The 221,194-nt window shown below is 52.6% G+C and overlaps 69 protein-coding genes and 1 non-coding gene across 70 annotated transcripts; 39 read left to right on the top strand and 31 right to left on the bottom strand.

The window, feature by feature from the left end:
- The first annotated feature begins 1,316 nt into the window (after positions 1 to 1,316).
- Positions 1,317 to 2,939, top strand: B0H65DRAFT_117453 (uncharacterized protein). Its single transcript, XM_062820673.1, has one exon. The coding sequence runs from the start codon at positions 1,630 to 1,632 to the stop codon at positions 2,857 to 2,859; it is 1,230 nt and encodes a 409-aa protein (XP_062684716.1). The 5' UTR covers positions 1,317 to 1,629; the 3' UTR covers positions 2,860 to 2,939.
- Positions 2,940 to 4,400: 1,461 nt separating this feature from the next.
- On the top strand, positions 4,401 to 16,226 carry B0H65DRAFT_418838 (uncharacterized protein; the record flags this gene model as incomplete). The annotated part of the gene is made up of 3 exons (XM_062824167.1): positions 4,401 to 4,452; positions 4,525 to 15,467; positions 15,534 to 16,226. 3 exons carry the CDS (start codon positions 4,401 to 4,403, stop codon positions 16,224 to 16,226), a joined length of 11,688 nt encoding a protein of 3,895 aa, XP_062684715.1.
- Positions 16,227 to 17,490: 1,264 nt separating this feature from the next.
- B0H65DRAFT_420364 (uncharacterized protein) lies at positions 17,491 to 19,965 on the top strand (the record flags this gene model as incomplete). The annotated part of the gene is made up of 3 exons (XM_062824271.1): positions 17,491 to 17,817; positions 17,874 to 19,724; positions 19,807 to 19,965. 3 exons carry the CDS (start codon positions 17,491 to 17,493, stop codon positions 19,963 to 19,965), a joined length of 2,337 nt encoding a protein of 778 aa, XP_062684714.1.
- A 389-nt stretch (positions 19,966 to 20,354) lies between these two features.
- On the bottom strand, positions 20,355 to 22,575 carry B0H65DRAFT_568553 (putative CDC16 protein; the record flags this gene model as incomplete). The annotated part of the gene is made up of 2 exons (XM_062830397.1): positions 22,282 to 22,575; positions 20,355 to 22,216 (listed from the first exon to the last, which is right to left on the bottom strand). The coding sequence occupies exons 1-2, from the start codon at positions 22,397 to 22,399 to the stop codon at positions 20,355 to 20,357; spliced, it is 1,980 nt and encodes a 659-aa protein (XP_062684713.1). The 5' UTR covers positions 22,400 to 22,575.
- Positions 22,576 to 27,752: 5,177 nt separating this feature from the next.
- On the top strand, positions 27,753 to 28,500 carry B0H65DRAFT_546460 (uncharacterized protein; the record flags this gene model as incomplete). The annotated part of the gene is made up of 3 exons (XM_062829446.1): positions 27,753 to 27,944; positions 28,062 to 28,264; positions 28,395 to 28,500. The coding sequence occupies 3 exons, from the start codon at positions 27,753 to 27,755 to the stop codon at positions 28,498 to 28,500; spliced, it is 501 nt and encodes a 166-aa protein (XP_062684712.1).
- A 913-nt stretch (positions 28,501 to 29,413) lies between these two features.
- On the top strand, positions 29,414 to 30,774 carry B0H65DRAFT_457799 (uncharacterized protein). The gene has a single exon (XM_062826372.1). The coding sequence runs from the start codon at positions 29,568 to 29,570 to the stop codon at positions 30,492 to 30,494; it is 927 nt and encodes a 308-aa protein (XP_062684711.1). The 5' UTR covers positions 29,414 to 29,567; the 3' UTR covers positions 30,495 to 30,774.
- A 482-nt stretch (positions 30,775 to 31,256) lies between these two features.
- On the bottom strand, positions 31,257 to 33,517 carry B0H65DRAFT_506829 (alkaline phosphatase; the record flags this gene model as incomplete). Its single annotated transcript, XM_062828095.1, has 5 exons — positions 31,257 to 32,450; positions 32,513 to 32,591; positions 32,652 to 32,740; positions 32,796 to 32,914; positions 32,983 to 33,517. 5 exons carry the CDS (start codon positions 33,515 to 33,517, stop codon positions 31,257 to 31,259), a joined length of 2,016 nt encoding a protein of 671 aa, XP_062684710.1.
- An 899-nt stretch (positions 33,518 to 34,416) lies between these two features.
- On the top strand, positions 34,417 to 34,490 carry B0H65DRAFT_t125. The gene has a single exon. It is a non-coding gene; the product is annotated as a tRNA-Asn (tRNA).
- Positions 34,491 to 34,834: 344 nt separating this feature from the next.
- Positions 34,835 to 36,301, bottom strand: B0H65DRAFT_556232 (copper homeostasis CutC domain-containing protein; the record flags this gene model as incomplete). The annotated part of the gene is given in 3 exon segments (XM_062830048.1): positions 34,835 to 35,077; positions 35,092 to 35,718; positions 35,839 to 36,301. 3 exon segments carry the CDS (start codon positions 35,926 to 35,928, stop codon positions 34,835 to 34,837), a joined length of 960 nt encoding a protein of 319 aa, XP_062684709.1. The 5' UTR covers positions 35,929 to 36,301.
- Positions 36,302 to 37,824: 1,523 nt separating this feature from the next.
- Positions 37,825 to 39,871, bottom strand: B0H65DRAFT_556231 (uncharacterized protein; the record flags this gene model as incomplete). Its single annotated transcript, XM_062830047.1, has 4 exons — positions 39,682 to 39,871; positions 39,249 to 39,594; positions 39,116 to 39,196; positions 37,825 to 39,035 (listed from the first exon to the last, which is right to left on the bottom strand). The coding sequence occupies exons 2-4, from the start codon at positions 39,439 to 39,441 to the stop codon at positions 37,825 to 37,827; spliced, it is 1,485 nt and encodes a 494-aa protein (XP_062684708.1). The 5' UTR covers positions 39,442 to 39,594; positions 39,682 to 39,871.
- A 1,511-nt stretch (positions 39,872 to 41,382) lies between these two features.
- Positions 41,383 to 42,285, bottom strand: B0H65DRAFT_117221 (mitochondrial PGP phosphatase). Its single transcript, XM_062820672.1, has 3 exons — positions 41,969 to 42,285; positions 41,574 to 41,912; positions 41,383 to 41,507 (listed from the first exon to the last, which is right to left on the bottom strand). The coding sequence occupies exons 1-3, from the start codon at positions 42,200 to 42,202 to the stop codon at positions 41,424 to 41,426; spliced, it is 657 nt and encodes a 218-aa protein (XP_062684707.1). The 5' UTR covers positions 42,203 to 42,285; the 3' UTR covers positions 41,383 to 41,423.
- Positions 42,286 to 42,451: 166 nt separating this feature from the next.
- Positions 42,452 to 44,692, top strand: B0H65DRAFT_519670 (origin recognition complex subunit 2-domain-containing protein). Its single transcript, XM_062828721.1, has 2 exons — positions 42,452 to 44,260; positions 44,352 to 44,692. The coding sequence occupies exons 1-2, from the start codon at positions 42,555 to 42,557 to the stop codon at positions 44,464 to 44,466; spliced, it is 1,821 nt and encodes a 606-aa protein (XP_062684706.1). The 5' UTR covers positions 42,452 to 42,554; the 3' UTR covers positions 44,467 to 44,692.
- A 1,206-nt stretch (positions 44,693 to 45,898) lies between these two features.
- B0H65DRAFT_419067 (P-loop containing nucleoside triphosphate hydrolase protein) lies at positions 45,899 to 48,068 on the bottom strand (the record flags this gene model as incomplete). The annotated part of the gene is made up of 2 exons (XM_062824179.1): positions 45,899 to 47,798; positions 47,872 to 48,068. The coding sequence occupies 2 exons, from the start codon at positions 48,066 to 48,068 to the stop codon at positions 45,899 to 45,901; spliced, it is 2,097 nt and encodes a 698-aa protein (XP_062684705.1).
- A 2,810-nt stretch (positions 48,069 to 50,878) lies between these two features.
- On the bottom strand, positions 50,879 to 51,705 carry B0H65DRAFT_506823 (nucleophile aminohydrolase; the record flags this gene model as incomplete). Its single annotated transcript, XM_062828094.1, has 4 exons — positions 50,879 to 51,080; positions 51,167 to 51,416; positions 51,490 to 51,654; positions 51,675 to 51,705. 4 exons carry the CDS (start codon positions 51,703 to 51,705, stop codon positions 50,879 to 50,881), a joined length of 648 nt encoding a protein of 215 aa, XP_062684704.1.
- A 504-nt stretch (positions 51,706 to 52,209) lies between these two features.
- On the top strand, positions 52,210 to 54,594 carry B0H65DRAFT_457773 (WD40-repeat-containing domain protein). The gene has a single exon (XM_062826371.1). The coding sequence runs from the start codon at positions 52,420 to 52,422 to the stop codon at positions 54,322 to 54,324; it is 1,905 nt and encodes a 634-aa protein (XP_062684703.1). The 5' UTR covers positions 52,210 to 52,419; the 3' UTR covers positions 54,325 to 54,594.
- A 520-nt stretch (positions 54,595 to 55,114) lies between these two features.
- On the bottom strand, positions 55,115 to 59,340 carry B0H65DRAFT_116963 (uncharacterized protein). The gene is made up of 4 exons (XM_062820671.1): positions 59,245 to 59,340; positions 59,131 to 59,185; positions 58,013 to 59,073; positions 55,115 to 57,959 (listed from the first exon to the last, which is right to left on the bottom strand). Exons 2-4 carry the CDS (start codon positions 59,152 to 59,154, stop codon positions 55,241 to 55,243), a joined length of 3,804 nt encoding a protein of 1,267 aa, XP_062684702.1. The 5' UTR covers positions 59,155 to 59,185; positions 59,245 to 59,340; the 3' UTR covers positions 55,115 to 55,240.
- Positions 59,341 to 60,498: 1,158 nt separating this feature from the next.
- B0H65DRAFT_421258 (uncharacterized protein) lies at positions 60,499 to 60,945 on the bottom strand (the record flags this gene model as incomplete). The annotated part of the gene is made up of 2 exons (XM_062824330.1): positions 60,499 to 60,675; positions 60,763 to 60,945. The coding sequence occupies 2 exons, from the start codon at positions 60,943 to 60,945 to the stop codon at positions 60,499 to 60,501; spliced, it is 360 nt and encodes a 119-aa protein (XP_062684701.1).
- Positions 60,946 to 61,393: 448 nt separating this feature from the next.
- B0H65DRAFT_116943 (uncharacterized protein) lies at positions 61,394 to 65,326 on the top strand. Its single transcript, XM_062820670.1, has 5 exons — positions 61,394 to 61,887; positions 61,959 to 62,551; positions 62,601 to 62,694; positions 62,748 to 62,830; positions 62,885 to 65,326. The coding sequence occupies exons 1-5, from the start codon at positions 61,537 to 61,539 to the stop codon at positions 64,974 to 64,976; spliced, it is 3,213 nt and encodes a 1,070-aa protein (XP_062684700.1). The 5' UTR covers positions 61,394 to 61,536; the 3' UTR covers positions 64,977 to 65,326.
- B0H65DRAFT_116891 (uncharacterized protein) lies at positions 65,112 to 66,987 on the bottom strand. The gene is made up of 5 exons (XM_062820669.1): positions 66,540 to 66,987; positions 66,399 to 66,470; positions 66,252 to 66,296; positions 65,367 to 66,163; positions 65,112 to 65,296 (listed from the first exon to the last, which is right to left on the bottom strand). Exons 1-5 carry the CDS (start codon positions 66,705 to 66,707, stop codon positions 65,248 to 65,250), a joined length of 1,131 nt encoding a protein of 376 aa, XP_062684699.1. The 5' UTR covers positions 66,708 to 66,987; the 3' UTR covers positions 65,112 to 65,247.
- A 989-nt stretch (positions 66,988 to 67,976) lies between these two features.
- B0H65DRAFT_116881 (uncharacterized protein) lies at positions 67,977 to 70,637 on the top strand. The gene is made up of 2 exons (XM_062820668.1): positions 67,977 to 68,678; positions 68,740 to 70,637. The coding sequence occupies exons 1-2, from the start codon at positions 68,162 to 68,164 to the stop codon at positions 70,473 to 70,475; spliced, it is 2,253 nt and encodes a 750-aa protein (XP_062684698.1). The 5' UTR covers positions 67,977 to 68,161; the 3' UTR covers positions 70,476 to 70,637.
- A 1,338-nt stretch (positions 70,638 to 71,975) lies between these two features.
- B0H65DRAFT_116858 (secretory pathway protein Sec39-domain-containing protein) lies at positions 71,976 to 75,541 on the bottom strand. Its single transcript, XM_062820667.1, has 2 exons — positions 73,607 to 75,541; positions 71,976 to 73,552 (listed from the first exon to the last, which is right to left on the bottom strand). The coding sequence occupies exons 1-2, from the start codon at positions 75,325 to 75,327 to the stop codon at positions 72,136 to 72,138; spliced, it is 3,138 nt and encodes a 1,045-aa protein (XP_062684697.1). The 5' UTR covers positions 75,328 to 75,541; the 3' UTR covers positions 71,976 to 72,135.
- A 473-nt stretch (positions 75,542 to 76,014) lies between these two features.
- B0H65DRAFT_546444 (uncharacterized protein) lies at positions 76,015 to 76,662 on the top strand (the record flags this gene model as incomplete). The annotated part of the gene is made up of 3 exons (XM_062829445.1): positions 76,015 to 76,042; positions 76,196 to 76,335; positions 76,513 to 76,662. 3 exons carry the CDS (start codon positions 76,015 to 76,017, stop codon positions 76,660 to 76,662), a joined length of 318 nt encoding a protein of 105 aa, XP_062684696.1.
- A 258-nt stretch (positions 76,663 to 76,920) lies between these two features.
- B0H65DRAFT_116801 (uncharacterized protein) lies at positions 76,921 to 79,144 on the bottom strand. Its single transcript, XM_062820666.1, has 3 exons — positions 78,749 to 79,144; positions 78,344 to 78,689; positions 76,921 to 78,282 (listed from the first exon to the last, which is right to left on the bottom strand). Exons 1-3 carry the CDS (start codon positions 78,936 to 78,938, stop codon positions 77,136 to 77,138), a joined length of 1,683 nt encoding a protein of 560 aa, XP_062684695.1. The 5' UTR covers positions 78,939 to 79,144; the 3' UTR covers positions 76,921 to 77,135.
- A 206-nt stretch (positions 79,145 to 79,350) lies between these two features.
- B0H65DRAFT_419960 (uncharacterized protein) lies at positions 79,351 to 80,267 on the bottom strand (the record flags this gene model as incomplete). The annotated part of the gene is made up of 2 exons (XM_062824247.1): positions 79,351 to 80,115; positions 80,175 to 80,267. Coding segments are annotated over 2 exons (858 nt in total), but the record flags the coding sequence as incomplete, so codon positions are not given.
- A 1,698-nt stretch (positions 80,268 to 81,965) lies between these two features.
- On the top strand, positions 81,966 to 83,145 carry B0H65DRAFT_116788 (pali-domain-containing protein). The gene is made up of 2 exons (XM_062820665.1): positions 81,966 to 82,328; positions 82,389 to 83,145. The coding sequence occupies exons 1-2, from the start codon at positions 82,129 to 82,131 to the stop codon at positions 82,882 to 82,884; spliced, it is 696 nt and encodes a 231-aa protein (XP_062684693.1). The 5' UTR covers positions 81,966 to 82,128; the 3' UTR covers positions 82,885 to 83,145.
- A 187-nt stretch (positions 83,146 to 83,332) lies between these two features.
- Positions 83,333 to 85,311, top strand: B0H65DRAFT_568519 (uncharacterized protein). Its single transcript, XM_062830396.1, has one exon. It carries the CDS (start codon positions 83,577 to 83,579, stop codon positions 85,185 to 85,187), a length of 1,611 nt encoding a protein of 536 aa, XP_062684692.1. The 5' UTR covers positions 83,333 to 83,576; the 3' UTR covers positions 85,188 to 85,311.
- On the bottom strand, positions 85,205 to 87,066 carry B0H65DRAFT_506811 (uncharacterized protein; the record flags this gene model as incomplete). The annotated part of the gene is given in 7 exon segments (XM_062828093.1): positions 85,205 to 85,280; positions 85,504 to 86,550; positions 86,563 to 86,681; positions 86,694 to 86,738; positions 86,757 to 86,773; positions 86,946 to 87,028; positions 87,053 to 87,066. 7 exon segments carry the CDS (start codon positions 87,064 to 87,066, stop codon positions 85,205 to 85,207), a joined length of 1,401 nt encoding a protein of 466 aa, XP_062684691.1.
- B0H65DRAFT_116780 (uncharacterized protein) lies at positions 87,010 to 87,723 on the bottom strand. The gene has a single exon (XM_062820664.1). The coding sequence runs from the start codon at positions 87,660 to 87,662 to the stop codon at positions 87,180 to 87,182; it is 483 nt and encodes a 160-aa protein (XP_062684690.1). The 5' UTR covers positions 87,663 to 87,723; the 3' UTR covers positions 87,010 to 87,179.
- Positions 87,724 to 95,559: 7,836 nt separating this feature from the next.
- On the top strand, positions 95,560 to 97,798 carry B0H65DRAFT_568515 (cytochrome P450; the record flags this gene model as incomplete). Its single annotated transcript, XM_062830395.1, is given in 5 exon segments — positions 95,560 to 95,631; positions 95,650 to 95,785; positions 95,908 to 96,452; positions 96,587 to 97,245; positions 97,391 to 97,798. The coding sequence occupies 5 exon segments, from the start codon at positions 95,560 to 95,562 to the stop codon at positions 97,554 to 97,556; spliced, it is 1,578 nt and encodes a 525-aa protein (XP_062684689.1). The 3' UTR covers positions 97,557 to 97,798.
- Positions 97,752 to 100,895, bottom strand: B0H65DRAFT_116564 (uncharacterized protein). Its single transcript, XM_062820663.1, has 3 exons — positions 100,571 to 100,895; positions 100,004 to 100,511; positions 97,752 to 99,941 (listed from the first exon to the last, which is right to left on the bottom strand). The coding sequence occupies exons 1-3, from the start codon at positions 100,718 to 100,720 to the stop codon at positions 98,041 to 98,043; spliced, it is 2,559 nt and encodes an 852-aa protein (XP_062684688.1). The 5' UTR covers positions 100,721 to 100,895; the 3' UTR covers positions 97,752 to 98,040.
- B0H65DRAFT_457727 (uncharacterized protein) lies at positions 100,778 to 101,875 on the bottom strand. Its single transcript, XM_062826370.1, has one exon. The coding sequence runs from the start codon at positions 101,399 to 101,401 to the stop codon at positions 101,072 to 101,074; it is 330 nt and encodes a 109-aa protein (XP_062684687.1). The 5' UTR covers positions 101,402 to 101,875; the 3' UTR covers positions 100,778 to 101,071.
- Positions 101,876 to 103,965: 2,090 nt separating this feature from the next.
- B0H65DRAFT_568497 (uncharacterized protein) lies at positions 103,966 to 105,523 on the bottom strand (the record flags this gene model as incomplete). Its single annotated transcript, XM_062830394.1, has 3 exons — positions 104,849 to 105,523; positions 104,443 to 104,786; positions 103,966 to 104,377 (listed from the first exon to the last, which is right to left on the bottom strand). The coding sequence occupies exons 1-3, from the start codon at positions 105,026 to 105,028 to the stop codon at positions 103,966 to 103,968; spliced, it is 936 nt and encodes a 311-aa protein (XP_062684686.1). The 5' UTR covers positions 105,029 to 105,523.
- A 2,224-nt stretch (positions 105,524 to 107,747) lies between these two features.
- On the bottom strand, positions 107,748 to 111,844 carry B0H65DRAFT_116510 (uncharacterized protein). Its single transcript, XM_062820662.1, has one exon. The coding sequence runs from the start codon at positions 111,571 to 111,573 to the stop codon at positions 107,875 to 107,877; it is 3,699 nt and encodes a 1,232-aa protein (XP_062684685.1). The 5' UTR covers positions 111,574 to 111,844; the 3' UTR covers positions 107,748 to 107,874.
- A 4,030-nt stretch (positions 111,845 to 115,874) lies between these two features.
- Positions 115,875 to 117,788, top strand: B0H65DRAFT_116467 (arginase family-domain-containing protein). The gene is made up of 6 exons (XM_062820661.1): positions 115,875 to 116,151; positions 116,220 to 116,316; positions 116,379 to 116,469; positions 116,566 to 117,182; positions 117,319 to 117,434; positions 117,511 to 117,788. Exons 1-6 carry the CDS (start codon positions 116,017 to 116,019, stop codon positions 117,631 to 117,633), a joined length of 1,179 nt encoding a protein of 392 aa, XP_062684684.1. The 5' UTR covers positions 115,875 to 116,016; the 3' UTR covers positions 117,634 to 117,788.
- A 233-nt stretch (positions 117,789 to 118,021) lies between these two features.
- On the bottom strand, positions 118,022 to 119,724 carry B0H65DRAFT_420388 (nucleoside transporter family; the record flags this gene model as incomplete). The annotated part of the gene is made up of 2 exons (XM_062824276.1): positions 118,022 to 119,257; positions 119,335 to 119,724. 2 exons carry the CDS (start codon positions 119,722 to 119,724, stop codon positions 118,022 to 118,024), a joined length of 1,626 nt encoding a protein of 541 aa, XP_062684683.1.
- A 1,309-nt stretch (positions 119,725 to 121,033) lies between these two features.
- B0H65DRAFT_506805 (uncharacterized protein) lies at positions 121,034 to 122,293 on the top strand (the record flags this gene model as incomplete). The annotated part of the gene is made up of 2 exons (XM_062828092.1): positions 121,034 to 121,165; positions 121,316 to 122,293. 2 exons carry the CDS (start codon positions 121,034 to 121,036, stop codon positions 122,291 to 122,293), a joined length of 1,110 nt encoding a protein of 369 aa, XP_062684682.1.
- A 526-nt stretch (positions 122,294 to 122,819) lies between these two features.
- Positions 122,820 to 123,674, top strand: B0H65DRAFT_116386 (uncharacterized protein). Its single transcript, XM_062820659.1, has one exon. The coding sequence runs from the start codon at positions 123,016 to 123,018 to the stop codon at positions 123,586 to 123,588; it is 573 nt and encodes a 190-aa protein (XP_062684681.1). The 5' UTR covers positions 122,820 to 123,015; the 3' UTR covers positions 123,589 to 123,674.
- B0H65DRAFT_116442 (uncharacterized protein) lies at positions 123,674 to 124,104 on the top strand. The gene has a single exon (XM_062820660.1). The coding sequence runs from the start codon at positions 123,760 to 123,762 to the stop codon at positions 124,048 to 124,050; it is 291 nt and encodes a 96-aa protein (XP_062684680.1). The 5' UTR covers positions 123,674 to 123,759; the 3' UTR covers positions 124,051 to 124,104.
- A 3,502-nt stretch (positions 124,105 to 127,606) lies between these two features.
- On the top strand, positions 127,607 to 130,032 carry B0H65DRAFT_116364 (Aft1 HRA domain-containing protein). Its single transcript, XM_062820658.1, has 3 exons — positions 127,607 to 128,078; positions 128,259 to 129,498; positions 129,556 to 130,032. Exons 1-3 carry the CDS (start codon positions 127,997 to 127,999, stop codon positions 129,872 to 129,874), a joined length of 1,641 nt encoding a protein of 546 aa, XP_062684679.1. The 5' UTR covers positions 127,607 to 127,996; the 3' UTR covers positions 129,875 to 130,032.
- Positions 130,033 to 132,140: 2,108 nt separating this feature from the next.
- Positions 132,141 to 134,319, top strand: B0H65DRAFT_457710 (Mis12-Mtw1 protein family-domain-containing protein). Its single transcript, XM_062826369.1, has 3 exons — positions 132,141 to 133,259; positions 133,321 to 133,486; positions 133,559 to 134,319. Exons 1-3 carry the CDS (start codon positions 132,185 to 132,187, stop codon positions 133,992 to 133,994), a joined length of 1,677 nt encoding a protein of 558 aa, XP_062684678.1. The 5' UTR covers positions 132,141 to 132,184; the 3' UTR covers positions 133,995 to 134,319.
- Positions 134,320 to 134,464: 145 nt separating this feature from the next.
- On the bottom strand, positions 134,465 to 135,783 carry B0H65DRAFT_116288 (Flavinator of succinate dehydrogenase-domain-containing protein). The gene is made up of 2 exons (XM_062820656.1): positions 135,357 to 135,783; positions 134,465 to 135,260 (listed from the first exon to the last, which is right to left on the bottom strand). The coding sequence occupies exons 1-2, from the start codon at positions 135,598 to 135,600 to the stop codon at positions 134,866 to 134,868; spliced, it is 639 nt and encodes a 212-aa protein (XP_062684677.1). The 5' UTR covers positions 135,601 to 135,783; the 3' UTR covers positions 134,465 to 134,865.
- Positions 135,784 to 136,152: 369 nt separating this feature from the next.
- On the bottom strand, positions 136,153 to 137,468 carry B0H65DRAFT_116293 (endoplasmic reticulum vesicle protein 25). The gene is made up of 4 exons (XM_062820657.1): positions 137,032 to 137,468; positions 136,808 to 136,931; positions 136,421 to 136,724; positions 136,153 to 136,362 (listed from the first exon to the last, which is right to left on the bottom strand). Exons 1-4 carry the CDS (start codon positions 137,233 to 137,235, stop codon positions 136,344 to 136,346), a joined length of 651 nt encoding a protein of 216 aa, XP_062684676.1. The 5' UTR covers positions 137,236 to 137,468; the 3' UTR covers positions 136,153 to 136,343.
- Positions 137,469 to 137,772: 304 nt separating this feature from the next.
- B0H65DRAFT_440286 (U1 zinc finger-domain-containing protein) lies at positions 137,773 to 138,549 on the top strand (the record flags this gene model as incomplete). The annotated part of the gene is made up of 3 exons (XM_062825472.1): positions 137,773 to 137,782; positions 137,839 to 137,946; positions 138,017 to 138,549. 3 exons carry the CDS (start codon positions 137,773 to 137,775, stop codon positions 138,547 to 138,549), a joined length of 651 nt encoding a protein of 216 aa, XP_062684675.1.
- Positions 138,550 to 139,207: 658 nt separating this feature from the next.
- On the bottom strand, positions 139,208 to 140,340 carry B0H65DRAFT_457704 (uncharacterized protein). The gene is made up of 2 exons (XM_062826368.1): positions 139,969 to 140,340; positions 139,208 to 139,817 (listed from the first exon to the last, which is right to left on the bottom strand). The coding sequence occupies exons 1-2, from the start codon at positions 140,178 to 140,180 to the stop codon at positions 139,382 to 139,384; spliced, it is 648 nt and encodes a 215-aa protein (XP_062684674.1). The 5' UTR covers positions 140,181 to 140,340; the 3' UTR covers positions 139,208 to 139,381.
- An 867-nt stretch (positions 140,341 to 141,207) lies between these two features.
- Positions 141,208 to 142,683, top strand: B0H65DRAFT_116251 (uncharacterized protein). The gene is made up of 3 exons (XM_062820655.1): positions 141,208 to 141,713; positions 141,783 to 141,964; positions 142,032 to 142,683. Exons 1-3 carry the CDS (start codon positions 141,301 to 141,303, stop codon positions 142,547 to 142,549), a joined length of 1,113 nt encoding a protein of 370 aa, XP_062684673.1. The 5' UTR covers positions 141,208 to 141,300; the 3' UTR covers positions 142,550 to 142,683.
- Positions 142,644 to 143,565, bottom strand: B0H65DRAFT_546424 (uncharacterized protein; the record flags this gene model as incomplete). Its single annotated transcript, XM_062829444.1, has 2 exons — positions 142,644 to 143,289; positions 143,363 to 143,565. 2 exons carry the CDS (start codon positions 143,563 to 143,565, stop codon positions 142,644 to 142,646), a joined length of 849 nt encoding a protein of 282 aa, XP_062684672.1.
- Positions 143,566 to 143,829: 264 nt separating this feature from the next.
- Positions 143,830 to 145,291, bottom strand: B0H65DRAFT_116242 (Mur ligase). The gene has a single exon (XM_062820654.1). It carries the CDS (start codon positions 145,081 to 145,083, stop codon positions 143,845 to 143,847), a length of 1,239 nt encoding a protein of 412 aa, XP_062684671.1. The 5' UTR covers positions 145,084 to 145,291; the 3' UTR covers positions 143,830 to 143,844.
- Positions 145,292 to 145,844: 553 nt separating this feature from the next.
- Positions 145,845 to 147,381, top strand: B0H65DRAFT_546422 (uncharacterized protein; the record flags this gene model as incomplete). The annotated part of the gene is made up of 3 exons (XM_062829443.1): positions 145,845 to 145,855; positions 146,073 to 146,652; positions 146,719 to 147,381. 3 exons carry the CDS (start codon positions 145,845 to 145,847, stop codon positions 147,379 to 147,381), a joined length of 1,254 nt encoding a protein of 417 aa, XP_062684670.1.
- Positions 147,382 to 150,135: 2,754 nt separating this feature from the next.
- Positions 150,136 to 155,554, top strand: B0H65DRAFT_116015 (putative SEPH-like protein). The gene is made up of 11 exons (XM_062820652.1): positions 150,136 to 150,342; positions 150,403 to 150,432; positions 150,490 to 150,554; positions 150,613 to 151,051; positions 151,108 to 151,468; positions 151,523 to 151,977; positions 152,050 to 152,547; positions 152,612 to 152,755; positions 152,823 to 153,101; positions 153,163 to 153,373; positions 153,431 to 155,554. Exons 1-11 carry the CDS (start codon positions 150,334 to 150,336, stop codon positions 155,194 to 155,196), a joined length of 4,257 nt encoding a protein of 1,418 aa, XP_062684669.1. The 5' UTR covers positions 150,136 to 150,333; the 3' UTR covers positions 155,197 to 155,554.
- B0H65DRAFT_115989 (uncharacterized protein) lies at positions 155,555 to 157,414 on the top strand. The gene is made up of 2 exons (XM_062820651.1): positions 155,555 to 156,245; positions 156,327 to 157,414. Exons 1-2 carry the CDS (start codon positions 155,912 to 155,914, stop codon positions 157,172 to 157,174), a joined length of 1,182 nt encoding a protein of 393 aa, XP_062684668.1. The 5' UTR covers positions 155,555 to 155,911; the 3' UTR covers positions 157,175 to 157,414.
- A 1,180-nt stretch (positions 157,415 to 158,594) lies between these two features.
- On the top strand, positions 158,595 to 161,431 carry B0H65DRAFT_457690 (Delta(24(24(1)))-sterol reductase). The gene is made up of 3 exons (XM_062826367.1): positions 158,595 to 158,770; positions 159,225 to 160,923; positions 160,996 to 161,431. Exons 1-3 carry the CDS (start codon positions 158,733 to 158,735, stop codon positions 161,005 to 161,007), a joined length of 1,749 nt encoding a protein of 582 aa, XP_062684667.1. The 5' UTR covers positions 158,595 to 158,732; the 3' UTR covers positions 161,008 to 161,431.
- A 665-nt stretch (positions 161,432 to 162,096) lies between these two features.
- B0H65DRAFT_116084 (H+-transporting ATPase lipid-binding protein) lies at positions 162,097 to 163,180 on the bottom strand. Its single transcript, XM_062820653.1, has 5 exons — positions 163,036 to 163,180; positions 162,943 to 162,955; positions 162,680 to 162,809; positions 162,337 to 162,600; positions 162,097 to 162,278 (listed from the first exon to the last, which is right to left on the bottom strand). The coding sequence occupies exons 1-5, from the start codon at positions 163,086 to 163,088 to the stop codon at positions 162,214 to 162,216; spliced, it is 525 nt and encodes a 174-aa protein (XP_062684666.1). The 5' UTR covers positions 163,089 to 163,180; the 3' UTR covers positions 162,097 to 162,213.
- Positions 163,181 to 163,665: 485 nt separating this feature from the next.
- B0H65DRAFT_115900 (putative 13 kd U4/U6.U5 snRNP associate protein) lies at positions 163,666 to 164,485 on the top strand. The gene is made up of 3 exons (XM_062820648.1): positions 163,666 to 163,969; positions 164,035 to 164,114; positions 164,182 to 164,485. Exons 1-3 carry the CDS (start codon positions 163,836 to 163,838, stop codon positions 164,352 to 164,354), a joined length of 387 nt encoding a protein of 128 aa, XP_062684665.1. The 5' UTR covers positions 163,666 to 163,835; the 3' UTR covers positions 164,355 to 164,485.
- A 564-nt stretch (positions 164,486 to 165,049) lies between these two features.
- Positions 165,050 to 168,449, top strand: B0H65DRAFT_115902 (SAC1 family phosphatidylinositol-3-phosphatase). Its single transcript, XM_062820649.1, has 3 exons — positions 165,050 to 165,359; positions 165,425 to 167,255; positions 167,318 to 168,449. The coding sequence occupies exons 1-3, from the start codon at positions 165,155 to 165,157 to the stop codon at positions 168,300 to 168,302; spliced, it is 3,021 nt and encodes a 1,006-aa protein (XP_062684664.1). The 5' UTR covers positions 165,050 to 165,154; the 3' UTR covers positions 168,303 to 168,449.
- On the bottom strand, positions 168,281 to 170,231 carry B0H65DRAFT_115965 (uncharacterized protein). The gene has a single exon (XM_062820650.1). The coding sequence runs from the start codon at positions 169,997 to 169,999 to the stop codon at positions 168,596 to 168,598; it is 1,404 nt and encodes a 467-aa protein (XP_062684663.1). The 5' UTR covers positions 170,000 to 170,231; the 3' UTR covers positions 168,281 to 168,595.
- Positions 170,232 to 171,972: 1,741 nt separating this feature from the next.
- On the top strand, positions 171,973 to 174,705 carry B0H65DRAFT_457674 (Transketolase, thiamine diphosphate binding domain-containing protein). The gene is made up of 5 exons (XM_062826366.1): positions 171,973 to 172,231; positions 172,311 to 172,406; positions 172,497 to 172,581; positions 172,644 to 174,302; positions 174,374 to 174,705. Coding segments are annotated over exons 1-5 (1,959 nt in total). The 5' UTR covers positions 171,973 to 172,229; the 3' UTR covers positions 174,491 to 174,705.
- A 290-nt stretch (positions 174,706 to 174,995) lies between these two features.
- On the bottom strand, positions 174,996 to 175,998 carry B0H65DRAFT_457672 (uncharacterized protein). The gene is made up of 2 exons (XM_062826365.1): positions 175,304 to 175,998; positions 174,996 to 175,232 (listed from the first exon to the last, which is right to left on the bottom strand). The coding sequence occupies exons 1-2, from the start codon at positions 175,702 to 175,704 to the stop codon at positions 175,169 to 175,171; spliced, it is 465 nt and encodes a 154-aa protein (XP_062684661.1). The 5' UTR covers positions 175,705 to 175,998; the 3' UTR covers positions 174,996 to 175,168.
- Positions 175,992 to 177,473, top strand: B0H65DRAFT_457670 (uncharacterized protein). Its single transcript, XM_062826364.1, has one exon. The coding sequence runs from the start codon at positions 176,078 to 176,080 to the stop codon at positions 177,053 to 177,055; it is 978 nt and encodes a 325-aa protein (XP_062684660.1). The 5' UTR covers positions 175,992 to 176,077; the 3' UTR covers positions 177,056 to 177,473.
- A 339-nt stretch (positions 177,474 to 177,812) lies between these two features.
- B0H65DRAFT_546413 (uncharacterized protein) lies at positions 177,813 to 179,090 on the top strand (the record flags this gene model as incomplete). The annotated part of the gene is made up of 3 exons (XM_062829442.1): positions 177,813 to 178,096; positions 178,173 to 178,956; positions 179,061 to 179,090. The coding sequence occupies 3 exons, from the start codon at positions 177,813 to 177,815 to the stop codon at positions 179,088 to 179,090; spliced, it is 1,098 nt and encodes a 365-aa protein (XP_062684659.1).
- Positions 179,091 to 180,357: 1,267 nt separating this feature from the next.
- On the top strand, positions 180,358 to 181,152 carry B0H65DRAFT_568466 (uncharacterized protein; the record flags this gene model as incomplete). The annotated part of the gene is made up of 1 exon (XM_062830393.1): positions 180,358 to 181,152. The coding sequence occupies one exon, from the start codon at positions 180,358 to 180,360 to the stop codon at positions 181,150 to 181,152; it is 795 nt and encodes a 264-aa protein (XP_062684658.1).
- A 908-nt stretch (positions 181,153 to 182,060) lies between these two features.
- Positions 182,061 to 182,873, top strand: B0H65DRAFT_506786 (uncharacterized protein; the record flags this gene model as incomplete). The annotated part of the gene is made up of 2 exons (XM_062828091.1): positions 182,061 to 182,513; positions 182,565 to 182,873. 2 exons carry the CDS (start codon positions 182,061 to 182,063, stop codon positions 182,871 to 182,873), a joined length of 762 nt encoding a protein of 253 aa, XP_062684657.1.
- A 1,033-nt stretch (positions 182,874 to 183,906) lies between these two features.
- B0H65DRAFT_115777 (uncharacterized protein) lies at positions 183,907 to 185,975 on the bottom strand. The gene is made up of 2 exons (XM_062820647.1): positions 185,947 to 185,975; positions 183,907 to 185,821 (listed from the first exon to the last, which is right to left on the bottom strand). The coding sequence occupies exon 2, from the start codon at positions 185,735 to 185,737 to the stop codon at positions 184,013 to 184,015; it is 1,725 nt and encodes a 574-aa protein (XP_062684656.1). The 5' UTR covers positions 185,738 to 185,821; positions 185,947 to 185,975; the 3' UTR covers positions 183,907 to 184,012.
- A 1,503-nt stretch (positions 185,976 to 187,478) lies between these two features.
- Positions 187,479 to 191,895, top strand: B0H65DRAFT_568463 (RecF/RecN/SMC; the record flags this gene model as incomplete). The annotated part of the gene is made up of 3 exons (XM_062830392.1): positions 187,479 to 187,509; positions 187,588 to 187,681; positions 187,747 to 191,895. 3 exons carry the CDS (start codon positions 187,479 to 187,481, stop codon positions 191,534 to 191,536), a joined length of 3,915 nt encoding a protein of 1,304 aa, XP_062684655.1. The 3' UTR covers positions 191,537 to 191,895.
- Positions 191,896 to 192,405: 510 nt separating this feature from the next.
- On the bottom strand, positions 192,406 to 193,467 carry B0H65DRAFT_506783 (uncharacterized protein; the record flags this gene model as incomplete). The annotated part of the gene is made up of 1 exon (XM_062828090.1): positions 192,406 to 193,467. One exon carries the CDS (start codon positions 193,465 to 193,467, stop codon positions 192,406 to 192,408), a length of 1,062 nt encoding a protein of 353 aa, XP_062684654.1.
- Positions 193,468 to 194,374: 907 nt separating this feature from the next.
- Positions 194,375 to 196,629, top strand: B0H65DRAFT_115736 (uncharacterized protein). Its single transcript, XM_062820646.1, has one exon. The coding sequence runs from the start codon at positions 194,757 to 194,759 to the stop codon at positions 196,563 to 196,565; it is 1,809 nt and encodes a 602-aa protein (XP_062684653.1). The 5' UTR covers positions 194,375 to 194,756; the 3' UTR covers positions 196,566 to 196,629.
- Positions 196,630 to 197,226: 597 nt separating this feature from the next.
- Positions 197,227 to 198,327, top strand: B0H65DRAFT_519559 (membrane-associated proteins in eicosanoid and glutathione metabolism). Its single transcript, XM_062828720.1, has 3 exons — positions 197,227 to 197,576; positions 197,655 to 197,812; positions 197,914 to 198,327. Exons 1-3 carry the CDS (start codon positions 197,542 to 197,544, stop codon positions 198,165 to 198,167), a joined length of 447 nt encoding a protein of 148 aa, XP_062684652.1. The 5' UTR covers positions 197,227 to 197,541; the 3' UTR covers positions 198,168 to 198,327.
- Positions 198,316 to 200,898, bottom strand: B0H65DRAFT_115732 (uncharacterized protein). Its single transcript, XM_062820645.1, has 5 exons — positions 200,561 to 200,898; positions 200,415 to 200,495; positions 200,018 to 200,356; positions 199,205 to 199,943; positions 198,316 to 199,117 (listed from the first exon to the last, which is right to left on the bottom strand). Exons 1-5 carry the CDS (start codon positions 200,724 to 200,726, stop codon positions 198,541 to 198,543), a joined length of 1,902 nt encoding a protein of 633 aa, XP_062684651.1. The 5' UTR covers positions 200,727 to 200,898; the 3' UTR covers positions 198,316 to 198,540.
- Positions 200,899 to 202,683: 1,785 nt separating this feature from the next.
- On the top strand, positions 202,684 to 205,254 carry B0H65DRAFT_420825 (uncharacterized protein; the record flags this gene model as incomplete). The annotated part of the gene is made up of 5 exons (XM_062824305.1): positions 202,684 to 202,776; positions 202,843 to 202,973; positions 203,029 to 203,803; positions 203,864 to 204,961; positions 205,024 to 205,254. The coding sequence occupies 5 exons, from the start codon at positions 202,684 to 202,686 to the stop codon at positions 205,252 to 205,254; spliced, it is 2,328 nt and encodes a 775-aa protein (XP_062684650.1).
- A 313-nt stretch (positions 205,255 to 205,567) lies between these two features.
- On the top strand, positions 205,568 to 206,874 carry B0H65DRAFT_115480 (putative ribosomal protein L12). The gene is made up of 5 exons (XM_062820644.1): positions 205,568 to 205,823; positions 205,895 to 205,928; positions 206,038 to 206,158; positions 206,259 to 206,583; positions 206,687 to 206,874. Exons 1-5 carry the CDS (start codon positions 205,820 to 205,822, stop codon positions 206,698 to 206,700), a joined length of 498 nt encoding a protein of 165 aa, XP_062684649.1. The 5' UTR covers positions 205,568 to 205,819; the 3' UTR covers positions 206,701 to 206,874.
- A 4,225-nt stretch (positions 206,875 to 211,099) lies between these two features.
- Positions 211,100 to 219,948, top strand: B0H65DRAFT_537482 (glycosyl transferase family 41-domain-containing protein; the record flags this gene model as incomplete). Its single annotated transcript, XM_062829073.1, has 9 exons — positions 211,100 to 211,384; positions 211,880 to 212,282; positions 212,926 to 217,246; positions 217,316 to 217,853; positions 217,970 to 217,980; positions 218,336 to 218,401; positions 218,732 to 218,815; positions 219,480 to 219,594; positions 219,863 to 219,948. Exons 1-9 carry the CDS (start codon positions 211,159 to 211,161, stop codon positions 219,946 to 219,948), a joined length of 5,850 nt encoding a protein of 1,949 aa, XP_062684648.1. The 5' UTR covers positions 211,100 to 211,158.
- Positions 219,949 to 221,194: the final 1,246 nt, after the last annotated feature.

Below are 221,194 nucleotides of genomic sequence, written 5' to 3'. Positions count from 1 at the left end.
GCCACGCTGTTCTTGGCAGGGACCCAACATCTTCCACCGCATCCCGGTCGTCCTCGTCCACATCTTCCTCGGACCCCGCATTTTGAATGGTCCTTGATCTTGTCACATCAGTTTTGGATGTTTCAATCTTACCTCGCCATAATTTTTTCAACCGACGTGATGCTCTTGTTTCGCTTTTCACGCCGTTGAGCACTTTATTTCTGGAACCCTAGCGTCGTTGGGCTTCAAATCGTGGGTCTCCTTCTCGCGGCCTCCGCGCGGCCTCCAGCTGTTGCTCCATTGAAGGCTTGCAATTTGCCGCTCTTCAAGGGTAGTTCGCAAGAGATCGGCCGCAACCTTGGTCACGCCAGGTCAAGTGACACTTGAGTACCGCGTCCTTGGGAAGCAACGTCAGGGACCTCATTGGGAGCCCTAGGGTAACGGCCAGTCGGGTTCGACGACATACCGTATTCGTCAAGACTTGCGCTGACCGCGGCATGCTATCCAGGTAGACAGAGGTACTGATTCATGTGGTAAACGCCGCCTCCTTCCATCACCTCTCTCGAAAGAAAAAAAAACAAAACAACATGAATGCAAATATGCGGGAGGCACTTCAGGCAGGTATCCAAGGTATCCAGGTGTGCGCTCTGATACTTTGAAAATGGAGAATACAACACTGAGTGTTCTCATCCGACCTCTAACAAGCTCGACATCTTGGATCCCATTCTTTTTCTGTTGTTTGCGTTTCCGTGCCACGCCACAGATGGCTCGGAATCTTACTGCGGGCTGCAGTTTCGATCTCCGATCTGCAAATGCCCATCCTCTCTCCTTGACAATATCACGCCTCTTATGTGCTCTTCATATGGCATGTCTCGAATATCACGGCTACAGTCCAACCACTCAAGCGGGCTACCGAGCTGCTCCGGTATTCTATGCCTATCCCATGCGTTTGAAACAAACCACGACAGCCTATCAAGAGCCTGAGCTGGGCTTCTAAACGGCTAAGCAATGTCTTTTGGTTCGTCTGTGTCATTCCCCCGTGCTTCAAAAGCTAGTGGCCATGAGGTGCTTCCTGAGTCTGACTGGTCAGCACTTACCACCAAACTCAGATGATGCCCCACCGTCCAAGTGGACCATGAGATTCCCTCTGGGAATTGATGCTCTCTGACCCAATGAGTTAGCTAGTCACTTCTGTTCCTGCAGAAGTTTCCGAAGTCTAGTATCTCCGTTTGAGAACAAATCAGAGCCTTGCATTTGTTCATCCCCAGTGGAACTCTACACTCTTCATTCTACCATGCTTTCAGATATATAGATGGCCAGGCCAAGCCCTTCTTTCCCTCTTCTTTTCTAAACACAACCATCTCCCGGTGATTCGGCTTTCTCCTCTATTTCCTAAGAGGCTTCAACTTTCCCTGATCTTGTTGTCTGACTTTCTGCCTGGTGCATTACCCTCCTTCATTACCAAACAACAACTTCAGTCTTCAAGCGTTCTCTCTCTACGCAATACACCCACTCAAGCCTACAGGATCCTTACAGCATCTGCTCAAAGCCATACCCCTATTTCTGGAGGGAAGATATCTCAAAGTCTTCGTTCTTTACTCTTTCAACGACTGGAGTTACTCGTCTGGAACGAATAGCCCCAACACAATCATGTTCTTCAAACAAGCTTTTGTCGCCACCAGCGGCTTTGCCGTGCTTTCGCAGGCTCACATGTTGATGAACACGCCCAAAATATTCTCCTCTCCCCAAGCGCAGAACGGCCCTCTCGACCCAACTGGCATCAACTTCCCTTGCCAGGCACGTGAAGGAACTGTCTACTCCGGCACTCCCAGCCCCATGGCCTTGGGCTCAAAACAGCCCTTGGCCTTCACTGGCTCGGCAGTCCATGGAGGAGGCTCGTGCCAAGTTTCCATCACCTACGACACCCAGCCGAACAAGAACAGCGTCTGGAAGGTCATTCACTCCATCGAAGGCGGTTGCCCTGCAAAGGACACTCCTGGCAACCTGCCTGAAAACGCGAACCTCGCTGACCCATTCGGTTATTCTTTCCCCATTCCCGACAATATCCCAACCGGCAACGCCACCATTGCCTGGACTTGGTTGAACAAGATCGGGAACCGTGAGTTCTACATGAACTGCGCTCCCGTCACTCTCACTGGCAGTGGAGGTGATAAGTCCAACTATGAGTCGCTGCCGAACATGTTGGTGGCCAACATCCCTTCCATCAACGCGTGCACCACACAGGAAAACCACGACTACAAGTATCCCAACCCCGGCAAGTCGGTCGACACTTTTGCTTCAGACTTCGAGGGTGGTCTTTCTCCTGAGTGCAATGCTGTTTCTGGCGGCGGCTCTGGCGGTGGCTCCGGCGGTGGCTCCGGCGGTGGCTCTGGATCGTCTCCTTCGCCATCCACAACTGCTCCGGCTGCTCCTCCCACTAATGCTCCTGGTGGAGGTGGAGGTGGAATCTTCATCACGGCTCCGGTTCCCGATTCTCCGGCCGTGACTCCTCCTGCGCAGGCTCCCACCACTTCTGTTCCTGCTCCTCCTGCTCAAACTCCTGCTCCTCCTCCTCAAACTGGTGGCGGCTCCTCCGGTGGTGGTTCCGGTTCGGGCTCTGGTTCGGGCTCTGGTTCGGGCCCTGGCTCTGGTTCCGGCTCCGGTGGCTCGGGCAGCTCCGGTGCAGGATCTGCTTGCAGCACTGAAGGAATGTGGAACTGCATTGATGGAAAGTCTTACCAGCAGTGTGCTTCCGGCGTCTGGACGCCCGTCATGCCACTTGCTGCTGGCACCGTTTGTGATGTCGGCCAGTCTACTTCTCTCAACATCAAGGCTGCCGGAAAGAAGATGAGGCGCCTCGCCGTTCGTTTCAGGGGCTAAAGTGTCAAACCCCATCACTCATTCAAAAACAAACAACACTTCCTTTCTCTTCATTCACTACACACATATTTGGGATATTATTGGGGACTCTTGCATTGGATAAAGCAAGACATTAGCAATACCCGGCGGCGTTTTTTGTTTAAAAGCTTTTCCTTTCTTGTCACAAACATCTTGTAGTATTACCGTGTACATTCACTCTTGAAGCTAGAATAAACAGATCTTGGACATATACACAATCTTGACCCTGAGCTCCTTGTGACCACATATACGCGAAGAAAATGAGTAACAATTTCGGATCAGAGCGGCAACCTAAAAGTGCCTTGAACACTTAACCACCAGGCAGATTTCTGGCAAACGCAAAACGTCAATACGTCAATGACTGTGCTAGAATAACCTTTACCTAGACAGGCGTAGCTGGTGAATGAAAGGAGAAACCTGTACTATTCCTTTGTTTCTTTCTGCATTCTTCTTGAACGTTGTGCAGATGGCGGTCCTGCTTCCATCAGTCTTAAAGGAGGACGTTTGATGTCACGGTCTGGAAAAGCGTCGATCGTAAACGGCAGTGGGGCATTCCGTGTAAGTGATAAGATAAGCTCAGCCGATAAGATTAGATCGACAGCCGCAAGTACAAGGAACCAGCTTGCCTGCCGAGAACCCCGTTAGGCCTTAAGCTTTAAGGTTGACCAATCAGGGAGGGGCGAAGTCCGGAACAACGTTTAAACGGATGCCTAGCGTTGTTGGATTTGGCGACCGGACGCCCCTGCTTCGCGTTCCCTGGGATTTTTCGATTTGCGACCGCGCCGCAGTCTGCCCGCCCAGGTTGCACTTTCCACCGAGAGCAACTGTCGCAACCTTCTGACAGCGGCGCATTTTCCCACTTTTACCAATCACTTGATACCCATCAGATACTTTTGTTTTATTCCAACCTCTCTCTTCCATATTGCGCTGCGATAATCTTCCTTTGCGATACCCATTCCTCCGCACTTGGATGATAATAACAACGATTATCTTCTGCTATGGCGTCATAAGTGAGTGTTGATTTCAGTTACTTCTCCAGGGCGACGAGGCCATGTTTCCACTCCATCTCCAGCCTGATGGATCGAGCCTTCCCCATACCGCACCGTTACCCCTCTACCTACCTGCCTCTACCGGGACCCCCGATCATCAATGGCTGTTGATGCCGGTGTTTACTACACCTTCCCGAACCTGCATCTATCTCCTGCCTGCCTTTCAACAGCTCATCTGCACTTGCTGGTGGATCGCCTGTTCCGTACAGGTACCTGCCTGACCTTTGTATGCCCGGGTGGATCGAGCATGCCCCCTTCCCGTCCTTTGCGACATTCTGCCGCCGACAAACCGAGATGCTTTGGTCATACCTCCCGTCACTTCAGCCTTGTCGTCCCGATCAAATCGTCGACATGCAACCCGTAACTAACTTGTATAGGCTGGACATAGCTATCCTTTCTCCCCTTCCTCCATGCCAATAGAGCTTTACCGACAGCTTTTCTACTACTGCCCGAGGTGAACGCCGCCACTCAGCCATGGCCAACCTAATTGACGATGTCGTCAGGAAGCTGTGCACTCCCGAAATTGGTACGTTTATCTACCCTTCCCCTCCCTCTAGTGCTTCATGAGTCGATTCTGACATCGCGTGCCTCCTTACAGAGCTTCGGCTCAAGGTCGAAGCCGCGATAAACTTGCGCGACAGCCTCGACCACTATGTGACCGGTCCAGCATACTCTCCGTTCCTCAAGCGCATAATGCCTCCCTTCATCATGATTCTCCGCCAGCCACCAGTGTTCCAGAGCAAAACGATGGATCAAGTCAACATGCAGAAGCTGCGAAACTGCATCCTCGAGATCCTTCATCGCCTCCCTACCTCGAACCCGTCGCCCGAGCCCTTCGAACCCTTCGCCGAAGAAGTTGTAGACCTGCTCATGGGTCTTGTACGAGAAGACAACGAAGACAACGCCGTTCTCTGTGTCAAGATCATATCCGAGATCATGCGCCACCAACACAAAGTCCTAGGTCCCAAAGTCCAGCCCTTCCTGAACCTGATACAGGAGCTCTTCGAACAGACGGCATTGGTGGTAAAGGAACAGCTTGACGACACATCCACGTCTGTGGTCGGCCCCCCAGGCGCCCCTTCAACTCCCGGCAGCACCCAAACGAGCTTCATGCCACACCAACAATCTCCGAGACCAGGCTCTCCCGTCGCCCCTGGCGCCGCCGACTTCAGCGCAGATGCTGGACAACAATCTGGTCGACCCTTGCTGAAGGGCATGCAATCCTTCAGGGTGCTGTCCGAGTGTCCCATTATTGTTGTGTCCATCTTCCAGGTCTATCGCAATAGTGTCACAGCCAATGTCAAGCTTTTTGTTCCCCTCATCAAGTCGGTGCTGCTTTGCCAGGCAAAAGCGCAGGAAAAGGCTCACCAGGACGCTGCGGCTAGAGGGACCATCCATACCGGCGTTAGCCCCAACATCAAGAATAGGGTGGCATATGGGGAGTTCATCACCGCCCAGGTGAAGACCATGAGTTTCTTAGCCTACCTGCTAAGATCATACTCCAGTCAACTGTCGGATTTTCTCATGTCGTTGCCAGAGATCATAGTGAGGCTTCTCAAGGACTGTCCGCGAGAGAAGTCGGGCGCGCGCAAGGAGTTGCTTGTCGCCATTCGCCACATTATCAACTTCAACTTCAGGAAAATCTTCTTGCCCAAGATCGACGAGCTGTTGGACGAGCGTACCTTGATAGGCGATGGCCTGACGGTATACGAGACCATGAGACCGTTGGCGTACAGCATGTTAGCCGACCTCATTCATCACGTAAGGGACAGTCTTACTCCTGATCAGATTCGCAAGACAGTCGAGGTCTATACGCGAAACCTACAGGACAACTTCCCCGGCACCAGTTTTCAAACCATGAGCGCGAAGCTTTTACTTAATATGGCGGAATGTATAGCCCGCTTACCGAACAAGGTCGATGCGCGACATTACCTAATGATGATTCTCAATGCCATTGCCGACAAGTTCGCTGCCATGAACAAGCAGTACGCCAATGCGGTCAAACTTTCAAAGCTGTACGCCCAGCAAGCTGCCGACAACATGCCCGAGACGTATTTGGCCGATAAGGAGCATCCTCCGCAGTGGGACGAAATTGACATATTCTCTGCGATGCCCATCAAGACTTCCAACCCTCGGGATCGTGCTGCCGATCCGGTCGTTGACAACAAGTTTCTGTTCAAGAACCTTATGACGGGCTTGAAGAACACTTTCTATCAACTGAAGAGCTGCAATCCGACGACGGTGCCAGATCTGGCCAACGCACCCGCGCACTGGGTTGATGTTGCTTACGGCTTCACTGCTGAGGAGGTTGAAGTTATCGTCAAGCTTTTCCGTGAGGGTTGTTACGTTTTCCGTTACTACGATAGCGAGAAACCCGCAGCCGAGTCACCCTTCACTTCCACTGTCGAGTACATGGCAAACTTCTTCATGGTTTCCCTCACAAAAGAGGAGAAAGACCTCCTCGAGACATTCGCTACGGTCTTCCACGTTGTGGACCCCGCGACTTTCCACGAGGTCTTCCAGCAAGAGATCCCACGATTGTACGACATGATTCACGAGCACACTGCCCTTCTTCAAATTCCTCAGTTTTTCCTGGCGAGCGAGGCGACATCACCTAGCTTTTGCGGAATGCTTCTACGCTTTCTGATGGAGCGGATCGAGGATGTGGGCTCTGCCGATGTAAAGAAGTCGGCCATCCTCCTTCGTTTGTTCAAGTTGGCATTTATGGCTGTTACTCTATTTGCAGCCCAAAATGAGCAGGTTTTGCTTCCGCATGTGGTTGACATCATCACCAAGTCTATTGAACTCTCGACAAAGGCAGAGGAACCGATGAACTACTTCCTTCTGCTTAGGTCTCTGTTTAGGAGTATTGGTGGTGGCAAGTTCGAGCACCTTTACAAGCAGATCTTGCCTCTCCTGGAGATGCTTTTGGACGTTCTCAACAATCTGCTCCTAGCGGCTCGCAAGCCGACAGAGCGAGACCTCTATGTCGAGCTTTGTCTGACGGTCCCAGCACGCTTGAGCAATCTTCTTCCCCACCTTAGCTACCTTATGAGGCCTCTTGTGGTGGCTTTGCGCGCAGGGACCGAGCTGGTCGGTCAAGGCCTGCGTACTCTGGAACTCTGCGTTGATAACCTGACCGCGGACTATTTGGATCCAATTATGGCACCGGTTATTGACGAGCTGATGGCTGCCCTCTTCGACCATCTCAAGCCACACCCCTATAACCATTTCCATGCACACACGACTTTGCGAATTCTTGGCAAGCTAGGCGGCCGAAACAGAAAATTCATGACGGACGCTCTCCCTGTCAAATATCGCCAGTTTGCCGATGACGTGGCCAGCTTCGACATTCGTCTAATTGGCTCAAAGATTGACAGAGCTTTCCCGGCACATTATGGCATCGATCTGGCAATTCAGAAGTTGATGGAGGTGCCGCGGTTCATGAAGGGAGTGTCGGCTGCACCTACCAAGCAGCAGGACGCCTACTACAAGAGGCAGGCGCTCCATTTCATCAAAACTCAGGTGAAGCTGCGCGTGGGATTTGACAATCTGCCTGAGGATCTCCCTCGCCTTCTTAGGCTCCAAGCACAAGATCTTATCAACAGGAGAAAGGATATCGATATTTCCGCTTTCGAAGGTTCTGACCGCGATCGCTCCATCGCCAAGAAGAACGAGGATGAAGGAGAGTTGAAGAGGCTGATCAAGGCTCTCATGTTTGCGCTGTCGCTACCAGAGTTCAAGCCTGAGGTTGATGCATTCCTCTTGAACCTTGCACGGCATTTTACTATCATCGAGGTGGGCCGTGCATTGGTTGACTCCAAGAGATCCACCACCCCTTTCAACGTCGATTCAGGGGCTGGGCCGCTTTTTGTTGACACGCGGATTTTGTCGGATGCCCTCCTAGAGTCGTTCGCTTCCGAGAAGCGGGAGGTACGAGAAGGAGCTGAGCGGGTAATTCAAGAGGTCTACAATTCTGCCGCCACCATATTCGGGTCCCCAAGCCATGTCTCAAGGCTCGCCTATTTTAACAGCTTGGCGAACACTTTCTGCCACGGTTGTTACGAGGAAGAATGGTTCACCAAAGCCGGCGGTACCTTGGGTATTAAGATCCTGTTGACGAACGTCGACCTTGGTGACTCTTGGGTTGCTACCAAGCAGATTGAGTTTGTTAGAGCGCTGATGTATGTCATCAAAGACATGCCCCAGGATCTTCCCGAGAAAACCAGACGGTCTGCACAGGTGACGCTTGAGATCCTTTTGAAGCGTCTTACCAAGAATGCCAAGAAAGAGGATTGCTTGCCTGCGCAGCCAACACCTCAGCAACCGGGACAACCGCAGCCTCAGAAGCAGTCTCGTCTTGCTCAGATCTGCATGATGCTCAACGGCGAACTGTCTCATATGAACAGACACGTTCGCAGCACTGCCAAGAGGTCTCTTGAGCTGATCGCCAAAGCAACAGGGGCCGAAGTCTGGGAGCTCCTTGAGCCTCACAGGAAGCAGCTTCTCCAGCCCATTTTCGCCAAACCTCTTCGTGCTCTGGCCTTTGGTATCCAGATCGGCTTCATTGATGCCGTTACGTACTATATGTCATTGAAGCCCGACTTTGTGACATTCGACGAGCACTTGCATAGATTGCTTATGGAGTCACTTGCACTTGCTGACGCTTCGGACGAGTCTCTAGCCGGCAAGAATCAAGAGTTCAGAACCCGGGAGCACATCGTCAACCTTCGCGTATCGTGCATCAAGCTTCTCAGCACAGCCATGGGCTTTGAAGAGTTTATGAAAGGATCTGGAAATGCCACGCGCGCTAAAATTGTTGGGGTATTTTTCAAGTGCCTTTACTCGGAGCAAGCCCCGACCATCGAAGCAGCGAATGACGCTCTGAAATCGGTCTTGTCTCATACCAGTAAGCTGCCTAAAGACCTCTTACAGTCGGGCCTTAGGCCGGTTCTACAGAGTCTTTCGGATGCCAAACGCCTCACCGCCCACAGCTTGGAAAATCTGGCTCGGTTGCTGCGACTTCTAACCACCTACTTTAAGGTAGAGATAGGTGCTCGCCTACTGGACCATATCAAAGTCATCGCAGACCCCAACCTCCTCCAGCAGATATCGTTCACTTTCTTTGAACAACACGCCTCGATCAAGGTCATTGCGTCGGTCTTCAACATTTTCCACCTGCTACCTGATGGAGCTAAGCAATTCAAAGAGCGTGTCATTGAGAGCGTTTTGGAGCTGGAGGAAAAGCTAAGGCGGACTCACCACAGCCCCTTCCGCAAACCCCTCTACAAGTATCTCAACCGATATCCTCTTGATATCTGGGAGTTCACATTCAGCAGAATTGATCAGTTGAGGTATGGCCGTTTCCTGGCCCAGGCATTGCGTGATCCTGAAAGCCAACCACTCAGGGACTACGGTGTTGGAAATGTGGAGGCTCTTGTCAAGGCTTGTAGCGACGTTGTCAACCAGAACAAGGAGATCAAGTTTGCTGCTATTGTCAACACGATCAACATCCTCGAAGCCCTGTGCCAGAACTCCAACTCGCTAGGTTGGATGGACAATAGAGAGCACATGGAGTGGCTAAAGACAGTTGGCAAGGAGCTTGAGCAAAACCTCAAGATGAACAAGCTCCCCGCAAATGTCCGCCTCGCTGCGCACCAGGCATCGGAGCAGCTCATGGTTATCCTGACCAAGTCCCTAGAGCGCAACCCGAAGGACATCGAACCCCTTCTCAGTCTCATTGAGTCGATCACTTCAGATGATTTCCAAGAGACGCAGACCATGCTTTCCTATCTCTACAAGAATATCATATCTAGCGACTCTATTGACTTCTGGCGTACAACCGTACTTCGCTGTCTGGAGATATATGCTGGGAGGGGCGCCAGTCAACGCATGAAGTGGTATCTGCTGCACAATATCGTCAACCCCATTGTTGCGATGGATGTGATGCGTCACTGGAATCGCGGTGAACCGGCGAAGGGTGGTCAACGCTTCCTTGATCGGGCGGTTATTGAGTCCATCAATACCAAGATCTGGAAGGTGAACCTGGCAGACCCTCACGACGATCTTTCACAACCACATATTGACCACACCAGGATGGAGGTTCTCCAACTCTCAGCCATGTTAGTCAAGTATCACCACGCCATACTGCAGGATGCGCGCAAAGACTTCATCAAGTTTGGGTGGACGTACATCAGGCTTGACGACGTTATCAACAAGCACGCTGCTTACGTGGTGATTGGGTACTTCATTGCTCACTACGAGACTCCTGCCAAGATCGTCTCGCAGATCTACTTCTCGCTCCTCAAGACCAACCAAAATGAGGGTAGGACTTTGGTCACCCAGGCTCTTGAGCTGATGGCGCCCGTGATGCCCAAGAGGTGTAATACCGCGCCCGGCGATAGGAATGCCGTTTGGGCTGTTGCGCCTCGCCGAATCTTGGCGGAAGAAAGCCAGAACGTCCAGCAGATGACCAGCATCTTCCACTTCCTTGTCAGGCATCCGGACTTGTTTTATGACTCGCGCGACAAATTCGCCATGCTCATCATTACCTGCCTTCGCAAGGTCGCCGCGCCTCCCAACCCGTCCAACGAGAGCAAGAAATTGGTGTTGAATATGATGACTCTGATTTGGCAATGGGAACAGCGTCGTGTCGAAGGCAAGCAGTCAGAACCTGTTCGCTCTGTCTCCGAGTCCCCCAATGCCAAGAAGAGAAAACTCGATGAGCAGCAATCCCTTTCGCCTGCCTCCGCCAGACAAAGCGAGAGACCCGAATTCGAAATCCCGGCTATGGGCCGCCAGAAGATGATCAAGTATTTGGTTGAGTTCATCGCTCAGCTGAACGAGCGTTATCAGCTCCCTTCAGCCAAGGCGCGGGACACTCCTGCCACGGCTGTTCCAGCTTTGGCAGCGCCTTCTGGTGAGCTCTGCAAGAAGGCAATGACACTTCTCTACAACCTTCTTCAGCCGCAATATTGGGGTGATCTTGATTTGGATCTCTTTCAAAACGTCACTGATATCGTTCTCACCAGCGAGAAGGCCTCCCTTACATTGTCCAATGAGCCGTCCGACAAGGAGAAGGCCGATGACAAGTTCCTTACGAACATCATCAACACCCTCCAGGTCATCCGCATCATTCTTCACTTCAAGTCCGACGACTGGGTCGTCAAGAACATGAGTCATATTCAAAAGATTCTGGAGAAGTGCTTGAAGTCAGACAACCCAGAGATTCAGGACTGTCTCCACGCGGCTGATAAGCAATGCGATGGTGACCGCGAGGTCCGACCGATCATCAAGCGAATTCTCGACGCGGTCCCAGAGGATGTGCCTATGGAGGATGCTGATGCTGAAGGCGAAACGGAAGCGCCAACTTCGGAGGTTGTCACGTTCTTATCCGGAATTGCCACCGAGAGCATGGCTGCCGCGAATTATGTCTCCGGTATCAACATCTTATGGTCGCTGGGTCGCCGCCGTCCTACGGCTATCGACCAGCATATTCCTGCAATTATGAAGTCGCTTCAGTCCAAGTTGGCTAGAGACCACGTTTCCCACTACGCGGCGTTGGCGCAGGGTGGCATCCCCCGACCACAGCCGGACAATGCCAATGCAGCAACCGAAATGAACGCTTACGACCTCGAGATACAGACTGGGCTGATCATCAAAGCCATCGAGACTGTTTCCCTTAGCATGGACATTCTTGGCGACAATCGAAGACCTTTCCTGAGCGTGCTCGCTACTATTGTGGAAAAGTCTCTGCACACCGCGCTCTGTGAAAAGATCCTTGACATGGTTGAGGGATGGGTGTTCCGCTCTGAGGGAACATGGCCAACTCTTAAGGAAAAGACGGCTGTTCTTTCCAAGATGATTACGTTTGAGCACAGACAAGATCCAACTATGCTTATGAAGTTCCTCGAACTTGTTCTACGCATTTATGAGGATCCCAAGATCACACGGACTGAACTCACCGTGCGCATGGAGCATGCGTTCCTCATAGGAACCAGAGCTCAAGACGTGGATATGCGCACCCGCTTCATGGCCATCTTTGACAAGAGTCTCTCCAGGACTGCCAGTGCTCGGTTGGCGTATGTCATTTTGTCTCAGAACTGGGACACGCTTGCCGATTCATTTTGGCTGGCGCAGGCGATCCAGCTTCTTTTCGGAGGAGTGGATATGAATCTCCCAATCCAGCTACACCAAGACGATTTCCGTACCTTGTCAACCTCTCAACTTTTCGGAAGCTACGCCAAAGATACGAGAGAACCCGCCTTGATCACCGATGATAAATATGAGGCGTTCATGGCCAGCCATCGCCGATTCATTGCCGAGCTTGGGGACATCAAGGCCCGAGACATCCTTGAGCCTTTGACCCAGCTGCAACACATCGACAACAACCTCTCTAATGACATCTGGGTTATCCTTTTCCCAATGTTCTGGTCCGCGACCTTGAAGGAGGATAGACCTGAGCTTCAGCGTGGCCTTGTCACCCTTCTCACCAAGGACTACCATTCTAGACAAATGGACAAGCGGCCAAACGTGGTTCAGTCCCTCCTGGCTGGAGCTGCCAAAGCTTTCCCGGAATGCAGGCTGCCACCGCATGTTCTCAAGTTTGAGGCCAAAACCTTCGATGCGTGGTATACAGCGCTCTGCCAGTTGGAGACTGCTGCCATCAAGCCGGGAGATGACTCAGCGATCGTCAAGGAAAGCAACCTCGACGCGCTGGTGGATCTGTATGCATCTCTTGGCGAGGAGGACCTCTTCTTTGGCACATGGCGCCGTCGGTGCCAGTTTGTCGAGACCAACGCAGCGCTTTCGTACGAGCAGAATGGCATGTGGGACAAGGCCCAAAAGATGTACGAAGCAGCCCAGATAAAAGCGCGGACTGGCGTCATACCTTTCTCCGAAGGCGAATACATGTTGTGGGAGGATCACTGGGTTCTTTGCGCCGAGAAGCTCCAGCAATGGGACATTCTTCAAGAGTTCGCTAAACACGAGAATATGCAAGACCTGCTGTTGGAGTCTATCTGGCGCAACACCGAGTACTGGCAAAACAAAGAGAACAGGGAGCAACTCGACAATCACATTAAGGGCCTGATGGATGCGCCTACGCCTCGCAGAAGCTTCTTCCAGGCCTTCATGTCGTTGCTGAAGTATCACAACAAGGAGGAGAGTCTTCAAGACTTTAATCGCGTGGTTGACGAGGCGATCCAGCTATCGATCCGGAAGTGGCACCACCTTCCCAAGCGTCTCACCACAGCTCACATCCCGATCTTGCAGAACTTCCAGCAATTGGTTGAGCTTCATGATGCTAGTGTGATCTGCCAGAGTCTTTCCGCAACCAACCAGAACAACCTCGATGCGCGGTCCGGTGAGCTCAAGCTGCTCCTCGGCTCATGGCGGGATCGTCTCCCCAATACGTGGGATGATATTGTCGCATGGCAAGACCTGGTCACATGGAGACAACACGTCTTTGGTCTCATCAACAACACATATCTCCAACTTTTGCCGCAACAAGGAGGACAGAGCGCTGGTGGTGCTTCGTTCGCGTACCGTGGGTTCCATGAAACTGCCTGGATTATTAATAGATTCGCGCACGTTGCCCGCAAGCATGGCCTACACGAAGTGTGCATCAACCAACTCAGCCGCATCTACACCTTGCCGAACATCGAGATCCAAGAGGCCTTTCTCAAGTTGAGGGAGCAGGCTAAGTGCCACTATCAGAACCCAGAAGAGCTGCAAAATGGGCTGGAGGTCATCAACAACACCAATCTCGGCTACTTCACAGGTCAGCAAAAGGCTGAATTCTTCACTCTCAAGGGCATGTTCCTGGAGAAGCTTGGCCAAAAGGACGAGGTTGATACAGCTTATGGCATGGCACTTTCGCACGACATCTCTGCCCCGAAGGCGTGGGCAGAATGGGGCTACTTCAACGACCGAAAGTTCAGGGAGAACCCGGCTGATGTGCTTGCCGCCAAGCAGGCCCTTACGTGTTACCTGCAAGCTGTGTCAAGCTACAAGAATCACAAGTCAAGGAAGCTCATTGCACGGATTTTGTGGCTTTTGAGTCTCGATGACGCCAACAACACCATCTCGAGCGGGTTCGACGACTTCAAGGGCGAGACACCAACATGGTATTGGATTACGTACATCCCTCAGCTGCTTACCGGACTCAATCACAAGGAGGCACCGAGACTTCAAGTTGTCCTGAGCAAGATTGCTAAAAGCTACCCTCAAGCGCTTTACTTCCTGCTCCGAACCAGCCGCGAAGACATGCTACAAATCAAGAAGGCTCAGGAGAACAAGGAGCGTCTGAGACAGCAACAGCAGCAACGGGCGCAAAGCGCAGCGGCCAACGCCAACAGGGCAAGCGCTACTCCGGGCCAGCCTACTCCTGCTGCTACGGCTACGGCCACTCCCAAGCCCGAAGGTGATTCACGACCTGCCACCGCTACTGGCGATGCTACTGGACAAGTCAAACCCGAAGTCAAGGCTGAGGGCGCACCTAATGGCGTTAATCTACCAGCTGCTCAGGCCAGCGTTCCTCCTCCAAATTCTGCTCAAGTCGCGGCGGGCCTTCACGCTCCGGGTGCAGTCCCTGGTGCGCAGCCACAGGCCGTCCAGAAGAGGCCACCTTGGGAACTCACTGATGAGATCATGAGCATGCTGAAGACGGCGTTCCCGCTCCTGGCGCTGTCCATGGAGACCATGGTGGATCAGATCCAGAAGCACTTCAAGTGTCCACCCGACGAAGACGCTTACAGACTCATTGTTGCGCTCCTCAATGACGGCCTGTCATATGTCAGTCGTATGCCGACTTCGTATGCCAGAGACGTCAAGCTTCCAGTCGCAACCGAGGCAAACATCACACGTTTTGCGGAGACAATACTGCCGGCTCACATCAGAGGTACATTCGAGCAAGAGTTTGTCAAGGCCAAGCCCACTATGTATGAGTACATCCAGAAACTTCGGAAATGGCGCGACAAGTTCGAAGAGAAGCTGGATCGCCGCCGCACAAGCATGCCCCTGGAGAACTTCTCTCACTATACGCCGCATCTTAGCGAGTTCCGGTACCAGAAGTTTGACGAGGTCGAGATTCCGGGTCAATACTTGCAGCATAAGGACAAGAACCAGGACTTCATCCGTATCGACAGGTTCCTGCCCAATGTTGATCTCGTCCGCACTTCCAATGTGTCGCATCGCCGGTTGAAGATCCGTGGCCACGACGGTAGCGTTCACTCGTTTGCTGTCCAGCATCCCGCAGCGCGACAGTCCCGTCGCGAAGAGCGTCTTCTTCAGCTCTTCAGGCAGCTCAACCAGACATTGAGCCACAAGAAGGAGAGTCGCAGACGTGATCTCCAGTTCACACTGCCGTTGATGGTACCTCTTGCACCTCATATCAGGATCATTCAAGAGGACACTTCATACATCACTCTCCAGGGCATTTACGAGGATCACTGCCGTAGGTCGGGAGTACACAAGGATGAGCCGTTCCTCTTTACTATGGAGAAATTGCGCGGGCTTATGGATGGCAAGCTGCCGAACGCGGTAAGTAGAAGCATAGTCCCAACGGATAGAAGAACTGGGAGCAGCAGTACTGACATGTCAATGCAGAAATTATCTGAACAGGGACAGAACGCGGCGGCTCGTCTTGAAGTGCTCAACGCGATTCAGGAGAAGTGGGTGCCGCACACACTTGTGTTGCAGTATTTCCAGGCTATCTTCCCCGACTTTGCCGAGTTCTGGCTCTTCAGGCGTCGCTTCTCGTATCAGCTCGCCGCGCTCACATTCATGACATACATCTTGCACATCGACAAGCGATACCCGCACAAGTTCAACATCGCGCGCGGCTCGGGCAACATCTGGGGCTCCGAGCTCACGGCGCTCATGGCGGCCAACAAGCCCTACTTCAGCAACACGGAGCCGGTGCCGTTCCGTCTCACGCCCAACCTCCAGACGCTCATGGGCCCGCTCGCGCTCGAGGGCATCTTTACCGTTTCCATGATGGCGATCGCGCGCTGTCTGACGGACCCGGAGTTCCAGCTCGAGCACGCGCTGACGCTGTTTGTCCGCGACGAGATGATCTTCTGGTTCACGAGCAGTCACAGGCCGCTGAACCTGTCGGACAATCAGCTCAGGGAGACGGTGCAGGCGAACAGCGAGATGATTGTCAAGCGGGCGGCGAGCCTGGCACAGGCGCCGGCGGGTAACTTGCCGGCGTTCCAGACGATCATTGACTTGATTGCGAAGGCGGTTAGTCCGTTGAATTTGGCGCAGTGTGAGGCGTTGTGGATGCCGTATCTGTGATGGAGGGTGTGGAGGTTTGTGACGATGTTGGTTGTTGGAAGCGTGGGATTGAGTTTGCTGGGGTGTTGAAATTCAAGGAAAAGGTTTCACAGGAACTTGGGAGTTTGCATGTTAGGAAGTCAAGACAGATGAGAGGAGTTCATGATGTGCGCGGTAATGATGGGTTGGTTGTATCTGATTTTTGATATGGTTATTGTATGAAGCGGGAGGTTTGCATTGTTCTTGGTGTTAAGAGGAGTAAAAAGTGATTAGTTACAGTAATGATTTAGATGCACAAGGCCTACGGGCTGTTCATAAGGCGGTCGGTCTTGTGAAACTACGGGAGTTGACGTGGCTTGAGGTCATCCTCGATGGGCTCGTCGGTGCAACATTCAGTTGCGAACCAAGTTGAAGTTCCATGCTTGCTCCCCTCATCCCATCCCGGGACGGGAGTGTTTAACCCCGACACAGCCGCATGGAGTTGGAGAAGAAAAGTAACGGCACCCCCTGACCCCAATTCCAAACAAGTTCGTCCTGCATGCACACAGTCCATCACAGTAAAAGCAAACAAACAGGGTACTGAGCTTCCCGGGCCGAGGCCCAACCAGTCGGCCGGAAAGCGCTGATCCCTCGAACTTGCTGGCAAGTCCCGCAAGTATCACGGTAATACCAAGCTGAAAGCGGTAAAAAGCACCCCCGTTTCCCCGCATTAGCCATTGGGAACGACCTCTCTCCTCGCCCGACAGACTGGACCTCGCTGAAACTCCTCCAGGTCTCCAGTGTCTCCTCCACTACATACTTCGCCATTGGCTTGTTGGTTCCTCCTCCTACGTCGAAAAAGCGGTCTCAGATTTCCAAAGAGCCCCAGGTACCTGAATGCCTACCCTACCGCAGTGCTGATACCGACTGATCGACGTTCGTCATCGCATTTGGGGCATTTTACACTAGGATCGCGTGTCGCGGTGAAGGAGGCTGAACGGAGCAAGCTACCTACCTAGCTAGCTAGCTATTCGCCGCATTGGTCCACTTGGACGACTTTGGACGACTTGGATTGTTGATTGTGGGTCAGAGCCAGAGAGATTGTTGGATCGATCGAGGTTGTTGGTGATAAGGGAAAAGTGGAAAGCGAAGGGGATATATAGTTGAGAAAGACGGCCGATCGGTCGGTCGGTTTTACTTGGTAAGAGAGAATCCCTCCTCCCAAGCTGACTTTTTGTCGTATTTTTCTCTCTTTGCCTTTTTGCCCCATCAAAATTTGATTCCGGATACCAAACACTTTGCAAAGATGTCGGTGGCAGTGGAATTGCCATTATCGGCTTTGTCGTCGTCTGCGACAGATGCTATTATGACGAACTCCATGGAAGTCAAGATGGAAGTTAACACAGAAGTCACAAAAGCTACAGAGGTTACGGAGGTTACAACTACGGAAGTCCTCAGCACAGAAACCAACACAAACACAAAAGTCGAAGATCTACTAGAAGACGAAATCGACGAAATCATCATGCGCCCAGACGTAATCCCGAGGAAGCTTTGGGAGCACCCAAACCCGGAGAGCACGCCTATGTGGCAGTTCTTGCAGAATGTTAACAAGAGACATGGGCTTAGCTTGAAGGTCAGTATTGTCCGCCATTTGATCCATTGTGCCCCGAGGTTAACAAAAGTGTTTAGACCTTCTTGGAACTCCACGAATACTCCCTCCAAAACCGCTCCCAGTTCTGGGCGGACGTCTGGGAAGAAGCTAACTACATCCACGAAGGCACCTACAGCAGAGTAGTGGACGAATCCGCCCCCATTGACGCCGTCCCCATCTGGTTCGAGGGCGTCAAGCTCAGCTACGCCGAGAACGTGCTCTACTCCCGGCCCAAGGGCAGTTCGAGCCAAACCCGTTCCACAGTAGGAAAAGAAGACGACAAGGTAGCCGTGACCGAGGTGCGTGAAGGCGCAAGCGAAACCCGCGACGCCACATACGGCGAACTCCGCGAGCGAGCAGGCAGACTAGCCGCCGCGATGAAGGCGCGCGGGGTCAAGAAGGGCGACATCGTGGTGATCGTCGGTTCCAACAGCATCGACACGCTGCTCGTCTGGCTGGCCACCTCGTGGCTGGGCGCCATCTTCAGCAGCAGCTCGACGGACATGGGCACCAAGGGCATCCTGCAGCGAACGGTGCAAGTCAACCCCAAGCTGCTCTTCATGGACGACGCGGCCCTCTACAACGGCAAGATCGTCGACCTCCGGGGAAAGATGGCCGAAGTGGTCGAGGGACTCAAGGACTGCACCAACTTCGACAACATCGTCTCCATCCGCCGCTTCTCCGAAGCCCGCGACATCTCGGCCGTTCCGAAAGCCATCACCTGGGACGACTTTATTTCTTCCGCTGGCGCCTCGCCCGCCATCCCGGACTTCGTCCGCATCCCCTTCCACGAACCCTACCTAATCTGCTACTCCTCCGGCACCACCGGCACTCCAAAGGCCATCGTGCACTCCCTCGGCGGCGTAATGATCTCCTACTTCAAAGAAGGCGGTCTCCACGAAGGACTCACGGGGTCGGACGTAACCCTCCAATACACCACCACGGGCTGGATCATGTACCTCGCCAACGTCGCCATTTTGTTGTATGGCGGGAAAACCATCATCTACGATGGCTCGCCCTTCAAACCCGACTCCTCCATTTTGATTTCCCTCGCCGCCAAACACCGCGCCACCAAACTCGGCATTTCCCCCCGGTGGATGTTCGAGTTCGCCAAAAACGGCCAATCCCCCCGCGAAATGGCCGACCTCTCGGCTTTGCGGATCGTCACCTGCACAGGCATGGTCCTCTCCGACCAACTCTTCGAATGGTTCTACGACTCCGGCTTCCCGCCCTCCGTCCAGCTCGCCAACATGTCGGGCGGCACCGACATAGCCGGTTGTTTCGGCATCTGCAACCCCCTAACGCCCGTCTACGTCGGCGGCACGCAGGGTTTCTCCTTGGGCGTAGAGGTAAAAATCTACGACTCCCTCGTCGGCGACGGCGAACCAGGCCGTCCCGTCCCCGAGGGCCACGCAGGTGAACTCGTCGCCACCACCGCGTTCCCCAACGTGCCCTGCTTCTTCTGGTCCGACCCCATCCCCGAGGGCCAAAAGGGTGTGGCGTCCCCGGGAACCCGCTACCACTCAGCCTACTTCGCGCGCTTCCCGCACGTCTGGGCGCACGGCGACTTTTGCGTGATCCACCCGACCACTAAGAATTTACACCTTTTGGGGAGAGCGGACGGGGTTCTCAACCCGAGTGGCGTGCGGTTCGGCTCGGCGGAGATATACAGCGTCATCGAGCGCCGGTTTGCCGATCGAGTGCAGGACTCGCTGTGTGTAGGGCAGCGAAGGCCGAAGGATCATGATGAGAGCGTGATGCTTTTCTTGCTGATGAAGCCCGGCCAGAAGCTGGATGAGGCGCTGGTGAGGGAGGTGAAGGAGGCGATTGGCAAGGATTTGAGTAAGAGGCATGTGCCGAAATGGGTTTTTGAGACGCCTGAGATTCCGGTGAGTTTTTTTTGGGTCCCTTGTCCCTGAAGAACAAATTTGCTGTGATAGATGGATGGGAAACTGACAAAGAACCGAATAGACGACTATTAACCTCAAGAAGGTCGAGCTACCTGTTAAGCACATTGTGTGTGGACGCAAGGTCAAGCCGAGTGGGACGCTGGCTAATCCGCAGAGTCTGGACTTTTACTACCAGTTTGCGAAGGTGGAAGAGTTGGTGAATCCTCATCCTAACCTTTAAGGGCACAATGGGTGGGACTTGAGCAGGGAGGATGTTTACGAAATCACGATTACGATAATCATGTAATGTTTGATGTATGATCATGGATTTGGGACGATAGTGATGTATACGACACCAGTGTTGGATATGATGATAGTTGAATTCAAGACTTATAAACAACTCGTTGAAATACCAATGACAGGCCGTGATAATCCAGTACCGTTATGGATCATCTGATTCTAAACTAAAACTCCATGGTGCTCCTGGGCCCCCGTTCCAACTTCTAAGTTCCAGCCTTGATCAATATCCTATCCTGGACGCCATCGCTATGCCTATTTACCGTGCCGATGTGCCAAGTACGTATAATCCAACAACAGTGCTAATCAATCTGATCCTCATCGCCATGCTGATCAATCGCTCAACTCCATGTTATCCACCTCTTCTTGATCTCCCCTAAACAACCTAGTGCCCCCCGCCGCTCCCCTCCTCCCACCACTCCTAGCAACACCCTTCCCTTTATCCTTCACACCACCCTGTCCCGGCGTCTCCGCAGCCGTCCTTCTCCCCCTTGCCAATTTCATCCTCGCCGCAAACTTCTTCTCCCCCAGCATCTGCTCAAAGCTAGCCAAGTCCCCCGTCATCGCCCCGTCCCCCGCTTCCCCGCCAATACCCGCATCCGCGGTCCCTAGCAGCCCTATATCCCCTGCTTCCGCCGACTCCTCGAGCGCTTTATTCAGCAACTCCGTAGCAATTGGATCCTGCGGGTGTATCGCCAACGCCTCATGCAGCACCCGCACCGCCTCATCCGGCCTTCCTTGATCCAAGTAAATCAATCCTTTGGCGCCAAATATCTGCGCGTCTTTCCCGCCATCGCGAAGCACCTGGTCAAACTCCTCCAGCGCCTCGTCATATTTCCTCAGCCGCCTCAGCGCGTGTCCCAAGTTCGTGCGGGCGCCCAGCCAAGCGTGCGGGTCGCTGTCGGTCTCCTCGGCGATGACGAGCGCCTGGTTGAACATCTTGACGGCCTCCTTCAAGCGGTCCTGGTGGTAGAGCACGATGCCCATCTCGTTGAGCAGCAGCGGGTCCGTCTTGCACAGCGAGTAGGCCGTCTTGAGGAACTCTTCGGCGGCGGTCATGTTGTTCATGGCGTGGTTCTGCATGCCCAAAAAGACCTGCGGCAGGTGCGTGCCCGTGAATAAGCGGGCGGCGGTCGAGTAGGCCGTCACGGCCTGGTCGTGCTCGCCCTCGGCGGCGAAGGTGTGCGCGAAGCCGATCCAGGCCGGACCAAAGTTGGCGTCCATCATGCTTGCCTTGCTGAAGTAGCGGCGCGCGTCGGCTATCTTGCCTGTGGTGAAGTAGTAGACGCCGACGGCGAGCCAGGTGCAGGGTTCGTCGGGGTGGGTGTCGGCTAGCTCGTGGGCGATCAAGAAGAGCACGTTCGTTTTTCGCAGCTCGTACAAGCAGGCGAGATGGATGGGGTAGACGGCGAAATTGTATTTGTCGTCCATCAGGATCGACTCGGTTATCGCAAGCGCGTCCTTAAAGCGGCATTGCGTATAGAGCAGGTCGGCCTTGGCGAGCAGGATATCGGCATTGTTCTCGAGACCGTAGTGTGTTGACAGCGACTCGATGGCTGTGTTGAAAGCTTGTGGGTTGTGGTATTTGGAGAGCTGTGTTTGGTACAGCATCTGCACGTAGTCGGCTGGTTCGTCCTCCATGTCTGGGTCATCGCCCGGAGCACGAATCGAGTTGAAGGCGAGCGACTGCATAAACTCGTCCTCTTCATCGGGCGACATGAGTGAGTTTTTGACCAGTTGGCTGAAGGCCTCGAAACACTGGACATCGATACGCAAAGCGTCCTTGTAGGCTTCCTTGGCTCGGTCAAAGGCATTCTGCTTGGCGTAGCAGAGCCCTCGGAGATAGCACATGGAGGCTTCGTAGCGCCTGTTTGAGATGTCTTCCTCTGGTATATCATCGCCTTGGTCGTGGTGACGCGATGGTGTTTTTGAGTTGGCTCTCGCTGTGGCAGCGCGCAAGCCTCGGGTAGTCTTCCGTTTCGCACTGGTCGCAAATAGGTGTGTCGGGGTGTGTTCACCTAGTATCGCGAGGGCTTCGACAAAGTTGTTTTGTTTTATTAGGCAGTGTGCTGCGAGGTATCGGCAGGATGGATTCGAGGTGAGGAGGTCTTGTTTGACAAGCAGTGCTTGTGCTCGAGTATAGTTTCCGGCTGCAAAGTGGACTTGGGCTAAATAGAAGGCATCGTTATCGTCATCTGGAGCAAACCAACAGTTAGAGATCAGGGCCAGTACCGGAATGGAGATTCATACAATTGCTTACTTGTCATGGCTAGAAGCTTGTCTCCTATGAATATGGCCGACTCATACTGGGCCTTGTTGAGGGCATCCTGGCGCCATTCGCGCAGGAACCTTTCCATATTTGGTTGTGAAGAAGCCATGCTGAGATCCCGGCCTCTTCATCGGCCGGCATGGATTCGTGATGGGCGTCGGGTAGTCGAGTCAAATCCACTGTTTATGCGTTTATGTCGTGCGATGCGATGGATGGCGACAGGAAGAATGCGACAAGTTGCGACGAAATGCCAAAATCAGCGAGGGCTCGGTAAGGTGTATTGCTTGGGCCAAAGTTAAGGGAGGTAGGTAGATGCGCCAAATCCAATTGTCGTCAGGGATGCGATATTAGGTTGGGATAGAAATGTACAATGAGGAAGTCAAAGAAGTCCAAGCAATACAAAGACTCCTTCTCCGTGAATTGGTTGTTGGAAAAGGTGTTTCCCGACGCGATGTCATGCAATGACGAAAGGCGCATCGCGTTGGCGGGCAGCGGGCGCAAGCGGCAGGCAATGGCGGGGAACGCGAGCTCAGGTGAGGGGCTCCACCCACATAACGGCTACACTAACTGTATCTGGAAGTTTGTTGATGTGTAGCGCCAAGCATGGTACCTTCCCCCTTTCTGTCTTCCTTCACACTTGGCGAGGGATTGGATATCACCGGCGGCAACCTGGGAGCATTCGAGCTGTATATTGACACAGTTGTTGATGCAAAAAGAAGTGCGGCGAGAAGGTTGCCGAGGATGAAGCTATGCGGAGATCAGCACTGTTCCCTCCCCCTTTGAGCTTTCCGCATAAGCGCCGAGAGACGCAAAGATGCGCGATGTTGCAATATTATGTCCCTATATGGAGTGATATCGTCTTGGAGATGACTAAGGCCCTGATCGGCTCAAACTTTTCATTGAAAAGTTGTGAGGGTTACAGGGGGTTTTGGTGCCAAGCTCGATTTTTTTTCTGGACTAACTAGTCTGGTCACTAAAAAACTCGAGAAAACTCGAAAAAACTACTCAAACTTGAACCAGGGTATTTAGAGGAGGTACCGACTAATGTAGGCTGTCACACCTTCCTAATTTGTACTGAAATCGACAGATTCTTAGTATTTTTGACCGGTTTTCTTATTAAAATTGACGGAATCTTAGAAGTAGGGGGTACCCTATTTCTAGTAGAAAAATTGTAAATTTTCGTAAGTTTCCGTAAGTTTTCGTAAATTTCCTTACCAAAATATATAATATAAGTAGGCCTACCCTATCGGTAAACGTTATATCAGTTGAGCCGCACTCGAGCCTTATACTCTTAGTTATTAAAATTCTAGTATATTATAACCGCTATATATTCGTATTCGTCGATATCGGTCGTTATATATCTAGGAAGTCGTAACTGAACTGCTTTCGCCTTTATAATAGTAACCGCCATTAATATTATCTTTTATAATAAAGAGAGGAAGGATCTTGAATTTATATATTATAGCCTAAATTATACTGGAAAATTAACAATAATAATTATTATAATTTAATAATATAATTTAAATAATTCTTTCGTATAAATAGACTTACTTTTAATACCCTATTAAAATAATTTTAAGAGAATATTAGTTTGGAAAGTAATCAATATTAAATAGTATATTAAAAGTTAATAGTCTTTCTATATATTTTAGCCTATTATTAAAATTAGCGAACTATTTTATACTATTTTTAAATTAATTAGAGCTTTATATTAAAAACTATAACTAATTTATTATTTGCTTATAAATATTTGTATTTTATATATATTATATTATTAGTAAATAATTATTTAGATCTTATAATCGAGTCAAATCCTAGTTTAAATACTTCTAATAGTTATATCGGTACTATCGATAGTACTTATATTATTGCGTGTATTAAGAAGGAGGATTAAATTCATTAGTACAATCAAAAGGGATAAATAATTTAAAATATATTTACAGTTATTAAATTCGATTATTCTTTTACATACATATTAGTGGGCGTAGAAGAGTGGATTAATAATATTTTATTTTATAATTAAGCGTTTTCGCATTCGTTTCATACCCTTCGTAATTAATATTACATGATAAACGCTAAGTTTAGCGTAAAGTAAAGTATTATAATTCTTTTTATAAATATTAAATATTATTTTCAAAATTAGAAGAATATAAACGTATTATTAAAAGACTCTAAGGAGCTACATAATTTACGTTACTTTCGTATTCGAATTATCGTAGAATATATTTTTAATTATTTAAAAAAAGTAATGGAAAATTGTAAGGGTAGCGCCTTTCGAATATAATTTTAATAATTAGAGACGAATTATATACATAGTAATTGTATTATATAATTTTATATTAAAGTATATAATATAATTCCGTTAATTGAATATAAAAGAAAAGAAGTGGATGAAGTAAGCAAAAGTGAGGGCGCGAAAGGTAATGAGAGGTATTTATTTTAATTACGTTAGATGGCAGTCGTCGATGTTAATATAAAAGAGTTAGTAATTATATTTAAAAAAGAAGAGAGATGCTAAATAATCTGGTATATATAGAGTAGAGTAGAGTATTGAATTGGGGGAGGGGAAGGGAGAGGAGGGGAGGGGAGAGGAGGGGAGATTGTAGATTATCGTGTTTATATAATTATTTGCTAGATTATTAGAAATATTAGATTGTTTTATAAAATTAGAGTTCTCGAATTAAAGCCTAATAAATTTAATAATTTGGTGTAAATCTAGTAGTTTGGTGTAAATCTAGTAGTTTGGTGTAAATCTAGTAATTTGGTATAAATCTAGTAATTTATGTCACGGTGGTGGCAGACCACTACACTAACCAGCCCATGTCCCCGCAAAAGGGTACAAGTAACCGAAGCTGGCAATTCGGTCGCTCAAGTGGTCTTATATAGTTGTAACGACAGATGCATCCCACAAATGCTATCACAATTTAGTGCAAATTTAATAAATTATCAAACTAATTACCCTTCCCCCTACCTCGTCCCTCTACTCTACTCTACTCTACTCTACTCTACTCTATTTTATTTAATTTTTCTAGCAGTTAATATACCCCTCCTTTATTTTCTTATTTAATTTTAATTATATACTAATAAAGAGGAGATAGTTTTCAACATAATTAATATAGTTCATTATTTCCTCCTCCTCTAATTTAAAGAATTTATATTATAGATTTTCGATAGCGAAAATAAATTCGTTAAATTTAACTAATTTAGGAACTTATAATGACGTAATTGCCTTTTCTATTAACGTACTAAATAATTCGATATTACTACCCTTCTTTTTACGACCAATTTTATTAATACCTACGTTAATAAAGGGAATTTCGCCTTTTAATAATAGAATTTAGGTAGGATTAATATCCTTCTTATATTATTATACTTTAGTAAATTTCTTCGCGGGCGGCCGAGTAACTTTTTCAATTTTATTAACGCTCTTATCTTCGTCCCTATTCTCCTCCCTATTATTAAATAAAATTACCTCCTCCCCATTATTATTATTATTATTAAAATTAATATTATTATTTTTAAATAATTTATTTACCTACGATTCTCCCGCTTTTACAATACCCCTACCCGCCGCTTTCGTTTTGAAGAATATTTGGGAATATATTTCGATATTACCGAGCAGGGTCTTTATAAACTAATTAATAATATAATTTTTAATATTCTTCCGCTTCTAAAAGGCTTTCTAATTCTATATAAATATTTTAAGCAATTTAGTAGTAGGGTTAAGTTAGGCGCTAGAAATAGAGAGAGCTTTTTTTAATAATGATATTAGTATTGCTTAATATTGAGTTTCGTTTTAATAATTTTTTGAATCTATATATATTTAATCTATTTCTTTATGTAATATCCCTTTACTTACTCCTATACTTTAGTCAAATTTTTCAGCTATATTAAATTAAAGAATTTATCGTTCTTATATTCGAAGAACTAGATTATTATTATATTAATTATAGTATTAGTCTAGTTAATTCTCTTCTTTAATTTAATTAGCTTAGGTAGTTTTAGTACTTTCGGCATCTTAGGCTTAGGGGGTATTCGCTTCCTCTTTAAAGTAGGAGAGGGTATAGTTTATAACGACTCCCTATTTTATATAATATTTTAGGGCGGTTGGGCATTACTTGGAGAGGCCGTTATAATATCGTTATAAGTTTTAATTAGTTGGCTATTATTGATCTGATATGTTTAGTTAAGTTGGCTATTATTGATTTAATTGTAGTTTGCCAGGTAAATGAATTGATTATCGTCGAAGTCGAAGGTTAGAAAGGCGGGTAGGATATCGTTATTATTGGGCGGTTTAAGAATATTATCGAATAGTTATAAAAGGGGGTTATTAAAATTATTTTATTACTCTTCGCTTTTATTATTTGATAAATAGGATAATAGTAATATATTCTAGCTGCTTAGAGGGATTAGATATTCGTTTTAGGCGTTCATCTTTTCGGATTGGGACGTATTTTGGTTAGTATTTTTTGTGTAAGTCTGAATAGATCTAGGTACTAATTTCGTACGGGGTTTAACCTTATTTTTCAAGTGTTTTTAATAAGGCGGTGTGGAGACCTTGGCTAACTATACTAAAAATGGTTAAGACCAGCCATTACTAAGCTAATGTAGTACTAAAGCGGTACGGTCGTATTGATCCACCCCTTTTACTTGGCTGCAGACGAGAGGAGGTAGCTAAATATTCCTAACTTTTCAATGAAAAGTTTGAGCCGATCAGGGCCTAAGTACCAGCTCTACATTTACTTTGCGATCTGTATGAACTTTCAACTTGACGCCTTGCGTGGCCCCGAAATCTAGATCAGGTGTGACTGCGGTAACGTACCATTCGCGTTCAGCATTGATGAGTGTTCTCTGTTGACATAAGACTCATTAGCCAAAAGCTCTAGCATTCAGTTCAAAGACGTTTCAGGCTGCTGTGCTGTGATCGTCACTGTGGGTGTCTTGCCCAGTGGCAGAGATATCAGGTCAAGAGCTGCTGGAAGAAATTACTTGCAACACAAATCAAGTCCTGGGACGATATACAATCTCTGCTCAAACTTGATCTCTTCAGAATTTGGAACGTCCACAGCAATATCAAGTTCGTGTAGAGCAATATCGGTTCTGCTCATTGCACCTACGGACATTCCTATCACCGAGGTTGAAATAACGATCATGACACTCCTCAAGGGCTGACAAGATGATGTAGACAACAAGCTGAGAACGGTAGCATTGCATGGGGGTATTACTGATTGCACTAAAGAGGATCTTCAAGTGAGCCTTGGCGAAGGCCTCTCAGGTCTATCGTGAATGTCGACGACGAGCAGCTGACGAGGCATCGTGCATCACTACATGAGAGCAGGAGAAGTATAAATGAGGGTATTGTCCACTTTTACAAGGTCCAACTCATCATTACCCTCAGATCAAGACATTCTACCCTTCCTTGGCTGCAACGTCCAGTCTAACCATCCCTCAAATCCACCAAGATGTTTGCTCCCAAGCTCCTCGCCGTCGTCTCCCTCCTTTCTGGAGCCGTCTTCGCCGCTCCCGCTCCCGCTCCCGCCGCTGAGCTCACCGATGCCGACGGCGCGTCCGTTCTTCTCAAGCGTGGCGAGGGAATTCACCTCATGAACTGCGAACCTACCAACGGCGCCACCAATTACATCTCTGCCGTCGTTGTATGCCGTTTCTTTCTTATTTTTCTGATCCAGCGACGTTCTCTACTCGCATCTTCTTTCAGAGATGAAGCCAATGGTACATAGAGAAGAGTAAGGCTGACTTTGATGGTCCAAAAGTACTGTGCCAACGACGGCAACTGCAACAACCTGTCTTACAGCCACTCCTCCTCCAACGTGTGTGTCAAGAGCACCAGCGGCTCTAGCGGCGCTTATCACGTCTGGGAGGGCAGCACGCAGTCGTGCACCTTCTCCAGTGGCGTCACTTTCTCCTGGGCCATTGGAAAAGAAGCTCAGACTTGGCCCGATTATACCTATGTTGGGTGAGTTTTGTGCTTGTACCTTGTATTTTCTTCTCCTGCAAGCCTCGCAGGTAGAAAAGACTTGAATCCGGTCCCAGCAAAATGCGAGTTGCTGATATGGGCACTGGCTGACTTTAATCCTTTACTACAGAACTGGAGTCAACGGCTATAGCACGTTCTCCGGATACAAGGACGACAAGCATTACGGCGTCACTTACAACTCCCACAAATGCCGCAGCATCTATTACTACATCTGAGTGGGTGTGATGGTACATATTCTGGAGGGCGTACGTGGACGAGCGGTAGCGATGTTGTTTGGCTTGGTGTCGTCGGCTTTGACAGAGAGCTGGAAGTTGAGAACGCAAGTTGCATTCATTCACTCGTTTTTTTCTTCCTTTCTCTCATGCAATTAACCTTATGGGCCTCTCGTCTCTCCTTTAGTGTTTCTCATATAATCAATACGACGTCGTCAAACTATACCCAGTCTCTCACTCATGACTAAGTGGAATGGTTATGCCGAATTAGATGACGAGCGGAGACCAGGTCGGCATTCATGATAATACTAGCCCGTGTTAAAAGGAAATTGTACGTACCAACTTATAATCCAAGGATAAGTTAAAGGATGTCCCACGCCAGCAAATATGCCACCAGCATGTTGTACTATAGGGCTGACTAGTGTTCGGGGAGGAAGCAAGCGGCTTCGATCCTCCCCAAGGCGATGAAAAGCCGGATCCTGGGTTCTTGTAATCCGTAGCTATACCTAAGCCGAAACTCCTATGTGGAAACTCATATGACGAAACACCTTTGCTCTTATGAAGATGCAAAGGAAGGTAGCAAGCTAATTCGAGGCGCAGAGGTAAATAGAACCGGTTTCAAAAGAGGTGTCGCAAATAGAGATGGGGAAAAAGGTGCAAATGGAGGTGCAAATGAAGCGACAGGTACTACGCTAACAGAATGGGAGCAAGGAGGTTAGTACTAACATTTTAATGCTGCGTTTTTTCCTTGCGCAAGGGTTCGTGCGATAACAATCAGATAGTGTTTGCGGAGTTCTGTATGGAGCTGCACACCAATTCCACTAACACACTAACCTCCCTTCTTCGGGGCTGAGCTGCTATTAGGTAGTATATGGAGATAGACAGCGCCCTCTTTTGGTTACATCCTCTCAGACATATTCAGCCTCACCACACACACACCTCTACCATAGGAAAGGGCCCTAATTCTCTTTAGCCCAACATCATAAACCACAAAAAGAACGACAATACCCAGTCAGACACTCGGCATCCCGGCGTCTCATAAACATATTACCAGCAAATCCTACTAAACCATGACTACATTCCACCGCTTCCCCCGTTTACCAGCCGAGCTTCGTCTCCGAGTCTGGGAATTGACGGTCGAGCCTCGCACCGTCGATTTCCGCATTAACACTCCTCGAGCAAGTTACACAGCCGTCGAGGGATTCAACGGCAGCCCCGTCAAAGCCCAGGAACTACTCTCCACCACTCCACCACCAGCAACTCTCCAAGCCTGCCAAGAATCCCGCAACCACCTTCAGGGACGAGTATACGGGCAAGTCTTCTGCGCAGTCTGCTTCTGCGACATAGTATCAACCGCCACTTTCCTAACTTTCGCTTCCGCTTCCACTCAAGATCCAAATCCAAATCATAACGAAGCCCCAACAACGAACCAAGCCCCACCCCCCGCCCCAGCCCCGAAACCAGAACCAGAACCATCCCAGACCCATCACCGGTATATCTACATCTCCTTCCCCACAGACACCATCGACATCGGCACCACCTCATTCTCCGACTTCTCCCTCTTCTCGGCCATCTCCCACTACCTCCAGCAGCAGCACCCCTCCCACCCCTCCCTCCCCTCCCTCCCTTCCAGTTCCAGATCCCCCACGCCCCTCGCACAAAAAATCACCCGCCTAAAATTCACCCGCAACTTCAGCGACGAGTACCTCGACAGATGGGAGATCAAACAAGGCCTTACCCGTTTCCCCAACCTGCAGCAGGTGTACTGTGTTTGTGGGGACGGCATCATGGCGTGGTATGGCGCGACGAAGTGGATTGGATTTGAGAATCTGCCTTGTGGGACGGAGGGTGTGTGGTTGATTGACAAAAAGGATAACAAAGAAATCAAGGCGGTGAAGTGGGATGAGGCTTGGAGGGTGTGTCACAATTTTGGAAGTTGGGGTGGGGGGTCTTTGATGATGAATGGAAACGCCACTGTTGATGATGATGAGTGGTGATGTATGATTCAACTATCTGGTTGATGATGGAGAGAGGGACGGGAGAGATGACTGGGCTTGACGAAGTCCACAAACCATAGCGCGCCACCAGGGTTTTAGAAACCGATCCTCGGGATGTTCTTGTAACTGTAAAATATATTTTGAGACGATTTTGGCATGGAACTGATCCAAAGATCAGTTTGAAACGGCAAGACCATCTCCAGGATGGACCCAAATCCCTTTCTTAGACCAAAATATCTTATTTAGGTAAAATGGCCTCCTCTAAAAATGATCTTCAAAGGAATCCCTTGAATAAAATATTTCTATCGGGGATAAATTTAAGGAAAGGACCATTATTGAGGTCATTTTATTAAACAAGAATGTCCCTAATCGTTGATATTTCAGATAAGAATTGATCCATGGATCAGTTTCAATACAAAATCATACACTGGGCTGGAGAATTTTACAGTTACAAGAACATGCCGAGGATCGTTTTCTAAACCCCTGGTGGCGCGCTATGGAAGCTAGTCCTCATATACCCATGTGCGCTGGGGTGCGCCTTCGTTCGACGGGAGCAACGGGCGGCCCAGCACTGGGCTCCTTCCTGCCCACGCGTTGATGCGCGGGGCACTCTCTCAGAAGCTTGCGCGGGAAGTCCCACATCAGTATTCGTATTGATTTGTCTGTCTCTATCACGTCTTAACTCAATAATCAATTTGTTCAAGCTACACGCCTGGCCTGGGAAGGTCCTCCCACAGTCCCATATCCTCATACCCATCCTGCTCACCTCCCCTTCCCACCAATAGTCTTATTAGTCGGATGTCCCAACCCCAAGCAATCCGCAATCTTGAAGAACACATCAGTATTGCTATAAACCCCCCCAAAGTTCCCCGAGCAAGGTCCCTGCGCAAACACCGGCACATCCGTAAGCGAGTGGACGCCCTGGCTCTCAGTCGTAGGCAGCGTGCCATTAACCACAAACCCGCCCGTCCTATCCGTGGGATTAACATAATAATCGTTCGCTTCCATACCAGGCAGCGTCACAGCAGGCGTGCGCGAGCCGTTCTTGCCGACACCGTACTGCTCTCTACGGTCAGGCGCGGCACCGGTGCCGGCGGCGATCACGTAGCGCGGATCCCAGTTGACGGGGAAGTTAGGCCCCGTGTTGTAGCTGATGCCCGGCTGCTCGACCGTGTACTGCGATAGCCCGGATTCATGGTACACGCCGACAGCGGAGCGCTTGTGCCGGTCGTCCTTGTCGTGCTGGGCGGCGAGGTACTTGGTGTCGGCGCCGCCGAAGACGTCGAAGCCGTGGCCGTGGTCGGCGGTGACGACGATGAGGGTGTTGTCGAGCTCGCCGAGGTCTTTGAGTTTTTGGATCGTGGCACGCACGGTGTCGTCCAACTCCAAAAGGTCGCCGAGCGCGCGCTCGTAGTCCAGCACGTGCATCTGCTTGTCGATGGAGGCCGCTTCGGACATGAGGAAGAAGCCGTCTTTGCCGCCGCGCTTGTGCAGGATGTCGATGGCTTTGAGGGTCATTTCTTTCTGGCCCGGGATGTCCTTTGCTGGGCCGGAGGCGCCCGAGGGGTCGTTCTTGAGCTTCAGGGTGTTTTCGGGGAAAATGTTGCGGTCTAGCCAGACGGGGAGGTTGGACTTGCAGAAGATACCGAGCGCCCTTGTGTCGTTCGGGGCAGCGAGCAGGGAGGTCTTGTTGAGGCTGACCGAGTATCCCCTCTTGGCAAACTCGGCGTAGTAGTCCTTGCCCTGGTATGAGGCTGAGCCGGGAAGGAACTGTTCGGCGCCACCACCGAAGTAAACATCCGGACCATCCATCTTTGTCCACGAAGTGTTGGAGAAGCCGTTGAGAGCTTGCTCGATGAGAGCGCCATAGTCGTACCGGGAGCGCGTGTGGGCTGTGAGAGCGGTAGGTGTGGCGTCGGCGATGAAGGCAGTCGTGACAGCGCCCCAGGCAGAACCCTTGAAGTATTGGTGTCAGCAAAAAGAAAGAAAAGACGGCGAAGAACTTGCTAGTGACTTACCCAGATACGCTTGAGAAGCTCGATGACATTCTCGACCTTGGGATCGTCAAAGTTGTCGGGTGAGGAGTCAACATAAACACTACGAGTGTTGTCAGCATAGCTCAAAGCGCGTTTCCTCCAATATGCTTCCTGGACTTACCCCATAGCGTTGACAGTAGTCTTGTGTCCTGTATACAGCGCAGAGGCCGAATTTGCGCTGTCGGTGATGAACGAGTCGATAGAGTGTGTCTGTGAGGCTATTCGTTAGCAAATAACACAATGTGGACTAGGTCCCAATACTAACCATCTGATGACCCAAAGTTGGAAACTTGTCGAGTTGCAAAGTACTCTGGTACTTGCCGTTGATGGACTTGTGGCCGAGCAGCCGAGCAGCAGTAATCATGTTGGTAGTCATACCGTCTCCTGGAAGTTGAAGTCGACTGATCAGCTAGGGTTCAACGTCAAGTAAGTGGCTCCTGGAGGAAACATACCGATAAAGAGAATGACATTCTTCGCCTTCTTCTTGGTCGCAAGAGGCCTCACAACCCAAGTAGCCGTCGTCGTCTTTCCCGAATAATAGTTCAGTGTAACCGTATAGGTACCGGGCTCATACAGCGCAACTCGGCGGTAGATCTTGGAAGCAACATTGACGACCGAAGGGGTTTTGGCATCCTGAGCGAAGAGGTCCTCGAACCAAGAAAACGTCCATTTCTCGAGCGAAGGCTCATCCTTGAGCTGGAAGAAAGAAGCGATGCTCTTGGGCGTCCCGTTGTCCTTGGCAATGGTGACGGTGAACTTCTCGTCCGGAACTCCATCGTTGAAGGCCTCGGATCCGTTCTTGGGGGCATGCACCTCGAAGCGGATGTCGAACTGCTGTCCGGGGAGGAAATCTTGCTGGTCGGGTGGCAGGATGCAACCCAGGGTTGGGCAAGTGCCTAGCCGTTGGAAGGTCTGGCCGGAGACATGGACGACTGAGAGCGAAGTGGCCAGCAGGGCGAGGACGCCGCTTAACCTGCTGGAGACCATGATGCCGACACGAGGCGAGGAGATGAGGGCAAGAACCGGTTGTTGGTGGTGGTTGGAACGCTGGAGAGAACCATGATGGAGGTCGAGACGGCGCCGATGTGCTCATATATACCCCCAACTCTCGGAAACAAAACATTTGCCATTGCCCTCGTAGGAAGGTGCCTGTTCCCATACTGACGTTGTACACACGTGCTTCGATATCCAGCATCGCTTGAGCTCCGGAGATGAACGTCGTCGGACAGGCGGTATCCCAGGCACGTGTCGATCTCTTGACGATCTTTCATTGGTGCTGCCGTGGTGTGGTTCGTTCGGGATGCACCACAACACCACCAGATGTTGTCTGCATGTTGCATCGCAAGCGACCTTGACAGTGCCTGGCTGCTGTTGCATCGGGTTGACGGTTTGGCCTCTGGGAACGAGGGGCAAGAAGCTGAAGAAGAAGGTGATCGTAACCATATCAAGCAAGGTACTAGTAGCGCCGAGCGGTTGGCATCCGGCCGTGCTGCGGGTTGCATCCACCGCAAACCAAAAGCTGGGGATAGTGCCATGTGCGCCTCGAGCGGGAACTCCATAGCTCGGCCGACGATGCGAACGTGGTGAAACTCGGGAAACTGATTGGCGATTGAGCGGCTGGGGGGCTAATGCCCACGGATGCTACCCGGGCGGATACGTATCCCCCATGTCATTCTAAAAGTGACTACCACCCCTACGCTATTGTGTGAAGTTATTCCTGTTGTTGGATAGCTGGATGCCATGTTCGGCCATGTCGTTGACGTCAAGTTCTTGAAGATGTTGGAATGATGTTTGTTCTGTGGTCGTTGAAACCTAGCGCCAGGACAAAGCTTTAGTGGGTGCATATAAGCTTAACGTCTTGGCTAGCTTACAATAACAACCTAAGATCCCTCGTGGCGCAATTGGCTAGCGCGTCAGACTGTTAATCTGGAGGCTGTAAGTTCGATCCTTACCGAGGGAGGTTCCTTTTTCTTCCCAACACCTTTTTCCTTTTGGTTTTTTCCTCTTTGGCTTTCGTCAAAGACAACCAACATCGGCATAAACAATTTGCTTACGGTGTATTTGTTTGCTTGGGACAATATCCTTTGCCTTGTGTTTTCTCTTTTTTCTTTTATATTATGAACTGACTGCATGCCATCTTCACTGTTTGTTTGTTGTCTGTCTTCGCCCACCATCACAATCCTTCAGGAAGCCAATTCACACTGCTGACTCTGAAGACACTGATTTCTCACAAAAGCCTCTGCATACTTGTATACAATCTATGGGGTAAACAAACATACTGTAACCGTCATCTCTTCTCTTCCATCAACCTCCTCCTCTCTGCATGACGAGATTGTTAGGACCCATCACATTCATTGCCGCTTCCACGGCCTTCATTGACCTCAAAATATCCCGAGCTTGCGTCTCATTGAATTCTCCATATCCATAGCACGAAGAGTGAAGCCAAAAATCCCGGTGCTGCGCCAGATCCTTCATCGCAGAGCATATGTTCCACACGTTACCACTCCGAACACCACCGCCAACGATCAACTCAAACCTGTCTTCTTCCTTTCCTTCAGCACCGCTCGTCCAAGTTCACTCAGTGTTTCCAGGTTGTCAGTCGCATTTCCCCATCCCCCGGACGTCAACACCCCCTTGAAGCCGAGCCCTTTGACCTCAGCTACAAGGTCCTCAACCGAGCTCTTTGGTATCTCATTTTCAGGAGGATCATAAATATCAGGGTTCTGCCGAGTTGAGAGCAAGCCGTCAAAGGCGCGGTGCAGAAAACACGGATAAGGATGGACCCATTTTATCAACTTTCTGTTGGCCTCAGCATCCAACACCAGCCCGTTTAAGCGCATGTCAAGGCGTCTCTGCACCCCGAAAACGAACCCGTCGCCGCGTTCCGGGCTGAGGAGACCTCGACCACATGCCTTGAAGCCTTGGATCCAATGGCACATTGCGAGCAGCTCGGTACGGGAGTACTGAAAATCCTGGATTTCTTCCGTTTGGAAGGCGGACTTGTCGTCATGCTTGAAACCGCGGGGCCGGATCATAATGCGTATGATCGGTTGCTGGTCTTCTCTGAGCCTCTCCGACTTTCGTAGGTGAGTAAGGAATCGAACCGTATTTCTCATGTTGGGGGTCAATCCACCGTTTGCTACATTTGAGGAAGTTAGGTAGTCTGACTGAGCCCTCGGCTTTACTCTCTAACTACCGCGTGATGGCCAGAACAGGATGATGAATAGCTTACGATACGAATCAACGGCGTTCAGTTCCAAACGGATCCGTTGATCTTTGGCAGGATTCATCTCTCGGCAAAGGTCCACGAGCTCTCTGCATCCCGTTCGTTCAAAGGAACGAACATCGAATTCTTCTACGTCGGCGGTGAAGATTGGGATTTCGAGCTGGACGGGCATTGTGGTGTCTTTTCTGATAGATTGAACGTGTGGTTTCAAGCAAAAAGTAGCTGAGGTTGTGAAAGTAATGGCTCGACAATGTTGATATAATGAAAAGATGTTAGTTGGTTTGTGGTTTGATGTTCAGTGAAAATGATCGCTCCTCAGCGAGGAGACCAGCAGTAGTTGTAATAAGTGGGGGTATCCGGTGATAACCAATGGGAAAGATCTGGACCAAGAGCTGGGGAAGAATATCGAGAAGTGAGAGAAGAAAGGATAAGAAGAGGGAGACGATGATCTTATATCATAATAAAGTGCATGGTTTGTATTTGGAAGGCGTAACTTGGTGGTGATATTCAGAAACTCACAGTCATCGTAGTTTCTTCAAGTGAAGCTGTCCGCGGGTTCGGTTTACTCTTGCCGTTGTCACTCCGAACGTCCCCGCTTTCAATGACACCTCATCCAACCTTCCTTCCGGCTTCCGCAAGCCGCCTGCCGGTCGCCTTGTACGGCGAAGAATGTTCTTTCCCTGGACTCACAATGTAGAATTATCTGGCATCAGCGACATATCCTGATGACCTCGTCACCACCGCAGGTTGTCACTAGGTACCTTCCTTGAAGTCGGAACCAGGCATGCAACAAAGAAGCACCAAACATTCGGGTCGGCCCGCGTCCCAGGTCCTTTTCCCGGCGTCAGATAAGCGTCTCTAAATATCTTCGACTTCACGCGTTTCACAGAGTAACTCGGCCATTTTTAACCTGATAACCCTCGATTTTAGTTCTTCTCATCATTAATCACCAAGGTACTTCCCAGAGATCTCTTAGGACGTAAGATACCTGTCCCGATCTAGGAAAGCCCTGGCTTGCCTTCGATCCGCATAAGAACACAGTCCTTGCCCTCATCCCCCTCCTTAAGATCGCAGATCCTCCCGAACAACAGACCGTGACTGAAACCATGTTTGTAGAGGATAACATTATGACCGGGACACCGACAGGCAGCCCGGTACGTGTGAATCCTCCACATCTTTTCCTTGTCAATCGTCCTTCCCTTCGTCTCCTAAACAGAAATCAGGGCGAAAAAGTCCGGGATGGACTGGAACAGTAGGTGGTGATGGGTTAACAGGAAAGTGCTGAACATATGGAATGAATAAAAACTTCGTTCGCTATCTATGTCTCTGTTCTTTTTGTCCTTCCAAGAAATCTTGAAGTTTTTCCTTTATTTTTTTGTTGTTTTCCATTTTACGCCCTTTTTTTTCTTGATTTTTTAGCAGGATTTTTGTCAACTAATTATGTTTTTGTCTTTGTGCTGCTTAGAGCAGCCATCCATTCCTTCTCTTTAGGGTATATTTGTGAGGCCTGCCCATAAGGCCTCCTCCTTCCGCGTTTCTCCTCGAATGCTCGCTTAAGTGCTCTGTGTTTTTGAGAGCCGACATGACTAGAGATGCAATGCTGAAGCATAAAACGCTGGAGTACCGAGAAGAAGAATGGAAGGCTGTAAAAGGTAAATATGCTGGATATCGATGCTCGCGGGGTGGATCGTGTATGTACACCCCCAAGTGACTGAATAGAACGAAAACGCTGCTGAAAGGACTGAGCCGAACCGAAAAAAAAGCGCCGCGGAACTTTTTGAACGCCCGAACGCCTTGCTAAATGCTGTTTCGAATAATAGTATGCCGTCCTTGTGCTTGCTGATGATGATGAAAATCTCGCTAGCTGAAAGACCGGAGAGATGAATGCGACCTGAAGACCGAAATGAAGACCGAAATAAAGACCGAAATAAAGACCGAAATAAAGAAAACGCACTACCTGTTAAAGCCAAAGTGGTAGAGCAAGTAATATTTCTGTTAAGGAGACACGGTAGGATGTGTCTGGAGTCATAGCCATAAGCCATGGTCCTTTGTGAGAGGTTAGCCTAGTTTAGGCGCGATTCATGGACTTCTGAGGGCCACGACTGCTGTAAACAGGCGACTGCTCGCCATCCCCGTTCGGAATACTGCTGTTTTGGTAACTGTTGTCATTGCTAGAACCATTGTACTCGTTGTTGTAAGTCTCGCCCTTGTGAGCCGAACGGGTGGCGTTGCTCGAAAGAGTTCGGGTAGCGAAGGACTCATCATCGGTGCGGTTCTGAGGAAGTCCAGTGGGGCTTGAGTCATAGCCTTGGTTGTAGCTCTGGACACCATTGTTGTGTCCTTGGGGGCTTGAGTCGTAGCCTTGGTTGTAGCTCTGGACGCCATTGTTGTGTCCTTGGGGGCTGGAGTCGTAGCCTTGGTTGTAGCTCTGGACGCCATTGTTGTGTCCTTGGGGGCTGGAGTCGTAGCCTTGGTTGTAGCTCTGGACGCCATTGTTGTATCCCTGGCCGTAAGCCGGGCCATAGCTAGACGTGTAGTTCTGGGGGTAGCCATTGCTGTATCCGAGACCCTGAACGTAGCTCGGGTGGTAGTTGTAGCCGCTCTGGAAGCCGTAACCGTTGTTAACAGAGCCCTGATAGGCTTGTGGCAAAGGATGTTGTTTAGCTGGGGAGCTGTTCAGGAGGTCCTGAACACTCATGCCAGCACTCGCAGCTTGCCTCTCGATTGCCGAATGATGGCGCATGGCCTGAGGCATCTGCATAGGCGGACTCGAGTTTACCTCAGAGTATTGTCCTGGGATACCAGGGCTATCGTGGCCGTAGGGCGAAGCAGTATGAAGACCCGCGAGAGAAGGAAGCTCCTCATCATCCATGGGCGCCATGGGCATTGTGGGAGCGGTCGACATTCCGCTGGGGCCAAGAGGCATCCTATTGGGCTTAGGATGACGAAGGTGGCCGGCGTATCCTATGTAGCTGGGAGTGCTTGCCTGGCTGCCAAGGCTCGCATAACCATCGCTGTTGTTGTAACCGGGAACGAATGGGGACATCGACGAGGGAGAAGCCTCTTGATGGTCGGTGTTTTTGGCCCTCTGTGTGGCCAAGCTTCGAGTGCGAACTGGTGTCATGGGGATATGGGGTCCGGCGTTGCCCAAAGGCTCAGGGGTTTGCGGCTCTTCGTCAATGCCGTTATTGTCGCTGTCGCCCTGGCCGTTGCCCTGGTCGTTGGCCTCACCGTTGCCCTCGCCGTTGCCCTGGCCGTTACCGGCTTTATCTGCTTCCTCTGTAGACAGAACAATTTGTGTTAGTGTTTTGTTCAACGAGGAGAGAAGCATAGGTAAAGGAGCATGATTGTGTACATACTCTGCGCAAGATATCGTCGCACCAGTAGTTCGGCGTGAGGAGAAAACTTCTCCTTCTCAGCATTCTGAAAGTAATGCTCAACTGGTTCTGGTCAGCTCATGAAGGGCCTTGAGACAGCGAAATGAAGACTCACAAAGACACAGCTCAGTGTAGGCTCGTCGCTGCTCTTTGAACTCTCTGGCCATGCGACGTTGCATCCAGGCAGCGCAGTCCTTCCAGGACATTTCGCGCCTTTGTCTATCTGCTCCAACTCTCTTGGGCGACCTCGGGACGACTTCCTTCCAGAAGACGAGCTCCTCTTGTCGCGCCCACTGTTTTCCACCCATTGTGTCGAATCTAGGAGGGACAGGTCCCTAATGGCGGCTGGAAGACGGTGGGTTTGTGATGTGCGGCAAGGTGGCTAAAACAAGAAAGCGAACCCGTGGTAGGGCAAAGAACGACGGACGATTGTCGGCGGCGACGTGCTTCTATGATAAGTTCTGAAGAAGTCAGCTCTGGAAAAGGAGGGTGCTGAAGGGGGACTAGTAGGAAGAAGGAAAACAGAGGTAGAGAAGAGGACGACATACCTCTGTTGCTCGAGGTGGTCGTAAGGGAGATGATCAGCTCTGATGGAAAAGTACTCTGAGGGACGAAGGGAGAGGAGAAAAGGAGACGGCAGCCCCTCCTCTCTTATAGGGAGTTCTGGCAGCGACCCTCGAAAACCCAGAGTGAAAATTGTCTGAAAAGTGGTCCAGTGAAGGAAGAGCTAAGCGGTGGAACACCGAGACCTGAAATAGTGGTATTGTCAGGGCCCTTATTCAAGACAGGCGTGACACACCCAATCTTCTCGTCAACATCAGACGACAGAAATTTGTCCCGACTGTTGGATCCGATCGGATGCCTGCCCCCAGTCTCGTTACTCGCACTCGTCCGCTCTGCACGCGACCGGATCACTCAATGGCGTGGAAAACGATGAAGGTCAAGATCGTATGACAGCGTATACCTCTGGATCAAGGTCCTACCAAAGCTGATCCACAAGTGATTCTCTGTGGCTGCCCTCAAATTTCGAATTGGGCCACCTTTTGGGTTATGGAAGGAGATCCAGAAGTTGTGCGACTGCCTTGCGCCAACCTTATCAGTTGCGAAATTGACGTCTTTGAGAACGGGTTTCAAGGCAGCGAATGACGACGAGGAGTTGGGACGACAAACAGTTTGGAGGTTTGGCGAGAGGACGTTGTGGGTCGACAATGGCCTTCAACTATGGGTGACGAGATAGGTGAACATGGCCACCGACGGCGTTCCTGGCACCTGCCAAACTGTCCCAACAACGAGGACCGCCCAGACCGGCCGGCAAACCTGTGGCCTCCAGATACTATTCACCAACTGCCCACTGGGCCCGAGTGTGAAATGATGAGTACCCTGCTGTCGATGCCTGTAGGCAGCAAACGTACTGGCCAAGGTCGCCGTTCCAAGATCGAATTATTCCAACGCACACAAACACTACAGAACACTCCTCGACCGTTCTCGAGGTCCTGAGAAGCATCTGGAGCAACCTTCATCACATTAGCAACCTCCTATAGGGATTACTCTGAAGTGCCCCGTTTTCTTGCTAACCACTAGGTTTGTTTTGACTCTTTCATAAATCCATTGTCCCCGTCGTCGGTTCTGGTGCACGTACAAGGTATCCGACATTCACCTGAAAAGAAAACAGAAAAATGGGGTGCGACGACGTAGGTGAACCGGTTGGTGAAGAGATACGGCGCCAGATGACGTGCTGTTTGCCGAGCAGCAAACAGGCTTGCTTAATTTGTTCACACACTCGATATTACCGGGAATTGATTCTCCATGGAGTCTGTCCGGTGTGTCCAACGATGGTGTCTTCGCTAGCATATCCGTTGATAGCGTTCTCCAAGGCTTTTCAACGGAACAACATATCACACCGATGACCAGCCGACTAAGCCAGATGACGCTGTCGCTAACAGCTGCGACGTTTCCTTTCACGTTACTCGAAGATGCCCAGAATTGCAAAGTCTGACGGATAAGACAGGTCCGCCAGCCGAGGAAAAAGCCGAAGCATGAATGTTTCCTGCTGAGCCTGGAACAAGCATCAAGCCAGACAAAAAGCGCACGACGAGGACATTAGACATGGCAAGAAAATATCGGGAAAATGGTATGACCACATTGAAGAAGGAATGATGGCAGAAGGAACAACAAAACAAGAGGAGGAACACATTCAGAGGAAAAGAGAACCCACCTCAGCTACCGAGAATATCCAGGAAACGCACATTGCTACACGGTATCTTCCTTTCCGGGAGAAGCACAAATGCAGTTACTCAAAGGGGCTCACTGGCTCAGGAGCAGCATAACCACGGGATACGAGGAAGGGCGCAACACTTCTCTCAACTCTCGACCACTGTCACGTACCAGTCAGCACAAAACGTCAACTTATCGCGCAGCTATGTTGCAGGCTGCTACTCACGATGCTCTTCTGCTGGTGGGGGACAACTCCATCCTTCACCCAAATGCCATAGCTTCCCATCATATTGGCAAGCATCATGTCGGTGGCCAGACGGTCTCCCACAACAGCGATCTGGTGAGGACTTGTGACGCCGGTTTCCGGGTGAGCACGGAAGTAGGACATGATCTCGTCTCCGCAGCCTGGCTTCTTCACACCATGGGGGAGGACGGTGATGCCGGTAGCCTTTTCAACAGCGGATGCCATCTTGCCGTCCTTGTCCCAGCTTTGGGCTCCGGCAGTGTTGGAGACGATTAGAAGACGGCGTCCCGGGTATGCTGCCCGTAGAGCCTCCATGCGTTCCTTGGCTGGATTAGTCAAGGTGTTCCTGAATGGAATTGAACGAGAAAACAGCCAACCTTGTAATCTTCATACACTTCATTATGATCAGGATAGGCAAAGCAGTCATCCTTGTCGAGCACGACAGCTTTTATGTCGACCTTCTTATCGCCATTGCCGGAGAAAGCCTTGTTAAGAGGGATGGGCAGGTCATTAAACGTTGGGACTGTCGCGTGGGGCAGACATAATGAAGGCTTAGCAATAAGCTTGAAAATGTTTAATGAGGCAGACAAGTTGAGATTGAGTTTTGACATGTTGGCTGTGTTAGTCCTCTTAGAGTTTGTTTGGTTGAAGTGATAAGAGGTTGTTGATGCAAGGAAGCCAGGTAATGCCCACCTATAACCCTGCCGTACGCTAAGCAGCAGTTGACAGGGGCTTGGGTCGCTCCTGTCAGCGAACCCTGAATGGAACTACCCGCAGGTACGTCCTAGCAGGTACCTGCCGTCTCCTAGCGTCATCCCGGGCGTACAGCTTAACGCGTCTCAATTTAGCGAGCGCGTCTTGACTTCACAACCTGGAAGAAAGTTTCCCGAGACTCAGGTAGAGGTACAAACATGCCATAGTACAACCTGAACAACGAAAACCAGAGCCAATAACACAGAAGATATGCCTCCTCGTCGGAAATCAACAGACCAACACGAATTAGTCGAACGTCCTTCTCGGAAGCGGCCACTCCCTGCCGACCCCTACGAAGTTCCAGATGAGGATGATGCAATTCCCTCCGCAAAGCGTCAACGGCGACAATCACAGGATGGAGGCACACCTTCGAAACGAAACGCTACCCCACGGAAACATGTCGATTTCCTCCAGCGCGACCTAGTCCCCGTGCCAGAAGAGCCCGAGTCACCCACCGAGCAGACACCTAGCAAGAAAAGGATAGGGCGACCACCGAAGGCCGCAACAGGAGGAACACCAAGTGGCAAGCCGAGCACGCCATCTGCCCTGCGAAAGAAACAGGTCGACGAGACACCGGTCAAACTTCGAGGACTTAATGGCGTCGACACACCCAGCAGGCGAGGAATCGCCGACCGATCGGCTAGGCGGAAGAGTGCCAGGGCTCTAATCGATCGGGTGCTGGAGGGCGCTGTGAGCGACGACGAGGACGAGGAGCAACAAATCGCACGAGAGATCTACGAGTCGAGCGATGAAGAAGAAGACGAAAACGCCCAACAAGAAAACCTCGCCGACCAAGAGGCCGAGTTAGCAGCAACCACTCCATCCAAAACAGGGAGGGGGAGAGGACGAGGAGGCAGAACCCCTGGCTCAACAACACGACGAAAGAAATCACCCACACCACCACGAGACCTTCCCCCCCACGAGCAGTACTTCTACCAGAACAAGCCCGGATCGAACAAGACCTCCAACAACACGCTCTCCTCCCTCGACCTTCTCACACACGAAGAGTACTTCTCCCTCCTCCGCGAAGACGCCCAGAAAGACCCGCACGAAGAACAGATCCAAGCCCTCCAGTCGCACCACGCCGCCTCCTTCCCCCAATGGGCCTTTGAGCTCTCCCAAGGCTTCAGCGTCTGCCTCTACGGCTACGGATCCAAGCGTCGACTCCTCCACCAATTCGCCGAGTACCTCTTCTCCTCCTCCTCCTCTTCTTCAGAAACCAACACAAAAAACAATAAAATAATCATGATAAACGGCCACATCCGCACCCTCACCATCCGCGAGATCCTCACCACCATCTCGGCCGCCATCGACCCCACCTTCCGCCTACCCTCGGGTAACCCGCTCGCCATGATCCAGAACCTCTTCACCCTCTTGTCATCATCAGCCCCAAAAACAAAAATAACCCTCCTCCTAACCTCCCTCGACTCCCCCCTCTGTCCCACCCTTCGCAAACCCCAAACACAATCCCTCCTCGCCCACTTATCTTCTCACCCATCCATCTCTCTCGCCTGCACCGTCGACACCCCCGACTTCCGTCTGCTCTGGGACTCCAGCTTACGCTCCTCGTTCAACTTTGCATTTCACGATTGCACCACGTTTGCTCCCCACAGCAAAGAACTGGACGTCGTGGACGAGGTGCACGAACTCCTCGGCCGAATGGGCAAGAGAGCGGGAGGCAAAGAGGGAGTGGCGTTTGTGTTGCGGAGTTTACCCGAGAACGCGAGGAAGTTGTTTGGGTTGATTGTGGGGGAGGTTTTGGTTGCTTTTGAGGATGGGCAGAGTGGTGGTGGAGGGGAGTTTGTTGGTGGGGGTGGAGGAGAAGGGCCGGGGGTAGAGTATAGGATGCTTTATAACAAGGCCGTGGAGGAGTTTATTTGCAGTTCGGAGATGGCATTTAGGACGCTGCTAAAGGAGTATGTTGTTCTTCTTCCTCCCTCTGCTGTGATTTATTTGATGGGATTCCTTTGGAGAGGGACAAAAAAGCTAACTGATTTGGCATCACAGATTCCACGATCATCAAATCATTACGAGTCATAAGGACTCGATAGGGACGGAATATTTGAGCTTACCTTTTAGGAAAGAGGAGCTTGAGTCCATCCTGGAGGAGTTGATGTCGTAGTCATTGTTCACGACCATATGTCATGATAACATACAAGGTTTTGGATCGATACGAAGGGAACACACATAAGACTAGACTTGAGTCCTTACACCGGGCAGGGCTATCACCACATGTGTTTGACTGGAAGCCTACACGTCATAGGCTAATATATCCAAAGTCATGGAATGCTCACCACATTAGATATCACTTACTGATTATGTCAAGTTCTCATGATACTCAATTACCGAGAAGACCTGCTACGTTTCAGCACACAACATAACATCACTTTACCTGTCACCAAAGCACAAAAGACACCAAAGTTATAACAAGGTTGAAATGTTTTTGATTGGATTCCTCAGTTCAGACAATTCCGTCTCGCGCGCCACGGATGCCAAGGAGACAAAAACAAGCAGCCGCCATGTCCGGGGAACTTTTCCCAAATGCCCGAGTTTCGATCTTGGTTCAACCATATAAACCAAGCCCAAATCCCAAACCAAGTTCTAGGGGAAAAACAAATCTTGTGCAAAAGAACACCTCCCCTTCCCCAGCCTCTGCCCGTTTAACGCTCTCCTTTTTGATTAGCCCATTCGCAGACGCCCTTTTTGGCTTTTGCCCCGTGCCCGTTCAATCCCAAATAAGAACCCAAGAAGGACGCACTTTTCCCCTTCTTCCCAGTCTCTAAGAAAAGACCATGCGTATGTCGAAAAAAGGGTATCATGCTTCCTGCTAACCGTCGTAAACGCGCGCGTTCTTTTCCTCCCGCATCCCTTTCATTCCTCATCTGCCGAAAAACAATTACCGGTCTATGAGACAGGGTCTCTCTGAAAAAAGCAACCCCATCGAAGAAAAGAAATCCTTGGGAGAGACTGCCCAGACGCGGTGTCGTAGGTCGACCGCGACCAGAGGAACCGAGTAATCCGCTTTTGTCTATGTATGATGTGTAATGTCCAGAGAAAAAAAGAGAAAACATGAAAAAGTTGGCGGCGCGTCATGACCCATTCATCTATGTGAAAGCAAAAGGCTCTCTCTGAACGGCAAGAGTAGAAACATGACATCGTGAAGGCTGACGTAGAGATCTAGTTCGTTCTAAATCGTGTCAACCGTGGGCTGCAATTGATGCAAAATCGCACCATCTCGCAGCTCTTCTCTTGTAGAAGGCCCAAGCTTTCGCGATCTAAGGGTATCAAGTTGTTGTCGGGAGTTCTCGGAATGAACAAAACAAGGCGAGGATGTCTATCGTGAAAGCCCGAGTGTAAGCCTTAGAAGCCTGCTCCTCCCAAACCCGGTGTGGGAGGAAAGGCCATGTCTCGCCGCGATAAGAAATGCCGAAGAAAAATCAGAAATCGAAAAGAGTATGATAAGAAACCGAAAAAAACGTCGAATAATATCCGATCAGGCCGTAGGCCATGTCCGCAGCATGGTGTGGCTGCAGGAAAAGGTGGTTGAAGAAAATTTACCACCAAGACTGGCCACCGGCACCGCCAGGGTTGCCGTAACCGCCGCCACCATAGCCGCCGCCGCCGCCGCCACCGCCGCCGTAGCCAGCACCACCACCACCGCTGTAGCCACCGGCGGGAGGAGCACCACCACCATAGCCGCCACCGCCGTAGCCGCCGCTAGCGGGAGCACCACCGAAGCCACCGCCGAAGCCACCGCCACCACCGGAACCGCCGAACTTGCGGTAATCGGCAGTTTGAGTGCGACCGCGACCGCCGCCGCGACCACCACCACGACCGCCACGGCCACCGCCGAACGAGGACTCGCGGGCAATGGTCTCAAGGAAGGCAGGAACCTCCTGGTTAGCCTCCTTGAGGAGCTCAAGAAGCTCGCGGACGACACCACGGTTGCCACGGTTGAAGAAAGCAGTGGCAATACCAGTGTTTCCGGCACGACCGGTACGACCGATACGATGGACGTAGTCATCGATATCAGTAGGGAGATCGTAGTTGATGACGTGGGTGACGTTGGGAATATCCAAACCACGAGCAGCGACAGCAGTGGCGACCAGAATAGGGCAGCGACCGTTGCGGAACATCTCCAAAGCGCGCTCACGCTCACGCTGAGTGCGGTCACCGTGAATGGAAGTAGCGGGGAAGTTCTGGTTGATCAAGAAGTCGGACAGCGAATCAGCCATGCGCTTGGTCTCAACGAAAATAAGGGTGAGACCACCGGCGTGGGTGTGGAGAATGTCGAGAAGGACAGAGCGCTTGTCAATATCCTCAACGTACTCGACCTTCTGGGTGATGTTCTCAGAGGTGGAACCAACACGACCAACGGACAGGAAGATGTAGTCCTTGAGGAAATCGCGGGCGAGGATCTGGATGTCGCGGGGGAAGGTGGCCGAGAACATGAGAGTCTGGCGCTGGTCGACCTTGGGCATGTCCTCACCCTCAACGATACGGCGAATTTGGGGCTCGAAACCCATGTCAAGCATGCGATCAGCCTCATCAAGGACAAGGTACTTGATGTTGCAGAGGGAGATACGGCCACGCTCGATGAGATCGACAAGACGACCAGGAGTAGCGACAAGAAGATCGCAGCCGCGCTCGATCTGGCGAAGCTGAGAGCCGATATCGGCACCACCGTAGACGACGCAAGGACGGACCCACGAACGGTAGGCGAACTTGCGAGCCTCATCGTAGATCTGAGAGACCAACTCACGGGTGGGAGCAAGAATGAGAGCGGTGGGGTAGGCCTTGCGCTGACGACCATAAGCACCAGCGGCGCTGGCGGGAATGGGAGAGGGACCAGTGTGGAAAGACTGGGAGAGAATGGGGAAGAGGAAACCACCAGTCTTGCCGGAACCAGTCTGGGCGCAAGCCATCAAATCACGGCCACCCATGACAATGGGGATGGAGTACTTCTGGACCGGAGTGGGGACGTTGTAGCGGGCGAGCTGAATGTTGGAAATGAGGTGGTTGTCCAGAGGAGGGTTGCTGAAGGTGAGGACGGGCTCGGGCACGTTGTCACCGGAAGCCTCAACGGGAATGTCATCGTACTTCTCGAAGTTGATACCGGTGTGCTGCTTGGACGGGTCGTCGGGGGTACCGAAGAGCTCACGCTCGACGCGGGGGTTGGCAGGTCCGGGAATGTGCTTGCCATCGCGCCACTGACCATCGCCAGAGCCACGGTTGCTGAAGTTGCCGCCACCGGCACCGGCACCGGCACCAGCGCCAGCGCCAGCGTTGCCGCGGTACGCGTTGGGGTTGAAGCCGCCCTGGGGACGAGGACCGCCCCAGCCAGCGCCCTGCTGGCCCTCAAAGCCAGGGCCGGGGGGACCACCGGGGCCACCGGGGCCACCGGGAGCGGGCCAGTTGCCGCCGCCTGGGCCACGAGCGTCATAGGTGTTGTTACTGCAAAACGATAGATGTTAGCTCACGCGCTCTCTTTAATCGGCAGGTGAGGCCAAGGTGATTTTTGACTTACCCAGCCCAAGCGCTGTTGTTGAGACCGTTCACGCCGGCAGGAGGGCCAGCCATAGGAGGAGCAGCCTCGCCCATCTTGCCGCGAAGGTGGGGAGGAATGTAAGAGCGCCTCATCTGGCCCTGGCCGCCCATCTGGGGGCCCGAGGGAGGCTGGTCGATGGACAGGTTGCCCATGCCGCTGCTGAGTTGATCCGCCATGATTGCGATGGTTGGTTTTCTTCTCGGATAAAATCGCGGTGAAGGAGTGAGAGTTGTTTTGTCGTTGGACTGCTGGAATGGAGTCGACTTGACGAAGCTGTTGCTTTTTCGAAAGGCTCCCGAAAAGAACGAATGTTCAAAAGGAGAACCGACGAGAATGAATCGACGAGAAAAGAAGGCAAAAACCGAACAAACCGAATGCTCGCTCTTTTCTCAACGTGTATCGCAAGTATTAAGTCTGGGAGAATGTCTCCTAGAATCCTTTTCGAAGAAAAAACAGATCTTCAAAAGGAAAAAGGAACGACAAAGAGTGGTAAGGGAAATGCGATGCGGATACGAAGGGGGGATGGATTAAGAAATCCTGTTGGGTGTGGTGGAAGAGAAAAGGGAAAAGAAGTTTTTTAACGGGAGCGACCTGGAGAAAAACCCCAAGTGTTTTGGGACCTGTGACTCCACTGCTAGAAACGGGCTGCTCACTGCCTGCAGTTCTAACTGGTTAGATGGAAGGTGGCCTGCCCACCCACTGTGGTAGGAAGGGTCCACTCTTGTGAGGTGTCCAAGGCTTTTGCCCGCTCGCCGAAGCCTCCTCTGCTCTGTGGCACGCTGGCGGCGACACCCTTGCCCGCCTATCTCATCCCAGAAACACCCGGACGGAAGTAGAGGTACCTCTACCTGCAGTTTTCTCGTTCTGCACGCCGTCGCCGCTCATTGATGGGTGGTTTTGTCAGCTTCCAAATGCTTTTCTCTCCAAGATGCTATCGGACTCTACGGACTTTGCTGACACGGTGGTTACCTCTACTCATTTCAAGTGTCTACGGGCTACAGAGAGGGAGGACTTGGAACTGGACCCCTGACCTAAGGTAGGAAGATGACGGAAGCGAGGGGAGCGCAATGTACTGCGGATGGCGGGGAGAGGCAGCGAAGACAGTTGCCGTTCCGACTTCCAACTTCAACCGAACACAAACGAGAGGGAAGGTCCGTCCCCTTTCTTTCTTTCATCCGCTCACTCGCCTTCAGTTTCCTTTCTTTTTGTCTGATCCAGCGCTCGTTTGCCAAGTTGCCCGTCTTTGCCCAGCTTTTTTGCCAGCACAGCAAATCCCACCTTCCTACGTGGGCAGCGTGGAGAAGTGTCAAGATGCCAGATACCTACCCCCAAGGATATTGCCATTTGGGTACGGATCTGGGTAAAGGTTACTGCAAACTCTTGTGAGCAACTGGGACCGGGACCCTGAAAGTTCATCCGCTCGTCTCCTCCAGGGCTTGTCATATCTTGATGGCAAAAAAAGGGTCTTTGTACCAGTACCTCTACAGACTTTTGACCATGTTGGGTCATGGCGATTGGCGATTGCAGGGCAGCAGAGGCAGGCAGGGCAACAAGCGGAACGTTCACGCCTTTCCCTTGCTAGGCCTTGCTAGGCAATTCGGGTGGCAACAAAATGATAACATCATTGCCATCTTCCCTCTTCTGTTAGATCTCGAACGTTTCGTTTGGAAAGATCTTTGCTTGACTTGTTTCAATTTTTGCTACGCACAAACACATCCTTTTTTTGGCTGGCCACTGGACCAACTGCGATTGACCATGCAAGCCCCCAAACCTCAACATGCTGAGTGGCAGGCACAGAAGGGCAGTCTCAGTCACCAGGAACGACATGGAAACAAGCCATTGGCTTTGACCCTTTGGCAGGCAAAAGGCAAATGGCACTTCCTTCGTCGTTGTCCAGATGATAAGGGGCGGTTTGGCCTTTTGCCTCTTGTCGTTTCTTCTATCCCGCGTTCAACCGGTGTTGCTCGGTCTCATGAATGATATCCGGCTCATTCTGCACCACTCCTTCTATCTGGCATTTGCAAATGTCCCTCGGTAACAGACACTCGGATGACAGTTGCAACAACTCACATACATACCGGGCCGCTGATGCTCTTCGCGTTGTTGACAGGTACATAGGTAGGTATGCAGAGACACAGTTATGTATCTTGGAATTGAAGTTTTGCAGAAAGGCATCCCGAATTCCGTATCACCATTCACCAACCATCACGCTTGTAGCGCTCACCGCTTTCACTGTTAATGGGCCTCATCATGTCAGCCAACCATCATATGTACATTGCTCGTACTGCATGCACTCAGCGCTGTTTTCTCTGCGAGCGGTTTGGATGATGCTGACTCAACATATGGATGAGAATCGGCCATTTGCTGGCTCGAGCTCTCCTCACCTGGCTGTTTGACAGTCCTCTGACAATGTGAAATGTCTTTTATGGTTGTCTCAAGGTTTCAACGGGTACCGGTAGTCATGATTTTGTTATAGCTTGTCGGTTTCAGAAAGGTACACAGGACTGATTTGTGTTGCTCCTCGAGCCCCAGTCCCCAGCAAAACCATTTGCCGGACGAGATCCATCACCGACAGGTATAATATATCACCCCGCCATGATTACTAGAACACGTTAGACAGGTTCCTTATCCTCAACTGCGGCAACGATACCTAACCGGCTAGAAAAGTGTTCGAGAAAAAGATCGAGAGAAACAACCCTGACATATCGCAATGGTGTGACAGGGTGTATGATCGGCCCAGGCGCACTCCACACGACACCCTGAAACCGGGAGCCGCAGAGACTGACTCTCGGACTTCACACCTCCAACATGACAGCCTTGTTCCTCCCTCTTTCTCTGTATGATCATAAAATTTGCCAGGGGTCTCCCGTTGGTGGAAGCCGCCTGGACTCATGCATTTCCGTCGTATGGGTATTATTATACAGAGTCGTCCTTCCCCCCGCAAGGCTTCCCAAGCCGCAAGCAAGCAAGCAAGCATCCCCGCAAATTAAGCCATCTTAACCACCTTGTCGTCGTCGAACTCGATATCGATGATGCCGTCCTTCGTTACCGCCTTGACCGTCATGCCCTTGAAGTCTATGGGTAACCTCCTCTTGAGCTCGTCGGTGCACATGTTGAGGAGCTTGATGCCCTGGTGGAGGGTGATGTCTGGGTGGTGGTGCTTGTCGAGGATCGAGAGGCAGTAGTATCTGAAGGAAAAAGGACCGGTCAGTATTTCCGTGCATGACTCCTCACAAAGAAAAACTGTATATAGATATCGGACGAGAGAACATACTGTGCGTAGCCATGGGCGGCATAGGGGACCTCCGCCAACGACGCAAGGTAGTCCAGCCAGTAGAGGCTAGGCTTGTGGGTGATCGGGTCGACACCTCCGAGAAGGAGGTTCACGTTGTAGGGTTTCCGAGAGCGCAAGCTCGTCGCAAGCTCACCGCGGACAAAGTGGGCAAGGGCGGAAGGGGAAAGGTCGGTCTCGTTGCGCATGGAGTAGAGCTGGGCGTTGGCTTGGATGTACTCGGCGAACTGTACTGTTGATGGGAAAGACAGTTGGTTAACTTGGCTGTGTTCAAATGCGCCACCATCACGATATCGCTGCCGTACCTGTGTCACCAGCTTCACCGGAGAATGCCATCAATGTGTGCTTGTTCAGCGACCTTGTCTTGTCGTCGGATGCCTTCAGGATGGTCGCTCCCCGCATAGCGGCCTTGGACGCCGCAATGATGGTAAAGTCCTTGCCCGTGATGCCTAGTAAAACCTCCCTACATGCTGGTCAGTTTGGATATTACCTCCCCAAGAAGCGACCGATGCGACGTACATTTTGGCTGATTGTTTTGTGAGTGATGGATTGATATGTTGTTGTTTTGGCAAGCTTAAGTTGCGTTGGCTTTCACGGTTCTCGTCGTTACCTATGGCGGGACACTGGCAGTTGGAGCTTGACGGGGAACGCGCACTGGAGCTTCAGCCTGCAAGCTGACAAGCACGGGCCAGGCCTTCAGTGCCCGCCATCTTCCATCTTCCCAGAAGGGCTGAAAGCTGCAACCACTGGGCAGGCAAACAGACAGCGAGGGACAGCCCCACTCCGTCATGAAACCTGGGATGGACCTGGACATTTGGAGACAGCAAGAGCCTCCTCACCTGCACCAGCCCGTCGACCCCCGACCACTAACAAGTGGCTAGCCTGATTGGGCGTTACGGGGCTGAAGTGTTCGTTAGCGGTACGGTAAGGTAAAGTACACGGCACGGGGATTCCCTTCTCCGACTTGTTCAATTGTGCCAAGCCAGTGGAGGAGACCTTGACGAATCGGCGTGCTACTCCACCGAGAGAAAGCTTGCAGGGTGGGCAACTTTTTTTTTCCTTTCGAAGTGTGTCTAGGCGCGAACGGCCATACCAAAAATTTCAACTTTGATAGCCATGCAGCAGCGTTGAAGTGAAGCCAAACGCGACCCCAATTCACATTCCAGTGTCATTCCCTACCACCAGACGACTCCAGTGCATTTGCACCGACCGCCCGGGCCGCAATTGCCAACACCATGTCGTCCTTTTTCACAGCGCCCGCTGGGGAAAAGAAGAGGAAGCGTGCCTCTGCCAACGAAGCCCCCCAGAAGCGAGTTGCAACCGGCAAGTCGACTGCCAAATCGTCCTCGGCCAAGGCCCCTGCCGCCAAATCACGCCCCGCCGCCCCCAAGAAAGCCGTTGAGCGCGACGAGTCGATATCCGGCAGCGACATTGACAGCGACGATGGCGACCACCACATCGAGAGAGAGGACGGATCGGAAGGAGAGGAGGAGTCGGACCACGAAGGAGAGACGGCGGCCGAGAAGCGGTTAAGGTTGGCACAGCGATATCTGGACAAGGCACGACAAGAGGTGGAACTGGAGGACGAGTATGCCTTCGACGCCGAGCAGATTGACCGTGATTTGCTGGCCGAGCGTCTTCAGGAGGATGTGGCCGAGGCCAAGGGCAAGGTTTACCGCCAGTTGGCTTCCAAGCTCGACTTTGACGGGGCTGCACACACACAGTTTAGGTGGAATTCGGGAACGGTAACATCAGTCTCGGTCTGCGCGCCGTACGCCTACACCACCACAAAAGACGGCTACCTCACCAAGTGGAAGCTACAAGACCTACCCAAGAACCAGTGGCCACAGACGACCAAGAAGAAGCCAAAGAAGCCGCCTGCACCGCCCAAGAAGAAACCCGAGAGAGTGTGCTTCAACAGAGCGAACCCGACCAAGGCAAAGGACAAGACATACCAGGGCCACACAAACGCGGCCATCCTGACGGTCAAGGCCTCCTCCGACGGCAAGTTCGTCGTCACCGGCGGCGCCGACAAGCGAATGGTTGTTCACGACGCCGAGACCCTCAAGCCCATCCGGGCCTTTACCCAGCATCGCGACGCCGTCACCTCGCTCGCCTTCCGCCGCGGCACCAACCAAATATTCTCCGCCTCCAAAGACCGTACAGTAAAAGTCTGGTCGCTCGACGAGCTCGCCTACGTCGAGACGCTGTTCGGCCACCAAGATGAGATCCCCGACATCGACGCCCTGGCCGGCGAGCGCTGCGTGTCCGTCGGCGCGCGCGACCGGACCGCCCGTTACTGGAAGGTGCCCGAGGAGTCGCAGCTCGTGTTCCGCGGCGGCGTGTCGGAGAAGAAATCCCGTAAAAACCGGGACCAGGAGGTGAACCACGACGGCACCATGGACCAGGTGGCCATGATCGACGACGAGCTGTTTGTGACGGGCGACTCGGCCGGCACGCTCGCGCTGTGGGGCATCAACCGCAAGAAGGCCCTGTTCACGCAGCCGTGCGCGCACGGCATCGACCCGCCGCTCAAGCCGACCGAGGTGTCTGCCGACGCCGAACCGGACGAGAGCGTCGTGCCCACCCCGCAGCCCCGCGCCATCACCGCCCTCCGCACCATCCCGTATTCGGACGTCATCCTCTCGGGCTCCTGGGACGGCTTCGTGCGCGTGTGGCGCCTGAGCGAGGACAAGAAGAAGATCCTCCCCGTCGGCGTGCTCGGTTCCAGCACGGCGCTGCAGCAGCTCGACCAGGCCGAGGCGCAGAAGCAGAAGGAGGAAGCGAAGCAGAAGGCGAAGGAGGAAAAGAAGGAATCTGCAACCGCAAGCAGCGGGGAGGAGCAAGCGGACGACGAGGCCTCGGTGGATGGGTCGCAAGACAACAACAAGAAGAAGAAGCAAGAGAGCGGGTTGATTAGGGGTATCATCAACGACATTGCCATCTTTGAGCGCGGCGACCGCGGCCGCGACGGCATCTGCATCGTGGTGGCCACGGGCAAGGAGATGAGGCTGGGAAGGTGGAAGTACATGAAGGAAGGACGGAACGGGGCTACCATCTTTGAGGTGCCCAAGGTTGCTAGGCGAGCGGGGGCTGGCAAGGGGGAGGAGAGTGATGAGGAGGAGGAGGAAGATGCATAGAAGAAGCGTTGTTGAAAAGGAGACGCACCATACATACCATTCAAGAAGAAGAGCAAGAAAAGAGTCAATAATCGTCATCTGTTGAATTACCACCTGCATTGGACATTGTATCGCATTTGCGGCAGCCAAGCTAGCTATAGAGAAAGAGAAGAACAAGAAGAAGAAGAAGAAGAAGAAGAAGGAGAAGAAGCATGTATTGTACATACCACACACACCACATAGCTTTACTATGTAGCCTCATTGCATTTGAAGGGAGTTTAAAAAAGTTTATTGTCAAAACTTCATCCCGGCAAGGTTTCTTCTGGTGTTGCGGTGCACACATTCATGCTGTCTGTCTCTTGGTAAACTTGTTGATATTTTTCTCTCTGTGGAAACATATATCATGATACCAACAGAGCACGGATCGACTGGTGGTTAGGTCGACTAGACTACGCTACGCTACTACTCTCCTTCTTTGGCATTTGATACTTCATCATCTATCTAGCTTGAAACCTAGATACACCGCCTCCACTCGGTACTCCTCCGCAGGTCCTTGATGGACGGACTTGAACACGGTCACTGGCCTGGGTGAGAGCGTGGGAGACGATAATAATGTACAAACAAGAGCTTGGCAGTTCTAACTCCGAACTTCCTAGACACTCTGTCAAGCAACAGGCAAGCCTCATGAAGACAACGCAAACATACCACCAGCCATGCCATAACTAACAGCCATTGGGACGCCAAACCATGCAATGCAAAAGCGCATTGTAATATGCGTGAAAATGTTTACAAAAACCATACAACAACCAACCGTGTACAACTCCAACGCTCTCTCTCTCTGTCTCCATTGTCCCCGTCTCAACATGACCACAAGTCTAGGTAGAGGCCAGCCATCAACATGTTCCAGTCCCAGTCATGCCAGTTCCACCCACTCCTCTCAGTTCTCATCAGTCAAGTCAATAGGAGTCATCTCCGCGCTTTGCACCGCAGGAATGTCAGACACGACAATGTCAGACACGACAATGTCAGACACGACAATGTCAGACACGACAATGTCAGACACGACGCGCGCCGGAGAGGGTGAGCGGATTTCCTCGGCCTTGGTCTCGACTGCCTTATGCTTAGACTTCGTGGGAGGTTGTTGCTGTTGTTGTTGCTGTTGTTCTACACGGCGACTTTTCCCACTCCCACTTCCGCTTCCACCTGTGGTGTCCACGATTCTCCTAGGTATCTTGGACTTCTGACGGGTATGTTTGTCGCTTTTGCCGTAGGTGGTCTTGTTAATGTTGTTGACGTGATTGTTGTCCTCCTTGCTGGCAACTTTGTGGCTGTCCCTCTTCTCGGTTTTGGCTTTGCTGGTAGTCGTCGCCGGTTTTTGGACTTCAGGGGTAGGTGGATCGAAAATCTCGATCGACACGGGGGGATGCACTTTAGGCTCAGGTGAAGGCGCCGTCTTACGTGCGGGTGATGATGCCTTTGCCTTGCGCGCTGGTGACGGCTTCCGCTTCCGTCGTTCTACCAAGGGTGATTGCGGCCTCGGCGACTGTGGCTTCAGCGACTGTAGCTTCGGCGACTGTGGCCTCTGCGGGACGTTGGAGTAGAACGTTTGGGGGCTTATCTCCTGAGCAATGCCCGAAGTCCGCCTATCAGACGCCGGAGAAGAGTCGGGCAGCCTAGGTATAAATTTGACCTCGGGGCTCTGCCTAGGTGTCCGCGAAGAGACACGCTGTCTGGGAGAGTGCTCGTGGTCCTTGCTTCTAGACCGATGGATCTCGCCAGGCAAAGAACTGTCTGGCAAAAGGTGAGGGACCTCGTCCTCGGGTTCAGATTCGTCCCGTTCCAGGTCAACAACAACGTTGTCAGCCGTTTTCTGAGGCCGAGTAGACGGTCGTGGAATGGGTGTGAGCGAATCTGACATATTGCCCCTAGAAACACCTCTCCCGGCAGCCACAGCAGCAGGGTTGATAACTGTCCCGGTCGTTGGAGAGGCCCCGTACGATGATGGTGACTTGAGGGCAGTTGTTGGCTTTGGGGCAGGAGCAGGTACGTTCCGAGAAACGACTGGCGGTTTAGCAAATTGAGGTGCGGAAGAAACGTTGTCGGCTGCAGAATCATGGGACAAACCATTGCGTCCCGGAGTCTGGCTCTCTGTAGCACTCATCACTGTGTCGGAGGGAGTTGAGCTAGCAGCCTTGCGTCTAGCAGCTTCTTCCTTCTTTCTCTTCTTCTCCTCATCATGCTTTGCCTGATGTTCCTTTTGCTTCTCAAAGATGGTGTTGCGCCAATACTCCCGTAGTTCGGAAGGGTCAAACTCCCAGCCAGGTTTTTCTCTCTGCATCAGGCAGTGGGCGAACCGGTCTGGGTCTTTGACGAACTGTTGGATATACGCAAGCAGATATATACCACAATCAGAGAAGTTGTCCTGCTCTGGGATGTTGCCCGCCTTCATTCCGATCTGCTTCGGAAGATCCTTAATCTTCGTTTGCCTCTTGTCCTCGAACTCTGCCAAAAGGTACTTTTTGAGTGCTCCCACTGCTGGGTAATGGCTGTTACCCATGGAGTCAAGGGTAAGGATCTTCGTCTCTTCCGAGGGGTCCTTTTTGGGCGGCTTGGTTATTCCGTTAAGCTTTTCCCTGAGGTCGTTGTCTGTGTCGTCGGCTACCAAGTCCACCACAGTTTTCCCTGCCCTGTTCGCCTTGTTGCTGTCGGTTTCGACTGGGTCAGCTGACTCGCGAGTTTCTTTAGTTCTGATCTCCTGCCCCTGGTCTCTAGACTGCACATTATCGATGTCTATCATTTCAACATCGTCTGACTTCTCGATTCCAACATCCGATTTTCCCTCGGTGGGGTTACTATTGCTGGTCTCCCTACCACTACTGGTAGGGTCTGTAGAGCGCCGCGGGTGGTTTGGATCCAATCTGCCGGGGTTACAAATGATAGCCACCCACCAGTGATAGTACTCATTGACCGGGACAATAATGTAGTCGTAAGAAAGCAGGTCCACCTTCGATGTCCATCCTTTGACACCATCGTAGTTGATATCCTTGGACTTGGCAGGCTTGAGCTTCTCGTAGAAAAAGGTGTTGTGCACATACACCCTCTTCTTCAGCTCGCTATGCCGCTCCGGGTATTCTTCGAACAAATAGCGTAGACCGAACCCTAGAAGGTTGTCATTCAAACACTGGCCTTCATCCAGCCGTGGGATGTCATCTTTGTCTACCGTTGTCCGATGGAATACCAAGGGCATCCGCCAATCCTTGGACCACTCAGGATGGTCTTCTGTCCACCGACTCACCGGGGCAGACGAGACCGGTGGAGCGTCTATCATGACTGTGTCATCGTTTTGGATTCTTGATGGCCGCTGCAACGGAGATGTAACTTCAAAAGACCGCTGTTCAAACTGGCCGTTAGGGACTTGCTGTGAAGCCAGCAGTTGATCCACAAGACGGGGTCGGCGGCGTGTTAATGCTGTAGGAGACTCTGCGATTGCCTGTGCTGCGGGGCCAACCGGTTTCGATGCCATATTCCTGGATCCTTCCACATCAAGAGCTGCTGTGGTCCGCGTGACTCTTGAATTTGCGAGCGGTGACGGGCTCTCGGATGTGGCCTTTTTGAGCTCGGTCATGAGAGTTTCGTACGTTTTATGAAGTGTTGCACTATTGAAGGTTAGCATAATGATACCATTGGATTCGAGGATGTGTTGTAGTACCTCTCCATCTCTGAGACCTTCGGGCTTAAGTTTTGCGTCACCCACTGCACAAACTTCTGGGCCTCCCTTGGGTTAAAAAACTGAAGCACCATTTGTCTCCCAATTTTGGGTGTCGATGACTGGGTCATTTTTACATATGGAGAGTCCGGATTGTGATGGATTGTGTTAAGTCGTTGGGTGATTGCGAGCCAGTCCGACCCAGGCAACAAATCCCCTTCTGCCGAACATGCGCACAGCTGTAACTGTTTGACGCCCTTGGTGACCTTTCCGACCTCGCCTAGAAAGCACCATCCCTGGGTTTCTCTCTGGATATATCTGTGATTTGGCTGACAGAGGGCACTGTATAGGCGGACGATAACCTGCGCTTTTTGAGGAGGGTCATGGGAGTTGTTCCGTTCTGTTGTTTGAATGCCCCCGTTATTGGTCGACCTTGAAGCTGGCCGCCTAGGGTTGCGGGAAGTGGTGAGTGTTCCAAGGGCCAACTCGTCCTCTTCGGGATCAACGTGACGTAGTGGACGCTTAGCTGGTTTCGAGATCTCCATTGATCTTTTCTGAGGGCTCCCTAGGATTGCAGAATCAGCTGCATCCACCATGCGCCTTGTGGAGTTGGATCGTGGAAGGAGAGGGCCGCTCGAGACACATGGGCTCTTCTCCGCAAGTTCGTCCCGGTCCGAGTTGTCAATATCGTCTCTTCCGGGTTCGATACTTCGCCCGTATCTTTGAGCTGACCGGGGAGATTGGCTTCCCCCGCGGGAGCGATGACGCCTGTTAGAACGGGGTTCGCCGTTTCTCTGGACATTTCGAAATTCGATAACGCCCTCTGTTTGCGGCATGAGACCTGTCAGGCTACCATGACTTCCGGTACGGTCTGTCCGCGCAGCGTACTCTGACCCAGCATCTTCGATAGGTTCCGGAGAAAAGGCGAAGTGGCTGTTCGAATATTCGTTTGCAACCGTTACTGAGCGGCCCTCTTCAGCCCCCGTCTTTTGTTTCTTGGTGGGCGGACCTGTAGCTTGTGGCGATGATTCGAGAGTATTGAGAGGTTTCCAACAGAAACTTTTCTATTTGATGAGACTATTAGAGGAAGCCGGAGCGCAAAGATCGCGGTTGCATCTTACCATCTTGTCGAGAATCCCTGTCATCTTGACTGCTCCCTCTATGGACTCTCTGGATCTTTTTTGTTCAACGATCAGCGCCTAGTCACCAAGCCGCAGAAAACCCTGAGGCCATACCCATAATCGGGGAATGAATGTTGGGTGGTATGGAAATCGTCTCGAGGCTGTCTGCATTTTCAAGCTGGTCAGCCGGCCTGCGCACCACTGGAGGAGGGTTGATCGGAGAGACGTCGGTCGGTGGGATGGATCGTACTTTTTCGGTGCTGGCGCATTCTGTGTTCTCGACAAACGGACAGGAGAAGTTGGGTTCGCCCTCTTCGCGTCTCCCGTACCTGCTACGGCTGCGGCAGTCGAGTTTGTCGGAGTGGGAGACGGGTTTTGACTTGGGGTTGAAGGGCCGGCAGAATCTCTGTAAAGTTGCGGATTGTGGATGATTTAGCTGTGGGGCGCTCGTCTGAACTTCTAGCGGTAGCGGCGCAAAAGGCGCTGGGCTGGCCGGGGGGTTCTAGGCCTGGAACACGCACATGCTCGGCACAAGAATACCTCTTTTTCTGGGGGATGGGATTGTCATCTGCGCCAACGCACCTTGATTGAGCCAGCTTGAAGACCTCACACCTGCGTCGCGGGGGAAACCAGAGTAGGTGATACGCTTTGTTCCGTTTTCCAGGGTTTATTAGAGCGGGCGGCTCACAGCGATTCGAGGTCCTGGAAAGTGACGGGATGAGAGATAGTACGGGTCAGAGACGGAACCGGTATGGTATCACGAGGTATTGGATGATTGACCCGATTTGGTCGGATTCTTGTCCCGCCCAGGTCGAGATTTCAAAGCTGACAATGACGGGATTCGCGGTTGAAGTGCCGCTGTGCACATGGCAGCAAAGTCAAAGTGCCATCGATACTTCCTCTTCTTTGCTATTTGGATGGATGTGTGACCTCACAGCAGAGGGAAAGCGTAACCCAGAGGCTGTAGCTGCCGTCCGGGGCCCCTGCCTCTCTGCCTGCTTGCCTGCCGCGAACAAATCAACTTTACCGTATCAGCGTAAGGTATCGATCAATCAACCACGGCAACATGATGTTACCCGGCATTTTGACCATTGGCACCTCACTTTCCATTGCTTGTCTTCAGCCCTGTATCCACGGCATCACTGCATGGCTCCGATGCTTGTGCTTCCACGTTCCATTCAGCTTATCGCCGAGCCGCTCCTTGCTGTCCTGCCATCCACATCTTCACATCCGTGATCCGCGGCGATGGCACCTACATAAAGTGTCTCAGGCCTGTCCGATTGTCCTCCGTGGCGGCTCATGGCGTTGTCTGGGTCTTCAGCCCAACCTCCAGACTTCTCCTCTCATATTCATTCCCTTGTGTACACCTCACGTGAAGCCCATGGCTTGCTCCCACCATTTGGAAATACCCCTCTTCTCCATGGCAGCAGCGAACTCCTTCACCGTTTCCACTTCGAAAAGGCCTGTCGGGTCACTGATTTGGGCCGACTTGGTCTCTATTAGAGCAGGCTTCGAGGCCAGATGGAAGTCTTTGTATCTCAGTCTCTGGTCAAAGTTTCACATTTGATCATCAGGATTATTGCCCGTCGATATTCGGATATCCAAACGAAACAAGCTAGGTAAAGGACTGACTTGGACGGTGGACACCCACCCCTTGACGGCTTCCTCGCTACCTTTGCAATACATGATGCCAGGACAACCCCCGCTTCGGAGGAGCGCATAGCAGTCCAACTGGCCGGCTGCTTTTCGAAGGTGCGCGACCTTTTTGCGGGAGGTGATGTGGTGAGTCCGGATCAGAGCATGAAAGAAAGCCATTGATGACCATGACAATCAAAGACGAGAAAAAAAAGAGGCATACAAAGAGAACAACTACCGACAAGGCACCACACTTTGTCCAGGTGGGCATTACAAGCACTTTCATTATTCAAGGTTGCACAATTTGTATCATTCATCACGCACGTGTTTACGCGCCATGGACCCACTCTTGGCTGCAACCCTTAACGCGGTCGCCTATTCTGTCCCTCCACACCTTCTCCTCTCGATGGAGGTTATCGCGGGGCAGTGACTGTGCTGACGGGAACACAAGTGAGGCCAATTGTAACCCAAGAGGTTGCCATTGAAACCTGGAATCACACGGACATATCGACCGAACCTTTCTTTCCTTCGATTCCATTTCCACACCACACCGCGCATTATCATTCCATATATAAATGTCATCTTGTTTTCACCACCGTTTTCTTTGTCGCGGACATGAACCAACAAACTCTCCTCCCAAACCTTCCTTGAAAACAGATCGCGGTGCATTCCTTTCCCGATCATCTTTGCATGCCGCCAATTCCCTCTGCCGCCGGCGCATGCTTTCACTTATTTGAAGCGCTTTCTCTATGAACCGGCTTACCACCAACGATGCCCTTCCTTTTCTCGTATGTGTGCGACCTCCTGCAGGCGTTAGACGACAACGAGCGCACCAGATCTGGGTTGAAGACTACCACTACCGCCAAGATCGTCGAGGATTGGTTCACAAAACACCGCTCGCTTATCAACCGCGACGACCACAACGATACTGCACTCCTTTCCACTCTGTTTCCTGAAAAGAGGACCGACAGGGTCTTTAGGTATGGCCCACCGAGATTGGAACGCACCATTGGAAGGGGGCTGGTACTGGGAGTGACCCGAAAGGTGGAACTTGGGAGACATGCGGATGCTAGATGGGGAATGGATCTCGCCGAATGTGTTGAGCGTATTCTGAGGGACACGGTGAGTAGTGCGATGTTACACGCCAAATTCGCTGTGAGGTGGTTGAAAATATGGAACTGACATTGAAATAGCCCAACCCTGATCCCATCAGACCAGTCACTATCGAGGAAATCGACAACCTTCTTCATGACATCGCTTCGCATTGCCACTTTAGCTCCCCTGCAGTGCGCAGCTCACCTCCCAGTTCTACTCCCGTAAGCAGAGAGAAGGCACTTGGAGATATCTATACGATATTCTCCCCTCGAGATGCCAAGTGGTTCACGCGGCTTTTCTTGAAAAATTACCAGCCCGTCATTCTCGATCAACAACTCGTATATCGCAACTATCACCCTCGGTTACCCTTAATACTAAAAGTGCGGGATGACTTTGTGGATGCTGGCCGCATACTGGCGAGCCACAGACACGAACGAACTGTTACTGGGAGGGACGAGTTTGCCAAATACCTGAAACCCAGGTTGGGTGTCAAAGTTGGCCGCCAACCATGGATCAAGGGAAGAAGTATTAGGCAATGCTTGCAGATGGGCTACGGTAGGATGAGCTGCGAAGAGAAGTATGACGGCGAGTATTGCCAGGTTCATATCGACCTCAGTAAGGGCTACGACTGTATACAAATATTATCCAAAAGTGGAAAGGACAGCACAAATGACCGAAGAGCTCTACACGAGTGAGTATCTCTCTATCATATTCAAGAGAACACTACTAATTCCAACCAGTTCTATCCGGAAATCACTTAACCTAAACAAGCCGTCATGCCCTTTCAAGAAAGGTTGCATCTTGGAAGGAGAGCTACTAGTATATAGCGACAAGGTTTGTTCACAATACGTGGAAAAGGGTGTTCCGCGACTAACCCACTCGTTTAGGAAGAAAAGATATTGGACTTTTACAAAATCCGAAAGCACGTCTCCAGGTCTGGTGCGTTCCTTAGCACGGAACAGGACTCACAGTAAGACTGCAACTACGCATCCTTGTTCAGATGATCATTGCTGACTTGACGTAGACGAAACCCCTGGGAACATCTGATGATTGTCTACTATGATATTCTCATGGTTGATGACGAGTCGCTTTTGGCTGTCAAACACTCGGAGAGGATCCAACGTCTGCGAGAGATAGTGACAGAGGTCAAAGGACGCTCGATGTTAATCAAGCGGCAAATCATTGACTGCAGTCGACCATCTGCAGAATCAGACCTACGCCGTGCGTTTGCAACGTGTATTACCAACCGTGGAGAAGGTTTGGTACTCAAACCCGACACCACGTACTTCAACTTTGGTACGTCATGGGGAAACTCTGGCAGCATTGCGATCAAGCTCAAGAAGGAGTATATCCGACAGTTTGGGGATGTCGGCGACTTTGCTGTCGTCGGGGCTCGCTATGATCCGACAAAAGCTAAGTCGTACGGCGTTCCAAACATCAAGTGGACGCACTTTTACATTGCGTGTCTGGGCAACAAGGAAGAGGTGGTGCGCTTCGGAGAAGTGCCGAAGTTTGTTATCACCAATGTGGTCGAACTTAACGAAACGCAAATGCGTGCGTTTATGCCGGCCATCCAACCGGTCGCCGTGGAACCGAAAGACAATAAGGCATTTTCGTTGAGGATCGAGGAAGGGGTCGACGGCAGAAAAACACCGACAACAATCTTTGCTGTGCCCCCTGTCTTCGACATCAGGTGTTTCTCTTTCGATAGACCGGGCAATACCGGGTTCTGGACTCCGAGATTCCCAATGGTGAACAAGATACATTGCGACAGAACTTATTTTGACGTTCTCTCCTTCTCTGAGTTGCAAGAAATGGCAATTCAAGAGACAACAAGGCCTGAGGAGAAAGAAAGCCAGGAGTTGTTGGAGTGGATAGGACGTCTGGAACAGGCTAATCCCAAGACAAGAGGCGTCGAAATCCAAAGCCAAACCACCGTCTCGACAAGCCAAGCGCCGTCGACACCGAACAGATCGTCATGCCCGGACCCTCCACCACCTTCGTCTCCGTCCTCCTCCCTCAGATGTCGCTCAGTTGGCAGGGACTCTTTCACAACCTCGACTTCGGTGGCCATCGCTATCAGATCACCAACAAAGGCCAAAGACCAACCTCGTCTTCTGCCCACAGTGGTTGAATCTCCACAGAGCTCAACCGTCGAACTTCAAACGATGGCTAGAGGGGAAAAGCGACCTCACAGTTCCTCCACCAACCTAGAAGATGACTGTAGCAAGCTGAGAAAACACAACGACCCAGAAGGCCAGAATGACGTTTCCGCATCCCGCAGAGAGAGCATAGCCTCATCAGTTGTTCAACGAGAGCCTCTCACGGCCGTCAAGACTACCTCACCACGACGCAACGCCAACCCTCGCTCGGCCGCTCCTCCTCGACTCATGGGCGCAAACTCCATGTACCAGCCCACTACCCTGGATATGGGGCATCGCCGAAGCACGTCTACCAGGGGACGGGTTTCTCTTCCTCACTCGATGTCACTGGGCACTGGTACTAGTGACTTCACCTTCACTGTGCCCCCATCCACAGCCCAACCTCTCATCGGCTCTTCCCCCACCGCACTTGGATCACTGGCAGGAATTTGCAAGTGCCGCTACCTCGGCGATGCGTGCACAGTCGCCAATATCTCCTTCATGCTCTCCCCCTGCATTGCCGGCTACCTCTGGGTAACAGAGGACCTGCTCGGGTACCACGGGATAACCGAATTCGCGCGCGATCCCAAGGAGTGGGCAGCAGCAGAGCAACTTACTCCCCCTACAGGCACGCCAGCATCAACCACCACCACAGACGCCATTATGGTCAACAGCTCAGCACCAACACCCACCCCCTCTTGCACTCCCAGTGGAACTAAGCGCAAAAAGAAGATCATACTCGTCGACCCCAAAAGAAAGGAGGCAAACAAGGTATTTCTCCAAAGCGTTAGGGACGCGGGCCTACGCCATCGAAATGGCGAGCCGAGACATATTTCGGTGTATGATTGGAGGGTTTTAGAGGAGTTGAAGGAGGAGGAAGAGAGGTGCAGGAAGAGTGGGGAGTGGGATAGGATCAAGTTTGATATTAGGAGGAGCGGGAGTATTTGGAGGAAGTATTGGGTTGGGTTGACTTGAGCTTGGGAGGGGGGAAGGCATTGTGTTGTGGGATATCCAGAGGGCTAGGTGTTGTTTTACTGATGATATTATTTCTGGGGAACAGGCCACATTGATACCTGGTGAGAAGTTTGATATCCGCATTTCATGTCGTTCGATTATGGATGGGGTTTTGAGACGCATTCGCCTGGATTGGAACTTTTTATCAACTCATATACGACGGATAGTTCTGGTCACTGGAAATTTTAAAGTTCCAGTCTCATCTATAGCATATTCATACCAACCCAAACTATCACTCCTTGTTCTCATCCTCATACAACTTCAGATAGCTCGCCTGCAGCCTAAATTCACACAAAACTGTTAGCAACACATAACCAATCAATACCTGACAAAACCTGGCAAAACACGTACCTCATATTCAAATGCTCATCAGCAGTCAACATCTTCTTCTCCCCATTAACCACCGCCTTTCCATTCTCCTCCCCAAACGCTCTTACCCTCTCACTCGGCACCGGCTCCAATTTCATCGACTCAACCGGATGACAAAAGTAAGCAATACTATACCTTTCCCCTTCACCACTTTCCCCCTCCACCAAACTGTTCCCCTTCCCTTCCTGCCCTTCCTGCCCCGACCCGTTCGCTTGCGCTCCCGGAAAAACAACCCGATGCACCGTACTCCTCAACAACCCATTAGTCCAATAACTCAACAAATCCCCAATATTCACCAGTATAGGCGGTTGCGGATCATTTTCCGTCCCTGGCGGGCAGACGGGGACGGGCACCCAGTTTCCTTCTCTAGTCTGGATTTCCAACCCTGCCTGCCCCTTTAATCTGAAAAGCAACGTCATACTTCCATAATCGGAGTGGGCGCCGGCTCTGACATCTTCTTTTTCCTTCACACTAGTTCTAGAAACTTCGTGCCCCTGGGATTGGGATGTGAGGGAGGAAAGAGAAGGGTAGTAAAGTAATCGGAGGATGGTACCGGATGCGCCGTTCTCGCGCAGGTGAGCAGAGGTGAAGAAATCGGGAGGGGAGACGGAGAGGCCGATTCCCAGTAAGGTGTTGAGGCGGAGGGAGAGGTGGTGGCATAGGGTGTGGAAGCGGGAGATAAATGGTTCTGCAGAAGAAATGGTGGGGGGGATTGGCTGTTGGAGGTGGTTGGTGGGAGAGGGTTCGCCGAAGTTGAAGGCTTCTTTGAAGTCGCCGACCTGCAGTGGAGGAGGAGAGGGAGGTTAGTGAGTGGGTGGGTGAGTGAGTGAGGTGGTGGTGGATGGGTGAGTGAGTGGACGGACTTACACGCTGGTTCTTGGGATCGAGGGTCTCATAGTGCATGGCTGACCACTGGAGGTCATGGTATGTTTGGTTAGACTGTGGTCTTTATCGTTCGAATATGATGGTCCCATAAGACGAGACATGCATGGTATATAGACAGGTTCAACGTACACCCCGATTGTTCTTCTGGATGGTGCATGCTTGCTTCTCTTCGACGGGAGTCTCCTTGAACAGCTTCCTGGCCTAGAAGTCGGAGATGTTTCAGCATCAGTCTTCTTTCTTTCTCGAAAGAAGGAAATCGTGATAAAATACCAATTCAAACGCAGCATCTACGTCTTCAACGGGAATGGCTTTGCCCGTGTTCTTTATATAGATGAAGCCATGTTCGATAGCGGCCTCGACCAGCTCCTTGGCCACTTGGGCCTGGTCTTGGTTGTCATCGGAGATGTCGATGACGGGAATCTTTGCGACGCTGGTCATGATCGGGACTCGAGATTTTGAGGAATATGGAAGTGAGTGTTCATGAATGGTGATAAGTTGTATTTGTATTGTGCTGTGTTTGTCACCAGGAACCCCTCTCGGATACACGGTGGTGCTACAGGTACAGCTACCTGATTCAGCCCCAGTTAAGCATGCCCCTCTCTACCTTGTGCTGATAAGAACACACAGACTGACGATGATCGTGAGATTGAGTTACACAAAGTAAAGAGTCTATTTGTCTATGAATCTCGGTTTCGCAAAGAAATCCGATTACGTTTCGATGCAGCACGTCGAAAGATACAGAAGTGGAAGTGCACAGCACCCGGCATCACGAGCATGTGCCCATGATGCCGATGCCTAAACACATAGTCTTTGAGAGCGCTCAGGCCATTTCACGAGTGGGTCCAAGGACTTGGCGTCACAACAGATAACTAACCGCGTTTGGTGGTCACCCTTTGATGTGGATGCCAAGGGTCCAGGGTCGAAACGTCACTGACCGCGACGGGTGAACGCTCACCCACTGCACCCAGATCGCCAGAAGCAGGCATCGACACCTGCGACACTCGGCGACACCCATTTTTGCCGGCCAAAACAGGACGCGACGATGCACACACACGGGGCTTCCGAGCGCCCGCACAATTTGACGACGATGGTCAGAAATTGCGAGAATTAGGGGCACGCCCCCAACAAGCCATTCGAATACTCTGAAGAAGTCAGGTATTCCATCCCGTCAGGTATCCCGTCGGGTTGTCATTCAGGTCACGGTCACGGCCACCACGGCACAAACCTGGAAGGGGAAGCTGCTAGCATCATGTCGGTTGAAATGTATTTTCTTTCTCCGTGTTCCTTCCTCGTTCTCGCCAACTCCTTGTGCCTCCCATTCACTCAGCTATGCCAATCCCTTCATCCCTTTCCGTTTCCTCCTCCCACCACCACTCCCACCACCACTCCTCCCTCGCAGACCTCGCAATTTCTTCGGTTGCCCACCAAGTCATGATTTGTTTGCATCGCCATCTCCTTCACCACCTGCCTCTGTGAATCAACGCACGCTTCGGCCATTTCTGCAATCGGCATCATCAGCATAGTCGAATCGGTACTCTAGACAAATAATCACGAGATCCATTCATCCCCTCCTTGCTATCGCGCATTAACTCCAGCTGGTTGCTGCCGTTTCCTGCGATTAGGGTTCGATTTCCCTGCGCGCGCGCCCAGTCTGCGGTCGGACTCTGCAGCCACATCACCAAGGAAACCACAAACGGCCCATCACCAACCAAAACCTGCGTGTACTGCGATTTCCGCCGGGCGCTTGCTGTCTAGCCCCTTCGTCATACCCGCCGTACTTCAGCATTCGTCAGCAGGGTCAGACCGAATAGCTCCGACGGGCAAACCGATTTTCGATTACAGCAACCTGCGACCCGAGAGCCACCCGTGCTCTCCCAGCTAAATAAAAAGCCATGGCCGCCTCACCCAGCTCTCGTGCTGCCTCTCCTGCACTGTCAGATGTCGACATTCCCAGTTCCCCCGCCCACCAACCTGGGAAGTCTTCTCACACTGCCGCCAGCGTAACTGAGGACAACGACGCTACCATGGCTGCCACCCCCGAACCAGGCGAGTCCAGGCTGCCTCGTGGGAAGCGAGGACGTGGCCGAGATGATGGATCAGGGACCAACGTTATTGGAAAGATCAGGCATCTGAAAAAGGAGGACGGAGAACCGCTCTGGCGAAAAGACATCCAGTACGACTTCCTCAAGGCCGTGTTCGACAACGAGCAAAAGGTTTTCACCAACAGCTACGAACCCGACAAGATTGGCAAGCAGTGCTTCGCCGATCTCTACATCGACACAATGTCCAGGAGTAGCAAGACATCAAAAGTCCTTCGCGACAAGCTGCTTAGTGATCGTGATGCCGCGAAAGGAATGGCCATGGTCTGCCTCCTCGTCAACATTGGTCGTATGAACACAACACTCAACTGTAAGTTTTCTCGAGGGATATCCGCCTTGCTCTTCTTTGTTGCTAACAATGTCCTCTGCAGTCTTTCCCGAAATGCGTGCACAACTCCGTACATACCATGCTATTCCGTCGCTCCAGGCCCAGCAAGACCCCCACGCGTACAAGCAACTACAAGATGCTCCCCGTCTAAAATCTATCCTCAAAGGAGGCGCCGAAGATAGGGATGAGCCTAACTCTATCGACGCAATCAAGGCACGCGCCACCCACGTACCTAGGACAAACCCCGTCAATCTCTTGTTCGTCATCTGCCAACAGGCTAGCAAGATCGCCGAGCTGCATTTCCCCCCTGGCCGAGAGTTCCATGACTTGATCATGAAGACCAACTATTCCAGCACCAGCCGCGCTCGTGCCTTTCTATGGCTCATGTGGTTCTACCTCGAGTCCGACTTCACTGAGGAGGGCTGCGATGAGAATCCCTTCGGAGCAGGTGTCGACTATGGTCTTGACGTTGCAAACCAGGGCGTGCCGCACCTGGTAGAGATGACGAAAGATGAAGAGGAAGCCGAAAATAAGGACCCCGACGAAGAAATCAAGTTCGGCTTGGACAAGCAAAAAATGCGAGCCAAGATCATTGAGGCAGATCAGCAGTTCATGGTCGAGAGCCAAACTAGAAAAGGGGGTAGAGGCCGTGGCTTCCCTGCTGGTGATGAGATTGGTCCTACAACTGGCATCCTTCCCCGAATCAGGCCTTCCAAGGTTGATAGCGACCTGGACAGCATCAGATCCACTCCGCCGCCTAGGGCTTTGGTCGGTAGGCATCCTGCCGCTTTTCCACAAACTACTAACCGTAGGGGTGGCAACTCCCTAAAGTATCAGATCTTCGAAGGCTCGTCACCCGCTGGTGGACAGATGCTCGAAGGTGTTGTGCACCGGAAGCCTCGTCCACCAACCGCGCATCAGCTTGCTGTTGAGCGTAACAGATCTCAACGCGTTGAATGGATCCTCGACCGAGGACTTAGGCGAAGCCACCATCGCAGCCGTAAGCAACGTCGCGTCGATGGCTCCATTATTCGTGTGGTCAACAGGCTCGACAAAGCCAAGGAATGGGCTGATTTCAGCGATAGCGAGGATGAGGAGACCGTTAACTACAACAAGCAGGCTCTCCTCGCAGGGGCCGTGAACTACACCGGATTCGGGGAGAATTACCCCTTCCGCGAGAAAGGCTTCGTTGGCCTTTGCCAGCTTAAAGACGAGGAAGATGACTTTGGAGAGGAGTTCGCCTCGTACTCGGCCTCATTGAGGCGCGCCCAGCGCCGACTCAGCCGGTGGGAGGAGTCCAATGATCCGGACCTCGGCGTTGTCAGGCCGATCAAGCGGCCCAAGCTCACTAATGGAGATGCCAACGGCGATGGTGAAGGCCATGGTGACGAAGGCGACGGGGAGGGCTCGCCGTCCAAGCACGACATCGATCCGGCAGAAACCGAGGACGAGGCCGAGATTATGGAGCGCAATGCCCATCGTCGGGCTTATGTGCCCGCCAACAAGCCGGTAATTCTTCGCACCGGCAAGACAAACGGCATCCAGAGACAGGATACCGCCGATACCAATGATGCCGATACGCCCATGGACGATGTCGATGATTTGGATGATGACGACAAGGCGCTACTTGGCCTAGGCGATGGTGAAGGCGAAGGTGATGACGTCGAGGATGACGCCGACGGTAATGACGATGGTGAACGGGACGCCGAGGACCAGGAAGATTTGGACGATCTTGATAAGACATTGTTGGGCATGGACGGTGACTCAGAGTCAGAGTAGAGTCATACTCGGGAGATTACCCATAACGATGCTACCGACCAAACTTCAGATGCCTTTTCACCCGCGCCACGAATTCGCCACGACGGCAAATTTGACTGTCCGGTTTGTCCACAAACTGGCTTGTCATACAAGTTGTTGAAGCGACATCTGTGCACATCGCATAGTGATTTCGCCCAGAAAAATGCTACCAAGTATGACATACATTTATGTCCGGTCTGCCAAAAGCCATTCCCGGATGAAGGGCGGATAAAGGGACATCTATGCTTACTTCACCCCGATTTCGTCAACGAAAATCCTACCAAGTATAACTTTATTCTGTGTCCGATGTGCAAAAAGGCGTTCGGGTTTAATTCAGACCTTAAGCGACACCTATGTATATCACATAGGCGTTTCGCCCAGGAAAATGCTATTAAGTATGGCTTTCATTTATGCCCGGTCTGCCAAACACCATTCATGGATGAATCGTTGTCAAAGCGACATCTATACTTATCACACCCGGATTTCGTCTACGAAAACGCTACCGAGTATGACGTTGTACTATGTTCGATCTGCAAAAAGGCATTTGGGTGTAATGCAGACCTTAATCGACACCTATGCCGAAAACATCCGGATTTTGCCCAGAAAAATGCTACCAAGTATGGCTTTCTTCTGTGTTCACACTGCAAAAAGCCATTCCCGTTTCAGTCAGGCTTGCGCGATCATGGAACACGATGCCATAGAAAGACAACGGCAGAAGCATCCGGGACAGGGAGTCCCAGCTGCTCCTAACTTAGCGAAACAAGACTCCCACAAGGAATGAAGAGCGATACATTCTTCTAGGCCTAGCTACTATCTACATATGGCAACAGCAATACGGCTCGCATTGGTTTTTGTTTTTCTTGTTCAACAATCACTACTACCATGAAATAAGTAGGTTGGTTTTCACGGTTGCATAGATTTCTAGAAAGCGTCTTTTCTGGCCGGGTAACAATGGCTTGTTTAAAAGGGATGATGGACGGAGGGTTACGTATCATATGTTTAGACTAGAAGGGGAACACAATCAAGCAATCAATGAATCAATCAAACACAGAGATCAAAAGATGAAGTTTGCTCATTGCTCAGTGGAAGTGACCTAGGTAGTCTTAAGCCTATTTCTTAACGAGACAGTAAAAAGATATTATTACATGGAGATTAAACTGGACTTCTAGTAGCATCAAAGATGGTTGGTAGTCGTCAGGGCTAGAAGCGCCTCTTTGGCAAGCCATACATGGGGTCAGGACCTCTAGTCTAACAATCCAACGAACAAGAGTATTTCGCAGCTGAGATGAGTGGAAGTCATCTAGGTCGTCTAAGTCTACCATCACCTCACCTCACCTCAGTCCAGCCCATCAAGTCACTCACTCCACTCAACCCGGACCCCCTCAGCCAGGACCTTTCACAAACCACACCAGAGCACGACGACTAGACAAAACAACAGACAGATTAACACTATTCCATTTATCATTACCCTCTTCTTTCTACAGTAATCAAACGAAACGCTAAAACAAATCATGCAAACCAACCAACCCCTATCCAGAAACCAAGGAGGAGCAATCCTCGCCTTGAGGTTTGCGCCCACTACCCACTAACCCACTCACTCACTCCTAACATTTAATCTTCCCTGTGCGTCGTCGTCGAACCGCTATTCATTGCCATTCCCTCCCGTCCCCTGTGCCGGCGCAGGAGCACCAACCAACCACCCCACGCCCGACACCAGCGTTCCCATGGCCGCCTCCCTTAGTTGATCCCTCTTTCTTACTCTCCCATGTCCATTATTTCCATTCCCACTCCCATTACCGTCGTCTCCTCCGTCGCTATAAAAGCTGCTTGCCATCATCCCACCACCAGCAGTAGAAGCGCTACCTCTACTACCCGGCCTCATATCCCGGTCACGGTCACGGTCACTGCTAATGCTATTTCTTGCATTTGTAGTATTAGAGGAGGAGGTGAACCCACCAACCAGACCACCTACACTACCGCTCAATCCACCAGCTACACCACCCAGATGACCACCGAGTCCGCCGGCGACGCGCTGGAGAGAAGAGAGAGCGGAGAGGTTCTTTTGCGCGGAGAGGACGGAGGCGCGGGAGAGGTCGAAGAGGGACATTGGTGCTTCTTCTGTTTGTTTTTGTTTCAGCTGGGGACGAGAGGCTGAGTTAGATGAGCGGGCTGCTGCAGCTGCGGCGCTTGATCCTCCCCCAATACCAGTAACGGTAGATTTTCTACCAGGTGGTGTCCCAAACGCCCCTGGCACCCGGTGCCCACCATGACCATAACCATGTATCGAGTCCCCAGCCGCATCCCACGCGTCTTCAGCTTCTTCTTCAGCTTTCAGCGCGGAATCAAGTTCCTCTTCCGCTCTTCGGTACGCGTTGAGGATCTCTTGTAGTGTGGGCGTGGGGGCGATGCGTAATGCCGTGGAGAGACACTCGATGCGCTGCTCGAGGTGGCGGATCTCCGGGTTGGCGGAGGCGTTGGTGCCGAGGTGGGTGGGCCGCACGGTGCGGCTGGTGCGTCGGTACTTGCCGGCTTGAAGGGCGGCTTTCCAGGAGTAGTCGTCTTCTATGACGACTGATGAGGGGGTAGAGGATTTGTTCATGGAGGATGGTGGGGAGGAGAGCCGGTTGAGGATGTAGGAGTAGGCGGTCTCGAAGTCGTCTTCGGTTAGGGCCGCGTCGATGCACATGGCGATTATACGGCGCTCGGCTGTTAGTCGCTGCTTTGCTTCCTCGTCGGGAGAGAGGGTTGCGGCGGTGTAGCTGCTGTGGTGTTGTTTTGATGCTGGGGTTTTGGTGGTGGCTGTTAGTCCGGCTTTGACCATGCGGGTTCCGAGATCAAGGAGGTCGTGAAGCCGTGTGTAGCTCTTGGGGTTCTGTTCGAGGATTCTGTCGATGATGGAGATGGGGTCGGCGTGGACTCGTAGAACGACTGGTGTGAAGGGTTCGCCTTGTTTCAGTACTAGGCGGAACTCGCTGAGGGCATGTGTGGCTTGGAGAAGGGCCTCGATCTTTTGGCTAACGGGATCGGATTTCGAGATCGTGTTGGGGAATGCCTTGATGCTGTTCCTAGAGTTAGTATGATTCGTACAACATCACGGACACTGGCAGACTCACATATCATCACACTTCTTCAGCCCACCCCTTGTGCGGTTGGGATTGGAGGCATTGTCGTAAGCAGTCATGGCTGTGGAGAAAACGGCATCTTTCAGCACCTTTTCGTCCAATGGCCGTTCTACCGAGTCTTCGTAAATCGATTTTGCCAGAGCGTAACGGGTGTTGGTGAGCAAGGCCTTCAGAAACTCAACCTCCAAAAAATCCTTCTTAAGCTGGCTGAAAATGCCTTTGGGCCTCGAGTCGGTGGCGCCCCAGGCATCTTCAGCACCCCAGTCACGAAGCCAAAGTATCTCGTCTCTGGATTTCATCCAGAACTTGTCGTCCGTCTTCGGTCCCTGGTTAGCTAGAGCATGAATAAGCTTGAGGGCTTCCGCCTTTTGCTCCCGCTCATCCTGCAGCAGTGCGAGCTCACCCACCCTCCTAAGGGTGCATGGAGACCCAGCTCTGGTGAGAATGAAAGCACTTATTATCAGGGCTTGGCAGAAAGCCGTTGACGTCTCGGTTGGCCACGTAAGGACATTTGACGACTCCAAGAGATCATTGCGCAAATATGTCGCGTTCTTTGGCGAGGCCACAATGCCATCAACTTGCTCGGCGAGTGGTGCTAACAAGCCCACCGCATTTTGTAGTGGCGGAAGAGGGTCCTGGTTGGTGATGACGACAGCCCTGTTAAGAATCGCATAAGCCCCTTCCAATGCTTCAACTGATGCATCCGAGATCAGATATGTAGATGCCAGAGCAGCTTGGGCGTACGTCCAATCGAGATGACGCCGCTGCTCGTCATTTAGTTGGTTTTCGTCTCCTCCCAAAATTCCACCTAAATCCACCGACTGAGGGCCCTCCCACTGGTCAAATGCATTGGCAGCCACCCTCCAGCTTTTCGAGGCATTCGACGTAAGCCAACGCAACACCTGATTCCATCCCGGACAAGGATCCTCATCCGTGTCGGTACCTCTAGGCGTCGAGTCCTCAGCAGAGCCAGATTTCTGACCCCTGTTATTCCAGCGCTTCTTATCCAGCATCCAAGGCGCGATCATGCCCTTCAGATCCCGTCCGATCTGTCCATAATCCTCCTCGCGAGCGCCCGTCTGCGACAACAACAAGTTCGCTATCGTCCTGTCAGGCAACCTCTGGAATGCCGCCAGCGTGTACGGAATCGGTTCGTTAGGGTAATATTCGCAGTTGCGCCGCAGGAGCGGCAGTATCGTCGAGACCAGAAGCCACCTGATTGCGGGGGAGTGATCCAAGAACGGCGTCAACAGAGCCGGTAGCTCAGTTAGCAAACCAGCTTCTTCGTCCACCTTGTAGGACCTGCGCAAGAGGAATAGCGATGTTGTATCGTCGGCGGCGACTTCTGCTGTGGATGGAGCGGCCTCGGGAGAGGACAGGGGTAGCAGTCGAAGCTTCTTGACCTTCTTGATGGCCTCCTCTTCGGTAAGCGACTCGACGGGAGAAATGTCGATTTCATGCTTCTGCTCGTTATCGGTGGAATCAAGTTGCGATTCGGAAAAGTCTCCACGCTCAATGTGTTCGATTAGGGTGACGTAGTCGCTCGATCGTAGAGTCTCGGGAAGGTATGTGAGCAGGATGCGTAGGAGTAGTTCTTTGCGAAGAACGGAGCCATGGTGGGCGGCGAGGGAGGCCAAGCTATCGATATCGGCCTTGACAGCAAGGTGCACGGCGAGCAGCACGAGCTTAGGGGGGGAGAGGAAGACGGCCATTGTCGAGGAGTTTTCGTGTGTTGGTCAATTGGTCGATGGGCTGCCTTCCGAATTCATGGCTAGCGGTGCCTCTGAATGGTTACTGTAATGGTGGTGTCGTCAGATGTTCGTTAACATGAATGTGTCGCGATACGGAGAGTGGGATAAGTGTCAAGAGTGTGGATTCTGGAACATTGATGAACACATTGCCAGCAGCGCCTGCGCAACAGCTCCCCGTCACAGCTTCCACTTGCAGTGACAACCCTGGACTTTCTAGCGGGCCCCCGCCTGTGCCTGCCGCCAACAGCAAGACTCCAGTTGGGAACCTCAAAGTCCCAGCTAAAACCCTGGTCCTTGAAAGCTCCCGCCAAAGCTAGCGGCCCCTCTGCGAAATCTGGGGGACAACTGTGGCTTTTCGTACACTCATGTCATAGACGTGTGGCTTACCACTTCCAAAATCACACGGTAAACCAGCGATACCAGCCACATCTTGAACTGGAGCTTGCAGTGGTGGATCGCATTCGACCGAGCAGTTCAACCTCACGTCGCCGTCGTCGCCGTCGTCGAGGAGAAGAGACCCGCGCGAGAGACCCGCATCACGACCGAAGCTCATCCACTTTCACGCGAGTCACGACTCAGGTCCCTCCCCCGCAATTTACAACCCGCCGAACCGACCGCGCTCGTAGCAGCGAATACAGACAGCCCGCTATGTCGTCCGGCTATGGCATGAACGGGGGTATGTTATTGATTATTCCCAATGCTATCAATTCATGAAGACAGGCGAATATGGATGGCGCGCAATTGAACCGCTTTGTCGCCAAACCTATACGACTTGCACCCGTTCGTTGTGAATCTAAGTGCTAATTGATCATTGCTTGACAACTACCAGGTCCATCCCGGTGCTTTCCCTTTTGGCAAGAAGTGCTCGCCTGCTACGTGATCAACAGCAACGAGGAGGACTCGTCGGGCAAGAAGAAGTGCGCGCCGATGCTGGAGGATTACTACGAGTGCTTGCACCACAAGAAGGAGGTCCGTACAGTTACCTTACCCCGAATCATCAACGTCTCAAAATAAACCCACGAACGATACTATGCTCCACGCAGAGGAGGCATCAAGATCCACGTCACATAACGAACATACATACGTTACTCAGCTGGGCCTTTTATCACTAACAATAATGATATCATTTTTCCCCCTTCATAACAGGCCGCCAGAGTCCAAGCCCTCCAAGCCGCCTACAGAAAAGCCGAAGCAGAAGGCGGATACAAGGCCAACCCACCGACGGCCGGACAGATACGGAACTTGGGAATCTTGGGCAAGGAGGAGGATTCCAGGGCGGTGTTGGGATCGAAATAATGGTGATGATGATACGTACATACTGCTAGGGATACGGCACTAGAACTATTACAACAGCACGGCACCGCACGAGCGAGCCGGACGGAAAACAGAACCAACTTTTAGACGCCCTTCATATCGAGTCCTAGATGTGACAGTTGCTGGGAGATTGGAAGATCAAGGCAATGATGAAAAGTGTGGTTTTGCTGATGTCAGATCTTAGTGCTCCAAGTTATTGCTGGAACATCAACCCACTACCATGATAATTGCGCTCGGTTGAGTATAATTCCCCTGTATCCCGATTAACTCCTACACTATACGGCTGAAATGCGAGCCTCTTTGAAAGTACCGATGGAAAGAGAACAACTCTGGGGTATAGATAGAGGTAATGCGCACCCTATAACTCCTTTCCCAACCTTAACTTCCCTTGGAATGATGAATGATAAAGCCCAGATAGCTTCGGAATCAAGCTAGGAATCATAGACATGACAGACTCAAATCCAGTTGCCCACGATTCCTGAGCGGACTTCCTCCTTCTCGAGACTCTCCGAGCTCTCCGAAGACTTCTTCCGGAAACCCAAAAACCGGCCAGTGCGTGCCGAGGTGCTAGGAGGAGGGCTCCATAAACGTCTTGCGATATTCGCCTGTTCCCTTTCAGCAGGCGAAGGTGTTCGGCTCATCCACTCCGCTTCCGACAATCTGAGTCTCGTAACCCGGGACAGGTCTTGCTCAGACCTGTAGCAGGGAGGCAGAGCTTGCGTTGACACTTTTCGACCCGACTCTGTCTGAGAAGCTGGAGCAACATCTTCCTTTTGCGGGGTGAGGGTGAAACATTCAAGGCCGAGATCGTAACTGCTGCCGGTTGTTGGTAGGTACCGGCCAGGTGATAAGGCCTTGTTTGGATAATATTCACTGGTTGACGCTGGCGATGCGGCGTAGTCTGACATGGAAAAGTCCTCGAGTGTCTCCGACCTTGGGTTCTTTTTGTCCGGGGTGCCGGAGGAGTTTGGTTTACAGTGTGGAACGGTCCGCGCTACGCCAATCTCAAAAGCATCATCATCGTCAAAGGCTCCATCGTCGACGAGTTTCTTGAGTGAAGGGGTCAGAGATGGGCAACCAGACACGGCAGATGATGTGGAAGAAGGCCGTGATACGACGCTCGGCTCTTCGTGTGGGAGTTCTGGTAAGGGTCGCTGGAGATACGAGTCGCGATAAGCATCTCGGAGTGCTTTGCTTGGCTGAGGGATGTTTTCTGAGAGCGAGGATAGAGGGAACACTATCGGAGGGCTTCCGAGGGAGTAGTTTGGCTGGTCTCTTCTGTCACCGTGGGTCCTGCTTCCTTCAAAGATTGACTCCTCGTCACCATGGTCATCGTTCGTGACCAGTGTCGCTTGACTATCGTCCACTTGGCGCAGCATGCCTTCGGTAAACTCCATCGTCGTGCTGCGGCTTAGTGCGTTGGTAGAGATGGATCGTACAAACTCAAACTCCCTCGGGGGTATCAGGTTCAGCTGCTCAAGGCTATCCCACGAGCGGTAGTGGAACCTGAATGTTGCAAAGGGCGAGTCCTTAGCATCGAGGAGATGCCAAAAATAGAAGCAGGCATGCTGAGGTTGGTCCATAAGGCCGATACTGGGGGAACTATGACATTCGTCAGCCTTCCACCATGCGATATGATTTCCATGCTGTAGTAGTCACCTACGCGATGCCATAGTTCTTCTGGGGGTGAAAGTCCTCCACTTTCGGTGCCCGAGCTTTTCTGTCTTGTGCTCGAAAAACCTTGACTTCGATCAGGCCACCGTCTTCAGCAGGGGATCTGGTTTCTTGACCTGGAAGAAAGACGAAATTGCGACACTCGAGGCCTGCTTGTCCATTGTAGCTTGGGCCAGGTGCCCACAGTGACTTGACAATGGTGCCATGCTGTCGCTCGGTTGGGTCGATGCCCCATGTGGTGATCGTTCGGCCGTTCAAGAACAGTTTGAAAACGACATGTTTGCAAGGCAAGGGGGGGACAACGTTGATGTTGTACTTGATCCCGAAACAGTGGCCTATTAACGTACGAATAGTTAACATGCTGAACGAGACGAATCGGAAGAAGATGTAGTACCTGGCACGGATGGTATATACGTCGCGATCGTGGGGCCAGCTTTGCGTGTCGATATGGATTCCTGCTTTGTTGAACCGCCATGAGAACTGATCAAGCGGGCAGATGAGCCCTCGGGATGCGGGAACTCGGGGATACGCTCATCGGATGGTTCGGTCGAGAGAGAAATCTCAATTCCACGGAGGCACGGCATCGTAAAAGGTGATGAATGTAGAGTAGGTGATCGCTTCGTAGGGGCCGAGTGCGGAGCGCAAGATATACTTTAGACAGACATGTCTTGTTGGCGTGAAGGTGCCTTGTCTGGCGCACGCAGAAGGATATCGGCCTCGATGCGCTGTCGAGAGCGTAATTGATCTCTCGACCTTTGGATGGTTGCTTTCTGCACTCGTCGAAAAAAAAATCCATTCACGATCGATTCCAGGCGCGGGGTGAGTAAAGGTTTGGGAATGGGAAGGTGCATTGGGGCAACGCGCGCCCACGTCAACCTCGAATCCTAATTCACCTGAAAGTGGAGGTTGGAATTCGGTCCCGAGCCCGGATTGAAGGTTTTCGTTTGGTATCACGTTATCTCCGTTTACCTCGTTCAGTTTTCTCCATGAGAGCCTTCACCACCACTTCTCGAACAAGACTCTGTCGCGCTCCATGCCCAGCCCATCATTGGAGACCAATTTCTCAACCATTTCATCAGTCATGGCAGGAACACCGCATACGTATACCACTGCTGAGTCTTTGTCATGCCCAATAGCTGATGCAAGATCGGCTAGTGATATCCTTCTGCTGGCGAACTTCACTCCAAAACCATGGCAGTTCACCATGCCATCCTCCATATTGGGCACAGTATTCCTTTCAAATGGTCGTGTAAGAAACAACCGAAACGTGCCCCGAACCACCCCTTTTGCAAAGAGCCAGGTAATCCTCTCCAGAAACAGCATTTTCTTTACATCTCTCGGTGGCCCGGGGTCCTTCATCGAATAAAGCATCGTCACTTCACAGCTCTCAGGAAGCCTCCCATGCTTCCTGTCATCCGCAATGGCGGTGAGGATACTTATCAAGGGGTTGATGCCGACACCACCAGCCACAAGCACAACCTTGCGGAGTGACGAGACGTCGATACCGGCCGGCGGCCAGACAAAGCTGCCTCCAACGCGGACCTTGACTTCAGCATTCATGATTGACGGGACAGGCTGCCAGAGCCAAGCTGCTGGTGGATTATCTGGCGACTTCTGGATAGCCAGTTCAAGATAGGCCTGTGGTACCTGACCATCTGGCCCCTGTTGCGCAACTGCAACTGAAGGCGCAGAGGTTACCGTAAAACCTCCAGCCTTGGGCACGGTAGGAACATAGACATCGAGCCATTGTCCCGCAGAGAACTGGGTCATGAGTCAGCACTCTGTGAAGGTGATCCATCCTAAGCTTAAGTGATGCTTACTTGGATTGTCTTCTGGTTGGGGATCGCTAACCGGAACACCCTAATAGAGTCATTGATTTGGTTGACGTGTTTGATGATCACGGTATGCAGTGCCTACACGAATGTCAGTTACGGTGCAGCTATCCAACCTCTTTCTCGAAAATTTTGGGTGAACAACAACCTCACCACGGGGTTCCTTTGCGGTTCTTTCCAGGTGGCTTTGTTTCGACATCGTAAAGAGAGGTTTCTTCAAGAACAGCGAACCTCGTAGTGATACGGATTTGAGGAGTCCATGTTGGACGCCGACCACATTTCAATTTTCAGCAATCAAATCGGCGCATGCAACGATGACGAACTGGAATGTTGTCGTCCTCCTAGTTGAGGTCGGAATAAAAGCAGGGTTAGGGTTTACTGTAACTAAGCATCACCCTTTGACCCCACCTGGCTTGCCGCTTGAAGGACTCCTCTGAGGAAATCGCAGGCTGCGGTCCATTTCCGTCACGCACCATCACTGGCTTCCAGGTTATTTTTCTCATTTTCAACTGATTCTGCCCATTTGATTACAACAGCGTTGCCAAACCCTTTCGGGCATTCCATCGGATATCGATATTCGATGCGCAATCTGGGGAACTGGTCTGCCTCCGCCCGCAAGCACGTGGCGGCCATGTTGCGTTCCTAGCCCTGAAAGTGGCGACGGGAATCATGGGGTGCCGCGCTTCACTCGGGAACAGATGAACACTCGTCTCCACAAGTTATTTTGGTGGTATTCCTAACATCATGTTGTGCCTTTTTGATATGTGACTGGAGGAGCTGGCTCTTCTGAAACTCATACGTCTGTTGACATGGAATCGCAGGTCACACAAGATGTGCTATCGGAAAGTTAAAGACAGCAGCACGGGCGACTAACGATCGACGGTGTCTCTTCCACCACTCCCGTCTCAGGTCAACAAGGCATCCCCGAGAAGAAAGACATAACCAACCAAAGGAGGGACAGACTCTGAAAGCCCAAATGTTTGCAAGAGAGAATGCGACAAACATGGAGAAGGTGCGCCGCCATGGCTCACCGCAGTCTTCTCAGGTTCAACTATTCAGCGAATGTCCGTCATCACCATCATTCCGATCATAACGACTGCCCTGAACGAAGATTTTCGATTTCGACAATGGTCCCTCAAAACAAAACGTCAAGCCCCACCTCCGCTGCGACGGAATATTCATCCCCCAATCAACAGAGAGGACTTCCTCAGCTTTCTCCTTGGCTACCCTGAAGTTTCAAGGTTACCCGGCAACGGCACTCCGAGCCTAGGATCGGGATGTTGATCCCCTTACAAGACTTACGTCACTCCCGCCAGAGCACTGCCGGGGTGAAACAGGCTTGGCGACACCACCACATTTGAGGACCTCTCACCTCCAAGGTCACACATACACAGCAGGTTATGCCTGGACCGCTTACACAGCCAGGGCAGCAGACCTTCGGGGCCGTCACAGCCGATACCCATGGAACAAAGACATGGAACAAAGTTGCCAAGGGAGCCAGCCACTGAAGACAAGATGCCAAGTCTGCTGGCTGAGGGCTGGGCCGCAGGGCAGGCCATTCTGGGTGCCTTGCACTGAGTGAAGGGAGCACTATGTTTCGAGCAGGAAGGGACATTGGAGGCTTAGAATGACGTCGCAGGGCTGCTTCCCATGAGGGATGGCATCACGCCAAGAACCGGAAACATATTAGACACCATCACAGGCACTTCCGTCCATGATTGGTTGTCATTGGCAGCGTCCATTCAAGATACCAGTCCAACAGAAGCTTCTTTATATCAGCCTTGGTCATCCACTGCCATCCACTTGAACTCTCTCCCTTCCTGTGATTTACATACCAGCACACATCTTCGACTTGTCTCTATACGCGGAGGACGATACACACCAGCGGCTTCAACTTGCCCGGCTTCCACCTTAATCATAACAACTCAACTACACCATCACAATGGCGAGGACAGGCTTCTTCCACCACTTCGGCACATTCCTGCTGCTAGCAGCAACGGTGCTGCTCATCGTCACCTGCATTTCTGCCCCTGTCATCAATGACATCTCGATCATGAAGGTCGATCTCGGAAGACCTTACATGGGCCCTATCAAGAGGGTAACCTTTGGTACCTTTGGCTGGTGTGAGGTTGCCGATGGCCCGTGAGTTACCCTTCACTTAGAACGCAATACTTAGATTTGCGCATACTAATTTCTAAACAGTGACTCCTGCTCTTCCTCCCACGTCGGCTACAACCCCACCAACGTGATGCGCACGATCGAGGGCATCTCTTTCTCCAACTATGCCGAGAACACCACCAAGGCGCTCACCAAGGCGATGATCCTGCACCCCATTGCCTGCGGTCTCAACTTCATCGCCTTCCTCCTCGCCCTCGGCGCCGGCCTTGTCGGCTCTTTCCTCGCCTCGCTGGTCGCTGCTCTGGCTTTCATCGTCACTGTCGTTATCATGATCTTGGACTTTGTCACCTTCAGCATCATCAAGTCGAGGATCAACGACGCCCCCACCGTCTCTCGCGCGCACTGGGGCTCCGCCGCCTGGACCACCCTGGCTGCCGCCATCTGCTCGCTGTTGGGCATGATCATCCTCTTCATCACCTGCTGCTCGGCTAGAATCCACAAGAGGAGGAACAGGGACCTCGAGCCTAAGAACGACTACGGGGTTGCCGCTGCTCCTCCTCGCCGCAGGAGGTGGTTCTAAGTCACTGATTGTGACTGAGATGAACGATAGTTCAGAAGACCGGTGTTTGATGTTTTCAGCAGAAAAAGAGGAGATGAAAACCCAGTAATGGGCAAACTTGTGATACCACGATTGTGTTATGGATGATTTCAGGGAAGGATACGATTTGTGATGTGGAATGATACCAAGCTTCAGAGCGTTCTTTTGTCATTTACTTCAACGGCGGTTTAGCGTTCGATTGTAATATGTTAATGAAATAATGATGAACCATAATTCTTCTTATCTTGCGTCTTATGTTTCAAATGTTGCGTGCCCTTTGCGGTTGAGTTGTTTCGCTCATATCGATATCGTACAGTAGCACCGTCTAATTGACGACTTTCCTAATTGGGCGATCAATGACTCCACCAATTTTGGTTTCGTAACTCGACGACAATCAGTGAGGGGACCAAACCGGTTATCTTTCCCCTCAACAACACCTTCTTCGATCCCTCATATCCATCTCTTAGATACCTAAAAAAAAAGCTCATTTTCTCAACCTACCTCCAAACCTCTCACAATCCATCTTCAACCAACTCCATTCCCTCTTCCAACAATAGGTAACCTCACTATAACTCGGCACAGCATGCCCCACCAACCCCAACCCACCTTCCTCCCAACGACACAATAATCAATCCTCCTTCCTCCCAACCACGACCACCCACCGAAAAAAAAAAATGTTCATCACCAAATCCCACCTCCGCCGCATAACCTCCCACAACACTTCCCACCTCACCACCCCCCATCTCCTCCTCTCCGAAATCTCCGGCTCCCTCGGAGACTTAGGCACCCTCCTCCCCCTCCTCCTCGCCCTCTCCCTTCAAGGGAGTATCGACCTGCCCTCCACTTTAATCTTCTCCGGTCTATTCAACATCGCCACCGGCTTCATCTTCGGCGTGCCATTGCCGGTGCAGCCTATGAAGGCCATCGCTGCCGCGTCACTTGCTTCTTCCCCTTCTCCGGGATTGGGCACGACGGTAGCGGCGGGCGCATGGGTTGGTTTTGCTGTGCTACTGTTGGGAGGGACGGGAGGACTAAAGAGGGTGATGAGGTGGGTGCCGGGGGCGGTGGTGAGGGGAGTGCAAGTGGGTGCTGGGCTGAGTTTGGTGGTGGCGGCGGGGGGTGGGATGGTTAGGCCGTTGGGGTGGTGGTGGACGCCAGAAGAAGAAAATGGGCATGGGGATGGGGATGGGGGGATAGGGAGGTGGTTGGATAGTAGGGCGTGGGCCGTGTTGGCTTTTGGGGGGTTGGTGGTTACGTTGGGGCAGCAGCAACAGTCTGGACCAAAGGGGAGGAGGAGGATGCCGGTGCCGTACGCGTTGGTGTTGTTTTTGGTTGGGCTGGTGTTTGCCGTGGTGAGAGTTTCTCTGTCCAAGGACTCTCCTGATCAACCACCACCCTACGACGAACCGACCAACTCATATTCCTGGACATGGATCTGGAACCCCCTTCACCACATCCACCCCGAAGTCTTCCACTCCCTACTCAATCCGCAAGCTCTAAGCATGGCACTCGCCCAGCTCCCTCTGACAACACTCAACTCCATAATTGCCGCTTCAGCGCTCGCATCCGATCTCTTCCCTCGGTCCTCCTATCCCCAGCTATATGATGATGAGCCCTCCTCTAACCCAGCAGCCTCTAACCCCCCAGCCTCTGACCTAGCCTCCTCCGACCCATCCCCATCCTCCTCCTCCTCCTCCTCCTCTTCGCACTCATCCTCCTCTTCCACATCATCACCAAAAAGCTCCAGCTCCTCAAAAGAAGGTCCAGTCCCCCTAACCCCGCTCTCCCTCTCCATCAGCCTGATGAACCTCCTCTCCGCCCCCTTCGGCTGCATGCCCCTCTGCCACGGCTCCGGCGGACTGGCCGCCCAACACCGCTTCGGTGCTCGAAGCGGGACTTCCATCATCTTTTTGGGAACTCTCAAATTCCTACTCGGGTTATTTTTTTCTTCTGGAACAACAGGGTTATTGTTGAGGATCCTAGAAAAATTCCCGAGGGCGTTTTTGGGAGTCATGGTTTTGGGTGCGGGGGTGGAGTTGGGGAGGGTTGGGGTAAGGAGTGTGGAAGGAGGAGAAGAGGAGGACAGGATGGTGATGTTGATGACTGCGGGGACGATTTTGGCGTTTAGGAATGATGGGGTTGGGTTTTTGGCGGGGATGGGGTGTTATGGGGGGTATAGGGTTGCTGGGTGGTTGGGTGGTGGGAAGGAGATAGGGAGGGAAGAGGAGCGGGGGCTGTTGAACGATGAAGGGGTTGTTGATGAGGAGAGTCCGCTTTTGAGGTGAGATGGGGGGAGTTGGTTTTAGGATATTGAGGTGTGCACGGTGATGCGAATAGTCTGCAGCTCGAATTTCGTTTGCGGTGGTTTGACAGACACCCTTGGATTACAGTTGTCTTTACACTTCATGTTGTGATTATTGACAAAGGGCTCTGGTTGGTACTTGAACACTTATATACAACCTCCCCAAAAGTGCGCAGTAGGTCTAGGGTATACCCCCCATCCCACTCCTATTCGCCCTCCTCCTCTACAATCATCACCTATACAATACTCCCCGGTGCATGAGGCGGCGCATTCCATCCCCGACTCTTGTCCCTTCCCACCACCACTTCCTACCCTTACCATAATACCCACTTTCAAACTTCTTCACCCTCCTCAACAACCAAAAGTTATACAGCCCAAACAACACCACAGACACAACCACCAGCACCCCTTCCACCACCACCGCCACAATCGCCGGGAAACACCACCTCCCTTCATGCTGCGCATACACGCTCGCCAAAGTAGCCAGCACCCCCGCCAGTCCGTTCAGAAACAGAGGCATATACAGCCTATTAATCAACCAGACATAATTCCTCCGCCACCGGATGCCGAGCCAGAGGCAACCTAGGATGCCGAGGGCCATGCAACTTAAGCTGACGGCGAATAAGGGTTGTTCCATGATATGTAGGACGGATCCGGTTAAGCCAGACGGTGAATTATCAAAAGATGCGGTAACGATGATGAAGGCAACCAACAGAAGCCAGGTAAAGTAGAAAACGAGGATGTTGTGCAGACGGGGAATCTTGTCGAGGGCGAGAAGCATCTGCATGTAGGGCGTGTTGAGGCGCATTGCTCGGCGTTGGTGACGGCAGGGCGTCGGAACGGGAACGGGAAGGGGACGGGGCTGGGTGTACAGAGCGGGGCCTTTAATAGGGTTCCTCATGGATACGTCGCCAGTAGATGATGGGTTTTGTGAGGGTATCCTGAGTGGCGGTAGAGTAGGAGTGTCTTTCCGGGGAACGGGTGGTTGAAGTGAAGTGTCTTTCGGGGGGACGGGTAGTGCCATCAAGGGTGTTGTGCTCAAAAGACTAACTGCTGTGCTTGATGCTGGATAATGGGATGGTGTTGATATTTCGGATCCGGGATAGGAAGGTTTTGGTGTTAAAGCTGGAGTTGGAGCTGGATCGATCCTGGGAAAAAGGTTGAGACTGGGAGTTTGGCGAGGTATAAGTGGGACGGAGGAGCTTCGGGGCCGACCTTGACGGCGAGTTGCCTCGACAGGTCTTGATACTGAGAGAGGCGGTGGCTTTAGGTAGCCTGAGTCTTCTTGATTGCGGAAGGCATCGAAAAAGGGGCCGGTACGGGGTGGAGGACGTGGACATGTTGGTCTATTGCGTGACTGGGCTCCTGTAGGCCACTCCTCCCGCCGTAGTGCCGATTGAGAAGCGACATTCCGAACGGTTGAGGAGAAACTCTCTTGGAGAGACTTTGGTGCTGTGTCGCTATAGCTTTCGACTATCTCGTTATAGACCGAGGATGACCGAGAGTGGTCTTCCAGAAAGGTGAAATGCCCGGCCTGGGATAGTTGTGTTACTAGGGTATCTTCTTTGCCTCGTTTCGTGTTCAGGGCCACACATGGCGTGCACAATGTGTGTCTGAGGGCGAGGAAGTTGGGCATCCATTTCGAGGGCACAAATGGTTGAAAGTACCGGGTGATGGTCACACAGATGGTCGATGTCAGAACACATGGAGACGATAATACATATATATATAAACGTGAAACTATTCTCTCGATCTCCCATGGGGCCGTAAATAGAAGGTTTGGAAGTATCAGGAGTTACACTTGCAACATCAGTCTCACCAGTGCTGAACAAGCGGCGCCGTTAACACGCAGATGTTGACATTGTGGTGTTTCAATTTTGGTGTTGACAGTCCCTCGAAAGGTGAATGCAACCTAGGGGCTATGCAGCTCTACATATTGAGCGGATGGGTGTAGATTTCCACTTGGGCGACTCTACTATTTGCGACATGAAGGAGTAAGAAGCTCAGCGTCCCAGTTGGTTGAGGCTGGGTTGGGGGTGGCACGGTGAAGTGGTGATGATGGTAGCCATGGTTGCAACATCATGCAAGGCACTCGCCTCCTTCTTGCTTGTATTTTGTCTGCAAGATAAATACTGTTGTAGATGAAGAACAAGTGGACGTAAAAGCTAAAGACAGAGGACGGATGTTGTCGTCGGTTCTCGATGAGTGTCGGACCCGGAAAGGTGAAGTCACGGAGGATGGACCGATCATCAAACGGTCCGGTCCTTGGTGGGTCCGGGGAGGGGCCGGAGGAACTGCTAGGAGACATGCACTCTGCAGATTCCATCTTGCTCGCGAATTCGAGACCGAGCAGAAAACATGAAGACTCAAGACAGCCCTTCATTTGAAAAGATAAAGAGCGAGAGGGGGCAGGAAATCGGGCGACAACCTTGAAGTCAAGAAGGAAGTGAACGTCCATGACCGAGAAATGGAAGGTGACGGCGGGAGACTAGCGTACAGTAGGAAAGAGTGAGTGAGAGTTTGCGTTAAAAGTGGAGGATGATGAAAAGGACGATGGAGCTCAGGTGGCCGGCGCTGCAACGGTGCGGGGATCCCGGAGGTTAAGCAACCAATCAGGTGCCCTGCCTTGCTTCCCGTACGACTTCAAAAAAAGTTTGGACTCCACAGCAAGCAAGGGTGGAAGGTCAGCCTTTTTCAAAGTTACGCCAACCGCAGGCCACTCCAACCAGAAGCAGGCAATTGCAGCGCAATCGTAGGCAACCGGCGACGAAAGTGACAGGCTCAACACCTTCTGAACCCGCTGGGGAAGGGACTTGTACGGGACTGTCCTTACACCCGATTCGTCAGTCTGTCATTGACTGACACTCTTTTGTTCCACTTTGCTCACTTTAAACCAGGAAGGCAGAGAGCAGTCGATACAAGGCTGGGCTATCACAAGCAGATTGAGGTTGTATCTTTCTGTCACGTAGTAGAGGAAGAGAGAGCGAGAGCGAGGGACGCGCTACGGATTGCGGATTGCGCATTAGGAGTTACGCGGACCCTTTCCCGTCCAGTCGCAGTTGCAGTTGTCCAACCTGTACTAGCAGCGGTCCCGTCTCCGGCTCCAGTCCCCGTCCCATCGTCAGCTCCTGGTCAATCTTTCCCGTCATTCCATCTTCCGCCCTGGCGTCTTTTGAACTCTCTCCGTCACCCATCGCATTGCGAATTGACAAACTGGCACACCTCGGAGCCGGCCTCGACCTGGGCACCACCACCACCACCTCGCGCTGTAGGCGAAGGAGCTTGTTATCTCGGAGCAAGCGATGACTTCGTCCGCACCCTCGGGTGCCGAGAGCGCTCAACCGCAACCGCAACCGCAACCGCAGATTCAACAACAACAGCAACAGCAAGAACAGAAACAACAGCCACCACCACCACCTCCACCTCCACCACAGCCAGAGCCCCAGCCGGCACCCCCTCCGCCAGATACCCCGTCCCAGCCACAACCGCAGCAGTCGTCATTACTACAACCACAGTCACAGGTCCTCGATGCTCCTGCTCACAAGCTCGATCCCATTGCCCTCGAAAACGGCATCAGCTATACCCTCAACTCGCCCCCGCGACCTGCCATCTCTCCTCTAACCGATCCGGTCCCCGACCCTCGTACTCGCGAACCTTCCGTACAACCCCTTGAAAGCGAAATCGAGACGAATAATGCCGCCGACCAGCCCAAGACGAACGGCAATGCGCCCTCCAACACAATGAGTCGACCGAACACAGACCTCAAAGGTGGCAGGGACACCCCGCAGGCCACGGGCGTCGGGGCAACTGCAGGTGCAGCAGTAGGAGGAGCAGCCACCGTAGCAGGAAATTCTACAAATTCAACCTCACACTTCTCAGGCCTCGCAATGGACGGAACTCCAATAGCTCCCTTCAACCCTCACGCCCCCCCAGCGGTCGACGGCATGGCCAGCGTGGACTTCCCTTCTTCCACCATGGATCTCCTCCAGTCCCAGAGCGGCCATATTCTCATGAGCTTCCTCCAGTCGCTCTCCGCAACCAACCAGCAACAACAGCTACAGCAAATCCCTCCCCTCCCGCCAAATACCGTCCGTCCGTCGCAGGTCTCGCTGGCCCAGATGCAGCTCGATCAAGCTAATGCCACTCATCTGCCACATATAACAGCCCAGGGGGGAATCCAGCCACCCGCCGCCGCCGCAGCAGCCGACGCTTCGCTCGAGTCCTTTGCCAGACTAGAATTCGCCGACGGTGTCTTCCAGATGACAACCTATGCCCTCATCATCGGTCGTGACCAACGTGCCTGGAGGATAGCAAAGAGAGAGGAGCGTCAAGCCGAGCAATACCAGCGACTGAAAGACGAGTACGAGGCTCAGGGCTTAACCCCACCTGCTCCCCCTTCTGCGGACGCTCGCCGATTCTCAAAGTCATATATCAGTGAGGAGGGCGGCATGTTGGGTCCCGAGTCGGATGAAGAGGAAGATGAGGAGGGACGCCCGTCAGATAACCGGGCCCCGAAGAAGCGGAAGATGAATGGCGGTGTTTCTTTACCTGTGGATTCGTTTGGTGAAGCCGAGAGCAGCTCGATGCCTGCTGGCCAGACCGTTGATGATGGAAAGGGTCCTGTGTCAAACAGACAATACGTCTCGCATACCCCAGGAGCTGCAGCTGTTAATCTCAGCGCTCTCCGACCCTCTCCACACCACACACCTTTCCTGGGTATTCATTCTCCAGGTCCCAACATTGCTGCCAAGACAAAGGCTATCTCCAGAGAACACTTGAAGATTCAGTTCAACTCCCAGGCTGGCGTCTTTGAAGCCATCCCTCTGCACAAGAACGGCTTCTTCTGTGAAGATGTCCACTACAGCCACGACAAGGTGGTTCTCAAAAGCGGAGACCGCCTTCAAGTCAAGGATGTCGAGTTTGTCTTCATCATCAATGGTGTAGCCGAAGGCAAGACTGGTGCCGAAGAGTATGAACCAGAGGAGACACCTGCGAGGAGGTACTCAGAAGGCGGAAAGGAGATGAGCTTCGATTTTGAGAGCATTCACGACGTCGACAGGCGTAGCACCAGTCCTGAAGATAATGGAGTGCCGATGTCGGTTGATCCTGACCGGGACGACAGCCAAAGTGAGCTATCAGAACCTCCGGACGAAGATATCCTCCTGCCCGACGCGCCGGATCATGTCATGGAAACGGTTGAGAAGGAAGAGGTCGAAGAAGATGACGAGGATGAAGCCCGGTCTCGGTCTGAGTCTCAGTCTGTGAAACCTGAACCGAGGCCAGAATTCCCCGACATGTCCAGCTTACCATTTATGGAACCTCCCAAGAAACGAGGTCCCGGAAGACCGCCCAAGAACGGCATCATGTCCAAGAGGGAGGAGAGACTTCGGAAAAAGCAGGCCATGGAGCTTGCCAAAAAGAACCAACCGCCTCAGCCGCCTGGCGAGCCGCCGGTCAAGCGCAAGGTCGGTCGACCGAGGAAGCATCCTCTTCCCGAGGATGCCCCGGATAGACCCGAGAAGCGCAAGTACAAACCGCGCAAGAAGAATGGAGAAGAGGGCGATGTCTCTGACGCCGAAAAGACCATCAAGGAGAAGCGGCGCGAGAAACCCAAGACACCTCCGCTCGAGCTGCGCAGGGAGGATTATACCGAGGAACAGCTGCAGAAGCCAAACAAGAACTACGGCGTCCTGATCGACGAAGTTCTGTCTGCCGCACCGGACGGGCTCACACTCAAGCAGATCTACAAACGAATTCAGTTGAAATATCCGTTCTACTACTTCAACGTGGATACCAAAGGGTGGGAAAGCAGTGTCCGGCACAATCTCATTGGGAACGATGCGTTCAAGAAGAACGAGGAGACTCATCTCTGGAGTCGCGTCCCCGGAATCGATATTGATGCTGGAAAGAAGCGCAAGGCACCCTCCCCTGACCACGCCTCCTCCTTACATAACTTTGGCCAGCATTATGCACCGCAACCCATGCCTCCTCATCCTGGCATGTACCACGGAGAGCACGGGGTCCAACAAAGCTACCATCCAGGCACTATGGGCCAACGACCTAGCTATGTCACTACCGGACAGCCAGGAGTCAGCCAACACCCGCCTCAGCATCTTCCAACTCCCCAGCCCGGTGTTCCGCCTCAGCAACCTCCCCGGCCAGCCTACCAGGCTGCTGCTCAAACAAGTCCACCAGCACAAGCCCAAGTGTATGGTACGCCGCCGACCGCAGCACGCCAAATGTCAGGTACACCAGCCGCGACATATTCGTCGCCATACGTACCAAGGCCTCCCATGCCTACTGTTGCGGCACAGTCTGGTGCCACTCCCCACAGCATGGCAAGACAGCATTCTCTCCCGGTCAGTGGTCCAAGTCAGGTAAACGGTGTTCCACGGGTCAATCCACCACCCGCTACTGCACATACCGGAGTACCGGTTGCCGGCGGGGCTAGGCCGGCTCAGCAAGCTACACCAACAACGAATACCACGTCACCAGTTCAGCTCAGTCCAGTTATCGCGCCAGAGCTCATCTCATGGCTTGAGAGCTTCAAGGTAACGGTTGAAAAGCTGGAATACATCCAGAAAACGTCAAAGTTTCCGCAGATCCTCGCCATGTCTGTTATCAACCGTGGCTTGAAGTTAACCACAAAAAGCATGATACCTGATGAGGAATCACTGGAGTTGGTTGTGCTCCGTGTCTTTGAGGAGCGAATTCAAGGCACCAGCCACAAATCGCTTGATCCAGATCTGCTGCAGACTCTACTCACCTTTAAGGCCACCATGGTGAGCACTTTGGAGGCCAAACTGGACTCACAGAAGGCCGAGTGCTTGGTTCTCTCAGCTATTGATCAGGTTCTCGGCTTGGCTGACAAGACCATTACGCGAGGAACGGAGTCTGAGATGCGGGAGTTCAATAACGCTGAAAAGGTTTTGATTCCTGCTATCAAAATGAAAGTGGCAGAATGGCAACGGAAACAGGTAGCCGCAACAACACCAGCACCAGTTCATGCGACAGCAACGCCAGGCGCACCACCCGCAAACCATCATACGATGGCCCCTGCGACAGCTCCTGGCGCGGCTCAAAGAGTCGCTACACCGAGCGCGACCCAGCGAGTCAACCCGCCGGGCGGTATTCCTTCGGCAGTGCCTAGAACCATCACGCCCGCAGCTCCCGCTCCCGCCCCGGCCCCGTTGCTTCCTAGAGCTGCACCCACCTCCGGGCACCCTATCGCACCCTCGACGGTTAACCACACCAATGCATCAATGGGAGCTCGATCTGTGCCCGCCGCTGTCCCAGGGCCTGTACAGCCGGGGCCCCATATGGGTGTTCACGCGGGGGCTGCTACGGGAGTCACTGCCCCTGTTTCTAGAAGCCCGCCTGTCACTCATGGTGTTAGTACTGCAGCTCCAACTACCATGCCACGGAGCAATCTGGCTGCCTCTGTCCCAGCAGGCTCGATGGGCCAACAGGCTTATTCCGGGGCACCAGCAGGGCCAGGGAATGCATCCATCTCCAGAGCTCCTCCTTCCTCTGCGGCTCCGGCTGCTCCATTCACCGCGCCGACGTCTGTCCCGCCAACGTCTTCCACCGTTCGTCAAATGTCTTACGTGCCAACCGGCCCTCCGGGTTTGACAGCGCCTCCCACGGCTTCCTCGGGAGCGAGCGCCGGGTACGCTAGATCTGCCAATGCTTCCACAATGTCAGCATCTACATCTGGGCAGGGGGCTATGACATCGGCTGTCCCTCAAGCTGTACCTTCACCAAGACCATCGTCTCTGACAACTGGTCAAACGGGAGGTCCTGCGATTGCCCCTGCCTCAACCCCAAGGCCTGCATCTGGGGTCTATAATCCTCCAGCATCATTACCTGCGCCTTCCAGTCATAAGAGTGTGCCATCAGCACTTCCGACAACTGCTTCTGGGGCCGTCTCATCAACTGTATCTGGCCTTGCGGCGACTCCTTTGCTGCCATCTTCCGTTCCTAGATATAGCCCGCCCAACCACGCCACATCGACAACCCCAGCAGCAGCTATCCCTCGAGCTCCTTTGCCGGCCGCACCATCAGTGTCTGCTCCATTCACCGGTCAGCCATCAATGTCTGCGCCGGCATCGGTACCCACACCGCCGACAGGTGTAGCCTCTCAAGCAGCTCGGCCACTGTCTCAGCCAGTCGGTCCAGCTCCAGCTATCTCTAGCTCTACTCTGGCTACTCCGGCCGCTTCGATTCCGTCTTTGGCGCCTGCTGCTTCGGCTCCTGCCACTCACCCAGTTCCCCAACAAGCCGCTGCTGCTCGGGTTTCTGTCACTTCAGCTCCAGCTGCGCATTCGATTGCTCAGTCGGTTTCTCAGCCGGTTGCCCGGCCGGCTGCCCATTCCCCTGTCCAGCCGGTTGCACAACCTGTGGCTTCTGGTCAGGCTTCCACTGCTGGCCATCCAGTTGCACAGTCGGTCCCTCGATCGGTTACCTCTACTCCTGCCCCAGCTACTCCCGCGGCGGCTGTGGGTGCGGCTCAAGTTGCTTCAGCACCTGCTGTTACACAGCCAGTTGCACAGGTAGCTCCTCACCCAGCTCCTTTATCGGTTTCCCAGTCGCTTCCTCAGACCGTTCCTCAGTCGCTTCCTCATGCGGCTCATCAGGCAGCTCACCGGGCTCCTCACTCAGCTCCTCGGCCAGTTCCTCAGCCAGTTCCCCAGTCGGTTCCCCAGTCGATTCCTCAGGCGGTTCCTCAGGCGGTCCCCCAGTCGGTACCCCGGCCGGATACCTCAACTCCTGCCCCAACTGCCCAACCAGGCCCAGTTGCTCCAGCTGTTTCTGGGCCCAGAGTCCCAGCTCCTCCTGCCGTTCAGTCCGTTGCTCCAGCTCCGGTTAGTTCCACTCCGGTCCCGGCTGCCACGGTAGCTCCGACTTCAGCTCCTACTTCCGTTCCAGCTGCACCTGCTGCATTGTCTGCGGCTACGAATCCCGCTCCCGTTCCCGCTCAACCTCAACACCAAGTAACGGGTCAGGCTCTGGCACAGCAGCAGAGACCACCAGCACAGGCCACGGCCCCGGCTACACCGAATATTACCTCTGCGGCGCCTCCCCCGCCTCCTATTCAAGCTCCTCCACCTCCTCCACCTCCTCCGCCGCCTACTCAAGCTCCTCCGCCTCCGCCGCCTCCGCCGCCCACTGAAGAAGCTCCACCTCCACCACCTCCCCCACCTCCGGCGGAAGCGCCTCCCCCGCCGCCACCAACTCCTCTAATGCCGACTTCGACAAGCGGTGCTTGTTAGCGATGAGTTTCCGGGTTATAATATGAAGATGCATGTATTTTTCTTTGGGAGTGAAGCCAAGGACGTTAAGCATGGCTATCTGAAAGATGAAGGATGAAAGATGAAGGATGGACTTTAAGGGACATGAAGGTGTTGTTGGCATCTGTCATTGTTATTATGTAGCGTTATTTATTCATACGCACGCACAATTGCCGGAGGCGTTATTGCGGTTGTCCCTTAGTACATTGATACCACGGAAGGAATGGAACTTGGAACGAAAATGGATTCTATGATGAAGGGCCTTGATATTGGTTTCTTGTCTCATTTCCTATTACTCTTCTTGTTGATCAGACGCACACGCATGTTGTTCGGGCCATGAAACAAATTGTGGGAAGTTGATGCATCGGATATACCTTAATTGGGAGTGATGATTTTATGGTTTGGTATGGTATGATCTGATATCGGACGCTATGGTAGAGAAAACAAACGCAGAAGGACCGAAACATGGTGACAGAGGCTATGAAAAGGGGAGGAGTTAGACAAAATTAGGGGCCTATGTATTACAGGCGGGAATTAGGCATGGAACAGACGTCTATCATCATTATGTCATGATTTTGAGGCAAACCACACGTTTTCATTTCTGTCAAGTAGAAGTGCACAGTTCAAAGCGGACAGTATGAGCTCAACATCAACCTCAAGCTATCATGGTTGTATTCAACGGCCTGGGCAATCGATTTCTGGCTGCAATGCCACATCATTTCCAAGCATGGGAGGTTACACGAGAAAGCTATACTACTTCATGTTGCAATCACCACCGCCCGATGACTATCCCCAGTATCAAGGTGGATACGAGGTAGTACAGCCCGGACTTAGAGAACTCGGAATTGTTCACCTGTTGCCGGCAGATGCTTCTTGAGGAAGGGTTTTCAAGATGCTCAACATATAAGAAAAAAAATGCTTCCTCTTGCTCCCGGTTCTCTCTTCCCTTTATGAACCTACCGAAGTACTTGTCCCCATTTACTTCGTTACCTTCTATCCATTCGATCTTCAGATCAGGCCCCCAAACAGGTCTTTGTGTAAAAAGACACTCCATCCTCTTCCACCATGACTCTCCTGGCAGACTTCCTGCCATCAGTCACATGGTGGCATGTTGCCGTGGCAGTTACGGTCTACTACGTGAGCCGGACTATATAGCGCCTCACTTTGCATCCGCTTGCCAAATTTCCTGGTCCCAAACTGGCTGCCATCACCAGGTTGTACGAGGGCTACTACGACGTTATCCAAGAAGGACAATACACCTTTAAGATTGGGGAACTTCACAAGCAATACGGTTAGTTTTCTTTATTTTCGTTTTCCTTTTTTCCTCCCTGCTCTCCTGTCTACTGCTACATGTACCTGTACCTCTATTATGTGTTGGTCAACGCCAGTTCAGTCACTTAATTGCGCCCACAGGACCCATCATCCGCATCAGCCCCTACGAGCTTCACATTAACGACCCCTCCTACTTCGAGAAGCTATACCGGCAAGACGGCCGATGGGACAAGTACGACTGGGCCTACATCGCCCACGGCCGCGGCCTCGACACCGCCATCTCCGCGCCCGACCACTACCTTCACAAGACCGTCCGCCAGCCTCTCTCACCCTTCTTCTCCAAGGCCAACGTGGGCCGCAAGTTAGGCATTGTGCGCAAGCATCTAGACAAGCTCGAGGGCATCATTTCTCGAAAAGCGGCGTCCAAGGAGGTCTTTGACCTGGGAGCCGCCATTAGCGCGTGGGCGCGTGACGTTTCGAATGAGTTTATTCTGGGCAAGAGCTACGATAATTTGGACAAGGACGACTTTGATAAGGATTTCACTACCATGGTGACGGATGAGGGGCGGCAGTGGAGGTGGAACAAGCATTTGCCGATTTTGAGGGTGGCGTTTATTTTGCCGTGGGATTTCATGATTATGGTGGGAGATAAGGGGATGAAGAATGTTTTCGTCACCTCAAGGTACGTTTTCTCTCTCTCTCTCTCTCTCTTCCAGCCCGTTCATATCCAACCACTCTCCCTCCTATCTTCAACCACCACCACCACCACCACTAACATAAAAAAAACAACAACCACGTAACCCTCCACGACACCAAACAGATCATCGACGCCCACCTATCCAACACCTCCTCTTCAGAAGAAAAACCCACCCACACCCACACCATAATCAACGACATCCTCGACTCCCCCTCCCTCCCCTCCCACATCAAATCCACTTCCCGCATCCACCAAGACCTCTTCGTCATCACCGCCGCCGGCTTCGAGACCACCGCCTCCACCCTCCGCCTAATCCTCTACCACCTCTTCAGCCCGCCCCATACAATCCTCTCCCGTTTACGCTCCGAACTTTCCCAGTTCAACATCAACCTCTCCGACCTAGACCCAACCTCCTACTCACACAGGTACCGAGAACTAGAACAACTCCCCTACTTGACGGCTATCCTAATGGAGGGACTGAGATTAAGTCCAGCGCTAGCGAGTCGGATGCAGAGGGTTGCTCCCGATAGGGAACTTGTGTATCCATGTCCCCAACATGAACCAAACGACGGAAAAAATAGAAAGGAATGGGTCATTCCTAGGGGCACGCCGGTGGGCATGACGCAGATTTTGATGCATTGGGATGAGAGCGTGTATGGAGAGGATGCGAGGGAGTTTAAGCCGGAGAGGTGGATGGATGAGGAGTTTAGGAGGAGGGTGGCGGGTGGGGAGAGGATGTGGGCGCCTTTTAGCAGGGGGGCGAGGAATTGTTTGGGGATGCAGTGAGTTTTTTTTTTTTTTTTTTTTTTTTTTTCCCTTGGTTCCATGATCCTTCCCCCCCCCCCCCCCCCCCCCCCCCCACCGAAGGGAAGTCAAAAGAGTGGATTAATGGATGTTGCTGACATGATTGATATCGGGCCGGAACAGTCTCGCTTGGGCAGAGTTGTACCTCTGCATCGCGACTCTCGCACAGCACTTTGATCTCGAGTTCCCGGGTCATAGTGCCGAGGACTTTGAGGCTGCTATTGATTCGTTTGTCATCCTGACGAAGAGCAGGGGTGAGCTGAGGACTGTTGCCAAGGTTCGTGGTTGAATACCTAGGTATGTTTGAAAAATGATGAGCAAAATGGTTTCTTAAACCTGGTGGAGTGGACTGGATGGAAAAGAGGTCAAGAAGAAGCACCAATATGTCTTTGGCTAGGTACCTAGTCTGTTCATATACTCGCTACCACCGTTTTCCTCCTCCCCTCATGGCCCCATGGAGATGTATCTGGTCAGCTCAACCTTAGCATTTGAATCACGTCTTGAAGCATTGTTGTAGTATCAACCACAAGGGAATGAATGTTAATTCTTCTTCTCTTTCGTCTCCTAGATATGTAAAGTCTAGACATCTGTCGTCCTCAAAAAACATGTACACATATCCTCCATTCCACATCGCTCCATCGCTCCATCCAAAAAACATTATAAAAAAAAGGTATCCCAACAATATCAACAACAACAAAAGAGCAAACCGCCCAATATGTGCACACGTTTTTTATCTTACACACTCTCCCCTCCCCAATTTTGATTGATTTGCTTTAAAGAGCAAACAAAGCAGCAACACCAGCAACAACAGCCACACCGACGCTCAAGGCGTTCTTGCCAGCACCAGCGGTCACAGGCACATCCTCAGTAGGGATAGGAGGCTGGCCGATGGACACGCTAGGGGAAGAGCTGACAACGGGGACAGGAAGGCCGGTGCCGGAAACGGGAGGAACGGAGTAAGTGCCATTGGCAGCGCCGTTGCTGTTGCCGGGGAGGGTGCCGGTGGGGACGGGGGCAGGGACGGGGCCAGAGCCGTTACCGTTGCCGGAGCCGGAGCCAGTGCCAGAGCCGGAGCCGGAGCCAGTGCCAGGAGCGCTGCCGGAGGGAACAGGGACGCCCTCGCCGGAGCCAGAGCCGGAGCCAGAGCCAGAGCCGGAGCCGGAGCCAGTGCCAGGAGCGCTGCCGGAGGGAACAGGGACGCCCTCGCCGGAGCCAGAGCCAGAGCCAGAGCCGGAGCCAGAGCCGGAGCCAGAGCCGGAGCCAGAGCCGGAGCCGGAGCCGGCACCGCTGCCGGGAGTGCTACCGGTGGGAACGGGGCAGTTCTCGCCGTTGCAGGCACCGGGGCCACCGGGGCCACCGGGGACCTGAGTGGGAACGACGGGGGGAACACCCTCGCCGTTGCCACCGCCGTTGTTGGGGCCGCCGGGAACCTGAGTAGGAACAGGGCAGTTCTCGCCGTTGCAGCCACCGGGGACCTGGGTGGGAACAATAGGGACACCGTTACCGCCGCCGGGAGCGTTGGTAGGAGCGGCAGGGTGGTTGGCGACGGGGCAGACGGTGGTGGAGATGGCAATGACGGAGGTGACGACGCGAGCAGGGCAGTTGGTCACGGTAGCAGCGCAAGAGGTGACGGTGTAGTAGCTAGTCGCGTAGATGGTGGAGGTGGTCATCTCCTGGGAAGCAGTGATGGTGCTGTTGGGGAAGAGGACGGGGCCGGAGGAGATACCGCTGGGGATGGGGAAGCCGCCGGAGGCCGAGGGATCAGCAGGAGCAGAGATGACCGGGAAACCGGCGGAAGGTCCGCTGGGGGCAGAAGTGATGATGGAAGAACTGCCGGTCTCGATGGCACTGGCGCTGGGGACAATGCTGCCGCTAGGGACAATGCTGCCGCTGGGGACAATGCTGCCGCTGGGGACAATGCTGCCGCTGGGGACGACGCTGCCGCTGGGGATGACGCTGCCGCTGGGGACGACGCTGACAGTGGCACTACCGCTGGGGACAACAATGCTGGAGGAAACGACACCCTCGTCATCGTCATCGCAGTCGCTATCATCGTCAGTCTCAGTAGGGAGAGCCGCGGAAGAGGTGGCAGTGACGAAGACTGCGTCGGAGCTGGAGGCAACAACAGAGGTGGAGGCAACGTTGCTGAAGATGTCGGTACCGGAAACGACCTCGGAGCTGGGGACGGCGGAAGCAAAAACAACGGCAGAGCTAGAAACAACCTCGGAGCTGGAAACGGCAGAGCTAGAGACGACAGAGACGAAGCTGGAGGTAACGGTAGAGCTGATGGCGGAAGAAGTGGTGCTCGAAGAGATGGCAGACGAAGTGGTGGTAGGAAGGGCCTGCTGGAGCTGGTAGACGTCGATGTACTTGATCTTCCAGTAGACATCCTCGAAATCCTTGGGGTTGTTCGAGACATATGCGTCGCAAGAGGTGGCCTTGGAAGCGCACTTGGGATCAAGAGCGAACTGCGGTCCAGCGGCATCACCGCAGAAGTTGATGTTGAGGATGAAGCGGAGGTTCTTGAAAGCCTTCTCAACATCGCAGGTCTTGCTGGTAACGGTCATGTGCGGCTTACCCCAGGTCGCGGGGTTGGGAGTTCCGTTCTCGATGTCGGCGGGCTCGGTGGCCCAGCTCCAGACACTGAGATGTTCCTCAGTCCATTCGATAGCATCTGAACGTGATGATATTAGCACAGTTCTTAATCCCTGAAGTTGAAAAGACAAGTTTACTCACAAACACCACCGTCGGGGTTGCCCCACTGGCCTGACTGCTCCATCACACCACAGCCCTGGTTTACCCACTGGCCTGGAGCAGAGTTGTCGCAGTTGAAGGTCTGGGCAGACGCAATGTGCATATCGGGGTCGAGCAGGCAGCTGCCAACCTGATCGGGCTTCCCGGTGTGGTAGGTAATCATGTTTTGATCGGCCATTGACCACATCTCGTAGATATCGACTTCACCGTCCTGGGGCCAGTTGTCGCCAACCATCCAGAAAGCGGGCCAAGCACCACAGATAGGCTTGGGGAAGTGGCTGAACTTGGCAACAAACAGACCGGTGTTATAGGAGGCGGTACTCTCGAGACGGACACTCTTACGGCCATTGACACCGGAAGTCTTGCTGTCGACACCGATGCGGATATCATCACCTTCGGTCTTGAACAAACCCGAGGACACTGCCGCATCCTTGCTCTGGTATTGGACAAATCCATTGTTGGGATCCCTCACCTTCTGATCGAGGCCACCCTTTATTCAAGATTCGTCAGCATCACTCTGTCATGTAATGGTCTCATATAGGTTCTTACCTCAAAGAAACTGAACTTATCGACAAAGTTACCCGAGTTATAAGACTCGGACAACTGATAGGTCTTGCCGGAGGCAGGAGAGCTAAGGGCAGAAACACCAAAGGTGTAAGCCAGGGCAACAGCACCCAGCTTGAGCATAGACGGAGCCATGACCGTCTGAAAGAGTGACAGTGAAAACTGAAAGAATGAGTGGACTTGACGTACGATACGTCAGAGGACGAGCAAAAAAAGATGCTCTGAAAATATAGTAGCTACTGAAGCAGCAAAGAGATAGTCTTGGCTGATGGGGCACCAAAACAAGAGAAGAACAAGATCATCCATCTTTGGGGGGCTCTGGGCTTTTTGTTCTGACACGCGCGGCTGTACGTTCTTCACCAATACATTGGGGGCTTTGGAGGGCACATCCAGCCGAGTGGGACCTAGGAACCGAGAGGTCCTCCCCGGGCCTGTTGAGGCTGACATGGGAGACCAACATGGAGCATCGCTAACCGGAGATTCATGCTAAAAAGGGCAACACTGAGGTGGGTGGTCCACACTCGCGGTCCAGACTCGGGGTGGTATTGTCAGGGGTAAGCCACGGGTCCGCCCACGGTACCTGGGAGCATATCGGCGGCTCATTGGCCGGTTGAGGACAGGCGCTGCATTGTCGTCAGTTCTTTTCACAGCGAAAGCGTCTTCAGTCAGACCCTGAATGGCCCTTTTGCCCTGAACGGTTACGCTGGTGGACCGAAGAGCACAAGCGAACAGGCAACAACGAGATGCCAAGAGAAGCATCATGGTCGACACGGGCCCTCTTTTCAGAAGAAGAATCCGGATTCCCTTGGCGGTCATTCATGCCTGATGGAGGCTCGGCAGGTTTTGTCAGAGATATGATGCCGTCTCGCCCATCCTCTTCTTTTTCGAGTTTCAAGACCAGAAAATCTTTTCCAGATGAATGCATGTCAGACTCTTTCAGGCTGGAAATGGTTAGTCGGTGTTTCTAGAAGGGAAGGGGAGGGATGGGGAGTGGACAGGAAGCTAGGGAACGAGATGGTCCAACTGCAGGAACAAGCAAAGTTGCCCTTGCCCCATTGGCCGTCTGGGATAAGCTTTGATAACTGCCATTCAGCATCTCATCACCAACTGGCGGCGCCGAGAAAAGGGGAGAATGCGACAGTGGTATGGGAGATGGATACGTTATGGGTATGGCCATCTGGGAATGGATCGTATGGGACCTGAACCTGGGGCCGCGAGGGAGGGAGTCCCGAATTCACACGTCGCTCTCGGGGAGGCGCAGTCTAGATTGGAACGACGGAAGAAGTTGGACGTTGGAGCAAGTCCGGAGTGAAGTCCTTAATTCGTTTTGTGAGGGTCCAGGGGCGTCTCGGCGGTCCTGGTGAGGCATGGTGTGGTCTCGCCAACGGCGCCCACTGTTTCCATTACGAGCTTAGCCCCACTGACGCCCGGTGGGCCATCAATAAAATGACCGTTAAGTGAAAGATTATCAAAGAGAAGCCAATGCAACGCATTGAAAGTGATGATTGAAAATGTTGTGTTGATTGATGAATTCCACTCTGCTTGGTGATATCTGTAACAAATCGACCCTTTGTCTTTCATTCCTGGCTGGCGCTGTTGATCACTAGAGCCTAAACCCGCGCGCCAAAGCTGTTAGAGTTGTTCGCTTATCAGAGTCGATCACCAAGGCGAGACCAAGGCGGGCGGGTAGCCATGATGAACCGATGGAGATGTTGCAGATCCGGGCCATCGCGATCCGTGGACGTGGTCTTGCGAAGAAGAGGGTGAGTGGGTGAGCGGGTGAGTGGGTGAGTGCCGGAAAGTGGTTGACCTCCAACAACGCCGCCTGGGCCCGGCGCTAGGGGGAGGCGCTCAGTGGCGTTCAGGGGTGTTCCTTATCTGTGTTTGTTTACGCCCACCACGGGCAGCTAGCCGAAATCAACGTCAGCCAGCCATCATCACCACCCTCCCAATTGTAACATCATACGACCCGGCAACAAAAATCAAAAAAGAAAAAAAAAATCAACCATATCACAAACACGGAGAATATGGCCGATATTACCGACACTACTATCCAAAGGCTCTCCATCCCGACGGCTATTGACAACGACAACAGATTGAACTTGACCAGAAACAATGAATGAAATTACCATTGCTGACATGTTCCTGTTAGTGCGTCCCCATCACCACCACGGTCAGCCCTTCTTGTCGGGACCGAATGCGACCCCGTTTGCACTACCACATGCATCCATAATTAGCTCTGGATGGATTGAGGGTTGACTCCATCGAGATGAGGAGGAGAAAAAAGTGAAAGGTGACGGCGTGACAGAAAAAATTAATCATTTCTCTACCTCCCAGCTCCTCTCGCCGAAAACACCGGCGACCAGTTTTTGACATCTTGAAGTCTATCAAATACCCTAACCCTCAAGCACTGACAGGTTCAAGTGAACAGCCGCCAACAGATACTCTGTCGGGACCGAGGGATGCAGGTCCAAAACCCACTTGCCATCGCGGGGCCATCAAGCAGGAAGGTGCCTACGGATATACAGAAGGAGGACATCGCTTGCGTGGAAAGAGGCCATCCCGCGGAAGGAGGCCGCCTCTTGGACAAGAAGGAACCAGTTACCCCAGGGAAGGAAGCTATCGCCAAAGACAACCTGGAAGCCAGATGGCTGATTGGAAGTCTGGTGAACTACGAGGAATCATGTTTGAACCTGGCCCCCAGCCTTTCGGGTGGCTTCTTTCCTCATCAGAATAAAGCACATCCATCACCAATTCTTTTGGCCTCCTCACTCTTTTCTCATACACACTCGTCAAACCGAATTTTCTCGGGGCAATCAAATGTCCGGTTTCCTCTTTTTCCCCGATTGTCTTCAACAGCCCAAACTTCTCCCGAGCCCAAATTTGCTTATTTAGCAAATACGGTCAAGATGTCGAAGGCTGGAGGTAGTTAGATGTCGAGGATGCTGCAGTGCCACTAGCCAGCTTTCACTCGAGTTACCCAGCGTCTTTCGGTGCAGGATGAGTCCCATGTAGAGCTGACGAAAACTACGAGTGTAGTCGATTCTCGTGGGTGGTAATCCTGACCTATCTGTCAGGACATACTTCAACACTGAAGCAATTTTCGACCAAAACCAAAGAGGCCAAGCAAACTCACGGTCACACAAGGCACTTAAGACCTTAGTTCATTTTGTGTTTCAAAAAAAAAAAATCCTGATTATCTGATCTAGTCGGTACCATCTTCATTCTCCTCCTCTTTCTACCATTACAATTATCACTTCCCACTATATCCAAAGGAGCGCGAACAACCAATTCATATCCTCCCTCACAACAAGCAGAAATAAAAACAAAAACCCAACGTTTCTCTCCATATCATTATCACATCATCCAACTCAAAAAACTCAAAGAAACCAAAACACAACACCACCAACAATCATCAACCCTGCCGTCGCAGCCTTCACCTTCTGCGCACTAGCAGTCACCACCGGCGGCGGGACACCAATAGGATCAGCAGCCGACGTTTCCTTCGGAGGCGTGGGCACAACGACAGGCGGGTTCGGAGCAGGAGGCTTCGGATCAGGAGGGTTCGGAGCAGGAGCCAGGGTAGTGGGAACCGGCACCGGCACCGGGACTGGGATCTTAGTGGGCACAACGGTAACCGGAGCAGCAGTGGCCGTAACAGTATCAGTTTCGCAATCAGTGGAAGTCTCCCACTTGGTCTTGTGAGAAGTCTTGGGCTTCTTGGTCCAGGGGCCGGGTCGGGGGCCACGGGTCGGGGGCCACGGGTCGGGGCGGCGGAGGAGGATGCGGAGGCTGTGGCTGACTTGGAAGCGGAGGCCGAAGCGGTGGTGGTCCAGTCTGGCCAAGGACCGTGGGACTTGGTCCAGTGGTGGTGGTCCCAGGTAGATGATGCGGAGGCGGTGGTGGAGGGGCGAGTGGTGGGTGGCGGGAGGGTAGTGGCGCCGTTGGTGTTGGTGTTGGTATTGGTATTGGTGTTGGTGTTGGTGTTGGGGGCAGTGGTGGTTGTTGCGGTGGTGGTGGTTCCGGCGGCGGTGGTGGTGGTCGCGGGGAAGTTAGGGGTGCACTCATCAGCCGCCAAGTTGAAGGGCCGTGGGGCGTAGACGCGGCAGTTCTTCTGGCAGGCGGCGTCACCGCTGGTGGAGGAAGTCTGCCAGCAGGTGGCTAGGCCGTCGTTGCCGGCGGGGGTTGCTCCGACCAGTTCCTGTCGTTTCTCATGTTAGCCAACTGAGGTACCTAGGCACGGGGGGCGCAGGTGAAACTTACGACGTTGCAGTCCACTCTAGGCAGAGCAAAGATTCCATCGCATCGGACGATATAAGGGCCGGCACAGTAGGAGGCGTTGGGAATGGTGCATGTGAGTCGATCGTTGACGACGGCGAGTCCCTGGGCGTTGGCGATGGCAGCCGAAACCGCCAGTGAGGCGAGGGTAGTAAACGTCTTCATCTTGCCACTTGGGAGTTGAGGTGCTCTTCAGGAGAGTACAGGCTGAGTGAGTGAAGTTGTATGGAAGATAGAAAACAGCCAACAAGCGAGTGATGTTGACGAGATGGTGGATAAGGAGCAGCGAGCCGGGTTAGACGAACATATGACAACAAATGTCAGATGATGAGGAACCTGATGTCGATGAAGAAGGAAGTTCAAAGTCGGAGAACGAGATCACTTCTTATAAGAGGGAACTTCCCCCTCTTGAAGGCCACTCTAGACCCGACCCGAGCGAGAGTTCCCAAGTATGGACCACCATGAATGGCTATCATGACGAAGACGGCATGTTAAAAAATTTTCGAAGACCCTTCCCCGTTTCCGAACGTCCAGTCAGCCACTGGCACGACTTGGGGAACAAAGCAATCTCCAATTGTCACCATTGTATAGCAAGCAGTCAGAGATATTTGCACAGCACTGGCCATCACCCGAGGTAAGAGAAGCAAGTATGTATGTACGCAATAGGCAGTCTTGTCTTGAAATCTCTGCAAACAAAGGCTATCTACCCTCTGGACAACAACTGCCCTGCCCTACCCGCACATTGTACGCTACGGGACGATTCCTAACCCGGCACTTAGATGAGGGGGCGACCCGACCTCAACCGAGCTGAACGCTTGCCGTTTTGGCTGGAAACAATTCGTACTATGTCGGTACTAGAGCGTCAAGCCGGAGGCAGCTCACAACTCGTTGGCGACACCATCAGCATGCCATGCTCTGGAGAAAAAGGTCGCCGTTTACGGAAAGCCGCCTTGTCTACAGTAGGAATAAAAATCATGGCTCGCTTCGGCGCTTTGGGCGGGTACGTAAGGTTTTGCTCCCGACAGTCAAAAGTCGAGAGCGGGCCATCTTCAGACTTGGGTGTTTCGTCTCTCATTGCTCGGTTATGGTGCGTTCATTAAGTGTAGGTTCCTTTTTCATCAGAACCGGTGCTCAACCAGGCCTTTACAAAAGTGATGAATGCAGGTTGCTATTTAGATTTCTGTCTGCGGTCTTTAGGGATAGACCTAGTCGCTGGAGCTTCTGGCGGTTTTCGTCGCACACTATCTAGTGATGTCTGTGATGCTATCGTCGAGTGTCTTAACTCTCGCTCGGGTGGCGTCTTTCCGTCCCCGTCGTTCGTCGAATCTACGACCGCAATCGGAGAATAATACCTAGAGGTATTATTGCTACTGTCATAACTCTGCGCTATCAGCAACCCACCACAGACTACGCACACGTTTGTTACTAGACTGGAATGTGCCTATCACCAGTGCAGACCTAAGACTTAAGACCTAAGACCTAAAAATACCAACGGCAGCGGGCGGCTTGGTCTTGGTCTTGGTCTTGGGCGCCAGGGAGCTCGGCACTCGCCGAAAACGGCCCCCGAAGTGTCAACATACCGATGACGTCGGGTCGGTCGAGTCCGCAAACGGACTGATTTTGGGACTTTTTTCTTCAGTTGTCTGTCTTGAGCACCGTACCCGTCCTCAGCGGTTGAGCTTTTGACATTTTGAGATTTTCTTCACATGGCTGGCTACAGGTAGGTAGGTTCGTCGGTCTGTCCTCGGATGATTTGGCTTCCTTGTGAGGAAATTTTTACCATTTCTTTGTGATGATTTGGATCTTGTTATGGGAGGTCGCTACCTCTACAATATGCCGTTGGAATGTTATCGGTCTCTGTTTGTCCTACGAACGCATACACAACCCCCCCCAAGAGGTTTCACTCCCTCTAGGTAAGCGCTAAACCATATTTCCCCTAATCACTTGGTGTGAAGGATTATGGTAACTGAGAAAACGAAAAAAAAAAAAAAAAAAAAAAAAAAAAAAAAAGGTGGACACTTGGAAGGAAAGGCATTAGACAAATTTACTTTAAAACGCATCTTTTCAAAAAGTCAAAGTTATCATATCATAAGTGTGTGTGTGTGTGTGCATTTCATTTCCCTAAATTTCCATTCATCCCATCCCCTCCCTATCATATCATATCATATCATATCATACCATGTCCCTGCCCTGTATTTGATTTGGCTGGCTGGTAAAAACAACCGAAGAAGAACCATCGAACCCACCCTCCTCTATCACGAAACATTTCAATCATGATCATCATAACATAACCTGATAACTGCCACCATTACAAGATGCCTGCCTGTCCCGCCTTTCATCATCATCACCCATCACCGTCCGTCGGTCAGGTCGTAGCTGTTAAAAAAAGAAAAGAAAAAAAAAAGGAGAGAAAAGACATGAAATCTTTCAAGAAGGATATATACGTAACAAACAAAAGCAGCCCCGCACCGCCCAGTTTCCCTTTCCTAGATTGATTGATTGCGCTTGGTGTTGAAATATCCGTGAGCAAGAATGCAAAGGAGAGTGAGTGAAAGGAGCGAGCTAGCTGCAAGAAAACAGAAACAGAAAAAGTGGTATATGTAGACACAAGTTTTGTTTGAATCAAACCCCGCCAGGCCCTCCGAAAACAAGAAAGGAAGACATGCATGCAAAAAGGAGTGTTTGAGTTGTTGATGGATGGATGCGTTGTGTGTGTATGTGTATGCGTATGTATGTGTCGTCGTCGTTGTTCATTCATCAGGTCATACTCTCATTGCCGTGTTGTGCTTGCTCTTCTTGTTGTTTCGTTTCGTACCGCGTAACAAATTCGTATCGTAACCACATGATCCTTCTTCTTCTTTTGGGTCCTTCATGATCAACATGATTCATTCCATGCCCTCTTGTCTTCCTTTTCGTGGCGTTGGTTTTTGTTTTTTTTGCTCTGGTGTTTGTTGGCTTCGTGCAATTGTGTTTCATTCTCTTGCCCATCATTTCCAAGGTCTTCAACAAAATCAGATAGGCGAACCCCTCCCTAGCCTACTAGGCGGCGACCCCCTCACAGCAGGCGGCGACTGCCTCTGTCCCTGCTGCGGCTGAGTCTGACCCTGACTCATTGCAAAGATCTCCCTCCCGGTATCATGCTTAATCACTTCCCCCAGCCCATCCCTGACCACTCGCGGGTGACTAATCGTCTTCCGCATCTCATCCCTCTTCTTCTCCTTCCGCTTCTCGCTCATCCTCCGCACAATATTGACCTTTTCGTTAAGAACGGGTAGGATCTTCTCGCTGAGACTGCCGCGTCTCTTCATGGGCGGCGGTACAGGCGCGGCGGTAGTAGTAATGGGTGGGGATACAGAGTGGCCGGTCGCAAAGGTGGACACGGACGAGGGAGTTAGGGGTGGCGCTGCTGACGAGACAGCAGCGGGAGAAGGAGGTGGTCGTTGGCGCTGGAAGAGTGCACCGTAGTTTCTTCGGACGCGGGGCGGGTAGAAGCGCGGGTTTTCGGAGGACATGGAGGGCCGGGTCGAGCTTGAGTCAGGCGAAATGGACGGCCGAGGAGGCGCCTCGGTAGAGGTGGATGGTCGGGGTGGTGTCTCTGATGGTGATGATATGGACGGTCTGGTAGGTCTTTCCGATGATATGGATGGCCGTGCCATGGACTGTGCCATGAATTCCAGGCTTTGCCGGATCTTCATGACCCGCAGATTGCCGCTCGGCGTGCGTCGGATGGTCCTCTTGTCCCGGTCGGGCACGTCGCCGCTGTCTGTTAAGTATGTAGCGTCGTACTTTGAGCCGTTGCGCAAAGGCATGATGGCGAATGCTTTCTTCATCCGCTGGCTTAAGCTCCGCTTGGGTAGCAGATGACCGGGGCGTTGGGGACGGTTGTCGATGGGCGGGTAGTCCCAGTGCTCCTCGTCTTCACTTCCGCTGTCGGAGAAATCAGACTGGTAGGATGGCCGCCAGTCGGGATGCAGCTTGTCTGGCTCGACGGGGGCGTCATCGGCTGTGAAAGACCTCTTCAGGTGGGGTCTCTTCAACCTACCGCTGCTGCCACCATCCGACTCGTAGTTTTTAGTGTACTTTGACAATGAAAATGTGCGAGTAAGGAAACCCGGTCGAGATCCAGTTGTCTCGGAGGTTCGGCGACGGCTTAGCTTCCGGCGGAGCATGGCAAATCCGCTTTCGGGCTTGGGTTCCTCCGGCTCGGCCATGTCATCGTAGAAACCACCAAGCTCCTTCTCCTTTTCCGTAGTAGGCGTCAAACCCGAAGGCGTTGCCGGGATAAAGTTGATGGCCGGTGGCGGTTTGGGGGGTGCTCTCGGATTTCTCAAGGGGGAGAAGTTATCATCTTCCCTCGAGAGGCCCTGCGTTGGTGGTGTTATGGGATTTCCTTCGGCGTCGGTGGCGGCAATGGCGGGGGTGGCTGTTGGAGGAGACCTCTGACGATCCGATGAAGAGGCCTCGGATGGCTTGTTGGAGTGGTTTACAATCATCACAGACTTGTTCTGATGTGGGTAGATGGGTATCGCTCTTGCCTCTGACACTTCGGCATGTGAGGTGCCCGTCTCTACGGAGGCTTGCGAGAAAGGCGTGTGTTGGACAGAATTTCTCTTGTTGTATTCGTAACTGTGACGAGGACCCCCATCATCATTGTGATCAGCAGGAAAGCTACGCGGCGTTCGCGGGTCACTGTTGTCAAAGTTGCTCGACTGGATCGAAGGCGAGAACTTGATATTGATGGTTCCAGATTGGCGTCGCTCTGGTTCCAAATCGTTTCCGTCAATCGTCTTGCGGTAGTGTCTGGAGGTATTTACCGGCTTTGGAGGCGATCGTCGCTTTTCCCTCTGTAGTTTCTCCACTGCCCGTTCAACCGTCTGCGAAGCCTTCTGTTGTTCGAAAAGCGCGTCATGAGCTCGGAGGCTTTCAGCCGTAAGGGAACCGGTCCTCGACACGTTACGACTGGCAGGAGCGGAAAGAGATGATGACCGTCTAGGGATATACGGCGGAAAGTCGGCAGTCCGCGGACCACCGGCTCGAGACCTATCAGACTCGGAAATGGTCCTACTGCGCCGTGGCTCGTCCATATATATGTCTATCGTGAAGTTGCTGGCGGACGCCTGTGATCGTCCAACGGAACTCAGACTCTGGCTCCGCCTAGATCTCCGACTGCTCATCGAACGAAGAGAAGGGGGTCTTCCGTTAGACTTGAGGGAAGTTCGACGCTCTGGAACGATCACCACTGGTATCGACCCAGTTTTCCAAACATCTCTTCGGGCTTTGCGGCTGGAGATTGAAGTGGTTGAAAAATAGCTTTCGCGGGGAGCGGCGCCCGACTTTGGTTCGAACGGTGGTCGTCGTTGGAATACCTGTGGTGCCGGAGCCAGAACGGGAGCCGGAGCCGGAGCCGGAGCAAAAGAAGTGGTTGATGGTGCAAGATCGGAAACAGAGTCTCGCAAAGACAGAGTGGGTTTGCGTGCGTGTCGAAGTGTGTTGCGTCGCTGAGAACCCGTATCATCACCGACGACTATTGTGCCCATGATTGTGGAGGTGCCGGACTGGTTGGAAGTCGTGGAAAAGCGCCGCGTGTCCCCGCTCGTCGATGGCTCCGAGCGAGGAAGGGCCCGTTGCTGTTCCTCGAGGTTCATGGCGCGTAGTGGCAGCACTCTCGTTGCCACCTTTGTTGTTGGTGTAACTGTGGTTGGCGGTTCCATAAAGACCGAGTTGCGGTCCTTGGTCATGTTCGATCTGGGTGCCGCACGTCGCCTGCTGACAATCACATTCCTTTCCAAGTTTTCATCCCATTCCTCTTCCACCTCTTCATCAGAATTCAAGTTCCCTCCCTGCGTTCCCTGGCCGCCCCACCCGCCGTCGTACGCGTCTCGCCCAAGCTGAACTTGCCTCTCTGCTGCTGGCGTTAATCCATCTCCGACGCTCGAATTCACCCCGATATCAATACCCAAACCTACAGTTTGCGGTTGCAACTTTGCTCCTCTGTTAGCCTGACGAATCGTACTTTTCGACGTTCTTCTCGACGATATCTTTGATTTTCCGTCATCCTCATCCTCTGGAGTGATAGGGGCTTCAGGCGCTGTCCTGAAAGATTCCGATCTTGAGTATATTGTCGTCGCATTGGACGGCATCCGATCGTCGACAACGAGCCGTGGTCGGGGCCGGGACTGGGCCGAGAACTGAGACTGGGACTGGGACTGGGCCTGAGTTTGGATCTGCAGCTGGGGCCTGGCAGGACGTACGGGTGGTTCTGGAGCGGGCGGAGGAATTCTTTCAGGAGTCAAGTTCGGAGTTGGCGGAGTACGTTGGTTCGGTGGCGTGGTCGGGAGACGTGATTGAACATGCTGGACAGTATCGGTGCTTTGCAGCGGACTGCCCGAGTTTGTTGGACTTGACCGGTCTATCGACTTCATCGACTTGGCCGATGACGAGGTACGTGAATGGGCAGGCGGCGTCGGCGGCGGTTCGGGGCCGGCCGGTCGATATCTTGACCGCCGTAGCTGGGTAGTCCGCGGAGGCTGAGCGGGACTTGAGCTTCGCGAACCAGTCGACGACGCTGTACCCGGTCGGGGCAAAGTTTTGTGTCTTCTGAAGATGCGCTGTGGACTTTCGGTCCCATCCGCATTCCGGACCATGACATAGTCGGCTTCAGAGTGAACCATATTGGGCACCACGGGCCCAGCATCAACATTCCCTCTCATGACAACTCAAAAGGAAAGTGAGGTGAGTGTTGAAGATGTAATGAGTTATAGTTCTTTTCTTCCTTTCTGTCTCGTCTTCTTCTTCTTCTCAGTGTCAAGATCCAAGCCAGGGCGCGCGCATGTTGTGTGTGAGTGTGTAACTACAGGTGTGAACTTGGTAAGGCTTTGAATGACTGGGAGACGTTTGCTTCTTGGGCCCCCTCCGGGAATGAAGACCCTTGAGGCTCAGCAGCAGTGCCGAGTGGCTACCTCTATAAGTCGGCGTCGGGTACCTTGCGTTGGGTACGACACAGACTTTTCGGTCGGGGACAGATTCCACTATGCCAGCGGCCTTTCTGAAACACAGACAAGTGGCTCCGATGGACACCTTCCGGCTGGTTTGTGCTGGCAAGCTGGGCGCAGGAGAGACTGGCACGGCCGGGGAGACTGGGGATGCTGGGGAGTGGCAGAAGCAAGCAGTGGCCGCCGTTTCATGACCGACCTTTTTCGTACAAAGCCGGTGGAGGCTAGACCCAGGGTGCTGTTAGGTCCCGGCGCATGGTTTAAGGGGATGGAAAACAAATAGGCTTGATTCCTGCCTCTTGAGTGGGGCGCGTCCTATGAATGGTATATCTGGTCCTCTCAAGACGGCAGACAGGTCGGCGATGAGTGGTTCGCAAGGTGTTGTTGTGGCTCGTCGTGGTCGAAGCAATGGAGAGACTCGAGACTCGGGAGATGTGGAAAAGGGAAAGGGCAGGGCACGCTGGCTTGTTTGAATGGCAGTGAATGGGCCTCGACAGTTTGAATGGTTTGGATGGGCCTAGGCTGGATGGCGATGAGGCGGCTTGATGGTGGATGATTGGCTGGGAATATGACGCAGCAGGAAATACGAATGGGAATGAGGATATGGAAATGGAAATAGCCACAGGAAGCTCGATCTGGACTTTTTCTCGCTGGACGGGTCTGACGGGTCCTGCTGCAGGTCGCGAGATGGAGCAGCTGTCTAGAGCACGCGGTCTAAACTGGCAAGACGTTCTTTGACTGGCACAGCTGGCAGAATGGATCCAGATCATGAAAATCGGACAGTGATTCGATGCAAGTCGTTGACCGTACTTTTGACTTTTGACTTTTTGTGATCCTGACCTGGTTGCCTGGCTAACGCTGTTTTCTCAGGAGACGGGAATTGTTGTTGATGTTGTCGTTACGTGGTCAAAAGGAAAAGAGGAAGAACAAAAGAGAAAAGAGGCAAAAACAATGACATGCACATGGGGATTTCGTAGGGCGATCAGAGACCCTGGTTCGGGTCTTTTACAAGCCTCAAGCAGGGAAATGGTTCCGTCTTGCACCCCAGATTATGGCTCGTTAACTACTGCCAAGTGCCTGAACTTGCTGTGAGGTACGCATGTATACAGAAACGACAATCCAACCTCAACCTCGATAAAATCAACAAGTGTTGTCAGTCAGTGGCACCCCTTTTGGTGCAACGGTGGATGTCCTCCATCCGTGCCATCCACACATGGGACGACTCCTCTTCTTCTTCGCGGCGTCGCGCCTCAACAAAAAGTGGCACCTGCGCCTCCCCTTTTTTTTTTCTGCTGCTTGTGCATCTGCATCATTTTTCGTCGTTTCCCAAAAATCATCCTCTTCTCCGTTCCCCAACCTCCTCAGAACTCAGTGCTAACCGTCCGGGTCATGTCTTGCCGCCCTCACCGTCGTCGAGCTAGGTACCTCTAGTTGGGACTATAGCTTCCTCTAGCTCTTCAGGTACCAGATGGAAGAAAGTCGGGGTAAATGTACTACTGAAGTCTGAAACGAACCCTCTTTCGTCCAATCAAATCATTCAGATGGAGGCAGCCCCAGAACCCCTCCCGGCTTCTGTCCTCAGTCTTGGCATCAAGAAAACTACCTTCTACCTAATTCGGCAGGCAAAGACCCAACCGCTATAAAACCCCAAAAACACCACTGAATAAAACCCAGCTGCGCCCATCGGCCAAACCGTCAGGTTGCTTTGCAGGCTAAGCAATCAAGAGGCTCATGGCGACCGATTCGATTCGATGCCGTGAGATGCAACGCCAAGGTGAACAGCCCCGGAACAAGGTCCAGGCCGGGGCGGAGCGCCTTACATCGATACCCGACCTGCCGGTTTCCCATCTTTTACCATGCCACTATCGCGACGGCCAAGGCGACGGCGGCGACGGCGGCATCAAAAAACATGACCAGCGCTGGAACCCATACCTCAAGAGCCCAGTCATTGTCTCACTGGACGTCTTCAGCTGGCACAGTCCTCCCTCAATTTTCAAACACCTGCACGCGTAGGGTGGTGCAGATCATGGGCAACGAATGAGATATCAAATCCCATGTTTCGAGCCCGTTCAGATGCTGCACAAGCGTGAGGACCTGAGGTTGGGAGCAGACGGTCTGGATGGTCTGGAGGGCCTGGCAGATTTTCTTGACGGGTGTTGCAAAGAAAGAAGCTCTGAGAGGTCAGCAAGGTGACAAGGTGACAAGGTGACAGGCACACCACAAGGTGGGCTGAGGTGGGGTAATCAAGGAAGGGCCCGAACCCGGTGGAGGTGATGATGGTGGTGGGTGGTGGTGATGGTTGACTGGCAGAGTGGTGACACCGTTCACGTTGCCCCCTCCAAGTTTCAACTACAACCCAGCCAACCTCCAGTTCATCAGCATCCCGTCTCACCACCATTTCCTACTGCTCTCTTCATGAGGTCTCGGATGTCAGCATTTCGAAAAGAAAAGGGTCTTCCTGATGGCCGGGAAACAATTGTGGCTCTTGTGGTTCTTCGGTTCATCCCATCCGACACCCTCCCTCCCTGTTCCATCTGATGGATGGATGCCGATATCTCTTGCTCCCGTTTCCCAGTCGGATGGTACACCTGCACGACATTGCACAGGCACACCAACGCCAACGACACCACGACACCATCTCAGCTCTGTCAGCCCTTGGCTTAGATTCTTCAACTCCCCTAGAACTTCATGTCGCTTTCTCCCGATGCCGTCAAGTGTCAAGTGGCACCATGACACTTCAGAGTGTGTCATGCTACACCCGCTCTCGAGTGTTGACATCGGCTTGTGTCATTACCTGTGTAAGACGTATGTTCTTTTCTCAACGTTCCTGTTGTTAGCCGCCGTTTGATTTTTGGACAGCCATGATCCGGACGCCGTTACGAAGCCCATTTGGCTCGCCTCTCCCCGCACCACTTAGGCAACACAGCGATGGTGCAGTCCACTGGAAGTGTCGTTGGCCTCGAGGTTTGAGATATGGCGAGCGTCCAACGTCTTCTCATCGGCGAACTTGTCCAGTTAAATATGGGAAATCCTGCCAGAGTCATGTTCTGTCGACAGCAATATGAAATGCGTAGTGCGCCTCTAACAAGGAATGCTCTCCAATGCTTCAAACACACATTGATAACCTCTTTCACAAGATGCCGTGCCTGCGGTTGCGGCGATCGATGGTTCTGGTGCTGTGGTTGCGATAAGACAATGAAATACAGTACCAAATTCTGAATCGGGTAAAAGTGTTAGTGATCTTAACTTCCAGGCTAGTAAGATCCTCCTTGCTCTGTTAGCACATTATCTGATCCAAGCATGCCCAAAAGGGACATGAAAAGGCATCTCCTGCAGAATGGCAAAGGTCCTTGGATGTCATATCTCCAAAGAAGGACAAGAAACCAAACCAACGGGAATATGCATCTCCGGCAGATAACTTCCTCGCTCTTATCTCAACCCCGCAGTCATTGAGACGCAACTACGATGCTGAAGCCCAGGCTACGACTGGATATCTCGTCATCCATCATGCCGTTCCAGGAAATTCCTACTTGGAATGTCTACGATCGGTGGCTGCTGCACCTCATCCCGAAATTTCCATCAATGGTACCAATGAGCTCGCATGTCGGCGTGGGAGTGTCCTGGATATCGTACATATGCTCCGTCGACGACGAGCTTGCAATTGGCCCAATATCCCAATACGTCTGCCTCTTATCTATTGCACATCACGTCTCTCCCAGTTACGACAACTCTGCGTCCTCATCCTCGAGTTGTGTTTTACATAACAAGAACCTCTGCATTGCATTGTGCACTTCAATCGTCCATAGCAAGCAGGATCGCATGAACGGACTTGGACATGTTTTCCCGTTGGACGATCGACAAACATCCTATCAGTGACGAGACGTTGACCGCGAGCCTACCATTCAAGATAAGTGAAGCTCTGGATGGTGAATAATGAAAACACAGCATTCGACAGAACAGTTCTACACGATGTCTCGCTGCTGCAGCGAGGAACGGGATATACCATGCTGCTTGACCCAATCGATGACGATGGAGGACTTCCAACGAGACACTACAACAAATATCGATAAAAGCCCGTGATCCCAACCCCTCTCCAGATTTCGAGAGGACCGCTTGTCTCTCGTCTATCGTTGAGACTTACTATTAGGAGACTCGAACGAAATGTTACGCTCAAGCTTCATTGCCTCTTGCCTTGCTGCTGCGGTGGCAGCACATGGCGACCATAGTCAAAAGGTCGTGGCCGGTCCGCATCAAGGCTTGTGGTACAATACGTTGCCGGGAGATGGAGGCACTCAGGTATGCTTCACACTTGGAAAAAAAAAAAACCAGCGATGTTGAAGAGTTGAGACTGATGCTATCAACAGGCAGATTCCGTCTTCTCCGGCATCTCGACCTTTGGCCGTCTACCATACCTACCATGTCTAGCCAGCAAAGATATCAACTACGACATAGCCTTTATCGGTGAGTGACCATCATAGCTTAAGAGCCAAGACATACCATAGCAACTAACTGTCTGCGTAAAGGCGCCCCCTTCGACACCGGCACTTCATATAGACCCGGTGCTCGCTTCGGTCCATCGGGAATACGTCAGGGATCACGTCGTTTAAACCTCTAGTACGGCCGTCCGCTCTACATTTAAAACATATCATCATCATCATCATCATCATATGCAGCAGATACTAACCCCCCCTCCTTCCCCTCCCTTCACAGTGGCGGCTACAACGTCCCCCTAGCCACCAACCCCTTCAACAGCTGGGCGACCGTAATCGACTGCGGCGACATCCCCGTGACCTCGTACGACAACACCTTCGCCCTCTCGCAGATCGAACAAGGCCACCACTCCATCCTCTCCCGCGCCCCCACCACCGACTCCCACCAACCGGGCCCTTCCCTCTCGGGAAAAACCCTCCCGCGCGTCATCACCCTCGGAGGCGACCACACCATCACCCTCCCCCTTTTGAGGAGTATCAACCGCTCTTACGGCCCCGTTTCGGTCATCCACTTCGACAGCCACCTGGACACGTGGCGGCCCAAAGTCTTTGGGGGCTCGCCCTCGGAGGTCGCTTCAATAAACCATGGGACGTACTTTTATCATGCGGCGCAGGAGGGTTTGTTGAGGAATGATAGTAATATCCATGCGGGCATCAGGACGACGCTGAGTGGGCCGAGCGATTATGAGAATGATGGGTATTGCGGGTTTGAGATTGTGGAGGCGAGGGAGATTGATACGATTGGGACCGAGGGGATCATAAACAAGATTAGGGCGCGGGTGGGGACCGAGAGGCCGGTTTATTTGAGTTTGGATATTGATACGCTTGATCCTGCTTGTGAGTAGTTCCTCTTTTTTTTTTTTTTTTTTTTTTTTTTTCTTTTTTTTTCCCCTCCCTGGTCTGTCTGGTATGGTTTAACGATGGAAAGAAAGTGTAAAGCTAATAAGTGAACGTTTTGTGTGTATTATTACAGTTGCCCCAGCTACTGGTACCCCCGAGACCGGCGGGTGGTCGACTCGTGAGCTCAGGACGATTTTGAGAGGGTTGGAGGGAATCAATATCATTGCTGCTGATATTGTGGAGGTTGCGGTAAGTTCAATTCTCTGCCAGTCAGTCGCCTCTTGATTTTTCGAATACTCATTGATGGCCTCGTTCACACTTCTAGCCTGCCTACGATACCAACGCTGAGCACACGACCATGGCGGCAGCTGATGCCTTGTACGAGATCATGAGCGTCATGGTCAAGAGAGGACCGCTCAGCGTAACCAGTGCGCCGCGCGATCTTTAGAGCGTTGACAGATGAGGTACAAGACGAACAGGTTGCCGACCAACCTGAAGATGGGGTGTGGCTCTGCGCTTAGAGTGGGTGAAACCTCTTTGGGTTTAGGTATGAGGTGACAGGAATATCAACATTCCAAATTCAGATTGAGTGACTTTCCATTGTGGAATTCGAGTGATGTTTGAAGTATGCTCTTCGGTGTGATTTTGTCTATGCCTTTTTCAAGTGTCCTTATTCGTTCCTTTTCTCAGTTACCAAAGGCCCTTCACACATCTTGAGGGCACAACTAGATGATGACATCCCTTGTTAGTTCCCAGGAGAAGAGTCTCCGACAACAAAAGTATCACGAAGCAAAACAGAACAAAAGAGCGAACAAACCAACCCCTAATCCCTCCTATCACCGCCTCATCACCCTCCTCTCCACCCACCTCGCCGGCACAAACACCACCACCGCACACAAAAACGCCATCTCAAACCCAACATCCCCATACCTCCCATCCTCACCACCCCCAATTAACCTCGCCACAACACCCGTATACCAAGTCGAACTCATCCCCAAAAGTCCACCCACAATCCCCGCCGCGAACCCCAACCCACCCCCTATACCAACCGGCATATTTTGTCTTGTATCCCACGCCTCCAAGTCATAGTCCGCACAACCACCACCACACCTCCGCCACCCATGGATCCGAAAAAGATAATGTTCCACCACCATAACCGCCACAAAACTCGTGACCCAACACCCCAACAATCCCAAAAAGCTTTGCAAAAAGACCAACAGTTTATCCCTCCCCACCAGACTCAGCAAGACGACGGCTATAAGAAGGATCGTAGTCCAAATAAACCTGGGCACCGCCGCCAAGCGTCTAGAAAACTGCTGAATGGACAGACTCGCGCTATAAAACGAGATGGAATTCGTTGCGAGCCCCGAGAAGGCGAGCAACACCAACAAGAACTTGGCGAGTCCCGTGGGGAAGATGATGGTTTGGATCAAGAAACCGATGCCTCCTTGGTTGTAGGCGGCAAGCCAGACTGGGTGGGAAGAAAGAGAAGAGGAGACGAGGGCGCCGAGACTCATGGCGAAGCAAGTAGGAAGGGCCAGACCCAAAGTGGTGAGGAGGAAGATCTTGAGGGAAGAGGTGGTGGGCGGGTATTCGACGTAGTAATCGGATACTACCGAGGCCCAGGAGACGGAGGAGCCGTAGATTACTGAGAAGAGTTTTAGGGAGGAGGCTGTTAGTGCTGGGCCGGATAGGGTTGAGACAGCAGCAGATTCAGGGCTGGGTTTTGGGGGTTGTTGAACGGCAGGTACGGCTTCGGTGTACATGGTTATAAAGACAAAGGCCATCACCAAGCCCGCGAACTTATCATACGCGAAAACGGCTTTGAGGCCGATGATGGAGACGACGAAGCTGATGGCAATTGACAAAACCACGCCAATCTCGAGGTGGATGGCGCCGTCCGAGACGGCGGCGAGGGCAAGGCCGCTGGTGATGGAGCCGACGGATGACCAGCCGATTTGCCCGATGACGTTGAGGATGGCGGCCGCTTTGGACGGCCACCAGCCGAGGGAGTAGCGGGAGATGGAGATTTGACGGAGGCCGGTGCTGGGGCCTAGGGTGGCGCACCATCCCTATTTTTATCGCGATGATTAGGTTAGTACGTACACTGAGTATGGGGGCTTGGGGGGCTTGTTTGAGTGAGACCTACAGGAACAGCACTCCCCAGAAAGGTGGCTGTGATGATAATGGTAAGTGATGTTCTCAAATCCAGACCTAGTGTTGTGCCCAGGAAGCCGGTTGCAAAGCAGGCCAGGTTCAGTGTTGAGCTCATCCATAGCAGGGACATGACGGCTTGGTTGTGCCATTTTGTGTATTGAGGGTCGCGATCTTCGGGTCTCTTTCTCTGGACTGCGCGGGCTTCGACGCCGACCTTTCGGTCCAAGACACCTTCATAGTGCCGGAGTGTATCGAGCCAGGTGATATGGCGCTCTTGGGGAGGATTGCTGCCAGATGGCAACGGTTTCTCTGGTTTCTCCTCGTGGGTATCCTTGACACCATCACCCCCAATTCTGGATTCCTCGTCAGTACTGTGGTCCATTCTAGAAGTCGTATGTGTAGTAGGTAGGGTATGCGTAGGTAATGATAGTGAGGGAGCAGCAAAGTATATGGGAGGTATATTTTCTAGGATATTCATAGGTAGATGGTCTCTAGAGATGGAAGTCCATGTTGGTGATGTATAATGAAGTATGGATTGATGACTATGTCCAAAAGGAAACATCATCCTTCTCTCTCACTTAGACTTCTGCTGGTTTTCTGTCGTTACTTGTGTAAGTTACCTGCTACCACTGAGAACTTTGTAGGGAGGTGCTCCTTGAGCTGTAGGGCAAAGGACTTCCCGGTATGTTCGATGAGTGTCCAGCTCAAAGTCCACAGTCCACATCACAACCACATAGCCGGATATCTGCGCGCGGGATGCGGTTAACCAGGAGCTACCCGAGATAACAGCATCGCACTGTTAAAGGTATGATGCCGTTGACACGTTCCACGACTTCAGGTACGCTATCTTGACAGGAGATGTCGTGTGAGCTCAAATCGTCAGAGTGTGCAGATGCAGCATACGCCAAGTAATTAAAGAAGATGTGACTGGAATTGATGGGTGCCATGAATGGAAAAGCTTTCTCGTGAACGAGTGGGCTCCTGTATCTTCCGGTTTTTTCGTTTCTGATTTTCAAAGATACCACTCAAATGATGTTGCCGTTAACAATCGCCATCCTGGGAGGCAGGAGCGATCATGGCATATTGAGGTAAGAACGAGACGCTCCTGCTCAAAACGTCTCCCACAAATCTTGACTCTGAAAATTTACCTCTATCCTATTAGCTTAGATACACAGTTGAATCTGGAGGTTATTGATCTTATTTTGAAGATGGACCAACTCGGTGTCTGGCTTCGCCTAGCGTTGAGGTTGCTCCAACCCCTGAGCATACCATAACACCAAACCTCAGCATCACAACAATTACCTAGGCAAACCCCTTACCTTTGCATTGACGATTGATAAAACTCATACGAGCTTGAAACCCCACAGTCATTCGATTCCAATCACCAATCCACGAGTTCGCAGATCGAACCAAAGAAAGAAGCGAGTGGACTTTTGAAACTGGACTGGGGGAGAGTTATTGCCCCGCGGTTACGAGCCGAGGTACGAAAATGTGACGGCGCAACAACAACAACAACAACAACTTAAAAGATCAGTCTGGATAATACTTACCTACTTACCTGATTGACCAATTCGATCAACCGAAAAAGACCAGTCATTCCACAACAACTCCTATTACACCCACTCCTCCTTTGACAGACAGACAGACAGACCACACACCACCAAACACCACTACTCACTCACTCTGTGATCATGTCGTCGTCGTCGTCAACTTCCGGTTCGCAGCAACAGCCGCCCATTATCTTATACCACTACCCGGCATCGCCCTATGCCAAACGGATAGTCTGGTATCTTCACCTACGTGGCATTCCGTACACCCAATGCGTAAGTTCCATTCCGTCCCATCATCATCACCACCATAATCAGCGGGTGTAACTCCCGGAATCCCCTATCTACTCCTCTTACCTCTTACATACCTCACCTCGTCACATCAAACACATCACTAACACACAAAAAAAAAAAAAAAAAAAACAGCTCCAACCAATGATCCTCCCCCGCCCCGACCTCTCCTCCCTCCTGGGCATCAAGTACCGACGCATCCCCCTCCTCTCCATCGGCCGGGACGTCTACCTCGACACGCGCCTGATCCTGTCCAAGCTCGAGGATCTTGATCTTCCCCATTTTAGAGAAAAACTCTCCGCCGCCCCCGGCACCGACGCCCTCGCCCTCCAAAGCTTACTCTCGCACTACTCCATCGACGGCGGTCTCTTTTCACGGGCCGCGCAGCTTTTGTTTTCGCTTGATAACCCTTTGCTGCGCGACCCCAAGTTTCTGGCTGATCGCGCCGAGTTCGCCACTGGCGGCGGCGGTGCTGCTCCACCCAAGTTTTCCAGCAGGGAGGAAATGGCAGCCCTAGGCCCCGAGGCGCTCGCGGACCTCAGGGATTACTGCCAGATGCTGGAGACGACTGTGCTAGCTGACGGGCGGGACTGGATTTTGAAGGATGCGAAGCAACCGGGACTGGCGGATATCGAAGCGGTGTTTGTGCTGCACTGGGTTAAGAGTTTGCCGGGGGCGTTGCCTAGGGAGCAGTTTAGTGAGGAGAAGTTTCCGAGGGTGTGGAAGTGGGTGGAGAGGTTTCGGGGGGCTGTTGGGGAGACTTCACCTCCTGCGGCGGCTCAGAAGGGGAATGGCAACAGTAAGATCACGACGGTCAAGGGAGATAAGGCGCAGGATCTGATTCTGGGTGCGGAGTGGAATGAGGACTCGGAAAAGAAGGGGGTGGACGCCGGAGAGGCGATTGTGCAGTTCCATGGCCTGAAGAAGGGGACGGTGGTGGAGGTGTGGCCGACGGATAGCGGGTCGGCGCCGGCGCATAGGGATGTTGGGAGACTGGTGAGTCTGGATGCGAGGGAGGTGGTGATTGAGAATGAGAAGGGCGTGAGGGTGCATGCTCCTAGGCATGGGTTCCGGGTGAAGCCATCTTCGCAGGCGGTTGCGAGCAGCTTATAAGGTTCTTGACCTGACGAGTAACCGTTTTGAGACCCTAGGTCTGTAGTATCTCATGAATGATGCTAGTTGTTTTTGTTAGTCAAAATGATCAAACACTGGGTTGAAAAAGATCGGTTCTTAGGTGGTGAGGAACTCGGAGCTCTGGGATGAATCTGCAGTGAAGCCAGCCAGCATCCTAGGTCCATTGTTTGACTGTGAACGATGAACTCGGTTGGTGTTCTTGTCCTATGACAGCTGAGTGGTGTAGCGCTGAATGCTCTGTACCAAAGGGTCGACAATCTGATTTCTTCTCCTTGGTTGTGATCAGAACGTAACCCTACAGAGTCCATTTCCGACAACCGAAATTCTGGGCAGACGATGAGGCAAACAATATGCCTGATGTTTGCTCGATATGAGTTTAGAAGATAGGTGAGTAGATCCAGCACCCAAGAATGGTCAATGGAGTGTTTGGCACTCTGAAGGATCAACCGAGAATTTCGGACATGGGCGCAACCGCCAGGATCAACCCGTCACCACCAAGATCTGGAAGTAAGATTCAGCCCTATGATTGATTACCTCTAACGGCAAGTTGTCGTTGGTCTCTGCAACACTTCTCTTTGATGATTGACGTCGGCGGCTCTGCTAGTTGGCTTACTGTCACATCTCTTGTGTCTCCTAATATCTCCGAGAGAAACGACCTCGAGTGACCTCGAGTCGTGACCTAGGGGTTTTTGACTTCGGCCATGGTCCGTCGCAAGTTCGTTGGCTTCGCACTTGTGCACCCCCACAGGGTCTTTGGCGCTATTTTGACTGCTATCCTTTATTCGGACGGGTATGGCAAGCATTTCAGGAGTCGCTTAGACACTGACAAGCAAATGTCAGATTCTGATGCTTTTTACTCTGCCTTGATCAGTAGCAGAATCATTTACGAACAACAGGTCAAAGAGCCTCTCCAGGTAAATGGTGAGCTCGTGATAGGCTTCCAACATTTGTGCCATAGTGTAGGTCTACACTTCCGGGGAACACAAAAAGAAGCCGAGGGAAGATGGAGAGATCGACAGCGCCCAACAGCACTTGCAGAGCACTATTGTTTGTGCGGCTGGACTTCCCCCCTTCCCCGTCCCCCTCTCTCGGTCGATGACTTCACCATACGGTACGGCGGACCGCTGAAAGGGAGCGAGAGGGGTGCCAACATCGGGGAGCCGGCCTCCGTCTCCATCGGCGCGGCCATCCCCGCACCGGAAGGAGGGCGGAGAAGACGACGAAATCGGCACCTCTTCCAAGCGCTGCAATTCGGAACCATCCAATCAGTGTGAAAGGTCGGGTGCTCTGGAGCTCTTGACGAAAGCGAAGTTGGCGAGGACCGAACTAAGCAAGGTGGCCGGTTGCTATTCCCTAGTTCTTGACGCTTGGGCGGGCCAAGGCGAAGGCTGGAAGATGACGGATGAGATGAAGGGTTTCTCGTGCTGTGTTCTGTCCAAATTCCCATGACTATCGTGACCAGCAAAAATGTCGGCCTCGGGGGCTTATGCCCAAAGAAATCATTTCTCCCATTTTTCATCTGTTGTTTTCTCTTTTCCCTACTGTGTGGTTGTGGTTGCAGAGTGAGGTGCCATCAGAGAAAAGTTCGAAAAGGGAAGCTGATTCGCCCGGGGATTATTCCAGTGGTTGTCTATGGTGAGTTATCAGTACCGGTCCGGCGTATTTGTCGTACTGTTCTCGAAGTTGTCGACCGTTGGTTCGAAGCCCGAAACGCGCTATGTACCCCAGACCCGTAATTTTCCAAGAGCTGTTGACCAATCCTTCATTGCAGAGCCGTGAGAAGACGCCACGGTGCGGGATCCAGATCTTTGAATTACCAAACAGACGCCATGTTGGATGACCAATTATCGAGAACAGACTTGTTCAGTAACGGCGCGGTAAAGCGAGAGCCAAGATCTGTCAAGAAAACGTGGATAGGTGTCTTTTGTGTTCAGTTCCTGGAGCGTTGGGTCTGCGGTTGTGTGCCTGTGCTGGCCTGCTGGAGACTGGAAGGGAAACAAGTGAAGAGAAGAAGCCAATGAAATGTCTTGGATGAAGCCTCTTCGCTTCAAAGTCACGGTCGCGCGGGCCAAGTGGCGCCCCTTGGGTCCATGCCCAGCGTGCATGCCCAATTTCCATGCAAGTGCGTCATAGGGGCACAGGGGGTCTAGCCAGGGGGGTACGCGAAAGCTAGAGTAGGGGAAGGAAAAAAAGGGGTTGACTGCCAGAATGTTTGGCTGAACTGGCAGAGGACTACAACACAAGTCGGTTTCATCCCCCACGCAAAGTTGAAAGTCCATGTTGATCCAAACGCGAACAGAATGGAATTCACCACAAGCTTGCGGCATAGGAACAACACAGGGCGAGGTTTCCCGATGACCGCGCCAGAATCCGATAACAACTGCGGACCTTTTGCTTGACCTGGATGGAGCACCAGAGTCCACTTTTGTGGTGATATTCGATATTTTCCCAAAGCCGCGCGACGGATCTGTTCATCCTCCCAAACTTAGATTCTAGCCTGACGAATGGGAGACGGCGAGAGGAGACAAAACGGGAACCACGGCAACTCGCTGGCAACTGGCCTGGGCCAGTTGTTGTTCTCAGTTTGTTGCCGGCAGAAGAGTTGCAGTTGCAGAGTTGCAGAGCCAGGCGGAATTCAGTGGTAGAGAATTGGGAACTTTTCAACACCGTGCGAATTATGCCGCTGAGCAGACCTCATTTTTCTAAGACCACTCACACCAATTCCATCCGTCATCATTCTGTCCCGCCCACCGTTACGTCATTGGTGTCAATGAAGTCAGACGAAACCAGCGCCACCCCTGTTCCTCTCGCTGGAAATCTGACAATGGACGCCTGCGCTCCGGAATAGGGCACGGTGAAATCGACCGATCGAGCACAAAAGGGAATGCTCTGACGATCGCTAATTGAGTACATAAGATCTGCTGCAGCGTACTATCAAAGTGTATAGTTTGTGAAGCACTGGACGTTGGTTGGCTGCTTTGTCGAAGTGTCTTTGGGCGCACCGTGAATCCAAATCGTCCTGACCTGGCGTGACCAGACAACAAGCGCGGGCAGACGGAAAGGGTGCGCTGATTTGGATGGGAAAATAAGGAGCGGCAAGAGAGAGAATGGGGGGCTGTATAAATAATATATGAAAAATGCGAACCCTAACAAAACATATCAACGTGGAGGAAATTGCGCGCTAGTCTAGCGTCTGACGCAATGTCCCTTCGCGTGACGGGTGTCCGGGAGCAACCTACCGACAGGGCCTCGCGAGGGAAAAGAGGACGGCATGTTTGTGGGTGTGAGGGTGGGAATGATAGAGACGCGATGAAAGTCTGTGATTGGGTGGAAGATAAACACAGTTTGCCACAGGTGTCCCACTCTTTCAACATTTCTCACCTTCTCGTCCTCTTCACTCCGCGACATACTGTGTAGTGTGGTAGCCGTCGTCCATGCAAGCCTACATGATATGGTCCAGAGCGGTGAGGTTCTGGTTCTTGATTTTCAGTGATTCGAGACCACTGGCTGTTGACATCCGGGCGGCTATATCGTGATCTTTGAGTTCCTTTTGCTCAAGAAGGTCGAGACTACTTACCTAATGTCCCTCATGGCTGACAGGCTTTGAAATCCAGAACTGCGAAATACGAGTTTCGTCCTGGAGATGAACCTGCTTCTCACTGTCAGTGATGGGTTCGTCTCCCGCTGCCGTCGGACGAGTCAAGCACACAGGGATTTCGCTGAAGGCTTCGGGCTGGTTGCGTGTTTTCCCTTTGGGTCTGCATCCAACTTGAGCGCCAGAAGCTCGTGTGTGGTGGATCTGGTACCTCCAGGCACCGTGCCGAAAATTGCCTACACTCAAGAAATGTGTCGCCGGCTGGGAGCATCACCGTAGTTAGGAGCCCCTGGGCCGATATCTCTTGCGGCTTTTCTCATGATTGATGCCGGTGGTGAAACTCAGGATGCAAAGAAAGATGTAGGGTAACAAAGTATGAGATAATTCCAAGTTGGTGACAACGAGGGACAGGTCGGGCAATTGGTAGTAAACAAATTGCCTGCCATGGCAGACCTGCAGCAATTCTGTGGTTGACATCCAAGGCATGTCCCGAACTGGACGGCCTGGATTGCAACGCACGAACGCTGTTGTGGAAGCAGTCCCACGAGTCAGACACCTCAACGGTTTCTGACATGGAACGCGAATAATATCTCAATATGCGCTGCCGGTTTGCGGTTGCCGATTGTACATACCGGCATTCTCTTATTGTCGCAAAAACGAGAATTAAACACAACTGCTGTCGGCTTTTGTGAGGGTTTACTACAAGAGCCATGCTCTCGGGATTTCCTGGAAGCGTTTCATCACATACTCGTCAGACATCATTCCTCGACTGTGTGCGCAGAGGTATCCTGACCCAGGCAGTCTTAGTTCAGGCAGGTTGAATCCATCCCGATTTCGAAGTCGAAAAGTAACTCCATTCATGCACCGCCGTACACAATCTAAAGTCGACAGCACATAGCGGATTTTCGAGTCTGGAACGAAATCGTAATGAAGACATCATATTAAAGACGTGCCCAGAAGAGAGGAAAAGAGAAATGATCATGATGAGCATTTAACTACCCAGCTCATCCAGCCTGTTGGGTATGCTATCTTCTTTCCGTTTGTCGAGAACACCCAAGACAATGCATACCTCGAGGTACAGTTCGCTCTTTCAGCTTGAGACTGTGCCTGCTGGTACCGTGGAGTGTGTCCCACTCGGGTCCCACTCAGTCGGTGGTTGTTTTGGAGCCTCGTCGTCCTGTTTGGCTGTCTCGATACAAGAACCATTCCCGAACCTCAAGTCTGCACTAGCAACAGCCTCGAGCCTCCAGTGGTCGGCCACGGGTTTTACAGTGCGCAAGATGCCGGCCCATTTCACACTTTTCTGATCCCTCGCGGGCATCCATCCATCCACTTTTCCCTCCCACCAACCGAGTTTTGTGCGGTTTCTTTCCTAGCCCCAAAGGTAGCGTTCCGAGCTGCCAAACCTGAAGACCCTCTATTCTCGCCTTGTCGGAATTCTTTTGGGGATTATATTGTGGTCCCGTCAAGTTCTCTTTGCCTTGTTGCGCGCTTGCTTTCATCCTGCCCCCCAAAAACCGAGAAAAAACAGACCCCTAACCCTTGGCCCTTGTTTAGTAATAACCCGGCAAGCAGGGGGTCGGGTATCTTCAACCCGACTTCACTTTCAGTCCTCGGTCGTCCCGTCGCCCTCTGGCTGCCCTGATTGGCACCCTGATTGGCACCTGGCAACTGGCCACTCAGTGCTTACTCACTGGGCCGTGGGCGGACGGGGAGCGGGCCCCATCATTTTTATTTCCCTTGCGCCATCTCTTTTCCCACGTCATACCTGACGTCTGTCCCAGTCTTGACCTTCCACTTTTCTCCTTCCACACACACACCCACGAAACACCTTGTCGCGAGGAACTACGTAAGGTATTTACGATTCCCCGATACCAGCAACGCAGCCGCGAGGCGGAAAGGACGCTGCATTACGAACATAGCGTGCAGCCTCTCTACCTACACATTCTCTCTTGCGCTTTTGTGACCTCATAGTCGTCCGCAATTTTCCTTTTCCACCCCGTCGTGTCCCTCTGGCCTCTGGTCGCTCGCATCCGCACCCGCACCCGTTGCAGCAACGAAGGCGCCGCAAGTTTTGGATTGACATCATGGGGTCGTCTACTGGAGCCGCCGGCCGAGGTGAGTCCAAATCACCCAAGCAATCCAACAAGACATCCCCACCGCGCCTAGGTGAGCAGAGTCGCTTCCCTGTCACGACCGTCATCACCTATTCCCGTCGTCGAGCACCCTGTCTGCCTGTCTGCAGGCACGAGAGATAGAAGAAGAAGAAGAAGAGAGAGAAAGAGTCAAAGCCTCATACCATATACCCAAAGAGACATCCTTGCCAACTCAATTTTTTCTTGCACCTAGATGGCCACCCCGAATCGAAGCATGAGCCTCCCCTGAAACCATCCGAGTCCACGACCAATGCCGAACCGGCCAAACCACTCGCGCCTCCGCCCCGTCCCGCGCAACAACAGTCCACGAACAGCCCTTCCGACTACTTCTCCCAGAACCCCATCGGCGGCTCGCTGAGCCTGGAGCCGAACCCATTTGAGCAATCCTTCGGCGGTGCCCCCGAGACTCCCGGCGGTACTAAACTCCCGCCCGTCGCCGCCCTAGCATCCCCATCATCCATCTTGCCTCCCGGCTCAACACCTTTCCCCTGGGGCGGTAGCAACTCGTTGCGATCCGGCCCATTGAGTCCGGCAATGCTGTCGGGCCCAACGAGCTCCGATTATTTCGGCGACCACATTCGCGGAGGCTTCCCAACACCAAACGAATCGTCTCTTAGAACAGGATTGACGCCTGGTGGTAGCGGGTCTATGTTCCCTGCCCCGAGTCCTAACTCGACTCTCTTTGCACAACTTGCCGGCCCTGCTGCCACGCCTGGAACCATTGATTTTCACCGAACCGCCATCAGTGCCGCTGCCGCCAAGGCCCAAGCTCAAGCCCAGGCCCAACAACAAGCAGCACAACAACACCAACAACAACAATCACAGCCGCCATCGATTACGTCACAACCAGCCTCCGATATCCCCAACGGCATTCCGCCTCTGAAGCCTGAGACGAAGCCACCGACTGGACCTTTTGACCCGCATGATAACGACGCGGCAAATGGTCTTTTCATGTTAGCACAGGGACGAAACGCATCCCAGCCACCAAGCCAATCGTATAACGTGGTGTCGGCACCTCCTCCACCTCCACCAATTCATCCGCACACTGTGCCGGCTCCTCCTGTTCAACCAGTCAACACTTCACCACAGATGAATGGGAGGAACGCATCTATTGCAGGAAGCTCAGCACGTGGTGTCAGTGAAGTTAGCATCGGGTCAGACGACAGTGAACTTGCCAGGCCTAATACCCGTGGCAAAGGGAAGCGTAACTCCACAAGCGCGGCGACGACGGGTTCTCGTCGTAAGGCCGAAGACACTCCCGGCAAGACTCCGGCCAACAAAAAGACCAAGACAAACGGATCGGTTTCTTCAGTTAACGGCATGGATTACTCAGGTTCGGAAGATGAATCGAAGCCAGGCAAGGATGACGGAATGGGCTCCAAGTCCAAGATGACGGAAGAAGAAAAGCGCAAGAACTTCCTGGAGCGAAACAGGTATGTGAATTGCGTTTTGTTTGCCATTATGAAACACTTGATACTGACTGTTCGCAGGGTTGCCGCTTTGAAATGTCGTCAGCGAAAGAAGCAGTGGCTCGCTAACCTCCAACAAAAGGTGGAGATGTTCAGTTCAGAAAACGACGCCCTTACTGCAACAATAACACAGCTTCGGGAAGAAGTGGTCAATCTCAAGACACTCTTGCTCGCACACAAGGACTGTCCAGTGACCCAACAGCAAGGTCTCCATGGTGCGTTCATGCAGCAAGCCATCGAGCCATTTAGTCACCAGATGAACCCTTACGGTATGGGAGCTGGCATGCCTAATCAGCCCGTCGGCATGCCGCCGAATGTTGCTCCTCGCCGATTCTCATAGGGAGAGACTTGGGTGGATGAGGCCACAACGAATGACCAAACAGGCAACGACTCTCGCCAACGAGGGTCGTCTTTTTAACCTATTTGACCTCTCGGACGTCACCCACGTTGACGATAATCACCATCCAACATCAACTGGGTTCGACTATCCGCGGGCTGTCCTCTTTGTTAACATCATTGGGCGGCGTGCAAAAGGAGGGAGCGACATTCTTACGACGTTCGGATTCTAGAGACTGCACCATAAACAACAAAGGACAGTCATTTCCATTCTCTGCATTGTATGAGTTCTAGTCAGTGGCCATGTTGCTAGCCAAGTTCATGGAAACCCAGGGGTGGGTAAGGGGTCTCCTGAACCGGAGCAGCACCATCGCCTCTGGCCTTTAGTCTGTGTATCTATGTGGTGTCTTAAGGGGCATACAAAAACCGGCGTCACTGGTGTTAAGGGCTGTTTTTCTTTTAGCTTTTCTCTTTCACTCTGGTGTGGTAGGAGGAAGAACCTGGACACGGTTGGAAAGGAAGAAGGGATGGGGGAGGGAGGCAATTTGGGGAGGCGTTTTCTCTTCAAAGCGATTTGGTAAAGCGGTATCAATCGGAAGACAAGAGCATGAGTTCGGGGTCTGCTTGCTCTCTTCATTCTGGTCACGGCGAAGACCACAAAAAGTTGGGAGTTCAGTGATCCTGGATTGATGTCCTTGCCTTAACCTGGAACCGGTTATTATCCTTTGTTTATATGGCGTGTACATCATTGGCGTTTGCCGTGAGGCGCCTCTCACGATATGAGTAGGTTTACTATGGCATGGTGTTTTCAGGCAACGGTTAGCTAGCAGCTGGTAGGCAACAAGGTAAGCTGGCGTGGAAATTTAAGGCATAAAGATACTAAGATACTTGGTAATTGTGATGATGACTGAATCGTCTTGTGAGAAATGAGACAAGAGAGAAATATGACAACCATACAATAACCAATCCCTGGGTTTGTGATGGCGGTAACAAGACCGCACGAATAACTGCTTGAAGTCCGAATACGCATGGAAGATCGTCATCGAAGTTAGTGCAATCTGTCAAGCCGTCCAGCGTGACAAGATGATCGATTCATCCCACGGATACGTCTAATGTTGAAGCACGTAACACAACTCGGAAGACGAAAGGACAGGCACGACATGCGACAGTAATCGTTGGGTCGGTCATGGCCGAGGCACCACAAGGAGAATTATTCGCTGAAAGCACGGCAAGTAGCTTGTTGCAATTATTCCCGGCAGCAGTTCCTGGCGTCCATGAAGAGGATGGTTCGGGGGCAGTTGCGTTGATGAGAAGTAATCGGCAAACGGATGCATTTGATAACATGAACGCGATATAGCAGATAAAGTGGAATAAGTGAGCATGATAACGTCTGCTATCTAGAGGACAGAATGAATTGCAGGTGGAGGAGTGGTAGTCGGGAATATGTGTATGGACAAATGAGTCTTGATCCGAAATTGAACGGGGGGAGCGGAAGTCAAGACGACGATAGCGTCAGGCGGGCCACCAGGCGAATCAACTGCCAAGAGCTGGACATCATGATTCAGCCAATGGTATCGTCAGGCGAAGCTGGAGAATGAATGAGTTGTCAAATGTTGTCAGCCTCGCAGGATGTGGGGTAGCAGTGAAGAAACAACCCACTGGGATAAAGTATGCGGGATGTGGCCCAAGCGTTCCTTGGAAACAGCCTGCCCGCGATAAACAAACCAACGAAAGGGTCGCAACTTCGGTCGCGCCCGGACGCCCAAGAACATGTTCAGACCTGCGAAACTTTGCGGCACAGCGACGAAACTGAAGGCCTAGGACGACGGTACGACGATACGACCAATTTGCACAATACCAGCATACCTTAGACGAATTACCCGATTTCAGTCATTTTTGACAAGGCCCGATCTCCATAGCATCCCCGTATCGCGACACACACACCTGACCGACCGGTCCAACTGCTCCCCAGAGGTTCCAAATCCAAAGCCCGCCCGAATTGACGCGTCCGTGACCCGTTGCTCCGTGGCCCGCTTGCCCACCCGGCCGCCGCCCAGGCCCCCTGGTTCTGTCAGATCGCCATTTGACACCAATTCTTCGAGAGTCACACCCCAAGTTGGGGAAGAGGAGACGCGCTCCGCTCACGTCAGTTTGGCCCGGTCGCAACCCAACATCAACATCACCATCACGATTAGCATCACCACCGCCCAAACCACGATTAGACCTGCGAAACAAGCGACGACCTTCTGAAACCTCCCGGCCTTCTCTTCAACTCCGAGTTATTCGAGTTCATGTACGCTAAAACCCGCCATCCATGACGACTGTCGTACGGACCCGTCAGCCGCTACAAATCCTGAGCATGAGCAGCAACCAGAGGCGCAGCAAACGCCTTGCGGGTAAGCTGCAATCCATCCTTCAATTCAATGCCATGATGCGCTTGTTCGGCCCTCGGGGCGATCCAGACATGAAAGCTGACATGATCCCGAAACGTAACGCAGCCGAGGCAGTATATGACGAGCAAGATGGCGACTTCCTCTTCACGCGCGGCTCAAAGAGAGCCAGAACCACATCGATAGCTCCAGCGTCCACATTAGAGGAGCCCGAGAACGAAGCAATGCCGATATCGGTGCCCGCGAAGAAGCCTGTCGGGAGACCACCAAAGAACAGCGCAAGGAAGCGCGCATCATCCCCTGTGCAAGAACCACCTTCGCCACCACCAGCTGCACAGCAGCAGCAGATCTCCGGACCGATACCGAGGAGGACGTCGAAACGAAAATCAAATGGTGCTACTGCTGCTGCTCCGCCCGCACCCGCGCCTTCAGCAGCGATACCAGCCGGGAATGAGGAGGATGCTGCCCCCAAATCGAGGGGTCGGAGGAAAGGCCGTCCACCAAAACAACAGAAGGATGACGAGGCACCACGACCAGTAAACGGCATGCGCGCGGTACCAGAAGAAAACGAGGAGGACGATGACGGGCCGAATCTCGTTGGTGGGACGCCAATGGACATCGACGACACGAGGGATGTGAGGACTACAAACCGAAAAGGAGCAGGGAGAGGAAGCTCCTCAGAGCCACAGCAGATCGTACTACCACTCAGCGACACGCCAATTATCAACCGGAACAAAGAAATGCGGAAGAAGGGCGGTGCAAGCGGCAGTCGGCGAAGCAGTCTAGGAATGAGGGGGCGACGAGCCAGTTCCTTGATCGAGAACGGGCATAGTGCCATACCGCATCGCGAGGTCGACCCGTCCGAGTTCTACAAGCATATCGAAGCCGAGGGGCTGAGCGAGCCAAGGCGGATGAGGCAGCTTTTGACGTGGTGCGGCGAACGGGCTCTTAGTGAGAAACCACCGCATGGTAGTCATGGTTCTAGTGCAATTCTTGGAGGTAAGGAGCGGACTATACTTGAACTCCAGGGCGTGGGCCATTGTGCTAACCGTACATACAGCGCGCGCGATACAAGACCAATTGCTCAAGGACTTTGGAGCGAGGTCAGAATTCTCGGATTGGTTTGCCAGAGAGGAAGCACCGAAGCCGCCAGTGGTGCTACAACCAAATCCTCGAAATCTCGAGCACGACGCCAAGATTGCCGAACTCGAAGCGAAGATTAAGAGGTATGAGCTTCCTTCGCTTTTTGTATCCATCGGGAACACTTTAACTAACAAACCAACCCCTCCCTCCTCCAGGCTAAAAGAAGAGAAAAAAGCCTGGCAAGCCCTCGCCAAACCCCTCCCAGACCTCGAACCACTATACCCCGACCCCGACCCAACCAAAGCACCACTACCGGAACCGTCACTCCTCGACGCCGAAGAAGCCAAAATCCTCGCCTCCCTGACCGAATCCGACACGGCTTTCAGTTCCTTCCGGCGCCGGACGCGATCGCGCCTGCAGAACGTGCAGTCCTCACTCGAGTTCAAGATCGACCACCTGGCCGACAGCGTGCACAAGCTCGACATGCGGGTATCGACGGCGGGCCGTGAAGCGGATCGGGTGCTCGCGCTGAGCGCGGCGCGGCTGAAGGAGCGCGAGGAGAGGGAGAAGGGAAGGATGGGAACGAGGGATTTGCCGACTATTGAGGTGTTGAGGAGTTTGGGGAGGATATTGCCTGCTGAGGGGGGCTGAGCTGAAGGGGCTGGGTAGAGCAGTGGAATCAAGACGGGAGTTCCCATGTTTTGCCGATACCCTTCCCATTACTATGTGTTCTTCTTAAATGACCTGACTGATGGTTTCCATGATGGGAGCCTGGGGCAAGACCGGGAACGGGCGACAAGGGCGTGAGTAATTTGGTTTTGAAAGCATATGCGAAGGCGTTCAAGTACGTATAGTGTACCATGGGCTGCGGTTTAAGCATTTAGGTCGGGAGGGGGAGGGAGCATCAAATTGAAAGCGTCCTCAGGCGCGTGGTTCGAGGCAACTTGCGGCATTCACTGGTCGTGGCGTGGGACTCACCATCAAATCATGTCTTTTCTATGTAGTACATCAGAACCACCTTTTGGACAGTCCAAAGAGACTGTTCGTGTTTTTGCTTCCAGCGGCTCAATTACTGTTCCCGGTCCAGTCTTCATCGTTTTGCAGTATGTGTTCTAGCACTTGGTAAATTACCGAAGCTCATAAACCGATAGAGAGAACGAAAGGCTGCTGAGCAAAGGTCGTTACCTCGAGGCTTGCCCACTTCTCCCAAACCTGCAACCGAATATCTTGCCCACCCAAAGCCTTGTACCAATGTCCCAATCGTTTTGATATGCTCACCCTATCCATGTATCCAATGTTTACCCGTTTGGTCGTTTTTGGCCCATATTCCTAGTGGTACACAACTTGTACTGAAATACAATATCGTACAACACTCCCTCCTCATCCTCATCCTCATATGTAGTCGGCTCAGCTCAGCTCAGCTTGTCATCTGAATGACTGGCCACAAGCCTCCCACCTCTTACCTCCCACCTTTCCCATATCCCACCTCTTATCCCCTCCTCTTCCCAAGTCCTCCTCCATTTCACTTATACTCCTCCAACCTCGGCATGAACGCCATCCCCCCCTTACTCCCCATCCCCCTCTCCTTCACATGCGCCCTCAACAATTCCAAAATCTCACTCCCCTTCCACCTGGCCGGGACCGGTCTGTACGCCGGCTTAAAGGTGCCGATCGTCTGCGCCCACTCGCCCGCGCGCGGGTTGGGCGGCAACTGTTCCTTTTCGGGGTTGAGATGTTGGTTCTCCTGACCGGGCAAGGGGGGTTCTTGGGTGGCCCAGTAGTAAATGTCCCAGTCGTTTTCGTCGAGGAACAAATCGTATTGCTTGAGTTGTTCGGGCGTCATGGAGCCGAGGTGGGAGGCGGCGAAGGTGGAGAGGATGAGGTCTGATTCGAGGGTGCCGCGTTTGCGGGATTGGTCTGTTTTGTGTCAGGGTTAGTTGTTGTTGTTGCGATTGAGGGTTGGTTTGTTGAAAAAAGTGAAAAAAAGATACGGAGAGGAGGATGTAAACGTACAAAGAAGACGCGCCCGCATGGTGGCCGGGTCCTCGCCGACTCTCCGGAGCGGCTCGATCTTGAAGGTGGCGCCGTCCAGTTCGCCGACGTCGAGATCCCTCTTTTGCTGGTTGTCTGTGCTGTCGTTGCTGGCCGATCGCGAAAAGGCAATGACGTATCTGCTGGCGACGGAGGCGGGGCGCACAGCGGCGGCGCGCGCAAAGGTGGCGGCCGCGGGCCGGAGGGCGCGAAGAGAGGAAGCCATTGTTGCGACGATTTGTTTGTTTGCGAACAGACTATAGCCGAAATAGAGACAGACGGGGGAGGTTGGATAAATCGCGCTGTGTTTTGTCGATCGTCGGAAGAGACGGATGTGGAGAGGGTGCCCGTTGCGCGAACTAACCTGCTCCGGCTTATAAATGAGGATGTCGAAGTGATGGGAATTGTTGACGGTAGGATTCGGGGCCGGTTACAGACGCTACATACCCCGTCCCTTACACTAGTTCGGCGGGCTTGGCAAGTGATCATACAAATCGGGGGCCGAGGCCGAAAAATTGTTGCCGGGGCAGGCCGGTTCCGGTTCCATCCCTCCGCATCTCCGTCATCCACCCATGACATCGCCACCGTCTTTATTACCTTGTGTATTGTTGATGTTTCAACTCATCACCACCAAGCCTTTCGCTTTTCGGGATGCAATTTGTCTCGCTCATGCACCGAGCACACTTTACGAACACTGCGTTCCAACCATTCTTGAACCTCGAATTAGACGGCTCACTCAGCATGCAGTCAATTCTCCTTTTTACTCCATAGCTTTTTGGCCGAAACACATTACCGTATATAGTTACACCCGAGATCTCCAACCTATTGTATCCCATTCGCTCGCCTGCGTTGCGTGTAGTAAAGAGTTCATAAAACCTCCCGCCCGTCGTTACCATAAAGCCGTATAAATAGTAAGGTAGTTTGGACAGTGGTAGGTGTGGGTCGTCATTGTAGGTCGCGCCCAACCCATTAAATAAGATGCTTGGATCTAGTCACATTCTTGTTAGTAGCTGAAGTCATCTGCTCTGCCAGGTGGGAAAACGAACCTGAAGTACGCCCTGAGGTACATAATCTGCCACCCCCAAAGAGCAATGAGGAGGAAGGTAGTGGCCATGCCGAACCACTTGACACGGTTGTTGGTGCTCTCGTTGGTATCACGGAGCTTCTGCTCACGAGCGCGCAAGTAATCCATCTCGCCAACAACCTCGCCGACCAGCTCCTCGATACGGCGCAGATCGGTCTCGAGTGGCTTAAGCTTCTCGGTGGCCTGGATAGCGGACCAGTCCTTGGCATCGGCGCCAATGTCGATATCGAGCTCGACGTGGCGGCGGGGGTTCTCGACATATTTGGCTGATCATCGCAATCTTGTCAGTCTTCCATCCGAGCCTATACTGTTTTTGCCTTTTGTTGTCATGGCCAAGGGGTGTACGTACAGCCAGTAAGGTGGTTCTCGAAGCACACGTCGAAGGCCGCGTCGTGGTGCGAGGTGAAGACAATGCGCTGCTCGCCAGCGATATCCTTGGCCTTGCCGTAATCGTTTCCGTGGCTATCGGAGATCTGTGTCGCGTCCAAAGTCAGGCTCGTCCATGTAATTGACCGCCCCATGATCCATCCCCTAGCCCCTTTAACTTGCACACCCAGGAGGGAGAGCACCTACGTGCATGTTGACGTTCATGCCATCGCCCTTGTATCCATCAAGCGTAGCCGTTACAACCACCAATGTATCCTTGTTGACAAAGTTCCGTATGCATCGTCGCTGGTTGCCGTGGTAAGAAGAGGTAGCTTCGAGGTCGAACTTGAGAGCTTGCGCCGCGCCGACCAACAGCAGGAAGCTGCTCAGCAGCGACTTTACGGATGTCATAGCCGTTGTGTGACGGGATATAAACGGAGGTTTGGCGGTGACCGGGGAAAAGGTACGAAATGTCGTCGAGATGTCAACACCGTCCGGTTGAAGCTATGCAATGGCCTGGTCGTGTCGTAGTGGGCTGTATTGATGGGAAGCTCCGCGACTTGGATCTAGGGGAAATCTGGCGGCTTCTCCTTGGGCAGGCAAGGACAGCTGGGACAGGTCTGGAGCATGTCGCATGTCCACACGCTTGACAGGTGTGCCCCGCTGTGCCAATCAGCAGCCGCGAATCGCATTCAGGGGAGCTTTTTTGGGGGGGAAGCCTTGGGGATCCACTTATGCCAAGCACCTCAAGGGCCAACCTGGTCCCGCTTTGGTCATCGCGTCCCTGTGTGTCCCAGTGCTTCTTCAGCCTTGCAAACCTTCTTTTGTCTTCGTCGTTGTCGCGCGCCGCATCATTGTTGCCATCCAACGTGCGATCATCCCCGAGGGCAACACCAACGATTTCGGATACTTCTGATTTTCAGTGATTCGCGATCGCAATCTGTCGAAATGCCGAAATGTGAGTATTGCTAGGACCGCTCATCTTCAATTCGATACTAACGACATCTTGTACAGTCTTTTGCGACTACTGCGATGTGTACCTCACGCACGATTCCATGAGCGTCCGCAAGGCGCACAACAGCGGTCGTAACCATCTACGAAACGTTGTTGACTACTACCAACGTATGCCACATAACCCGCCAATCCGCCATTGCCGACCTCACCGCATTACTAACGCGCCTGTGTTTTCCAGAAATCGGTCACGAGAAGGCGCAATCCGTCATCGACTCCATCACCTCCTCGTACGCCGCCGAAGGCCAAGCCCACGCCAACCCCATGCTCCCTCAGAACCAACCCGGCGGAATTCCTCCTGGTCTCGGTGTCTTCCCGCCTCCGGGCGCCGGCGTTTCCCCCTTCCCGCCTTTCCCTGGCGGCATGCCACCTCCGTTCCCAGGCATGGGTGGCGCACCGGTGCCCCCTCCCGGAGCCTTTGGTGCTCCAGGCGCACCCGGCGGTATCCCTCCCCCGGGAGCGCCAGGAGCTCGCGGAATGCCTCCAATGCCCCATTTCCCTGGTATGCCTGGTGCTCCTGCTGGTATGCCTGGCGTTCCACCTCCAATGCCCGGTCCCGGTGGTCTGCCATTCCCGCCCCCTGGAGGTCTGCCCTTCCCCCCGCCTGGAGCAGGAAACTTCCCCTTTCCCCCTCCCGGTGCGCCAGGTGGGTTCCCCGGTATGCCCCCTTTCGGCGCCCCTGGTCAAGGGCCTCCGGGTGCCGACAAGAGGTGAAGTAGACTGGTGTACGATGATAGTAGCTTGAGAAAAGGTGCGACAACATAGCAGCTGGGAATGGGTCGCCAAAGCGAACATCTTTATTCACGACTCTGAGTTTCGGATTCATTCAATTGGTGTTTACAGTTGGGTTTCACTTTTCACGGAACACGATACCAACATTTTACGGCGGCGCTCAAGGCGTTAATGCTTTTAGAACAAAATCAGGTCAGGCCGTTTTGGAACGGAGGAAAGTTATAGCGCAGGTCACATAGCCTGAGGTGGCTGGGGGCAACCCTTTGCTCGAGTGTTCCAGCTTATACAGGCAACCGACGAGTCATTCCGATTTGTTTCAGTCGGCGCATACGATGGTTCAACGGGTTTAAGCCGCTCCACTCTGATATTGAGACTGGAGAGGAATAGCTCTTCAAAGACCGCAGAGGGTAGGTATGCCGCTTTTGCTTCTGGTGCAACCCACCACTAGGCTTTTGTTGCCCAAGCTGATCGGCCATGCAATCGTGTGACTGACACAATCAGCCGAGCTAAACTGATGCGCAGACGTCTGGTAAGGCAACGGAGTGGCATCCGTGACACCAGCATGATGAAAGGATCATTCACCGAAGTCTACTAAGGTCTACAAGAAAAGGGGACAGCATATACGTAGCACATCCAGTAATACAAAAACAACTTGTAATTTTGCATTTTAAGATCTATGATCACTAAGGGAGATGTGTCTGTCTGCCTATGATCAATCCTATCCTTTAGCTGGTCGACCTTAGCCTTTCCATCCCCGTCGTTTTGGCATCTGAAGCCCCCGTCACTCATCACTCCATGCCCACACGACATGCTACTAAAGACCCTTAACAAACCCAACCTCCTCCCCCCACCACCCCTGAAAAGCCCTCAACCTCTCCGTCCGTTCCATCATCAACTCCCTACCCACGTCCGTCTTCGCCAAGTCTACCAACCTCACCAGCTTCTCATCCACATGCTCCATACTGCCCGCCATGTCCCTCCCCGTCTTCGCTCCGCCGAACGTGAACATGCGTCCCAGCCCCACGGCGCCGACGGCATCCAGCCTGTCTGCATCCTGCACCACTGCTAGCTCTGGGTGCTGCTCAATGAGCGAGTTGATGAAGCCAGGGTTGGCAGGGTTCTTGGTCTCGGTTGAGTAGGAGACGTTGAGGCAGATGGTTTGGATTTTGGAGGCGAGGGGGGCGGGGCAGGAGAGGGATGTGAGGAGGGTAGCGATGAGGGTGGTGGGGTCTTGGTCTGACTTGAGATATCTGGTACCAATGTGTGTTAGTGAGGGTTTGGGTGAGTATGAGTATTGGAGTGGAGGAGGGGTGTTGACTGAAAGGTGAGTGGGATCAAGCTGCGTGGATGGGGATGAAGACGTGTGAGACGACTGAGGAAGGATGGCGGTATAAAACTGACTTCTTGTCACCGACGTCATGTAGAAGAGCTGAGAGGTGAATGGTGCGAAGATCGAGGGAATCCTTGTTGGCGGACTTGGAGTAGATGTAGTGCGATAGCCCGACGACACGCTCGATGTGGCTCCAGTCGTGGGACGCGTCGTAGTTGCTCATGTAGTCCTTTACGTAGGCCGTGACGGCCTGGACTAGGGGATCATCGCGGCAGGTGTCCATTTTGACTGGTTTGAAATTCAAGTACTTGATGGTTGTTCAAGAAGTAGATTGAGTGAAGTCTACGAAGTTTCATGTTTTCGACAATTTTTTTAAACTTTTTATAGACCATTGATACTCGAGAGGTCGTTTGAGGTGATTCACAATCAGTAGTGAACTTTCAACAAAAAATACAGTTGAACTACGACTCTGAGACCCATGGCTGCCTGCTGTTGCCTAGCTGCCTCTATGTGGTTGGTTGTGTAAAGCAACGCTGTTTACGGAACGCGGAGCGCTTACATTCGGCCGGAGTACCGTAGCATACCCCGAATTAAAGCGGGGCTAACGCCGTGTGGGTCCCGCTTCGCTTGTGTTTGAACCGGTCCGTATCGCCGGTGTCATCGGGACTGGGTGAGACGGGCAATGTCAAACATAATCTTGAGTGTATGTTTCATTTTCCTCTAGGATTTTCATTCATTGACAAAATGAGCTTCTACCGAGCATCAAAAGAACAAGTAAAGACCCTAGGTTGCTGTCATCGTGCAAAACGACCGTACGGCTAAACACTTGCCCAAGACGGCATTGGTCTTTAAGAAACAGCAGGAAGACCAGAAAAATTATAGAAAGCTGATATCAAAAGACACTTCGACATGATCATTGCAAACAAATCATTTCTCTGGGAGTGCGGATGATGCGGCCGGTGAACAACATCGAAATGGAAGTCCCAAGGGTTCTCCGACCCCGCCTGTAAAGCCCCTCCCGTGGGCCGTACCGGTGCCGTTCAGGTGGGGTAAGCACGACCTCCCGCCCGCAACCTCCGCTAGCGTCCCGGTGCCTCGGTTCAACGCCACCGAATGTCATCACTTTCATGTTTCAAGTGGTTCAAGTCCGTTTTTCATCCGTTCACCTCACATTTATAACAACACTTCTCCATTGCTCTTATATTCCCCTGTTAACCTCCCATCTCCTCCAAGTCAACCTCCTCTTGCTCCGTCCGTCCGATATCCCGCTACGGCTGTGTGACATCTCCGTCCCTGTCAACAACAACGACAACAAAACACCCCGGATCCGAACTCACCAAGCTCCCATCCCTTAAAGGCTTCTCGTCAGAGGAACTACGTCGACAACACCAACCACCGCAGCAATGTCTCAAACCGCCGCCAACTCCGGCGGCATCTCCACCGACGGCCTGCCCCTCGTCCCCTCCATCTCTCTCAAAACCATCCCCATGGCCGGCCTCCTCGTCGACGTCTACGGCCTCGACGAGCTTTCCGCCAACGTATCCCGCGTCTCCTGTCTGTGGCTGCACCACCAACGGACGCGGAACAAGGAGCACATGCGGGAGATTGCGGCGCGGTGTGTTGGTGCTTGGAACGAATCTACTGGAAGTGAGAAGGATAGTAGAGGGTTGATCGCCTTGGCCTACGACCAACGAAACCACGGGACGAGATTGGTGCATGATCCGGCGAACGGAGCGTGGAGGGAGGGAAACAAGACGCATGCGCAGGATATGTTGGGGGGGATTGTGGGGATGGTGGGGGATCAGAGGGTTTTGTTGTGAGTTTTTGATTGATACTGAGCAAAGGACCGAAGGAAGGATTGTGACTGATAAATTCATTTCACTAGGGATGTCGTGGAGTCATATCTCTTCCATGACAGCGGAGAGGAAGAAGGGAAGCAGAGAAAGGTGATTGACCACCACCTTGCCTTGGGCGTCTCCCTCGGAGGACACAGCGTGTGGCAGCTTATGTTTGCGGACCCGAGAGTGCGCGCTGGCGTGGCGGTTATTGGGTGCCCTGATTTTATGAGTGAGTTATTCTTCTTATTCCTTTTTTGGCATGAACTACCTAGCAAATAACTAATTTCCCCCAATAGACCTCATCACCGACCGCGCCCGTCTCTCAAAGCTATCAACTTACTCTGCCGACACCGGTGCCGCCACCTTCCTGGGGAGCAAGGACTTCCCTCCTTCCTTGGTCGCGGCCGCCTGCAAGACGGACCCGAAGGGAATCCTGTTTGGCACCTCCCCTATTCCCTCATCCCCGGCTTCAGCATCGCCATCTTCCTCCCCAAGCTCAGCAGACGAGGATGAACGTCAAAGAAGGCAGATTCTCCTTGAACGTCTTCAGGGGAAGCAGTTCCTCCTTTGTAATGGCGCAGAAGACAAGCTCGTGCCCCCTCGGTGCGGTGAGGCGTTCACGAGGTGGTTTAAGGAGGCCGTGGATAAGTATAAGGAGGCGAGGATCTCGGTGGATGAGAGGACCTATGCGGGAGTTGGGCACACCTTCAGCGTGGGCATGGTCAAGGACGCGGTTGAATGGGTGAAGGAGGTGGTTAAGAGTGCTGATGCGGATATAACTGCTCAGGCAAGGAATGGGAAGTCGAAGATCTGAATGTTCGGTCATTCACAGAAGTGGATGTCACCAGCTCTAGAAATACAAGTCCCACAGACTATCTTAATGAACCACGCAATCACGACACCGTCCATCACCTCGCCCAAGGCCTCGGCTTCTCCCCATCAACCAACGCTTCACTCCCATCTTCCAACATCCTCGTCTCAACTCCACTCCTCCTCCTCTCCTCCTCACTAAAGAACAACCGCTGATCCAACCCCCAACAATTCCTCGCCCTCCTCTTCCCAGCCAGCTCCTCCCCCACCCCATGCGGATCCTCAGCCCACTGTCCCAGCGCCAACTGCACCCCTTGCATAGCTTCCTTCTTCTCCTTCGACCCCCCATCCCCATCAACGCTACCAACCCCATCAACCCCAGGCGGATTAATCCCCACAAACCTCACCCTTTTCTCCAACTCCAGCTGCGACGGAATCAACCCGAAAATAGCAGCGCAGTGCCCATCCACCAGCCGGTTCCGCTTGAACGCGTGGCTGACGATGGTGATGCGCTCCGGCCAGGCGTGCTGAGGATGGTGGACGACGCGCCAGTAGTGGATGAGGGAGAAGAGGATGTTGTAGTAGGAGTCTAGGGCGCGTTCTTCTAGGAAGATGCGGTTCGAAAAGGAGGAGGGGGCAGCAGCAGAAGAGGAAGAAGGTGAGAGGCCGAAAAAGGAGTTGGCGAGGGCTAGGTTGTAGTAACTTTGGGCTTCGGAGAGGCGTGTTTCGGGGCGGGTTGGGCCGCTTTTTTTTTTTGTAGGAGTTAGTCGGATGAAGGTTAGACATGGAAGGGGTATGTATATGCGGAGGCGCGAACCCGGAAAACATCAACACCGCGCCGTCATCTTTGGCTAGTTCTTCGAGGCCTGCTTTGATGTGGGCAATGAACGTGGGCGTTTCGCCCTTCTTGTAGGGCTCAATGAGCCATTCGGATTCGTCCCAGCCGTTTGCTGGGCCGCCGAGCCAGATGGCGTGTCCGCAGACGATTATGAGGTGGTTTGGTGGTGGTGGTGATGGCATGGTGATGGTAGTGGTGGTGAGTCTGAGATTGAGGAAGAGATGGATCTGCTGGCAAGATTGACCGCCTTTTTCTGATACATGAGTGATCATGTGATTTCTTCGACTTGGGGCAGACGCAGTAGACATTGGCAAAGTAATTGGGGAAATGGTTTGTCTGAAAATTGGCCAAGATTTATTCAGGGGTTTGGCAGAAGCCCCTTTTCAACCAAAACAAACACCAGTCCACGGGCCATGGTCCCAAATTTTTGATATCCAAAGTTTTTTTCGGCTGTCCACGCCTCATGCTTTTTGATGAGATTCCGCCTCGCGCATGAGTCGTAGAACGCTGGAGACCAGATACAAACTCCCAGCAATAACAATTGGCTTATCTCCCGCAGCCTTGGATGCCCATTCCAGGGCAGTTCGTACATCATCTCCCGAGTCGTGCGTGTTCTGAGTATCGACACCATAACGAATTGCCTGGTCGATCAGGTTGGTCGGGTCCTCGGCTTTAACCCACGGCATTCCATCAACTGGCCCAAACTGCACGGCCGTGACCTGATCACTCGGCTGTATGTTATGGGACATGATACTGTCCACATCTTTGCCTTTGGAAGCGGCCAACACCCAAGTGATTGATTGACTCGGCGAGCGGTAGTGCTTGTTGACATAGGCAGCCAAAACTTCGGCTGACTGGCTATTGTGGGCTCCGTCCAGCAGAGCCTCTTGATGCCGTCCGACTATGGGAAAGAGGTCAATTCTTTGCAGACGGCCGGGCCATTGCAGCTTCTTAACGATGCGGAGAAGACGGCCCAGCGAGTGGTCAAAGTCTGGACAGGCTAAGCGGAAGGCCAACAACGCGCACGCCAGGTTCTGGACTTGATGCGGCTCGTAGCCTTCGTTGGTGAGAACCTGGACCAGGGCGGAATCGGACGAGGGATAGTGCAACTCTACGCCGCCGACCTCCTTCGCGTGGTCTTGAATAACTTTCAGGACCGAGGACTCGTTGCTGCCATCAACGACACAGGGAACGCCGGAGCGGATAATGCCTGCTTTCTGCAGTGCGATCTCCTCGATCGTGTTCCCTAGGAAGGACTGGTGGTCGAGACCAATTTTGGCGATGACGGTAACGGACTTGTGCTTCATGATGTTGGTAGCGTCCAGCTTCCCGCCGAGACCAACCTCGATTACGCCATACTCAACCTTCAGACGGTGGAAGATCTCAAAGGCGGTTGCTGCGAGGAGCTCAAACTCGGTCGCCCCGATCTTCTCGTCCTGGTCCCGCTGCTTGACCAAGCCCTCGACTTGACGGAAAATCGTCTCGGGGACGGGCTTCTCGTTGATGGTGATACAGTCCCAGCGGTCGATGAGATGAGGTGAGGTGAACCTTGCACACGAGACACCGCTGGCACTGAGCATGGCCGAGAGAGAGGCACATATTGAGCCCTTGCCGTTGGTGCCGGCAACGTGGATGGCCTTCCAGGTCTGCGGCGTGTGCTGAAGAAGACGCCCGATGCGGGCCAGTCCGAGATCGATCATGGCGATGGTGAACTGGTAATGAACTCACTCACATTCAGAGTGACGTGTGAAGGTGATTGGTGGCGATGCGGATCGATCTCCTGGGGTCCTTTGCCAAGTCCCGTCATCACTCTCAGAGGAGAGCCAGAAGCCAAGGACACTGGCCCGTCATCGGCGGATGCTTATGGCGGGGCGCATAAAGTGATCTGCGTGGGCAAGGAAAACCCCTGATTCATTTATTCTAGCTGAGTGGAATAGGAAGTCACAATCTTCTTTATGATGCATAACTTTCAGGCACATTTTCAGCAGTTAGATAGTATAAACGCATGGACTCTGGTAAGCGCATGGCTTCTCTGCTGACATGCAGTTAGACCGATATTTCTCAGCGCACTAAGCCTATTGCCCTGGGGCCGGGCATGGGGCATGTTGCAACCTGGAGAAGACCCGCCCAGCCACTTTCATCTCTCCTGTCAAAACCCCAATCCCCTGACGCCTGCAATCCCGTCGTCTCCCCTTCGCTCGTTCCGATCTGGCAAACCAAACCAGACTGAATCATCCGCTATCCGCTTTCCGCAGCGCAAACCCCACGACCGCCATCTAGGGCAAGGATTCCAGAACAGAGTCCGGGGCGCATTCTTTCATCGCAACATCAAAATTCCTTATCCATTGACGAGCCCCCGCCATCACCAACAAGCTCTCGCTTACTCACCCGTCACGCTCGTTAATAACTTCCGTTGCTTCCAGCGTCGCTCTGTCGCGACATCGCGACTCAAGCAAACTCCATGGGTCTCCGGTAAGAACACCGGGCCGCGTCAGGGCGTTTCGCGTCCGCGCTTATCCCCCTTTGCCATCCGTATCCACCGCGATTTCGTCACTTTCATCTGTCACACATGTTCGAGATGGTGCTTTCCGTCAACCCGATGATGCGCCCCGTCAGGGCAACCGATCCAGTCGCATTCTCCTATTCTACTCTGTAGGCTTGAGCTGACCTGACACGTCCTCCCAATCAGATTGTACCAAGCGCCTGTCGAGTCCGACATCCAATCGAGGTCGGCGGCAGACAAGAACGCTGCCGAAGCTCGATCCTCCATTAGACGCAGCCGCCTCCCGACTGCCGAACAACGGCAGCAACGCCGACGTCGCCTCGCTATCACCGCTGCTATCAACAGTGGTAATGCTGCTGCTGCTAGTTACAACTATGACAACCCCAGACGCCGATCCCCTCCGGCCGAACGATCAAGCGGCTCCAACAGCGACAGCAACAGCAACAATGCGCCCAACAATGCGGAATCTAGTCGCGACACCACACGCGACGGGGCTAGTCGTCTAGGTGGTATGCTCGATGACCAGGTCATTGCCTTGTTTGGCAGGCGGTTGGCTCACCTGCATTCGATGTCCCAGTACCCAGGCGCCCTAACTGACGATGAGGATCCCGAACCTAATCCTTTCCTCGCGCATTTGACCGCGGAACCACCTTTTGCACACATGGCCGTTGAGCCTGGCTTTCTATCTCGTAGAGTGCCGCCGCCGCCACCGCCGCCCGTAGAACCTCGTACATCGTCTCAGATGAATCGGGGCCCACCTACCCCGGTATGCGCTCACCTTTTTCTACACACCGTCTGAGTCAACTGGACAGCACCAACTAACAACTAGCAGAGTCGAGAACGCGCAGCTCTGCGCCGCATCAGGGATCGGGCCGCGGACCGGGCCTCGTCTCTGTACGGCACATGGGGCAATCCTTACCCGAGACCTGATGCAATTTCTGGTCGCCGTCGAGGTGAGCAGGCACCGTCTGTTGGGACGCCGCGACTGGATGGTTTAGGAGATCGCAACCGGAGTCTCAGTCCCGAGGGCGACCATGTATGGGACATTTTCACGACCACCCTGACGCCAGACCCGCTAACGCCCAGCTCTGGCTCTTCGTCTGCTTCCGCTTCGGCATCTGCCGTTGCCTCGCAAAACGCGGCGGCACCCTCCGTCGGGACTTCTGTCACCGTCCCGGATGCGCCCTCAGAAGCTATAGAACTTGAGCCATCGTGTGAGTCGGGAGGTGAAAATTCCGACACGGAAGGTGATGAGGAGGACGAGCTGGACGTGAACCCGCTTACTCGTTTCCCTCCTAGCTTGAACAGTATTCGGCGGTCGTATGCGGATGTTACCCGCAATGATAGCAGCGATGACTCTCTGGAGATCTTGGGCGGTATGGGAGGCCTGCAGCGCATCGTGCGCAACCTTGCTACGCGCGAGGATGTCCCCGATGAATGGTGGGCTGAGGCTGGGCTTAGCCGGATGCTTTCACGGGGTGCATCTGGGAACTGAGCACCGAGTCACTTCAGTGTCTGTGTGGGTGTTTTGAACTCATGGCATTTGCTCTCAAGGGCAAACTTGCTCGTGCAGTTAGTGATGCACACTTGATTCCCGGTATTTTCTTTTCCCTTCTTTTTTTCTGTCCTTTGGCGCATACGGCGAGCGGCGTTATGGTCTATTCGGGTGTCCTTTTTCTTGTTCTCCCGTCCTTTTCATCACCGTATGACTGAGCATGATTCATCCTTAACACCATCAGACTTGACGAAGAAGGAAGTCTCCTGATAGGTAAAACATGTTACGACTGGAAGCGGCCCGGGAAGACAGCAGCCTTGAAGCGGCGCTGTGCTGATGTATTATATGATTGCCCGGTACATACTAAGCTGAGGCCTTCCAGTGGACCGGGAAAAAAATGAAGGACTGGCAGCTGGAGCGGTTGGGCGATACGGTAATAAATAGTAATGGTTGACGAATATTTGAAAATATGGCTCTTGGTGTGTTTGTATGTGAGGTTCCTATCATCCCCTTGGTTGGTAACGAAATGTCTGAGATATGGAGACGATCTCGACTAGATAGACGGTAGCGAAGGGCTTAAAACATGGGCGGCGGTTCCAATCTGAAACACTAAAAAGCTATTTAGATCCAATAGAGACTTTACACAGGTGCCATGTGTAAATTTCCTAGACGTGCTGGCGGTGGAGGGGTATGAAGGTTTATGCTCCTCTACCGGTCAACAAAGTGGAATGTTGACATTGATAAGATACCTAGAAGAGGCATGATGGGGATGGCGATAGCGCTACTTCTATAGAGCCGTACCTCCGCACTACAGCAGCTGCATGCAAGTTAGAATTGATATGTTGCTAAACTTCATGCAGGCTTTATGAAGCTGCATTAGATGCACTGCGTGACTGGATAGAACTGCCTACCGCCGGAAGCAGGTGAAAGTGAAGATGAGTATCGTCGCATTGGCGCGCGGAAAATCCGAGTCGACGGGAAGGATCCTAGGATGGGATCCTGTCATTTCTCTCTTTTTGATGCTTCTGTGATGACACTCCATCGACCCGTCGAAATGCCTAGGCCCACGGCAGCGCATACATGCCAAACACTCCAGAGATCCACTCTTTTCAGCTATTGCAGTGTTTCTCGAGGCGTCCAAGACATCCAGGGCTTCACTGCAGCATCACTTGCAACATTTCCATTACCTCTACCAGCTTTTCAGCGGTGGTGGGTGTAGCGCAAACAGTCCAGTTCGTCGTTGGGATATCCAGTACGGATCATACATTACGTTTTCCCCTCCCAGGGGTAGCTTCTATCCATCTTTTGCTCTTTCTCTTTTTCAAAGTTCGGCCAACAAATGCCGGATGAACTCGTCGTCAAGAAACAAGGATATCAAGGTACCTCCGTCTCTACTTTTACCCCGCGGTACACCATCTCGAACCATCTGACACACGACAACAAGCGACCAGCACCTGGCATCCAACAACCACAACAACAATAACATCCAGCATCATCCAGGCTCTCCAGCACCCAGCATCCAGCGTCTAACGGCGACGCCCTGTCCTGGCCTTTCTTCACACTTAATCTTTCTGAGCGCCAGCAATAGCACCACCATCTTCGCCTTGTCCCGCCGAACCTTCGGCCTTGTTCTCGGCGCCTTCATATATCGATACCTTTCTGTCTACTTTTTGACGCTGTAGATGTCCACCCATAGACTCTCGCAGAGACGATAAGAATATACGATTCCGACGAAACGCCGGCCGTATCGAGCACATTCTCGCTGATTTGCCAAACATCTTGCTGTACATTCCGAGTCATCAGCTTTCACTCCACGGACTTCCCGTCGCGCTCTTCTACATTCTTTCGGTTCCGTACCCCACACGGACCCGATCTTGTTTTCGCATCGAAATTTCCGGCGCATCATCACATCCGTAGCGGGGAACTCAACACCGACGCCCACTCATTTTACTACACCTTGGGCCGGCCGGCGACCAGCCCGGGTTTCCATATTGCGAATCACAACTTGGAAAGCGGACCCCTCCTCCGTTCGTAGCCCGGGATTGGGAATGGGATACAACACGCTACCACCTCGTCGATATCCACCCTATATAATCTCTCTCGGCAAGAACCCTTGAACAACAGCCAGCCAGCTTCGGCTCTCTCAACAGAGTCCCAGGCCCTCGGGCCCCTTCGTACATATATCTGCCCACCGACGGCAGACCCAAAACTTCGGACATATTAACCTCTGCGGAGAGAGGGTGAACAAAAGTGGGGGGAATCTTTGACTGGATCGGTAAAGCCTTCCGGACCGGGGCCGCAGGCATGGCGCCGAACCCGCCGGGCTCCTCCTCCACCGAGCGCTCGTACCATGGCGGGAACGGCAAGGCAGCAGCAGTCGTGGCTACCAAAATGCCGGGGACGCCGCGTCGGGAGGCTGGCGGCCATGGCCGAGAAAAGGCAGTTCAAGATCCGGGCCTAAAGGACTATGTACGTCTTTCTTTCTTGCTCACTCCCATTTTCCCCGGATGTGTTCGTAAGGGTGCTTTACCGCAAATCGTGTATGACATGTCGTGTTCAATGGGTTTGAAGCCCCAGTCAGCTCCTGGATTCCTCAAACTTAAACTTTCTACCCGGTGTTGAAGGGTCGTGGCAAGGCGGCTCGTACCGTGCCTACATTGCTTACATATGCACCTCTCGGCATGCTCAGTGGCTTGCATCGTCTGATCTCTTTGTTCAGCAGCACCGGCATGGGGCCACAGTGACCCGACTTATTAATACAACGATATCACATATTCAATTCTTGTGAGACATGGCTGACCTATGACCACATACGTGGGTGTTTAGCGACTCGGTGATTGCATCGGAAAAGGAGCCTTTGGGTCGGTCTACAAGGCCTTCAACTGGGGAACCGGCGAGGCCGTGGCCGTCAAGCAAATCAAGCTGGTCGATGTACCGAAAAGCGAGCTGCGGATGATCGAGGTGAGTTGGCTTGAGGATTTATAAAGTTCGTCCGAGCTTTTTCAAGCTGACATTGTATAGGCCGAAATCGATCTTTTGAAAAACCTTCACGTAAGCAGATACAGCAGCTATCAGTGAGGGAGGGAGAGAGATACTAACACCATCTAGCATGACAATATTGTCAAGTACATCGGCTTCGTAAAAACTGCGGATTGCTTGAATATTATCCTCGAGTAAGTGGTTTCCCTGAGCCGTGAAGAGACACTGAGAACACTAACACGAGTTGGACAGGTACTGCGAAAATGGATCGCTGCATTCGATATGTAAAGCCTACGGCAAGTTCCCGGAAAATCTCGTCGGGGTATACATGACCCAGGTCCTCCAGGGGCTGCAGTATCTGCACGACCAGGGTGTCATCCATCGAGATATCAAAGGTGCCAACATCTTGACTACCAAGGACGGCACCGTCAAGTTGGCAGACTTTGGCGTGTCAACCAGCACTCTAGCAGGCCCAGACAAGGAGGCGCAAGTAGTAGGGACACCCTACTGGATGGCTCCTGAAATTATCCAGTTGTCCGGTGCTACCTCTGCCTCGGATATTTGGAGTGTTGGGTGTACGGTTATCGAGCTCCTGCAAGGAAAGCCTCCATATCATCACCTGGCTGCGATGCCGGCTCTTTTTGCTATTGTCAACGATGACCACCCGCCTCTTCCAGAAGGAGTCTCGCCGGTTCGTACCCCTATTTTTCAAGCTGGATAAATTTGATATGCTGACCATGAGTTTAGGCTGCTCGTGACTTCTTAATGCAGTGCTTTCAGAAGGACCCCAACCTCAGAGTATCAGCAAAAAAGCTTTTGAGACATTCGTGGATTCAGGGCTGCCGGAGGAGTGATGCGCCGATATCAAAAGCACCATCAAACTTTAGCCAGGCCGTTGAGGAAGTCAAGCAATGGAACAAGGCGCTCAAGTCATCGGAAGCCAACCCCAGAACATCGATTGGCTCGGATCACGGCAATCCTTCCGCGCAGAATAGGAATACTTCTGGCCAGCACCGTCCAAACCTCTCTATCTCGACAAAGGTGCCTCCACAGCAACCGAAGCCGAAGCCGAGCGCAGAGGCCTTTAGGTCTCCTGCGGTAGAAGCTGGTGAGTATCGGAAATCAGAACTTGAGGAGGTGTTAGCTGACTGATGGTAAACAGATGATGATAACTGGGACAATGACTTTGCCACTGCAATTTCACCTAGTGCGCTCCACCTCCCTCACATCAAAGGGCAGGACAATTTTGGAGGACTTCTTTCCAGCGATCGGCTTAAAGCGTTTGCGTCCATTGACAGTTCGCGAGAAGACACGGAGAACTGGGACGAAGACTTTGGCGGAGATTTTGAGCAGACGATTCGTCCCTTGCCAAAGCGGTCAGAGAGGGCATCCGAGACAAAGTCTTCTCAGCAAGGACATAGGCGGCAAAGAAGCAGCAAAACCACGGTTCCAAGCGCCTCACAGACTAAGTCGCCTGTGAGGACGCAGTTCGGCAACAAGTTTGAGCTTCCACCCCGTCCTGAATCAATCTATCGTGAGCAGTCTACCGAGGACTACTCTGATCTCTTTGGCGATACGGACTCTGTGTTCAACAGTCGGCTTAATGTTGCCGTCAAGGTAAGAACTTCTCCACGCCATCGTCTGTCTCCTGATCCCTGCCGCCAATTTGCTGATCGTTTCGTTTTGTAGGACGTTCCACAACTATTTCACCCTTCGGATCTCACTAGTTTACCGCGCTCTACGGCATCACCTGTCAATGGCAGCAACATGCGGAGACAGTCGGCTTCCGCGCGGCCACCGTCAGCTCCTGAGCAGCCCGCCGTCAGAAGGACAAGGACGACAGTCGAGATCACAAAGTTTGCTGAGGACGAGGGTGATGAGGACTTTTCCGACATTTTCGGGGCCGAGCCGGAAAGCCTCACAAAACCGCCCAAGAGCGATGAGGGATCGGAGGATGGCCATCAGCTTATGCTCCTTTCCAAGTTGTCCAATAATTCTTGGCTTGGGGACGATGAAGACGAAGATGATCCGTTCGCCATGATGGATCCCGGCTGGGATGAGATGGACCTCGAGGCCAACATTGCGCGTGATAGACATGCTAGGTTGGCGGAGAAGGTGGAAGAGAGGGTGAAGTCTTTGAAACCGACGGAGAGTGAGGATATACTTGCTGATCTGGCTGAAGACTTGGTAAGTTTCTCTGTTTGTCTTGGAATTTGACACGGAAGTGGCTGACATGTTGATGTGGTTACAGCTCGCCCTACTATGGGAGAACACCGAGGTCAAGGATCTCATCATCAGTGCACATGGGTTGCTACCAATCCTGGAGATCTTGGAACCCTGCACGGTGAAGAGTCGTCAGCATATGATCTTGCAGCTACTGAAGATCGTCAATGCGGTAGGTGCCAATATCGGTGTTCATGATTGGAAAACTGTATGACTGTCCGGATACTAACTGGAAGCAGATTATATTGGATGACGTCGAGCTGCAAGAGAACCTGTGTTTCGTGGGCGGTATCCCAATTATCACCAAGTTCGCTGCTCGGCAGTATTCGAACGAAATTCGCCTGGAGGCTGCGGCCTTTGTTCGGCAGATGTACCAAACTTCTACTTTGACTCTACAGATGTTCGTCAGTGCAGGCGGTCTTAATGTCTTGGTAGAGTTCCTGGATGAAGACTATGACATGTCGCCTGACCTTGTTCTTATCGGTGTCAATGGCATTTGGAACGTCTTTGAGCTTCAGGTAAGTCCTGTTCTTGGACACCTGTCGTGATGTCAAGAAATCGTGCTAATTGTCAATCTAGGGCCCGACCCCAAAGAACGACTTCTGCCGCATATTCTCGCGGAGCAAAATCTTGGACCCATTGGCTGCAGTGCTGCACAAGGTCTTGGATGAAGATGACAGGGATGAGCTGTCCGAGCTGATTGAAGCTCGCATCGTCAATATCTTCTATCTCTTCTCGCAAGCTGAGAACTATGTGAAGGAAGTCGTTGCCGAGCGTTTTGTACTCAAAAGTATGTACTCCTTGCTCATCATGATGCCGGATCGGCTGCTAACAAGTACCACTATAGCTGTTCTAAAGGACCTCAGGCGGATGACACCTGCTCACCAGATCACTATGCTCAAGTTCATCAAGAACTTGTCCATGCTGTCAACAACGTTGGAATCATTACATTCTGCTGACGCCATTGACTACTTGATCGACGTTTTGAGCAACTCGATGAAGAGAGGGCAGCAGCATTTCCGCGAGATCTCCAACCAAGTGCTCAACACCATGTTCAACCTATGCCGACTCAGCAAAGAGCGTCAAGAATACGCTGCCAGCAATGGTATCATTCCACTGTTGCTGAAGATCATGAAGACTGATCGCCCGCCAAAGGAGTTTGTCCTCCCTATCCTGTGCGACATGGCACACTCTGGCAGCAAGGGCAGAAGATATCTGTGGCAGAACAATGGGTTGGAATTCTACGTTTCGCTCTTGGCAGATCAGTATTGGCAAGTCACCGCGCTGGATGCTATCTTTGTCTGGCTGGAAAAGGAGACGGCCAAGGTCGAACATCACTTACTCGACGGCAACTTCACCACGGCGATCACGTCTTGCTTCAACACCAACAAAGCAAATGCTTTCGACGCCAACCTTCTCGAACCGCTTCTTAAGCTTGTGCGACTTAGTCCCTCCGTGGCAGCATCGCTTGCCAAGGCAGAGATGTATGCCGGCATCGCCCAGAAACTGAGTCACAAGAAGGCCGTTGTGCGCCTTAACCTACTCCGTCTCGTGCGCAGTATCATGGACGGTTGCGAAGCCAACAACACACCCATGGCAACCCTGGCCACTTCGACTGCGGGCCGTGCGCTGCGTGTTCTCTTTGACGATATACAAATACTGGCAGATAAGGATCCGGCAGTACTGGTGCGCAACTTGGCATCGGAAATCGTTAGAAGCCATATCGACATCGACCTACAGCACGATGCAGCAGCCTTGGGCGCACTAAACATGGGTGCTGGGCCCTCGGCCGTCCCCAATCCGCTCAACAACCTGAATTCTGGACCACGCTCGCGGTCTGGCCCTCGGCGCAATACTAGTTATACACCGCCAGGCCTGCACGCCAGCATGCCACCCACGCCCACACACGGTCATCGAGCCTCGCAGTCCTCTTCGGCCGCATACATCGAAGTAGCATCGACGCCGAAACGCTCCGGAATCTCCCTAGCTCAGGAGCGCGAAGCCATGTACCGGTCGCACAGCAGAGACGGCGGCGTCCCGCTGATCAACATCCCGCGCCGAGTTAGCCAAGACACCTCAGCGGGCACTACTTCGTCGTCCTCATCCATGGGTTCGGCCGGCGGCGGCATAGGAACACCCTCAAGGATGCGACTGCCTCGCATGTCCATGACGCAGTATAGTTCTCCTAGACCGAGTCTATCATCTGCCGCCACGGCGCCCGGTGCGGTCTCAGCCACGGGCATGGGGATAGGTATATCCGGTATAGCGAGCAGTCGTGCCGAGCGTGAGCGGGAAAGAAGTGATAGCGCGCTTGGTAACCACAACAAGGAGAACTACAGGCGGATAAGGTCTGGGTCGTCAGTTGCGGGCCCCGAGGCGAGGATTCTAGGAGGAGAAGGGCTGTACTCGGTCTCGCCGACGGGAAGCGCTGTGAGCTTGTCTAGCAGTTTTCAAGGTAGTGGAGGAGGGGGTGGTGAGGGGTTCTCACGCAGCTACGGTGCGAGAGAGTCGTCGTTCTCCCTCACGGGTGGCAGTGGTGGTGGTGGTAGTGCAGGTGCCGGAAATGCTAAGCGCAGAAGTCGACCGCCTAGTTCGGATATGAGGTGGTCGTAGGACGGCCATCCTTTGTTGCCGAATGATGGGCGGACTGGCGGTGGGTCTGGCGCTTCCGAAAGACAGCGTCCTGGTAGTGCTCGTGGGACTGGGAGCGAGGCGGGAGCGTCGTCTTCGTCTACGGCGCCGAGTACGCCTACCAGTAGCGGTGGGAGGATTATGGGTGGCACGAGTGAAGTTCCGCTTAGTGCTTGTGGGAGAAAGAGTACTGCTAGTGGTAATATCGCTTCTGGTGGTAACAAGGAGGGCGTTGCTCGTCCTACTTCTTCTGGCGCAGGTAGCGGCAGTGGCAGCGGTAACGGTGTTGGTGGAAGTGGTGATCTTCGACATGGTCATGGGCATAGACAAACCAGACGGGGATTATTATTGTCTGGTCGGACGAATTCGTATCCTGCTCCTGCTTCGGCGGTTAGAGACGATAGAAGAAGAAGATAGTGTTATGGATTAAAAAAAGCATAGACATAACCAAAAGACAAGAAGGAGGAGGACAATGGGAGGTGTTCTTCGCTCATTTTTATTGTATAGGATATTTTCACAAGCCATGTACTTCATTCACGACAACTGGGAGTTAACAAGAAGTATTTGTAGCTTGGGAGGTTAGATGTGAATAATATCATCATGGGAGCTACTTAGATAGCTCGACAGCAATTCAAACCTTGAACCTTTCGATGGATGTCTATACAGGTAGATGTGATATGCAAGTCAAGCAGACGGCATGTGTACGTCTGTGCATACTCCTTGGTGCCTACCTCTATGTACAAATGCAGGGGCATTCCCAGCGTCTTTGCGTCTTGCGCAGGTGTTGGGGGATGTGTGTACGAGCGCTTGCATCAGCAGATGTCCCCCTCACGGTGACGGGATGGTGGTGACATCCCTTCTCGGATGTGAATTTGGAAGTCCAGTCCAATTTGATTCCGTCCACTTTATCTCCGTTTTCCATCCAGAAGAACACCTTCCCATGTCGCAAGATTGGCTGAATTTCAACGTGGGAAATTCAACAATGACACGACGAAGCGTATACCTCACGGCACTAGCAGCCTTTATCGCTGGTGAGTCTCCTGCCCGCCGGGAATCAAGTCAAGCTGATAATCCAACCAACGCAACGCCTCACTCACACCAAAACACAATAGTGACAACAATGACTTTAACCTCCATCTTGCTTCCGCGGTGGATTACCTACTCCTCCGTGACCTCCTCACATTCTCCTCACAAGCACCACGACTCACACTCACCTGTCCATGTCCATGTCTCCGCCTCCGGCTCCGAAGTCTTCCACGATTACATCGGCCTCCACCAGCGCTGTCAAACCCCCGTCACCGTCCTTGCCTACGGAAAACATGGGAAACACAACGGACAGCTTAAGTTGGAGTGTTTCCCCTTCCCAGATTCTCGATTCTGCTCCGGTTTCCATTCCGGCCCTAGCCTAGGTCCTCCTCCGTCACCCTCTCCCGGTCCCCCTCCTCCTCCTTCGGACCCCATCCCTGGCCCCAACCCTGATCCTCCCAAACCCGGCCCCGATATATCCACCGGTCAAGAGAAGCGCAGATTCTTCTGCACAACCTGGAAATCCACAGCATTCCTGATGAACCTATCCCTGGTTTTGGAGGCCGCTACGCTGGTGGGGTTTGTGGTTGTGCTGGTGCTTGCTGGCGGTGGGCAGGGCAGTGGGCAAGGCGGTGGGCGAGGTGGGCGAGGTGGGAGACGGAGGGGGAACGCGAGGGAAATGAGGCAAGAAAGGGACGAAAGAAAGGAAAAAGAAGGATGGAAGGTGTTGGCTTGGATGATCGGGGCGGTGGGGGTTGGGGAGGGGTTGGCGGGGGGTTTGGTGGTGAGTTATTCTGTTTCTTTTTTTTTATCTTCCCTTTTTGCTAATGGGTATGACGATGGGGGTGGTAGTGGTAAGGGTGGTGATGAGGATGAGGATGAGGATGATGATGATGGAATGTGGGCAACGGGATGTGGTGGTTGCCCCGGGTGACGGAAGGGATGTTTGGATGGATGGATGGAAATGGGGATATGCTCGCTACCCCTTGTTGTTTTCAGGGTACGGGGTAAGTCTAGAGAGGCAGAACAGAGGCTAACGTTTGCTCGCTAAAACTGGCGAGCTGCTTGCTTGCATAGGCCTATCTCTTCCATCACGATGATCTGTTTAACCAGATTCCGGGGTACCGATTGGGGGCATCTTGGTATCTTTGCATCTTTGGGGCACTGATTTCCATGGCCTGTGTGGCTGGGTTGATAGCTTCGGCTTTTGTGTTGCCGCTTGAGGATGGGTATGATGAGGCTTTGGGTGATGAGGGTGGTGGTCAGAGAGAGAGGGAAAGACTGCCGTTGCTCGGGTGAAAAGAGTCAAGTTCGGTTGGCTTGGTGTTGATACCCAGGGTCTGAATCTAATATCGAGAAATCGATAGTCCGGACTCCGGAGGAAGCTGGCTGTAATTTCACTACGCGCCGAGTATGCCGACTACCGTCGAAGCGAATTGCTTTCAAATTCATGGACGGATGTGTTCTGAATTCAGTTGGGATATAGCGAATCTGAATACCAACACTTTGAAGGTGGTGGCCGATCAAGAAGATTGTGATGTTGCTGTTGTCCATCCCCGGGTTTCGGCCGACCATATAGGGGTATGCATAATCCACTTGCCGAAAGAGATCCTAATGGTTCGGAAAAAAGGCAGACACTTTGAAGATGCCGAAAGATGGGCATTTGAGCATGATGAGCTTGGTCAAACTGTCGGTCATGTTTAAGCATTGTCCTCGGATTCCGATAATGTGTATGTTTGCACTCCGTGGCTCCCGTTGTCAGGGAACCAAACAAAGAACCGACTGAGGAATCAAGCGATTGTGGGGAAGATCCTGGCAGTTGTCAATTAACCCTGAATATGGGGACCCCAGGGCGAGCGGTCACTGGCTGGAATGCTACGTCCAAATTCCAAAATTCCCAAGAAAACAGAATTTTGTCAACAACCTGGAAATGGACTTTGGCCCCCTTGCATCGTGGCTCCGTGGGCCTGGATCCTGGATCAGTGGTGGTTCTGGTGGATTGAGATCAGTTGATGACACCGTATCGGGTCTCGGAAGTGGATGCATTTTGACTTTGACAGCAAGCCAGGTCAACAGGGGTTCTTCAGGTCCCGTCTTCACGAACTCTTCACTTTCTCTCTCTCACTTCCGTTCATCACATCCCGAGGGAGATTGTTAGTGACAGTGACACCTCCTCCTAGCTTGGACTCTCCCCCGGCTTACCAACTTTGCTTGGACATCCAGTAAGATTGCTTTCCTTTCATACGCTCGATCGCCTGTTCCGGGGTTCGCGCCAAGGTTCGGATACGCGTATTCGATCTTATACACCTCTTGGCCTGACTTTTCCATCTTTTTCCCCCGTCTCCGTCCCATGTTAATCTTCGATTGCGTTTCTTTTTGTTGGTTTTGATTCTCACCGCCCGTGATTTTAGGCGCCGGCCTTTCTAGTATAAAGACAACCTACGATCGTCGTTGGGTGGTGCGCCAGAAACCCCCTTTTTCTCTTTTTCAGAATGTCGTCGTCAAGGTACTCGCTACGGCAAACTCCACGGTACGTGTAAACAAACCCCCTTTTGTTTGCTTCCCCTATAAAATCCAATCACAAACCGCGTTGCTCGAGATGTAGCAAACATCCATCACCTTTGCGTGGGAGTTCATCCCAACTTTGTGTGGCATATGCGCCCAGACAAGGCGACTGCGTCTGTGCTTGGAAGATGGCGCAGGGAGGTCAAGGCGCGCTCCAGTTCTCAGGGGCGCATTTGACGCAGGCACCGCGTGGAGGATCTTGGAAACTCGAAAGTTGGAGATTTCCCCCCATGGATTAGAATCCTAGGGGAAGCCTGGTGTCGGGTGGTGCAGACTCCGGAACACACTTTCCCGCATCTCCCGATGGGCCCAGACTTGTGCCACCATGACACTTTCTCAACAACACCAATTTACCTACTACCGGGGCCATGCGAGGCCGCCTCCCGAGGCAAGCGCGGATTGCTGACATTCCATGATAGAAAGAAGGAACTCTTTCAGGGCATGGTGGAGACCCCTGTACGCCGCAACACTCGTCGCAGCAAGTCCCAAGTCCCAGAGTCCTCCGACGGTGAATCGAGCGCGTCGGCCACCGAGAACGTCGTGCCGAAAACGACCAAGGCGAAGAACGATACCCTCCGGAAGCGCAACTTGAAGACCACCGGCAAGTTCTTCGAGCACATCGACGAGGCAGAGAACACGATGCAGCCCACACCGCCCTACACCTCCTCGGAGGAGCCCGATGTCGAGAACGCGCCTCTGCTGAACGGAAATGCCAGCAGCAGCCGCAGCAGCCTCGACGCCAATGGCAAGCCCAGGGAGGAGAAGCTCATCGACGGCTGGAGGCCCGGCATGGACCCTAAGATCGACACCTCCGGCCACTTCGAGTTCGGCGGTTCGCTGGGCACCGGCGCCATGATGATTTTCTTCCCCATCCTCATGTGGTTCATGTGGATTGGCGCGACCCAATACAACGGCGGCATCCCCAGCCGCGAGCCCGGCCAGAGCTGGGCCGACTTTGCCGCCCACCTCTTCGACCTCGTCTACACCAAGGCTTTCCCCCACGCCAAAGCGTGGCTGTGGTACTGGACCTTCCTCGTCTTCGAGGGCGCCTTCTACTGCCTCATGCCCGGCGTCACCGCCTACGGCAAGCCTCTCCCGCACGAGGGCGGCAAGATGCTCAAGTACCACTGCTCGGCCTACGTCTCCTTCTACGTGACCTTCGCCGTCGCCGGCGTCCTGCACTTCACCGGCATCTTCCCCCTGTACCAGATCATTGACGAGTTTGGCCCCTTGCTCTCGGTCGCTATTATCTCGGGATTTATCGTCAGCATCGTTGCCTACATTTCGGCCTTTGTCCGCGGCGCCACTCACCGCATGACGGGCCACCACGTCTACGACTTCTTCATGGGCGCCGAGCTCAACCCGCGCATGTTCGGCGTTCTCGACTTCAAGATGTTCTTCGAGGTGCGCCTGCCATGGTACATCCTGCTCCTGCTCTCCCTGGGCGCCGCCGCCCGCCAGTGGGACCGGTACGGCTATGTCTCGGGCGAGGTCGGCTTCCTGGTGATGGCGCACTACCTGTACGCCAACGCGTGCTCCAAGGGCGAGGAGCTGATCGTGACGACCTGGGACATGTACTACGAGAAGTGGGGCTTCATGCTGATCTTCTGGAACCTGGCTGGCGTGCCCCTTTCGTACTGCCACTGCACCATCTTCCTGGCCAACCACCACCCGGACGAGTACCGGTGGAACCGGTTTGCCCTTGTCGGCCTCTACGTCTCTTACCTGTTCGTCTACTGGGTCTGGGACACGTGCAACAGCCAGAAGAACCGGTTCCGCGCCCAGGAGCGCGGCAAGCTGCTCTACCGCAAGACCTTCCCCCAGCTGCCCTGGCAGACGGTCAAGAACCCGCAGAAGATCGAGACCGAGACGGGCGACAGCATCCTGGTGGATGGCTGGTACGGTCTCGCCCGCAAGGTGCACTACTCGTGCGACGCCTACTTTGCCATCTGCTGGGGCCTGATCACGGGCTTCAGCAGCCCGTTCCCGTGGTTCTACCCCGTCTTCTTCTGCTGCATGATTGCTCACCGCGCGTGGCGTGACATTACTCGCTGCCGCGAGAAGTATGGTGATGCCTGGAAGGAGTATGAGAGGAGGGTTCCTTATCTTTTCATTCCGGTAGGTTTTTATACCCGTTGTTACCTGCTTGGTCAGTGGCACAGACAGTATGGCTGACTTGATTACCGCTAGTACGTCATCTAAAAACCGACTTACCATATCGCCCTTGGCTCTCCCACACCTATATTAGTGTGTAATAGGCTTTCGCCAGGCGAAGCCGCGGAGTAGACTTTTGGAAAGTATTCCCTTGGGGGGCGTTTAGATGGAAGAAGAAGAGAAGAACAAGACCTACACGAAATGATCAAAATACCCATACAATTCAGAGAGAAGATGTTGTAATAAAGATGAACAGGTAACGCAGAGGAAGAAGAAAGGAGAAGAAAGAGACCGTTTCACCTACCTACGATGTACCATAGTATTAATGGCGTAATGAGATGAGAGGCGAAAAGGAAAAGGAGTACGGTTGTGATGCATCGTCGGCGAGCGAGCAAGCGATGGGAAGCATTCCTCTTACCTTAACCTACCTACCTAATCGTAATGAGAATCAAAAAGGTGCAAACACATCCCATCCCGTACACAGCAGTGAACTCTAGTGGTGTTGATGCGACCTCCGAGTCTACCTATGCCAGTCTATCAGCCGAGTTAAGCATAACTTGAACGAGGCAGAAGGGTACCAGACAAGCAAACAAGCATTACTCTTTTCCCTTCCCACTCATAAAAAATAATGAAAGCATTGCAACACAACCTAGACTACAATACAGTCTTTTACCGTTCATCTTCTCTTCATGCCTACTTCCCTCCCTTCATCCCTGTCTATGCCAATCAGAGTCAAAAAAAACAAACCCTTTACAAAAACTGAAAAAGTAACCAGCCGGAAAAAAGTGAGATGTAATGCTTTGCGTTTGACCAGACCGTAATTGTGACAATTGTACACATGTAACATGCTTTCCATGAAAAACGCGACGCCCGTTGAGAAACTCCTCCGCGAGTGACGCCTTTCCCCTCCAAAAGATATGCGCCAGCTCTCCTGTGTTTTCATAACCCTCCTCTCTCTCCTGTTATCATTGTGGTGTTTCCTCCCGACTTTAGCTTCCAGCCCGGAACTGCCGCCCGCCATTTCATCCAACAAAGCAAGAATAAAGCCATTATTTTGCGTGATTAACCGGGCTGAGCGACAGTCAGGAAGAGCTGAAGGGTTGTGTGGTGAGGATATGAGAATCCGTTCGTGTTTCTTGAATCATTCGTTGTTTAGGTTCCAGGTATGGGGCTCTATGTTGTTTGTGTGCACGTGCTTGTCCCACCCATACCGGCGAGGATACCTAGACCGAGGTCTCTGGTTACTCATGGCGTTTAGCATGAGGTGTTGAGCGTAGCCTTGGAGTTCATCAAAAGAGCAACGATCAAACCGTAAAGACCTAGACAAACGGGTTAGCAAGTCATCGGACTGAAAATCCAGGAATGCAGAGGACTTACCCAAGACTTCGGCGAAAATGAGAATAAGAATCATGCCGACGAAGAGTCTGGGTTGTTGAGCAGTTCCACGGACACCAGCATCACCAACAATACCAATCGCGAAACCAGCAGCAAGACCGGCGAGACCGACGGCGAGACCAGCACCGAGTTGGATGAAGCCAGTGTAGAGAGCGTAGTGATCCTGCGTGAGAGCATCGGAAATCAAGACGGAGACGACGAGACCGTAGATACCAATGATACCAGCCATAATGACGGGAACAATGTCTTTAGAAGAGGTGAAGTTAGCATATGGATGTACGATACCACGCCGGAGCTCAAGTTGACTCTTGGGAATTCGACATACTCTTGACGATGAGGTCAGGGCGGAGGACACCCATGGCAGCGATACCAACACCGGACTTGGCAGTGCCGTACGAGGCACCAAGGCAGGTGAAGACGATGGCTGCTGTGCAGCCCATGGCACCGAAGAAGGGCTATACAAGCACATCATGTTAGTTATATACGGACGTTTTGTTGAGGTCTGCATCTGGCGGTTCGGTGGTCGGGGGTTCAGAGGACGTTGACGTCGCCGCCAAGGTTCGTGAACAGAACCGGGAGGGTACTAACCGCGTAAACAGGGCTGTATGACAAAACATTGTTAGCACATCTATCCTCAATAGGTAACGAGCTGTAGGCTACATCATTGAAGCCGACGTATACATTGTGTTTGGTGATGCTGAATAGCCCATGACCCAAGTGTGGATTCGGAGCATGGGCGAGCTCGGCGCGGGCCTCCAACTCCTCCTCCTCCTCCTCCATCATCGCGGACCGGGGTGGGTGCGAATGACCTACCAAAGATCGGACATTGTGAATGTGTTGTCGCGCGAGGCTGTATCAAAAGGTTGGATATAGAGTGGGTTGGAAATTGCCGTGCGAAACGTCGTGTGGTGGTGTGGGATGATGCGTGTTGTTGGGAAGAGTCGGGACTCGCGATCAGTGATGGGGTTACGGTTCGATGGGGTTGGTGACGGATCGAGTGTCAACTGTGTTGCTGGCTGGCAGGCTGGGAACGAGGTGTTTCCAGGTTGGCGCTTGACTGGCACTGCCTGCTGGGGCGCTGGGGCGAGCATCATGTTCCTGCCGCCAATCAGGTAGCACTTGCAAGACGGCTGCAGTTACGTAATCCGGAAGCGGACCAACCCATTCTTCCCCATCTGAACATTGCAGGCCGCAGAGGTCACTGCACCACGACCGACTGTGGCTTGCCATTTGTGGCTGCCTTGGTTGTGGCTGGTGCTGAAATTTTCGAGTCTGAAACCGAGTCGGCCGTTGGGGTAGCAGCCGCGCGCAGTCAATTCGTTATCACCGCTTTTTTTTTTCTCCAGCGAAAACGATCCACCTTCAACCACTTTTTCGCCCATCTCCTAGCAGTTGAACTCCCCAGGGCGAGCACAACGCAGTGAACCCTGGTGTCCAAAGTTTTCCAATCAATCATCCAAACAACAAATACTCCTATCAAAATGTCTGGTCAAAACGAATCTGCTGCCTGGCCCAAGGCCGAGGACGGTGCTCTCGTCCAGGAGCTCCTCGACTGCGTCCAGCAGGCCAGCCACTACAGACAGCTCAAGAAGGGTGCCAACGAGGCCACCAAGTCGTATGTGCACTTCCAACTCTGCCTACGGCTTCTCTTCAGCGACATGCAACTAACACACACGATAGGGTCTCCCGCGGTACCAGCGAGTTGGTCATCCTCGCTGCTGATACTCAGCCCTTGAGCATCGTTCTTCACATTCCTCTGCGTACGTCTATACCCAACGTGGTGAAAGCCCATAGAATTGAGCAGAACACTAACTTGTGGGTCTATAGTCTGCGAGGACAAGAACGTCCCTTACGTCTACGTTCCTTCCAAGACCGCCCTCGGCCGTGCCTGCGGTGTCTCCCGCTCGGTCATTGCCGTCTCCCTCACCTCCAACGAGGCTTCCGATCTCAACTCCAAGATCCGTGCCCTCCGTGACAAGGTTGAGCGTCTCGCTATGTAAGCGCAGCACTATTTGGAAAGGATATAGTGGAATAGGAGAATTTTGTGTTAGGTTGATAATACCCCGGGTCTCGTACTAGCTGGAAGGCAGTCACGGCGACTATAGCGGGACAAAAAAAATGGAAAAACGTTCAAACTGCACTCCCGGCTTGAACGTCGATGGCCCGTTCATGTGTAACTGCTGTGGTGACTACGTTTGGTGTTCTTTGGCTATCGCGCCTGTGATACCTTCAGCATGACCTCGAGGTTTCAGGGTTTGGGTTATGGGTGGGTGTAAAACTTTTTGCGGTTCGCGACACGTTAGGCAGAGTCCCTTGCTGGCCAGAACCATGAAGGTGGGGGTCTGGAGTCACCCTTGGGGCCAGGCCAAACCCCCCTGGCTGGAAAGAGTGGAAAATGACGTCGGGTTCCATCCGACTTTAGCGCATGTGCCCCACGCCCTGTCAGGACCCGACATCAACCAGTCACTTTCCACTCAACGAGCGAGGGACGACCCAGGAACTGCCCGAACCCAGGGCAGCACTGCATCGAACCCAACCGACGGGATAGTGACCCCGTTCTTTTCCCCAAACTTTGGAATCCTCCCCTGATCCTCCTATCTTGTTTCCATCCCAAGTTTCGGCTGAAAGATAACCTAAGTTCCATATTCTTCAATCTAGTCGTTTCTTCTCGACAATCGACTCCTTGCTGTATTTGGGTCTTCGAGTTCAACCTCGTACAGAAATCCACAAGGACCTAGAAACGAGGTCCCAGTTACTCGGCGAGTACCTGCTTCATGGGTAGAAGCATAACTGAACCAAAATGACGAGTCTCGCGCGAAAGGTGCTGATATGCGCCGCTGTTGACGGCCTTATCCTACAACCTCTCCACTCCAAGAAAGATCAGCAACGCGCTTCACCTCTGATCAAGATCAAGTACGGCACTGCCTCGGTATCGCAAACTTCCAGAGATTCGGTACCCGAATTATCGAACCCTGACTCCTCCTTCGAAGCTTTTGGAATTGTTGGTTAGTCTTTGCGCCGCCCAGGGACTCTGCGCGACGTTGTGGCTGATTATCGGCGCATCTTACAGGTATCCTTACTGTCTTTCGATACAGCTACCTCATTTCCATTACCGGACGCCAGCAAGTCGCCCAGATCCGCGGTCAACCCATATATGTCGTAACCGAAGTCGCCCTTACGCCGTGTACTTCGCAGAACGATGCCGCCGAGGCAGTGGCCAAGACCGCTCTAGCCCTCAGCAACCGTGAGGCGGCTCACTCGGACGATGATACAGCGAGCGAGGATGACGCCCCGCGGGATTCAGGGAGTAACGACGAGGCCATCGACGATGTCCTGGATCCAACGGAGGGAGAGGAGTCGTCAGGAGAAACAGGCCCCAGCGCCACACCGCGTAGCAGTATCGCAAAGGATGTCATCACACGCCGTGGAAGCTATGGTCGTTTTGCAAAAAGCTGGTTTAGTCGCTCAGGTTGGACCATGGATCAGAAGAGGAACATGGGCCTCGGCGCAGAGCAGCTTGAAAGGGCCAATGCAAGCAAAGCCGAGGCCAAGACGGGTTCGGATGCTGCAAAACGTGTCCCTCGCAAGTTCCCCTTGCCGAGTGATGCCGTCGAGAATGATTCGGCTGCAGTGAGCCTGTTGCCAAAGCTACTAAGAACCACCCAAATTCTGTTTGGCTCGAGTCGTACCTTTTACTTCTCGTACGACTACGATATCACCCGTAGCGCAGCCAACCCGGCGCCTCCTTCTACGCCCCTGGTACCGTTGGTTAACCATGTCGACCCGACTTTCTTCTGGAATAAGAACGTCATGCAGCCTTTTATCGATGCTGGTGTGGACTCCTTGGCTCTACCCCTTATGCAGGGCTTTGTAGGTCAGCGTACCTTCACCGTCGACAGTAATCCGCCGCAGGTCGATGATGCTGCTAAGGACTCGCTCGAGCTGAAGGACATGGACTGTGACAACAAAGCTGCGGCCAACCCAGCTCCTACCAGTTCCGAGGGAGGCTCTGAGGAAAGCCGCCCCACAGAAAAGAAGTTTGACATTACGGTGATTTCCAGAAGGTCAACCAAAAGAGCAGGACTGCGGTACCTCCGTCGCGGCATTGACGAAGGAGGCAATGTTGCCAATTGTGTTGAATCCGAGCAAATCCTCTCACCTGCTGAAGGGACATCCGACCCTGATGCCAAGGTCTACTCCTTTGTTCAGATCAGGGGAAGCTTCCCAGTGTTCTTCACCCAATCTCCCTATTCACTGAAGCCCGCACCAGTCCTACAGCATTCACCCGACACCAACTATGCGGCACTAAAGAAGCACTTCGAATGGCTCAGGCAGAAGTACGGGTTGATACAGTGCGTCAACCTCGTGGAAAAGCATGGCGTTGAAGCGCCAATAGGACAGCGATACGAGGAAAACATCAAGCGACTTAACGAGGAAGAGTCAAAGCCCGAGGATGACCAAATCGCATTCGAGTGGTTCGACTTCCATCATGTCTGTCGCGGGATGAAGTTCGAGAACGTATCCGTTCTACTGGAGACTTTGGGCCCCAGACTTGAGAAATGGGGAAGCACAGTCATTGCGAATGACCGGATCGAAACCCAACAGCTCGGTGCTTTCAGAACCAACTGCATGGACTGTCTTGACCGCACCAACGTCTGCCAAAGCTCCTTTGCCAAATACATGCTGGACACGCAGTTGAAGGAGCTGGGCTTCGACATGAATCTACAAAAGGACCAAGAGAACGCTTGGTTCAACACTCTCTGGGCTGATAACGGGGATGCAATCTCCAAGCAGTATGCCTCCACGGGTGCAATGAAGGGTGACTATACGAGGACTCGGAAGAGAAACTACCGCGGAGCTTTGACCGATGCAGGTTTGTCCGTGACTCGGTTGTTCAACGGGTATGTTGCAGGCTTCGAAGTTATTGCACCGATGAGACATACTGACCTTTTGTGTGTGCCAGCATGTTCAACGATTTCTTCCTCCAGACGACCATCGATTTCCTCCTAGGCAATGTGACCTCCTTAGTGTTCGAGGAATTCGAGGCCAACATGATGACCAAGGACCCGGCAATGTCCATGCAGAAGATGCGGGAGCAAGCCATTGAGCTTTCGCAGAAGCGCGTCATTGCCGATGAGTCCGAAGAGTTCATAGGTGGCTGGACTCTCCTGACGCCAAACGTGCCCGATACTATCCGCTCTTCCTCGTTTGAGGAAGCAGTCCTCTTGCTCACAGATAAGGCCTTGTATCTTTGCAGGTTTGATTGGAACCTTGACAAGGTCTCCTCATTCGAACGCGTCGACTTGGCCCACGTTACGAAGATCAAATTCGGCACCTACATCACCTCGACAATCTCAGCAGCCCAGGTCGATGAGATGCGTAATGTAGGACTCATCGTCGAGTACAAACCTGGCCTCACAGACATCACCCGAGTCAACACGCGGTCACTATCCACCTCAGTGTCCGGTGCGTCCAAGATGGGCCGCGAGCCAACTTCTGGTATCGATGCCGCGGAGCAGGAACGCCAAGCGGCCAAGGAAGCTGCTGCTGCTGCCTCCGAAGACAAGCCTGCACCTGCCACAGCCCCGATAGCTGGCATTGCCGAGGGCATCGCCGGGTTTTTCACACCACGTTCTCAAGAACCACAGGCGCGCAAGGTTGCTCTTAAGGCGCTTCACAGCATCACTTCGGCGGCTGATCCCATGGCCAAGAGCAAGGAAGATGAGCCGGGGGCTATCAAAAGACTCTCTGAAATGCAGCAGATCATTCTCATTGCCTCTGAGATCGAGAGACTTACGATTAGGAGCCAGCCTAAGCTTCAGGCCAAGAAGGACGGGGAATCAGGGCTGATCGAAAAGGGGGATATCATCTCTTTGGCAGATGCGAAGACGAATACCGGCTTGCTGGAGCAACTTGGTCATTCGCTCAAGAAGATGATCTGGGCTTAACGATGTACGTCTAGTACAGGCACGAGGGTTGTGGCGACGGTGCCAGAGGTCAACGAGTTGTGGCCAAGCAAGCACATGAAGGTACCGAATACTGTTCCTTTTTCAGCGAGAAGGGAGCGCCGGTCGAAGGATATCAGGTGCACGAACACACAGGCAGGATAGTTAGATATCATAACATACCAACACAATAACCTTTTAAAACTCCTGAAACACCCATTAAGAGACCAGCCACCAGTACTTTTCCATCCAGATACATTCCCATTTTTCCCATCCAACGCTCCATTCCACCCCCATCACTCCTCATCACTCCCCTCACTCCCCTCACTATCCTCCTCCTCCTCCGGCGCATTCTCATCCACCAACCGATACAAATGCAACTGATACCTCATATTCTCCAACCCAATCGGATAATCCAGTCCCGGTTCCCCGCCTCTCCCCTCCGCCAGCCTAAACCAGCTGGACTTTCTCGTCTCCAACTTCCTCCACTTCCTGCCCTCCACCACCGCCGTCGCTTTGCCATGTTTGTCAGTAGCCAAGAGCACCCGATCCAAAAGCCAAGCCATAGGATATTTTTTGGACGCATCCTTGCCCACTGTCGTCTCCGAGTAAGAACCCGGGCTGTCGACAACAAGCAACAATGACCCCAAAGCCAAAGAGGCGGTCAAGTCCAGAAGGAACTTGGTGGTGCGGCCGATGCCCGAGGACGTGAAGAGTTCGTTGAGGGTGAAGAGTAATGTCACCAACGTTGGCACCACATCCTTATCCTTCTTATCCGCCAACAACACACGGGAGAACCCTTCCTTCCCTAGCTCTAGCGCATCCTGCTGGATGAAATTCGACGAGATCCGCGAGGCGGGGGACAGGAGCGGGACGTTGGCGGCCTTGGCGGCGGCGCTGGCGTATTTGGAGATGGGAGGGGTGGTGGTTAGGGAGGTTTGCAGGAGGGAGAGGAGGGGGGAGTAGGGGGCGGAGTCGAGGAGGGTTATGGATCCTGACAGAGATTTTGAAGGTTGTTGGTTGAGGAAGGAGCCGAGGGCGACGAGCTCGGCTGGGCCGCCGCCTATGCTCAGGATGTTGAGTTTGGGAGTTGTTGTTTTTTGAGGAGGGGAGAGGGAGAGGTTGGCGGTTTGGGAGGCGAGGGAGTCTTCTTCTGTGTCGTCTTTTGGTGTTTCGGTTTCTTCTTCTTCTTCCTGTTTTTGTTCTCCTTCTAACGGGGTGGTGACCTCCACCACCTCCTCCTCCTCCTCAACAATGATCGAATCCAAATGTTTCCTGATCCCGCTCAAGATAGAAGAATAGCACAAAGCGCGAGTAGGGCTCCAGCGAGTCGTATACACAGCCAAGTACTCGGGGTCACCAAACGCCTTTGCGAACTCGCGCTCATAGAGGGCTTGCTTCACGGCCTGGAGAGTGGAGGTGAAGGTGTCGGAAAAGAGGACATCAGAGAAAGTATCTCGAAAGACATTGAGGATGATCTGCTGGTGTTTCTTGTCGAGCACCGGGAAGGGTTCGTATTGTTCGTCTTCATCTTCTTCCTTGATCGACTCCTGCTTAGTGCCCGGTTGCTGTGTTCTCCTGCCGTCGTTGCCGTTCCGGTTGAGATTGCACTTTCGAGATCTGTGGGATGAGGGCCTACGGGATCCTCCACCGTGGTTGCCCTTGCCGTTGCCCTTCGCGGCACAGTTTCCTTGGACCATTTTCGCTTTTCACAAATTTATCAGCTTGGTTGATGCTGTTGTGGTTGGTATTTAGCTTTTCATCAGTTCGAATTTGGCAACCCTTGGAGTGTAAGTTTGTTGATATCTCCATTATCAAATGCCGGCGGCATCGATTAGTGCAGTTTACATTTGCCGGATGTAACCCCGCCAAAATTATTCATCTTATCATGGATGATCTTATCGTGACCCTAACCCTGAGATCTGCTCCCTCTGACGTAGTACTTTTGTTGACCCAAAATGCAGGGACCGACCATTGACTCAGACGCTCTCGACAGCGCACAGAGCATTGGTTGCAGGGTCTTTTTCTCTTTATCTCAATGAGACGTGCCTGATAATATGCAAGGTGTGGCAAGATGGGCTGGACTGGGCTGAACTCTCCATTCCGCTGGTGTTAAGTCCGTGGGGGAACAAAACCTCGTGGGGAAGGGATCCATATTGAGGGGTTCAAGTGCTTGATAAATCCGAAGCCCCAAGCGGCCAATCACCGTCCTTCGAGCAAAGCCTTTGGATGACGATATCGCCTGCGTATTTGTTGATGGATTTGGGATGAAAGCACTTGGATTTAATCCCAAATTTATGAGATGGAAGATAAGATCTGACATGGAATGAGGATTTGTCGTACCTGCTTCCAGTGCGCAAGGGACGTGTGAACGCAACTCCATAAGATGCAGGGCTTACGTCGACTTACAACGCAGCCGAGCGCAGCCACACGGTAACCGTTTATGGGAAACAATGTGGAATCATCAGGAACCTGGAATAAAGCGGCTTCTGTGGCTTTGATACTTAGATAACGTTCCCGTTTAGGTAACAAAGCCAGGTCTGAGAGCGATCGAGACAGTTCGCCGCTTGGGAGAAAAGTGTGTGTGCTTGGACCCGGTTGTTGCGGATGGCGGATGGCACGGGAAACAGACCGGCAGGCGAGAAGCCGTCTCTCAATGGCAGAGTCGGAGGTTGCGTCCCAGCAATCCATCCTTCTCACGGCAAGTTGCCATTCAGTCGAGATCTCCGGCTTTTACCCCGGTGAATTACCCCCGGTGAGTGGCACTCTCAGGTGACGCAAGCGATTACAAAGCTTCGACTGGACCAGTGAGCTCCGATGCTAGGAAGAAGCATCATCCGTTTCCGTGTACCGGTAGCACTCTTGGGGCGAAATGGTCGAAAGAGGGCAGGCCTCAATGTATTGATTCTGCAGTCACAACCAAACAACAGAAAGAAGATGTGAAAGTTCCAATTGATATTGCAAAGAAAAGATCCGCCGGGGGACCCTGATGTCGTCCTAGCTGATGCATCGTAGCTCGATTCCAGGGCATGGCTCGGCCTGTCAAAGACGGGTAAACCGGCGAACTCCACTAAACAATTCATCCGGCGAACCAGATCAGCCAAATCGTGCAGCACGCCCGGCCAGCAACGGGTGGGTTTCAGGTGGGCACTGTTCATGCAGTAAATGGTAATGAAGCCGACCAGGCGGGTAGTGGTGATGATGATGAGGCTTCAAAGTATTTGGGATTCTGTACTCGTAGAGGTAAAGAAGCGACAAAGGTACTTCATGCAGTGGGCAGTACCTGACAAGACAAGTCTACTTGTAGGTACCTAGTCTCGGTCAATTACCAACACCTACCCCACCTCCGGTTCAACATAATCTTCCACCTGGATGAACACTCGTCCTGGACTTGACCCCCAACGCTCTCTCCTTAGCCTGTGGTGTCCCTGCCATCGCTGCCAGGTGCTCGTCTGATACATAACTTGACCCCGCCTCCCAGTTCCTGTCTTTACTAATCTTCTTCTCTTCTGCTTCTGCAAATTCTCTTCTTGAACCCTTCTCCCATCACATACCCGACATCTTTGTCCAGAATCGCAAACATGTCGTCCTTCACCGAGACAGATCAGCTCGCCATCAACACCATCCGTGTGTTAGCTGTAAGTAATACCCTTGGCACTCTGTTTTGCGCTCTCAGCGTTCTCCAAAATCCCAACAAAGCAGTCTTGCAATCCCCGCGCCCCGTCATGGGGAAGAGCGAGATTTACCCCACTAAGAGTCATCATCGCGAGAACCAGTTTCTCGGGCCTCAACCACGAGCTACGGGTTCGCCATGATAGACATTTGGGAAATAGCTGCATGTCTTATGGTTTGAACCAGTTATGCTGACAGAATTTACCTGCTTAGGCCGATGCTACCGCCCATGCCAACTCCGGCCACCCTGGTGCCCCCATGTAAGTTGCGCCGACAAGACAGCTCAAGTGGAAGCTGCATGCTTCTCTCCAGCGTAATATGTACTGACATCTTTTCTAGGGGCATGGCTCCCGTTGCCCACGTCCTTTTCAACCGTTTCATGAACTTCAACCCCAAGAACCCCGACTGGCTCAACCGTGATCGCTTCGTTCTCTCGTAAGTGCAAATTGCCCCGCGCCGAAAACGGAGCTTTAGCGAGCCCCATGGGAGCAAGAATTTGACTAACAAGTCTGCCTCTCTTCCTAGTAACGGCCACGGCTGCATGCTCCTGTATGCTCTCCTCCACCTCTACGGCTATGCCCTTACCATCGACGACCTCAAGGCTTTCCGCGTAAGTTTCCACTGTTTCTTGGCGAAAGGATACACAAGGCTGACACCTTATCGCGCAAACAGCGTGTTGACAGCATCACCCCCGGTCACCCCGAGGCCCACGACACCCCCGGTGTTGAGGTCACCACTGGTCCTCTCGGCCAGGGTATCTCCAACGCCGTTGGTCTTGCCATTGCCCAGGCTCACACCGCTGCCGTCTTCAACAAGCCCGGCTACGACCTTGTCGACAACTACACATACTGCTTCATGGGTGATGGCTGCTTGATGGAGGGTGTTTCCGGCGAGGCTTGCTCTCTGGCTGGTCACCTCCAGCTTGGCAACCTCATTGCCATCTGGGATGACAACAGGATCACCATTGACGGTGACACCAACCAGGCTTTCACTGAGGACGTCCTCAAGCGCTACGAGGCCTACGGCTGGCACATAGTCACCGTCCTGGATGGCGACCACGACCTCGACAAGATCGCTGATGCTATCCAGAAGGCCAAGGAGGTCACTGACAAGCCTACCCTTATCCAGCTCAAGACCACCATTGGTTTCGGCTCCAAGAAACAGGGCACCCACGATGTCCACGGCTCGCCCCTCAAGGCTGACGATATCAAGCAGCTCAAGGAGAAGTTCGGCTTCAACCCCGAGGAGAGCTTCGCCGTTCCCCAGGAGGTCTATGACCTTTGCCACAAGACTTCCGCCAAGGGTGCTGCGAAGGAGGAGGAGTGGAACCAACTCTTCGCCAAGTACGCTGAGGAGTTCAAGGCTGAGCACGACGATCTCGTCCGCCGCCAGAAGGGTGATCTCGCTGAGGGCTGGGAGAAGCACCTCCCTGTCTACACCCCCTCTGACCCCGCCGTCGCTTCCCGCAAGCTTTCCGAGACTGTTCTCAACAAGATCTTCGAGGCTGTTCCCGAGCTCGTTGGTGGTTCCGCCGATTTGACCGGCTCCAACCTTACCAGGTGGAAGGGTGCCATTGACTTCCAGCCTCCCGCCACTGGTCTCGGTACCTACTCCGGCCGCTACATCCGCTTCGGTGTCCGCGAGCACGGTATGGGTGCCATCATGAACGGTATGGCCGCCTATGGCACCTTGATCCCCTATGGTGGTACCTTCCTCAACTTCGTCTCTTACGCTGCCGGTGCCGTCCGTCTCTCTGCCCTTTCTCGGGTCCGCGCTATCTGGGTTGCCACCCACGACTCGATCGGTCTTGGCGAGGACGGCCCTACTCACCAGCCTATTGAGACCCTGGCCCACTTCCGTGCTCTCCCCAACTGCATGGTCTGGCGCCCTGCCGATGGCAACGAGACCAGCGCTGCCTACTATGTTGCCCTTACCTCCAAGCACACCCCCAGCATCCTCGCTCTCTCCCGCCAGAACCTTCCCCAGCTTGAGGGTTCTACCATCGAGAAGGCCATCAAGGGTGGTTACGTCCTCCACGAGGTTGAGGGTGCCGACATCACCCTTATCTCTACCGGTTCCGAGGTCTGCATTGCCATTGATGCCGTCAAGGAGCTCAAGGAGAAGCACAACATCAAGGCTCGTGTCGTCTCTATGCCCTGCATGGAGGTCTTCGATGCCCAGCCCAAGGACTACCGCCTCAGCGTTCTTCCCGACGGCATCCCCTCCATGTCCATTGAGGTCATGAGCACCATGGGCTGGGAGAAGTACTCTCACGAGCAGTTCGGTCTCAACCGCTTCGGTGCCTCCGGTGCCTACCTTGATGTTTACAAGGCAAGTCCCCCTTCCAATATCCTCTTTGTATGTTTCTTTGGCGCATTTGCTAACGTTTTTGCGATTTGCAGAAGTTCGAGTTCACTCCCGAGGGCATTGCCAAGCGCGCCATCGCCACCGTCGACTTCTGGAAGGACGTCCCCAACATCCGCTCTCCTATCAACAGGGCTTTCCAGCAGCTCATCTAAGAAAAAAAAGAGGTGTCGTTTTCGGGGTAATGGAAGGAAAGGAAGGATCGGAATATCTTGGTTCGGATTTATAAATAAGGCAACATTTAGGGCGCGGGCGACATCCTATTAGGAGAGAAGTGTCAGTCCACGCTTTAAGAGGGTCATCAGCGGCAACAAAAACCGCCGCCCTCATGATACGAATGTTATGAAAATAGAATCCATTTGAAAGTTCACATAGCGTTTGTAAAAGCATTGAATTTTTCTGATCCCAGTGGGCAAACAGTCGCGCAAAGTATCATGTTGACGGTTTTATATTAACACCAGTGATGGTTACACGAGCTGAGGTCGGATTATCGTAGCAAAAGGGGGAGGGGTGGTTGGTGCCACATTGAGAACCCCTGTGGCTCGCTAAATCGGACACCCCTGCCGGCCGATGTTAGTGGGCGGCAACCAGATGCCAGCTGGCTGCTCAAGCACTGTTGCAGCTCCCTAGCACGTTGCCCGCGTTGCGACAGCTTGGGAAGCTACAACAAACAACTCCCAATCCAACGATAACCTGACATACTCCTGCTCTATCAATTCAGAAGCGCGTCCATTCCTTGACGAGTGACCTCGAAATCCCTACGATCAATTCCAAGCTAGTTTAATCCCGGCGGAACTGGTTCTCTTATCGGCAACTACCAGTAACAACGAGAGCTAGCTCATCATGGCGGACGAGGACAAGGCCAAGGCCGAGAAGGTCGCCGCCGCTAAGAAGAGGGTACAGTACCGTGCTTGACTATACGTATTACTCGACGTTTAGCCCACAGGGACTGACAATCATTCATTCAGCTCGAAGCATTGAAGAAGCAGAAAGCCAAGAAGGCTGGCGGCGCATCCAAGAAGGAGGATAAGAAGGAAGACAACCCGCCAACATCCGAAGAAGCCCCTGCCGATACTCCTTCGAGTCCCAAAGAATCAGCGAACGAGACCGAAGAGAAACCATCCGAAGAAGTCACATCCCCGACATCTGCCGAAGCCGCAGCCGAGGAGCCCACGGCGACTGATACGACCGCCGCCGAAGAGGAGGAGAAGGCCGAATCCCCGGCTCCTTTGCAAACACCAACACTTCCCTCTCTCGCCGAACAATCGCGAGCCCGGTCAACCTCCTTCCGCAATGCCTCCATCTCGGGCGCCCCCGGCGCGCTGTCCCCGAGCTTCCTCAGCCCAGACGGCGAGACCGCCCCTGACATCTACCGCAAGCACGTCAGTCGCATCGAAGAGCTAGAGAAGGAAAACAAGCGACTGGCCAAGGAGGCCGCCGACGCAGAGAAGCGGTGGCAGAAGGCCGAGGAGGAACTGGCAGATTTCCGCGAGGCGGAAGATGGTAAACAAGGTGGGGAAGGGGCCGAGGACGTGGAGAAGCTCAAGAACGAGCTGGCCGCGCTGCAGCGCCAAAACACTCAGCTGCAGACACAACTAGCGCGCGCAGGCGGGAACGGTGCCGGAGGCGGCGCGCACGGCCGCTCGCCGTCCATCTCGGTGGGTGGTGCTGGCGGGTCACCCTCGGCGGCGACGGCGCAGCTGGAGGCGCAACTGCAGAGCAAGTCGGCGACGATCGAGACGATGGAGCTGGAGATGTCCAGGCTGCGCGCGCAGGTGGAGAAGCTGTCCGCTTCGGCGTCGGGGCCGTCCGAGCAGATCGCGGCGCTGGAGGAGAAGCTGGCGCGGGCGGAGAAGGCGGCCGGGCTGGCGCAGCAGGAGTTGGCGGATTTGAAGCAGAATCTGGAAAGAGTGTCGAAGGAGGCGGTCAAGGAGGGGTCGCAGCGCGCGTCGGCGGAGACGAAGTTAAGGGCGCTGGAGAAGGAGGTGGAGGAGGCGAATAAGGCTAAGGATGAGTTGGCGAAGAAGGCGGAGGCGTGGGAGAAGAAGGTTGCTACGCTTACGACGTTGCACAAGGAGCAGGATGGCAGGACACAGGCTCTGAGGAAGGATAAGGAGGTCGTAGATAAGGAGCTGGCGGAATTGAAGCAGAAGGTTGAGAAGTTGGAAGAGGAGAACCTGAAACTGCGAAAGAAGGATGCCCGGGAAGGCGGTGGTGTGGAGGAAGGCCTGGATGAGCTTGAGGAGGAGGGCCGTCTCAAGTTGGAGAAGCGTGTCAGAGAGCTGGAAGCTGAGAATACCGATCTCAGGAGGGGCATCTGGCATGAAAAGAGGAAGGAGTTGCAAGTCGGGCCTGAGGCGTTCGAAACTGTCGACCTCGGCGGTGGATTGCACTCATCCGCGCACGGTCACCAGCATCACAAGAGCCGCGGCGGATTGGGTGAGTTCTTTACAAGTGGCCTTAATGCGCTTACCGGTGCTGCGGGTGGCGGGGATCACCATCATGGCCACGGCGGTGCTCTTGATGAGCTACTTGAGGATGACGACATGGAGTTTGATGAGGAGGCATTCCGTCGTGCACGTGAGGAAGAGCAGAAGAAGAGGCTGGAGCGAATCAAGGAGCTCAAGAGGGCGCTGAAGAACTGGGACGGCTGGAGGCTCGACTTGGTGGAGAATAGGCGGGGTGGTGGTGAGGGTATTGGTGAGATATTCGAGATCTGAATAAGAGGGGTCTGAAGTGAATTGCCGTTTTGGAGTTGGGATGAAATCTCAGGTTCTCGGTCTTCGCATGATGCAGGCTCTGAATAGAGAATCACTCCTATTGTACAGTCTTATTGAAGGTTCCTATTGTACACTGCAGCTAGCAGCAGGTCCGAGGATGTAATATTTAGTCGGCCGTCTGTCTTCCTCTTCTTCGTCCTCTTTGCAAACTTTCTGCGAGTTAACAATCAGCGACACTCGACATCACTTTTGCGATCAACTTCTTTTCGAAAACTTTCCAAGTCTTGGGCGAGTCTCGAGTCTTTCAACCGTCATACATTCTGTCATCTCTTCTATCAACTCTCTCTTCTACCAACTCTCTCTTCCATCAACTCTCTCTTCCATCACCTCTCTCTTCCATCACCTCTCTCTTCCATCAACAGCCTTGTCCATTAACAACCTCGTCAATTTTGCGCTGTCGAGCCAGGCTTTGCTCTGACAATCGACCAACCTCGCTCGCACTTGTTTACTTGCGGTCTATCGATTGGGAAGATTGCCATCCCATCTCCGCCCATTCACGAGTCCGTTCTTCGTGCCCAATCCCAAGTCAAGAACGCTTCAAAGTCAGAGCGGCATTGAACTTTTCCACAAATATTTCATCATTGGTGAGCTTTCGACCATTCAGCATTACCTCACTTCCATCTTCCAAGCAGTATCAATGCTTCAATTGGTATCAGTGTACTAATCTACTATGGTTATGAACAGAACTCCAAGCAAGATGCCTTACGATATCTTCAGGACCGAGCCGGAGTTGGTCCAGTCCCAACCACTCCGTAAATCCGTCAACTTGGCCAGTTTGACCACCGCCTCGCTCGAACTGTCCACCATCCATCCCGCCTCACAGAAGCGCGAACGAGACGAGTACGAAGAAGAGTCCGAGGCCTCCTACGACGCGGACGAAGAGGATGAAAGCTTTTTGAAACCGGAATCGAAACCGGAAGTCCTCACCAGCTCACCCTTCGACACAGACGACGAATACGAAGGCCCGACCTTCCAAGAATAGTGCGCCTATGAAAGGGCCAAAAAAAAGAAACAAGAAGAACACCAGAGATATCCGTCGCCTCTTCCACTTTCAGAGCAAGGTAGTCATCGCCGCCGCCGCCGCCACTCCTGAGCCTGGCAAGGTATACACCGACGTCGACGAGGCGCGCGTTTTGAACGGCATCGCCTCTGTCAAGTTCTTCAACTGGCTTGGCGAGAAGGACAGAGACCTCTGGGACTGGGTCACCGATAACTGGGGCGTCGACAGATCCGGTCGGCTGTTCAAGTTGAAGGAGCAGAGATGCTACATATTGTATGAGGGCGAGGATGAGGGCAAGGATGACAACTTTGTTAGGGCCTTTCAGATCGCATACGACGAGATCAGGGCCAAAGAACAAGTCATCGACCTGACCACCAAGCTCTTGGAGGAAATTTTGTCTCTGCACTCCCTCCCTGTTTTCGACAACTTCAAATGGATCTCCTTCATCGCCCTTTGCCGCCGTGTCACAGACAAGTCCCTCGGTCCTGGTTTCCTCGGAAACCAGCAACTTCAAGACCTCGCCACCCAGTGCCGCGCTCTTTACCGGTCCGCTGACACAGCCATCAAGTTAGTCGATCTGCACACCACCGCTTTGGTGTCTGCGCCGTCCGAGTCGGTGGGAGGTATCAAGACCAAGATGGAGGATTTTCCTGAGATTGGAAGGTCGTTGGAGGTTCTCGGCTTGAATGGGGTGCAGGATTTCTTGAGGCTGGAGGGTATGGTGGAGGGACGTGGAGGGGATAAGGATAAGGAAGGGATTGTGAGGTTTTTTGAGGAGAGGAAGGAGGGGGTTAGGAGGGTTAGTGAGATGGCGAGGAGGGTGCGGGAGGTTGTTTTGAGTGTAAGTTTTTCTCTGAGAGGCTGAGAGGGTGAGGTGGTTTGAGAGTGAGTTTGGGATGGGTGGGGTTGTGATGGCGGTTTGATCGATGCTATGTGTGCCGGCAGAATGGGGGTGGTGCCGTGATGAGGGTTTGAGAGGGTGTATGGACTCGGAGATGTGAGGGGGAGTGGTAGGGTTGTGGTTACCTTAGTTCGCGGAAGTGCGATACTCAGGCTGTTCCCTTTGTGCTAGCCAAGATTCTGAGGCGCTTCTAGCCCGGATGAGTAGTTGCTCCTTCCTGGAGATGTTCCTTCCTTTCGATCATCTCAAGAATTCGATCGCTCCATGAAGTCAGTTCTCAGTCCAAAGTCTAATTGGCAAGAGTCTCTCTCTCTAGCCTTTCTTTCCTGTTTACATCACAGGGCTTGCCTCCTGGTTCGTTCTCTTGTCCATCTTGCTTGGTTCTTGCCTATGCATGTAGAGTTCCGATACTGCTGGCGGCAACTGTCTTCTAATGCGTCCTCTCATTTTCCTCAATACGGGGTTCGGCTCGCGGCTTCAGCAAAACCGGGTTCTCTGAGCTCATTTCTCCGACACTGTTGCTGTCGGGACCGAGCAACGCATGCCTGCCCATACGGCCATCCCCACCTTCTTACCTGCCCCGTAATGAGGGAAGGTGGCGGTTGATATGTGGGAAGGTAGCCGTTGATATATAGAAGGCATACCTTATTCTAAGAAGTAGCTTGTCGCCGGCACAGAAGGAAGCCATTTAGAAGGGGAAGGATGCCATGGCTGTCAAGGAAGGAAGCTATTCCCAAAGATAAGCCGGACGGAAGGTTGGAAGTCTGTAGGCTGCGAGGAACCGTGTATATAAACCCAGGCTCCCCAAACTTTTCTTGTTTTTATTTTATTTTTGGCTTCTCTTGCTCTTATGAATCAACCATACTACCAATTTTTTGGCCTCTCTAATATTTTGCTCACAGCTACTTCAGCAACTTTACTCACGGCTCTGTTCCTCTCCAATATCACAAAGTTTTCTCATTTGAAGCACTTTGCGAGCTTGCTCGTGCCCATTTTCATTTCCTCCACAACTGGGCTAGACGCTGTTCCTTCCAGGCGTCAACTCCACGACAGTGAAGACAGAAAATAAGTTCTGTTTATTCCATTCAGTGAGTTTCCACAAGAACCGATTCATCTATCATCCATCAATTTGTTTCATGGCATAATGCCCGGGCCTTATCGAAGGCAGCTATGTGTGGTGAACTGTTACTAACACAATGAGATGGAGCAGAGCTGTGAATTCATATTCATATCCAGCGGGACGAACAGGGAGTTCCTTCATCTTCTACGGATCTGTCCACGGCTTCATATCGAAGAGCACTGCGCAACTTACATTAGTTGCCCGCATTCATCCGAGGCAAAATGAACCCTGTCAATGGGGTAGCCGAATCTCTACGTCGTGTCGAAGAAGAGGTGGAGCAGCGACAGAGTGTTCTACGTCTCATCAACCTACCCGACAAGACGTCCGAGGAAGACTACACCGACAAAGCCCGGCTCCTGAATGGACTTCATGCCGTCGAACAACTTGGCCTAATCGGAAGCGAGATGCTAGAGAACTTTTCCATCGATCAGTTTGGCAGAATCCAAGTTCACACCCCTGGCTCGTCGTGCAAAAGCTTCGCGAGAGAGTTCACACATGTCAAGGATACAAGAAGTGCCCGGTCGACCTTGTTATCGCTTTTGATTGAGCTCCTCGACGATACCAAGAAGATTTTGGGTGTAGGACGTCCCAAATATCCCAAGTATTTTCCGTGGTTCACGTTCTTCTGGAATGTCCAGGACCTTAAAGAATCCAAGCATCCCATCCCGGAGCCCGTGTTGGAAGGTGCCTCGACAATTTGTGACAGTTTCTGCAACGAAATACGAAAAATGCAATTGCTCGCACAGAAGACGTTGGTTGACATGCAATTGTCAGATATCGGGAGTGTTAGGATTAGGGACGTTTGCCATGCCTTTGAATTAGGCGATAATGATTGGCGAACCATAGCGGCTCATCTTGCAAAAGAAGACCGATTTGCTCTGAAGAAATTTGTTGAGGAGAGAGTTCAGCCATCGGGGAAGCTTGAGGAGTTTCTTCGGACTGTTTGCCGCGTCCGTAAAGCTCTCGAAGACAATCGTGGATTGTATCTATCTGGCTTCATTCCCGAGGAATCATGAAGTTGGGAGCTGTGTTGGACTGGCAAGATCAGTTTGCATTCGCTCCGAGAAGTGTCATTTCCGCTTTGAGAAATGCCTGCCTGGAAGTATCTTCGCTGTCACCATCCGGCAGTGTTCGTGTACTTGTAAGATCATCGGTAGAGGTAGATAATAGGAGGAAAATGCATAAATAGCACGAGATTGAAAAACCAGACCAAGTATATCAGACGCGAGGTGTCAAGACCGAAGTCTGCGCAATCGATGTCAATGTGAATGAAGTCTGATGACGTTCAGACACTTGCGGGAAGCAAACGTTTCATTTCTCTTCCATCTCAACTTTGCTATCTCGTCTCGGAGGTCTGCAAGTGCACTATAAAAGTACCCTTTCTTCCCTCGAACTGGAACAGAAACTTTTCTCCCTTTCCAACAACAATCTCGAGCTTTGATTCTCGCCAAAGCAGACCTCAACTGTCCAAGGCCGTTCCCTCTGTTGCCTGCACTAGCCTCTATCGAGGTACTCTCATTCGAACAAGCCTGGTGCTCTCGAGTCACTCACTTTTACTTGTTCGGCTGCATGCAAATTGAGAATCTGATCACCACGACATCACTCAACCCTCAACCCTTCGACACTTTGACCTACCCCAGCCTCAGTCCGCGTTCTAAAGGATACGGAAGGCATATCGCGCCGCAGGATTGCATTTCAGTGTCATACTCTACCATCGGTAAGCATTTTGTCATTCACTTCCGTTTCACTCCCCGCTCGTTGTCGAGCCAAGTTCTGCCCCGGTGACGTTTTGCGAGCAAGTCCCTTGAGCGAGATCAGATCTAACTCAGACTGTAGCAGAGAGGAGTCATACCCTACGCAGTTGCGCAGAGCAGTAACGGATCGGTTCAATCTTTTACGGCGTGCTCTTGACCGAAGCGACATCATGTCGACCTCTACGCAGCACGATGACGCTTCTCGGAAACGTAAGCGTGACGCAGCACAAGACTCTGAAAGCGAGGGCATCGACGACACGACGAAGAGAATCCGTGGCCTTACCCGTATCTTGGAGGAACCGGACTCCAATCGTATCTCAGACGAAGCTATTCTTTTCTATGCTACCAGCGCGATTGAGTTCATGGACGATTTCGAATCCCTAGTGACTGATATCATGATGGACATTTCCATTTCCAATCCTGAGGGCATCCTCATCGACATTGGAATGGACGGCTTCGGTCGCCTTTTCATTAAGAGGGGGAAAGAATCCGATCGCACCTATCACGAGTACTTCCACAGCATTGCTGCTAGCATCCGCCCTAGATGGGCTGTGCTGAAAGCCATTAAGGAGCTTCTTGGTCAAGTTCACAAATTGCCTGGAATCAGTCCATGCATCAGCATTGTATGGGACTTGGCGTCATTTGCGCACACAGCCGCCGAGAAGAAACTGTAGGATGTGGATTTCCAGAAGTTTTTTGAGCTCTGCGGTGAAGCTGAGGAAAAGCTTGGGCAGAAGATCTCAGACACTGAGCGGATGATTGAGTTCTACCAGGAGCTACGCATCAGGGATGCGTGGACGGCGGACGCACTGAAGAGTACTTCAGTCCTTGAGCTACTTCAGCTAAGGCCCGATGATGTGAAAGCACTGGAGGAGTTAACCATTGCTCAAGAGATCGCTGATTTTCTCAAAAAGAAACTAGAGCCTTTTAAAGAGCTTCATGGCCTGATCCGTAATCTTGAAGCGGAGCTCAGTGGGTGTTGACCGTACGGCAAAAAGCAGCCAGGAAGCTTACCTGCCACTGGAACCATCAAGAACGACAATAAGATCGGTACACGGAAGCCTCACGCAGACTTCCAGAACCCCATAAACCAACAGCAGAATATGGTCCCAAAGTCGCTTCTCGATATCACTTACTTCCAGTTTTCTTGCTGGCCTTCTTTCTCTTCTCTTCCCACACCTCGGTGCTTATCCCGATTTATCAACGACCGAGTCTAATTCATCCTACACACTCCTTTTTCCCCAATTCAGCTGACGATATGATACGGAAGTCCAACTCAACCAACACACTCCTTTCTCCCCAGTTCAGTTGACGACATGATACGGAAGTCTGATTCAACCAACACACTCCTTTTTTTCCCCAGTTCAGCTAACGATATGATGCGGAAGTTCAACTCAACCAACACACTCCTTTCTTCTCACTTCAGCCGATGACAGTATACGTACGCCATCCTCGTCATCGGCACCTTTCAGGCCACAAACACAGGAGATACGCGGCTCACCTTATAGTACGATCACCTCTCGGCATAGTAGACGCAGTGGCTTGGGATTCTCGGAGCACTCCGCTGTTCACATGACGAACCCGGGAATATGATCGAGTGCTTGGACTTCAAGGGGGGCCGTCTCGCTGTATACAGGCCTGGTTTTTTAGCAGATCGCTAGATAGAAAGTTAGCTGCTTCAATAATTTGATTTGGCCCATTAAGTAGTTTTGAGAACTAACCGCCCCTCGTGATTTATGCCGCGTGTTATGATGTCCTTGGTGCCCAAACCGATGTTATTCTTCGACGGAAAAAAGAGAGAGAAAAAATGATAAAGGTACGCCGAGTCCACATTATACACGATATAGCAATCATACAAACATCATCACTTGGTAGATGAACAGAAAACGGGTGTGAACAGATAGTCAACATTAAGGATATCAAAACGTAAAAATGTGGGTATTTCAACCATCACTCGAACACTTCTGCTCCACCAAGCCATGTCCATACAAGTCAACACAGGGGTGGCGCTTTACTTCCATAACATGGGAGTACCTATCTGTAAATGAAACCAAAAAGAGGAGCCATATCTCAAACCGCATCAAGTCACAACATGCTCGCTTCAAACCCAAAAAAAACTCAATCAAGACGGCGCTGCCCCAGCAGTAAACAACTCTGCACCGGGCCTCCTCGCCCTCGCCACATCCTTCGCGCCACCATCCACCTCCGCACCGGTCGCGGTCGCAGTTACACTCGCAGGTGGTTCGCCCTTCTCCTCGGTCAAAAGCGGAATGTTATCCAAACTGCTTGTGCTCGAGCCCGAGCTACCATTGCCATTACCCTCACCATTATTCTTGATCGTCTCACCAAGCCTCTTATTCTCCTCCTCCTGCCCTACAGCATGCGGCGTCAACATCGGGCTCTGCATCATGCCGTCGGGGCTATGCTGCCACTTTGCCACCTCGGCCTTCATTGCTTCGAGCTCCTTCTGGAAGCGCTTGCCGAACACGTCAATGTAGTAGGTAGACCCATTGTAGACGGACCAGGTAAACACGCCCATGAGAAAAGCGGCCGACAACCAACGGTAGTAGAACCAGAGCGGGCAGGGCAGCATGGTCAAAACGGCATACGTGTACTGGATCAGCATGAAGGCCGACTCCTGGAGGGACTCGGGCAGGTTCAGGATCGCCTTGCCGAGCCAGTTCTTAGAGTACGACTTGCGCAGCCAGGTGAACGAGGTCGGGCGGCCGGCGGCGATCTTGTCGCGGCGGCGGACCGTGATGAAGAAGTAGTACGAGAGCTGCCAGATGGCGTACGGGATCGTGGACCAGGCCAGCATGGAGATGACGTTGGCGTAGGCGGTCGGGGAGCCGGGAGGGGAGGTCTTGATGGTCCAGATGGAGGGGAAGCGCTCGCGCTGCTCGTCTGGGTCGAGGAGGTGCACGATGCAGTGCAGGGTCGCGCATGGCATGATGTGGATGAAGAGTGAGGTGACCTTGTCGAGACTGTGGAACACAAGGGAGTTGCGCCACATGATGATGGCCACGGCGTTGTTGCCGTAGGCCAAGCAATAGACGGCCGTGAAGAGGCGCTTCGAGCCGGGGAACACCCACAGGCTGAGGAGCAGGAGGAAGTTGACGAAGTAACAGAGATCAGCAAGGAAGTAGTGGTAGCCTTGCTTGTGGTACTTGTAGAAGCGTATGGGCATGAAATAGAGGATCTGAACCGTGTACCAAATATGGAACCATTCGGGGAACGCGCCAATCAAGTAGCCGCTGATAAAGATGTTCATGACGCCGAAGATGAAGGCTATTTTCTCGCGGAGTGTGATGGCCTTGGTATCGTTCCAGCGCTTTCCTAGCTTATCAACGTTGGTGCGCATCCGCTTTTTGTATCGCTCTAGCTGCTCCTCGGCTGTTGGGACTCGTTTGCGCCATTCATCCACCATGCGCTCTCGGGCAATCGCACTCTTTTCTTTCAGGGCCTCGCCAGACTTGCGCATCTTCTCTGTTCGGGCATGGATGCCTCTCTGCAATTTTTCCAGCTGCTGAGGGAGCGCAAAGTTATCGAGAAGGTCGAGAACGGTCAAGCGATCGAGAGGAGGGAAGACATCCCACTCGTCGTGGAGAGTGCTGCTCATGCTCCCGGAAAACGACCCATTCCTCGATAATACTGCTGGACTTTTCGGGGTCGTGACATCGAGAGTTGGGGTATCCGGATCATGTTCTCCTGGCGAAGAGTTTAGGGGTGGTGTTGAGGTGGTGTCTGGTGTCAATATGGCCTCGCCATCGGTAGATGGTGCGCCTTCTGACTTGTGGCTCAGTCCCGACACCGGGAGACTGATCTCCGGTTCCGCCAAATCGGCCATGGCTGGTGGTTCGTGTTCTATGCTTGTTGTTGCTCAAAATACGACAATGTTATCGGAATGGGTGATATGGGAGGAATTGAGTTTCTGTAGAGGAGAAATAGGTCAGATTGAATTCGCAGACATGATTGTCATCGCAGTGGGAGATGGTAGGTACATATAGGTTTGATATGTACTAGTCAGAAACCCTCGTGTGGTGGAGATTTACTTACACAGCCTTCAAATAGCGACGTCAATGGATGGAGAAGGCTCGTAGTTGGCAGAAGTGAAACCAGCAGCAGGTGTTTTTGGGGTCGAGGGGATGTCGTAGCTATTTCTAGCTGATCAAATGTGGAGCAGCAAGGTCGAGACGAGATGATGTCGTCAAGATTGGGCTGCAGCGCGTCGCAAAAGTTGTGTTGTGTTTTCGGTATGCGGGCAGTGGCGGGTCAGTGCTTTTTGTTTGGCTCCCGTCAAATAGCTATGCAGGGTGAAAAGAGACGGGATGCGCGGGAAAATGACATATGCTTGACTTTTGGTGATATCGCTGCAGATATAATCCACGATGTTGTGAGGGCAGATAAGAAACTTGGATAAGATGGATACACGTGGTCTGAAATAGATCAGATAAAAGGCTGGGAAGATGGGAGATGTCTCAGATTTGAAGCTGGAAAAAGAAGACCTTGTGACGACTGAGGACGGCGGGATGTTAGTGTTGTTAGTGCGAGGACTCCAATGACGGTGTTTGGATGCAGATTCCCCCAGCATGTGATGCAAGCCGGCCTAACATTGGCAGGGAATGCTGGGCCATTGGCGATCCGATCGCTGCTGACGTTGTTGCTGCAGATTTTAGTGTGCTGCTTCAGAACCCTGGGAGCTGCCAAGTCTGTCATGTCAGTCAAGCCATCCAACGCCACATCTTGTCGTTTTGCTGACATCGAGCACAACATGTTCTCATCAAGAGATTTGAAGAGATCCGAGACGTTGAAAGCTTGATTTCGTCTGTTTCGTAAGGCTGGAAAGACCCGTGGCATCCTTGGCTTGATGGATGAGTTCTACTAGAGGCAGGTCCAGAACATCATTGCTTCTTCATACATACGGGCTGGTGAACTGTGCATTGGCTGTAGCTGTCCCGAAGCAAGGGGAAGTTGTCAAAAAAAAATATACATTTGTTGGCCAATCTCGGACACACGTACACCGAGTAAGATGTTGTCATGTCATTCTCAAGCAGTCTGGAACCTCGTCTCCTTCAGCTCCCAGTAATGCTCCAAAAGCAAAGCAGGGTGGACATAAGATCATGGGCTATGACCCTAACCCTTAGTTACAGCACTGTCGTCCCACCTCTGCCGCCGTTGAGCTTAGGCACAAGCTGGATCGCATGGTCCAAGCGCCCGTCTGTCCTTCAATCGCTCTCAGTGCTCCCCCACCTCCTGCATGCGACAGATGCTCGACCTTGGCGACCTGCCCTGGGCAAATTATTGGGGAAAGTCGCGACACTGGATTGACCCGGTCGACTTTGTTGCCGCTACCGCGCCCACGTCTGCCTGCGATTACAAGCTTGCGATTCCAACCCATCGCATCACCCTCGACCTGTTTACGCGCCTTTTTATGTTCCCCGATCGCGCCGTCACCGCGGATTCATGTCGGAGCGCGTCGAGTCTCCATTTCTAGCGAGTATCGTCTGCGCTAGCACAACAGCACTATAACCAGTATCCCATCGCATACCGGAGGCGCGTCCTCCTGCAGGAGACCAGCAACCGCAAACATGGGCAAGCTCATCCGTCTCGAGCTTTTCAGTAGGTCTTAGTTTTTGCTCCGAAACACGACACTTGGTCGCGAGCGTGCCGAAACTCACCATGTTTGCCGTAAACCAGACTTCAAGTCCTACAAGGGCCACCACACCCTCCTGTTCGGCGACTCCTACTTCACCTCCATTATCGGTCCCAATGGCTCCGGAAAGTCAAACTCGTAAGTTGCACCGGGTTGCGGTCGATAGGGACTGCTTTCGTATTGACAGGCGCGCGCGTTGCTAGGATGGATGCCATCTCCTTCGTCTTGGGCATCAAATCATCACACCTCCGATCGACCCATCTCCGTGACCTGGTCTACCGTGGCCGTGTTATGAAAACCTCGAAAATCCAAGAAGATGGCACCGCTGCCCCCGCTACTAACGGCGTCAATGGGCACGAAGACGGCGAAGACGAAGATCCTTCCCAACGGTCATCGAGGAACGACCCCAAGACGGCTTGGGTTATGGCCGTCTACGAAGACGATGCCGGCGACGAGCAACGATGGAAGCGAACCATTGCAAACGGTGGATCCAGCGAGTACCGCATCAACGACAGAGTGGTTACCGCCCAGCAGTACAACGATGCGCTCGAGGCCGAAAATATCCTGATCAAGGCGCGTAACTTTCTGGTCTTCCAGGGAGACGTTGAAGCCATTGCCTCGCAGTCGCCTCAGGATCTTACCCGCTTGATCGAACAAATATCTGGAAGTCTGGAATACAAGGCCGAATATGAGAAGTTGCAGGCCGAGGTCGAGCAGGCTGCCGAGAATCAGAATTTCCAGCTACACCGGAGAAGAGGTATCAACTCGGAAATCAAGCAGTATCAGGAGCAAAAGAAGGAGGCCGAGAACTTCCAGCGGAAAACCGAGGAACGAGACGAGGCCGTCATTACCCACATCCTGTGGAAGCTATATCACTTTCAGAGGGTCATGGACGAATCTAGCGCGCAAATCCAGGAGCACCAGGAAAACCTCAAGGAGTTCCGTCGCAACGTTGAAGCCTTCGAAAATAAACTGGATGCTGCTCGTAAGGAGCAGGCTACGGTAGGACGTGAGGTGGGCAAGGTTGAGAGGAGCATCAAGGCCAAGGAAAAGGACATCGAAGACAAGGAAAACAGTCTTGTGCCAATCGATGAAAAGATTGCGCAAAGCACCCAAGATATGGGTGTGCTACGGAAGCGCATTGTCGAAGTGAAAAAGGACCGCGACAGCCAAGCATCTAACATCTCCAAATTGCAAAAGGATCTCGCCACCGTGGAGAAAGCGCAGCAGCAATTCGAAAAGCAATGGGCCGAAACACTCAAGAAGCAAGGCAAGGAGCTCAGTGATGAGGACCGCAAGGAGTACACTAGTCTTCAAGCCGAGGCTATGAAGAAAACTGCCGACAACCGGGCCAAGCTGGCCAACCTCACGCGCCAGCTCAAGAGTGACGAGGTCACCGTCAACAGCTTGAAAGGCAAAATCGACAACTTTGACGCCGCTATCGAAAAGCTGCAGACCGAGGTTCAGTCGATCAAGGATAGAAGAGACGCCAGCCAGGACGCGGTACAACAACTCCGAAGCGATATCGCCGCCAAGAAGAAAGAGTATAACAAACTCCAGTCTGAGCGCGTAAGGATAAACCAGACCAGGACTGCCCAGGAGGAGAAGCTGCGGGAAATCCTTCGCAAGCTGGAGGATGCGGAATCTGGCCGGCGCCAGAATGAGAAGGAGACGAGGTTGAGAAACATGATCAGTGACCTCAGGCGCATATACCCAGGTGTCCGAGGCCGTATTGGAGATCTCTGCAAGCCCAAACAGAAAAAGTTTGACGAGGCGGTCATCACAGCCCTTGGACGTGACTTCGATGCAGTCGTCGTGGACACCGAGAAGGTTGGTATGGACTGCGTGCAGTATCTCAAGGAGCAGCGATTCCCTCCCTTGACGTTTATTCCGCTCGACAATATCAAGGTCAACAGCTCAGTTTCGGCAGTTAAGGGCATTTCCGGAGCGCGACTGACCATTGATACAATCGACTTTGATCCTTCCCTCGAGCGTGCCATCAGCTACGCTTGTAGTGGATCTGTTGTCTGCGACAATCTCCATATCGCAAAGGACATCGTATACGGCAGAAAGATCCAAGTCAAGGCTGTCACCCTGGAAGGTTTCGTAATCCACAAGGCTGGTACCATGACCGGTGGCCGTTTGCCTAATGAGAAGGGCGGCAAGCGTCGGTTTGAGGAACACGACATTCAGAACCTGCAACGGATGGCACAGTCCCTGAAAGACGAGGTGGCAGCTCTGGCGCAGTCTGGGCGACGAAGCGCTAAGGAGGATGCTTTGTTCGTCGAGTTCACGGCGCTTGAACAACGCCTCAAGATTCAGGAAGGTGAGCTGGCCGCCTTTGAGAAGAACCTCAAGAGCAAACAGAAAGAGCTCGATCATCAGGAGCTGCAGCTGGACGACTATGACCCCAAGTATGAGGAAAAGCACGGCGAGCTGGAGCGGACGCGGGCAACGGTACAAAAGTTCGAAAAGGCCATTTCAGACGTCGAAGATAAGATCTTCAAAGATTTCTGCAAGAGGCTGGGCTACGAGAACGTCCGTGCCTATGAAGCCCAACAGGGCACTTTGGAACAAGAAGCCGCCCAGAAGCGGCAAGACTTTGATATCCAGAAACAACGCATCCAGAGCAACATCACATGGGAAACCTCACAGCACACGGCGACCAGCGACAGGATACAGTCACTAGAACGGACCCTGCAACGACACGAACGAGATCTGGATTCATACCGACAAGAGAAGGCCTCCATTGAGGAGGAAATGGCGGAAGACCGGGAGGCGCTCGAGGAGCTGGAGCAGAGTCTAGAAGAGCTCAAGGCCTCCCACGCAGAAAAGACCAAGAAGGTACAGGAGGCCAAGCAAGACCTACAGAGGAGGAGCAGGGATATAGAAGTCAGGTTAAAGGAGATCAGCAACCTGGAGGCTACAGTGCAGCAAAGCAGTGCCCAAAAACTTGCCCTACTAAGGAGGTGCAAGCTTGAGCAGATCCAGATCCCTCTCCAACAGGGCTCTCTCGACGACATTCCAAACGAGGACGTACTGCTCCAGAAGGACCAGGATGCCATGGATGTTGATGGCGAAGACGAAGACCAGGAAGCCGAGCTTCTCGAGGCTGCCATGGACGACTACGGCATCGAAATCAACTACGACAACCTCGATGACGCCCTACTCCAAGACCCGAACGACGAAGTCGAAGAGAAGCTGCAAGAAAAGATCTCGGCCCTCACCGCCGAGATCGAGAAGCTCAACCCCAACATGCGCGCCATCGAGCGTCTCGAGTCGGTCAAGTCGCGCCTCGAGTCCACCGAAAAGGACTTCGAGGACTCGCGCGCGGCCCTCAAGGCCGCCCGGGACGCCTTCAACCAGGTCAAGGACAAGCGGTTCGAGCTCTTCAACAAGGCCTTTACGCACATCCAGGAGCAGATCACGCACGTGTACAAGGACCTCACACGCTCAGATGCCTATCCGCTCGGTGGCCAGGCATATCTGGACATCGAGGAGGACACGGACACTCCCTACCTGTCGGGCATCAAATACCACGCCATGCCGCCGCTCAAGCGGTTCCGCGACATGGAGCACCTGTCGGGCGGCGAGAAGACCATGGCGGCGCTGGCGCTGCTGTTCGCCATCCACAGCTACCAGCCGTCGCCGTTTTTCGTGCTGGACGAGGTGGACGCGGCGCTGGATAATGCTAACGTGGAGAAGATCAAGAAGTACATTCGCGAGCATGCGGGGCCCGGAATGCAGTTTATCGTCATCAGTCTCAAGGCTGGGCTGTTCCAGGATAGCGAGAGCTTGGTGGGCGTTTATCGCGATCAGGATGTGAATAGCTCAAAGACTTTGACGTTGGATGTAAGTTTTTGCTCCTTGTTACTGACTATCTTTCAGGATTATATACTCACACGTGTTTTCGTTACAGCTTCGCAAGTACAACTAGTCGTTGGTTCGGACTCCGTGAAGTCTCATGCCATGCCATGCATGGCCTTCCATTAGGCGGTGGGGTGTGTGTGAACTTGGTGAAACCACTTCAGGCGGGCGGGCAGTGTAAACAAAGCGAACGGAAGGAGTTTAAAGGAAGGCAATCATCAATCAATTGGTAGTTCACAACTGCAAAGTGGTTTGAAGGACAGAAATGCTTCCCTTCTTTTTTAGATTAGTCCCTTTTGATGATTCCCCCTGCCTCCCATCCTCGTTGTGGGGGGTCTTTTTGGTTGTGTTCGGCTATGTGCTGTTAAAGTCTTATGTACAATTTGGCTTTGCTCGGTGTATAGAGAGGCAAAGCGAAGCCTTGTATATTTTGTCTCAGAAAAAAGGAACCGAGAGCGTCAAACCCAGGTTACCACCTCTCCTTTTCTCTGAAGATTATGGGATTCTTACGTACTCAGCAGGCAAGAAACCACGCCCACCTGATTGATGGCTTTGCTTCCCGATCCCCGCCTGCTAAAACCCCGATGCTTAAGGAGCAGTAGCTATTCCCTCTATTTTGATGTCATCCGCCATGATGCCTCTTATATCCCCCTCTTTGACGCATCCTTTGCTTTTAGGCTGTGCGTACCATACCCAATCTCGTCTGCCATGAAATCAATTTGATTCCTCTCAACTTCTTCCCGATAGCCACATTGTAGTTGTGATTTCGCGCTACACCGGACTTGGTAGATTCCGATGAACAGTGGCAGTGATCTTTACGTCCAAGGACCGTATGAAGCGGCTCTATGGCCAACCCCATATTACCAGTAATAGTAAAGCGATCGATGATGTTCCCGCCAATGCATGTTAAAGTTCGTGTCTTTCTGTACGCTCCTTGGAGCCTTTCATTCTCGTTCTTTTCTCCCTTCGAGTTGTGCCAGATCTGTTCACTCTGCTCACATGACATCCTCAAACTCGAGATCGTCCTCCTCATCATCGCCACCCTCCATCTTGAAGCTCATAGGCATGGGGTCTTCATTCTTGACAGAGATATCGCCCTGGATCTCCAACTTGACCTTCTTAGCCGGGTGCTCATCCACCGCCGCCTCATCCTTAACCGCCGACGACGAAGAATCAAGCAGCGACGCAGCAGCCGGACCAGTAGCCTTGGATCCGCCCGTCGTCGGCACCGAGCTGGACGTTATCCACTCCGGCAGCGCGTTCTGCCTCAGCAGCTCCTCCTGCCTCTTCCTCGCCGCCTCCGCCTGCTCCGCATCATCATCGCCCTTCGAGATGATAACCTGCATCGTCTTGGGGCCCGTATTCGCCAGACCTTTAACGGCGCTGGGCTTGTGCAGCGCCGAGTCGACCGGCACGCTAGGCGCCACCTCGTGCGTCTCCAGCCGGACGATGGGCCTAGCATTCGCCAGCGCCAGATCAAAGTTGCACTCGGGTATCACCACCTTGTCGACCTCCTGCAACATATCCGTCATGAACTTGAACTGGTTATTCATCCTCGACAACTGCTGATGCCCGGGCGCCTCGCGCTCTTTAGCCTGCTCCAACACGGAGCCGCACCGTTGACAGGTGAACCCGCGCGAGGAAACCGAGTCCAAAACCTCCATCTGGCTCCACTGCGCTTCGCACCCCACGCGCGGGCACACGTACTCCTTGTTTTCCTCGGACGGCTTGGCGATCCCCTGCATGTCCTTGTCGGTCTTGTACACGCGCCACTTGATGGCGTCGATGGTCTGCCGGTAGTCGATGTAGTAGTACGTCTTGTTCTGCGGGCGCGTTTTTCCTGCTTGGAGCTCGGGTCGCGTGTGCACGACTAGGAAGCGGGCGTCGCGCAGGCCGGCGCAGGCTTTGTGCAGGTCTTTGTTGCCCAGCTTCATTAGGTGGCCGAGGTCGTCGTCGCGGAGGCAGGAGTGTTGGACGAGAGCGTCGATGATGAGGATCTCTTGTGTGCTGTAGAAGGCGCGCATGACGCAGCGGATGAGGGTTTTGGCGATGTCCATGGTGGCGATGCTGGCCCCTTTGCGGGTGCTCTTTCCCTCCTTGTTGGGTTGCTTTCAGTGGTGTGCGATGTATGTTGGTTGATAGATGGGTGAACTGCTGTTGTTGGGTGACGAGGAGTGACCAGCGCTGGGAGTGACCAGTATGGGACGATGGGACGAAAGTCGGCGAGGAACAGTCACCCGGCCGGCGGCGATAAGATGTGCGGATGATGGCGAACAAAAAGAGGGATGCCCGGCCTGAGATGTCACGGCTCTGATATGGAGGCTCCGAGATGCTACGGGAAAGAGACTTGCCCGATGCCGGCCCAGAGCAAGATTTGCAATCACAGTCCGTTAAAGAAAGGCCGGCCGTTAAGAACCTCGAGTCTCTATAATCTGCCAAAAGTCACGTCGATGGTTGAGGCACTATAGGCCTGCGGGCGCAAATGAATGACGCCGGTTGATGATGAATCAAAGTCGAAGTGAAGTGAAGGTTGAGGTTGAACCTTGAGGCGGTCTTGTTCCCGCTCTCTAACAGCGCCAAGCAATGCTAGTGAACGGTCCCGCTGCATCAAATGCCCGGTCCCTGGCATGCGGATGATCCCTGGTATCTGTAATCTGTACCGTCAGAATTAAAAACAAACACCTATTAGAGAAATCAAGTGAGAGAGGAGCTAGGAGCTTTCATCTGGCGATAAGTGAAAGGCAACTTCGTTGACCCATGGAAAGAGCAATTGTAATCGAACCTGAGGCGTCTAGGTCATGTATGATTTGTAAGATACGGTACTAAAGTTTCTCGAATAAGCGCATTGACCACTTCCACCAAGATGCCAAGCACAGTTCGCAAGATAGCATTTGCACGGAGTACTTCTGCTCGTCACTCCGAACCAACAACCAGAGCTCCGGATTGTTTTGCTTATTGCAAACACCACAACGGAAATGGTGATTTTGCATGCTTGATTTTCAAGGCTGGCTCCACGATCTTTGCTTTCTTGTTTTTTGGTGGTTACCTTCAATTATTCTGCTCATCCCATCTTCAAGTCGTGCGCATGGTTAACACGAGGCACAAGTTCGATGCACGTCACGGGCTGGCAAAGATTCCGACTACCGATATCAAACCTGGGCTTGCTGGCTGTCTTGTTCTAAAACCTTGGTGTTGATTGGATATCAATTGTTTTGTACCCTCAATTTTGGATATCGCGGGATTTGATATTCAGCAACACAAGCCGTCGTCATATCGACCCTTTTGGACATCGCCATTGAATAATGTCAAGCTATTTGGATACTGGAATTGTCGACGTTTGGCCACAATGACGCTGGAATTCCCGGTTATTTTTCTGCTTCCCACCAACCTAGGAGTGGATGAGCTCCACGAGTTGGAGGAGCAAATACCAACCCTCACATATGACATCAACGAGGCCGAAGTCGTCCTGGGAAAGGTGCACAGGAGAGAACGAGCCCTGTTCGAGCTTAGAAAACACAAGCTTGTAACTGAGGAGATATCGCCAGCGGAGGAAGACGAACCTACATCTCCCAGCCCGAAGCGAAGGAGATTCCAGACACCGGGGTCCGTTATCACAGAAGACTCGGACACTGCGTCAGATGGCGAATTTCATCCTCTCCTAACCCAGCCGACTCAGTCGACTCTTAAAGCATCCCCCACGACTGTCAAGGTGGTCAAGCTCGCATGGTTTACCGAGTGTCTCAAAGCCGGGACAGTCCTCCCAATAGATGACTATACCTTGTACAGAGGCAGAAAACAGCTGGGCAAGCCCACCAAGCCAAAGGAAGTGTCGCCAGCAAAGGCCGCGGATGTCATCAAACGAGCCCTAGCAGACCCAAAGCCTTCTTTTCATGGCTCACGGCCCGGATCTTCTCACAGCACCGCCAGCCACGGTCGACGCGATCACTTTATCACCAAGGCCCCGGCATTGCTCCATATGACTACCTCAGAACATGAAGTAGAGCTGCCTCCCATACCTGCCTACCTACACACCACATATGCATGCCAGCGTCCTGCACTCATGCATCCGCCCAACGAGCCCTTCATCAAGGAGCTTATGAAGATCAGAATAGCCAGGACACTACTAGGCGACAAGATTGGAGTGCGCGCGTATTCAAGCGCCATAGCCGCTCTCACTTCCTACCCCTATCCTCTCCGGAGCGCCTTCGAAGTAGCGAGACTACCAGGCTGCGGCCTCAAGATCGCCCAGCTATACCAAGAGTACCGAGAACACGGTGAGCTACAAGAGGCCAAAGAAGACCAGTCCGACCCCCGACTCGCCGTCCTCAAGCTCTTCTACGAGATCTGGGGCGTCGCCGAGACCACGGCCCGCGAGTTCTACAACAAAGGCTGGCGCGACCTCGACGACATCGTCGAATACGGCTGGGACACCCTAACGCGCGTCCAACAGATCGGCGTCAAGTACTACGACGAGTTTCAGCAGAAGATCCCTCGCGCCGAGGTCGAGTCCATATCCGACATCATCCTCGAGCACGCTAACAAGATCCACCCGGGATTCCAGATGGTCATCGTAGGCGGGTACCGCCGCGGCAAGCTGGCGAGCGGCGACGTGGATGTCGTGCTGAGCCACCCAGACGAGGCCGCGACCAGGGGCTTCGTCGAGCAGATCGTCGTGGCTCTGGAACAATCGAACTACATCACGCACACGTTGATCCTGAGCACGGCCAACACGGAGCGCGGGCAGGTGCCTGTGGCCTGGAAGGGGAACGAGAAAAGAGCAGGAACGGGGTTCGATACGCTGGATAAGGCGCTTGTGGTGTGGCAGGATCTGCACTGGACGACGGGCGAGAAGAAGAATCCGAATCCGCACAGGAGGGTGGATATCATCATCAGCCCGTGGAAGACGGCCGGGTGTGCGGTGCTGGGGTGGACAAGCGGAACGACCTTCCAGAGGGATCTGAGGAGGTATTGCAAGAAGGAGAGGTCGCTCAAGTTTGATAGTAGTGGGATTCGGAATAGGGCTGATGGGACTTGGGTCGATTATGAGAGCGGGCCGAATGGTGAGCCGGCGCCGGATATGTTGACGGCGGAGAGACGGGTGTTTGAAGGGTTGGAGCTCGAGTGGCGGCCGCCAGAAGAGAGATGTACTGGTTGATGGGATTCGGGGACCGGAGTTGCTGTCATTGTATACCTAACCTTGGAGTTGGTTATGTAGGGGTATATTGAAGCAAAGGGGCCTTCTGTTGTAGGGCTGAAATGATGCAATCCTTCTGACAGATATCGCTATACGGCATGGTTGGCTGCGAGATGTCCTTTGGGCTCGTGTGCCGCACCCGGGGATCTGGGATGGCCCTGAAATCGCACATTTCCCGCCCTATTTTCAGGGGAAATAGAGTTAGGGTGGTAGCGGGTAACGGTTATGCATTCAAGCCATGATGATGTCCTCAGATGCATCGCATGTCAGACATCTCGTCCTCAACTGCCTGGTGGATGCTATTCGATATCCGCAACCGTGGTGTCGTGCAAAGTCCGAGGCCAAGATTAACAGAACATACCGAGATGGCACTCACTCACAATGAATAAGGAGCACAGTCTTGAAGAGCGAAATAACCTCCTCGAGACGGCTTTCTATCGGCCCGTCGGACAAGGAAACAAGCCATAACAGTCGGTCGGTCGGCACAAAATCGCTCCGTGTCCTTTCTGCCGCCGGGATGATATAGACCCCGAGGTTACACACGATTGGCCAATGGCTAGCGTTGGATAGTCTAGCGTTGGAAGCAGCTGGAAACTCCACAGATGACCACCTCTTGATGGGGGGTGTTACCTGGTCAGTTTTTGGCGGATACAATGCGTATTACGCGTTCATCATAGAATACGGTTGACTAATCAATTTCGGTGTTATAAGTGAACTTTTAATATCACCGAAAAGAGGAAAGAGGCTAGGGAAAGGATTGAAAGTAAAACCGTTAAATAGTCAGGAGATATCGTGAGAGGTCTTTCCTTCATTCCCTCATTCTGTAGACCATCTTGCTCTTCAGACTTGTCAACAACATATCACTTACCTTGACTTACTCTTCTTCACCATTACCTCTTATAGCTTAAATCAACCTCACCACAACAAAACAAGCAAAATGGCTATCATCGTGACTCTCCCCGACGAGTACGGGTAAGTAACATGATCATTCATCATCATCATCCCTCACCGTTCATTTGATGGTCTCGTACTAACATACACACACTATAGCTACGTCCTCCTAGCCACCGTCTCCACCTTCTTCGTCAACATCTTCCACTCCATCAACACCGGCAAGCAGCGCAGTGCCTCGGGCGTCAAGTATCCCGCCGCCTATGCCTCTCAGGAGGTAGCCGAGAAGGACCCCAAGGCTTTTGCCTTTAACTGCGGTATGCTATCCATTCCTTATTCTTTCCCCCCACCTACCTACCCGCCCCCAACTTTTTTCATAACCCTCCTAGCACTCAATGCTAACATTCAACCAAAAAAGCCCAACGCGCCCACGCCAACTTCACCGAAAACCTCACCCCCGCCATCGGCGCCATGCTCATCGCGGGTCTCAAGTACCCCGTCCTCGCCGGCGCTCTGGGCGGTCTGTGGAGCTTGAGCAGGGTGTTCTACGCCGTCGGGTACACCAAGGGAGGACCCCAGGGCCGCACCAAGTTCGGCCTTTTGGCTTCGTTGAGCTTGGCGACGCTTAAGTTGACGGCGGCGTATACGGCTGTGCAGATGGCTTTTTACTAAATGGAGCGGAGGTGTGAGTGAGGTGGTGAGAATGGAGGATGGGGGGGGCTTGAAGTAGAAAAAAAAGACATCCAGATAAAAGTGGAAATAGAAACAGGAAATGCAACAGTAGCCAGTCACCTATGTTGTGAATAACCAACCACTCGGTTCACCATTTTATGTGTGTCTACTCGTTTCATTTGAAGGGATAACCCCCAATTTATCGAATCAACGTCTATCTCCATTTAAGTTCTTCGTCAAAGAATGAAAAAGGGTATAACCAAAAAAATAGGTGATATAGCGTCCGTCCCCTTACATAGCGCACCATTACTCGTCTCATCTAATTTCGTCATGTTGACCACCATCCATCCTTTCACCGTCACCACCATAAATCTCAAGGCATCTCACTAACATTCCGCCTCTCCGGCATCTCATGAACAACATGATGCGGTGAAAGCTCATGAACCTGCTGATGCTGGTACAATCCATCCCCGCTGTATCCATTCCCAGTACCATCAGTATACGGCGCCTCAACAGGAGCACCACCACCAGGATAAGGTTCGTAACCCCCCGGCTGCCACTTGGTTTCCTGTTGTACTTGCTGTTGTCCCTGCTGCGGCGATTGTTGTTGTTGCTGCTGTTGTTGCTCTTGGTGTTCCCCTTCTTCAGACAGTCCCTTTTTCTTAGTAGTACGTCGGCGAGCGAGGAAATAGCCCAGCGCTATCCCCGCGGCAATGGCTGCGACGCCGCCTACCACGCCGCCGGCGATGGGCCCTGCCTTGCTGCTGCTGCTGCTGCTTTTGCTTCCGCTGCTGCTGGAGGGGTCTGTTGAGCCGGAGGGCGATGGTGAGGAGGAGTCTGAGGGAGTCGGGGGCGAGGAGGCGTCGCTATTGTTGGTGGCTTTAAAATTTTGGTTGGCAAAGACGGACTCTAGTTGGCTGTTGGTGAAGCCGGACTCGGGTTTTCGGCCTCTATTTGTGGTGGAAGGGAGAGGTGGTTAGTGATTTATTCTGCTTTGTTTTGCTATGTTTTCCGGTGGGGTGTTAAAGGTCACTTACTTGTCGTTATAGAACGACTGAATCGCAGGGGCAGGCGAGTACGAGGTTCGGTTCGCTGTGTAAGTGTCTGTGATCTTCAAGGTAGCGAGATCAAACACCGCGATGCCTTGTGGGAAGGGATCGCTGGTCGTGAAAACCCCCTTATACAATGTGTCGGGTCCTTCTCTAGTAGTGTCGACGCCTCCGATTGTTATGATCTGACCACCACCGACCCCGTTGCAGCTGAGCGCGTGTCTGGGATTCCGTGCCGTGTAGGGAGCTTTGGTCCAGTAAAACCCGGGCAGGGTGAGCACGTAGGCATCGTCGAAGGGTACAGATACGGCGCCCAGATTGCGACCCCAGCCGGCGTAGATGAGGATCTCGTAGGTCTGGTTGTCCGATGCCACTCCTGCCATACAATATTCCTGCCTTGGCGCGGGCGAGGTGCCCGATGTGCTTTGTTCGAACCAAGCATTGCTGTCAATGTCGAAGATGCGTGCGCTGTCCATGGAGCCCAGCTTGTCATTGTCATCGGCTCGGGCTGTCGGTAAGCTCCCTATGAGGCCTCCCACGGAAACCAGGATTCCCTTTTTGCCAAAGTTGGGCACGTAGAGCATACTGCCAAATTGCTCCGATCCTTGGGTGGAAGCAAGGGAGACGGATGTGTTGATGGCCTTCTTCGACGCGAAGTCGTACGTGAGAAGGCCACTCACCGGTCCCGAGCGGAAGTCTGATTCATTGGTGCCCCACCCATCTAAGCCTGTTGATCGAGGTCAGCTTCACGGATCACTTACAAAGAAGTCTTCGAGGTCGGGGAAAAAAAAGCTTGCGTACCTCCGAGGAAGTAACCAACGCCATTGCCACTGGCTACTTTGCCCTTGAACGGTCTCGGTTTTTCCGTAAATGTCTTGTCCGCAGTGCTGTTCAGGTTTTGCCAGGTTCCGCCTCCTTTACCATCCGGCTTGAATGACCATAGGCCTTGAGGCTGATTGGCGTTGTCTCCAAAATTCGACTTGGTGCCAGCGAATCCCGTGTATAGGACACCTTCCGTCTCGTCTACCCAGATTCCTCCGCCATCGAGGTTGGCGGCACCAGACGGTTTGGATGTTGAGTCGAACCGGACTGAATCACTTGTCCAGTCCTCGGTTAAATCGATAGAAAGCAACGAGTTGGCTAGGGTAGAGTTAGAATGGTGTTGTAAGCTCGACGATTTGTTTGTGAGTAGTCTTACAGTATTGAAAGTTGATGTTGGTACCGCTGTAATACGAAACCTCGCCGCCGTCAATGTACACTCGCCCGTCCAAAACCGCGGCTTTGGTTCAATTAGCCCAATGGTCATGGTGTACTGAGGAAAAAGACAATGACGGCAATGCTCACACGTATGATAGCCTCTGCGCAGAAATGTCGAGGAACTCACGTCACCGTTGACCTGCCGTGGAAGGACGACTGAATCATCTGGCTTGGGGAGGGTGGTAATGCTAGCCGCCTGGCAAATCCATGGCTGTATTACACACCATAAAACGGGAGTCGACCTCCTGACCATGATGTCTGATTTCACCGGAGATATGAAAAATGCAACAAGAGAGAAAAGGGAAAAAGAAGAATGGGAGAGGAAGAAGAATTCTTGGGCAATATGCTACCCGTGTCAGCTTCCTACCCACCTTAAGCGCCATTGAGACATGGTGGTAGGTGATGACCCTATAGGATCCGACCATGATTATAGACGAGGTCGGATCATCGTGGACTGCTACCTGGTGGCTGCTCGCCCACTTGGCGTACCCAGGGGTTGCATCAAGTCAGCACTACACAACAAATAAGGCTGATCACTACTCGTCGAGTAACTTGAAGAGGGGCTCGAGGGGGTGATCCCCGAAGAGCGTTCGTGCTATGCAGCACAGCCGCGAATTTACCTTGATTGACTGAGCCAGCGAGCGAACGAGTGTTTTTAACGGGCTTCCCCCGCGACAGATGGATTCTTCAGGATAACCCGACGGTTACACGAAAAGTAATTTGGTCATGCACCGGAGCGGAAACTCGACACGGTGGGCTGAAACAGGGTGCGCGAGCAGGGTACGGTTCCTTGAAGAAGACCAAATGCTGGCATGGTGATAGGCATCGACATAAGACCGAGCGGTAGGATTGAGATGCGAGCAGCCCAATCAGAGCTAGCTCAGACTCAACGGCCAGTCGGCCACTGGTTAGAATCATGGCTGGAGCTGAAGGGCATCGGAATCAAAAGCTTGACGTCTCCCCAGGCTCCCATGATGATGGCGAGCATATGATGCCGAATAGGTTTCCATTTTCATGTCGAGATGTCGCGAATGGGGGTCGTTATCCAGATCCCAAAAAATTCCCTTTCTCGAAGTGCACAGGTGTTCCTTCCAGCAAACGTGCTCTGCAACCCAGAATGCAACAGTTCACCCAAAAAGCCCCCTTTTGGGGCCAGCTGAGTTGCGAAAAGGAGTTCCCCAGCAATTTTTGGGCAGCTGGTGCAAAAGTCTTCGCGATTTTCTTGGTGAAAGGAACGGAAATTTGGATGTGTTGAGGTGTTGGGAGGTATATACGCCGGACTAAATGCTTATAGGGTGGGAAACTTGGGATCTGGATAGTGCTCCCGTCGCGATTCGCCAATGATGTCTGTCGTTCATGATCCAACGGTGCGGGAACATCACTGCACCGGGAAAGCGGAAGAGGACTTGCAAGCGTTCTGGGATTGAGGAGATGCAGTTCACCACGGTGAGACGGTGAGACGGTGAGACGGTGAGACGGTGAGACGGTGAGGTGAGTGGTGAGTGGCGTCAGCTCGGCGGCTACTTGCCAGCTGTTAGACAGCTTCCCGTCGCCTGTCAGCAGAGCTGCCTTTCGTTGGAGGGAACGAGGTACCTGTCCTTTTCAACAACGGCTGGAGGGGAGCAAATGACAACAGAGCCGCAAATATATTTCTGAACACCTTCGTCCCATCACCTGTCGCAACCACTTGGCCGATTGCAGAAGAGCAGCGTGTCGTCAACTTTTTGATCTTGAGCAAGGCTTCCTGGATGGCGGTCAACACTTTCAAAGTGGACCTTGAATTTTCAGAAGCTCCAAAAAAGAAGTTCTTCAGTTGTTGCATCTTCCTGGCGAGACCCGACACACGGCCGGGATCCCGTACGTACCTTATTGCTCCCCCCCGCGGTACTCGCACGGAGCCCGCTTTTTCCCCCTAGCTTCCACATCCAGCCTCAGGTCCCGCCGACGCCTGCCGCAAGACGGTGGATGTCGAGAGTGTCTCGTGCGTTCCAGGTCTCGGAGCTAATGACACCTTGCACGTAGCCGCCCGACGACGTTGCCCGTTGCCCGTTGCCCGCCGCTCGCCCCGTGTCTCTGGAGCTACCACCGCGTAGACGATCATCCACATTAATTCCCTTAATCCTCTAATCGACAACCACCGACACCACCACCCCTCTGTTCCTCTCTATCCCCGACTGCGACCATCGACCGAGGACGCCGTCGACATCAACATGGATTACGAAGCCCTCAAGGAGCAATGGGGCGAGGTCGAGGACCGTGATGGCGTTCGTCTGAGCTGGAATGTCTTCCCCAGCACCCGCATGGTCAGTTCCGCTCTTTCGCATAGTTACCACTTCGCGCAACCCCTTAATCGCTGACCCTTTCTACAGGAAGCTTCCAGACTCGTCGTCCCCATCGGCGCCCTTTATACCCCTCTCAAGGAGAAGCCCGACACGCCTCTGCTGCAGTTCGACCCCGTCAGTTGCAAGCAGCCCTGCCGCTCCGTGTTGAACCCCTACTGGTGAGCCCTCTCGTCGCCCCGAGTTGTTGCGCCTATTGCTGATACCCTCGCCCAGCCAAGTCGATGTGCGCGCCCGCCTGTGGATCTGCCCCTTCTGTCTTTCGAGGAATCCTCTCCCGCCACACTACAAGGACATCACCGCAAATGCGATCCCGCCCGAGCTGCACCCCTCCAACACCACCATCGAGTACAGGCTCTCGCGGCCCGCCCCCGCCCCTCCGATCTTCCTCTATGTCGTCGATACGTGCCAGGAGGAGGACAGCTTGGCTGCCCTCAAGGAGTCGCTCATCATGAGCTTGAGCCTGTTGCCCGAGCACGCCCTCGTCGGTCTGATCACATACGGCACCATGGCCCAGGTCCACGAGATTGGCTACACCGAGTGCCCCAAGTCATATGTCTTCCGCGGTAACAAGGAGTACGCGGCCAAGCAGGTCCAGGAGATGCTTGGGCTCGTACAACCTGCTATGCGCCCGGGCATGCCTATGCAGCAGCCTGGCAGGCCCTTCCCGGCCGGCCCTGCTTCAAGGTTCTTGCTTCCGGTCTCTCAGGCCGAGTTCCAGTTGACCAAGGCCATTGAGCAGCTTCAGAAGGATCCCTGGCCTGTTGCCAGCAACCTCAGAGCCTTGCGCTGCACAGGTGTTGCTTTGTCCGTTGCTGTTGGCCTGCTTGAGACTTCGTTCCAGAATGCCGGTGGTCGCATTATGCTCTTTGCTGGTGGTCCGGCCACTGAGGGACCTGGCATGGTTGTTGGCCCCGAGCTGAGAGAGCCCATCCGCTCCCATCACGATATCGACCGTGACAACATCAAGTATTACAAGAAGGCGCTCAAGGTACGTCTTTACAAGTTGTGATGCAGGAAACAGTTCGTGTCATGCTGACCTCCGCTATAGTTCTACGACAATCTCGCTAAGCGAACTGCGCATAACGGCCACACCATTGATATTTTTGCCGGCTGTCTTGATCAAGTTGGTCTGCTTGAGATGAAGGGTCTGTGCAACTCGACTGGTGGCCACATGATCCTGACGGACAGCTTCACCTCATCCATGTTCAAGCAGTCATTTGTTCGCATTTTCGAAAAGGACGCGGATGACAATCTGATGATGGGCTTCAATGCCGTTTTGGAAGTACTGACGACGAAGGAACTCAAGGTTACTGGGTTGATTGGTCACGCCGTCTCTCTCAACAAGAAATCGACTTCCGTCGGCGAAACCGAGTGCGGCATCGGTAACACTTGCACGTGGAAGATGTGCGGTATCGACCCCAGCTCCAGCTACGGAATCTACTTCGAAATCGCCAACCAAGGTGGCCCATCCCAGAACATGCAGAGTCCTCAGAAGGGCATGATGCAGTTCCTGACTTATTACCAGCACTCGTCTGGCCACTTCCACCTTCGGGTGACCACCATTGCCCGGAACCTCAGCGGCCCTGCCGGAGACCCGGCCATCGCGCAGTCATTCGACCAAGAGGCGGCAGCCGTCCTCATGTCGCGTATTGCTGTTTTCAAGGCGGAGGTTGACGATGGGCCTGACGTGCTCCGGTGGGTTGACCGCATGCTTATCAGGCTCTGCGCCAGGTTTGCCGATTACCGCAAGGACGACCCGTCATCGTTCCGTTTGGAAAAGAACTTTACGCTATACCCACAGTTCATGTTCCACTTGCGCAGGAGTCAGTTCTTGCAAGTCTTTAACAACTCTCCCGATGAGACCGCATTCTATCGGCATGTTCTCAACCATGAGGATGTTAGCAACTCCCTCATCATGATTCAACCAACGCTCGACTCCTACACATTCGACCAAGAAGGCGGTGTCCCCGTTCTGCTCGACTCTACCTCTATTCAGCCTACCCACATCCTTCTGCTCGATACCTTCTTCCATATTCTGATCTTCCATGGTGAGACGATCGCGGAATGGAGGAAGGCCGGCTACCAAGACCAAGAGGGATACGAGAACTTTGCTGCACTTTTGGAGCAGCCCAAGGAAGATGCAAGAGTAAGTTGTCTCCTCTTCCATTTTGATGGAATTATGTTGGGGCTTTTTCTAACTGTGTACAGGATCTCATCACGGACCGTTTCCCTCTCCCTCGTTTCATTGTTTGCGACCAGGGCGGTTCCCAAGCTCGTTTCCTGCTTTCCAAGCTTAACCCTTCCACTACTCATACATCAGGTGCTGGCGCCTATGGCGGTGTTGGAGCTCAGAGCGCCCAGACTATCTTCACCGACGATGTTTCTCTGCAGACCTTTATGGAGCATCTCATGAAGCTTGCCGTGAGTGGAACCAACTAAATGTGAGAGCAGTGGACAGACCGAGTGAGCTGTTGGAAGTGGGTGAAGAAGTTGAATGCAAGCCCCGGAAGCGGTGGACGACTTTGTTGGAATTATCTAGCGTTAGTTTTATGTGGACTTATACGAGCACAAAAATAGATCCCATCATTAATATGAATCCAGTGCGCTGTTCTTTTCCATCTCCAGTCCCATTTGGAGTTTTGCCACCGATGGGATGTCGTTGTGGTTTTCTGGGCGGCAGATTGGAGGCCTTGGCCTTCTGTCCCCATTCAGATTCAGGGGGTTGTTTTCCCTGGTTTGGCAGGTGTTGGCAGGCGAACGTAGCGGTTGCAGCACGGCGCTAACCGAAGCATGAAACGGGATGGATTGTGGCTGAAAGCTGTCATTTTGTGGCTGGTACCCCGCCAAAAGCACCAGCCACACACAGCCAAAATCTTAGGGCAGGCAGGTTCAGATCCCACAATTGGGATTTTTTCGATTTCGTTGTTGTCTTGGATCCTCGGTACGGTCTCCTCCTTCCCACGAACACCATCCAAGTGCATCTTGACAATCACCAGCCGTCACCATGCGTAAGTTATGGCCCTACTATTTGCCTGGCATTGATTGACGACACGAAACTGACGATATGCCCAATTTGCAGCTCCCAAGTTTGATCCTAATGAGGTGAAGGTTATGTAAGAACACACCCACCCAACGATCCGTCGCTCGAGGCGACTCGATGCGACACGATACGCGCGACGAACACGAATTACAGATATACTGACGGGCGGTTTCTGTGTGCAGCACCCTCCGGGCCACCGGTGGTGAGGTTGGTGCCTCGTCGGCTCTTGCCCCCAAGATCGGTCCTCTTGGTCTCTCCCCCAAGAAGGTCGGAGAAGATATCGCCAAGGCTACTGGTGACTGGGTACGAAATTCTGGCTCTCTATCCGACTTTGCATGAACGACGCAATGAGCGAAACGAAAGGGGAATACAGTTCTGACAATGCGATTTTCAACGAATACAGAAGGGTCTCCGCGTGACCGTCAAGCTCACCATCCAGAACCGTCAGGCGGCCGTCTCCGTCGTCCCTACCGCCTCCGCGCTCGTCATCCGTGCGCTCAAGGAGCCCCCTAGGGACCGCAAGAAGGAGAAGAACATCAAGCACAACAAGTCTGTTTCGCTTGATGAGATCATCGAGATCGCCCGCACCATGCGCTTCAAGTCCTTCTCCAAGGAGCTTAAGGGCACCGTCCTCGAGGTTCTCGGTACCGCTTTCTCCGTCGGCTGCCAGGTCGATGGCAAGAGCCCCAAGGCCGTCCAGGAGGCTATCCACGCCGGCGAGATCGATAGTACGTTGTTCCCCATTGCGCTTCATGCGCCGCCATGATGGGCGCATCTTGCGCTTGTCCCCCTTTGGCTTCGGTTGTGAGCGCCCCTGCTGACTTGTTACAGTCCCCGAGGAGTAAATGTCGGCCACAAAAGGTCGGATTGGGATTCTTGGCATGTGTTTAGGAGTTCAGGGCTTGCTTTACGATCAGGCTTGCCAAACGACGGCAAATCAAAAATCACCAAAGACGATTTGAAGGCCGAGCCGTCGTGTTCCTCGCCTTTATGATGTGTGCACTTTGTATACAGCCGTCCATTACGACACTTGGACACGGTATCTAGGTTTGCGAGACACTCGAGGAATAAGCGCAGCGCCGAACCCCTACCCATTGCCTCCAACCATCCCCCCTCGATTTTGTGTGTGATATGTTTCTGCCCCCAACTGACTATGCGGTCCCTGAAGTTCACCCGAGTTTGACTCCTTCTCCATGGTCACTCCCGGTTTTATTCTTTTCAATTCAGGAAGATTAAAATGTCCTATTACTCACCACGGGTTCCGTTGGCTTTTGCTGTGGAAGGTCGAGGTCCATCATTTAGGTCTACATCTCCTCTCGCCCATGTCTGTTTGTCGCCCTGCCGATCGATTTATTCCACATACGATGATTTCTCCGACAAGCGATTATGTCGAAACCGAGATAGCAAATAGAAGAATGTTTTTAAAGAAGTTCGGGCCCAATGCCTTTAGCTGTGACAACGGGATAAACAATCTGGGGGTGTGACGGCGGTAATGACTACCGTACTTCTTTGGTGATGAACTAGGTTGATATTCCAACCTCTGTTCAACATCAAGGTAGCTGCAGGAAGTGCTTGTCTTCGCGAGCTTCGGTACCATATCAGGGGATAGACACACAACCATGGTGCATCTTTATGCCGTCCCGTTCTTGAACCGTTGTGCAGTCCGAATCGGTTTTGTCTTGATGGCAAGACGGCACCCGCCCGTTCCCCGGTGTGCCCCTTGGTTCCTGCCTATCGTGCCCAGCATCTACAGACCAGGCCATCACCAGCTCAGATCCTCCCAGTCCTTTTCCTAGCAATTTTCTTGCTCACTTGTAGTCCAGTCTTCACAACCCACTCTTGTTTGATGCGGAATGAGGAATCAGTAAGTGTTGTTCTCAAAGCCAACAGCTACATCGGCCAACAGGTACCCCAAGGTTGAGTATCCGAACACTGGCAGGCACTATCCCGCTCTCTTCGAGCATGTTTATACCGGCACTTCCATGTCACTTCACCTCGATCACAAACTCCTTTTTCACTAGTTGTACTGTATAATCTAAGGTTCGCTCGGTCATCGTAATTCTTCACTATACTATACATCTCTACCTGTCCGTTTTAACATCGTCATCCGCTTAATTCTGTCTGTCTGCTCTTCAAGTTCACCACGCCGCTAGAACCACGCATGCATGATTGGACCTGTTTTCAACTGTCTGTCCTGGTACCTACGGTACGATACATGCACTGGCAATGTACGAGAATGAGAAATAGATAAGGTATATATAGGTAGGTATGCAATGCGAACATACATACGTGATGCCATGCCATGCCGTGCCATGCCGTGCCATGCCATGTAAATGTGTATTTGAGGCGTCGCTTATCCGTAGATGTATATCAATCCTCAATGCAACATAGGGTCCTCCTGACCGACGAGGATTTTGTTAGGTAGGTGATATAGTATCTCTAAAAATCATTTAAGGTTTGGAGGAGATGGCTGTGATGGTCGTAGTAGCATTTCGTGGTTTATGGAATTGTTTCTTGTCGAACGTATTAAACGAAGCAGGAAGGGAGTGGAGGGAAAGGGAAGGAAGGATAGGACAACGGGATTCCGTCGTGACCGGTGTCAAATTGGTTGGGGTGTTATGGTCCGGGTGATCAAAGCATGATAGGTAACCGCACATTTGTTTGGGAATTGGGATACAATCAATCTACCGGGGCAGTCTTGTATATGTCACCATCAAGTAAGTAACTTGCATTGAAACCTTCTTTTGGACTCAAACTCTCATTAGTGTGGGTACCTGGGCAGAAGTCTGTATGTCTTGTGTTTTTTTTCTTTTCCTTTTATGTGTTTCATGTGCCTCTGAGAATTGGCTTTTATACACTGGACTCGCTGTATGACATATATATATCCTCATATATCATTGCCCAAGGACAACCAACGTCTGTCTTTTCTACGTAAAGGAACCTTACCTTTGCTTTTTACAAGTAACCGAAGGATGATGGGCTTTGTGTGTTATTATACATAACAAGTGTTTCCCCCCCCCATGATATCTTGTTTCTCGTGAACGACTGTTTCGATGTTTAGGACTTATATGTCTACACCTACATCCTTTCGCTGACTGGGAGAAACAAAACTGCCTGTCTGTTTCATCCAGGCATGTTTTCTCTCTCGTGGACAAGGTACCTATGAACAAAACATTTCGGCCTTTGTCGATGTGAATCTCATATAACTTGATGATTGTTTCGTTTTGAATCATCATATCTCATGGCCCCCACCGCTGGATAGAACATAGGGATTCGGATTCTTGGAATATTGGGACATTGGTAGCGACGGTAGGGTAAGTGACTTGACCGTCCACTCGTCCTGATGTTTTAGATTGCCCGCATTGCGGCTGTGTGATACCTACCAGTGAGAATCCGGATCACACATTGTGTGTGGCTATAGATGTATGTATGCGCAGCAGCTTACTTCCATCTATGGGTAGTACTCGGTAGCAATGTATGTCGGCAGGTGGGTGTAGGTATCGCCGTGCTATGTAGGCAAGATTAAGTTGGCTTGCCATATATACACTGCTTAGCTCTGGTGGTACAGCATTGTGAGTCGTCTCAAACGTGTGCGGCACGTAATAACTTCGGTGGTCCGCCCTGTATAACGAAACGTTCCTGAGAGGTGAGGCGGGAAGAAGTACCCACGCTTACTATCTTCCAAACAGGGAAGAAACCCAGAAACGAGAAGCGAAGTTCATCAAGAGCCCTGGACTGTCCAACAGGTGTTGAATCTCATCAAACGGCCAGCTCATCAGGCAACTTCGGATGAATCCGTGGTGAAAGGGGCGTTTGATCGCTCGGAACTCGTTCAGCTGGTCCAGGGAAGTTCTCATGAAATGAAAGTACCTGTTGATGTCAGCGATTCATCCGGTTGAAAAGGTGATATGGCCGGTGGAATTTCTTTCTTGACTGAACAAAATGGCGGCAGCAACGGGATACTTGAGAAGTTACTCTCATGTCACAAGCCTGTCCGCCTGTGTAAAGATCCGACTTGGCTGTTCATCTGCGCCTCGTGTATATGTGTGTGACACATGTCGGTTGCGCGCCCGCTGAATATGGACCCCGGGCTCTTGGCCACCGTTGGCTGGCTGCAGCCCAGGACACCACCGCCGGGTCCGGTTATGTGACCGGACCACCCTTTCTTGCCAAACCCACCAAGATCTGACCAGAAAGGTGGGGGAGGAGGGGTATCGTAAGGCCTGAGACAGCTGAGCTCACATTTTTCGTTGTTTCAGCAAGAGGTTGTTTCTTTTTGCCGCTGCTTACTCCAAGGCATCTCTTCGGAAGGGGCAGCGAAGCAGAAGCATGTTTTGGTGCGGCGAAAGCAACTCAATCGGCAATGGCGGTGATGGTTAATCGAGGAGAATAAGCAAGCATGACTCCCTCCAAGTCATCCGATAATGGGCAATGAGAAGAGAAGCGAATGTGATAGACGTGCTGCACCATGTTGGATTTGGTTCCCACGGCTCCATCCATTCAGCAGATCCAGGGCGCCACAGGGCGCCAAGGGGCAAGCTCATTAGGGGCTGCCGAGGTGCCGAGAAAGATCTAGCGTTGTGATGGAAGTGGTGGGCTAGCCTGTCAAATGTCGATGACGGGGAGAAAAAGGAAGAAGATGCAGGTTTCTTTGGGAGTATGCGAGAGCTCGCGCAAGGCTCACCCTCTATCGAGGGATTTTGAGCCAGTAGCATCTCGGCTTTGCCCTTCTTGCGGGTGACTGGAGTGACAAGCTCAAAGCTTCTGGTGGACTTCCTGATGTTCTGAATCTTTCCTTGGTTCCGGTGGTGGCTCATGGATGAAAATAGCCATGCGGATCGCCGCAGTCATTGGGAGCAGTTGCATACAACGGCCGATGTCTCGTGTGACCGGGGACGATGGGCATAACAAGTGGTAAAACGAAGCGGAGGTACTTATGTAAAAGATGAGGATGATTACGGGGTACCTGTCCACAATATGGAACCCTTTTCTCTGGCGGGGAGTCCGTCCGCCCGGCCATGCTGCTTCGATCCTTCTCCCCTGTTCCCGGTCAGCATTTTGCTGATGACAATCAGAGGCAGAAGGGGTTGGGTTGGGTAGCTTTGGAGGGGAGAGAGAGGAGAGGGGAGAACCGAGAGGACCCTTTTGGTCTCATCAAGGACGATGTTCACGGCTTCACGCCCGTAGGGTTACTAGGGATTGCTGCTGCTCATGTCGTGTTAGTTGAACGAGAGCAGGAGAGATACCTCTTCTTGTAGTCGCTCTGGGTAGTGGGCGCAGTTGCTGGGCGGGCCAGGCCACCAATGGAGAGGCAAATCAGATGGAGTGACAAGATGCAGAGTGCAACCCTGTTTCCCACCTCATGTTGCCTGTTGGAAGGCTGCATACGTCTCGCATGGCGCTCTATTGGTGACGGCTTTTCCGTTGCTGATGCTGAAATGAGTGATGGTGGTGGTACTGGATGTGAAGGTGCTTCGACTGTGTCCGCGTGTACATGCGTCTTGAAGTCTGTGCCTAAGGTAGTCAATTGTAAAGACTCTCGATAGACACATTTACAGGACACGCCCTCATTATTTGAACCGTACAGTAGTGTGTTGAGAGAATTATGGCCGAATATGCATGATGTCGCAGATATTGTTCCTGACCAGCTAATTAGCGTCCCCCACGCCCCGCCCCCTCTAGTCGCAGGTTCCTTCCCACTGGAGCACGCCAAACCGGGGGGCTAAGTGGAAGGCGACAGGGGTGCAGAAGGCGGACAGCAGGGCCCCCGGGCTGATAGCGTCCCAGGCGAGCCAGGCAGGGAGGTTCCGTGTGGTTCCGTTGGTAGGCCGCAGGTGCGAATGTGCCCGGGCACCGCCTGATGTCTTCTGGTGCCTCTTGGTCGCTCTTGTGCCTTCTTTGCTCTTCGGCCGCTTTACTGGATCGACAATATCAGACATTGGCTCTTGCCGCGTATAGGGTAGGGCAGCACGGCAGGCACATGAAGACCGGGCTGGTCCTTCCAATCTTCAATTGTAAATGCAGTGGAGTTAAGGAACCAACTCCGGTCGACACCTCCAACAGAACTCACACCTCAACTTCTCCTGCTGCAACAAACTGAACTGCAAAACCGACCTTCAAACCGCTTCCTCCTGCAATCGCCTCCATCCGATCTCTCTCCCAATACTTACCTCAACATTGCAGGAAATTCGCTGTCCAACGGGCCGCAGTCAGTGTCGGCCGCAAGTGCCCTGCAGTACGAATCGACACACAGTACGCGCGTCAGATATCCGGACCAGATTGCTCCACCTTCCGGCGCTACTTCTACATTTCGAGTCCGGAGTCCCGAGTTCGAGCCCCGTCCTCGCCGTCTCCGTTTATACGTATCTTTGGACGTCGTCGCCGCTGTCAGACCTGATCCACACTTGTTCGCTCCCGCTCGCCCAAGGTCCCCGCACCCGCACCCACATCCGCACCGCACTCAGACCGTTAATTCGCGTTTAAGAACCTCACGCCCTACTCGGCGCTGTCGTCTGTCTTTATCTCTCGGCCTCTGGCACGGGCGCGCAAGGTGCTGGCACCGGCAATCGGGGCTGGTTGATTGGCCAAGGATTGCTGGTTGCTTGGCCATCACGGTTCATCACAGAATTTTGCTTCGCGCTGTGCGAGAAGACCCCCCACGTGCGGGGCTGTTCTTGACGGGAGTTTGGACAAGCGGAAAGGTGAGAAGAAGGAAGACAGGACTTGGGGCCAAACGAAACAGAAACCCTCATCTCAGCATCACCGCTGGTATCAGATGATAACGGGTCTTGCGCCTGGTCCGACCGATTCGTTGACGTTCGAGTTCTGGATGGCCGCTCGTTAAATCACCATCACCAACATTCTCAGGATGCGTTGACCGGCGAGCAACCAAGTATTCGGCCTGATCCAACTCGACAGGCTTCAAGCTCTTCGCCAGCTCAACTTCCCGTCACTCCTTTCTAGTCTCGCATGTTTTCCATGATTCCATCACCTGCTTAACCCGGAGTTCTATACCCATCCTTGGACCTGTTTTCGTTCTCCATCTCCAGTTACTTACCAATCCTGATCAGCTTTCGCAAGGTTTACACGCGTTCGGTCTGGCCGTCGTTAGATGATACAATGACACATCTGGTCCAGATGCACCGTATGGTGCCGCCATCGTTCGACCATCGCGGCTCCTTTCAAGCACAACATGGGCACTCGCACGGACAAGACTACTTCACTCACCATCAGGGCTTTTCGCACTACCAACAAGGGCATCAAGGGCACCAACAAGGCCACCAACAAGGCCACCAACAAAGCCACCAACCGCCGTCGAACCTCCATGAACACCATCTTAGCAACTTGATCGCGACACCCCGGTCGTTCCCTTCTCGCAGCACCCAGCCCACCTTGCACCGCATCACGACCACCTTTCACCGATCCCACGCACCAGACCACAGCGCCGAACACTCACTCCGACGAAAAACTCCGAGAGGAACTATCGACAATGGTTACGATGGCTCACTGACACACCTGGCATCCGGGCCACCTCCCTTGAAGCAGATGGCCCTTCCAGGCCCATCAAGGCTCTTTCTCGGCACTGTCGATCCTGGGCTCTCTGGCTCCTCAACGTCCAGCAATCTTCAGCATTCCGTACCCGCCGGTTCCTGGCCGTATTCTGTCCCACTGACCCCAGGAAGCCTCGCTTCGGCTGCTGAGACGCTTTCGCTCAAGTCGGGCCCCGTAACACCGCTGGGCTGGGGAGCTGGTCCGCCAAACGTGGGGCAAGGTTTTGGTGCAGCAGATTGCAACCTCCTTGCGCCGCCCATCCCCCAGTTTGGTCATCATACCGTGTCCAATCTGCAACCACTTCTGGGGCCTGGCTATTACAACCAGTCCATGACTCCAGGAGTGTACAGTCCCGCGGCGCTCCCACAACCTGCGGTATACAGAGACGGTGTCTTTCCTGACTTTCGAAACTCGTTCAGTCTAGGGAGTAATTACGCACAACCAGGTGCGGTCGTTGACAGCGCTTTCGTCCCCCCGAACTCGGCTATCCAGCAGAGTCTTCCTCAAGTCTACGGGCCGGGTCAAGCACACTCGCTCAGATTGCCGTTTTCAGCCTACCCTCTCGATGATGGCTTCTCACGCTATGGTCAAGTACATTTCACGCCACATGCCACATATGTCGGCGGTAACAATCAGTATATGAACTCAAAACCAGGCGGCAGCTCTCGAGAAGGCATCGGGGAGCCCTCGTCGCCAGCTCACTTCAAAGATCGGGCATTACATTTAGCCCACAAGGCATATAACGATCTAGTCCTATATTTGAATCACCTACATCGTTGCGAGGCGACTAAGCCTGGAAGTGGGCACCGGATTGCCTATCCGAGACCGCCCAGGACACTTACTCTTTTGAGTCCCCAATTCTCCGCCCCTTCCACGCGTCCTGACGCAACCGGTGGCTATCCCCAGCACTCGAACCAAAACGACGCTGCCTCGCGGCCTCTGAGTTATACCTCCGGCCACTCTAATCTTCACTCACTCTATCTTGACAGTGTCAACAGCTATCCAAAGCCTGGCTCACAAGGGCATTACTATCAGGCCAAACTGCCTAAGCGTCAACATGAGTTTAACTCGCCTCCTGGCGCAGCCAAGACTGCCTTGGATGTGTTGTCAAACCTGTGTGAGCAGAGTGGGTGGAAGTGGGTGGATGGTATGTTGCTTGGCGGGTGCCTTCATTACGCTCTCGAGCGTTACGATCAGGCACTCGAGTGGTTTAGACGGGTGCTCAGCATTGACGAAAGCCATGTTGAAGCCATTTCCCACATGGCAGCAACACTTTACTCCATGAACAGACCTGATGAAGCCGAGCACCACTGGACGCAAGCCGTGAAGAAACGACCGAGCTATCTGGAGGCGGTGGAGAGCTTGGTGAATATGCTAATCCATAGGCATAAGAGCCCAGAAGCGGTCAAGGTGATCGACTTCGTCCAACGCTCTTTGAGGATGCCCAGTCCTGGTTCAGCACATGATCAAGCCAGCGAGACTGGGAGCGAAGCGGATACAGCATCGACGGCAACCATCAGAGACTCTAGCCCTGACCCGTTTCTGCATGATGGGGATAAAACCGATAGCCCCGAGACATTTTTTGCTGTCACTGCAGAGAATAGCAGGCAACCAGGCTTTGGTTCGAGTGGCTATGCTATTCCTGGGAGCGAGAATGGTCGGATGATCAGCATTATCCATGCCAAAGGGAACATCCTCTACTCCCTGAAGAACATAGACGGCGCGTCCAAAGCTTTCGAGGAGGCTGTTCTGATTAGTGCCGGAAGACAGGTCAAGGGACTCCGGTCACTTATCCGCCTGATACAGAGTGTCCTCAATCCAGGGAGTGGTGGGATGGTATCGCTGCAGAATCCGACGCGAAAGAATCTATCTGCACCGCTACTTCTCCCTCCTGAGAGAGCAAAACACACTGCCAAGCTCGTTTTTGCGGCTAGCGGTGGTCATCTCCCTGGGCTTCAATACGTCGTATCGAGTAGTCAGAGGAGGTCGGCCGTATCAACGACAAGCAACGCTCTGCTTTCATTGGCCAAAATCTTGCAAGATGCCATGTCCAATGGAGGTTCTGGTGCAGGCGTCTCGCAGCAGTCACCCAGTGTTGGTGATATTCTGGCTCTTTACTACCTGTCTCTTTCTCTCCAGGAAAGTCCATCCACAGCTAATAACGTGGGGATTCTTCTTGCGAGTGTCCAACTCACGGCGTCACAACAGGTATCTGTCCCAGATGCCTCTACGGCGGCAACGATTCCTGGCATTGTGCCTGGGAGCGGGCTTGCTTTAGCGCTGGCTTACTACCAGTACGGACTCACGTTGGATCCGAAGCATGTGCATCTTCATACGAACCTGGGCAGTCTCCTCAAGGATATCGGCCAACTCGATCTAGCCATCTCCATGTACGAGAAGGCAGTGGCCTGTGATGGCACCTTCGATATTGCCTTAACGAATCTTGCAAATGCGGTCAAGGATAGGGGTCGCACTAACGATGCCATCATCTACTACAAGCGGGCCGTAACCTCCAACCCGGATTTCGCTGAAGCAGTCTGTGGACTTTCTACTGCTCTCAACTCAGTGTGCGACTGGAGGGGTCGTGGCGGAGTTCTGCTCGCCAACGGCAGGTATGATCGGTGGCATATTGGTGAAGATGGAATGCTAGAAGACGTAACGAAACAGGGCAAGGGAAGCGGCCTCATGCAGCGCGTGGTTGACATTGTTGCCCAGCAGCTGAGGGAAGCCTCTGCCTGGGGTTGCGGTGTCTTGCAAGAACAATCCGCCATGCAGTTGATGGCTTATCTCAGGACTGCCAGGGCTGCTATCGCTGATGGTTCACTGGACCTGGATGCGGAGTTGCGGAAATGGTCTGGTAGATCATGGGAAGGTTCCCGGGTGTTACGGCTTATCGAACGAGCTACAAGAGCTACCATGCGGCGTTGGTATCGTGACAGGTACATCAACGGCCAAGAGTCGGCTTCTGGATACGCTCGGCCAAGGCTTCCCGCTACTCTCACGGTTCCAATCGCGCCTACAGTCCTACCATTCCATACCTTTACATGTCCCCTCACAGCCAAGGATGTCCGCATGATCTCACAGAGGAATGCGCTTAGGATCTCGTGTTCCACCCTCAGATCTTCCTGGATCCCCGCCACGGTATATGAGCCTCCGAGGCCACCAAATCCACAGCTCAACATAGGCTATGTATCTTCCGATTTCAACAACCATCCTTTGGCACACTTGATGCAATCCGTCTTTGGATTCCACGACAACACACGGGTGAGGGCTTTCTGCTATGCGACTACGGCCAGCGATAAGTCGATTCACCGCCAACAAATTGAGCGCGAGGCACCAGTTTTCCGAGATGTGAGCACCTGGTCATCCGACCGGCTGGTACAGCAGATTGTTGCAGATGGAATTCATATCCTGGTAAATCTCAACGGCTATACTAGAGGAGCTCGCAACGAGGTCTTCGCAGCACGACCTGCACCAATCCAAATGGCCTTCATGGGATTCGCAGGGACACTTGGGGCGGAGTGGTGTGACTATCTGCTCGCAGATACGACGTCAGTGCCGCCATCAACATTGCGTCCACACCGTAACAACCTAAGTCTGGAGGATGTATTCCGAGATGAAGCTGATGCCGAGGCCGAAGATTGGGTATACTCGGAGAATTTGATCTATTGCAAGGACACATTCTTTTGCTGTGATCACAAACAGTCAGGCGATGGTTCGGACGAGAGAGGGATGACATGGGAAGAAGAACAAAGGAGGCGATGGAATATGCGCAAGATGCTTTTCCCCAACCTCCCAGACGACAGGATCATCCTCGGAAACTTCAACCAACTCTACAAGGTACGTGTCCTCCATTCTGCAGAGGAAATTGCATGTGCAGCTCCACTAACTAACGCTCTCGTACAACAGATCGATCCTACTACGTTCCGAACCTGGCTTCGCATCCTAGCACACGTTCCCAAAGCCGTCTTGTGGCTTCTCCGGTTCCCCGAGCTCGGCGAAAACAACCTCCGCCGGACGGCAAAGCTCTGGGCCGGTGACGAAGTCGCCAGCCGCATCATCTTCACCGACGTGGCTCCCAAGCAGCAGCACATCGCCCGCGCCCGCGTGTGCGACCTCTTCCTCGACACGCCCGAGTGCAACGCGCACACGACCGCTGCCGACGTCTTATGGTCGAGTACGCCCCTGCTGACCCTGCCGCGGTACGAGTACAAGATGTGCTCGCGCATGGCGGCGTCCATTCTCAAGGGGGCGCTGCCGAAGAGTGAAGCGGGAAGACAGGCGGCTGAGGATCTGATTGCTGGCGACGACTATGAATACGAGAATAGGGCGATCAAGCTTGCGAATGGGTTGACTTATGAGTTGGTTGTGGATGGGTTTCCTATGCCTGGGAATAATGGTGCTGGAGGTGCTGGTGGTCACGGTGGCTATAGGGCTAGCTACTATGGTAAACCGGTGGGAAGGCTTGCCGAGTTGAGGAAGCTGTTGTGGGAGAGCAAATGGACTTGTGCGTTGTTTGATACGCGGAGATGGGTCAGGGACTTGGAGGATGCGTATGAACAGGCGTGGCAGAGGTGGGTTGATGGCGTTGGTGGGGATATCTATCTTTGAAGCGCTGGCTGGGTAAAGGGCTACTGAGGTTTTTGACGGCGGGTTTCATCATCTTTTAGCAGGACTAGATTCGACTGTTCTCTTTCTGGTTTTATTGTGGCTAGGCAGGGACTTTTCAAGCTAGATTTGGCGGACGGAGTTATTGGAGAGGAGGCCAATCCTCTGCACAAAATATGTGCCAATTTCAACTCAGGTTATTGCTTATTTCCAAAATTTTGGTGACGTGGGAAGACACAGCGCGAGCTGGACTCACCGCAGACAATGAATGTTCAATTACAATGAGTGTTTTTGACAGCCCAACAAATTAGTTCCTGACAGGGCCAGTATGCTTTTTGGGGATTGATGATCGGACCTTATCTCAAAGAACGTGAAAGACTACAGGTAGTAAGCATCTGCACTCACCAGCCCAAATCTACACGCACCCTTCTCTCACTGCAGTGCAAGTGTCCAAAACACTCGCCGATAACTTTCTACCAATGCTATGTGCATTTCTGAATTTTGGTGAGCTAATAGAGTAGCTTTCAGTCTCCTAGACACTTGATAATTTGTTTTTGGCGGTGGTGATACTAAGGTACCTTTGACCTCTTAAATCCCGATCATCGTCATACGGAAGACTGAAGTGACAAGTGCAGTAGAAGTAAGTAGTAGCGACAGGAAACAGAGGACGAGGTGAGTACTAGATGGTCAGTAGTAGGAAGGAAATAGCTTGTACAGGGTAAAGGAACAGAAAAAGTGAAGTGGTTGGAATGTGTGCAGTCTACAGTACTTCGGTGTGGTAACTCACCATGGGCAGGTACAGTAAGTATGTGAGAGTACCGCGTCGACGTGGGTCACTCGGTCAGAAATGTTAGATAATGCAACGGAATGGATGAATCACGATCTTCAAGAGGCAGTGAACAACATAGGAAGCCAGTGATGAGAATGACATTTACGTACCATCTTTGTTGCTTCGGTTCCTAAAACCTAAGTAGTTCGTTCTAGCCGTCCAGTCCTGGTTAGTTGGCCGGTTTGGAAAGCAGCTCTACGGTACGTAGGTAACTATACTTATGTGGCATAACTAGCAAAAGGTTTCGGCAATCTAGACTAGTCCTCTATGTTGTGAGGGTGATTCAGTTTGCTTCACACCACTGCACCATGAGTCGACAGAGACACTTGAAACTTGAAGTCTAAAGTAATCACTTTCTCGTGATCCGAGTCAGCCAAAATGGACTCACGTAGAAGAGGCCAGGCTATGCATGAAATGCCAAATGATGACAACGAAGTCAGGTGAGTGAACGTTGGAATCGAAGCTGAGTACTTATCTTACACTAAGCTGAACCTTGGGGACCAGCCAGGTTCAGTTCAGTTCATTCCCTCGTTGGTCCGTCTCAGCCCGATTCCGTCGGTACCGCGACGGAAAATTAGTACGGCCACGACGGTGGCAGTATTGTCCTCACTCGCTCAGCACTTGAATACTTAGTAGAAGCTCAATAATCTGAGAAGCGGATTCGGTATCCGTCATGGGAAGACGGACATGACACAATTTCTGAACCGGAACTTGAGAACTCATGCTTCCAAGTTCAATGAGTTGGTAAGAAGTAAGTAGGTAGTTCAGAATCATACTACCGCCTCGTCCTTGTGTATCGCGGCCACGGTGACGAGGAACTTAGCTGTTCAAGTTACTTAACCACACTGCAGGTTACGGTTTCGAGTTTTTTTCATGGCCGGCGGCAGCAACATGAACGCAGCCGGAGAGTTGACCTCACGCACCAACCGGTCGGCAACTCCGTTTGGTCACTTCAAGTATAGTTCCTTGCACACAGGCACTCTTCATTCCGCAGTGGCATGTTCATTGTCGTCTTGTAGTTGCCGAGTGGCACGCACTTGCAACTGTCACCCGGCGGCCGGTGAATCTGACTGATCCCCCAGCTCCGGCCAAGCTCCTGCCATGAGTGCATCGCGACTTCCTCTTTCTCTCCCACCACCCAGACTACTGCACGCCAATTCCGCTAGCCTTTGTATGGGAGGAGACCTTATGGTTTTTCAGAAACCGTTGTGAGATATCAACGGTGGAGCAACCGTTCTTCCCCTGCAACGGTTGTGTCTTCTTAACCGCTCAACAACGGAACCACTCTACAACCGTACCAAGTTTCTCATAGGGTACTTTACCCCAGCTAAGTTGACTCGGAATGCAGTGGTCATGGTGGTCAGTCATGACGAACTGAACAACGAACGGCATGCACAGAGTGCCTGCACTCCGTCAACTGAAGTGTAACACTCACCCCATCCGGACGAGTCGGTGTGGATAGGTACCTCTACTTACCGTTCGTTGCTCCAAGTTATGCAATGAGTCCTTTGAGTTGCGCTTTCCGAGTCGGCATCGTCAGCTCGCCCTTTCCGTCTTGACTCTCACTCAGATCCAACAGCCGCCACGGCACTGCAACGGCAATGGACATCGCTCCTCCCTCCGCTGGGTTGATACGAGGGCCAGAAACCGACCGAACCCGTAATTTACGAGATCAAACTGCTGGCGTAATACCTCCATGGACCTTCTGTTAGTGACGGCCTTTCTTAATTATGTAAAAATCAATCGCTCTACTACCCCTTCTAACAGCTGAAATCATGAGCTGTGATACTTACCGTACTCAACTCGCGCAAACCAGATGGTTTTGTAACCGCTGCAGTTAGTCGAGAAGCATCAGCAACTGATCCAGTCAGCATTTTCCTGCCCGCCTATGGATTGAAGCCGACGAGTGATCAAGTATGTCGCTTTTCTGCACTCACGTTAAACCTTCGGTCCAGTTTCCACTTGTTACTGGTACATTGACTGCAGTCAGTACTCAAAGTTCCCAGAGAGGCCAACCCTCCCGTTATGTTGTCGGAGTGTCCTCCCTCCCTCCGATCCACTGGCCTCCTCATTCCGAGACAAGCAGCTCAGAGTGGTCAGGGCAGAAACAGTATTACCACACAAGTGCACTCTGTGCAAAGACTACCTTGGGAGGGGCAAGGAGGCAAATAGTACCCCCAGGCTCAACTGGCCCAGCCGTCTCTGGTGATCCGGGGGAGTTGTGACGCCTTCCGCCGATGATGGATGGAAGTATCAAGCCAATGATGCTCCAACATGTCTTAACAAAGAGGCAAGGTTGGTATGCAACCGTGTTGACATCCATCACAAAAAGGCTGACCGCTTGATAAGAA

The sequence above is a fragment of the Neurospora tetraspora genome, assembly GCF_033439725.1.
Source record: "Neurospora tetraspora strain CBS 560.94 chromosome Unknown B0H65scaffold_2, whole genome shotgun sequence".
Classification (NCBI taxonomy): Eukaryota; Fungi; Ascomycota; class Sordariomycetes; order Sordariales; family Sordariaceae; genus Neurospora; species Neurospora tetraspora.
The sequence above is the reverse complement of the archived record's forward strand: the minus strand, read 5'-3'. Positions and strand labels throughout refer to the sequence as shown.

Coding starts and splice junctions, on each gene's coding strand:
- B0H65DRAFT_116881 (XM_062820668.1), top strand. CDS start 68,162: ATGGCCGCCTCACCCAGCTCTCGTGCTGCCTCTCCTGCACTGTCAGAT. Junction 68,679..68,739: donor TATGAACACAACACTCAACT/GTAAGTTTTCTC, acceptor TGTCCTCTGCAG/TCTTTCCCGAAATGCGTGCA.
- B0H65DRAFT_116858 (XM_062820667.1), bottom strand. CDS start 75,327: ATGGCCGTCTTCCTCTCCCCCCCTAAGCTCGTGCTGCTCGCCGTGCAC. Junction 73,553..73,606: donor CTGAAGAAGTGTGATGATAT/GTGAGTCTGCCA, acceptor CTCTAGGAACAG/CATCAAGGCATTCCCCAACA.
- B0H65DRAFT_116293 (XM_062820657.1), bottom strand. CDS start 137,235: ATGACATCCGTAAAGTCGCTGCTGAGCAGCTTCCTGCTGTTGGTCGGC. Junction 136,932..137,031: donor GCATGAACGTCAACATGCAC/GTAGGTGCTCTC, acceptor GACGCGACACAG/ATCTCCGATAGCCACGGAAA. Junction 136,725..136,807: donor CGAGAACCACCTTACTGGCT/GTACGTACACCC, acceptor TGCGATGATCAG/CCAAATATGTCGAGAACCCC.
- B0H65DRAFT_457674 (XM_062826366.1), top strand. Junction 172,582..172,643: donor ACGACCTCAAGGCTTTCCGC/GTAAGTTTCCAC, acceptor TCGCGCAAACAG/CGTGTTGACAGCATCACCCC. Junction 174,303..174,373: donor CCTACCTTGATGTTTACAAG/GCAAGTCCCCCT, acceptor TGCGATTTGCAG/AAGTTCGAGTTCACTCCCGA.
- B0H65DRAFT_116780 (XM_062820664.1), bottom strand. CDS start 87,662: ATGGACGTTCACTTCCTTCTTGACTTCAAGGTTGTCGCCCGATTTCCT.
- B0H65DRAFT_116251 (XM_062820655.1), top strand. CDS start 141,301: ATGTCTCAAACCGCCGCCAACTCCGGCGGCATCTCCACCGACGGCCTG. Junction 141,714..141,782: donor GGGGATCAGAGGGTTTTGTT/GTGAGTTTTTGA, acceptor TCATTTCACTAG/GGATGTCGTGGAGTCATATC. Junction 141,965..142,031: donor TGGGTGCCCTGATTTTATGA/GTGAGTTATTCT, acceptor TTCCCCCAATAG/ACCTCATCACCGACCGCGCC.
- B0H65DRAFT_115777 (XM_062820647.1), bottom strand. CDS start 185,737: ATGGCCGATTTGGCGGAACCGGAGATCAGTCTCCCGGTGTCGGGACTG.
- B0H65DRAFT_116288 (XM_062820656.1), bottom strand. CDS start 135,600: ATGGCTTCCTCTCTTCGCGCCCTCCGGCCCGCGGCCGCCACCTTTGCG. Junction 135,261..135,356: donor CATGCGGGCGCGTCTTCTTT/GTACGTTTACAT, acceptor GACACAAAACAG/ACCAATCCCGCAAACGCGGC.
- B0H65DRAFT_457773 (XM_062826371.1), top strand. CDS start 52,420: ATGTCGTCCTTTTTCACAGCGCCCGCTGGGGAAAAGAAGAGGAAGCGT.
- B0H65DRAFT_115732 (XM_062820645.1), bottom strand. CDS start 200,726: ATGGTCAGGAGGTCGACTCCCGTTTTATGGTGTGTAATACAGCCATGG. Junction 200,357..200,414: donor CAACATCAACTTTCAATACT/GTAAGACTACTC, acceptor ACTCTACCCTAG/CCAACTCGTTGCTTTCTATC. Junction 199,118..199,204: donor CAGTCGTTCTATAACGACAA/GTAAGTGACCTT, acceptor CACCACAAATAG/AGGCCGAAAACCCGAGTCCG.
- B0H65DRAFT_117221 (XM_062820672.1), bottom strand. CDS start 42,202: ATGTCAAAACTCAATCTCAACTTGTCTGCCTCATTAAACATTTTCAAG. Junction 41,913..41,968: donor AAGTGTATGAAGATTACAAG/GTTGGCTGTTTT, acceptor AATCCAGCCAAG/GAACGCATGGAGGCTCTACG. Junction 41,508..41,573: donor CCCACCAGCAGAAGAGCATC/GTGAGTAGCAGC, acceptor GGTACGTGACAG/TGGTCGAGAGTTGAGAGAAG.
- B0H65DRAFT_457670 (XM_062826364.1), top strand. CDS start 176,078: ATGGAGCTGGAGATGTCCAGGCTGCGCGCGCAGGTGGAGAAGCTGTCC.
- B0H65DRAFT_116467 (XM_062820661.1), top strand. CDS start 116,017: ATGTTACGCTCAAGCTTCATTGCCTCTTGCCTTGCTGCTGCGGTGGCA. Junction 117,183..117,318: donor TGATACGCTTGATCCTGCTT/GTGAGTAGTTCC, acceptor GTATTATTACAG/TTGCCCCAGCTACTGGTACC. Junction 117,435..117,510: donor CTGATATTGTGGAGGTTGCG/GTAAGTTCAATT, acceptor TCACACTTCTAG/CCTGCCTACGATACCAACGC.
- B0H65DRAFT_115965 (XM_062820650.1), bottom strand. CDS start 169,999: ATGGTCCAAGGAAACTGTGCCGCGAAGGGCAACGGCAAGGGCAACCAC.
- B0H65DRAFT_115736 (XM_062820646.1), top strand. CDS start 194,757: ATGACGCTGGAATTCCCGGTTATTTTTCTGCTTCCCACCAACCTAGGA.
- B0H65DRAFT_116015 (XM_062820652.1), top strand. Junction 151,978..152,049: donor GGCTTAATGTTGCCGTCAAG/GTAAGAACTTCT, acceptor TTCGTTTTGTAG/GACGTTCCACAACTATTTCA. Junction 153,102..153,162: donor GGAACGTCTTTGAGCTTCAG/GTAAGTCCTGTT, acceptor TTGTCAATCTAG/GGCCCGACCCCAAAGAACGA.
- B0H65DRAFT_116801 (XM_062820666.1), bottom strand. CDS start 78,938: ATGCCGTGCCTCCGTGGAATTGAGATTTCTCTCTCGACCGAACCATCC. Junction 78,690..78,748: donor GTATATACCATCCGTGCCAG/GTACTACATCTT, acceptor GTACGTTAATAG/GCCACTGTTTCGGGATCAAG. Junction 78,283..78,343: donor CAGAAGAACTATGGCATCGC/GTAGGTGACTAC, acceptor CGAATGTCATAG/TTCCCCCAGTATCGGCCTTA.
- B0H65DRAFT_115480 (XM_062820644.1), top strand. Junction 205,929..206,037: donor CCTAATGAGGTGAAGGTTAT/GTAAGAACACAC, acceptor TTCTGTGTGCAG/CACCCTCCGGGCCACCGGTG. Junction 206,159..206,258: donor CCAAGGCTACTGGTGACTGG/GTACGAAATTCT, acceptor CAACGAATACAG/AAGGGTCTCCGCGTGACCGT.
- B0H65DRAFT_116442 (XM_062820660.1), top strand. CDS start 123,760: ATGACTATCGTGACCAGCAAAAATGTCGGCCTCGGGGGCTTATGCCCA.
- B0H65DRAFT_116788 (XM_062820665.1), top strand. CDS start 82,129: ATGGCGAGGACAGGCTTCTTCCACCACTTCGGCACATTCCTGCTGCTA. Junction 82,329..82,388: donor TGTGAGGTTGCCGATGGCCC/GTGAGTTACCCT, acceptor ATTTCTAAACAG/TGACTCCTGCTCTTCCTCCC.
- B0H65DRAFT_457690 (XM_062826367.1), top strand. CDS start 158,733: ATGTCGTCGTCAAGGTACTCGCTACGGCAAACTCCACG. Junction 158,771..159,224: donor TCGCTACGGCAAACTCCACG/GTACGTGTAAAC, acceptor ATTCCATGATAG/AAAGAAGGAACTCTTTCAGG.
- B0H65DRAFT_116891 (XM_062820669.1), bottom strand. CDS start 66,707: ATGACCAGCGTCGCAAAGATTCCCGTCATCGACATCTCCGATGACAAC. Junction 66,471..66,539: donor TAGATGCTGCGTTTGAATTG/GTATTTTATCAC, acceptor TCCGACTTCTAG/GCCAGGAAGCTGTTCAAGGA. Junction 65,297..65,366: donor GATGAGCATTTGAATATGAG/GTACGTGTTTTG, acceptor GTGTGAATTTAG/GCTGCAGGCGAGCTATCTGA.
- B0H65DRAFT_116242 (XM_062820654.1), bottom strand. CDS start 145,083: ATGATCGATCTCGGACTGGCCCGCATCGGGCGTCTTCTTCAGCACACG.
- B0H65DRAFT_457710 (XM_062826369.1), top strand. CDS start 132,185: ATGACGACTGTCGTACGGACCCGTCAGCCGCTACAAATCCTGAGCATG. Junction 133,260..133,320: donor TTCTAGTGCAATTCTTGGAG/GTAAGGAGCGGA, acceptor CCGTACATACAG/CGCGCGCGATACAAGACCAA. Junction 133,487..133,558: donor CTCGAAGCGAAGATTAAGAG/GTATGAGCTTCC, acceptor TCCCTCCTCCAG/GCTAAAAGAAGAGAAAAAAG.
- B0H65DRAFT_457799 (XM_062826372.1), top strand. CDS start 29,568: ATGACTACATTCCACCGCTTCCCCCGTTTACCAGCCGAGCTTCGTCTC.
- B0H65DRAFT_115900 (XM_062820648.1), top strand. CDS start 163,836: ATGTCTGGTCAAAACGAATCTGCTGCCTGGCCCAAGGCCGAGGACGGT. Junction 163,970..164,034: donor GCCAACGAGGCCACCAAGTC/GTATGTGCACTT, acceptor CACACACGATAG/GGTCTCCCGCGGTACCAGCG. Junction 164,115..164,181: donor CGTTCTTCACATTCCTCTGC/GTACGTCTATAC, acceptor GTGGGTCTATAG/TCTGCGAGGACAAGAACGTC.
- B0H65DRAFT_116510 (XM_062820662.1), bottom strand. CDS start 111,573: ATGAGAGGGAATGTTGATGCTGGGCCCGTGGTGCCCAATATGGTTCAC.
- B0H65DRAFT_116963 (XM_062820671.1), bottom strand. CDS start 59,154: ATGACAGGGATTCTCGACAAGATG. Junction 59,074..59,130: donor CAGGGATTCTCGACAAGATG/GTAAGATGCAAC, acceptor CTCATCAAATAG/AAAAGTTTCTGTTGGAAACC. Junction 57,960..58,012: donor AAGGTCTCAGAGATGGAGAG/GTACTACAACAC, acceptor AACCTTCAATAG/TGCAACACTTCATAAAACGT.
- B0H65DRAFT_457704 (XM_062826368.1), bottom strand. CDS start 140,180: ATGGACACCTGCCGCGATGATCCCCTAGTCCAGGCCGTCACGGCCTAC. Junction 139,818..139,968: donor CATGACGTCGGTGACAAGAA/GTCAGTTTTATA, acceptor CATTGGTACCAG/ATATCTCAAGTCAGACCAAG.
- B0H65DRAFT_519559 (XM_062828720.1), top strand. CDS start 197,542: ATGGCTATCATCGTGACTCTCCCCGACGAGTACGG. Junction 197,577..197,654: donor ACTCTCCCCGACGAGTACGG/GTAAGTAACATG, acceptor CACACACTATAG/CTACGTCCTCCTAGCCACCG. Junction 197,813..197,913: donor GGCTTTTGCCTTTAACTGCG/GTATGCTATCCA, acceptor CAACCAAAAAAG/CCCAACGCGCCCACGCCAAC.
- B0H65DRAFT_457727 (XM_062826370.1), bottom strand. CDS start 101,401: ATGACCGCCAAGGGAATCCGGATTCTTCTTCTGAAAAGAGGGCCCGTG.
- B0H65DRAFT_116386 (XM_062820659.1), top strand. CDS start 123,016: ATGGTCCGTCGCAAGTTCGTTGGCTTCGCACTTGTGCACCCCCACAGG.
- B0H65DRAFT_116564 (XM_062820663.1), bottom strand. CDS start 100,720: ATGGCTCCGTCTATGCTCAAGCTGGGTGCTGTTGCCCTGGCTTACACC. Junction 100,512..100,570: donor ATAAGTTCAGTTTCTTTGAG/GTAAGAACCTAT, acceptor TCTTGAATAAAG/GGTGGCCTCGATCAGAAGGT. Junction 99,942..100,003: donor CAACCCCGACGGTGGTGTTT/GTGAGTAAACTT, acceptor CATCACGTTCAG/ATGCTATCGAATGGACTGAG.
- B0H65DRAFT_117453 (XM_062820673.1), top strand. CDS start 1,630: ATGTTCTTCAAACAAGCTTTTGTCGCCACCAGCGGCTTTGCCGTGCTT.
- B0H65DRAFT_116364 (XM_062820658.1), top strand. CDS start 127,997: ATGGGGTCGTCTACTGGAGCCGCCGGCCGAGGTGAGTCCAAATCACCC. Junction 128,079..128,258: donor GACATCCCCACCGCGCCTAG/GTGAGCAGAGTC, acceptor TCTTGCACCTAG/ATGGCCACCCCGAATCGAAG. Junction 129,499..129,555: donor AACTTCCTGGAGCGAAACAG/GTATGTGAATTG, acceptor GACTGTTCGCAG/GGTTGCCGCTTTGAAATGTC.
- B0H65DRAFT_115902 (XM_062820649.1), top strand. CDS start 165,155: ATGACGAGTCTCGCGCGAAAGGTGCTGATATGCGCCGCTGTTGACGGC. Junction 165,360..165,424: donor CGAAGCTTTTGGAATTGTTG/GTTAGTCTTTGC, acceptor CGCATCTTACAG/GTATCCTTACTGTCTTTCGA. Junction 167,256..167,317: donor GTGACTCGGTTGTTCAACGG/GTATGTTGCAGG, acceptor TGTGTGTGCCAG/CATGTTCAACGATTTCTTCC.
- B0H65DRAFT_115989 (XM_062820651.1), top strand. CDS start 155,912: ATGTGTACGTCTGTGCATACTCCTTGGTGCCTACCTCTATGTACAAAT. Junction 156,246..156,326: donor ACTAGCAGCCTTTATCGCTG/GTGAGTCTCCTG, acceptor AAAACACAATAG/TGACAACAATGACTTTAACC.
- B0H65DRAFT_519670 (XM_062828721.1), top strand. CDS start 42,555: ATGCCTCCTCGTCGGAAATCAACAGACCAACACGAATTAGTCGAACGT. Junction 44,261..44,351: donor TTTAGGACGCTGCTAAAGGA/GTATGTTGTTCT, acceptor TTGGCATCACAG/ATTCCACGATCATCAAATCA.
- B0H65DRAFT_116084 (XM_062820653.1), bottom strand. CDS start 163,088: ATGCTCCGAATCCACACTTGGGTCATGGGCTATTCAGCATCACCAAAC. Junction 162,601..162,679: donor CCCTGACCTCATCGTCAAGA/GTATGTCGAATT, acceptor CCTCTTCTAAAG/ACATTGTTCCCGTCATTATG. Junction 162,279..162,336: donor CATTTTCGCCGAAGTCTTGG/GTAAGTCCTCTG, acceptor CCGTTTGTCTAG/GTCTTTACGGTTTGATCGTT.
- B0H65DRAFT_116943 (XM_062820670.1), top strand. CDS start 61,537: ATGCCCTTCCTTTTCTCGTATGTGTGCGACCTCCTGCAGGCGTTAGAC. Junction 61,888..61,958: donor AGCGTATTCTGAGGGACACG/GTGAGTAGTGCG, acceptor ACATTGAAATAG/CCCAACCCTGATCCCATCAG. Junction 62,831..62,884: donor AGCACGGAACAGGACTCACA/GTAAGACTGCAA, acceptor GACTTGACGTAG/ACGAAACCCCTGGGAACATC.
- B0H65DRAFT_457672 (XM_062826365.1), bottom strand. CDS start 175,704: ATGTCAGGGGCGGTCTCGCCGTCTGGGCTGAGGAAGCTCGGGGACAGC. Junction 175,233..175,303: donor TGCTTCTTCAATGCTTCGAG/CTGAATGAATGA, acceptor ACGGTACTGTAC/CCTCTTCTTAGCGGCGGCGA.
- B0H65DRAFT_568519 (XM_062830396.1), top strand. CDS start 83,577: ATGTTCATCACCAAATCCCACCTCCGCCGCATAACCTCCCACAACACT.